This window comes from Calliopsis andreniformis, chromosome 3 (assembly GCF_051401765.1).
Source record: "Calliopsis andreniformis isolate RMS-2024a chromosome 3, iyCalAndr_principal, whole genome shotgun sequence".
Lineage (NCBI taxonomy): Eukaryota > Metazoa > Arthropoda > Insecta > Hymenoptera > Andrenidae > Calliopsis > Calliopsis andreniformis.
The window spans coordinates 24314244-24602601 of NC_135064.1; the positions used below are offsets into that span (position 1 = coordinate 24314244).

At 45.8% G+C, this 288358-nt stretch overlaps 3 protein-coding genes across 4 annotated transcripts; all 3 read right to left on the reverse strand.

Annotated features, from left to right (window-relative positions):
* Nucleotides 1-1974: 1974 nt before the first annotated feature.
* Nucleotides 1975-57348, reverse strand: LOC143177125 (RNA-binding protein MEX3B-like). Its single transcript, XM_076374921.1, has 2 exons — nucleotides 56951-57348; nucleotides 1975-3090 (listed from the first exon to the last, which is right to left on the reverse strand). The coding sequence occupies exons 1-2, from the start codon at nucleotides 57249-57251 to the stop codon at nucleotides 2114-2116; spliced, it is 1278 nt and encodes a 425-aa protein (XP_076231036.1). The 5' UTR covers nucleotides 57252-57348; the 3' UTR covers nucleotides 1975-2113.
* An 18296-nt stretch (nucleotides 57349-75644) lies between these two features.
* Nucleotides 75645-77748, reverse strand: Mbd-like (methyl-CpG-binding domain protein 2). 2 transcript variants are annotated; one of them, XM_076393362.1, is made up of 5 exons: nucleotides 77516-77748; nucleotides 77182-77323; nucleotides 76799-76852; nucleotides 76076-76321; nucleotides 75645-75852 (listed from the first exon to the last, which is right to left on the reverse strand). In XM_076393362.1, the coding sequence occupies exons 1-5, from the start codon at nucleotides 77644-77646 to the stop codon at nucleotides 75754-75756; spliced, it is 672 nt and encodes a 223-aa protein (XP_076249477.1). In that variant the 5' UTR covers nucleotides 77647-77748; the 3' UTR covers nucleotides 75645-75753. The 2 variants fall into 2 exon arrangements, with proteins under 2 accessions (XP_076249477.1, XP_076249478.1); XM_076393363.1 differs by lacking the exon at nucleotides 76799-76852 and having other exon boundaries at nucleotides 77516-77747.
* A 3173-nt stretch (nucleotides 77749-80921) lies between these two features.
* LOC143188829 (protein groucho) lies at nucleotides 80922-196702 on the reverse strand. Its single transcript, XM_076393296.1, has 13 exons — nucleotides 195782-196702; nucleotides 166458-166555; nucleotides 159626-159689; nucleotides 147769-147813; nucleotides 119504-119641; nucleotides 113025-113286; nucleotides 106397-106422; nucleotides 84455-84580; nucleotides 84094-84376; nucleotides 83538-83796; nucleotides 82847-83122; nucleotides 81581-82184; nucleotides 80922-81466 (listed from the first exon to the last, which is right to left on the reverse strand). The coding sequence occupies exons 1-13, from the start codon at nucleotides 195839-195841 to the stop codon at nucleotides 81359-81361; spliced, it is 2349 nt and encodes a 782-aa protein (XP_076249411.1). The 5' UTR covers nucleotides 195842-196702; the 3' UTR covers nucleotides 80922-81358.
* Nucleotides 196703-288358: the final 91656 nt, after the last annotated feature.

Here is a 288358-nt window from a genome sequence, read left to right on the forward strand (position 1 = left end):
TGCTATGTCGCTTATATAAAGGTAAGATAATACTCTAGTAGCGAGGGAGGCTGGGTGGAACGGGGCACGCCGTATTTTTTTTCTTTTTTACTTTTTTTTGTTAAATAATACTATCATCTAAGTCGGTTTTCGCGCGGCGGATCGAGAGTCACGTGGACCACCTCTCTCGCCCCCATTTTGCTCTTTCTTTCCTCTCGTGTTACGTGTAGTGTGCCTGCTGTACCATGAGATCGGCTGTGTCTGTCTATGCTGTGTGTACACGAGTGTTCTCGGTGTGAGTTGCGTCCGTGTGGATTCAATTATTTCGGCAATCACTCGCTGCAGTTCCGTGACACAAGTTCGCAGGTCGTGGAAGTCCATGTACGTCGATGCATCCGAACGATAGGATCGCCGTCAAGGAATAACGAAATAACTAGAGACGATGCCCGACTATGCTTACTGGTCCGAGACGATCAACGCAACAAATCATTCGTTCGGCTATGGAGAATAGCGAAAGGGAACAATTTCGGGAGCTTTTTGCTATCGTCGGATGCACGACCTTCCTTTGACGCAATTCATTCTGCAGGATTATATTAGTTTGATTATCACCGAGCATATCCCGCGATTACGTGACCCTGTGTTCTAATGGGGTGAAGATTTCATGATCGGTACGAAAATGTTTTGATGAGTTCGCCGAGATTCGTTTGTTTGTTTCGCTATTAAGAGGGAAGTCTTGTCATTTTTTCGTTCCCAGTATTGATAGCTTTATCAGTCCTCTCGTGTTTAATCTGCACGATCAGCTGTTCGTGCGCCGCCATCTTTGCTCCGCGAGTCACGTGACCGCGGGGCCGCGATAGAGCGTAACGATCGAGGGAGCGAATGAACTCGACTGCCACTGCGTCTCTGATTACGCAGAAGCGTCCCTTCGCTGTGGCATGAGAGGTTGCAACTTTTATTCACCGCTTAGCGCGATGAATGGGGACGTCACGATGATTGGTTCGGTTCCTAAATAAAAATATAGAGCTCGTAGAAATTTTCTTTGTCAGTGTTTCCTAAGCACCTTTGATTGATAGTATCTCACGATGTCATAATGAAGTACACGGGAATAAAAATCGCAACCTCGATCTAACGACCGGCAGATGTAAATGGTGAAAGAAGGACGAAATTCAATAATATAAAACAATAACGAGAGTTTCATTGTCATGGATATCTCTAAGAGCACGAGATCTTACGGATTGTCAGTTACGTAAAAAAGCAACGTCTAAATAATTATATCGATTAAAGTTCGATAACGATTCGCCCGACTCGCGTCTCAGGCTGCCTTCGACTCAAAAGTGTTCTCGAAACGAGACACGCGAGAAACGACCTGTGAACTCAATCAGTGAATGGAATGTTACGAAACGACACGTGCAATCAATAGAACAACGAACGCTCGAGTCCAATAGAGAAACGCTAACTCAGTCTAGTCTATTTTCCCCGGATGTGCAGGGTCTCAGCGATCAACAGTCTCGCTGCCAACCGTGCATCGATCCGCAGTCTAACTTTTTCCGATACGCCGAAGGCAACCATAACCCGCGAAGACCGAACGAGTCCTTCTCCCAAGGGGTACAACTTCAGGCCGCCTCAATGATCGACTCAATCCCTGTCGTCACGCACCGACGCTCTATCAGCGATGCATGGACCTGCGAGCTTTGCCTTAACTTTATCAAACGGGGGGTTAAAACGTGAAAACGATGACGGTGAATGAGCGAGTATGTTTCTCTCGTTCCGACACATAATCTCGTAGAAGTTAAAAGCTGACTTCGTTGTATCCGATCGGCGGGAACGACGCGACAAAGGATCGTCGGGGCATTCCCGGCGCGTAGGTGAGGTTCATATTGGCAGCAGTGGAATTGAGACATTGTGCGCGTCCACGGTCCCCCGGCGGGGCCCGCGAGCTGTTCGGGGAAACTCGGGGTGGTTGGGCCGTTCTCCAGCGCCGTCGTTCCTGGATGAGCCGCCGAGAAGGTGGGGTGTTCGAAGAGCAAGAACGTATCAATGGTGAGGATCGGTATGCGTGGCTGGTGTACCCAGGTGCCGCGGCGCGAAAGGGCCTGAAGAGATCTGTCGACGGGAGTTGCTCCTCGCGGCTGCTTTAAGAGAAGATGCGGAGCGCCTGCAGCACGGGCCTGGAGCAGACTGGGCAGCTGGGGTCGGAGCTCTCGCAGACACGGTTGCCGCAGTCCAGACAGAAGTGATTGTGTCCGCATGGTACCAGCGCGGCGGTGACCTCCTTGTCGCCGCAGACCACGCACTCCCGTCGTCCGCCGCCGAGCAGCGAGTCCGTGGGTGACGCTGGACTCGCCGACGCTGGCGGCGATGGCCTCGAGGGTAGCGCGACCCCGGGGAACGACCAGATCGAGGAGGCGGATGCTGCTTGGGACTCGAACGACGGCGACTCGCCCAGGCCCTCGTCCCTTTCGATCCCTGCGCCCCAGATCGCCACTAGCTCGTTCAGTCCAGGCGCCCCGGAACTGCTCGACGAGCTGCTGCAACTTCCGCTGCTGGAGAACGCGCCGCTGGAGCCGTTCGAGCCGTTTGACCCTGGTGGGTCCAAGCATCCCAGGATCGAGCCCAGACCGCCGCGGCACAGCGCGCTCAGCAGCTCTGAATCGTCGAGGCTTGGACCTGTGCCAGTCCTCAGGGCGATGTGCGCCTCGATCTCGCGTCTTGCCGCCTCCACGCTCTCTGGCAGTCCTGTTACCTCGAATACTGGCTCCTTGTCGCGGCTCGGCGTCACTATGTAGGTGTGCGTCTGATGCTGGATTCTCTTGATCGTCGCGCCTTTCGGCCCTACCACCAGACCGACCACTCTGTACGGAACTCGTACCTGAATCGTCACGTGGCCCGGAACCGATGCTGGCGGTCCAGGAGGCGCGCCCAGCAGCGCGCCCAGAGAGCTCTTGCGCGACGCGCGGATCTGAGAGAAGTGCTCCGCGGCTGAGAGGATCTCGCGTTTTGCGCGGGCGACGTCCTCCTTGCGACCTGTCACCACGAACACGGGCTCCTCGCCACGGACGGGAGTCTTGATGTAGGTGTTTGTCTTTGCGCGAAGGGCCTTGATTTTGCAACCTGAAAGCAGAAAGAAAATGGGATTGTAGTTGGGGGTGGGAGACTGTAGTTATTGTTAGAACTTATGATCTACAATTTTGCAGTTCCCTCTTCACCGACACTTTTCAATGCTTGCTGTAGTGGAGTGTTATCTTAATAGAAGCTCGAGGCTATAATATTCAGGCTTTCTTTAGAGATTTCTTGCACTTCAGATGCTCCTTATTTTCGAGAATCAAAAACAAGTCAAGTTTGCTAATCCAGAAACTGATCTCAGAGATTCTTTAAACCTCTAATTGATTTCAAGTTAGTATGTCATAACAAGACCAATACTCTACTACCACCAATCCTTAGAAATCCCAATGAACCCCTTCAGTGTCAACTGACAATTGAATATCGAGTCCTAATACTGATAGATCCTTGTGCCTTGGTACCTTCACACTAAAGGGGTTGAAAAGACGCAGGTACATTTTCATCAGAATAATCAAGGTTCTCCAAAACCAACACCATAGACCTCTAGGACTACCCTATGGTCCTCGTTCATTATCCACCTTCGCATAGAAGCAGTCTTTCTCATGACGCAATTGTCTGTACGCGATGCAGCAAGAGAGAGCAGCAGAGATCCTTACGGTACGAAAAAGGAGAAACTGGCAGCGGTGGGATGCCGCGGAGAAGGAAGAAGTCAGCGAGGCGGAGAGAGAGCAGGGTGCAGGAAACTGGAAGGAAGGAGGTCCCGACCCGGTCTGGTCCTCGGTCTCGCAGACTCTCTGGCCTTGAGCCGGCGCAATGCTAGCAATGCAGGTGAACCACTCCTCTCCCTTTCCTTCTTTCGCTCGCCGACATCGTCCTCCGTCCGTCTCAGTCGCCGTCTACCTTTCTCCTTTCCGCGTATCCTTCGCGGCTTCATCCTTCTCTCACCTTCTCTCTTTCGCCAAGCTCCCTTTCATTCAGTTCACTCTCTCCTTCGGCGCACGAACGCGAGAGTCCCAACGAACCGCGCGCGCGACACACACGCTGCGCTTCTGTGTATCGCATACCATTGCCCTCTCCCTCGCCTACCCCCGACCTTCCCCTCGCGATTCTCCGTTCATTAGCGGCCCCTTTAATTGCGTCTAGCGACGCGATAGCTAATCACGCGAACGCTCAGAATTCGAAACCATTTCACGGCGACAATTGGCTGTTTGGCGAGAATTAGGGAATAGAGAGACCTCGATTAACTGGCGTCTAATTATTTCGCAGGCCTTCTCATTCGAAAGCACGGATAAACCTTTCCGAGCGAAGATGAGGAGAAATGGCGAATATAGGATTTTATAGTTCGAGTGAGAAGTAAAAAGAGAGAGGAACTGTTGGATGAAGATGGGAAGGCAGAGGAATAAGGAATCCCTGAGAAGGCACGGACGAGGCTTTTCAGGACTAGAGAGTTAGTAAAAGAAAGATGAAATCTGGGATTTATCAATCTAGATAGAGGAACAAGAGCGAAACTAAGACTCATTGAACGTTCTTCCTCGCTTGAGAGGAGATAAGAAGCTTGACTGAGACTTGAACCATGATTTCATAGTAAGTACATAGTCTACTGAAAGTAATAAATTTAGTATCCCGAGGATGTCTCAAACTTGATTCTCGTATTAAGTAAGTTAATTCAGATCGTATTGTATTTAAGGTCTGCTGGGACTCAAGCTCACTGACTATACCTATTTGATCCGAATTTGGAATTGAAAGGAGTTATGTATGTCTGGGGATACGTAGGATACACTAGACACAGAAATAACTTATGATGTGGTTAATGTTGGGGATGATCGATACGACTGTGACATAATAAGCAACGCATATAGACCCTATAGTTCTGAAACAATAGTCTTCGCCATTAAAGGAGTCTTCTCAAACTAAATACTCTCTGAATACTAGACAATCCTATCTCTAGTTATTGAAATTTTCATAGACAAATAGCCATGAAATAATCCTATACAGCGTAGTGTACCAATTCAAAGGAGTATCAGACAGCGATTTCTCTCTTTCAAGACCCTCTGCGCTCTCACCAGGTAAATAATGCTCGCGAGTACGACAGGAGGAACGTTTACGCAGCTTTGTTTAACTTCTTTCGCTGGATACGAAGTCCTTGCGCGCCACAATGTCACGGGCGTCCATGGCTCTTCAGGGCCGACGCTGCAGCGCAATCTTGACATCGATACGACCTTAACTGCGCGACATGGTCCGTGATTCGAGCGAGACGTCACACCAGAGGAAAGGGACACGCATCGAACCGCGGCGGCGAGGTCGTCACGGGGGCGTGATCGCAATTGCGACCAACGATGAGCATTTACTGCAACGAATTCAGGGAATTCTGCGCGGGAAAAGGGCAATTTTGACTTGTCGGCTTTAGGCTGAGTCCACGCTAGATTAATACAATGTGTGCGTAAAGATGACTCTGAATTATAGAATAAAGTTGAACCCCGATTAATCGAGTTAACAGAAGATTCGATATTTAAATGTTTTCTTAATATGTAATTTTTTAATTTTCTGCAGACTATTGATGAATGATGAGTTACAGGCAGTGACCTACTGGACCCTTATCGGTAACCCTACTTATACAAAGACAGGTTTCCAAGAATTGAAATTTGCAAAATTGGAACAAATATAAAAAGAGGCACCGAAATTTTGTAAATTAAGGATTTCAATATATGTAAATTTGATACCTCGTTATTCTAAAGATTAATACAGTGAATAATCAAGAACCTGGATACCAAAGATCAAGAATAATTACGACTCCTTTAATCAAGGTTCTACTGCATTTGAAATTAAACACTTGTCCTCTGAGCAATATTTCCCTCCTTCATATCAACGAGACTGGCACTTAAATACAGTTCATACCAACGATTCTCACATTGCTTGGAATGGACTTACATTCTATGTGGCATTCCACGAGCGTAAACCCAGCTTAAGGCGTGACACCATTGCGAGCAAAAGCGCGTGAAACGCGCGTCGACCGGGGAATTAATCGGCCTCACAAATTGAAAGGCTCGTACAACATTTTTTCCAGCGCGTGTCCCAGGGGAATGCAGCCGACTAAAAATACAACGAGGAATAATTACATTACCGTAAGGAAGCATCATTTCGTAACGCTGGAAGCGACAGAGTACACGCGTCCTCGGATCCAGCGGGGTAAATCCTGTTTTAGTTTCATCGATCACGCTTTATTTTCGGAACCCCCCATTGTACAGGGCAACCTTCTCTCCCGTCTCGTTTCTTCCTTCCAGCCGGTTTACCTTCGACGATTATATTCATTCAACGGGTTACGTACCCCGCGCGTACCTCTCCCTTTAACTTTCCTCGACCCTGAATTCAGACCTCGGACACCTCGGCCCGACGCGCACGCGAAGTTGCGCCGCTTTTATGCGACCACAATGGCACGTAAAAACGAGAATGATTGGTTTTAATAAAGTTGCCAGCTCCAGGCACAGTGCAGACGTTTTGCAATAATCTTTGAGAAGCCTTGGATAGAGATTACACAGAGAACCTTCGGTGGAAGAAAATTACAAGATTGTTGGTTGAAAACAGTCGAATGGGAACTGAACTCTTTGCTGCTTGATGGGGTTGTGTTGGCAGCTGCAATGAAAGGCCATATGTTAAAAACGGGAGTAAGGACTGTGTATGATTATAAATGCAATATTGCTTTTAGACTATATTAGACTATTTACAGAATATGTAAATATGTATGTATATAGGTACATACTATGTATGAGTCAGTGATTCATATTTCAAGGTAGATACGTTGATATAGTCTTCAAGACAAAAGGGTTAAAGGTAACTGATGCTGATCCCGTGAAAGAGCCTCCAGTTCATGCTGTATGAACTGATTTCAAGGATTATTGATAAATGAGGGATGTATATATCCGGGACACGATAATTGTTTCTCTGAAAACTGACATCCAATTAAGCCTCAAAGTGGAATCGAATACATATGAAAGATCCTGAAGGATCCTTGATGGAAGATTACAAGTAAAATGGCCTCCACTCGTATCTGCATTTATTTAAAAGCAGATGTCATTGGTACCGACCGACTTCTTTATCCCTGCGTTTACTTATGCCTTGTTCAACGCGAAATTCGACTGGAAATTTCACGTATACCCGTTTCATTTCCCTGGTTAACATCGTAAATCTTGGTCCAAGGACTCAGTGGTTGCGCTATCAACGCGCGCTTGCCAATACCACGCAATTTTTCTCCACCGCGACGGAACTGGGCAAGGCTGCAGCCCACAATCACCCAGACTGAAGATCAAACAGAATTTTATTCTCGATGACGCCTGAGTGGACCACTCAGACCCAAATAAAGGGAACTCCTACCTCAAGAAAAGGAAGTTCATCTAATTTCAAATAGAATGACTTTTCATCGAATAGACGAGTCATTCTTCTCGCTCCTTGGTGATCCAATAGAAAATCCTTCCAATGACATAAAATAGAAATCAGAACCAACAGATTGCTCATCTACTCTCAACCTCCTATACTCTTCTTGTTTCGATGGAAGGATCCAACAATTCTCGCCAGCGATTCCCTGTCTCAGTGACTCGCTGCTTTGACGCCATTTGCCCCAAAAGCGCCAATCTAGCAAGACATCGCCGAGGAGCGACACATGTCGATGACTTCGAGGATGAGGCAGACGTATAAAACGCCGCAGGATGGAATCAGTCGTAATTCTAGCTGGCAAATTGTTAAGACGAAGCTCGCCAAGGGTAACTATTATTATCCGTAATCTGAAGAAGCATAAATTTGCCCAAGGATAGTGGCGAGGATGCCCTTCGGGCCAGTCGTAGAAGACCAGGGAGAAAGATGTAGAGAAATATCGAGGGGAATAAAAATGAAGGGGTAAAGCGGAGGTTCGTGCGAACACCGTCCTATTGGCGTTCCGAGGAAAGCATGGAAAACAGTGTTTACGAAGGAATCCCGATAAATTGAATTACCCGCCAGATCGAGAGGAGGGGACTATCAGTGAGCTTCGATAGCAGGGCGAGTGTCGCTAATTGGCCGTATCTTGGGGAGCGTAATTGGTTCGATTACTGGATAATGCGTGCAAATTTAGAGGCGTTCAAGGTAAAACGATAGCTGTCGCGATTTTGCGTGTCTCCTGTTCCCCTTCGTTGCCAGTCACTGCTGGTTTTATTCGCGGAAGATAAGATGGGTTCTATGACTCTACTGCGAGGTCTTTGCGTTTCGTGATTGGAAGGGGTCGGCAGTCTTGCGTGGGCGAGAAGTTCGGAGTGGGTAAAATATGAATTCTCCCATTAATATTAATATTAGTTAGAGTTATACTCGTGAGCGTTGGCGAGCAGGTCTTGTAGTCCACTTTGCTTCTGCTGGGGAGGACTGTGAACTTATTATAAGTTGAATATTGGTAGAAATAAAGGTATAATAGAGTATAGGTAAAATATAAAATATCTATAGAAATATGTAGAAGAGGACAGACACAAGAGGCTCCAATCGTGGGCAGGAGTGGTGTACATAGATGATTGAAGTTACAGGCAAAGTTGAAGTTCTACTATCGAACTACCATAATATGCTATCGAATTTAACCTCAACGGAGACATAGCATTATTTCACAGGCTTCAAGTGAAACTTCTGGAACGACATAGTACTACGTCACCAAAACGTCAAAGTGTTAACTGTCACGCAGTAACTCGCATAACTGACTAACCATAAAGCAGTTAAGCGCTTACTCTGAGCGTACAAATATTCCAACAGAATTTGACACTGAAACTTCTCTATTAACATTAACAGGTTTCAAGCATATTTCGCAAACACGTTAGCCCATCTACCTAATCCCTTCGGCACCTAGTGAAGTACAGTTAGGGTAGATGAGTTTGGACCCGAAGGATACTAAAGCAAACTTCTCTACTCTCCACACATTTCTATACAAAACTCCCTCATTACTCATTCACATCAATGTCACTGTGTATCATATCAGCCTACTGTACAGAATACTCCCTTCAAGATTTTACATTACAATCTCCAGGACCAAGTCCATTCTCAACAGCTTTCAATCTTCTACTACTGAATCTCTCAAATCCATCATGTCTCGCAATTTCCCAAGAGCGATCCTTAGAACCAATATAGTTTACCACTGTACAAGGTAACGTAGTCCACGTCGAAGCCAACCTTTCTTCCACCGAATCTTCAACCCGTCAGAGGTTCGCTATTCGCCAAGGAGTCGCCCTAGCGAGCGAACGTATCAAACTTTCCGTCTATCGTCGACTCTCTCTCGTTCCGGAAATTCGCCTAGGGCGAACCGGGGCGGTTCGGTTGGCTAAATAACTCTGGGAAGGCAGGTGGACGAGGATCGGTATACGCACACCGATAGGAGGCGGCTCTCACAGGTACGCGCGGAGGCGACGAGCTGCGTCGAAACGAGAAAAGGAGGAAGAAGGTAAAGGGGAAGGCAGCTTGCAGTGGTAAAGAAGAAGAAGAAGAAGAAGAAGACGCAGAAGAAGGTTGCTCCTCGAAGAAGGTGGCTGCTAACGCGATGGTGGCGGTGGTGGTGGTTCGGATGGAGAAAGAGGAGGTGGGGCGTGGGTCGCAGACAGTTGAAGGGCCGCGGCCAAGGTGAGGCGAGACGGAGAGAAGAGAAAGGGAGTGAAAGAGAGAGAGAGGAGAAAAAGAGGCCCCGTTGCAGAGAACGTAAGGCGCCTTTGCCTTTGTCTGCCTCTATCGAAAGGACCAGAAGGACGAAAGAGAGGATCGACCGTGGACCCCGAGCGGCTCCAGGGATCCTTTTCGTTCCTTCTCCGTCGTCGGATTCTTCTCCGCGCATCTTGTTCTTCTTCTTGCACGCGCCGCGAAATCGCGCACGACGGAAGGGGAGTAATAGGTTCCGGCGGTCCTGCTCCGATCGAAATGAATTACGGGCCCCCTTGGAATGCCCGCTGACATCCAACTTTTCGAGGACTACTCTCTTTCAATTTATTTCAGACTTGTTACAAAATGAACATTAGGAGATGGATGTTTCGAAGATTCATCCTCTATTTCAACTCCGAACTCTGAACCAATAGCAATTTTTCTCCTAATCTATCCTCTCAGGGTTTTATCTCCTCAACATATCAGCTTTTTTTGCAAAATTTGAGATCGTATCTAAAAATTGAAACCTTCAAAAAGAAGTTTTTCTTCGAGAAGAAGAATATAATGAAACTCGGCTCCACAGGACAGAATCGTGCTTCAAAGCTTCGAATAACAGATACCTATCTTTAAAATACAGAAGTCTGACTTCTGCAGTGTAGCCTTATCGCCACAGAAATAGTTTCTGAGCTTCCCCCAAGCCCTGAAATTCCACCTATCGTCGTAATAAAAACGAAACACGCATCGAACATCTGATTAAAACCGGACACCGACTAGTTCTAGAAGATTCTCGAGGCTCGCGGGGAATGAAAAATCGCGATCGGCGTCAGCGACACGCGCTGCAACACCGGGGTCATTATTCCGTCGATTTCTTTCTTATTCACTCGAAGTGCCATTCACGTAGCCGATGCACGTGAACCACGTGGTCCGTTGTTCTCCGACGGAGCACAATGCCGAGCAAAGCCCTCCCAGCAGAGGCGAGTCTGAGCCCTCTATTCCCACGATACGTCACTCTCTCGCTCTCCGTGGAATGACGTTGCTGAAATCTGCAGCAGCCGCTGGTAGCAGCGGCAGCAGCAGCTCCCCAAAGGCCGCAGGATCAATAGTTACACGCCTCTATAGCCGGCAGCTGCATTATACACGCGCCTCAGAAACTAGCGGTCATAGTGCACGCGTACGCACACACTAAACGGCCGCCGCGTTATCGACAGATTTGCAATATCTACGCTCAGCTTGCCAAGCTCGTTACTCTGAAACGATGTGCTTCCCAGAACACCATTATCTAAGAGGATCAACCGGTAATCGATCGATATCGCGATCAGAGTAGGATCGAGAACAAAATCCACGTGGAAGATATCTTAAGAGCGTTACAGGAGTCCGCTGCTAGAGCGATACGTTCCAGAAAAGGAAGTTTCCAGAGGAAACGCTCGAGTTCCGACGTTCTGGCGGCTGCGTTTCTCGGAAACACGCGAGGTAACATTTTTGGGCGAGGGAGAAGGAAAAAATCGTCCAGGGACAGGAACTCCGAGGGCCATCTGCTCTCGTCTTTGCTTTAATTACAGCCACCGAATGCCTCGCCCCGAAGAGAGCCACTCGTCCTTTCCTCGGCGACTCGCCGTCGACCGTGGGCGGTATCGACGCGGTGTCTCGACCCGAAAAGGACCGCAGAGAATCGGAATCGTTCGTTTACCCCTCGTTTCGCTGATTTAAACGCGGCTGGCGAAGGAACAAGTTCCTTTGAAATTTGATATATTTCACTGCGATCCTTGGAATGTGGTACTACCGCTACAGTCGAATGACAATTGTCGCAATTGCGTGGAAATAAAACGTTTCTGAGAAATATTTTGGACATTTTTACTTCCTAAGATCGTTGACCACTTGACAAATTTTTGTGTTCTAACGTTTCATGGATATCCATTAATTGTTTAAATAATTTGAAAGTGAAATCGAAAATATTGAGATAGTGAGTTAATTGAAAAACTAGTAGAGAAGAAGTAAAAATCTAGAAGTAGAAAATTATAATTTCCTCCACTCAAATCTCCCACAATATCTTTTCCCAAAACCCCATCCTCAACTTTCAAACAATTCCTTACTTATCCCACCCCCCATCGTCTCCAATTACCAAACCACCACAATTTGTACAGTCCATTTAAACCCCCCTGACTACCTGTATTTAGGAACGTCCTGTACAAGCAGAGTAGCCAGGTTTCCCAGGAAAAACCAAGCTTTCCACGCAGGCAAACAACTTACCCGAAAAAATGTGAAACAATGTCGGATCACGTAGGGGGATCGCGGTTAAGTTTACTTAGGGCTCAGCGGGCCCTTAAGTAGCGGTACCCTTTTGGCGTCCTGCGGACGATTCGGTGTGTCCGCGCTCGTGGGGCACGAGCCGCGCGCGGATATCACGAGTTTCTCAGGCAGGTCAGTGAAACTGCGCCGTCAAGTTGAAGGCCAACACCCCCACAATGCAACGGCCGAGCACCATCGCTCCCGCCCCACCGCCGACCGCCTGATCCTCAACCACTTTATCCTCTCCCCTTGCGCGCCTTTCGTCCCTCCGCGTCACGTATCCCCTCCCTCCTTTTCCTTCCCTTCTGCCCCCTCCTAGTCGTGCAACTCGCCGGAACATCCGAGGAAACTCCAATAACGCCGATAAAGTCGCGTCGCTGCTGCTTTCGCAAAGTTGCTCAACTCCTTCCGACGCGATGCTTTGTTGGCGACAGAGTGGCAGGATGACTTTCTGATCCATTTCTCTGGGATCTAGGGGATATGGATCGTCGATACTGTAAGCCACTGGAAGGTAATAGCTGAGGGAGGCTCAGAGCTTGGTTACTATGCTCGTATCGAAAGTAAAACTGTTATGTGCTATTTTGATGGCAGTCGAGAGTGGGATTGTCCACTGTTTGCGAAGGGTTTAGGGTGAAACTGGCTATGGTTCGTGGTGGATATGTGACGTGACACTGTAGTTGCTTCTTTCGTACGGGTGTAAGTACTGAACTTTCGCAACGAGGTAACTCGGCTTCCAGAATTAACGGGTTAAGAGGACGTAGTTCGCTGAAGTGCTTTGAGAAGGCTGCTGTTGACCCGACAGAAGCTCAGAGTATCGCGGGATTCGAAGAGATGGAAGAAAGCACCGAAACTATGAAGCATGTACCATAATTTCTATCTTCTCATAACGAACCAAGTTCTTCAGTTATTTTCAAGATTCCACTCGAGTCCTGAGGTTCCAAGTATAGCTTACCACCTAGAGTTGAATGAAAAAAAAAGTGAAGAGGTCTGAACTAAGTTCGACGCACTAAGTTGTAGGGATATCCACTAGATTCCAGGAAACCTGTCGTCGATTGGTCAGTCGTTCGACCAATCGTGGATGTCCTTTGCGATCGTGGATAGCTGAAATCGCGAGCGAGTGGTCACTCCTGCGCCGACCACCGACCAGCGTGGATCTATTGCGCAGGTGTGCCAGCGATTCTTCTTCTCTATCTCTCTGTACCTTCTCCTCTCTCTCCCTTTCTCTATCTCCCTCCTCGGTCTTCTTTGTCTCCCTCCCTGACCCCTCTCGAAGGCCAGAAATTCCAGCCTCTTCTCGAAATAGATCGATGACACTCATCCGAACAATCCACGCGCGCGTACACGCACTCTATGAGTATGAGTGAGTCTATGCTCTCCTATATGCATGACGCGTAACCTCCTATAGGTGCATCCGTACAGGGTGAGCTTAAATAGATGTCGCGAAATTTTTAGGAATATCTTACTTGAAATTTAAAAAAAGTTTATTATATAATTTGGACTCAAGTATAATTGTTTCTAGGCTAAATTATATTACTTCTACTGAATTTGTGGCATTGTATGTTAAATAGTTTCCGAGGATATGCAGGAAGACATGTGTAGATGAAGTATGAGAAGGATCTCATTAATCTTCCTCAGTCAATAACTTTTGACTTCAGAATTACGGATTCTTTGGCGAAGCTAGTGATGGATGCGAACGAACCGTGAGCATTTTTGTTTGTTTCGTATCAAAAATTTGTAGACTTGTGATTCTTCTTCTATTTAAAATTACTGTAGCCTTTTTTCCACGTAATCACATCTATTTCAACTGAAGAGAAGAGAGTAGAACATTTGTTTAAAAGTGGTCAAAGATTCTAACGGGTATTAAAATAGAGTCACAATATATACACCAATTCAATCTTTAGAATCTGATACCAAAAATCCACGGATCACTTACAAAACGAATAATCCAACTAGTGTTGACTACGTACATACTGTGAATAGATTTTCGTAATAGACTCGCAGCGTTCCCACCATATCATATTATAGCGACACCAGAACAGTCGAGGGTTAATCTCGCGACACCCATTTAGACTCACCCTGTATATACGGTGTACACATGCACGCGCGTGCGTCTCGGCTCTCTCGGGGCCGATGTCTCTGAAATAACCGAGCGAGGCTCACTCGCCGGACAGGGGAATAAGGTGCAATGCACGCACCCGTTCACTGCGGCCTCTCTTTCTCCTTCGCCGCCCTCCGCCTCTTTCTCTCTGTCCCTCTTCCTCCATCCACCTCCCTCCGCGTGCCTTTCTCCGTTCCACTCGCTAGTGGGTTCGTTCGCGCGCTCGCGCTCCCTGCAACCGCAGTTGCATTCGACAGTGTCTCGAATGGCAGTGGGGGTCACACTATATTAAGATTGAACTCCACTGACACGGCCGCCCAACTGCGTTCATTCTCCTCCTACTCTCTCTTCCTCTCTCCCTGTCCTTCCTTTTCTTCCCATCCGTATACTCTCGCCTCTCTTCCCTCTATCTCTTCATACTATTTCTCCTCGATACGTTCGCTATCCAGCCCGATACGTTTCGTTCCTTAGGAACGTTCTGGACGTGGGAGACTCTCCATGTGTTTTTCCCCCGATAGAAAAATGAAATTAGGGGAGGATCGCCGATTTTGCAGTGGAAGAACGTGTCACTGTGTTGCTCTGGAGTGTTGAAGGCAAGGACTCGGAGGAAATGGCCAGCATGGTCACGCTGGAACGAAGGACACTCGCCTGCGAGCCGAGGGACTCGCGGACGTGCACGAGTACTCTTGCAAAGACGATATGGTAACCACGTTCCAGCAAAAAGCACTCGGGGGAACCGTGCACCAGCTGCCTGCCGTGTCCGCAAAGTGGGAATCCTGAGACTATTCGTTGCTCGACTGTTTTGCGCTCGTCGGTTTTAAGTAGCTACCTTTGGAAAACATTCCTCGTTCAATTTGATACTTCTGCTGTGTGGTTGTGGTTATCCCTGACCTACCAGTTTCTTCGTTTGAGGTAGGAAGTTCTCTGGAACTCTGCATTAGATCTAGATACCAAATTGGTAACAGTAAAAATCCTACTCCACCTGATGCACTGGGAATTATGCGTAAAACTGAATACTAGTAGATGCCAGTTATATCTGAAGATGTCTCTAAATTGATGAAACAAAACTTATCGTCCCCATCCATCTTCTCATTAGCTCCTGTAAAGTGCTCACTACTGTCCACCCGTCACACAATGTTAAATATTCTTTTTGCTTGTCAGAATGGGATTCGATTACTATTTACACGGATTATCGTGCTCCATCGAAACGGGAGACACCCCCGAGTCCAACGAGAAAACGTCGAAAGCTTCATTAATCTTCGGGTCTACACCCAATATCGATTTTCCAGAGGCGTCGAGGGTGTTAAATATCTCGAACACATCAACGGAAGCGAGTTACGATGGCTCGAATGTCCCTCCTTCCTTGAACTTTACGAGATAACGGCATTTATGCTGGTCATCGTTAAAATTGTTTCTCACCTTCACTAATTAACGTATTGGAGTAAAGTGGGAGCGAGGGAGTGACGGGTCTCGAATGTAATCGACCTCTAAAAGGGTCAGGGGATGAATGTGAGTGATTTTTATACGACGCTGAATTTTGGGAGCATCTAATGGAGGATCAGAAATTCTGCAATTATTCTTCAAAGTGTCCTGACCCACATATGAGTCAGAGAATTATGGCCGCGTTAAAACTTGAAACCTCATTTATTAATATCCATATATTTCACAATATTCTTGTACCAAAAATCACAATGAAGAAAGCATCTATCACCCAAAATCCCTCCTAATTCATTCAAGAAACCTCCAGATATCAAACTCTCAATAAATCCCTCCTGAACGTAAACACCTACCCATGCACTCCAATTCTAATAAAAAGTCTCACAAAAGACGTTCCACTCGAGAAGCACCGCGTCTCAATCGATACTTCCAGCCGAACAGAAGTATCGTAAAGGAGCGTGTATTCGTGTGAATGTTACATCCGACTAACGAAAAACCCTCGAGGTGTCGTAAGAGGAGGACACACGTCGTTAAGCGGGCAGGGAGAGTAGCCGAAGAAAATCTGGTACGGGTCAGACAATGGTGCTACCTGTTTCCTCGAGGAACCACGCGTCTCGCTTCTCCACTCGTCCGGTCGAGAGAGTTTGAGGTAGGTCGATCGACGAATGACTCACACCCTTCGGTTTCTCTTCAACGATCGAGAGAGCCACTCTTGGGCGGAGTGGCTTCCACGGTGGGCACACCACGTCCCATTATATCCGGCGTTGGGGCTCATTAATATCGTGACATCCAATATCGTGTAATTACAACTGAACCGTTGTGTCCGCGCGTGAGTCCCACTGGGACAACCTCTCGAGAACCGATAATGAATCACCCATCAGGTTAAACGCGGCCCTCGTTATTCACTATTTTATTCCATACCCGAATCAGTGAAGGAGGTCGCGAGCTGTACAGACATTTTCCGAATGGAATTGCTCCTAAAATATGTATAGAAGTTGCTATACAGACCCTGGCGAAAATGTGGAATCAAATTTTGAGTAGACTTTCTAGGTATGGTAGACAGATTGGTGCTTTCAGACTAATTACAAATCTTCTAGGAATTTAACTTGCATGAGAAAAATGTATAGAAGTCCCTACGGTCAAAGTTGAAGAATCTACTTTCCTCGACTGATGCTACCCTTCAGACCCAAATTCATATACCCTCAACAATATCTATTATTCCCCAACACAAGTGGGGACGATAAATATGGAAAACACGAATTTCCTCCAAGAATACAAAATTTGGTAGCCCAACAATCCGATCGATCAACAATTTTGACAATTACTCGCTTCCCCATCTGCACATTATGCCTCCCCTTAGTTCGAGGCCGAGGTAAATCGTATTACCAGTGAACGCATCGACGAAACTGTCCCCTGACCTCGAAGGACGACTAGGGGAACAGTCGCCCCTAGGATCATGGGTATGTCCCATCAGCTGTGTCTTCAGCTGTAGCCTACTTCGAATGCAAAAACGTAATGCGAGGGGAGAGCCGAGGTCAGGCAGGGTCTCGAGGTATCGATCAAGGACTGCTATCGCCATTTTCCTCGCGAATGAGATTCGTTCCCGTGGGAGCAAATAAAACGACGCAAGGCTAGATCAGTCACCCACTAGATGGGTTTAAACATTCACCTCCCTTCTCCCTCATCTCGGGCTACCACTATTTTCCCTCTCCCCTGGGTTCTACGCTTCTCAGGAACGCAGTCCCCTATTTCGCTAAGGTTGCGCCTCAAGGTTCGGAAACCTCGAGAAGCCGATGAAATTCGACCGCCGCGACGAGGTTCCCTTCGAGATGCCTCCTCTTCGCGACCCACCGTGCTCTTATGCGTTTTTCATCGCTTTGTCGCTCGAAGCCATTCGTTATTTTTGCCTATCGACCGAGGGAGCTGAAAGGGGACACGACCATTAACCCCATGGGAACGCGAATCCCTTTGGAGCGAATATGGATGTGTCGGAGATTGGCTGAGTCTCGGTTCTACACTCTACTGGGGTGTTTAGGGATTACAAAGGCAACTAGATTGTAATGGTTGAGCAGTATTTTCTACTCGTGTCTGGCCTATTTGTACTGAAATTTGAAGACTAATTTTGTCGAATTTTAAGCTGTAAAATAGGTATTAAAATTCATCAGAATTTTGTTCAAACTCCTTGATTAAAAATCTATGTACCCACTCGACTTCTAGTACTACCTATGTCCCATGCTACAAGCTCGTCAGTAAGCAACGAGGCTATATTGAGAAGGCACTATCCTCTCAGGTGAAATTCGAGACGAGGTGCGAAGTTCGAAGTGAAAAACAGACTTCAAACGTGGTCTTGGATCGCATGCTTCGCCTAGGAGTTGCATGCGTCACCTGAACGCAGAGAAACTTCTTAGAGCGCGCGCAAAAGCGTACGCACGCGATTTCCTACGAGAGACTGGGCTGCAAAAACCGCGAGCCCCGCATAATTTGTGTACCGCGTCAAGTTTAACGTTAAATCACACTGGCAAAAAGCCGCTGGCAATTTGCGCACAGGATATATTCCAACTTTGAATTAATCGTCGGTTTTGCCCGATTCCCCGCTGGCAAAAAGAACCGGCAACGTGTGACGCCACAATTCTCGCTTCAATTACCCGCTACATGGGTCCCCTTGTTAATACAGTCGCGAAACTTTCGCATCGATTGTGAACTCTGCACTGCTGCACGTCCGAAGCTACATGATATGGTATAAATTTGGGCTCGTTGAGTACTGAACTTTTCTTTACATACGTAGCGCTACCAATAGGGGGTTGGTGTGTTTGTATCTCGTCGAGGTTTTTTCAGTTTGAGAATAACAAATATTTCCCTGGGAAGGGTTGAAAATTTGTTATTTTTATGGTAGGTGCCTAACAACTTGAATTTCAATAAAAAAAGGGTACAGAGGGTACCTCAACCTATATAAACAGATAAAATATACCCCACTCAAGAGAATTTAAACTTCAAAAGAGGATCCTGAGACACTCCTCTTAAAACATAGCTGTTTCTCCCATACATCTCTCTTAAAGTCTGAAATACTTCATTCCAACACCGAAGGAACATCCCATTTCAAAGCAACCATGTTGCCCAGTTCACGACTTCGTGGCGTACCATACAATAAAATCTGACATTGTGGAAAAAGAAAGAGGCAATTTGCATGACCTTCAGAGTATCCGAACAAAAATGCCTGCAACCAGCATGCAGCATGGTCCCCCGTGTCGCGGCAGGCGAAATTTACAGCGATGCTTGGTGCGTAGAACCGCCTCTCTCATTTGCCTCGGTCTCACGCTGAAGAACGTACAGTCGAGACAGGATATACGGCACGATTTGCCCGTCTACTATTATAAATTCAAGGAAAAAGATCGTGGAACTGTCGCGGCCCAGCCTCTGCACCACTCTACGCCTATCACGTGAACAAGCTTTCCCGCGAGCTGTAGCGAAAAACGCGACACTTGGCCGAGGCTTCTGCCGTCATAGCCGCACATACTGCGCTCGTCCAACGAGAGCACGTTTCAGGCTCTGGACATACTGAAAATATTCGAGTATTTTCGAAATTTTGAGGCTTCGAATTTTTAAACATTTACCCTTTCAAATTTTTGAATTCTCAGTTTTGAACTTTTGAATTTTGAAATTACTGAAATGTTAAATTTTTAAATGCTCAAACTGTCAAATTTTTAAATTATCAAATATTTAAATATACAAATTTTCTCATTTTCAAGCTTTAAACTGTCGATTTTTCAAATTTTCGAATGTTCGAATTGACAAATTTTCAAATGAAAGTCTCCTCATTTGCTCGTACCTACAACTCGAAACGTGCTAAAATAAGTTACCTCTTTATTCAAGTATACTCAACCAGCATAGGACAGCTCAACAAGAGCTCATATTAGATCGTATTTTCAAACTACTTGAGGAGCTCTAGTTGACTCACTGACTCGACTCAAGCCTCGTTGACTCGGGTCGAGCGTAGAGTCGACTCAAGTCGTACTCGTCTCGGCGCATAAATAATCGTGCGAAAAAATCGCAGCCGGGGGGCGCCTCCGAGTTGGAGCTCCAGCGCGCGACTAGCATTTCCTGTTTCGACCCCCTTAGCCACCCGATGGCTATAACTAATTACTTTCGCGTCTCCCTCTCGCCCGTTTTGCTCCGGCTCGCGTTATTTATGCTCTCGAAACATTGCGCTAATAAATCGGGGGAAGGGCATGCACGGAGGGTAATTTGTATCGAAGAAGGGTGGACAGTAAAATACGAGGGTCGTTCGGTGACTAACGGGGCGGATTTTTACCTGCTCGTTAGCCGCGATCGGTTTCGCGCTCGTCTTGTCTGATTCCGAACTCGCTTCGTCACCTATCGACGTGCATCTTTCTCTGTGGGGTGACTCTCTCTTTGAGACTGCGTTTCACTACAAAGTTTCAACACAAAATACACAAAGACAGTGTCACTTACAGTATTTCCACGTTATAGCCTGCTTGATAGATTCCCTATAATTTAAAATAATCTAGAGTGGAAGTGCTTCATTTAAGTGCATTATTACTCCCAAATTTTGATAAGATTAAAGTGGGACCATGAACACAACTTGACCTCGAAAACATACTCTACGATATAACCTCGCCAATGAGCCTATATCGAGGAACCGCTGCATTAATTAGTACTATCTTGTATCTCTCCTTAACAGCTTCTAAGAGACAGAATGTAGTGATTTCACAAACACTTTCTGTAAATACAAAAACAACTTAAAATGGAAGAATTCGCCACAGACCTTGATAGATATTTTTCATGTTCCAGCGCACCGAAAGAGCAGATCGGAATATATCTCCAGTGACGAAAGAGAGAGGTTCGTTCAGGTAAAATTCAGCACGGTAAATAATGCGTAAGTTGGCCGATCATTGCGAAGTTCGTATACGTGTACGATGGCCTGGGACACGAACGATCTAAGAGCATGATCACCAATGGATTCACCTACTTTGCGATCAGGCGAAAATCACGCGGCGCGAATCGCCCGGACTCCTGGAATGTTCCATACTACTTGTGACCCAATGATGTAGAACGAGATACCGACCGCTCTTATTTTACTTGGAAAACACCCTTAAAACCCGCGATCGCGACACAATCTCGATCGCCTAACACGCTTACGTACAGTCACGCCACATTGACAGCGTTCGTGCGAAAAACTACGATCAGATGTGTTCGAGATGTGAAACTAGTATCTAAACTACTGAAATAAAATTCAAATGCGTTATACTTTCTGTTTCTTTAAAAGTGAGACTTGTTCTTTTTTAAGTTAAAGAAGTGAAATAGGTACTTTAAAAAATGATCAGTTATAATTATTACTTTTAATTATCTGTCAGTGCTTAAGATCTTACGTTTCCTAATTTTTGAAAGGGTTTTCCCCCTGTAGTATAAGTATTAAATTAATTAATATATGATTAATTAGTGGATATTTATCTAAGCACTGCGTATCAGCACCCGATCGACCCAGCGTTAATTTTTAATATTCAGACATCACCTCCTGGATCACTTTTTATAGGGACACATGAATAATTTAGCTTATTCGTCGGGGATTAATAATGTAAAAAGATTCGTGACGCATGCAGGATGTCTAAAATAATTCACCACGACCAGCGTACCTGTCTACATACTAGCACTAGCTTCTTCATCGACACAACAGCACTCATTTCCCCCTCTTCCACCTTCATTAAAATTAAACCTGATTTATAAACCCACATAGGCGTCGCATCGTCCTTGCGACACACCGATAAATCCTCCTCTCTATCGGACCACCGAGCACACGCAACCTATCGAATCTCCTCGACAGACAAACCTGGATTTCAATCAGCGCTGGACCCCCCCTGATTCTGGGCGTTCGGGAATAAGGTCACGGATGTAATTATGTAACGCCGATACGGCGGCGTTTTCCCTTCTTTCCTCTCGGAGCCGAAAAATCGAGGCGACGAAGGAGGTCTGAGCTGTGGCAACAAGGCCACTATCGTCGGCGCAACGCGAATCGCTTTAATGATCGCCCGGTATATGAGAGCGTAGTAAAGGCGTGCAACGCGACACGATAGCGATTATCAGAAGCGACCGCGTGGCTCGGGGTGAGGAGACGAGTCGAAGGATGAGGTGAGGGAGGAAGAGAGAGAGAGAGAGAGAGAGAGAGAGAGAGAGAGAGAGAGAGAGAGAGAGAGAGAGAGACGAGGTCGTGCGTGAGGACCGAAACGAGACACGAGCAAGGAGAAAAGGGAAGCGCTACGGGGGAGGGGGGCTTTGGTGAATTTACAATCGTGCACTGTATGGCACGGCGCGTGTACCAGCGCGCACGTTGCGTACTCCAAGCTGTCGGTCACCATTAACAACGAGATTATGCTCGTTGTTCATTCAGTTTTACGTGGACCCAGGACGCCGAGAGACGCTGGGGAGCGAAGACGAGTCTCTGGAGAGAGGCGGCTCTGTCGAAAGCCGAATACGAAATTGGCCAGGTTCGCACCTGCTGTCGAAGTTTACGGCCACGATAATGGAGATTTTCACTCGGCGCGTTTGCGCTTTACATGCCGGCCCCTCGTTACGAAAACTGGAACGTCGTTACGGAGCAGAACGCGCGTCGATTCCTCGCGCTCCAAATAACTTTTCGTCTTAACCGCGTCTCTCTCTTGCTCCTTTTTTTTTTACACGACAGCCCTCTTTCTCTTCAGGCCTGTGGTCTCGATTCCAGCCGCGTCAAAGGCCACGGAAGAAAATATTGCGGAGGGATATCAACCCGAGAGCGATAAGGTCGTAGGTGTTTTCTGGGAGATGAATTGAAATCCTATGGACAGGTCAAGTATTAGGTGGAGGCCAGATATCGAGAGGGGATTTAAGGAGGTCACTCTTGCTGCCTTTCTTAATATTTGTTTGGGCGCTTCTTGGAGAAAACAAGTTATTTAACCCTTCAGCAATGGATTCCCACTTTTTTGCAGTATCTACTTTAAATGCATAGCAATGAAATACCCCCATACTATGGTTCAGTTCGAAAGAATTTTTGTAAATAATTTTTCAATGGTTAAATAGAAATTGTGAACTATTTGCTTTGAATATAAATTGTCTGATAATGTAATTTTCATTTCTGTTTGTATAGTGTTTCTAACAGTACAAATGCATCGTGGTTAAGTTGAAGAACTCAGATTACAAAATTTTAAACTAAAACCAACACAAATAGCGGATATGTATGGCTTAATAGTATTTCGATATTTTGCTTCAGCGTTCAATATCATTAAATTTTCATGCAGCTTGGTCTGGCTAAAATGTTCACACTAGAATAATCAATATTTAATTAAAATTTTAATTTTGCTCAACATTCATTAAAAATAATTACTTATACTATTTTGATACCTCTTCTGTCAACTGGTCAATGCGATAAAAACGCATCGATAGTATTCAATAGCAATACAAAAATTGGTTCCACTTAGAATGGAGAATAAATATCGACAGCATCAGGAAATGAAACGAGAGAATAAATAGTAGCATCTATGATGAGTGGGTGGAGTAGAATTCAATTCAATTCGTGTAGTTTTTGCGAAACTTTTTTCGCTATGTGAGGTCTGGCGTTATCGTCAGAGGAGAATGACACCGCCTCTATCGACCGATGTTGCTTGTTTAGTTCAGAACTTCAACTTTCTACGAACATATTTAGAAATAACATACAGATACGCACACATCTACCACTAGATAAAAGACAAATTTCCTAATTCTGCAGCAGTGGAGAACATAATATCTCTGAATATATTATAACCCCTATATCCTCAGAAACTTTATTCCACATTATCATTTCAACAAAAACTAGCGAGTGTTCACAAATGTTTGGTCAGCAGAATATGGTTAAAAAGAAAGACAATTGTACACAAAGAATAAACAAAACCTCGTCCACTAATCACACCACACGTATTATTCAACGACCCAAATACGATCGCCCATGGGTGCACGGTCATTAATCGTGCTCGATGTAACGTGAAACGTACGAAATAATTGGGGAAAATACGACAGCGTTAGAAAGTGCCGCGTGGGTGAGTGAATTCCGCGTTGAAAACACGCGGCGGCGGCCCACGCCGCGTTTCGACGGAACTTTTGCGTCGCGGCCCGTTAGCGGCCGTCGAGGACGCCAACTCAAAGTGCATGGTGCACGTCCATTCATCGACTATCGTGCCAAGGGGAAAAAAAACGGGGACGAACTTTAAAATGCCAAAGCACCGCGAGGTGAAAGGTTCATCTAAATAAACGCGTACCTTTTACTTTCCTCCACAAAAAGCCTCCTGGAGATCTGGGTCACCCGTAAAACTCGATTCCGCGGTTAAAAACTGTAACACACCGTCCCTTCCGCGCCGCTTTCGACGCATTCAGCGACGAGGTTACGTAAAAATACCGATGAATACAGTGCACCGAGAGTGATGTGCCCAGATATGACGCAGAATAATTACGGAAACTTGTTACGAGAGTGGGTGTGCAAATTGGAGCTTGTTTGTGTGGGACTGGTGAACTTGGACGTGGATCTTCTGATACAGATTTTACAGATATAAAATCTAGATAATCAATAGATATAACCAATCAAACTGAAATAGTCAAGATTCTCACACATCCACATCTCAATATAACATACAAATTCACTAAATAGTGAGATCCAATGACAGTACTATGTAGGTGTACTCGACAGCGAGATGTAGTGATTTCAGTAAAACAACAAGATATTGATTCTTGACACTACTAATTGCAACAATTGGCGTGGCGTTATCCAGTCGAGGACATAGGAACAAACCAACATTTGTTCCTGATTCTAGTCTATTTAGTGCCCTAGAGGCCAGAGATGACAAAAGGGGCAACGCCAATTGTTAAAAAAGTAAAAGACCAATACCCTGCTGATTTACTGGAATCGTTATATCTCGTCGTCGACTATACTTAAATACAGAGTCCACCCCATCCAGATTACCCAGATTACAAGACGACCAGCTGCCATCAAATAATCGCCAACTAGCTCGACCTCCAGCGAAGAAAAATACAAAGCAAGAATTCCACAGCGTTTCTCTTTCCCTCAAAGCTCGAACTGTTGAGCCGAGTGAAACAGAATTCCTCTCGAAATCACCGAGTTATCGCGTCCACCTGACAGGCTGGTCGAGCGCTGCCATTAGGGTTGTCTCGCGAAACGGCTGGGACGCTGTTATCGTGCACGGCGCGTGATAGCTTGCAGGTATAGAGCGGTTGTCAAGAATGTACGCAGCGAGGACGTGGCGCGCGCTCGGGAACGCCGCGGCAGAGGCCACTTTTCCTCGCCGTCGCTCCATCCCCCTTTTTTTTCCCCGAGCACTATCATCGTGAGTCATCCAGGAGGCCGACTAGCTAGGGAGAGGTTAGAGGAGCGCAACGACTGAAGGAGCACGACTGCTAGAAACTCGTTTTCCCGCGGCGGATCGATGCGCGAACAAACGCCACGGGGAAATCTCGAGAAGGCAGACGCGCGCATACACGTCGCCTTTCTTCGCTCGCCTACAGCCTGGATACATCGTGCACGGTATTATTCGTTTCCCCGAGTTCACGATGAAATGGGAACGAAATAGCTCCAAGCGGACCAAGAGATCTGTTTGCCGCGGATAAGCGCCCGTACAACGAGCTGGGACCTCTTCACTTTTGCCTGCGAAAAGATTTCCGCGGGAGTAGGCAGTGGATGGTCGTTCAACACAGTGGAATATCAAGAGAAATGGAGAAAATAGATTTTGTTAGGTTTCGGGCTCGAATAGTCGACAATGTGAGAGAACATTATTTTCCTTAAGGGACTTACTGTATCGAGAGATCAAAATTTTACCATTTGTCTAAGAATAGGATCTAATTACTATTCGATTTGATAAATTTACGACAGAGTAATAAAATTACTGAGGTTAAAAACCTGCGAAAAAAGGAAAGAAAGAAAACTTCGTTAATTAAAATTTCAATAATTTTGTGCTCCTATCGTGTTTCGAGCGCTCTACAATCGTACTCCCTATCAGGAAATGCATTTACCAGCATAGGTTCGGTAAACATTCAGCTATCTGTATGTCGAAATACCACGGCGAGAAAGAAATTATATATTCCTTACACGCTCGCTCAGGTTTATCGCGAAGGCGACACAACTGCAGTGGTGATAATTTCTCGCGCGGTTACTTTTATCGGAAGTGAAATTAGCGACAATAATTTCGAAATAACCGCGAGCGTATCTGCCCCGTCGACGCACTAATTGTAAAGCAATGAGTCCAAGCTGTCTCCAACTTCGTGCTTCGTAAACAGTCCATATGATAACGTGGGAATCGAATGTGTCGGGTGTATCGTGAGCCGAGGGAAAATAAAAGCGTTCACATGGAGCGAAGGTCGAAGAGGAACACCTGGAGACTCGTTTTAAACGTTGCTCGAACGCTCGAAAAATCGAATTAATTAAGTAGTCGCGCAGACGGGACAGGGTTGAGGCGAGCGAGGTTCCTAGCGAGCCAACCCTCGGTTGTCGTCAACCCCAACCGACGATCCCTCGGCCAAGCACGCACACTCGAGACACGCGTGCCGGCTTATCGATCACTCGCAGAAACGGCGGCCCTCGTGTAATAGGGCCGACCGGTGTTTCCAGTCCGAGGTATTGACCTAACAGTGAATCATCCCCGACGACTATACATCAGGATCGTTACACAACACATATGTCTAACCGAGCGACGGTTTTTTCGTTGCTCGTTTGCGTGAAACAGCTGAGAGGCTTTCGCTTCGTTGGGGGATCGTCGATCGATGTGAAGTCGTGGGTACGGCCGAGGATGACGAAGATTGAGTCATGCTTCTTACGTGGCCGATTTTTGGCTGTGTGGAACTTGAGGACGCGAAACTGGTTCGGAGTCGAGTGCTTTGAATGTAAATTTTAGAGTGATTAATGCGTTTTTCAGGTTTTTGAACTCAGCTCAAGGAAACTTGAAGGATTGAAGGTTTGAAAATTTGAATGTTTGAATATTTGAAAATTTGAATATTTAAAAATTTGAAAATTTGAAAATTTGAATATTTGAAAATTTGAATATTTGAAAATTTGAATATTTGAAAATTTGAATATTTGAAAATTTGAATATTTGAAAATTTGAAATTTAAAAAGGTTCTGTAATTTTCTAATGCAAATTTTTTTTTTGACGACCATACTACACAATAGTAATAAACAGAGATTAAAATTCGGCAGTATAATATGAAATTCACAGGTTTAACTACCTGCAAGCACATTTGAGATGGACACAAATTGAAGGGATTTCACGATCCATAGAGCAGCAAGAAGTATATCGTTTGAAAAACACCAATGCACTCTCTGAAATGCTCATTACCCGCGAAAGCGATTAGCCGCGTGAATAAACACAAACCAAATCTCCTGACCCGAGTATTAACATCACTGAACCGCATACTTTTTTGAAAACCTCGATTTATGAAGTGGTAACTCGGTGTTTAGAAAATATAGAACTAGATTATTTACTACGACATTTGGATATAACGACTTGTCACAAAAAATATATTAGTTTGTAAACGCTTTCCCGTTTTAATTCGTTAATTAAACGTATTTTTATGCTGCAATTCGTGGACTATAATAACAACACAATCAAATCGTAATGTGTAGTCTTAAATTTTATATTATCTGAATTCTTTTTTATAGAAATGTTTCTTAAATAAGTAGCACCGACCTGATAAACCCCACTGACTTATAATGTTAATCTTTTGCATACATTCTTAAATTGTATCTATATCACTCCAACAGCTACTTTGTGTTGAACAAGTTTGCATATAATTAAAAACAATATTTCAAGGGAAAATAAAATACTGCCTAAGTTTCTAGTTATTTGCTCCTACCTTAAACCACCTTGTAAGAAAGGAACAGTAAACGTTAAGAAACCTCAATAAACAGGTATTAAGAAAGAACTCAATACCTAATCTAGTAACTCAACAATAATTACAAATTTAAAAAAAAGTGATCAAACTTTTCAAATCAGTAAAAACGTTAAAATAGGTGAATTTATAATGGTGTATTCCACTTTGGCGAGCAGAAGACAATGGGTCACAGAGATAGCCAAATTAGCAGTGGGGCGAGTGCGATTGTTGTGTGCGGTAATTGCGTTTCGATGATTAACGTTCCATCGGTCGTCGGCTCAGGGTCATTAATTAATTGACGATTGTTTGCGCGCGACACAACGCCGTGGCGCGTCGTGAAATAGAAACTGGTCCTGTGCTCGCACGAGGCGGGAGTATCACTCGTACGATAAGCAGCGTGACGTAGTGTTTTCATTGTTCTTTCCATTCACTCGATCCATTATACGGCTTGCGAGAGATGTCCTGACCGTGTGTGCTGCCCGACCAGCCACGACGAGCGCGGTATTGAATTAAATTCGACTATCGATACTCTATGCTTCTTTTTAGTTTTCTTTCCACTCCGTACGCTCGTTTTCCCTTTTATTCTCTCATTTATCGAGACTGACCATGTGAGCTACACATATAGATATGTACATAGTTTCTTTCAGCAAGAACTTCGAATTAGTTTTAGACTTTGAAACGTTTCTATCATATAGAAGATCGAATAGTTACGAAGTTATTATAAAATCACATTTAACATTAGAGTTGTCTGCCTTCATATAAAGAATTTATTCTATTTTTAGTAGAAATGGAGGCGCAAATGTGTTACTTTAACTCCTTAGATTTTTGTACAGTACGTAATACCAGAAAAATAGGACGAGTCAGACTTGTCACAAGAAACTAAGGGATTAAAAACTTTTTTAAGTGACTTACCTAAGGAAGCTAAGAAAATAATAGAGGAAGAGTTTAATACCCTCGCAGAGTCCGAACTTTGCAGATAAATTTTTGAAGGATTATAAAGACTACTTTAACAGCAAGAGAACAGGTTGTAATGGCCCATCCGAACTTTGAACGAGTTCCTCAGTCAAGTATATCCTGAAATTCGTTCAATAATCCAGCAAATTCGATTTTCCCTCAGTGCAGATAGGCTTGCAATTCTCACAGAGGACATAATCGCTTTCACGAAAGAGCTTTGAGCACGATCCTTGTACAGGCACGCTCCAACCTCGACATTTTCTCGATCAAGCGAGGGTCGCCTTTCCGCAGTCACCAGAGGGTCCCTCCGTCCTCGCAGCCCCGTTTCGTTGCCACCCTCCGACACATGCGTGTCGATCGATAATTCGTCTGTGCACGCTCGTGCCAGCGGCTCCGGGAAAGATTAGCGAACACGCGGCAGTTCGTTTCCATGGGAACTTCTTGGCGACATGGAAACTTGGCCCTTTTGTTGAAGGGACCGCGATGAAAAGTGAAAGTGGAGGAGGAAGCTCGAGCGCTCGTGAGAGCTCGTTCGCGATGGAGTTTCGAATTTAATGTTCGATTGTTAAGGAACCCCCAAGAAGTTGAAACAGAAGTTCTTTGAGAGGAATTCATCACGGTTGTGTTACAAGATTTCTCTTGTCTCTATGACTCTTGTCCATAGAATTAAATTAAGAAACATTTTAATGAAATCCTGTGGTAATTATAGTAGGTACTAGTTTAAGCGTAAACTAAATAGAATTTCAGTAAAGTAAAAACGAGTGGCTCAGCAAGGGACTCCAAAAGATTGCCTTATGTAGAGTTCAGCGAACAGCGAACACTGTTCGCTCAGCAAGCGGTAGATCAAAGGGTCTGTTCTCGAGCTCACAGCCTACAACTGTTCGAAAGCAGTTCGCAAGCTGTTTTCGTTCGTAAACTGCTTGCTCGCGAAGTGTTCGCGAACAGTTCTCTGCAGCGTGGAGCCGACATTAGAAACACCTAAATACCTCCCTGAAACCCCTTCCTTTGAAAGATCCTCTACTTCCAGGAACACACCTCCCGCAAACCTCCGCGGCATTAACCTTCGCTACAAGTTACTAATACTCCGAAAAGCCCGAAATTTCCGCAATTTCAAAGTTAATCGAACGCGCAACCAAATTAGGATGCAGCCTCCCAGTAACCTACATACATGATACGAGCGTACGCCACTGAATTCACCGTAAACAATTACGCGAGACGGTTCTGGGCGACCCAACAACAACGGGTGCCAGCGAGTTCGAGATTATAGGATTTCCTCCGCGCATTGTGCCTTCGCGGATGATTCAAAGCGGCTTTCAAGCCGATTGCCCGACAACGAAGGCTGAACGGAGTCGCAACGCGACGTGAAACCCCATTTCCAGCGAAACGATCGCTTCCTGTCGAACACGGGCCGCGGAACAGAAGCTTCTTGCAAATTTTCTGTGGAGGAGACGGGAAATTTTATTTCAGCGAGAGAGCACGCCGCTCGAGATCCGAAAGCGAGGCAATTGCGGGGCCCATGGAGCCGAGGCCACAAAAGCGTTACCGTTGCGCGCCATGGAGGAGCTTCTTTGTCCTGGAATTTTTCTAAAGGCAGCCACCAACGTGAGGCCGGGGATAAATACCTGAAAAGAGACCTCTCTCGGCTGCCACGAGATCTCGGCCTCAGGTTGGCCAATTTCGTCTGTCAACGAGGGCACAATTGAATCTTCTCTATACCTGGGCCCCGGGACAAAGAGGGGCTCGTCTCAGAAATTATGGCCTCGAGGGGAAAACCGAGCGAATTCCCTTTCCTGCGAGGAGTTCATCGTTTTGGTGACACGGTGGAGCCTCTCGTATCTGAAATCCTATTATGAGAATACCATAATATCTGAACGCTTTATTATTCGAATTGTGTACGATCCTTCCTATGATAGTGACAGAGATATCCTGTGTATAAAGACGGAAACTAAAACAGCTGGGGACAGTGATGAAGATATGCTGAATATATCAACCTGAAGATATCAACCTTCTCAGGTTGAAGTTATTCGAGGGATTCGAAGAAAGAGCTCTATCGATCTAGGATAGGTACAAGGAATATAATTTTGAGACTCTAAGAATTATTTATCTTAGAAATCTACAGTCTACAGTTTACCTCTACAGATAATTCAGTAGCTAACAAGACTTGGAAGTCTTAAATATTGTAAAATTTGTCAAGTGTACCAATTTCTACTTGAATCAATGAAATGGAATTCACAGCGACTGTTCTATTATCTGAGACTCCCGTATTTTACTATCCTTCGAATGGAAAATTATCAAGGCATGGAAGTCTGCAGCACGTAGAACCATTCCAATCCAACCAAGACGGAAATCGCTTCGATTACACCTATTCGAAGATTTCTATCGCCCGTCACAAAAACCACGTACGATCGACTGGTCACGACTGTGTAATTTTCCGCTTCCACTTTTATTAAGGATCGTTTGCCTCGCGATGCTACTGGCTGTAAACGCGTCGCTTATTCGTAAAGTGATCACAAAGTTTGCAGTGTGATCTTTCTCGTCGTCTGTGAAGTCGTTTCTTGGTAAGATAGACGAGCGAAAAGCTGAGCAGATGGTCATTTCGATCGTGCAACTACGGATGCATATCTGAAGAGCTTGAATTTTAATTCTATCGAATCACGCGCCAGGAACTCGTTTTTAAACCGCCTTTGGAGAGGTAGAACCAACTCACTGGAACTGAATAAGTCCGCTTGAATGGCGATGCATCCCCTTGGCTAAAATTAGGGAGCACGGGATGCAAATTCTTTTTTATAAACAGAACCGACTGTTTTGCTTGGTCGAAATTAAAATTTCAAGAGTCGACTCGTTTCATCCACCGCGAACGAGTAAACCGACGCAGAAACGCTTGCGTCGCGTTCGCGCGTAATTTTCGTCGCGATCCCTTAGCCTCGACACTTTGAATTGCAGCTGCAGACTGCACCGGATGTTTCGGCGATGACGGTTAGCTTTCACGATTTTCTGCTGCAGCATGCGACGACCGCGAAGTGCGCCACGCGACCCCAGCAAAAACTCTACACACAAAGGCTGAGTGCCGGCCTGTCTCTGACTGGCCGAATTAAAATGCACGCGCGAATTGGTTAGACTGGAATTGGTTCTTAAGACGACTGGAACGTTTTGTTGAAATTTGGAAGACTAGTTTCCTAGAAAAACTGTATCTCAGTTTTTAATCGAATAGCCTTAAAACGAATACTCTGAAAGCGCACAGGTAACAATGTATCGTTAAAGAAGACATTGTTCTTACATAATTAATTACCCTCTCACAATAAATGGCTTTCAAAGCCGAATGACTGTAAGTTATGCGTTCTCCTGGTTCATTTATTAAATCAAGGAACTCTATCCATAAAGCATATAAATCCCTAGACGAGTTTTTAAATACACCATGAATCTTAGGATCTCTTATCAGAGATCCTAGGCACTAAATCAAAAGCTTTATTTAACTCCACAATTTTGAAATAATTTCCTTGAATTTTTCATTAATCCTACATAATTAACGTAAAAATAAATCTTCTTCGAGGCTGTCAAAGAAGTCGAAAAGCAACAACAGTAACTACCTCAATGCAAAGACGAAGCCTTGAACACGCATACTCGAGTTCCTTGCGAAACACCATCGAAGGCGACATCAGCGACGTAAACATTCGTAAACACGCGACTACTCTCGTTCGCATTGTACCTCGCCCGTGAATCGATGTCGCGGAGACAAGGGAAAAGAGACAAATTACCTGGGCCATACAGGCGTTGATCACATACATACTTTCCTTCGACTCTCCTTCTGCTGGTATTTATGTCACGACTATCGATTCCGCGGTCGGGCCAAGAGCGACCGCGATGCGTTCGCGTAAAGAGCTGACGATCAATGGTTCATCCGCGAGGTCAACCGTGACGCATACGCGGGTCTGGTCCAAATTCGAGCCAACGATCCTCTGAACTATGCCCTTTTCGAAGCTCCGAGATTCTTCTAAATCTTTTACTTGTTGCCGTGAGCAGAACCAGAGAATAACTATTTACATCAGAGAATATTTGTGATAACATTTCTTATGAAATGTTTCCATAGAATATTTCTCAATTTTAGAGGAAAATGGTATTGTGGTCTAGAGTTCTAGGTACTGTCTACAACGAAGACTCTAAACTGTAAGGAAATGCATCGCTTTGGAAGCGTTCAGAGACAAGCTCAGATAAATGGAGGCAACATCGATCTTCGAACAGATCTCCCTTGGGTGTATTTTGACAAAGCAGTCGACGCCTCCCGGAGAGCCTTGCGAGAGACCAAACGGGAAGCCAGCAGATCATCCAAGAATACCAAACAGGGAGTTTCAGAGCGTTGCAACCTCGCGTGAAATTCGTCGTGACTATTGTTGAGACGAACGATTTCCTCGTAGACAGTGACTACTGGGGACGACATTGTTGGTAATGTGAATCGATGCATTACGTCAAGTGACTTCACTGATTTAGATATAGTCATAGTTATCAGGTTCCATGGAACTTAAAGAATGAGTAATATGGAATTTTGGTCATTCGTATGATTGGAGTGTGATTCTCGAGATACATTTGATTGGCACTGAACGAGGACTAGACCACGGTGCAGCAACTTTGTTGGTATTTTCTTTTGTTTTTAAAGGGGTTGATCTTGCGAAGTACAAAAGTTAAGATTGATGGTGCTGTGGTTGAAACTTAAAGGAAGAGTTATGAATTCTTACTTCCTAAACTTTGTGTAGTCGACTTTCTAACTTTGTGCATAAACTACGTAATCTTCTGAAACCTTATCAAACATTTCTAACATGTTAATCGAATCTTACCTTGAAGAAAAAATCATGTAAAGTGTATCTATAATAATATCTCCAAAACTGATTAAATACGAATTAATTAATGAATTATAATTACTAAGTTTCAGCGACTTCTCTTTCTCAATATAGATAACTTAAGCAGTCATTTCCAATTAACAGATTAAGAATCACAAACGAAGTGTCGAAAAAGGCAGGTAAAATTAAGATGAATCATAATCAGGGATACTTCCAATCGATGCGATTTTCATCAGCGATCAGTGCCGAAATTCCAAATGAAAGTCGCAAACTAACCGCACGATGGTCGCCAATGGGATTCCGCGAATTCCTCGCCTGAGATCTGGCGCAGTCAAGGAGGGTGGGCCGACCGATAATCTCGCAAATTTCATTCCTAAAATGGGCGAGCCGGACAAGTATAGACGAAGAAGAACGATGAAGAAGAAGGGGTGATCTGTGGAGACGAATGAACTTACTGGAATCCCAACTCAACGTTAACTACCACAGACTCAGTCGATTTACTGTCAAGGCGAAGAATACTGCGCCATGTACAAACCAAGAGAGAAAGAAGGTAGAGGAGCCATCCTTCATTGATGTAAAAAAAAGTACAATGATTATAGTGAATTAATTTTTAACTTCCAGTTCACTCCTGAAGCGTTGCTCTTGCACTTTAAAACACCTTGTACAGAGAAAAGATAATAAATTTTAATTTTCGATAGTTATTGTATTTCTGTACACACATTTATACAAGATAAGGTATCTAAAAGGTAGTTCACTGACTGAATATATTTATTAACAATTATGGTCGACGCGATTTCGAAACTGCAGCAGACGTCGCTAACGCACGCAATTCTCCAGACGAAATGATTTCGTAATACTCTGCCACGGTTTAATAAATGACCCAACGCGCCGTGTTCCTATCGAGATTATCTGGGAAAGATGCAATCGCGTGGAGACTCGAAAAATCGATACACTGCAACGATATGATACGCAGAGCGACCAGGAACATTTAATAAAGTTCAATGGAAACAAAAGCACATAAGAGTGATATTACTACAATGTGTTATGGTGTTTTCTTCTCGTAGCATTGCGGAATATTGGAGGAAGGAAAGACTCTGGTAAAAATAAGTTCTATCCACATTATACGGAGAATTCTCTGTGAAAATCTGCGCTGTCGCAACTAAATTGAATTTCAAAGTTGTCTTTCCAGACTACTTTGCTGCCTTGCAAATGACATTTACATATAACGGATTGATTCCTAGACTTTTATTTTAAAAATCTCAATTTGCAAGAATACTAAGACCTGACCCGTAAACTCATACTCCCTTACCCCTCCAAACCTGATTTTTCAAAACAAAACAATAAAAGAAAGGCGCATACGTGATTGCAGTAACAATTTTAATCTTAAATCAGATATTGAAGTAGTAAAGCAGTGTACATTATAATATGCACCAGGTCTAAAAGGGTTAAATATCAAACTTAAAATCCGTTCGACATCAAATCCTTTTTTCAAATATTTAACAAAAATAGCTCGAATTCACCAAAGCCTCTCGTTAGTACTCCTAAGTTTAATACTATTCAGAACCTCTAATCCTATAAGAACCACAAAACCAGCACATGCAATACGCGCCAAGCAAATGCACGATGACATAGCATAATGGTCAAGGAAGTAGCCTTGAGAGGCCACCTCAGCTATGCTCCAACCGCAGCATTAACCTGCAACGTACCACCTCCAAACCGACTCATCCCTTCTGCCAAAATAAACGCAGCCCGCGTGGCGGAGGAGAGCAAAAGTTCGCAAAAATCGCAAACTCATTCGAAGGCCTCATAACGCGCGTTCCAGCGGACGAGCTCCGACTGGCAGAGCGTAGGCTAGGCTGAGGCGGAGAGGAGACAGCGACCGCAAGAAGCCTCGTTGCGCTTTTTGCGAGGTACGCGACTGCTCTCGGCGCAGACTACGTCGTGGCAGGTCAAAGACGCGGCGATCCGCGAATTCGAGAAAGCCAGCGGCCGCTCGGCAGCCGAGGGACGATGGCGAAAGGCGCCGCTGACGGCGACAATGCCAAGGCAGCAGACAAAACACTAGGCGAGCCTGCACCTTGAGCAGACGTCATTAACTTCGTGAACCGATCCAGGTGCCTTCGTATCCTCGGCAGGCCTGCGTCGCCGTCATTATCGTCGATACGGGTTATTCTTCGTGGCGAGCGACTACGAAGAAGTGGACGACGAAAGGCGTGCGCTGCACGGGAGAGAGGATTCCAGTCGAAGAAGGGCCGTTCTGCCCCGCACATCCCACCCGTGGTTTCCGCCGGCCTTGGAGCCACTGAACCACTCCGTGGTTCAACGATTCGACGGCCCAGTGGTGCTCAGCCGACTGATGCACCTCTGGGACACGGGGACTCTTCTATGTCCACGTAAAATAGACGGTGTTTAGGTATGGGTGGAGGGAACTGTAAGGGATAATTCTAAAAATTTCACTTCCATCAAAATTAGACAAAGACGGAGGATAAAGAAACCAAAGTCGAGCATTCGTTTGATAGTTATAAGCGTGTAACCCTTAGGCAAGCTATGGTTGAACTGGCTATAGGCAGCTGGTGTGCGAAGAACTCTACAGCCTTAGACCATAATTTCTCCAACATGATTCAGTTCCAGTTATCACATCTTCAAGTCCTCAAGCTCTCAAGTATTCAAGTTTTCGTATGCTCAGATCTTGAATTTACATCTTGTCGAAGTCTTCCAATTTCCTGTAGGTACTCCAATTCTTGGAAATCTATATCTGATGTCTGTGTGACTCTATAGCAGAGTTTCGTTCCAGAAAATCATCTGACGCGAAACCACCAGGTATAGCGTGGAATCTAGAGGACTACAAATTAGCAGGTAAATCCTTGGCAAATCAAATGGCACCACTGTCAGCGCGAGGCCCATGGCAGAGAAGCCCTGGATACCAGTGATTATCATACCCGCTATCCAGGTCGAGGGTCTAGAATCCCCCCACAGCTAACTCCTCGACTGCCTCCTTCCCTCACCGACTCTGACAACCACTGCTCCCTTTAAACGCTTATAATTAACAAACAAAGGTTAAAACGCAATTTCGTTACTCACGATTTTCTCTTATTTCAAAGTCCACAATCGCTCCTCAACTGTTCCCCCACTCGAACACCTTGTATAAGCCCACGTCGCGAGTCGCGACGCAGAAAATCGAGCAAAAGGCCAGAGGGACAAGAGCGGCGGCCCTTGTGGAAGGCTAGGCGATGCCAGCGTACCGAGGAGACGGAAAGGGCTCTGATAGTAGGATTGTTGGGAGAAGATAAGGGCCCCCAGCTTCGGCAAGCTAGGCCTGGATTTTCGCCTTGGTTTCTTTTCAACCTCCGACCGTTTCGTACCACCTACGCTCGTCGGCTCGCCAGAGCAGTGGAGATAGGGATCGTAATTTCAGCTTGGGAAGGTGTTCCCGAGGCTGCCTACGGCTCGCTCGGCTTCGTTTTTCGCACGGTGGCCGCGGCGGCGCGGGAAGCACGTGTGGCAGGCTCGCGATCCGCGGGACACGGTCGCCGCTGCAGAAACGGGACTCGGATGCTGCTAATAATACGCCGGGCTAACTAAGAAACGCCTAACGACGGCCATCACGAGGGGATACGCGTCGCGGGTAATAATAACATATCGATTCGTCGATCGCCCACCGATCGGTTGAATTAATCGGCTGCTCGCGCGGCGATGACCACGCTCTGCGTGCAGCCGTTTATCGATCGCGTATCACCGAGGGAATATGGAGAGATTCTCGCCTGGTCGTCGCCGCTGGAACGGGTTTAGATTAACGCGTTGTTAAGTGACCGGATAACGAGCCACGCTGAAACGTACTCCTTGTAAATCAGCCCGAGGTTCTCAGAAATCGGGGCCCGAACACGGCCGACACGAGGAGGGGGAACACGGTAGCGAGCAGAAGCCACGATCCCCACGAGAGAGCTTTCGAATTCAACGCACGATCCGGACACCTTCCGCTCCTTCGTCCTGCCATTGCGCGTCTCTATGGCTGCCAATGACCGGGGGCCCCCCCTCATGGCGAATACGCCACCTAATTTTTTTCTCGCTTTCCAAGCCTCCCAGTCATCGACAGGAAGTGACATATACGCGACGATCCAACGACGACGCGATCCCACTGTCGCAAGAGATTTTACCCAGCGTGCACGCGCGCGTACGTGTTGTTGCCTGAGGAATTCTCTTCCAGGGAACCAGCGACGATGTTGGCGCTATGCCGCTTTGTCGCGGCACTCGTGTCTGATATCTGTGACAAGAACCATCTTTGTGTAGTACAGAGTTTGCTCGATGGGTATTGCGAAACCTTGAGGTTTTGTTGGAATCGTGGGTGAAGAGTTGAGTCGGGTGACGTATGTTGAGATATGTACAGTACAATCTCGATTAATCCAGTTTCAATTACTTGTAGTCTCTTATTCAAGGGTACAATTATTTGGAGCAATGACAATAAGAATTACAGTCCTAAAGCAGAGGATCGACTGAAACTTGAACTATGACCTAATATTCTAGAATAATTTTTTGCAAGTAATAAAATTAGTCATTAGGAGGGTGACGATACTTTTGTTTCTATCATAGAAATTGTCCTTGTGACACCCCATAGATACCTTACAGGAAAAGAAATTCGAAATCAGTCATCTCGACGATTTCTACTTCTACTTTTAATGTAGATGCACTGATGCTTTTGAGGAAAATTGATAGCACTAGATCACTATCTATAGGAGAACCACTATTTCAAGTGAGTATTCGATGGTGGAACACGTTCTGTAGGAAAGCAAAATGGAAATGCGGCTTCAGGTAGACACCTGCCTTTATCTCCACCTTATCTCCGTGAGACTGATTTTTGGACCTATGTTAACTAGACACTCCTTATCTATTATTTTTTGAATACATACTACACTCCTAAATTCCTAGACTATCTGAAACTATTCTGGAGTTAGTACATAGGTACTTCGTTTGCGCTGTTAAATGGATTCAACAATATTTACTCTAACCTCTGACCATTCCTTACATATATAGCAATACATTCACTAAAGTTCAAAGTACCTTCTACCATTAGAGGGATACAATTTTACTCCAACATTCTAAGATTCTATTACCCATACTAGACCATTTCGCTAATCGACGTAAAGACCCCAAAGAGGCCCTACAAGTCCCCATGAAACACAGGTATATTGCCCCACCGTTCCGAGAGAATCCTGAAGATGAGGTCAGGTCCATGGGCCAGGGGCCAGTATCGAGTACCCTCGTCATGGAATAATCCCATAAACTGTCGTCCCGTTCAGCGAGCAGTCCCACACAGCGATCTCCCCGAAGAAACGAAACGGGCCGAGTCTTCAACCGATTTGTCGCTTTCTCCTCATCTCGTTTTGTAACGACCACGAACTAGGCTCCCTGGAGGTCCAGACGGCCCCCCAAGAAATCGATCGTCGATCGTGTGCCGCGGCAATCATTGCCTGGAAAACGTCGCGGTCCCAAGAGACAAAAGCCAGACACCTCAGCTCGATAGGATCTCTGAATCGCCTTAATTACACCGGACACCTGTCCCGCGAGGAAGAAGGAGTCATCCAGCGCCCTTCTCGCGTCCCGCCCTAAGTCGCTTAATTAAACATCATTTTTATCGCGACGGGTGGAACACAGAGCGTCCTTTTCTCTCGTCGCCGGATCATCCGCGGTGACGTTGACAAAAGATCGGACCTCGAGTGTCGCAGGTGCGCCTTCGACGATCCCTGTACCCCGAAGATGCACCTGCAGGCCCAGGGACCACTCTGCGCGTCCGTGTGTCTCCGCGCGCTGCTCTGCGCGGGTGTGTGCGTGCGAGGGAGGTTCGGTAGGAGGCCGACGACTCTGCGAACCGGCCACGACCACGAGGAACGGAGACGGGAAATAAAAAGCTGGAGGATGCAGACACAAATAGATTGCAAAAACATAATAATAGAGAGACAGCGAGAGAAAGAGAGAAAGAACGAGAGAGCGAGGGGCAGAGGGGCTAGGGGATGGAAGAGAAGCACGAGACGCTTCCACACGCCGGGAGGAGGCGCGCTTTGTCTCAAGGCGAGCTGTTCTCCTTCGTGGCGGCTCTTCAAAAGGCTGGGCACAAAGGAACGAAAACACGCGGTCGCGCGCGCGAGAGACACGGGCCCAGCCGTGTTTCGCGACCAGTTGAGAACCACCGCCGCTCGTATGCGACCTCTTTGTCTACGAGGGATTCGCAACGGGGGCCCGCAGGTGATCTCTGCCTATTAGAAGTCGTTATCATTTCACCTCGCGCCGAGGGAACGCGACGGCGCCGTAAAGAGGGCCGCGTGAACTTTCGACACACACCGTTGCCTTTCGTCCTTTTTTTCCTTCTCGTTTCGTTCCACGCCGGCGGAACGGTGGTCCCGTGATTTATTGGAGAGCGGAGAAGGACTCCTCAACCTTCACAGTTTCATAAATCGAGGAAGGTTCCGAGAAACCGAGACGGGCACCCGAAGTTCGGGAATTTTTTTGGGATAATTGGGGAATTTGGTGGAAAGGACGGTACACTTTCGATACTTTGCGTTGCTAAGTATTTGGGAGTGTAGGCTAGCCTTGGAAAATGGGCGGTATTAATTAGTGATGGGATTTATGGGCACTGGACTGTGGATGAGGTCTTAGTCTTGGGTTGAAGACTATCTTTGAAGAAGATGGGTGCAATATGAGTGCATCTTGGAGTAATGAGTTTGAACTAAAAAGGAATATACTGATAACAAGATGCGCTGTCTGATACTGCTACATATGAAGATGCAGGGCAATGAGAAATTATCTTTACAAATTTTTCTTTAAAAAAAAGATTAATAATATTACCTTCGAAAATTTCTACTCCAATTCTCTCATAATTCTTGGCACATATACAAAGTCCTAACGCAATCACTTGCATATTTAGTAAGAAGGCGTGGCGTACACCCGAAAACTTGGACAATCGAAGTTTTTAAAGATTTGAGAACAACTTTCACGTACATAATTCTCATTGCGATAGATTTTCACAGGAAACACAAGTTGTTGTCTGGACACTATAAAAGGAGAAGTCGACTTGTATGGCGTAACAACGTCGAGCTTTAACGCTGTTAGTGTCTCGTTAACAATTAACGATGAATCGAGGCTACACCGCCTCCTTTTATATCTTCGCCTCTTTCAGCCTCGTTAGCGGACCGCGATATCGGGCGACGTCATTAGGAGCATTTAGCGTAATCTGATTTCGAGTCGAATCAAATCGAGATCTACTCCCAAGAGGCCTTGATTTGGCGCTTCTTCCTACATTTTAATCCTGAATGCTCGCTGCAACTTGGCATAAAATAAGGTAGTGATGCACATTACTCTTGCAAAAAAAAAAAAAAATGTAATCTTCAAGCTATGACCCTTTGACGCCTGTAGAGTTATCTCTGTTGTACAATTATAGTTATTAAAAAATAAATTAATCTATCTGGGATCAAGTTTACTGAAGTTACAAAAAATTGAGTTCACTATTCATACGGATAGAACCTATTCAGTCAATGTAATATAAATTTTGATCTTGATAAGTAGTTTCTCTAGTGTCTAAATAGCCACATCAAAAGTACTTGAATTTCTCCTTCTTATTAAGAGGCAAACGATAGAAACAGACGTGGAATCTAACAACTGTCACTTGATCTGCATAATACACATCGACAAGAAAAGCGCTTTTCTCTCGATACGGAGAGGGACCCGATAACGCGTTATGCAACGTGTGGAAGAAAGTTATCTCGAGCAGTAAGCTGAGGAAACGCATTGATCGAGGCGAAATTCTTCCTGTATCTTAACCACGGCTCGCGCGATTCACCTCCGAGAACCTGCTAATTATCGCGGCGAGAGAAACAGAGGCCGCTCGCTTCGTTTTTCTAACGAAGAGGCGTTAGACAGACAGAAATAGGTCACTGCCGCGATTCGTTTTCTCTCGTTCAGTAGCTTGTGTCTTTCAAATTAGCTCGCGCCACTCGTTAGACCAAGAATGCTGTCACCGCTTTCCCTTTCCGCGACTTTTGCGATTGCGTAACAACCACGGGAGCCTTTAATACGCTACGCGCCGACTTCCACACGTGCCGTGCACGAGCATGACTCCTTTTCACTGTACAGCGATGGTAAAGCCTGATAATTCGATAGATTTTGTGGCAGAGGAGTTGGAAAATTGATGGTTCGCTGAAGGCAACACAGGTTCTAAGACCTGTATTGGAGCTGATGTTTCGCAAGAGGAAATACCATTTGGGTGATATCGACCTCGATATTATTCGTCGTGGGATTGCTGGAAGACACTGTCACTCTTATTTAAAGTTTCTGAAATTAGTAATGGCTCACAAATTCGAAGAAAAGCGATGCTCGCCAGAGAAATTAAGGAAGGTTATACTTCCGATCTATCTTATTTACTAATAATATCATATTTTCTCAAGACTAGAAGAAAGCCATTAATCTAAATACAAGTATACCAACAATAAAATTGCCGTCCAAGAAACAAATTGAGTTCTCCACTCCCAACGAGATACCCATCGCAAGCAAGAGCCACCGAACAATTCCAGGATTTCCCACAAAGCGAGAGAAATCGAGCGACCATGGGTTGGGTCGTTCCGTGGCTGGGATGAAAAACAAAACCGCGGAACGGCGAAAGACCGTCGACCGCAAGGCGAATCTCGATTAAAAGTCGGGAACCGGCCGTGGGCCGATCAAAAACAGCGGGCGCGACAGAGACAGGTTTGCGTCCCGATGACACACTACCAAAAAGAACCGGCGCGGCGTAACGCGGCGGCGTACATAAAACTCTCCCCGTCGGCGGTGTTTAAGCCCGTCCGACACACGGAACGATGCTGTTCTCCGACCAGTAACCTTCGACGCTCGAAAGAGACAGACCAAGAGGGGGAGAGAGAAAGAGAGAGGGGCAGAGATTCGATCTCGTGGTCCGTATAATTTCATTAAACTGGGATGAAGCAAAAAACTTTGGGACACGATTTGCCTCTTCGAGATCGAGAGTGGACTGACGAGGGACAGAGGGGCACGCGCCAGACAGAGAGGAGCGTAGAGAGGAGCGTAGAGCGCAGCGTAGAGAAGACGTGGAACAGAGAGAGAGAGGGAGACGAAGAGACGAAGGGAAGCTGGTGCGAGTGCAAGGTACTCGCGAGTCACCGCGCTCGCTCGTCGCGTACAGACGCCCACACTCGCGTGTGTGCGCGTCGGCGCGCACGCAGATGCCGCGGGGACCAGTCGCGAGCGACGCTGCACACGCGTACACGCGCGACGCGAACGAAGGCGAAAGGATGAAGCCCAGCCTCGGCTAGAAAGAAACGGTCGAGCGGAGCAGCCAGTAGACACAGTCTTGAATCTTGACCTAGGACACGCACCGCCGACTACGTCACAGTTCGACGTACTACGAAGGCTCTTACGCGCGCCGCCACGCTCGACATTCACACGGTCTGCCCAGGATGGAAAGGTCGGACGAGGAGCGAGGTCGAGGTTTTTCCTTGAGCCGGCGAGAAAATTCATTCGACCGCGGACTCGCTCCGCGTGAGATCCATGCACCTTTATGGCTCGGATTTTTTGCCTGGACGGGGAAAGATCGACGCTGATGCCAGCGACCTATGGCCGCTTCAGGTCGTTTTATAGCAGAGTTTCGTTAACTCGAGGATTTTTCGAGAGGGGAATTGGTACGATTTATGGACTTGGGCGATGCTGATTCATTGTGGGACTTCATTCTTTTGTAGAAGGGATTTTGATTGTTCCAGAGTTTTGATGAATGTGTGAAGTAGTTTTGGAGTAATGCTAGAATGATTGGGAATTGCAATAATTTAGAATCCCACGTATCATAAATTGGAAATTCTACAAAATAATAGAAAAATAGTTCATTGCCTTGGAGTTCAATGATCTTCGATGCTCCCTATCCTCGTCAAAAACCAAATATTAGTAAAATTATGTTAAACTTAGTTTTAGGTCTGAATGGCTTAAATAGAAAAGATATCTACTCCCTAAATTTAACGAATATGGAAATAGTGAAACTTTCTTTCTTAAAATACTTCCTATTTGATCGTTTCAAAGACTGCTAAACGCAGATCTCCATGGATAAGCAAATCAGATTAAGTAACAGGAAATCAAGGGGAAACAGATTATTCAAACCCCCACAGAAATCAATCAAATGTCTTCTATTTCCATCTACATATCACCAACGGACCCTCTTAACTCCATTCTCCATTCCACGCCTCACGCGTATAATATACACCTTCCTCCCACAAAAAAATATCCATATCATCATCTAACTCAAGCTTCCTACACGGGTTCCCTAACACTAAACATATCCCATAAATCACTTTATCCTCTAATTTAACACGACCAGGACGTAACAAATTAATTACCTGTATGATTATGCGGGTCCTGACGCCTCCGCGACTTCCTCCATAAAACTGAGTCAATTCGAAAGCGAGAAATTCATAAGTGAAGGTTTTCGATGAGCAGGTAAGGGAGCGGCTGGACTCGAAGGGATTCCTCTGACCCAAGGGGGAGACGTTCCCAGGCCGAATTCCATAGCGTCGATGGAAGAGAACGGTTCGAGCGACGGCGACGACGCTTTCCTCGCCCGGACGGAAGTGCCACGTCGGGTGCATTGTTGCGAGCCGAGTGCACGGGACGCGGATTGGCCAAATGGAGCGAGAGAGGCTCGACTAGGTTGCGTGGTGTGCTCGCGGTGCATATGCTACGCCTCGGCCTGCTCGTGTACGTGCACGCGGGAGAAAAGTGTAGGTGGGCTCTCGGTTGCGAACCACTTCCTCCCGGGACGTGTGCGGTCTTCGAATAATCGGATACTCGTGCGTGCTGCATCGGGGAAAGGATGTGCACCGTTGTAAAGAGAGGAGAGGAAAAAGAGAGACCAGAAGGGGGGAGGAAAAAAGAGAAGTTCTCGTTCGATGCTCGAATAACACTTCTTTGTACTCTTTTCACGAAGCGCCGGCATGGTCCCGTGGCCGCTTTTACGCATGAAATAATACGCGCGAGGAAACTCGATAATATGAGGCTAGGAAAGGGCCAAGTACGATGGGCTACCTGACCAACTTTCGACCATTAGTGCTATGGAGCAAGGTGTACCTTTGATATCCTCCCACGTGGAGTATCTAGGAGTGACGAGTGAAGAACAAGTGTCCCATTCGAATAATGCCTCGCGACCCTTTTAATGCAGCAATTCTAGTAGGTAGCATTCGTGTCCCATGAGAAGTTCCCACGAAAGTATTAGAGACAGTGCTTTCCAGGCGACTTCTCATAAGACACAAACGTATACTACTTTTACATGCACTTTAGGGTCAGTATCAGTCGAAAACTTAAAAACTACAGAAAGTAAAATAATATCTTATAAATCAAGATATTCGTGATATACTTGAACCGAGAACTCACATCTTCCTATCTCCCTCACATGTAGATATACCTAAAAGAAATCAAAGTCCTCGAACATAGACAGATACCTAGATACCTTTCAGAGCAAATATTTTTTTCTCTATTCTTACCAAGTATAATACCAAATGTACAGAAAAATCTCTTCTATACTCTATTGCCTTCACGATCGAATTCAACTGTTTCCTTTCAGACCGAAGCTCATCAGCTCCCAACAGTAGCTGCCTCATGGAAATGAAACGGTAAGCGCCGATGGAAAGCAAGATAGGTGGACGTGTCCACTCGCCTAGGATCTCGTTTGCAAAACCATTCCACGCAGTGACGTTTTGCAAGCGAATCGACCGCTTACCAGCGAATAAACGGCGTGCACACGGCGCGTGACGCTCTATCGTCGTGGAATTTCGCCAAGCCCGACTACGTGGAGAAGAGGAGAGGCAGAGTGTACACGGCGCTACAACGCGGCCGACCTGGGTCCGCTACTATACGTCTCCCAGGATAAAGAGAGGAAAAGGAAGGAGACGGGACAAAGGTCTGACAAAGGAGGAAAGGAGGTGGAGGCGGCGGAGGAGAAAAGGAAGGCCACACCGCCTAAGGAAAGGAGAAAAGCGACGAGCACGAGGTTAGGTGAACCCTCGTCGACCGCTCGTGTGCACGTCGTTCGCTGGATATTCGATATCCCCCCTTGGTGTATCCTCGAGTATTGGCCCCGGCCTGCTGGTGCGCGCAACAAAGACATTTTCCACTTCCGATGAGGCCTGCCGAGCCACTCGAACCGCCCTACCGGGACGAAATTCTATCTTATCCTGTCCGCCGGGATCCACGGAGATTCGCTGGCGCGCGGGACCATGATGGATCGGAGGATCGATCAATTTGTGGATACCATGGAAGGGGACCCTTTGCGTGGAACTCTAGAGTTCGGCCATTTTACTGATTTTGCTCTTTAGTGCAAGGCAGGCCTTGGCTCTAATATCTACTAAATAAGTCTTGCTTATTTTGAAGCAGTACTGAATGAGAGTAATACAAATTTATGATCCTACACTATCTTTCTTTTAGAAATTTCCTTGATCCATTAAGTTAAGATTTTCTCAAGAATGGTCGACGATCCACCTGCTGCAAATGTGCCTCCTCTTTCTCAAGAGCCCAGAGTTTCGCTCATTCACTAAAACCAGAAATTTCCTAGACGTTCGGTGGCTTGACCTACGTCGAGGTTTAACGTCCCTATTAGCGGATGTCATTTGAATGGGAATGTAATAAAAGTCGCGTGCGGCATAATTTAATTCAAGGCCGCGGCACGCTCGAGCAGTTGCAGAAGAACGCGATTACCGGCGACCCCATGTGTGCGTTCGCGCGAAAGTAATTACATATGCGCGTCGTGGCGTTTTTATCAGGGGATAATATTTTTCACGCAACACGATCGCCTCTCGATTCTGGAAGAAACCCAGTAGCAGAGGAGATTGTGAGTAACAGATAATTACGCTCAACGAGATCCTGAGGTCCTCCCCTTCCACCCAATCTTCGATTATCAGGCTCCTACTTAGCAACTTTCACACTATCATTCGCATCCCTCTGTCACCGATCGTACTCACGAAGAAATCGATGAATATCGAGATAAGTCGAGAGTTATACGTTCGAAGATCCCTCTACTGAGGCCAGGGGCCAAAAAAAAGAAAGAGAAGCTCGCTGAGGCATCGAAGGGCGGTTCGCGAGGCGAGCGACCTCTGGTCGAGGGTAGTCGGTGCACATGGCAGACAGAATAAATAAAAAACGAGAAAAACCGCTTATTTCAGCCAACGCGCTGTAAACATCTGCTAGGCGGGGGCACGTTGGCCCGTCAGTGGTTCTCACCAGACGTGGACTGTCGACGGAGGTCCTCGTCGTCAGTGCTGTAGAACCTCTCAGAGACTCTCCTTCCTCTTCTGGTCGACGATCTCCATCGTCTACCTCGGGTCTCTCGCTTCCTCCTCTCTCCCCTCTTTCAGCGAGGGTTAAGTGTCGATCGAGTTTCGAGCATGAGAACGGAAAGGCCCGGTGTGGGCCGACAGCTGCTTCGGAGGCCAACAAAGGCAACAACCACCGTTCTCCTGCCGTGGGTTGCTACTATTCCTACACCAGCGCTATCGTCACTGCTGATTTTTCGATTCTCTCCAGGGCTCTCTCGAAAACCACCGGAAACGCACGCGCCGTTTTTATTGTTGCTCGGGACTGACATGAATGAGTGAAGGTGTTGTGACTTAGGTTCTTCTTGTGGACAACAAAATTACAATTCCTTACTTTTCGAATATTTAAAATTTTAATTTTTCAAATATTCAAAAATTCAAAATTTCAAATTTGTAATATTGAAATATTCAAATTTTCAAATTTTTATGAAACTGACGCACCATCTCAAAACTCCTACACATGAATCTCGCCGTTAGCTGAACACAGATATCTTACGTGATACCGCATGAACAGCAATTCACGGAATTGTATGCGTGTACCAAAAACAGTACACGTGGCGCGGGGCGTGTTAAAAATAATATTAAACCAAACTCTAAGAAAACAATAAATACGACACTAGTAAAAATCGTTAAATGGCAATATCCCATTCGTCACAATTTCAGCAGAAATACTTACAAGAGAAGTACAGTCGCGTTCACCGTAGTCGAAGGGTAAACTGGTTCCAAATGCTTAATTCTGGACCCAATTTCGTCGAAAAGTCCCTCGGTCAGGTCGTAACCCTCCGTTATGAAACGTCGTCGTCTCTCCCCGACACGGCTCGAGGTCTCGTCGGACAGAGAAAGCGCGGGAAGCACGTTTCGAAATCGTCGGCCGCAAATTGAACACCGAGGAGCGGAGCGAGCGGTTCCACGGCCTCGTAAGCAAACCGAGAGATGAATACCAGACGGAATTGAAGTGCGTGACAAAGTATGTCGTCGACGCTGAAAGAAGGAAATTCGATGAAGACCGTTGCACCGAGAGAGCCAGTTTCTCCCGCTTTTGGCTCAGGGTTCCTCGCGCGGCGGAAACTCTTAATTTTGTGGCAGAGTCTTTGCGGGCGAAAGAAAAGGACCAGAACTTTCGACAATAATAGCGACCTGATTCGCTTCGACCGTATCCGTTCGTTCGAGCCACGAAACGATTCTGGATGGTAATTGCTTTTTTCCTTTTCCTGGATGCATCGCTGTCATCGCGCTGCACCGGAATCGGAACGTTGAACCGCAAAAGTACGGGACGAGGGGCCGCGAAACGAGCCAGTTGGCTCTTTTGAGTGCTCTCGTGCGAAAGGTCTGGTAAATTTTGGACAATTTCTATTGCCTTAAGGAAAGAACGGTAGAGTATTCTTTCGTTGCTCAGAAATAGGTCCACTTTGAGGTAATTTTCAGTATGCGAAGATGTGTATCAAAAAAGTATGGACCACGGCAGAGACGGTTTTTTATTTTGTTTTCAAGCTACAGCAATTTTGAGTCCAGTCGATCTGCATCTGCTTGATTTCGTGTGGGTTGCTCTGAATTATTACCTTATAATTCCAGACAAATCTATAAATGTCTAATCGCACATCTACTTACGCATGGTTACGTGTATTCGAGATACGTTTCCATTCTCATTCTACAGCTATGGAAGCTATAAACCTTCGACGAGTAGGTACTGACTTTATCAAGACAGTAAACATGAGTCAGAACGTTACGAAATGGAATAGTGACGGAGTTCGTCCATGAAATAAGTTAATTACGAGAAACAAATCGAACCACTGAAAGTTCAGATCACTCACATGAATTAACTTCTTTATGACTTTCGAGCGTCAAGCATTTTACATTCAGTATTTTTATAAACAAAATTGAAAGTGAATTACTACCACCTTCTCTCGATTTCAGGATTTTTCGTACATAGACTGAATGAAAATTGCTGCAGCTCTAGACCTTAAATTTTCGTTCTAGAATCAACCTCGTACAAAGAATATCTATATCTCTATATCCTCAGTTCCAATATCTACTACTCAAGCAAAGAAATCGAATTCCCAAGGCAACGACGGACAAACGAAGCAACAGTGTTGCCCGCCCGTGAAAAGCAAATAGATATGTTATGTACCAGTTCCCGCATGGCTCTCCCCCCTGATCTAAAACTCCCGCAAGTTCGACCACAGAGAGCGAGCGGAGTCGTAAAATCCTTGGAAAAGATCCTCCAGCTCTGTTCCAGGCTTTTTACGAAGACGCGTGAACAGCGGCTGGGTCGGTACGGGTCTATTAACACTGCCTCATCGTCGACACAAATCTTCCATTTTAGGTGGAAAAAGTAGCATGACCTAGCTAGAAGCAACAGGCACGTGCTGTTGGAGCAGGGTAAAAAAAATGTCCCTCGTCCGACCATTCGAATTCCTACACCATTTCCACGCGTAATCGCCTAGGAACGATGCACACGCTTGGCGTGCCAGAGAAACACGCTACACCGTTCCACAGACTCGTGTACACGCGCGTGTATAGGGTGCTTCAGAACTATGAGTATTAACGTAATTGGTTAATAGAACCCGTGGAAAGAAACGGGAATTTTAATGGAAGCGAGACTGCATAATTGTTTTTAAGGCGCTTGAGCTTTTTTAGGTTTTACCAGTGGGGGATTAGAAGCAATAGAGTCCTGGGATTCAATGGCTAATTTGATCCTCTAAGGAATTCTGTGTTTATGTTTCTTACAGCTTCTTTTACGCTTTTTTTTTTGTAGTCTGCATTGGTCCTGGAGTCTAGATATTGGAAATATTTGTGATATTTATGTGATATTTATGTGATACTTATGTGATATTTATGTGATATAGGTAGTTAAAAATTTTGAAAGTTTTCATTTGAAAAATAAACGCAGATGACTCCTTTCTTTGGAGAGATAATATTACTAATCGTAAGTACAATTTTCTTAGGACCAACTATCAGTAGAATATGCTCTCCAACTGCGCTCACTTGTTTCTGAGACACCCTGCGCATGAATATGCAAATGATACAGCGGGTATTAGTTGTACTAAATAATGTATATCCATGTAATTTGTTACGAAACAGCAAGTACACTTTTTATTAAAATCTAGAACATCAAGAGCGATTAGTTACCAGATCAATATCTACTGATCTCTCTTTTGTTTCTCTCTTAGGAGCTTTATTGCTCAATTAAATCTGCACATACAGGTCTAAAATATCCTGTACATGCACGTTGACAACGCTTCCTTGATGTACTTACAATATTCATTCGACAAAATAACAAATAATCGCGCGCACGCAAGCGCCTATCTCGGTGGCTACAAATAAACGAGCTCGATAACTGACGTTCGCCTATTTCGCTAAACAAACAAAACGGTCCTCTGGGATCTGGCACGCGCCGTCTTGTGCTCTACAGCAGACGGAGAAAGTTTTGCTCTTGGAGAACAAGTTTATTGCAACTCAATAACCGCTGTATCGTGGGTGTAAGGAACAGTGGGGTCGTAAACGCAATAGGAGGGGCGAAGATGGTAACCGTACTTGAGTGTTGGAAGTCGAGAGTTCACGGACACATTCTGGATAATTTTGGGACAATTAGCGCGTTGACCCTTCCCAGACGAGAGCGTAATGCTAATAACCGGGACAGAAGCTCTGAACATGCCACTGACAAGTTTAACGTATTTATTATTCATTATTATGAAATGTTTCGAAATGTGGATGTCTGTTGCGCGGGAAAATAATTTCGATTCAATGGGACCACCTTAATGTTTATAAATAAGTGATAATAATTCTTACTTTGGAGCCAAATAACAAAAATTTAAAATTAATTTACGTGATGGGAAAAAAGCTAATTCAAGAAATTAAAATCCTCGTTAAAAGATAAAGAAGTTACCTTATATAGTGTCTCACAGCAAAAACACTGTAAACATAAAAATGAAGTAAAAGACGGCAAAATTTTACTTGGATTATTTCAAAGTTTCTACAAACAACTCTAATAGAATCGAACTCAAATGAGATTACGCGAAAAATCAAATACCAAATTTCACGCTTCCTAGGTTCACATATTTGATCTAGGAACTAACTCGAGCCACGTCGAAATTCCTAAGAAAACCTGCGCACCACTTGTCGTGTCGCAAAGCTCGATAGGATGGCAGGTCCATCCCATATCTCGTCTGCGCTTCGATCGCCACATTCCCTCCACCCACGATAACTAGGCTTCTTGGCGTATCGAGCGCGTGTCACGGTGGACAGGGCCAGAGGGACCAGGGTTAATAGCGACGCTTTTTCCGTCCCTAGGCAGGGACCATCGTTCCTCTCGCGTTGGGAGATACGCGACACCGCAGCAGCTAACGACCTGGATAACCAGCCGTGATGTTTCCAAAGTAACGTCATCGTTCGCCGCGCGATACGACACACACGAGGCGACGAGTCTGGCGACGGAGTCGCTCATTACAACTTCCGGTCCAGGAGTGCGAGCCAGAAAGAGAACGTTGGTGCGACGGAGACGGAGCGAGACAGAGGATCGAGGATGGGGGAGAAAGAGAATCAACGACACGACGGAACAACCAGTTGGGAGAATGAGACGGTGATAGCGGAGGCAACGGGTGCGAGTAAGATCGGGATAGAGGGGAGAGAGAAAGACAGAAGCGAGCGAAAATGCTCAACAAATAGCCACATCCTCATAATGGAACGGCGTATCAAACTCATTAGACGTCGTTATTGAATCGACACGATTACGTTCCGCAGAAAGATCCGATCTTCCCGTTAAAACTGAATAATCGAATGCGACGATGCGATCTGGCATTGTCTGACAGAGACGGATGCACCATGACCCACGATTTTCCGGTCCAAGTTCATCAGAGTATCATATGTATGAGAGGAGAGTGGGAAAGATTCTTATGTAAATACTAACTGCTTGGAGTTTGAATAAAAAATTCTACCTTTTTATTTTTACGCAGCTCTCTTCCTGATTTCATCGAAAAATCCTACATGTAATTTAAATATATACCTAAGGGTAATTCTTTATACAAAATCTTGCTTCAAAAATGTAATAATATTTTCAGTGTTATCGTACAAGTAATCTGAATTTATCCTCATTAGTGCTAAAATTAAAATCAATACTTTCCACTTTCCTCGCAGGAGATATGTACATATATCTAAAAGATTCGACAAGCTCTGCAGTATCTGCGCAAGCGCGGCCGCGTATCGCAACTCGTTGCGCGCGGTTAGAGAGATTTAGGCACGCGAGTGGCGGGAACTCCGCTCGCGTTATAGCAATGATTCATGCCAGGTACGTTGAACTGGTTCCGAGGCGGGCTGCAGCGGAGAAAAAGCCGCGGTCCCGATCGGCAAGACACAATGCAACGTTACGAGAGAGAAAACGGGCCCCGAACGTGTATGTAGATCAGCAACCCTGGCCCCGCGCTCGCAATGGTCGCGCTGGCGAAGGGGTGAAGTGTCTGGGAAAGCAGGAAGCGAACAGATTTTATATTAGAATGGAAAATCGTACTCTACAGGCATCGAGTGGAAAATGCTCAAAAATGTGAAGGAGGATCGTCAGATTCATATTAGCCGCGTTTCGGTTTCATTTTTGGCTGGTGTTTATAATCTAGGAAGACTATGAACGGGTTTAGGTAATCTGGTTTATTCCTCGACGGTTTACAAAAGACTGCCCCTCGATCCTCACACATAGGCTGCGCCGTTTGGTACATGGTATCTGTCGAGGAGGGACTATTAATTACAAAGCACGGAAACCACCGAAACCGTTCACAGCGACACACGCTGAGCTAATTTTATGTTCGTCACCCTTGGAAGCATGCTGCGATTATAATAGTCTCAGAGTTCATTTTGAGAGCAACTTCGAATTTCAGGAGATGAATTTTCTATTAATTTTAAAACTATTAACACGACTAACGTTCGTATTTTCTATTTTACTATGTTTAATAGTAAATATCAATATTGTCCAAGAACTAATATTAAGATTAATTTATCATAGCTGTCTTAAGAAAACACTGCAAATAAATATATCAATAACTGTCCGAAAAATTGAATTTCTATTCCCCATGTTAAATTCCAGGATATATTAATCTCTGTTTGAAATTATTGGAACCCAATTAGTATCACCAGTGTATCGAAGATATGAAATATAGATGAAAATAATGCACAAGTTCAAATTATGGAAATTGAGGTGGAAAACGCGATAATCGGCGAATCTGTGTTCTCTATAGTACGCAGAAGCATCAAACGTGCTCGGTCGCACGACACATAGCAGTGGTTCTCAAACGGCGACACTGCAAAGCTGTAGAGGATGCGAGAAAGGCCAGGCAGAGCGGAAGGGACGATAAGCACGTATGGAAATCCGTAGCGGGTACTGAATTTAAAACACGAACAGTCTTGACACCGTTCTAAGTGCCCGAGTAGTCTAATGTTATTGGACGGTCAATATTAGCACGACTCACGTGATATGACCGCGCGAGCATATACGGCTTCCTTTTACCACGCCATCCTTTTCTCCCATATCGAGAATAAATTTATTCGCGGGCGCGAGCATATTTTTCGGAGATGCAAAATAAGAATGATTATTAAAATAATGTAATTAATAATTAAAGTACAATTACAGCTTTAAGAATTGTATTGATATCTATTTCCTTCTACGTAAAATAAATTAAAAAAAAAATTTAGAAGCATACAGAAAGATGTAAGCATGCAGCATAACCGACAAAATTGTTCGAAGAATACCTTTCACAGATACAGATATACTAAAATGTTATCAACTAGATATCTGGAGCCAATCAACACTTTTCTGGCGCATGAAAAATGATATCATCACAATGAACTACAAAAAATACTGACCTTAACTGAAACCGTTAGGTCTATTTGTTCGATTTCATATTTTTTCCGTTCCATTATCAATCGCTATCTCCTAAAGATATAATAGTGGCAATTATAATTATTTTTGAAGGAAGAAAAAGCAAAGGTCAAGAAGAAATCGCACAGTTTAAACCCATTTTTAATTCCAAGCATGAGCGCGTAATGCAGCCACGAAGTTTGGCAGGTGGCCAGTTTCTACATTGCAAAATTGTATCGCACGGGGTAAATTGCGCGCGCGTTCACACGTGACGACAGATACGTCGGGAGCGCGGCGTAGATGATCGATCGACGGCACGTGCTATCGATAGCCCCTCCCTTCCGCATGTATTTACACGCGTTCCATATTCCATCGACCTTTCGCTACAGAATATTAAACAATTTCATACCCCATAAAATTGTTCAGTATTTAATTGAGTACACTACATAAAAACACAAAAAGAAAAGAGTAGACAACATCTATGACAAATAAAATTCTACAAGCAATACTATTTAAATAAATAAATTGTTACTAGCTAACTTTTTTTATACTTTAAATTTACATAACTTAATTATTCGCAGCATCGTGTGCGAGAAACTTTCATAGGCGTCCATAAAACAGCCGAAGTACCCAGTACAATTAGACTTCCGCACGAGTCAGACAGGCTTTCAAATCTCAAAGCAAAAGCGTTAATGTCCCCGAGATTAATCGGTAAAAGCGTGGATCTCACGACCTTAGACACAGAAGAAACCAAAGTCCCGATACTGATCAGCCTCTCTAGATTATTTATCTTGCGCGCGATCTCAACCGGATCGTAAGATTTAAATGGCAAGCCACGTGGCGGGGCGGTCGCCCAGGATTTCTCAATTTCGAAACGTGTCGCGGTACAAGCGAATCGCGTCCCTCCTAGCGCTAGTTCGCTCAATGAAGCCGACCGTTTAGTTGTTCAATGGAAAGATTATCCTTTCACGAGGACAAACGCGTTCGTTAAGCGTCACGTTTTCTTCTCCCATTCAATAGCAGACGGATTACTAACGAAAACTGTCGTTTACTCATAGGGGAATGTCTTCTCGAAACGAGTCTTCGAACTCTACTTCCCTGGATATCGCGGCGTGAAAAAAAGAAAAAGGTCGGAAGCGGCGACGCAGCGGTCGCGTCACGTATCGCGTTCTGTCGCCTTCGTCTGTATCTGGGCCCGTGCTTTGGCATTTGGAAGGAAGAAGGAGCTCGTAAAACTTCCACCCCAACGTTTTGTTTGAAATTCCCTGAGTTTAACGGCCGTCGACATTTCGTGCCCTCTGGTGGGACGTCAGCCGCCGTAAACACACGCCGCACCATCGAGACACTGGCAGATAATAACAATTACCGTTTCACGTTTGGTAAACCGTTTCCGAGGTTCTAGTCCACTACGATACTTTCAAACGACCTGACGTCAACTTCTTTGCTCCTACTTTCTCGCAACTTTGTGGAACCCTCCACCGCGGTGGATCTTAACACGAAACTACAATGTCTCGGTATCACGATCATCTCTAATATGTATTATTACAACTATATATTATTACAGACACCTTCTCTAAGAAGTAACTAGCAACTAACAACACGTAAGATCGATGGGATATTTACTTTCACAATTTCACAGAACCCTCCCCATCCGCCATGACAGTTTCTCGCGAAACTTCAGATGGGATCTACCCTGACAAAGTATTATTCGTGTCCCACGAGAAGTCTCCTGGAACCCATTAGGGGAAATGCTTTCCAGGGGACTTCTCATGCGACACGAATAGTACATACGCGACACAGCTATTTCGGACACCTTTCCTGGAAATTTTCGCATGGAAAAAAGCGCGGGACGGTCGGCACAGTCAAAGGATCGCTAGGAGGCAGATTTTGTCGTTTCGAGGAACGGTTTCGCTGGTGGCTAGCGAAGGTTACGAAAAAGTCGTCGAACACCCGGAGCGACAAACGCGTTCGTTATTTACGGGACAGGAACGATATACGTGGCTAGAGCCGCGGTGTCGAAACGTAAACAGGCTCCTCCCGTCTCCTGCTTTTTTTAACGAGGCCCACGAGTGGTTCAGATAGACGCTAGTCTCGGTCGCGAAGGTGGCCGAGACGAGCGGCCACGACCTACGACAGGGTTCACTGCACGCGGCCGTTCGTCGTCGGGCCACCACCCAACGAATTCGCTTTTCGACACGTTAGATTGGTTTAATTGCGGCATTACTTGATATGTACCGCGTTCCGCGCGTCCCGTGCCAATGAACTGTCGCTCGTGCTGCGCGCGACAGATTCCGGTAACGAGGAACGCGAAGTCGAGTATACAGGGTACCTCAGAATTACGGATAAGGTTACTGGTTTATGGGAGCAACGGACAATGGCAAGTTTATTAGAAGGAATTGATATGTAATCTCGTTCTAAAGTGTTTCTAAATGGGCCTCAAGAGTGATAAGGGAATTTAGATGGATTAGCTGTAATTGACATTTTTAATACTACTGTATTATTACTTTAGCGATATCAAGAGTAGGTGTAATCATGAAACTATATGCCTTATCGTTTCTATCACTAATAGTCGTTTCCTTTGGGTTTACGTTGGTTTCTGTATTAATTTAAGATAAGTTCTGCACGATTTACGATGCTACATTAGAACTGCTTTTCATTACTAATAAAATTCATAGGTGTGGTTCTAAAATGCGTTGAATTACACTTAGATAAATTCACTTACTTTCTTCTTTGCTTTGTATATCTTTCTCTTTAAACGTGTACGTGATGTTGACTCCGCCACGTTTCCAATTATCCAAAGAAGCTTTTGCCATTCGCAAGATTTAGGAATACAACGAATATCTTTGTTGACGCAAGCAGTCGTACGATTCGCGTCGTTTCAAAGCCTGAGCTCCATACAATCTCGATTTATCGAATCACGGCCACTACATTTGCGGTTAGATCATAAAATTTATCGTCCACCGATAAATCGTTATCGATTTTGAAGGACTGCGTTATATTTTTTATTAATAGACTGGCGCGCAAGAAAATAGAACTTTCACGAATTTCAAATTTTTTAGGCGTTCCATACTCATATCTATAAAAAACCTTTCAATAAAATGAGTCTCTCTAAATTCACCAAAAAAACAAAAAAAAACCATAGTTACAACTGAAATCTACACGATATCAAAATTTTACCACATCCTGCTGATACAACCACCAAAACATTCCACTCTCTTCCACAAACAATAGAACACCCAACGAATTCCTAACCTTCAAAATCTCCCATTACCAACTACCTCTGCAAAAAACCTTCACGATATACACCTCGAGGCCCTAAAATTCTCTCCCAAAGAACATCGCCAAGAGCCGTCATCAGAACTCACGTAAACAGTCCAGTACATAGAAAAAGTACTAGAAATCGCGCAGAACAGCCATTTTGAATCCGATCGAAAGCAAAAGCTCGACATTCCACGGGCGCCAGCCCTAGGAGTACGTTCAAGCATCGAACGAGTGGGAAAAAGTACGGCAAGGCACGCGGCCTGTCTCGCCAAGCGGCCCTCCGTGCGTGCGTTCGCGAGGTGAGCAGAGAAGTCGAGGTTATGTTTGCGCTTACCTTGTCGGCCGACGATCTCCGCCACGTGCTCGCTGCTAGGCACCGGCACGCACTCGGTCATGTTCTGGCTCTTCTTGGAGCGCGCCTCCTCAAAAACGCCCGCTGGTGTCGTTTGCAGTGGGTCAGGATCGTTGGCAGTTCCGGTGCCGGTTCCTGTGCCGGAACCCGGGCATCCTGGCGTGCCCTCCAGCCCAAGCATAGACAACTCTAACGCCAATTGCAGGGCCCGTTGGTCCTCGAGGGAAGCGGCACCGCCGCCGTTCGCTCCGCGGTCCATCTCGCTGAACAAACTCGTCGGCATGTTTGCTCTTCTGGCTCTCGCGTTGTGTCCGTAAAGTCAATGGTACGATGCGACGTTCACGTGTGTTGCGATACGCTCGTGGAGAGCGTCGATGGATGATCACAGTCTCTTTATTCACAGATTCTCACTGTTGCTTCTGGGTGTTCCGAGTTAATAAACGTCCTCACAACCGACTGTCTCGAACAACTCGGTGTTCGACGCGACAGTGTCTCTCTCGAAACGATCGGAAAAACAATGTATCACACGCGCGCGCGTGCACACCACACACCACTGTCGAGATCGGTCTTCGTTCGAACGAGGGGGGGCCGTTTGTGCGCACCGTGAGAGCTCGGATAGCTCGCGAGCGAATGCGTTTAGGAAAAAACAACGATGCACCGATACAAAAATAAAATCGTCGACTGTCGCCGGTGATCGCGCTGAGTCCTCTTCCTTTTTCGTCCCCTCGTCACTGCGTGCGTGAGTGTGCGGCTCGAGCGCACCGGCGTGAGTGTCGTTCGGCACACTGGAAACGTGTGGGCTACTCTCGACGCGTAATATCTCGTGTCGTCCAACGATCGCGCGCCGCCTCTCTTCTCTCTGATTCCTCTGTCTCTATCTCTTTCTCTCTCTCTCTCTCGTTCTCACTCGCGCGCGCTTTCTTTCACCGCGTGCGAAGCCAGCGCGACGAAAATGGCCTTCCCGATGATATTTCGCGCTGGGTCGGAGCGACAAGTTCGTGTCGAGGTTCGTGGGTTTCTCTCGGAGCGCGACTGTGCAGCGGCGTACCCGTCAAATCTCGTCCTTCCTTTTTTTCCCTCTTCTCGCGTGTCGTTTCTCGAAGCGATTATCGCGACGCTGCTCGTCTTTCTCTGTGCAGTACAGAAGATTCGTTCGTTCGTCCTCTCCTCTGCGTGTCTCTTCGTTCGCTCTCGTTCTCCCCTTCGACGGGACGACGTAACGTAGCGTAACCGTAACGGCGCGTGTATCACGTTTGCGGGAGCTTCGTCACCGACCGACTGACTGAAGCGTCCGAGAGCGTCGTCGCGCGACTGAAGCACTGAAAACGGAGGCAAGGGGCGCCGCGCTCTCTCTTTCCTTCCCTCTCTCTCTCTCTGTCTCTCCCTCAACCGCGATCTTTCCTTTCGAAGGCAGGCGCGTGCAACTACCCTCTCGCTCGTGTTACCACTGCGACTGACTGCGACGTACTGCGACTGCGGGTGCTACAGCCGGCGCGCCGCCATGTGCCGGACGCCGGCTATGCGTCGCCCCGATTGGCCCGCGCGGTCACGTGGCCACGTACCACCCCTCCCCACCACTCGCGGACCGACCGGCGCAGAACGTGCCAGCGCACCTACCGGCCGAGAGCGCCGCGCTTCGTTCGACTCCGGATACGGGCGCGTGCACTCGTCCCTACCGGCTTTTGCAACCCCCTCCGTGGCTCGACGCGAGCGCGGAGCGCGAGTCTTCTCTCGGGCCTTCGCGAAGTTTCCCTATGGATCCGTCGAGAGAGACACTGGCTGCCGCACCACCGATTTTCCACGCCACGCTGATCGCGAGCCCGATACTGGCTACGTCGGGGATCGTAGCTCCATCTCTTCGCGATAACGGGAGGCGCCTCTTATGCGAGGGATGCGCGTGCCTTCTTTCCGTCGGTGTCAGAGGATCTATTCTCATGCAATTTTATGGCTGTTCACTGGAAATTTATGAATTTTCTTTTTCTTAGAATATTCCATTTTTTAGTTCCCTTTTTTTAGAGATATGAATTTTTTAGGTGTGGGTAAAATACGTCTATGAATGTTCTTTGTTTTTAGTAATCGATATTTTTACTGGGATTACTTACTGTTAGAAGTTTAATTAAAGATCACAAGTTTTCTCTGTCAACTTGTTTTATTAACAGAAGGGTTCTGTTGTGAAGTCTTATCTGAAGCTAATTGTGTATTCTTTTTTCATGAATATTATTAACCCATAAACTGTACACAATTTTATTTTTCATCGACTCTACCCTGTTTCTTAATTCCTATTTATGAAACACTTTTTATAGATAACTGTGAAAGATTTTGTAGCACAATTTTGTACCTAATATATGCTTCATAATTATGATTATACCTTATATCTCGCTGTCTCTTACTCCAAGTTAGTGTCCCCAAAACTGTATGTCAGCAGCCAAAACTTAAATTAACAAGAACTTCAACTATCGATGTACCTACGTCTGCTCGCTGGTTTCAGGCGATCGCGATGCAGCATTTCCTGCGAAGGTTCGTTGCAACTGGTATCGTTCGAACCTCGCGATGTGCAACACCCTTTTCTCTCCGTCAACGACCTCTGCTTGCATATAGGGTGCCTAGGAAACCTCGCGCTCACCGATACTCGTTCGAGGCTAGCTATCGCGGCGCATCCGCGCAAGGGAAATGCAACAGGAAGGAAATTTACGACTCTCGAGAAATAATAGCGAGGCATCGTTCGAGTCGTAAACCGTAGTTGGATCGTTTGAGACCCGTATCACGCCGTAAATTAAACGAGACGTCCAGAGTATTTTCAAAGGAAATCTCGGCCGGTCCCGCGGTATCGATACGAAAGTAAGATCCTCCCTTCGTCGACTGCGATTTCGTACGGTTTAATTACGCGCCGCTCCTCTTCACGCAGCTTTACGATCTTGTTGCTTATCTCGAGTGGTTCTTTCTTTATTATGGCGAAGTGATTCGAGAGGTGTATTCGGTAGCCGTGTAATTATTGACGTGCCTCAATTGTGACAGTGTTACATTTTCTTGGTAACACTTAGGGGACGGAAAGTGTAAAACTCTGCTGTTAATGGACACAGTATCACCGACAAAGATACGCATCCCGAGGCACTTGAATAGCAAGTACATATAGGTATTAGACATCAACGATCAAGCTTGCAGATAAATCATTTAGAATATAAAAGTAAAGTAGTCTGCAATGTGGCAGAGCAGTGGAGCTCGTCCTGTAAATGTCAGACGGCTTATCTTCATTGAATTAGAACAGCATATCCGATGTTCTTTTAGATCTCAATAAAGAAGGAATTTTATCCTGTCAGTAATCCAAGCAACGCGGTTGATAAACCGAACAGAGCAGGATTTTTGCCCCGATCGATACTCAACGAACACTCAATCCAGTTTCTGCGTCCCAGCCGTATTCACACATGCAGCACTACACTATAGTATCAGCGTTACTATGTACATCGCGGAATGGTTAACTTTCCCGTAATCGAGGTATCAAGAATATCTTCGCTCTGAATCGGTTAAGCTAGGTTAAGTTCCTCCGGACCTATCGTCCTTGAACTCCGTCGCCGATGATTCCAGCGAAGTCGACTGGCTCGCTCGGCCAATTCGTCGATCGCGGATCAACGGGGACGGCAGAGACCAGCGTTACACGATTTTCTTGCTGCTTTGTAATTAACATAATCCGTAAATCTCGGTAGAACCGACGATCGGGGATAAAAGGAGCATGAAAAAAGAGGGAAACAAACCGGGGAAGAAACGTAGCGATCGTTAATTCTTGCAGAAAAAGCCATTAAAATTCCATTCCCAAGCGCAAATGCAAAAAACGTAGAGTCATTACGCGTGTGTGTTGAAGAGCGCACACGCCTTAATAAAAGAACAACTACACCTCGGGTTCGCTTTAAAGACGCGCGCGCCGCGATAAATTTTTAAAAGGGAACCAGTTCAGAGCGTGTATAAAAGCGAACGATATAAGGGAAGCCCCCCCTCCCTCCCCCTCAGTCCCCTCCCTTCATCTTTCTTCTAATTGTTGAAAGTGCCGTCGATACACGGCGACGAGTAATTGCACCGAGGATGCCCGGGCAACCTCTTAATCCGCAAAATCACGGTCGCGCGCACGCTGCTCTGCACCTGCTTCGCTAGGCAGTTTTGTTCGGACCCGTGAAAACCGAGGATGGACGGGCGGGTGAGGGTAGAGGGGGCAGGGGCCGAGGGGAATTTCGGTCTAAACCGATCTAAAATGCACCACTCAGGGGGACCTTGAACCGAGGTGCAACCGTGTTCCCATTGTTCTCTGCCGACGACCCTTCGTCCTCTCCCCGAGACCGAGAACGATTGCTCGATTTTTAGTCGGGGGCCCACACGATCGGGACCAGTGTCCTCCATTCTCGAGGACAGCCGACAACGCTCCAGAAAATAATTCCAGAATATCAGAAACTTTTATTACCCGCTGCCAGCCAACCGAAAGATACACCAATGTGAAATATTAACGTTTATTATGGTCAATCGCCGACGAAAATTTGAACGCTTTAAACGGCCCGTTGCCGTAAACTTGACTCGTCGGTGGCCTTTTTTCCTACTGGCTGGGAACGAACAAGTAGGTGCCGTTTGATGGAGACGCAATGGCTCTGACGATTTTTGCTCCCTGGATCCATTCGATTCGATTTGCTTTGCTTTCGTATGTTATGGGCTGCGACTGACATATTAATGTTTCAAGGAAATGGTGCGCGATGTGTCGTATACATGGCGAGACACCTGAAAGTGTGCACCTGAATGTCTTCATCGCGCTCGGGTTTATGGAAAGGCGAAATACGATTATGGAAGGATTATTTTCAAATAAGCTACTTCGTTTATGGATCTTCAGGATTATCAATGACTATTTTAATGGAGACACATTTCCTCTTCTACGTAAAAAGAGAACTATACTATACAAGGATGCATAATTTAATCGCAAAAAATTTGCAAAGAAGTCCAGCTAATCCTCTAATCCCCCCTGGATACCAAAAAATAAAATTATTCCCCAAGTCCTTGACCACAAGCACACGATAAATCACTGGAGCCCGAAATCTGTTAAACTATCCCGTGAAAAATTCCGAAAAGTTGGCGGGTCGTCATCGCCGTGACCAGTCATTCAACAAATTACCTTCCACTGGAATAGCGAGAAAGAACAAAGGCGTCGGGCAAAGGCTCCGAAAACTTTCCCGCGGACGGGATCTATACGTGAGCTCGTTCGGCAAAGACGACTAATTTTGTTTCTCATCGTTCGCCGAAAGCAACGAGCCGTGCACGCTCTCTCTCAAGGCTGTCTCGGCCTGTCCGCCACCTTTTGCCACGAGCAGCACCTGCCGACTTCTGGCGAGCTCGTGCTCTCGACTGGCTCGTAAATACCTCGGAGTTATCGTGTATACGTGCTTTCCCGAAACTATATTCGCGCTCGTCTCTTTTTCGTCGTGGTCAACTGGCGCAAGCAAGACCCCTCGGAGACGATGGACGATTTACAGGCGGCATGAAGACCTGTGCGAGCACCGACTGCATACCTCGAAGGGGTGGCTTCTCTCGCGAGCCACATACGCGCCACGTCGCTGCACGCTCGAAACCTGAGTGCGAAAATAACGTATGTGCGCACGTGCGTATCCGACGCTTATTCATCGATCTAATTGCCACGGTAATCACCGCGTAATCGGCTGACAATCGATGACTGTAATCATTCTGATGCAACTGGGGGGAGAACGTTTGCATACCGTGGCGTTGGAATTTAATTCTTGGTTTTCCTATGTAAGGGTTATTTAGGAATCTTAGCACTATTTTTCTAACAAGATCGAATTTATGTTTCGAGGTTTGTTAAGCTTCTTAAATATCTATCTCTTCAAAGTTTAGTATCTATGTGTGTATCTACTTTTTGAATTTCGATTCTTAGAAATTTGTAGGTATTTGAATGCTGAGGGGTCCCACTTTGTTATACCTCCCTTTTTTAGTAGGTATTAGAAAAATTGGAACCCTGATACTTCTGAGATTCAAGAAGAATTGAATTCCTGACATTCCTGAGGGTAGAAAAAAATAGTAATGGAACACAAAGAGGTTCTAGAACTCTGTGATGTGATTCCTTAAATTGACGCTGAATGTATAGTCGAATGAGTTGACTGTATAACTACATGCGCGGTTCGCTAACACCTCGTCTATCGATTTTGACCGAATTAGCCATGCTTAAACCTCTTGGTCGAGTCAATGCATATGTATCCCCGTATATAGGTCGAACAATAAAAGAAAATTTCTCAAATTAATTTCTTACCGAACAGAATCATGAATAAAAGTGTGTCACAGAGAAAATAAATAAGCAAATTGTCATTTTCGTGAAAAGTAGAGCGAATTATATACAGAGCGATGACAGAGCGCGAAATTAGCCTCTGTCCGAAGCGAGAAAGTTGCAAGTTTTGGCGCGAAAAAAAGCGACCTGGATCCTGATCGATTGCGAGCTCCCACTCGAGCTCCATTGCTTTCTGATCTTCGATCTGCGTTTCCCTGGCTACCATTTTCGCAGATTCACCGTGGTCTCGTTGCGAAAAAATACCTGTAGAGCTCCGGGACAAGATGTTGCAACACGATACTGTTCAATCGAACAGCACAGTGCACGCGCGAACTCCCAACATCGCGGCTTATTACGAGCAATAACGATCCAGTCCATAGTACGTTTATATCTTATCATGCCTGATGTTATACATTAAGCCTATAATGGCATACTTTAAAAACGTGTTTCTTTATGCGCCAGTCGCGCACGCATCCTTGGATCCCCCGCGTTCGCCTGGCCGCGTGGATTACAGGCATTCCCGAAACTCACCGATCGATTCGACAGATTTCCATCGTGCACGCCGGTCAATAATTACGATAACGAACCACAGCAACGGTGGAGCGACAGAACGAGGCGAGTAGGGAGCCTGTACTGTAGTGCCCCCCAGCTTGTCTGAGGAACCTCGCCTCGATGAATATGTATAGCTGTGGTATCGATTAAAAGTTATGGTATTTGACTTTTGATAGCTTATCGGATGATTGGCGCGACACTTTCTGTTGTTGCAATGAGTAGAGAGCATATAAATAATTGTAAGTCCCTAAAGGAGAGGGTACAGTACAGGGGATCTCCAATTACAGTCGAGTGTCTCTCGAGGAATCTGAAATAGATCTTTCCTTACCAGTTAACCCAGAGACCACTGCTCTTGAATGGGACCCGCATAGAAAGAGTAGTGAAAGGACCTAGACAAGACCTAGACAGTTAACCCAGAAACGAAGGGAAGACCCAATTCGTCCCCCTCCGAATTTGACACACTTTGTAAGATCCTAGTCCTCAGACTTTCCTTGCCATCCAGGGACTATCGAGCGTAGATACTCAATCATTTTGAGAACACATAAATTGTGAAAGTTTTAGGGGTTTGGGTCCTAAGAGGGCCGACTAGTGGCACGCGCGTACTGCTTTGTAGGACCCAGCGCTAGGAGCCTGCCTCGTGTGCGATTTAATATCGAACGAAACAGTTTCTGGTCGGTTGGCGCATTAACTAACTCCTCTTCGGCGTTCCGCGTCGTTCGTCGTATTTTTAGCGCGTGCAACCGGTTGCCTTCCATGGCGATCATTGTCGTTGCTTTGCGAAACTGCTGCAACTCCTGCAGAGCGGCATGTCCTCGCCGTGCACGCTCGTACACGCGCGATCGCGTTCACAGAATAAACTGGTGATTTTTCTGCGAGCACGACGCGTCGCGGTTCCGACCGCGCTCATGGACGCCCTGTGCTTGACACTGAATGCTCGCAAAAATGAGGAAAAATACGAAGCTTCAATTTTACTTATGTATCTGATGTCATGTAGTATTTTATAACACACATATGAGGTCGATAGTTTTCAGTTTGTAGACGCTGGGATTAGAGATTAGAGATTAGAGATTGTTAAGAATAGGGGATAGGAATAGTATTAATTTTCGATTCCCTCGATGGCATAATGAAAGAAGCCTTTAAACTAAATTCGTCTCGAGATGAGTCATTCTCTAGTTTATAGAAAAAAAAAAGAATCTCTGATAAGTTTCAACCCTGTATCTCAACTTGGGGGTAGTAAAAGGCAAATATGGAAAGTAACTTTTTGCGTATGTTCTCGTAGCCTATTTGATGACGAAGTTTGAATAAAATTAGAAGCATTTTTCTTACCGAGAGGCATATTATGAACTTTTTCAGATTTCTTAGACGACACTCCAAGTCTTAAAAAATTTCGTATTTACATTTTTATAGTGAATACACACGCTCAGAACCCTTACTTCTCAAGACTACGAAACTAAACTGTAGCTACAGTATTTACTCGAAGAACCCCTGCGACTCTACACCCACCATGATATCTTACCCTAACATAAATACCACTTTTAAGGTCCATTCGTCACTACAATAATAAGAATAGCGATGAGTGTTCACCTTGACGCGAAATCCGATCACTCATCAAAGATCCATCACATCCCTACTATTACAATTATTCATACTACCTATGTACTATGTACCTTGCAGCATTTCCCACTCGAGGGTTAAATATCACAAGACATCCTTCCCACGTTGCTCAGCCCCAGTGACTAGTCCCCGTGGGTGCTCCCCCTGGAACATAAAGATTGACTAATGATCCATCGTCAATCGATAAACGATTGCAGCAAGAGCATCGCTAATAGCCGCGACCGTACGTGGAACACGAGCGTTTCTTGCGTGTCCGCTCGCGAGCACACGTATGAGACATACTCGAAGCGGAGCGAGGAGAGAACGAGGGAGAGAGAGAATATTTCGTTCGATTTCGATCGCCGGGGTGCAATGGGGGAGAACCGCATTGCTGGCCTCTGAGTCGGCCGCGGCTACGAGGACGACGACGGCGACGACGACGACGACGACGATGGCGGCGGCGATGGTGAAGGCGACGCACGCCTTGTCGCCGAGGAACGTGTCTAAAGGGCAGGGCCGTATTGCTGCCACCGAGCACCCACTCGATGCACCGCGCATCTGTTCTCTGCGTGGTGTCCAGAGATAGCGCGAGTTCTAATGGGATGTCTGGCTCGATGCATGGGGATGCTCGAGGGTAGAGGAACCCCTGTGTCAAGGCGCATCCTTGTAATAGTTTCGAATTTTATTCTTAAGGGAGTTTTGTTGAGTAGTGGATTCCTCCCAGCGGGTTTTTATTCATCTGCTTCTTGTTAATTATGGATGCAGCTGCGAATTTATTGTTAATGAACTTTGCACCGGGCTTTGGGGAAGATGATGGGGATGCAGGGGATGAAGGGGGAAAGGGTTGACAGAGAAGAGGAGGAAATTGCAGTATAGGCAGAAGTTATGGTAGAAGAAGATGATGGTCTTGGGGGAAGGTAGAATTAGATTATGGAGTATGCTATAATATAGATATTGAAGGGAGAGTAGAAAGAGGTAGGATCATCAGTGTGTAGCAAGTAGAAAGTACTGTTAAGTAGTCTAAAGAGAAGTAAGCTTTGTTCAGACACTGATTTGGTGGAAAAGCGACAAGGGGATAGAAGATACGGTTTGAACCTGTTCTGATCCAGTTCAAGTCACACGAAACCACTGTAACTTACTGTGAACCCGTTTCAACTCGTGTGAATCGTTCCACAACTAGCAAACTTGCTCAGAGAAGACGCCTTTACCATCCTGAAGCTTGCAAAAGGAACACAATTGATTTTCTTATGTTCTGAAGCCTAATTTTGAGTCACATGAAGGTTTCCTAAGGTTCTAAGTAGACAGCCGGAAAACTGGCGCCACATGGTCCTCAACATATGTGTTTACAAAGACAGACGGTCTTTTCCACAAACCATTCCTTCCTGAATCAGCTCCAATTTCGAATCTTGTTCACTCTGCAACCTCATAAATACTAAATAAGTAGATGACCATCAAGTTGGCTCCTTCGTATTTGACACTGTCTACAGAAACTTGTCTCTTCAACCAGCATCAACTTCGATAAACTTCCTCAAACTATATCCTAAAATATTATTTTCATTTTTCATTGCATTTTTCTGAGATGCAATAAAATTCTGTTGACTCCTGTTCTCATACGATTCAAATAAAAATGAGTTTTTCTTGCATAATTTTTGTACTTCTGTTCTGATCCGCTTTGTAAACTTTCCTTCGTTCGCTACTGTAATTCACGAGCACCCTGGAGCTGAGTCAGACTGCACGTCGAGCTATCGTGCTGTCGATAATATTGATTGACTATCTCCCAATATCTGGTTAGCCGCGAAATCGCTTGGCCGCCCACGCAACGGCGTCTACAGAGTAGCAGAGGCAGGGCTAGCAGCTATAAGTCCGTTGCACAACGGCGAAAACACATAAATAGCATAGGAAACGATGATAGTGCGGATAAACTGTTGGCCTCCTCTAAATATACCACGGTCCATTCGCGGAATGTGCTTCCGCACTGCAGCCATAACACACTTGTTACCTTTCTTCGCCGTCTGACGACACCTTTCCTTAATCGTTTCCCGTTTCTCGTTTATTTGCGCCTGAGATCCCTTTTATTAAAGAAGGCGATTAGAAATGTCGAGGGAATGGCTAGTGTCTAACTAACAGACAGTCGTGTAAAGTTTACTCTACTGATTGAACCATTTGTAACATTGGCAAATACGGGAGAACCGATTGTGGAGTAAAGTTGGAGTTGTATTTATATTTGCAAATCATGTTGAAAGTTCGCTATTATGGATTAGGGAAAATTGAACTCGGGGAATAGGAATTGATTGCTGAAGGTGTCGATATAGGAACTATTGTGATTTCGAAATAAACCTGGGCGAAAAAGAGACTTGAGTGACTTTGGTGCACCTTTAATTCAGCTGCACTCAAAACTTTGAAAAAGAATTTTATATTTGAAAATACCTATTTGGAAAAAATATACAAAACTTGTAGAAAATCTAATAGGTAACACAATAAGCTCTCGAAACTCACAGTTCTAAAATTCACAGACTCAACTCCATTCAAAAAAAGGCTGACTCTACAGCTCATTGTCAGTGCAAACTTTCCTATGAAAATTTCTACCTACAGCATTGATCGTCAGGTCGAGCCACGACCACTGATCCCTCCACCAGCACTTTTCTGCGCCATCCCGGGAAGTATTTCCCTGCGGAAATTTCACGACGATTAGAAATGCATTCTTCGTTTGGCTGACGCCCACGAAGGCAGCCACGAATTCGATGGAAGATTTATTTACCGCCAGGTGTGATTGCAGAATGCTTGCCCTTCGTGTTTATAGTCGTCACTTTCGAGCAACCAGAAGAAATGGAAAATGTTCGACGATCCATTCGTGGGATGTGTTTGTAAGAATTCAAAGTGCGCTTCGGGACACTCGTAGCTCGTGCTGTCGAGAACGCGTGACTTGTCTCGGGGCACGCGATGAAAATTACGTGGAATTCTTGGAAATCAAACGTTGACCAACACTTCAGTAACTATAACTACTGGATCTTATCCATTTGCGAAATATGTGACTGTAATGTTGGAAAATAGTTCAACGAGAAAATTCTAGTAAATGAAACTTAAAAAAAAACTGCATATATGAATTCTTTGAGAAAGATTAAGTCGCGTTTCTACTTGTTTCCTGTGCGGTATGGAGATATTTCGTGGAGTTTGTAGTATTTCGGTAGAAGGATTTTTGAATATATGAATAGATTAGTGGATCCACTTGGGAGGAAGTCAAGCCACGATGTTCCAGCTATAGGTATTCAGTTCTACATGTAGGAACGTGGCTTAATTTTGTCTGGGATATTCAAAGAACTCAGCCAAGTGTTTTCAAGTATCACAGATCCTCCACAGTAGTCACATTTACTGAATAAAACGAATTCCATTAACTCCAGTATATCTTTCTCATTGCCCAAACTACTCAACCTAATAAAGTGCACAGAGCAAATACGCACAAGTAATTAAAAGCCCCAAATACGAGACCTTAAAACCGGAGTCCCAGGAAAGGGGGCCAATTGAATGTCCCGCCACATCGTGGCAGGCTCCCTGTTACGAGAAAACATCCGACGAAAATTTCTCTCGCCTTGAAACCCGTTTCGCGAGAAAACGTACGATTACTCGCGTGCTGTTACGGTTTTGACATTTCGCGGGTGCCGAGCGATCAGGCGCGTTCGCCGCGGCCGAATCTTGCGACACCCCTGACGAATTTGAAGCTCGTGAAGCGAGAGGGAGACCGTGATCGCTGGCGAACCAGCGAGAGACGAGAGGGAGAGAGCGAGGCTGATTCGAAAGCGAAGAGAGAAAGAGGAACAGGAGGACGGAGAAGGACGCAGCGAAAAGGGAGCACGCGGCGAAGGAGAAGAAAAGGCTCGCTTTTCAGACGGTTCAATAGATTTCGATCTGAGCGACTTTTTTCTCGGGTTCGGAACGAAACGAACAATGGGCCAGACGGAAACCATGGCCGAGCTTTAAGGCCTCCCATGTGTACCTACGCTTCCACGTGGAACGTGTACGTGCATACATGGATGACGGCTGTGTGTGTCTGCATCTGGATCGACGGCCTATGCCAGAACGGAAGTTTAATGACTTCGAGTGTCAGTGGAAATCAACATCAGCTGCTGATTCGCGTGGGATCTGCTTCGTTGCGCGACCACGTAGCAGAAATTTTAATGTTAACACAGTAGGTAGCTGGTCGCTACATTACTACTGTACTGTCTACATTGCTACGTACTGCAGCCACGTGTAGAACTTCATACGAATTAAAAGAAAATCGAACATGTGATTGGACTTCAAGCAAAACACGTTCCACTTTTATTGTGAATCATAACTGATAAGAGGGCGCGAAATATGACCATTCAAAATAAATACTCTATTACAATATTAGATAATTGAGGTATAAACCGAAGTAAATACCTATACATTAACTCTGACAATAACTATGTCTATAGTCGTTTTAACATTCAGAAACCCAGACACCGCATTGTACTCTAATTTGCCATTCTGGATGAAACTTTGCTGTTCACCGCAGCATAATATCCTATAGTGAAGATACTGTTGTATACTTGGACAGGCTGCCAAGACAGTGGCCAGACGGTGGTTTCTGGAAAAAAAGATCGAAACTACGAACCTGCGAGCGCTGTTCTCTCCTATCCATTCCTCTGGTCTGCCGGGCCCACGAGAGAGAAAGTCAGTCGACATCGATTACGTATAGCAGTTGGGAGTCGAAGGTCCCCCAGCTGTTCTTCCGTGGAGAGCGATGGACCAACGCCTCCTTTCAAAGGCCTTTTGCAAGCTGATGATGTTTATCCGCTGGATCTCGCCGAAATTGATTGTTTCCTTTCGAGCGCCGCCTGAAAAATGAAACGTTCAATCCGGTTTCATCGATGCAACAGCGTTATATATAAATATTGTTATTATTGCAACGTCTTCATTGCGCAAAACTTCGGGAAGGGTATAGTTTATGTAATCCCGTCATTGCTTTCCTGGGATAATCAAAAGGACAGGAATACGATCGTAAAATTCTGTTTAAATATTAAACCTTCCAAAGACAATATATCATATTTATCAGAAAATATTGCCGGATATTTCAATTGTTTGTTATTTAAAAAATAAAAAAGTAAGCTATGTGACAGTTCTAAAAATATCGGATGTACACTTCTAAACTAGTCAATACAATTGTGTTTTATTAACTCAATGTAGTCTCATGACTCCCGTTAAGAGCAACGAGTTTATAGAGTATAAGAACCATTTAATGCGCCATCAATTTGTGTTTGCCTTGACAAGAATAAGAAAAGAATTGAAAAGAAGAAGATAATGTCTCAAAGAAATCATGACAAAAAGTCCTCTATAGAAAATTAAGAAGTATATACATACGTTTCAAACCAATAATTCACAGCTTCTACTTTCATCAACCTTTTTAGAATCGAATCCAACTATCGTTATTATAAAGTTTCTAATCCTCAACCGATTAGCTTCTAGACTTTATTACGTTATTGTAAGGGCTCCTCGGCCACTCCATTATGCCGCCTCCCCGAATGCTTATTCCTTTTTCGGCTGCTTTTACGAGCCAAGGGTTAATCCGTCTTTTGTGACTCAACTGACCGTCGATCGCGAACAATTTGCCCATACGTTTGGCATGCATTTAATACTTAGGCCTCCTCGAAATTCCCAAATGCTTTTCAGTCAATAACTCCTGGTGGTGCGCTGCTCGGTCAGCCCGGCCATCCTCGGTCGAACCCCCGCTCCCGAAGATCGATAACAGGACATAGTGGCGTTTCTATTTATACACGAGTGCGGTTCGACATAACCAGAGATACAATCTGCGATACGTGCCAGATAGGATCTGCCCATCCAATTTTAGTTCGCGGTGCTGCGGACAGAAATTCGCGATACACGAGGAGTCGCACCGATAACCCTTCCCTCGTCGCGCCCTGGGAAGGGAAATGGCTGAGATTTGATCAGAAAACGAGGCAGGGCCTAGATCGATGCCACCCTTTTACATTTTATTAAATCTCTGTGACGCTAGAACAACTATGGCTAAACAGGGGCTTGCGAGAAGATTGTGGCTCTTTTAGAATTCCTTCTAGGAAAATTCTCGGGAGAAAAAAAACACCTTTAAATTTTCGCCTTGCATCCATGTACGAAAGCGTCTTCAAGAAAATTCAATCTAGGAATGGAAAAGTAGAGACTTTGTCCTTTAAAATGAAACTAGGCTCACTATCGTACCATTTTTTTTCGCAAAGTTACGGAAATTCGAAATTGGCAATTTTTTCGATCCCTGGATCATTGCACTGTTCTGATGCCAGAGTTCTACTTTTCACTCAGACTACCATAACTTGGCGAAAAAAAATCGTAGATTAATTTTTAAGGTCTCGTTGGAAAGGGGAGGTTTCAGACTTGAAGTCTACTGTAAAACTAGTCCCGAAAAAAATTTATCAAGTCCCGGAGAGTACGTTGAATTTAGGAAATATTCGAGGAAAAACCATCTTCTGTTTCTCGGCCTACAGCCGAATAGAAAAGTATCTCTGGTAACATTCAATTCAGGGATAATATAGTAGAGGCTTTGCCCTTTAAGACGAGTCCAGACTTACTGCTGTACGATTTTTTTTCGTAAAGTTACAGCAGCTCAAAGATCAACAAGTTTTCAGCCCAAAATTAGTAATCGTTTAATCTTGCTACAAAGTGTATATATGGTAATTAATATCCATTCACATGTGCAAAATACTATTTTAGTAGAGAATATGACTTTTGATTATTTCTGTCAGGCACAATATGGCTTCTATCACAACAGAGCTTGACCACACGTGCCCTGGAAGGTTCCAGGACTGTTCGAAGGGTTTCGATTTCCTAATCGTCGGTGTCGCGGTTGTTTACACGCGCATGTCGCGTCGACGCGAAAACAACTGAATCTAATCTGGCTGGAACGTGCGAACTCGATCGGCTTAGCAGCTCGGGCACCTGGTATCCGTATAGTTTCATTCAAATTCCAGCGACGATGACCGCCGAGGGAAACAAAACGACACCGGGATATCTCCTCACCTCGGATTACAGCTTCTATGTCGTTTAACCGCGAACGCGTATATTCTATCAACCGCAACGACGTTTAAGGGAGGATTAAGTCCGATCGGATACCAACTGCGACTCCGTGAAATGAATACAGTTTAATGCATTCAATTGTTCTGACCGTTTCATCGGTTTGTCGCAGAAATTCTTGCGGATACATCGGTAATCGAATAGGACTGTAACTACTCTCGCCAGCGGTTAGGTATGCCGAGGATTTGTACAGGGTGTGCTAAGAAGTTTGTGTTGAGCCTCAGGGATATAGCATCTAGCGAGAGGTACACGGAAAATTTAGAGATACACGGAAAATGGAGATTCGAGTCATTCAGTTTTTAATTGAAAGACATTTCTCACTAGAGAGGATAAAAGCTTCTGGCTATTAAAATCTTTTTTCCTTGAGAAGTAGATGCTCATATGAAATATTGTGGAAATAATGGAGATACATGAATGGGGTATGGTATTGAGATCACTTTGACTTTTCTGTAATTACTGAGCTCGATAGAAATTCATACAAAGTAATCATTATGGCTAAATTGATTGGCTTAAATCGAGACAGCTACTGTATTTTAAGTGCGATTGGGGACAGACCTGCAATATTGAAAACTACAGGCTGTAAAGTAAATTTTAATAATGTGTTGTACGATCTCCGTGAAACCATGTAATATTCATAGAAACCAGTTTTTACTAAAATATTTACGAGGTCATCGAAGTGGTTCCAATTACCATGTCCTATCATTTTCAACTCAATATCATAATTCGATGCAATATAGTCTAATATAACCCTCTAGTAATAGTGATAATAAAGTCTAAAAATACATCGAGGTATAAATATTTATTTGCAAGCTCTAAAGTAAGCGAGACAGGTGCAATAAAGCATCCGCAGGAATCCCTGCAGCGCACTAAGGATATCCCAGGTAAGAAGTAATAAAAATTCATACAAAACGATCAGTTACACGAAATAAACTATCTACGGTTCCCTTAGCTACACTTCAAATGAAGCCCTAAAACGCCCACTCCTTAAATCCTCCCATACCCATCGAATAATAAAAAAAGATACCTTTACTCTAAAGATTTAGCCAATGAGTTCTCGAACTCCTGACGAGAAAATCGTTGTCACGAAAAAGTCACATCAAACGAGTCGTATCCTTGACAATGTGTACTGAATATTCGGGTCACATGCCCGATCAGACTTCCTCCGACGGTATCACGCACGTACGAATCCAAGAAGACCGAGGTGAGCCCGATTAGACAGGATCTACAAACGTGTTCGACGAATTATAACGATTTAAAGTGGGACATGTGCCTGCTTCGAGGGGGCGAGAACAAGAGTAGTCCTATCCTTCTCTCCGACCTCTCCGTCCCGCTTCGAGGGCCAGTTGACAATAAGGGAGAACGACCCTTCGCGAGCGGGGAAACAGCTGTTGAGCGACGATGAGAAAAGGACGGAGGTCGGGATTCGGAGAATGGCAGAGAGGAGAGGGCAGACACCGAGTGAAAAAAGAGGTTACCACCTGGCTTACCTGGCTTGTGCTTACCTGAAAACCGACGTCCGTATACCTGCCCGGGCATTCTTTTGTGCGGGGCCTGGGGCACGCACCCATTCCCAGACGACGGTACGCGTACCGTGCAAAACTGCACGCCAAGCTACCGTCCTCGGCTGAGAAAGACGTTTCGGGAATGTACGCGACGAGAAGTCGAGGAAGGTCGTCCTTGCTTGGGAGCCGCGGTGCTCGTTGCACTGGTAACACCACTGACTTTCGCGTATGTCTGAGACACTGACTCGGGTAATGCCGTCTCGTTGACCCTTGCTTGTTCGACTGGCCCGAACGACTGATTTAAAACAGCTGTCGTCTCGTCTTTTCAACAGATTAACCCCCTCGAGGGGGAACGATTTTTGGAAGTTCGTCGCTGATTAGGTAGCTGTTTTTTCACTCTGGGATGATATACAGACTGTATGTTATAACAGGTTGGATGATATTTTGGGGGAAGGACAAAGTTTCACGTGGATTAAATACGGTGTATAAAGGGGAAAATATTGTACCTTGTATTTTTGGATTTACTGGGGAAGTATGCATTTCGATTGCATGTTGATTGAAAATCGTTGTAGAAGAGTTATCTTAACAATATGATACAACATAAATAAATTATTTCGTACAACTATACATTACTCTGTCTTCTATTAACCCTCCATGGACACACTGGGTTCATTTTGTCCGCGACGATTTCTTTTTATTGTTTCAAGGTTTCAAAAAATCTGAAAAAGTCCTGAGTTATTGATTGAAGTCTCTATTTTAATATACTGTCGCTACTTGAGTCAGAAATCACTGCAGACAAAATGAACTCACTGTGCCCACCGAATGTAAAATACACTTACATAACTGTTACTTCATCTCGTTATTAAGGTATTAATATTAATATATGAAGTCACTGGACTTACCACTTTTGTATTTGAGACACCCTGTACAAACACCCTTTCCTATTACTATCAAACTTTTATGCAAATCTTGTGATAGCTCTAGCGATCAAACCCAGTGTATGACGGAATATGTCATTAATGGAAGATATATGTTGTGGTGGTCGACAGGTTGCAGAATAATTTAAGTGTCCAAGCGACGCAATTAATATAATAGGACCACATATGGCTCGGTTGCACGCGCGTTACCGCTTTTCCTCGCACGGAACCGTGTCGTTCGCGTCGGGGATCATTTCGTGCGACCTCGTTTCCGGTTCGTGCGAAGCCAGATGCGGTTCCTTTCCCGTCAACTTTGTCGAACCGTGATCCGAGGAATTCCCAAATTCTCGTGACGGACGGACCCTCCTAAATTTTCTGAGTACACCGAAAATCCCGGGCAGATGGCTACTAACCAAGGTGTTTAACCGTCAGAATTATCAGCAGCTCGTAACGCAAAGAGAGAAATTGGATTTTATGACGGCACAGCTGACCTGCCCCCGAACCCTTTCCCTCCATCCATCGGGTAGTCGATTTTATCGCGTTCCTCGAAATTATTTCACCAAATGCGCGAGTGACCTCGTAAATCTACCGAGCGATTTAATCATTTATAATTAAATCGGGAGAAATATAGCTTAGGATATCTTGAAATAATTGTCAGGTATTTCGCAAGCTTGCGTCGTAAAAGTTGCTAGTGGTACAGAGCGTGATGTCACGCTTATTTCTTTACAAAACATTTATTACAAAACCGGTATGACATAAGTTATAACGAACTTAAGACTAGGGGTGAGCGAATGAAAATACAGCTAAAAAGAATTGTACAATTTATGTGGGAACCGCCCGTAGCGCGTCTTGTAGCTTCTTCCTCGCCAGGGCGACTCTGTCCTCTTGCCTCTTGATGTCTTCGTCCGCTATCGAGACAGCCTGAAATAAAAGTAAATTGATGCGTCAGCTGAAGTAATAACCTCGTGATGTGGTTGCAATCGATGTCGTGTTTCTGTCAGTATACCCTTTCAAACCTCCAGTACATAATTTACGTTATACATGTAGGGTGTGAATGTAGTTAACACATAACACGTATTCTGGTGCAGTTTCATGACTCGATTTTGGGATAGCACTCTATCCAGTATCTAAATATCTATTCTACCTGTACGAGGGGTTGATCGGGATTAAGAAATACCCCGGGATTCTTCTCTAAAGCTGTTTTTGAACCCGTCTGACCCGTGACCGGTTGAGACGAAACGTGTAACGCTGTCGCGACACTTTGAAGTAAAGTTTCTTCTGTAATGTACGGACCAACTGGCTTCAAACTTTTCGGCAAATCCATTGCGTCGAACTCATAACCATCCGGATCGCATGCTCTTAAACCCTCCAAACGCTTTTCCCAAAATAACTGCAAGATTAGAAGTATTAACTTTGTACAATGATAACGAATATTGTACTTGATATGATAATAATATTGTACATAGAATGACGATGCTTAAAACACACAAAAATAATCTAATTACCAAAGCAAGGTATGTTCATTTCATGTCACAAGCAAAATTACGCTGTATAGTTACGTGTGAATTTCTTGAAGATCATGTTGAATGTGTTACACTTAACGAAGGATAAGAAATAAATGACAGATAAAATTAAAAAGAAACATGATAGTTCCTACATAATAAAGAATCGTGTTTGTTACAGCCTTAAATTTTTGTGAAATGTTTGTGTAGTATGAAAGTCCTATTCAAACATGCACTATACGTTTCTAAAATGGTCATTACGATTACTCAGCACTTATAGTTCACGTAGAACATTGTACAAATTGACTGAGAGAAAGAGACAAACACATAATCAATGATTCCATAAGCACATCGAACAATGTTACCTGTTTAGGCTTATCTTGGGAGCCATATTTGCCATCAGTTTTATCGGCTCCTTCCTAAATGAATGATTTGATGATTGTATCATGAGAATTTATAAGGAGCAATGTTAAATGCCATAAAAAGTTATGTTACAGTTTCTAATGATTTTACAGCTACGATGATCATGTGACAAACTCTTGGGACATTATTTTACACATGAAGGGGATAATGACAAAATTTTACATTCATTATGAGTTTTTTTTATAAATAACATGGTAAACAAGATACAAAATGTAAAAATCCATCACTTAGACATTTTTGCCACTTAATTATAAAATTCCAACAATTAAGAACACTAACAAAACTTATCTCGATATCTCAACAATATAATGCACAAAACACTAACCTGTTTTGGTTTCTCTTGATTCCCATGCTTGATGTCCTTCACTTTTCCCTCCTGCGTTTTGTAAATTGTCACTGGTTGTTTAAATATGGACGCTGTCTGCCTTATCGGTGGCACCAACGATGCGTCGTTTCTTACTCCACGACTGAATAAAAAAAAATACAATGGTCATAAACACATATCGTTGAGGTTAGAATCAACAAAAATAAATACTTTAATATGATTACGATCAATATAACATGCATCCTACACTTTTGCTCAATCTTGCACGTGATAGATTATTGATTTATAATGTCGAGGTTTCAATGTGGGAAAATTCAGAAATGTAACAACTCACCTGTAGTAGTAAACGTCAACTTTTCCCGTGGATGACAATTGGTTTTGGCTTTTTCTTGCTGTATCGTCCCTCGTTGGCCAATTCGTTGGCAACGCGGACGGATACTTCTTTTTCTCTACTGACATATTCATCTCGGCAGAGTGTTTATTTTAACATACACTCACACGTTCACCGAAAATTACTTAAACAATTAGCAAATGGAGCTGCGAGCCAGCTACCGGAGGCCATACTGATGCGTCCGCTAAAATCAGTGCAAGTTAGTTATCAGTTTAGTGTAATCACCCACTTGGGGGCGACACTGTACAGCCTCGAGTTTTCGACCCTTGAAGGAATATTTACCCAAGTCACTGTCCCTTTTCAGCATGTTTCAAAATACATGCGTCAGCTTCCAATGCTCTTTCACTAAGTTAAATGAAAGTATAACAAAACTTCTTAATGTAATAATTTATATCAAACTGCTGATTTTATTTACTGTTGATATTATTGATTTACTCTGGGGAAACTCCCTTACTTCATGTGATAAAATATGATTTTTTGTCACATGGTCTGCAATACCGACATCGCACAACACGAATGGTTCTTTTATCCCCATTTGCGTCAGCCAAGGCTGACCAATGGCCCAAGACCCAAAGTCCAAGGTCCAAGGTCCAAGGTCCAAGGTCCAAGGTCCAAGGTCCAAGGTCCAAGGTCCAAGGTCCAAGCCATTCTCCTTCCTCAGAGGATCTCCCAGAGCCATCCGGACCCCCCGGAGGCCCCGGCGCAAGTGAGACACTCGGGGTCCGCTGGGGGTATATATCTCTCGCGGTTGGAAGTGGGGCAACCAATCAAACAAGTTCTTCGGTGGTGGAAATTGCAAGATTAATCGAACGTAGCATAATTTTGCGAAAAATTGATATTTTCGATATAATAATTATTGCAGCAACAATTTCTGCTACATCTATTGTTAATAACAATCGCATACAATGATTCGTGCAAATTATTAACATTTATAATTGTTAATTAACGAGATATAAAGAAATTTGCAACTTTGTACAAGATTTTGTATTTCCCGCAATGTTTAAGCATTTGGTAAGCAAATAAGTTATATATAAATTTTATTATTAAAATTTTCTATCAGGAATTTACTTAAATAATACTCGATATTAAATTATAACTATTTTCTTCAAGGTGAATTAAACTTTTAATTCGCACCGATTAAAATTCAGTACGAATTGCTAGGAAAACTCTTACTAAAATGAAACGCGAAATAAGCTATTAAAAAGTTTACTATATACATTTGTCTTTAATAAATTTGTATAAGGATAAGCGAAACTTGAGCGTGGATAAGACTTGTAACTTAGTTGCTAGAACAATGATTTATACAAAAGAACAATGGGAGGGATAAGTAACGATGTATGAAAACTTCGCGTGTATATAGATATAGATGATTTAATTGTCGAAAGAAACAATTTTCGCGTAGCTATAGGAACAACATGAACTGTGCTTGGAAAGGATTAACACTTGTCTTTTTTTCTTCTTCTGCTAGAAACGCATTCTCTTTACTTTCGTACACACGGTGCGCAAACATTGCGAGCACGGAGACACAATTCAGTGAACGCAAGACACGATTTGTCGATTATCGCGTTGGGTGTCGAGTCGCTATATCGTTTTCTTTTCTTTTTATTATTTTTATCGCTGCTGTTCTTTCTGGTGCGTCTTTGCGTGTGTATATGTGTATGTATGTGTGTATGCATTTGCGTGGGTATGCGTAATTATTCACTGTAAAAGAATATCGATTCTGTACAAGTTAATTCATAAGAGATAATTAACTATTGAGTCTTCTTGAGGTATCGTTGTTTCTATTGGTCTATCATCGGAGCTGTGCTCGTCGAAAATGTGCCTGCTTTTATTTCGTTTAGTGTTTCCGTGTTTGCTCTTTTCTCGCGATAAAACGTGAGCATTTGATTTCATCAACAGTCTCGCGACATTACGCAGCGTCGATTCTTCGACGATCACAGCGAATGTAAAACGTGTGTCATCCTGTAACAAAATATAAATTTTCCATTATGCATCCCCTGCTCTCTTGTCATTCAGATCCGAGGATAATAAACGCGCTACCTAGTACACTAGTAAATTTTCATACGCCGTTCCACAGGCATGAAGAAACCGTTTTTTTTCATTTTGTTACCGTATGTACTCAAATGCGCAATCTGATCTTGTCGAAATATACAAATTCAATCACGATTACAGACGATAATCTTGTCGACTGGGTGACGTTTGGTTAGAACCTAGGGCCATCGTGGACAGTCAAAAAATATCTCGCAAAGAAACGTGTCGTATGTGAGCGTAGCCCGTATTGTTTCTAATCTGTGTACGATACATCTCTTGCCTCGGAGTGGTAGCAAACAGAGCGCATCCTTAATCATTCATTTCTTCATTAAGATCTTCTAACTTCATCGAATACGTCTCTGGGTTTTGTTACATGCGGACAGGAGTGAAACTTTTGCTTCCTCGCAATGATACAATATGGAAAGTACATCGTACATGGTTCGCCATAGGACGAGACTCTGACATCCTTCTTGATACTCGTTAATTCATTAAACAATAATCATTCCATTACAAGATTGAGGATCATAAAAATACATTCCATAGATGAGTCTTCGCTGTGAACAAGATACGGTGTACTGAAAGCTTGCGGCATTCTAAAACAACAGCTCCTCCTTCAGCGTTACAGATCAAGGTACGCGACAAAAAAGACCTTCGAACCTTCCTTTCATTCGTTTCCATTCAGATGATATTAAAATCGTCTAGAGATCGAACATGCTTTCCCTTATCCTTTCGTGTCTTTCACTAAAATTTCTAGTGTTACCGAACATAGTCACAACGATAACGGTGATCGAGAGAATAGCAACGAAAAGAACGAACTTCTAACTCAGGCTTTCGCGTACAAGTACAAATCATTACTCTTTTCTTCCCTTTTTTTTCGTTTTAATGCAAATATCGAGAGTCACGCAACGTCTCAGGTTCCTTTAGCACGTCTCAGCATGATCGAAGTTACATCAATGTTCGTAGCCCTATAGTCGCTATCCACCATAGACGGTCTTCTTCTACGTGTGTGCTCGATACATTATCTTAAAATTCTGCAACACGACACACATTCCTACGTTTGATGAGTCTACACTAGCTTGATGCTGTCACTTTTTCCCTTTTCCTCTTCGCGAATCGTTCAAGCATAATCCCACAATAAAGCTGGCGCAACATGCCTGACAGCACTAGCATCTCACATCTCTCGCAGTCTCACATGCACGACACTTAAACCGTAAAACTCTATATTACATTAGTAACATATTACACAAGGCGACTTCCCGTTTCGAAGTCGTACACGATCGCGCTCCACGTAATCACCCGAGAGAACAATCACACGCCGAGTATCACTCAATTATCGTCTTTCAGCCTATTTATAACCATGCGCTCTATACAATCTTAAATAGCTAAAACGTTCTGCCACCTTTGTATATATATATATATATATTTATACCTATATAATGTAACTTCAGTTCTTCACAGCTTCAATTGTTTTTTGTGTTCATCCACCAAAGCTGCTAGGCAATTCAAATTTAACAAATATAACACTTGCCGATGTATCACTCGACTCGACGAGAAAATAGTCTCTTTCCAAAGAGTTGGATAAATAAAGTTTAACGTAGATGGTCATTCTTCATGAATCTTTCTGAAGTATTTCTTGAACAGTCAGGCTCCCTTCTGTCAAGCGAGGTCTGTCCTCCAGTTCTCCTCAGACATGAGTATGAAGGCGAAATTCATCCAATAATGTCCAACATTCGAGTCTACCTTCAGATTGATAGTTCAGTATATCACTTCATAGACAGTGGCCTTCTTATCGCCCGATCCAGTTACGATGTACTTGTCGTCAGTAGAAATATCGCAACTGAGCACTGAGGAGGATTCCTTTGACTGTAACAAAATGAATGAAATCATTAGATATGAGTCATCCATTGAAGATCAGAGTTCTGAGGAATAGGTCCTGGAATAGAGTTCTGAGGATCAGAATACCAAAGAATTACTCACCTGGAATATCGAGGCACCATAAGGTGTGCGCCACGCGTTGAGTAAATTATCCTTGCCAGTGGAAACGAACCACTTGCCACAGGTAGCGAAACGTAGCGAGAGCACACAGGACTCGTGCAAGTGAAGCTGATATTTGTCTGGCTTCGTTGCGTGCAACACCTCCACGTTCGAGTTCTCCATACCTACTGCCAACCATTCTCCTGTAGGACAGTAACCCAGGGAGAATATCTGCGAGGTGAAGTCGTGTTGCTGGAGCTGTCTGCCCTCTCGGAGGTCCCATGAACGAACTGTGTTGTCCAGACCTCCTGTCCACAGTTTCGACCCGTCTGCAGAGATGTCGATGCAGGAGGCACCATCCGTGTGGCCTTGGAATTGTCTGACCAAAGACTGATTTTGCAGATCCCATACAGCGATGTTACCATCGCTGCAGCAGCTAAAGCAGACCTTGGAGTCTGGAGAGATAGCCAGGGCGTAACACGCGGGAGCGTTCGAAGTCAGTTCCGCCTTGATTCTTGGCGTTGGACTCGCTAGATCCCAGATACTTAGATTGCTGGCTTCTCCTCCCACTATTAGGGTTCTGCCATCTGGGAGGAGCTTCACTGATCTGTTTGGCAGAAAATGAAGAATTGTTTTAATTGATGAATGTTAGCTTAGGTCTTAGGTAATTTTGTTGATTTTTTATAGGGTGAGGAATAGCTGAGTTTGAACATGTTCCTACTGAGAAAGACCCAATTTCAAAATTTGTTCAACACTTAGTCTAGACTTAGTCAGACCAAGATGGAATTACTCAGAGCTCAGAAAATAAAAATCAAAGCCAATACTATGCTTCACTGATAAAAAGAGCCCTGAGACCAATAGATCTGCATTGCTACCAAGGCTCTTCTTGTCAGCAGAACTTAATATAAATAGAAAAAGGTATTCGAACTTTAAATATTTAAAAAACCTGAAGTCTTAAAAACTACAAAATTTGAAAATTAGAATTACATAACTCCTATTGGAAAAGTAGTATTAGGATTCTTCGAGCAACGCTACATTGGCATGTCAAAAATTAATTTATCTCAATTGCTTTGAAAAGAGTTTCTGCTCTACAAAGTAGAGTCAAAAGAAAAGAAAGTGGGGAACTAGTTTGGGAAATCCACCTTCCCCTAAATGTAACCGTAATAGCAGACGGTGATGGGTAATCAGGATTTATTCAGGAGCGAACACGCGTTTGCTAGACGGAGTGGAAAGTTAATGCGTCATGTGCCGCGGTAACGTTTAACCAACCTGATGTAGTTGTCTCGTTGCAAGCAATCAAGTTGCGAAACGTGTTTCGCGCTGCCGCTGCCGCCCTGATTGATGTCCCAGACCTTGACGCATCCTTTGCCACCGGTGTAAACGTATTTAGTCGGATTCGAGATCGTTACGGCGCACACCACCTCGCCGTGTGTGAGGGTATTTATCTGGCGCGCGTGACGCGGTATTCCTTGTCCAATTAGAGCATCAGGTGGAAAGGGCACTGGCTGCATCTGGCCTTCGCTCGATACGTGGAAACTGTACGCTCTGCAAAACAAAGAGATCCAATAGTACCCTCGTCATTACCTCGAAACGAGTTGCTGGAAGTACTCATCGACTCTGCCTCTTTCGTCCAACAAAGATGCAATTACTCTTAATTAAGATTCTTCAAACAAAGGCGCTACAATGAAAATCTACAGGGTGTTCGACAACAGGCACTAGCCTTTAAATTTCTTTCTATTCGTTATCCAACCACGCCGCAACACGTGGATATCTATTAATGAAGGGATTCTAGAACAAAGACTATACTATTCTCTGAAATCCACTTCCTGGAAAATTCTCTCCACTTGCTAAAGATCTATCGTTCTCAATATCCACCTAAAATTAGCAGAGACCTGGAAGATCTCTTGAGGATCAAGGTCCACGAATGGACGTCTATCAAGAAAGTAAGGGTAGTACTTACGGTTTGCCACCGGGTACACCGAACGGTCCAAGAGGTGCCCTCATGCTTCCATGGGGATCGTAGAGTTGCTGAAGAGGCGGTCTTGTGGGATATCCATTCAAGGCTGCTGGAGGATAACCCAACATGTCCGCATGAGGTCCTGCGGGTGGATGATGTGGCGGCGGATAGTGTGGCGGATAAGGGCCGACCGCCGAAGCCGAGACCAGCGGTTTGCTGGAACTCGATGGTTTCAGACCACCAGACCCGGAACTGCTACCACCTGTCGACCATACATTTATCGTCAGACTAGCCAAGTATTTTTCTACCCTCCAAACTATATCAAACTAACTTCCTCTATCTCTAATATTCTAACACATAGCCCTCTATCTCTAATGCATAGCCCTCAGTCCCTTCTACATAGTCAATCTTTCCCTGCTACATAATTTCAAAATTTTATTTTTCCTATTCAGAGAGGTTTCAAAGCTAGAATATCTAAGCAGATTCAAATTTTCCCGCAGCACACTTGATCTTGTCTCTACTCCCAGATCGATTACCATGTCAAGAAAAAGGAACGTACCCGCTGACGTGGGTGTGACAGGTTTAGAGATCGGTGTGGTCGGCTTCTCCCGTTCCTCCATCTTCTTGGCCGAGGGCGTACTGGCATTGCTGCTGGTGCCACTTCTTGGCGAGGGTGGCGGCACTTCTTTCTTCACCTGGCTGCTCAAAGGCACCGAGGATGGACCCATTTTGTCGAGACCGTTCTCCCTTGGCGACGATGTGCCGTTCGCCGCGGGACTCGTCGGCCCTTCGCTGGCGTCGTCTACCACCAAGTCCTGGTCGCTCTTTTCACCATCGCTTTGCTGTCGGGGAAAACGTGTACGGCTTTATTAATGTATACCATCGACGGTGAGGCATGGAGAACCATCCTGGATACTTACATGGCCTATGTCCTTGTCCTGCTCCTTCTTCATTTTCTTCAGGTGCAGGTGGTCGTGGTGCTGGGGGTCTGGGGTGCTTCGAGGCCTGCTGTATTTTTCTCGTTCAGCTGGCGATATCGAGTTTCTCTGTAACAGAAGAAGGAATAAAATATTAAATATGGGTCTTCTAGGAATTTTAAGTGGATAGATTGCTACTAAATAATTACTAAACTAGGGGCTAGTTCAGGGACCCTGCCAAAGGTAAAAGGTAAGCAATAATTAAATTACTTACTAATGAAAGTTAAATATTCCGAGTTACAAATATTGTTACATGAGTAGTTTCAGAGTTTGAATTTGGAATTCGAGGGTGCTTATAATAGAACTCAGCGCCCGTGACATCACCTAAAATCTCCAATCCCCATCTGTTCCGTAATCACGCTATACTTGACCATATCTCCCATCGATTACAAAAATCACTCAAAAGCTGTATCTCAAGTATAAAGAGCAAACATCTTCACACTCTGGTCGGATCTATCGTTTAACAGCGTCGATCGCTTATCGAAGGCAAACATTGTCGGATAAAAGTAATCGTTGTCAGGTTACGTGGCGGAGATAGTAGCTCAGGGGAGGGAGCCATAAAACGTGTGTTAAGGTTTATCGCCAGGAATCTTTCACCGGAGTCGTATACAGACCACTTTCGCCTCGCTTAATGCGACCCCGTCGATTTCATCAGAGTTTTTTATGACGACTCCTCGCTCTGGATACTCAGGAGTGAACACAGCGAAAACGGTCGATCAGAAAACTGTCGAAACGCTAGAGCGCTCCGACTCTTCCCCATCTACCGATTAAATAAAATATTTGCCTGTCGATGTTCCGGGAAGCGATTAAATTACGCGACCCGCCACCTCTGACGTTCCTCTTCGACGAGAAAAAATAGGAGGGTAAATAATACGGAAAATGGTTGACTCCGTTAAAAGGTGCCAGACGTAAAAATCGGATTTAGCTATTTTTATTTCCTTTGCAGACGGCTTCCTCTTAACGAAATTCTTGTGATAAAGATGAAATATCGAGATTTAGGTTTTTAACCGATTTATGAAATAAATATAAGGTTCTTGAAAAATAAATTGCATTATAGTGTCAGACATTTTGATTGCCTCGGTATATTCAGCGTCTCCTCATTGTGTACTACCTATTATTAGAGAAATCTGAATGATAAAAAAATCAATTTCAAAGCCACCCTCGAGCGAGAAATCTATTTAGCGAAATTTACGCGTCCATTTGGGCCCCTATATCTCAGAGCGATCGAGTCTATTAATTCTGGAGCTATCTTCCCCTCGAGTTTCTTTTCCATAGAGCAGAGACGATAACCCAGAGCGAGTGTCAGTTCGACGAAAACGTTCTCCCGAAAACGATGCTCTGCCAATGGCTACGAGATACGAGGTGCCTCAACGTCCGAGATATTATCGACAGGAAGTTTTACGAGCGACAGTTTTGTCGCCGATACGGCGAATGCCCGTGTCTCTTCCTCTTCATCCACATAAACGTGGGCGTGCGCGAGCCCTTTTCCTGTCCCCGATAACTGCGCGCCCCTATCCAGAGCAACATCGTAAACTACCCTCTCGCAGCCTCTCTCGACCCCGAAGTAAATCTCCTCTTCTCAATTACCCTTCGTCTCTCATCCACTGGCACCTCTGGCTCGGTCCATTACCCCGACGCCTCTCACGGTATCATCCCCTTCGTTCCTGCGTCCTCCGTGTCTCGAGGACCCGTGCGTTTGGGGTGAAAGGAAATAAAATAGGGCAACTTGTGATTTAGAAAGCCGTCTCTAGCGAGTGGTGTTTTTTTTTCAATTACTCCACTGACTAATCGCGTGCGAGTAGTTTATCGAGCATTAGTCGGTAATATTCTGGGGGTAATTCTGATGATTTCTTAAAGAGTATTTGGATTTCTTATACTGTGTAGTTACGTAGACTTAGGTATCTGTGACTGTCATTAGAGAAAGTTAATATAAAGCACCTGGTAGAGAAATTCGTGTGCTGAGAATGTTCAAGCAATTTTACTAATTTGAAAATGCGGGAAAAATAGAATTTAGTTAACTTCATAAATAATTGAAAGCAGTCCCTACGAAATGCCTCTGTCCTATAATAACAATTCCTTAAATTTAACATATAAAAATCCAAAGCACAGAAAAGAAGTAAAAATGCAAGATATTAATAGTGCAGAGCTCCTAAAATGCCATCGAGGTTCGCGAACAAAACACTCCAGCAATCCCGCAAAGGCGCAGAGCCTGACACAGACGGATCGCCTTGGTGTCACCTGACGCGAGAGATGGCCGTGCAGAGGATCAAAGAGAGGCATTTCAGATATCATCGGCTGAAAGCGCGACGAAGGCACGCGGCAAGGACAATCCGACGACATCGAAAAATTCAACTGGATGCGCAACGTCCCTGGACGAGTCAGTTCATCCGATAAAAAGAGGGAGTGTAGAATGGCAGGCCGATTCCCTTGGCTTGGGGGACGCAAGAAAACACGCACACTATTGCGTGGCAACGACTTCTCAAAGAGAGGCAGGAATCCCCTGAGGAGCCGTGTTACGTGCTCGGCTCGAGTTTTCTAGAGACGAAACGGACCTCGGGATTCGTTTCCTCTTCTCGCAAGGCGAACGAAGAAGCCACCCCTATCTCTCTCGTTACTCCGTAATGGCCAGTCACTATTTATCCAGGCGAGAGAGCTACGGCAGTCGGTCTGGTTACGACTGTCGTGTTCCTGGAAAGGAAAGCCTGACGAGAAGGAGCGTGCAAGCACACCTCGACGCGTCGCTTCTTCCAGGATAAATCGACGGTAAAAGGAAACACGGTCGAGAGGGAGCGAGAGAGGGAGGGAGTGAGTGACAGAGGGTGGACGAGGAAAGGAGGGAAGGAGCTCAGCTGGGTATTTCCGAGAACGATCCTCGCCCTAGAAGGAAGAACGGAAGAGACATTGCGACGGGAATACGGAGTGGCGCGAGGTATTATCATAAAAATGCGAGGAATCTCGAAGATCTTGGATTTATGTCGGTACGAAGATGGTTAGCGCGAGATAAGTTTCGTGGAATCGGAACGGCTGACTCCGCCGCGGATAAAGGGGACCGTATGAATCGCTGTTGCCAAAGTTTCGACGTGTCATAGAATTTTTATGTCCCGCTCCTTCGGGCTGCTCCCGAAATGGTCCTCGGATTTGTGCTCTGGATATAAACGATACTTTCACTCGATCGGTCTATTGGATGTCTTGTAATTTCTACGATTTTTGGAAAATGTACGGCATATTAAATTACAATTCAATACCCAGAATTATTTAAATAAATTTATAAAACAGTGTATTCAATTAAACCATTGCCATAAAGATTCCCAATGATATTTCTAAATAATAATTTTGGTTGTAAAATTTATATTAAAACAATATATTTCGGCTTGTTAATAGGTATTTTTATTTAAAAAAATATAATAAATCATTAAATATTGCGAAAGATATGAAATTTTGTTAAATAGAGATATTTCAATATTGTGAAGTTGCAAATTTCTCTATATCTCGTTAATTAACAATTACAAATGTTACTAATTTGCACGAATCATTGTATGCGATTGTTATTAACAATAGATGTAGCAGAAATTGTTGCTGCAATAATTATTATATCGAAAATATCAATTTTTCGCAAAATTATGTTCCGTTCGATTAATCTCGCAATTTCCCCCACCGAAGAACTTATTTAATTGGTTGCCCCACGTCCAGCCAGGGTGATATAAATACCCCCGCAGGACCGCGAGTGTCTCACTCGCGCCGGGGCCTCTAGCGGGTCCGGATGGCTCTGGGGGACCCTTTGGGGGACCCTCTGGGGAGGGAGGATGGCCATCCTGGACCACAGTACCAGGGGGTCCAAAGCCCAGCCCAGTCCAGTGGAGTAGCCCTTGGTCAACCCCTCCTACTCTTCACCCTTGACCACTGGTCAGTCTTGGTCAACATTTAAAGGTTTGAATATTTAAGAACTTTTAAATTGTAATATATTTGAATTTCGATTGTAGATCATCAATTTTTTTTAGGATTTTTGTAGATCATGTAGACCACCAATAAAATAATCTTACCTCCACTTAAAGAAAACAAAAGACTTTGTCCAAATATTTCCCAAATAATAAATGGTCCCCTCTGGAACTGAATTAATCATCTACGCACCACCTCACACGCTTCCATTGAAAAGACACAGAATGGCATTAAGATATTAACGTTCTCCTCCTCTATGTGTTCGGCTGTTCCATAAACCATGAATTGTCCCGGCTGAATCGGTTACCAGACATCCCCAGCCCCTTTTCTTTCGCACAAAGCGTTCGATCCCGCCGCAGGTGTATTCAGAGGCCTTATCTATCCCGTTGCAAACGCATCGTTTTCCTTCACCCCATTGAAACAGCAAACGCACTCGATGTTCCATCAGGACGAGTTCTCGCCCCGTCTCCCAGCATTTCTCACCTCTCGTTTCCGCGTATGTGCTCGGCAGGCCAGGGAAGCAGCGGGTATGTACACACGCGTGGCAGACCGACCTTCATTCGCGTAAGTTTACTTACACCTAGCCCCGTCGGGGATCGCACGGCAGCAACCTTTCCAGCAAAGAGGGTTCTCGCGCCACGATCAATATGGGGGTCGGTACCTCTCAAAGGGGTGGCCTGAAAAGGAGTGAGAGGCAGAAAGGCGGGGTGGGCCGTCGGGTACACCGTGGATATATAGACTTTGTAGTGTTAGGGAGGACTTGGTCTGCCGGCAGGCAAGTAGGCAGGCAGGCAACTTGGCAAGTAGCGGCAGCAGCCAGCAGCAGGCACAGAGGTGCAGGCAGAGATGGTGGTGGCGGTTGTCGAGAGGACGGAGTGACGAGGAAGGGAAAGAGGAGCGGTGGTGTGCGTGGTATTGAGGTTGGTGGTCGGAGCCATGAGGGTGGTAAGTGAGTGAGCGACTCCTTCACCACGGCGCCTCGTTTCAACCCAACCACCGCCACCCCACACCACTGAACCAGCCCCGACCTTACGGATATATCCCAAGCCACCGACTACCCCATCCTCCCACGCCTACTCTTTCTTCCTCCTTACTTCCCGCCTACCCCTACTCGGCAAGTAGTCTCCTTACTACTCACCCCCCGGTATTCCACCTCAACCAACCCACGCCGCCTGTTTCCCTATTCCTCACTCCACCCTCGTCGTAGTCAGGACCCCGAGAGAGGAGGTTACGAACCGGAGTCGCGTCTCCCAAGACCCCGCAAACCCCAGTTGGTACAAGATTGCACCCAGAGGTTCTCAACTGACACGACGTGAGAAAATCGTTTTCACCGCGGAACTGAGATTTTCTCTTGTTGCTCGGAGCTACAGATATGAAACACTTTTTGGGGAAAGTGAAATATAGAACGTGTTCATTTCAGAGGGTTGAGGCCTTGTGTCTGATACTGTCTTTTAGAAGAACGAATATTTATGACGAAAAGTGATTTATTAAATATGTGTCTTGGAACCTTAAACAGTTGTTAACAATTACTTTGATTTTCGACAGTGATAATACAATTTATTAGTTTTCTATTCTTATGTTATATTGTACACGAGTCTTCTAAAATACGGAGTCTTATGTCAAGGACTCCAATATTATGTCCCAAGAATTTTTAATAAACTATGTTATTTCAGTGTCGACATTTTTCTCGAGTTCAGCTATCCCTGACTTATTTATTAAAATCACGACGGCGATATGCTAAGAGAAGATTCATCGGCAAGTTGCCGCGCAGGCGTAATTCGGCCGGTTCTCATGACTACATTGGACGGCGACCTCACTCGAGGATGCATGGAATTTTTAATAGCCCCACCGGGGATTACCGGCAACCGATTTCTAGAATCAACCACGTGTCACTGGGTCACCGCGCGCATCCATCATCGCGGCAATTAGTGAACGCGAATTTTTATTTCCCCCAGCGTTACCTCAATCGCTGCCTGCTGTCTCTCCCGTTCAGTCGAATTTTATTTTTACTTTTATCGTATATCGACCGTGAAAATCGCGCAGCTGATAACGATCGGTTTTCACTTTGTCGAAATGAAAAAATCGCGCGTCGATCCATCGTTTGTAGAACAATTGAGCAGGGATTGTAGTATTAGAAATATTTGAAAAGATACTAAAAAGCTTGGTTTTAAAATGTAAAAGTTAGATGTATTTACATTGAAATTGAAGTAACTCTTCTTCCTCGATTTATAAAAATTTGATTTCCTAATGTACAGAGTGATTTAAGAGTAATAAAACTGTAGCAAAAAGTTTTCAGAAATGTTCAGAAGTTAATCGCTGTGAAAGTAAATCTCTAGAAAGGTTCGACAAATTGTACTGTGCATCACAGTAGTTAGAGACGGTTACTGGTCAGACAGAGCGCTGCTGCCTGTCCACAGCCACGCTCAGACTACGCTCGCCTGCATCGTAAACTTAATCGAGAAAAAATATTCTACCGCTCTGCAATCTATGAAATGCAATCACATCAATCAGATATATTTGTACATCAAATAATTACTATACAACTAGTAATTAATCATAAAAACGCGCTGTTAATACCTAGTAATTGGAAAATAATTTCCACGTTTTAATAAATAACATGCAACATACTAAACCAATAAAATCTTTGCTTTAATTCAATTAAAAAAAACGGAAGATAAAATTATAATCAAATCCCCCCAGAAATATCTCAATTAATATCCCCTTAAAACCACCCCAAGAATTAATGACCTACACTTCCCTATCCCTATCCCCTGCAATAACCAGCGAATTAACCCCATCACGTGAAGGCTATCGAGTGACAAAATCTTTTGCCTCTGCCACCCCAGGGGCAAACATCGGATGTATCGCCGTCTCGGGGTTACACGCGACGACCGGTGTCGCGAATCGTACAAAAATTCACGGCAGGATGATTTATAGATACACCATGGTAAACAGGGACGTCGTTCCCTCTGGCCGACTCGACGTCCGCTGTTTTCTCCCTGTTTTCTCTCGACGACCGGCCAACGCGCCTCTCCCCTCGCACACCCTCTTTCTCTCGTTTCCCCTGTCACCTACCCCGTCCCGCAACGAGCCGAGCCGGGAGCCCTGCGGTGGAATTTGCATTTTTAAATTAACTCGCCTCTGTTTGCAGCTATCTCGGCTCGGCGCCGCCACCGTCGACCCGGGCTTTACAATTTTATGCAACAACGCGCTCCAGAGTGCTTCGCCTCCACCACCCCGAGGACTCTGCTCTAGCCCACCCCCGCGTACCCTACCGCCCCTGGCCGACACCCCTCTCCCCCGTGTCTCTTGCCCTTGCCGCATACCCAGGGTGATCGATATTATTGTTATCGTTATCGTTCGACCGACCTCGAAGCGGCCGCGTTCCCATCGACGTTACCGTTGCGGCCAATTACTTCTAACCACGACAGCGACGGTTTTACGGCGGTCTCGCGCGCACCATGGACCCTCTGTATCGCTATTGCGAAATGCCAACCGGCGCAATATGCATCGAATCGCTCCCTTTCCCGCTTTTTCGTTTCGTTTCCTCGGCCGCGGGCTATCCCAACGTTTTGCCCCTTTTTTCGGTCAGGATCGCACGGACGTAAGCGCGCACACTAACACAGAGGCCGCGGGAACCGATACGGCGGCTCTCTATCTCCGGGGCTTTATTGAATACAGAAACCGCGACGATTGCTTTTTCTTTTTCCATTAGGACGGGGTAGCGGTGGCGCAACGATGCATCGCGGAAATTGCTCGTAGCCGACCGACCTACCGACGATCGCTAACTGAACACAGTTGCACGGCTGCGGATTCAGCGACTCGATATTTTTCGGAGATTAAATCCGTCTACCGTCTCCATGCGAGGTCGTAAGCTTCAGCGGGTTACGAGTTCCATGGAGCAAGGATGAGTTCCGATGACGCGAGGGAGGGCTGCGATTTCTGGGCTTTTAGGTGATATATGGGGCCTGGGGCGATATCTACGCCACGTTGGAGGGGGTTGTTGGTTCAGGCTTTTGCGCTATGATAACTGGGAATTGAGAGTTTGGAAAATGTGGAAGTCTATGTACGCTGACAGTGATCGATTCTTGATATTAGGATTATGAGAGGAGTCGAATTTTTTTAAGTACATTTTATTCCTAAAATAATATATACTTTTTCTCTGCTAACCCTCTATGGTGAAATATAATATTTTTTCACGCGATATACTTAGATAAATTAATGAAACCATCAGTGTTTAAAGATTTCCAAAAAAACAGATGGCAAAGAGTCATCCCACAGAGTCCAGAAAATTTCAATAGAATCGCCAAAATTCTACCAATTTTGTAATTCTGCTTTGAGAAAAGCCTTTAAAAGAGCACCTAAAGAGCATATCACATCTAATTGTAAAACCAGAATGCTTCTTGATTTCAAAGAGAAGCAGAAAACAAAACAAGCAAAAGCAAAGCTTCAGTGCATCAAGGAAGGAGAAAAAGTCGGTGCAAGAAACGACAGAGGAATAAGGAGTAAACAGACCAGCTCGCTATGTATAAAGTGCCTCCAGAATATCCACGAGGGTGGAGGAACAAGGAAACATTTTTATTGCTCCGTCAAACGGGGAACAGAGAGGCAGAAGTAGAATGGAACGAGACAACCAAGTCGGAAAGAAGTGGCGGCAAAGTAGAAGCAACCGAAGACGAAGGGCGTGGGTGGGAGTGGGGGAAGGAAGGAAGGGACGAACAGGCGGCGGAAAGAGAAGAGTTCCGGTAATTGAAAAGCCCGTGGTGGATTACGATCGTCGCTTTATTTCGCGTGCTCGACGGTGCTGGGTTTCTCTCCTATTATCTCGCCTGTTTCTTCGGCTGCTCTTCCCCTAACCCCTCTTTGGAACAAGAAGCAAGAGGAGGAAACCTAACGACCAGAAGAGCCGACTACAGTCGAGTCGGAAAAAGAACCGACTTGATTCGTGGAGATTACTGCCTTCGTTTTTTACAGTCTTAAGGAGCAATAAATACTTCATGCGTAGATCGATTTCTAAGCTTGTTAATTTTGTTGTAGTAAAGCAAACTGAAGTAAGGTAGATATACGTAAATACTTCTATTTTTGAGATACTGGTATTTAGTCTTCATTTTTCATCTTAATTTTTATGTTAGACTTTTTTTTTCTATAGTTTCATTTCTTAGATTATCTATAGCCTCATTCTAGAATATAGACTTCAAACAAAGTATTAATGAACACAAAAGAATTTGAATCTTGAATTCCTAGACTATCAAAAACACACGGAACTTCGAAGAACACAATATATTAAAAAATTTCAACCCCGTTCCAAAACTCCATCCGAAGTGTCCACCTGAAGCAAGTCTAAAATGAATGCTGGCATCATTATCCCTCTGCCCATCACCCAAATAGATTCCTCCTCTGCCGGCACAGTAGAAAGAAGAAGATAAAGAGCGAAACGGGCCGAGGAGGCAAAGTGAAAGAAAAAGCAAAGAAAAGAAGGAGCGAAAGGAGAAGGGAAAAAGGATCGTACGCAACAATGCCCGCGGAGAGGCGAGCCGCATTCTCGCGCGATTACCGACGCGTTCTCCGGCCCTAACGAATGGCTTCGTAAACCGTGGCCGCTTTAAGGTCATTACACATAGCAAAAAAGCCAGCTAATGGGCGTCCTGGTGGCACGGCATCGCTGGAGCCGACAGGAAGAACGAGAGAAGACAGAGGCAGTTGACCAAGAGGGACCAAGAGGGAGCAAGAGGGAGCAAGAGGAGAAGGAGGATCGAGCGCGATCGCTGGCCGTCTCCGATCGAACCGCTGATTTATGGCGGCAGTATATTCCAGCGGAAAGACGTCGGACGGAGTCTGGATCGTGGTATCGCGCCCGTTAAACGCTGTATCCTTGCGGGACACGTACAGCCACGGCTCTAACCCCTTGCACCCGAAACGGCCCCCGAGACGGGATCGCGTGTAGGAATCTTGTTAACCGCGCGCGGCCGCCGGAGACCTATGATCCTGTCTACTTTCGATCTTACACGTGTTACCGATGTAGCCTGGCTGCTATCGATAATACATGGCTGAATTATGGGGCCTGGGGAAAACGCGTCTAGTCGATTTTCGATCGTACACGGGACTTCCCAGCAGCACCGTGTATACACCGCGGACGAGTCTGCACAAAGGTGGAGAGGGTGAATATGTCGTGTAGCGTGTCGAGCATAATGCTGCAGCCGATTCGGATTACGTCGCGCGTGATGAACGGCGCGGAACTTTGGAATTGCACGCGGGACTGGGGGAGTCCCGAATTACCCGGGTGCAAAGTTGAGAATTCGAGTCGAGATTCGTGGAGGGGATGCGAATTTGTGGGGGATTTGCGGGACCCTTGTTTTCTTTTTTCAATTTCGAGGGAACGATTCGGGGATAATGTGTACTTCCGGTTGGCGAGGAGGGTTGAAAAAATGTGGCGCGTCCTGAGAGCAGGATGATTATATCGTGAAATATATACAGGGAGAAGTAATTACGGGGCGGTCGGTCCTCCGGTGGCCCCCAGGCGGAGTTTTACAGCCGCCTCATTAAATTACGAACTAATTACCGGCCGGCGAATTATTAAAAAGCTTAGTCGGCCGTTAAACGTGCCGCGAGTCGTAAAAGAGAAGGCTCCGACGCGGAGTCGTTGTGCGTGCGCGTTAACCAGGCCATAGTGGTCGCCGATGCTCTTCTGTGACTCCAAAGGCTATTTTTTTGAACTCGACAAGAAGGAAAGTAACTTCGCCTGAGTCTGAGCAACTCAGCTTCTCTGAATTTGAAAAAATTATTTGAGATTCTGTACTTTATTAACCCCTCTGTGATTAGTTAAACATATAATGTCCTATTTATGACGTTGCAAGCCTAAGTAATAAATGAAAAATAAGAAAATAAGTGTTCAGAAACAATCATTCCGTCGCGGGGAAATTAACCTCACAACCCCTTATAGTAAAATTAATTTAAAAAACCTCTCATTTAAAAAATTGAATGTTACATCCAAGTTGATTCAAGGTTACTCAAGATGAGGAAAGAGCCAAACGATAGCTAGGCAATTACTGAATGTAGATCACGGACAAATCAAGGTTAAAAGACAATTAAATGCTTTCCATAGCTGTAAACGGGGTTAAATCGAGGTCAGAGCAAGGTCAAATGACCCCAGAACAAATTCCTCCGCGGAAGAGTGAAATATTAGTCTACGCAACAAGTCCCCGCGAAAATCGATACGGTTTCCAACGCCTGATACGACTGACCATAATTCCCGACGAAGTCGCGTTCCAGTCGTTGGTCGCAGCTCCCCGACCGCTTCAAATTACGGCGTTCCAAAGCGAGACGAATCGCGGATTATTCACACCGCCCGTGGCTGACGCCCGCGAGGCGTTCTCCGCCGTCCCGGCAACATTTTTACAAACTTTACAAAATCGACGACCAACGCCTCCGAACCTTTACAAGTTTCTCGGTTTGCAATTAAATTAACATGCGCGCGTGTACTCTCTGGACCGCCGCGACTCGCCGCGACTCGCCGCGACTCGTCGCGTACGTAGCGCGTAAATATCGTCGCGCACGGAGCGGAACGAAGCACTAGCCGAACGAATCGATCGTAAAAGAGCGAAACGAAGCGATTCCGCTGTCGCCGGGGCACTGTTGAAATTGCTCTCGACCAAGCCCCTGGACTCCGCTGTAATAATCCCACGGAGAGCGTGCCTTTTCCTTTTATACACCGCCGTGAGGGTACCCTTTCACGCTGAATCAATCTGAATTTTATTATTACCGCCATTATTTCCGGTTCACTTTCCACCGAGACTCGGCCGAGGCTGTTGTTTCACGCGCGGCCTTCGGTCACGTTTAACGCTGAAATACACTGTGCATACTTTGTTGGGGCCTGATGTTAGGGTCCTCCCGGGATCAGGCACGTTTTTTCCGTGTCGAATTTCATGCTACGTGGGTCGCTTGATGTCCGTGATATTCTATGCGAGATCGTGATTTGACGCGGTAGATGTTTTAGATTGGATGCTGTAATTTTGGTTTCAATATTGGGTTCGAGGCTTTGAGAGAAAATGAGGTGTTTGTGAGTGCAGGTATAATGACCGTGTGGCATACTTTCCGGTATGCGAAGAATAAATGTTAAATACCGACAAAATAAATAAAACAGGAGCATTTTCTATTCTCTATATCTATTAATAGATGCCTTATACTTACAACAAGTAATGCATTTTACATGCTATGATCCAATATAAAATATACTAATTATTATAACTCATTTCCAAACCCCTGAAACTGGAATTAAACCGATACACCCCCATCAAATCTTCCCCGTCTCATTAGGAGGTCGAGAGCGCTCCTCGAGTCATCGAACATCGAACGATGGAGAGGATCCTCCAGGGATTATTTATCGAGGAGGTAGCAATCCCTCGAAGAGTCTCGTAAAAACGAGTGACGCCGTTTCTTCTGTTTTTTCCGGTTAACGAGAAAAGTGGCCATTAGCGGGGGCGGCGTGTCGTAGGTGGCGAGACAGAGGGGGCGACATTACCCGCGATTTCCATAACAAATGTTCGCGCGGAACGAGACGGATCGGCGTGAATGGCGGAGTTAGTAGACCGTGGAAGGCACGGAAGATTGAAGAAGAACGAGCAGGGGGTGCAGGGAGGGCGGAGGCGAGGAAGCGAGAACAAGACGGCAGCGAATGTCATTAAGGCGGCGTGATGTTTTTAATTAATTAATTCGCGGCAGCTATGGATTTACCTTCTCATAAATTCTAGCGCGGCACGTCGGCCGCGGGAACGACGGGGGTGGTCGAAGAAACCATCCCTCGTCGGTGTCGAGGCACGATATAACGAGGGGAGACGAGACGGAAGTAAAGGGGACAAAGACAAGACGGTCGGAGGGTGTACTGCAAAGTATTTAAAAATATTAAGTACCCCCGACGGAGACGGATATTAAGACAGAGATCGAGGGCGGCGAGAAGGTTGGATACAGGGGAGGAAGCCAGAGTTATGGGATTGAAGCGGCAGGAAGCAGCGAGGGTTGGGCGGTTACGGGGGAAAGGACGAGGACGAGGTAGGGGAACGTTTCAATTAGTAATTAAAACGTGCTGTGCCACCCCTAACCCTCCTATCTCGACTTTACACAGTGGCTGCTGCCTCTCTTATACTGTCGTCGTCATCGTTGCTACCGCCGCCATCTTGTAAATTAATTAATGCATCCCTAACGAGATCAGAGGTGTCGGTAAGGCAGCAGCCGAGGATCGCTAGTTCTCTACCCTGTCCGCTGAGAGAACTGCTACAACCACCCTCTGCTGTGGGGGATGAGCGTGTCTCAGGCTTGCGGGTAGCGTCCCGAGAACCACTTCTGTTCTTTCGTGCCAGTACACATCGCGCCGTGTTTCTTCGCGCCGGCATTTAATGGTTAAATTCATCTCTTTTAGTTGGAATCTCTACCTTAAGTACGAATGAGAAAAAGTTTCATTAAATGCACATGGTACATTTTAAATGATAGAAAAAATGTAATAATACTTATTACGAGATGGAGCTGCATTCTCTTTTAAAATAGAGATTACGATTATTGGAATAGAAAATTAGATAGTATCAACATGACAAATCAAGTTTAATATTAAAACTCTCACACCACGGAAGAAGTCCTCCCTCGGTACGAGCAAAGCCTTGCATTGTCTTCATGCCGAGGGGTTGAAGGATATTAAAGTAACAACGAGGGTGACGATGTTCGACCGACGGGGCACCTAAACCAAACTTCAAATGAGGCGGGGAAAGTAGAATAATCGAAAATATTTGCCTTCAACCGATACACTACATTTCAACCCTCCCCGAAAGTAATCAGCAAACGACTCGTGTCGCGAGTAGTCGAACGAGAGGCTAGTCGAGCAAAACACCCCCATTCCCCCAGGCTGTCTTTTCATCCGTTCAATCAGGATGGTCCTGAGCAGGAGTGAATTAGTCCGGGATGGTCGGTGGCGAGGGTCACGTGGGGTGGCAGGGGGCAACGTTGGTCGGGACTCAGTGGTGTCAGGATCTCTCGACCTTTCCAAACCCCTTTCATCGACGCTTCACCCGCTTACATAATGCAGCCACTCTAATTAAAATAAATTACACTCTCGCGTCGGTTCGCTCTTTTATCCGCCACACTCCCCACCCTCCCCACACAGCACGGGGATGGCCAGGTTTTTTCACCCTCATCCCGCCGCTTTTTTTTGCGCCGCACTTTCGACCACCAGCCACTAGGCACCGCGACACCGGGTAACCTCTCTATCCCTCGTCACCCCCAACCCCCCGCTCGTTTATTTGCACTTTATTCGAGATTTAATTTACCGACCTCCGGACGACAGGTTCGTTGGTGTGCGCTCGACTCTGTGATGGGATTAAAAAAAAGGGAAGGTCATCGAGGTGAGAGGGTGAAGGCGAGGGGGTGAGTTGGCGCGCAGGAGAGAAAGGAAAAGTTGGAAAAAGGGCGTCGCGATCGACAGGGAAACGAAGCATTGAGAAATGGCAGTGTGCTGAGGAAATCGCGACTAGGGGAGTAATTCATAGGCCAGCGTCTTTATTTGTGCCCGATTTTCGAGGGTATGTACAACGCAGTGGAAGGTGAAGGAGTCGAGGCCTACCCTTTCTCTCTCTTGAAATCCACAAACGACATTCGTTCGCCGCTAGGCCAGCTTTGTAAACGAAGAAATCGATAATTGGAACGTGTACCAGTCGCGTTCGACGATCGTAACTGAGAACGATCTCCTGAAATCCCCAATTGCCCCGATTCTAGCCCCCTTCGTGCTGCGAACTTTGTCGCTCCACTAATTGACGTTGAAAGCTGCGATTATTCGGGGTACAACATTGCTCCAGGGTTTAACATCGATTGAGTCTATTGTTAAATGACTTAAATGTAAAAACGGCGGAGGTGAATATTTCTATGACGTTATTTCACGAATAAATTAAGAAAGAAGTGCCTCTAAAAGAGAAGTATGTTCTATGAAGCTAATGGCTGTGGTCGAAAACAAAATATCAGACATCAGCATCAACATCTTTCTATTTTTAAGTAAAAGTTCAAAGTTCTTTTAATTTAATCTACTGTATCTAGTAATCTCTAATTAAGACATCAACTCAAACTTATTCAATTTGTGCCTTATATCACTTGGCCTTACAGCCACAAATATAACTAATAAAATTGATATTTTGTGAGGCGTGGAGCACAAGATAAAATTCATTTTGAAAAGACTTTACATCTATAAGCTTGCAAGAAAATCTGCAATCAACGCAGTTGCAGTCGAAGTGGTGTTCGCGTTCTTTGAGAACGAGATTCGCAGTCTCGCTGTCACCCCCGACGCCGCGGACGAATTAATGCGGCGCCGCTTCTCGAGCACTTTTGCCGTTGCCATCGAGGGCCACTCGCTTTCGCGACAATTTGCCGCGAGCTACTTCGGATCGGGCGTAAGTATCGTGAAATTCAATTAAGTTCGTGCTCGTGCAACTCGAGGGACTCCCCTCTCGCTCCTCTCCCCTTACCTTCCTCCTACTCCCCCGCTCTCTTTCTCTCTCCGCGTCGTCAGTTTGCACTCGTCCTCCTTCGCGGAAAAAACGTCTGCTCCGTCGTCGTGACGGCGATAAATAAATATTCCGCAGTCGTTCCCACTTTTTCTCCTCCACGACCCCCCTGTTTCAACCTGCAACCCTCGAGAACAGTCGCCTCTCGGTGTTTCATGAATTGGTTATGAGTCGACACCTCGACCGAGCCGTGAAGGAGACACGGGAAAGGAGCAGACACTCCATCCTCCTCCCTCCCCCCTCCCCTTCTTAACTTATCCTCTTTCCTTCCTTTTTCCTTCCTCTTCTCCCTCTTCACGCCCCTTGCCGAGAGCTCGAGAAGCTTCGCGTTGCCTCGTGCCGAGAAATATTTTTCCGGATCGCGAGAAGACTCGAGGATCCCCGGCAAAGGAACGCCAGTGGGGTGAGGGGTCGATGGGGGTGGGGCGAGCAAAGAAAAGCTTCTTTCGGGGACGCCAAGACGGAGCTTGTCGGTGCACGAATAATAACGTCTCGCATTCTCTTTCGACGTTGGTTTTCGATTCGAGATACGAGCTTTCTTCTTTCTCTTTGCCAGAAATTGTGAGCTTCGAATCGGTCGCTTGAAGGGATTGCCAAGGGAAACGTGACGCAAAGGAGTTGGAGGAGGATGAAAGAATGTACTTCTGTACATAGTTGGGCAATGAGTTGTTGAATTAAACGGAAGCTTCATCTTGCAGAATATGAGAATCTTTCGAAGCTGTTTGTTAATAGGATTTGATGGAAGTACTAGTTCCAGTTTGAAATTTAAAGTGTCTGATTTTTTTAATAAAATATTGAAAACTATTTTCTTCGAATTTAGGTTGATTATGACTGTGTTCATCTATTGCCAACATTAGAAAATAACTCATTATAATATCTCATAGTTTCTGGTTTCGGTATACCATGAGATCAACAAATTACTTTTAACAGTTTCGACGCGATACTGGCACCACCCCAACTCGAGATTGAACACAGCCAATCACCGCAAATAGTTCCCTCAGAAATCGTTCCAAAGAAGACCATTTCCCAAACGAAATAAAACAGTATACACAGTTCTACCATCCATTTTCCCACCACCCACCCTCGAGTCTCTCCACACACATAACAATACGTTCCCTTTTGCAAATATTCCAGCATTAAAAAACTCTTCTGCATCTGTTTACAGACTCTTCGGGGCACACCCAGTTCACTCTCGAATCCCAGTTAATTTGAAATTGCGCCACGTTGCTCGTAATCCAGCCACTCGGCCGCGCAAACGTTTACTCGCGAGCGCTCGTGGGGCTGGCGGAATCCAGCCAGAGGATAAACAAACAAATATAAATTTCTATGCTCGGCGCGCTCGCGGCCCGACGCGAGGAGCCACCCACGTCTTTCCTCTGTTTACGAGATCCTCCGCAGCGACTGCAGCCGCGTCTGTCCGCGTCTCGGGAAATGCCATTATTTGGCGTTCCAATTACGCGACACGCGAGCGAAACACGCGTCGCGCAGCCTGGTCCCGAAGCAGCGGAACGAGCAACGCGGAAGCGTAGCAGAGGCCACGGGGGGAAGGGTAAAAGACCGACGTAGCAGCAATCAGTAACATTATACGACGCGACACGAGCCAACCACCCCATTAGCATTCATATTTCAATTTCATAGCCCTCGGGCTCGTGGCGGTAGGGGAGCCTGTAAGGCTGCCGCGGGGCGTGGAACAGAGATAAATACAAGTTCAATGGAAGGGAGGCCGTGAAAGGGAAAGCGAGGCGGCGCGATGCGTGGGACAAAGACGGGGAGCGAAAGAGGATTATGAGGAACGAGAGAGAAAGGGGAGGAGAAAGAGGGCGGGGGACAAGGGAATGGGGATGATGAAAGGGTGCGAGAGAGAAGACGACTAGCGATGGGAATAACGTGCTCGCGAGCGATGTCGATAGCTTTGGGGAGGATATTGACTTTTTTGCGAGTGTGTATGAGAACCGTGCTGCTGAATGGATTATTATAGACGGAAGAATCGACTTTCAAGTTCTACCATCGGTTGTCCTGTCGAGGGGAACTTTCCTCGTATTCGTTTCGAGTGATGGCTCGTGTGCTTGGACCTGGTAATTGTTTGGAGAAGCTAGGGATGGATGTGAACATGTTGGTATTTTTGTTTGGGTGCTCGAAAATTAAGTCTCTAAGAATGGAGCCTTTTGAACTGTACCCTGTGCAAATAGAAACGAGAAAGCTAGTGTTTTATATAATTTAATTTCCCATCACGCGAGTCAACTTTTTCTCTAACCAAACCAGCAGACTTTTTCTCTCGCATTTTGCAGCCACCCTCATTGTTACGCGGATAATTCAAAGATAAATACAGTATTAATCTCTCGCAGAATTTATGTTCTCGAAAATTTCTCATCATGCTGGAATATTGTATTTCCAGAAACTGATTAATACCTTTTGTCCCATGAACGTCCAAATTGCGAAATTACACAATTCGCGATTATTTGCAATCCCGCGTAAAATATTAGTACACTCTGTAATCTCCTACATATATTTTATCAGCGAAGCTAATACCAAAACTCGCATTACACATTTGTTCTAAATAACCGTAAATGCGATAAATCAAGCTTCCTCGTTGAATTCTAAAATGCACAGTAACTCCTCTTCCGAAACACTGAATGAATTTCAGTCGTCTGTCCATTAAAAGGATCTTTCAATCTGTCCATTCGAACACTTCTCAGTATTCCTCTTCGATAGCGGCTTACTCCTGCGGCAATTGGAAATTTTCGCGGGATAATCGAATTCATCCCATCGCTAGCTCATACGTACGCATTATGAAAGCAGATCGAGCAAGCGAGATTATACGCGGTACGAGCTCTCAGTATGCAGATAGAGGGACGAAGAGAGAGGGTGAACGGTAGGGTGGGTCGAAACAAGTGAGAAACACGCGAAGGGAGAGAGAGCTGATACCGATGGAAACCTATTACCATCTATCTCAATGCCGGTGTAATGGATGCGCCAGCCCCGATTATCAATCCGTAATAATTGTGCATATTAAACGGACGCTAATTATCGGTCCGGCCGCGGGCCGCTGGCAAATTGCGCAAGTTATGCTGGCTGTGCGCCCCGTTAAAACATGGCCTATAATGACGGCGCGGAAAAGAGCTACGGCGAAAAGATAATTACGCTCGGAAATCACTCTTGCCCCGAATATAGCGCGGGGACCACTCCCTCTTCCCTCGCGCCCGCTGCTCGCTCAGTCAATCGCCGGCGAGTTTTATAAAACGGCCAACGTATTAATTAATGATCGTTATCGATCGACCCCGACGTCGTGTTTATTTCACCCAATCGAATGCAACGCCCCATGCGATTAATGACACGAACATTATTATTATTCACGACCGTCTGTTTCTGCGGCCACTTTTTTGCCACATCCATTCGATCAATTTATCGCCCGATGCAGTGGTTACTTCGTGCCCATGCAATTATCGTTTACGGTGTAACCTTTTCTTGGAGACTCCGAGGCTCGAGGGGAATTCTTCTTTAAGGTGTTAATGCTCTTATCACGGGGAGAGTTGGTTTGAAATTTTTTAAAATGTAGCAGTTAGTTTTAATTGTAGACAAATTTGACAAGGCTGTGGAAATGTGCAATTGAGGAAGTTTAGTATTAACGTTCTATAAATTAGAGTTCATCTAACGAGCACAGAATGCATTCATACAAAATTAATTACGTTACCCTATTATTTAATAAAATATTAATTTCCAACTTCAACAAAGCGAGAATCTAGCATTCAAACGTAATGCGAAGCTATAGTATCAAAATGAAACCTGTATTAACTATACCTACGGACTGTCAAACTACCCCCTTCCAGAGTTCAACATTATTCAGCTCCCGGTGTGCTGAAATCGATACTATTCATTCTCAAACAAATGGCCCGGTTAATTGGACGTCAAAAATCTCCCCTCGCCCAAAGATTCGACTCGCATGAAAAATTTCCCCGTGACATCCGGTTTTCTCCTGTTTTCGTTGTCGAAAGACCACCCATGCGGGGTGAGCCGACCAGCAACCCCCATTCAACCCCGTCGATCCAGACAGGTTCCCCTTAAAATCGATTTTATCCCCCTTCCTCGTAGCGGACTTCTTCCACCGCGATCGATCGCGAAACGATCCTGCGGGCCACTCCAGATCGGAAGCGACGCGGGAACACTGGCCTCGAGCGGTCTCTCGAGCCTTTTTTTGCCCGCCCGAAGCGCTTTTAATAAACGCGCGCCGCGCCCAGCAGCCGCTTTATGCTATCAAAGGTGGGGTAAAAGGGCGCGAGCGAAAGAGACGGCGAAAGGGAGGGGGAAACAGGAGAGGATAACGGCACAGAAGAACGGGGGTGCATTTGACGACGAGCTTTTTACGGCCCTGTGTTCCGGTGTTCGGGCTTTTACGTCCATTTCAGGTTTCCTCCTCTGATCCGCTGCCTTCTCTTTCTTCCTCGCCCCCTAACGCCCCTTCCTCCCCTCTCCCTCCCCTCTTCCTCCTCGTTTCACCCTCTACGTCCCTCCCCCCGCTCTTTTGTTCCTCTTTCCTTCGCTACGCTCGGGCTCCCCATTCACGTCCCCCGATTCCGATCGCAGATCCCCAGGCTGTTTTTATTTGTTCCTCTCCACGATGACATTCTCCCTGTCAGCGAGAGCCACATAACCGCCGGTCTAATTTCTTTCACGAGATGAAACTCGACCGAGTCGTTTCTCGATCGCGCGACCGCCCCCTCGCCTCGTTTCGATTCTATCAGTCAATTCCGGGAGCAATCTGGCCAGAGGTGCGAGACATTTTCCGGGACCACGCGAACCGTAAAACTCGGAAAACCCTCGGACTTTATGGTCTCTGTTTCCAGTCGGCGGAGGAGGGCGAAAGAAATTGGCGTGAAACTGTGATATGTACGCTGGGAATTGGATTGCGCGATTGAGCAAACCACTGGGCGTTATTCCTTCTTTGGCGAGGATTTTCTGCTGGGGTGAATGGGGGAGAGATTGGACCGATGATGGGAGATTTCTGTTGATAGCCTTGGGATGGGGACAGAGGTGACTCTTCCGGGGGATGTTGATGGGGTATAATTGGGGAATGTAATTTTGTCGATGGAGTCTTAGAAATAGGGAGATAATGACTTAATTATGCTGAAATTAGTGAGTAATTATGTATTTGTCTGATTTTTCATGGAGTCTCAAGATTAACCTTGGAATGTTACCCAGAGGAAAACGGTCTCCCAGATTTACAAATTAGTTTTTGGTTTTTTAATAATAAAATACCACTTTTTTACATGAGAAAGAATATATAAGAAATATAATAATATAGTACTTAGGTACCCAATTTACACAGAAATTTTTTTAACTCCAAATATAAAATTTTTATAATCTTACTATAAATGAAAAGTACACAAACAATCTTTTTATTACGCGGGATACAATAATATCCCATAGTTAATATTAGGACTACATATTGCTTAATTTTCTATATATTATCTACTATAAAACTTCTACAATTACTCCGACTATATAACAAGTACTTAAATAACTAATCTTCTCCTAGTTCAATAATAAAAAACAATCGGCAATCCTTAACCCAAAACTCCAACCCTACATTTCAATCACCCAAATATAAAACTCCCCAATTTCCCTATCCAAAATGACCCAATCCTCATAAATTCCTTGGCACGAGTTCCACGACATCTGGCACAGAGGGTCTCCCCAGTGCCTCGTCGTTCCAAGACAAAGCGTCAAGAAAAAGTAGGGTAAGACTGATCCCTTAAACGCTGATACACATCGTCGCGAAAAAAGAAAGCATCAGAACCTGGCAAGCTTTCGTTACAGCTGTTTGGAAATATTCCATCGCGAACGAGAGGGATTTGCCAAAGAAACGAAATCGATACGAGCGGAAGCCTCGACTCACCCAATCGGGGGATCGGTACGAAATATCGCGACTCGGAAATCAATCGAATTTAATCGCGTGTCGCGCGTGCGCGTCCACCTGTCGTTTATTGAAAACCTGCGAAGAGGATTTAGCAATTCGTGCGCGCGGATAGACGAGGGGATTAAGTCGAGGACGCGAAGCGGAAATCGGGATAGCAAGATAATATTCGCCGGGATTAAGCTTCATCCCCGCGCGTCCTTCGTATTTATGCAACGCGCGCTGCTTCTCCAGTGGAATCTGAACATTCGTGGAGAAGCAGAGTTCGTTTCGGCTTCTCGATACAATTACCATCGTTTTGGACCGCCCTCGAATATTCCCCGTCGTTCTCGCGGTGGTTCGGGGCCGAATCGCGACCACCCACGCGCAATGGTATCCGTTGTTCGAGCACGGGATCCGCCGAACGAAACGACCGTGTTAATAGACCCTGTTGTTATATCGATCGTCGATCGGTGAAACCGCGATTGCACGTTGCGGATATTGGATAAATTGTTTGGTACTCACATGCCTCTCCTCGGCGGGATTCAGACCTGCAACAAATGAAATAAAGCTGCTGTTAGTTTTCGATGGCTCGATTGTATAAAAATAATCAAATTTCAGGGGTCGCTTGGAATTTTCGATCACGTTTCGGGGATTTCATCTGCGCGCAGTGTCGCGGGTGGATTTGTTACATATGCATGGAACTACGGACTTATGCAATGCGAAATATGTACCTATTCTGTTTGATTAGGTACCTGTATTCTCTCCTTACAAAATTATCGAGAATTTATTATAGCTATTCACAACTCTGATAAGATCAGATTTTATCGTGAATATGAGCTGACCTCAGAAATGTATCCCTTACTATGAACTCGTTAGTGACTCATGTATCTATACCGAGTAAATACTGCAATATGATCCATATAATTCTGGGACTGAGATTTAGTTTAATATACGTAGTATATTAGGTAGGTAATATAGTAAGGTAATAGGTAATAGAAAGTTAAAATAGAACCCTTAATAGCATTAATAATGATAATCAATAATCACAGTATAGTAAACTACTTGTCTGACCATTCATCGACGCATATCTAGATATCCTTTAAAAGTTCCTCTCATAGTGCCGATCCAGACGACATAACACTGAAAATGCCCGCATTTATTGGACGATCGCCTCTGAATGTACTTCAAACGACGCTATCTCGTCTAGAAGATATCGCATTTCACAGAAAATTGAACCTGCACAATGTTTTTCATGATTATTGCCGAGCCTCTCCGAACGGAGTCAGCGGTATGCACTCAGAGCCTTCGATTGTGTTGAGAACGCGAATGAAAGGCTAAAAAAGCGGGACAAAACGAAAGGAGGAGTTCTAGACGTCTTGAGGATTTCCGAGAAGAGACGGTGAATGAAAGGAAGGAAGACAGACGAGGAAGAGAAGGATCCTGAAGGGTAAGCTTTGTCCTCGAGAAACCGGGCTTCATAGTTTGCCCTTTGCTCGATTTCCCAACCTCCTTCTCCGCCCTTCTGTAGGTACACTTTGTCTCGAAGGAAATATCCTAATGATACCTTCGTCCTTTCGTTGTTATCCCTGCTATAGAGAAGCTGCACGACTCTCATTTATGTTCTTAGAACACCATAAAAGGTAACTCCATTTTCCGTGAACTTTTATTCTTAATGGATTAAACATTGCACCGTAGAGAACAGTGTCACACTCATTTGTTAAATATTTATACAGAATGATTCGAAATTCCAGGTCCATCGCAAGTCTATCGCTTTAAATCAAAATTAATAAGTCTCTGTGTTAGAAGATGCTGCCATCATCTAAACCTAAATAAAAACCTAAATACCTGCATTAAAACTACATTTTATATAACCTATTTCAAACTAAAAGATTCAACTATATTCCGTCCTCATTACTCCCAAAACTCAGCCCCGAAAATTCTCTATCTCCCTTACGAAATCCAACAATAAACGCCACCAAAGGCCCCTAAACTCTCTGAATTACAAAGACAGTCCGCTTCCGCTGCAAAGCATTGCAGCAAGATAAAGCGTTCACAGAGCCGCGATCCAAATTCACAGGGGAACGAATTAACGTTACGGCGGGGCATTAAACGCCAGGGAACAAGAAATCCGACGGGTCGAGTAAATTCTCCAGGCGGGTACACGGTTCTCGTGAAAAACCCGACGTCGTAAAGTCAGACCACGCGCGGTGCCATTTACAAATAAAGTAATTCTCGGCGTGTGCGCGTTTACACGGCCCGATAAAACATATCCGCACGAGGGCGAGTCGTCCGCATGTTTTATGGGCCACCAAATTAAGGAAAGCCCGTCGTCGTCGCCGTCGGCCGTACGGCCAAAAAGGATCTTTCCGCCCCCCTGAGCCATTACCAGGGTTGGCGGAGGTGGCGGTGCGCGAACAGAAGGGTCGTGAATTTCCTCGCGTGGACCGTATCCAACTGGCTTCCTCCCTGCAGAGAGGACCGTCGATGGGAGGAACGAAGAGGGAGAATCTCTGGCAGCGCTCATCTTGCTCGAGGAAACTCGCTAATATTCGCCTCCCTCCTGGACTTTATTCTTCGCCTCGGCGGGGCACAGTTTCAGCCGCGGAGCTACTTCCTGCCTCTGGCTCGTAAATGGACGCGGAAGAGCGCGCATAATTTCCTACTAAAACGCAAAGAGCTCGTTTGCCGCGCGCCATCCCTGCGTATTCCTCGCCTGCTCCACGCTGTCAACGATCGTCCTCACTTTTGCGATTGAGGTGACGTGGAGGATGTTAATAAAGGAATGTGAATGGCTCGTGGAAAGGGAGAGGTGGTGGGTAATTGTTGAGTAGCGCTGGAGGATTTGTAGAGGGATGAAGACCCTTTCTGCAAAATTGGAATTTTAATAGTTATTTCTTGTGTTGGACTCAGGGTTTCTCTGGGCAGATTTCATGAATTAGCTCTGACTTAGGAAGTTTTCAATCTTGAGAAGGCCTCTGGTTCCCGCCAAGTCCCTAGCCCTCAAGAATTCCTCAAAAAGTGCCTACGAGATCCCTAATTGTTAGCAAGTGCCTAGAAAACCCCGGTATCACTTACTTAAATCACTACTCCTTCGATAAAAATGTCACATATTAACAGAAAAAGTCACTCAATGTCATCCCTCAAGTCTACATCCTTTTATACCACTTTCACAAACTGCTCTCTCAGTCCACACGATTTCTCTTCCTCCAAAGAGCCACTAAACGCAATTTCCGAACATGTAACCGTGACATCTGAAATCACTGTTGAACCAGCCTCACGATTCGCGTTCCCCGCGAAGGGGAGGGGCAGACGATCTCGTCGACACCCTTTTGAGAATGAGCAGCATCGTAAGAGGCAAGGAACCGTAGCAGGCCACTATTTCTGTCGCGGCAACTGAAACTTCTTCCCTCCTTTCCGGAACATTGCCCCCAGCGAATTGTTTCCAGCAGGGCCGTTATCGTTTGACTCTGTCTCCTCCCCCACCCTCATCCTCTTACCGTAGTTATCCAGAATCCCTGCGCAGGAACGACCCCGCCATCGGGTATGATGTCTGGCTCCACCATTCATCCAATTCTTCCTAGCCGGTCGTTCGCGAAACGATTTACCAGGACGCGGCCGCGCGCGAGCTTCGAAGTAAGTCGGGCTCCTTTCACAGACGATTAGAAACCGGTATCGCTGGCATTACCATTTCATCGTGGATATACTCGCGCGAGTAATGGTCCCACGGGAGAGATCGCCGAGGCCTCCTCGAGCGTGTACGCTTCTCGTAATTCTCCCAGGATATTGTCCTCCTTTTTTCTTCCTCGGCGACGTCCGAGCCAGGGAAGCGAGTTTGCTTTCTCGTCGATCGGGTCATTAAACCGAGTGTAACTTATTCCACGATCGTCTTATTGTGCTCGTTCGCGCGATCCGTATTCCGGAAGCGTCTAACCGGCCATCCGATCCACCGTGATAAATCACGTGGACGTAATCGTTGCGTGATTCGTCGCGACATTGTCATGGAACCGGTCGAATCAATGCGCGCAAATCGAATTCCGTGGGATGATCAGTTTGGAGTCGTGGGACGTAATAAAGTACCCTTTGCTTGGTGCGATTACACGGTATGGGGCTTTTGAAGAGAAGTTTGTCTTTTGTTAGTGCCACGAAGAGATATGAGGTACTTGGTAGGTGTGGAAGAATCGCAGAAAATTATAAAGGTTTTCAAATATTCAAAAATTCAAATATTCAAATATTCAAATATTCAAATATTCAAAAATTCAAAAATTCAAATATTCAAATATTCAAATATTCAAATATTCAAATATTCAAAAATTCAAAAATTCAAAAATTCAAAAATTCAAATATTCAAACATTCAAATATTCAAGTACTCAAGTTTTCAAATATTCAAATTTTTAAATATGCAGCCTAATATATTCGTCGATTACTAATTTCAATGCGCACTCAAAAAAAATTTAGTTTAAATCTACAGCTTGTCCTACAAAGACACCTTGATTGATAGCCTCTTTTTGTCCTTCAAAAATTTAGAAACTTACAATTGAGGAAAATGTACAAAACAATAAATCTCTATCACAATTATTCCTCTCTCCACACCTACACCCAAACTTTTTCAACCTCCCGCAAAGACAAGGCAATCGACGTTAATCAGAAGACCAGAAAAAAAGCCTCTCATAAGACCAACTGAAACAGGGATTCTTCTCCCGGCGTTAAAAAGCCCGGCAAAGTGGTTCCACGCACCAGTTCCGCGCACAATAGAGAATCGTCAGAGAAAAAGGAGCGACGATGGTAACGAGTCCGGAAATTAAACCGAAGAGATCGTTGGGAGCGCGTTTCCAGTCTGTCGACGATGGAATTTTCAAAGCGGGGCAGTGAAAAGTCGGCGCTGGCAAGAATTGAAAGCGGCCCTTCCGCTGGTAGCGGAGATCGGTCGGTATTTCATTACGCCGGGACCCGACAACGCTCAGGAAAACGCGAAACAACGCGAAACAACTGGCCGGGGGTTATACTCGGCCCGCGGTAACATAGTTAGGCGAGAGTGCAGCTCGAGATATTGTGCGAGAGCACGGGCGAGAGTGGAGCGCGCAAGGGGCGAAGAGGGGCGAAGAGGAACGGCGAGGGAGGAAGAGAACAACGAGAGAAGCCAAGGGGTGTAAGAGTGAGGAAAAGCAAGAGAAACAAGAGAAACAGAAAGAGCGAGAGGGGGGAGGGGGGAGGGCGGAAAAAGAGGATGAGAGCAGCAGGCCAAGGGGGCGCGAAGGTTTAGAAGAGCCACCTAGAGGTGGATGGGACGAAAGAGGGGAAGAGTCGGAAGTGCTCTCGTGTCAAGAGGAGATTCTGAGTGCTCTCCTGAGAGACGACCATGCACAGCTAGTGGAAGGAACGGAGCGAGAGAGAGCTCGCAACGGAGACACGACGCAGAGCGAGAGGGCCTGACGAACATCGAGGGACGAGACAACGAGCGACCATGTACGTGTGTACGTGTGCGAGGCAGGAGAGTCACTCGAGGCCCTCGCGACTTTGTCAGCGCTACATGGAGCCTAAGTGCGAACGTTCTTGCACTCGTATGTCGTCCCAAGGAGAGGGACGAGGACGCGCCGGGCACAAGTGGATCTTCGAGGTCAAGATCGAGGGCTCTGCGAGTTTCGGGCTTAAGCACGATCGTTTGCGTCATCGTCGTATTGCGGGATGGTTGAAATATCTACCCACAGTCTGTCGTCTCCATATCGCGTACTCCTACTTCTTTCACGCTACCCCTAATTTTCTTCGCGCTTGCTACCACTACCGCGACGCCTGAACGAACCACTGAATGGAACTGGGATCTTCGTTATTGGCTCTTACGGCGATCCATCTTTTCGAAGAGTCGTTATCAATCCCTTGGATATGCTAATTAATTAATGGCTAAGAAGATTGAGCATAGGTGGTGCAGTAAAGATAAGAGGGGTTGAGATTTGAGAGGTTCACGAAATAATATTCTTGAGAAAAGACATCACATATTCTATGTCGATTTTAAGGGTACAGTTTGGAGATGATTACTTTTAGCTAATGGAGCATTAGGTATAAGTTGAATACCTTTCAATTTTATGATAAAAGTTTCTTATAGATCAGCGTTCAGGTGCTCAAAAATGAATTTTCGGGGCCAAAAACTGTGACCATAAGAAATGGACATAAGAAAAAAGAAAGGGGAAGGAGACACTATAGAAGTTTGGAAGAGGGTCACAACCCAAATAGGTTGAGAATCCCTGTTCTAGACAACCCATTATTATTACTATTGGTATATTATATCAACATATAAAAGAAAATACTATTTCTCAGGTTTCACATCCTAACTAGTAGAATTAAATCTAAACTACTATCTCTACACGTTTGCCATACTAACTCTACACATCTAAATGTAACACAAAACTGCCAATAAGAATATCTCTCGCGATAAGATGACAACCTATCATTTCCTGAACGATTATCGACGTCAAACACGTTGGAAAAGTCGCAATCATCGGAATGCTTATCCCGCAATTCAGTAGCTCGACTTCGCGGTATCGAAACTGCTGAACGCGCCGTTTGCTCGCGAGGAATCGAACCGGAACGTGAAGTAGCGACGAGAGCGAAGTGGTCCCATGGGGATCTGGTTGCATCGGCTTCCCATAAGATAAGAAGCAGAAAAACAAGCGGCCGAGTTACAGGAAACGCGACCGACCAAATGAGCAACGCTTCTCTGAACTGTTGACTGTTGGTCCCATTCGATACGCGAGAAATATTTGCGGGCAACCTGCTGATGGCGCGAAAGTGACACGAGACACGGGGTCAGCGGCTTTTGTGAATCGAACAACTCTGTCAGCAGACAGATATCGCAATACTTTCTCGAGGATATTATTTTTCAATAGGAACAGGTGTTGAAAATGATCTAAAGATGTAAACTTTGATTTTTGACTACTTAAACAACTTACACCTACAACAGCTATAATAGTTAAACTTGTAATTTCTCAATTATGTAAATATGTAGGATATTCTTACAAAATATCTAAAATTGTAATAAAAAGTGTATGTATCTACATATACATATATGTAGTGCCTAAGTTTACAAGAGATCCTTGCATAGGCTTCAGATTTAATAAACGTCAACGTACGCGAATACTCAAAGAGCCAAAGGCTTACCTCCGTTGGGCTTCAAGTCATCGGGCTGACCCCGATGAAGATCCGGCTTAGTCAACATCGGAAGTGGATGTGCAGCTGTGCCTCCAGCAGTTGCGGCAGCACTTGGTGGAATGCCTAGTCCAAGAAGAGCCGCAGAAGCCGAGGTGGGAAGTCCAGGTCCAGGAAGTGCAGGTATGCCTGGATGAGGACCGATCGCTGTACCTGGAGGCAACTGCTGAGCATGCATCTGAAGCAGCCTTGGCAGATCGGCTGGCCTCTGTTGCTGTAACATACAAATCGTCTTTTTACTGAGTTTAACTTGTTCCAATCATTGTTTACAACAAAAGTATCCAATTCTGTTCGGTGCATGATAATGGTAACTGACAAGTGTATCGAGATATAGAGATAATCAGGATCATCGATTCGGCTATCCAATTTCAACGACAAGCGATAACACGAGAGATTAGATTGGAGAGTGGGTGACATCATTGGACACTGATGAAACACGCCTCCGCCGACGCGACCGCTCTTATCGTAATCGCTGGACAAACTGATCGGGAACTCGTCGATAACGGAAATACCAGTGTATCTTTTACTGGTTCAACGATAAAAATGAATTCACGATTCGTTGAATCGATGGGTACATAACTCGCCACGCATTATGCTGGCGGAAACATCGATGACTGAATATACACGCCTTTTTCTTGTACGTGACTGATTAGATCTGTAACAGGATGTCTGGCAGCGTGGCTCTAAACTACACAATTTGACTCAACCCTTAATCGCTAATATGATATCCGACTGACTCCGCATAATGCATGTATTTTTAATTTTTCACTAGTGCCTTCATCTGAAGATTAAAGACTTTACAATGAGAATCATTAATATACACATGTAGATACGTGTCGCTAATTGATAGTTATGAAAATGGTCTAAGTGAAAAATCTGAAGTAGTAGAATTATTAAACATAACTCTTTTCTATTATATTAATTTTCTAAATACATATTTAATATCAACAAGTTCTAATCTATTTTCCTACATCCTAAAATTAAATATCCCTCATACGGACATTGATACAGATCCACTTTCCCAAATAAATGAAAGAACACGCTACACCACTTCTCCCATTAAAAACCCTTATATCTCCATTTCTTCCGAACCTCTCCCCACATTCTTGCTCGCAAACAGACTCAAAGCAGCCAAAGAATCGGCATAGTTCTCCAGGACTAATCGAGTCTCCGATTTCCAACCAGCTCGCCAATTCCGCGAGGGTAGCGAGCGTGTTCGGCATTCGTTACGCGACTTTCCGCGGGCAAAGCATACAAATCACGGGGTAAACTTTCAGGGGGCGGCGTTTAAATAACCCTCGCCGCCTGGCAGGCAGTCGAGGTAAATCCGAAAGTACGAAACAAGTGGCGGGACTTATGCAGCCTTTCCCGCGAGCACCGGGAGGAAAAGTTTCAGGCGGAAACCTTAAACGTACACCGTCGTGCCCTTCCTAGCCGCTAGTTTCCTCGTTAGTTGGCCCGAAACAGGGTGGGGGTGTCGGTCGAGTTTCAGAGCCGCCAGACAAATTGTACAGTCGTGCAGCGAACGTTTTAACGCTCGGCGGATCACGAGACGAGCACCGACTAAAAGGGGGGGGGAAGGAAGTTGAAAAGGAGGCAAACGTCGAGGGTAAGAGGTGGTCGGGGACGAGGGAAAACGAGAAGACGAGGAAACGGAAAGAAAGGGGAGTTTCGTTGGAAGACAGGGCGGTAAGGAGGCGGAGGGCGAAGTGAGCCAGCACCCCTTCCACCCTCGTGTACACTCGTTAAGACCGGGGCAAATATTCTCGTGGAGTAGTTTGCCGAGATAATTAAATGGTTTAACGTTATAATAACCTCGCGTCGAGCGACTGTCTGAGCCGCCCACAAAACACACAAACAGAGGGGGTGAGGGGGTGAACGTGTGCGCGCATGCCGGAACGAAATGTGCTCCGCGGGGGCGGAGGAAACGACGAGTCAGAGAGGAAGGCGTCTGCTAACGTTTCCGGGGGATCCGAGGGGGTCTCTGGAAGCTCCTAAGAAACGTTTCGAGCTTCCCACCGTCGGTAACGATAATAATCCTGACCTCAGGCTGTCGTGGCAGTATTCGCGGCACCGCCGCCGTCACGGACCATTCCCGCCGAGCAGATCATTTCCGTACTCGCGGCGGGATTGCCCTAATGGTCTCGAGAAACTTCACCGAGGGGCGAATTTATTTTCCCCGCGGTCTGGGTTAGTGGTCGCTGTTTGTAACGACGCTCGTAATTAGCTAATGGTCAATGAGAGCTTCTGGGACCTTCCGGTGTTGAGGCAACTTCTGCTTAATTTGGGGAGGATTTCAGTTTTGTGAACAGAAGTTTTTCACGTAGTTGTGAGGAAGAAAATTCAACCTTATTCTACTGGGACCGATCAATATTGTAATACTTTTAAGGTTTGGTTGGTCTATTCTTCTTGGTCTCTATTATTTTATTCATGACATGTATCTATTCAATTTCATGTAAAAATGTAGAGTTTAAATTTGGACATGTAAAGCTACAGTACTATTGTTTTACGGATTTTTAGTTTTGAAGTCTTTGAGCTACCCAAAATATCTAGAGACAACAAATGTATTAGAACATTGGGCTTGGGCACTTCTGCCATTTTAAATACATTTATTGTGGCATTATATAAGAAGTTCCCAATTAGACCTCGACACTTCTGAGATTTTAAGTGAACGTATTATGCAATCACATAAGTTGTTTTACCTTCACTATGAAAAAATTCTTTGTTTCACAGAAGTGTCACGTTGTACTTAAACAATATGTGTATTTCTCGTTATCGCACAAAAATGATATAAATACACTACACTTCATAGTAATAAAAATAGAAAAGTGGGCAACCTAATTGTTAACCAGATATCCTTTTCCGTGTACTGAAGAGATTGGTTAAATATTTGATTTACACAGCACTCGAGAAACATTGTTCACCCAGACCAATCTTTTCGCTTTCACCGCAGAAGCAATACTAACTTCGTGGAGGTCGAATCGAGGTGATGATACCACTGTTTGCCTCGAAATTCCAAGTATGTACACAAAAAATTTGCGGTAGGGAAACTATGTCAGGTAGCCAATGATAAAGTTCCTACACTGATTCTACTGACCTCTAGTTGGTTTTTTAATTGCCCTATATATTTTGTTAGCAGTCTGAACCTAACGAGGCATTACTATTTAAAACGAAGATCATTTTTTCAATACTACGAAAATACTCCCCAATGTCAAAAAATGTGTTAGCTTTAATCTACCAACAATGCCAGGCAATTTTGCAAAGGCTCAACTCGAAGATTAAGTAATCTGAAACCCAGGTTTTTTCAATCCTCGAGATGTCTGCGCTCCGAATGGGGGGGATCTTTTGTGAGCAGCGACAAAGAGGAAGTCATTGGGATCCCCCTCATGTTCGCGCGAGCCTTCTTACGGCACCTGCATCCAGGCTTGTTCTCAGCAGTTTTCTCCCAGCGTCGCCACTTGCTGACTCAACCAGCCGTGAAGATAGTGCCGCTAAAGGATCCGAGGAGATCGTCTTAACCTTCTTCCATATCACGTGTCGTTGACGCTTGAAAAGCGTCCTCGACTGGCCGGTTCGTGTAAGAGATTATGAGCGTCAGCAAGCGTCGCGATCCTCGGCGAAATACGCGTGCATGCACGTCGTAACTTTATAAATAGAGCCGCTTTATCGCGCTGCTGGGATTCGAGGTGACTCGAGTCGGTGGGAGGGCGATAAAACAGCTTAATTCAGTCAGCGATAACTCACGATCATGATCGTCTAATAAGTCCTACTAATCTCTGATAGCGGAGGATTATACTGGCATAGGGAAAACTGATGGCTGTCAAACAATGTTTATTTGATGTTTCATGAAGATGGGAGATTTTATTCTGCGGTAAAATATTTAGATTTGATTTGTATTATAGACAAGATCAAATTTGTTTTTAATTAAAATGTTGAATATTACACCATCTTGACGCGATTTTCTATTTAGGCTGCGTGGGCTACAGATCAGCCATGCTATTGTAGCTTCCTGTACCTCAGTGGAAAGTTCAGAGTGGGCCATCGATAACCCACGCAGCATACCATGTATTAAATAGCATTAAACAGGTACAATTTTAACTTTGAGTGCACACGTGGAATGGACTACTAAATCAACCCTTTTAACTTTCAGAACACTGCTGTAATCCATATCTGAGTCATGGGTCTTGGATCTCAGGTCTTAAACTCAGTACTCGGAGCAGATAAAATTAAGCACACTGAAAGTGTTTCGAATTCAGTAACGATTTCGAACTGATTACCAAAATGCCTCAGGAAAAATTCTAATAACCTTCCCCCACTATATCTCTAAAAACCCCAAGCCTCAACCCCAAAGCCCCAAACAACACGCTCGCCCCGCTTCGCCAAAGTCCCAAGAACTACTCTCTCAAAGCACGCAAAGGCATCAAATTCCCAAGAATGCTAAGGTCTCACTCCCTGAAACCTATCACACAAAAACGCTCAGCAGCGGGGGACAAAATGAAGAGGACTCGACGACGGATTACTCTCCCAGTAGAAGAACCGTCCCCGCTTCTCGGGAGGCAATCCCTCAACAGCCGATTTCGCGTCTCCTTTCGCGGCGGTTCACGCGAGATCGAGCACACACGGTCGAATTCCGCGAGGCGTACGAGTTTTTCCCCTGGCCCCCTTCCGCGGTAACTGAAAGGATTCGAGGCGACCAGAAAAAGCGGGGGCGAGCTTAGCCCAAACGGAGCCAGGGGAGCAGGGGGTCGATTTAAAGCGCGGGGAATCCGTGGATTCTGCTAAGGATTTGCCGCACGTAGCCCGACAACGCCGCGGATCCGTGGAAGTTTCTATGGTCGGGGGGTTGGGTCGGGGCGTCGAGAGAAGCTGGGGGGGTGAGACGGGGTCGAGGGTGGAGGAGGTCGAAAGCAGTTGGGTAGCAGGAATGCTGATTAGTCGGTGCTCGTGCGCCGTAACACTATAACCTATCCGGCTTGGAAACCGGGCAGGAAGACTCGGGATAAGATTCAACCGAGGGAGCAGTCGGTGGAGGGTGGGAAAAGGGGTTGCGCAGATCAGGGAGGTCGAGGGTGGGCGAACGCGACGGAGGAGGAAGAGAGAAGCGGCGGAGAGAAGCCGGCGGCTTAATAGGGAGGAAATTGAGTGCTCGAGCAATATTGAGGAGGATTCGGGATTCGCCAGGATCGTATCTATCCGTCCGCTTTCGGATTCCTCGGGCGTGCATCGGCTTCCTCCTACCACCGACGTCGCCACCGACGCTGCGCAGGGATTCTCATTCGCCGCGAACGCGTTTCACGCCGGGCTGAACGCGAATCAGCCCCAACACGTATTCACCCCCTGGAGGGCGGACGACCATTCGCTGAAATTCAACGAGCTCGCGTAAATTCTCCGCTGAAACGGATTTGCGGCTGAAAGGAGAATTGAATTTTTTTCCTCGAGGACGGAAGGGTCGAGGGGTTGGATGGCGGTTCGGGTAAACAAAGGTGTGCTCTATAATTTCAGGAGTTTGTTTGATTTAGAAAGTGACGTGTATGTATAGAGGATTTGGTAGTGGAACGAAATATTTTGCAAATACATTTATGCAATTGAATAATTTTACCCTTTCGGGACTATATTTATCTTAAGGCTTATGAGGAGTTTTGTGAGATAGTAACGTTAGAGGGATATTTTTGTATGGAATTGTTCTTAATCTGTTTTCAATGGATTCTCGTCCACGATTGCTTTTAAATTTGGAAATCGATGGTACTGTTTGAATAACTCTGTAGGATAAAAATACCAGTCGATCGAGTAAGATAAACTGTCCCCTCAATATCCACAAGTGACTTCCGTGACCTGTTATTGATTCCTGCGTCAAGCGATAGCGGAAACTGATTTCGCGTAAGGAAACGAGGTACAGGGTGTTTCAGAATAGTTAGTGTCAACAACAGAATTGGCACATTCTTTTACACTCCTTATTTCCTCAAGTAAAGTCTCCTTTCATACTTTGACCGAATCCCAATTCTGAAACACCCTGTAGAATTTAATTTCGCGCACAGCGTGCGTGACCGTCACATGATTTCTTCAAATAAATTTGTACCGAAAACAGAAAGTTGTACATGTGTCTGCATAGACATTTTGACCGAATCCCAATTCTGAAACACCCTGTAGAATTTAATTTCGCGCACAGCGCGCGTGACCGGAAAATCACACGTTGCCCAGCGTTATTTGTTTTTCCCGCCATCGGCTAGGTTTAATATTTAATTTGCTGTTTAGCGTTACTCCGATAACGTCTGTCTCCCTCATTCCCCAGCGGACAGTTTCGACGATCAAACGTGGCGAACGGTCACGCCGCCTCCCCGTTATGTGTACACGTGTGTGTAACAAGCGCGTACACCATATATACACCGTCTATATTGCAGCGAGTAATTTATCTTCCATTGGCGTGCACTCACCCCGATAATGGCGTTGAGTTCGGCCATGGTCACTTGTTTGGCTCTGTCAACAGCAGTAGCGACTTGTTGTTGATGTTCCTGGGAGAGAAACGGCAGGATCTGAGCAATTATGGCGTTTAACCTCTTCGCTATCTCTGTCTGGAAGCAGAAAAGAGAACAGTCTTTATTATACGGCAAATCGCTTTTGGCGGCCGATCGACGATTCGTGCGCGAGTAATTGGACAGCCATAACTATCTCCCTTCCCTCGCACCTCGGCCCCTCCCATCCCTTCCTCGCCTTCATACATTTCAAGAGTATTATTTATCTATCGCGATACGAGTTGCATCGAATGCGCATCACTTGATTCAAGTTTTATAGAGACCACTCCACTACTTTGCCCGATGCTCGACCGTCGATCGTCGATTCGAATTTCAATTTCCATTCCAAGCGCGCGATAAACCGATTAACGATAATAATGAGGTATAATAATCCTGCTTATGTGCGACATGATATTTAGCAAGATCCAATGGGATCGCGAATTAAGTAGATTGTTCTAAAGGCTCTGACAATGTGTTATGTATGCAAATGGGCATTTGGTATTCGGTTGCCTGATTAGTAGCATGTGGATTGTAGCTTATGCTTGGATAATACCGTATCTGTTTTCCGTATTAAAATCTTTTCACGCGATCTTCCTAGACGCGATGTAGTTTGCGAAACTGCCTGCAAAAATTGAAATGGAAAAATTCTGTTCGACAGACCCGGAAGGGAATGTGTCCTGAAAATTCGATTAAAACCGAAAGCAGAACCTATATCTGCGTGAATCAAGTAAGCTTAAGAACACTGCCCTGAAATCCTAGAAATTGATCCTTAAATCCACACGGTCTTTGGGGAGGGCAACCTGAAATCCTACTTGAGACCTATCACCTCGAAATCAACTGGAGCTCCGACCAGGCCACCCAACGTTCCAAAAAGGAGATTACCTCAGCTGGGATGTCTACAGTCGTTGAATCATAAGAACCTATTGTTCTTAGGGTGAGAAAACGGAAGGATGGAACAAATTCTTCCTAAGTTTAGCCTTATAGGATTTCGGAGTACCGTGTCAGCTATCGAGAACAGACAGCATCAAAGTAGAAAGAGAGACTTTTTAGACAGACTGTGTTGAATTTCTGACAAATGGTTCCATGTCCTGTGAACCACTGGTGGTTCATGTTATTCATTACTAGTTCAATTCTTATGGAATGTAACATGTAAGTGAAAACAGAAAGAGCTAAAATTATGAAGGATAATTAGTTGCATAAAAAGAATAAGTGCATAAAACTGTTCATAATTTTAGTTAGTTTTTCTAACCAACATTATGTAAAGGCTTTGCTGAATAATTGGTCAGATGTAATCGTAAAACACGTATATATTATTTAGCTTAGGTAACACAAGCTTCCCAGCGCTATAATTTTTGTTTTATTTCCCACAGCGGTTTTACAGATAAAAATGCGAAGTAGTTAAAGAGTTAAAGAGTTTTTACAGTCTCGCCGTGAACCCGATACTCCAGCAGGGTACAGAACGTGTTAAATAATGTAAGAGCAGCCTTAAACTACCCTCGGCGTGGAAACAAGTGCAGATGCAGGTGCGGCATAACCGGTCGAGGATGTTTACGACGCCTCCAGGGCAGAACCGACTGACGGGGATTAAATTAAATCCACGCTGAATTGGCGGTAGCCTGGCCTCTCTGTCTCGGCTCAATTTTCGCCCCGACCGATGCCGAAAGGCATTACCTGTATCTGCTGTCACCTCAGCCGGAAATTAAGGTCGTCCAGCGAGCAAGGAGTCGAGTCACTCGCGTCTCGAACCCCCGGAAAACCGTCAACTGTTCCGACTAACCGACGAACGACTGCTCCTGGATCGTTAACTCACCGATATCATCTCTTTCCCCTCTTGTTCACCCTCTCTTGGCTGACGAGCACGCTGAATTTTGCACGGCGGGGTCGCGTTTCGCTCAATTTGAATTTTAATAGGTTCCAATTTTAATGAGGATCCGTCTGCATAATCGGGGAATAATAATTCGATTATTAATTTGATCATCGAACCTCGCGACCTCACCCTCGGCTCGAGAGATCCTCGAGTTAATTTGCGTTAACGACGCAGTAAATCCTCTTTGAGGAACAGTCGCGAGTCGACGACTTTGCGCCGACGTTACGAGATGTTTGACTAATTGAGGTTTCTGGATGTCGAGGAGTGTGAATACAGGCTTGATTGATTTTAGAGGAGTCGGCTATGTCTGGGAGAGTCTTTGAAAGGCTAGGTATGTCTAATCTATTCTTCTTATGTGAAGTTTCAAATGATGGGACTACTTGAATGTGTCACTACTGTTGGCAAGGTTTCTCTCTACTCTCAAACTGCATCAGAGGCGTAAATGCTTCACAGAAGGTTCTGTAATTTGAAGGGATTATATACTGAGAAAGAAAGTCTCATGAGGAAGGTAGATTCCTTGATTAAATTCTCAGAAAACTTGGAGAACACAGGAACCTCCAAATATCTACACTCAAATATGCACTCGGTATGAGCACATGCTGTTTCTACTACTTCTTAAAATTACTAATAGGTAAATTAATCTCATTTTCGTCTCCTCTCAATTCACGAAAAAAAAGTGAGTATCCTGGTTCAAAAATATACTCTATACAATACTAGCCTAGAAAAAATATTCTAGTGTCTTGCTATCTCCCACAAAATTATCTTCACAATTCTATCAAAATTAACAGACTCACTCATCCCTTCTCTACGCAACATAATCCTCGCCACGCAACATAATCCTCAAAAACAAAAAAGAAATCAGAATTTGCTCTTTTCTCATTCTAGGATAAATTCACGCTTCTCGACTCTTCATCACCTCAATTACGCCGCGCATCGCGAAACAGCTCAGGCTGGGTCGCCTATTAAACGGCGCCGTTTGCTCGAATTTTCTCACAAGCATGAAGCCCAGCGTCTTCGAGCGTCTGCGCGCGCGGAAGAGAGAAAGAGCCGCGGAAACGGAAGAAGCCGATTCGTCGTGCAACAGGAAGCTCGCTACCGGGTGTCCTGCAACGAAAATGTCCCGTGCCGCCACCGTGGCTCGTAAACGCGAAGCTGTATAAACTTGCGGCTGGTGTAAACGCGCGACCTCTGCCCTCTCCACCCCCCGTGCTTGCTCGAGGTCTCTGCAGCGCGCGGCAACGGCCTGGCGGCAGCCGTTTTCACTGCCGCTTAAACGAGCCTCGGATGCTAATTGAAATATCGCGGCCACTAAAATTCTTGGCAAGTTTCCCTCCTCTCGCGAACTCGCCTCGGCGAACGAGCCGGAAAGAAGGGGATGATGGGAGGGCGGAAGGAAAGACGGCGGCGAGCGGGGAGTCGTTTTAATTACCAGCCGCCCTTCCGAGTGCTAGTCATTAGACCACTAATTATAACGTACGGGGAAATGAGTCGCGCCATCCGCGAGCAGTCGGATAGGGAAATGTGGCAAACTTGGGATTGTTCGAGCGGATTGGGGCGAGGATCGAATAGGCATCTCGATGACGAGTCGAGGTTTTGTTGGGAGTTGGTGCACGTGATTGTCTTTTTTCCGCGAGGGGAAAAGTAATGCAATTTTTTAACTACTGTATATAAGACTATGGGGTACTATTGTGTATATTGTTGAGAATAGTATGCGTGATTTTGACGACTTTTGAGATGTACGTATTAGCAGACTAAAGAGATAGGTAGTATGTTCTGTTGAGGAGATGAGCCCCGAAACCAATAGAGCTGTATTATTGCCAGTGCTCATCTTGTCAGCGGAGCATGTTTATTAAACTATTACATTTCATTTCTATTCATTTGTGACAAGTTGAAATATTTTCTGATTTTCTGTCGCTGCTACTGGAGATACTTCACTATCAGTTCTTCTCCAACTTGTGAGATCTGAAAATAGGTACCTACCAATGGAAAAAGAAGCGATCCCAGCCACTCCACTTTTCTCCAACTCTAACCTCGACAATTTCAAACAAACCCATTGGCAGAGTCCACAAGAAACGCTATCTTTCCAATCACCGATATTCGCGCTTCTTCCTCTATTCACAAAATCTCGACCAGATCGAACACAATTTTACAGAACGGGGCCAAAAGATCAGAAGAACCCAATTTCCCGTTATCCCACCATCCAATCGCTGCAATGTCCTCCCTAAATAGCTTCAATTTGCGTTCAGAGCCGCGCCGTTACCAAAACCATAGAGATGGCCTGTCACCATCGCTCGTCGCTCTCGTACCTCGAATTCGAACCTCTTTTCACGCTGAATTTGCCTCTTAAATCACCGCAGAGAAAAACGAGTTCCTGCGTTAATTTCAACCGTGATGATACAATTTCCTTGTAGAAGTCAGCTAGCTGGGTGGTCGACACTGTCGCGGGATAAAAGACGACGCCAGTTAGGGGTTGCTTTAAGGAAACGGAAGAATTGTGGGTAAAAGGGTGACTTAGGAGGCGAGAAGGCTGGCAGAGGGCGGGGAAGAGGACAGAGCCAGGCGCAAACGTAATTGCGTTGCCAAGAAGTTTTCTCCGGGCGGGAGAGGTAACCAAGGAAATAATGAATAGCTCGGATGCTTTACCAGCGACGGAAGAAAAGGGTGAAGGAAATAAAGGGGGAGAAATGGAGAAGCGTGGAAGGTGAGGTTTCGGCGCGGCGAGCTCTCATTGTCCTGGATTTCACGCGGGGGAGATGAAAACCTTGCCCAGAATGAATTTTTTCCCTACCCTGGCGAAATTGGACCGCGAAGATTGCTGAGTCCAACCGAGTAACGTGTCCCCTTTTTCTCCCCCAAGAGGGACACCTCGCCCGAAATTCTGGGAGGACGTCTGCTCCCTCCAGAAGTATTTCCACCGATCCGAAATGGGAAAACAAATGGAAAAATCGTGAAACCGCGTATGCAGATTTTCGCGTGAAACGCTGCAATTGCATTCTCTTGGAAACAACGTCCAGGTCGTAATGGAATTTTTGATTCTTTACAGTGCGTGCTCGCGCTAATGAAAAGGGGGATTTTAAAGGCAGTCGGCCGCGCTGCGTTCAAACATCAGACTTGAATACACTTCCAGGCAATGAAAACCTATTCTTCTTGCATTTACGAGCATTACACGTTTCCGTTGAATGTTGTGTGCTCGTTGAATGCTGTGGACAAGCTAACTGCGTTTTGTTATTCTCTGACCGGAGGGTGTACAAAGGCTTCTGCGCGGATAATGGAAAAATTTACGAGAGTGTAAATTGTTTCTAATAAGTAGCAAAAATTGTGCAATCTCCTTAGCATTGAAATTAATATTTAAACATACTTCTCGAACGGCTTTTATTATTTATTTTTATTCTGTACGCTGTATGAAAAGCACTAAATTCTTGTAGCTTGTTTCAGTCTTATCACTATAACCATTTATTTTTTTGTTTTGTAAGTACTCATTAGCTGCTAACCACCCACGTGGAAATTTCAATAATTTTTTACTTGATTTTAGTTATGTATTCTCAAGGAAATACTTCCAGCACTTTTAGAGTTAATTATCCATGAGCTGATACCACATTCTTTTACAATTTGTTCCACTATCATAGAACTGAAATTATCAAAAACCATTCCCAACATCGTCACGTTACTTTCCCAACCTTCTCAATCCGACAAGAACCAGGTGAACCTTCAAAGTAGGCGTGACAGCGCGCGCAGAGAACGTAGATACGCAAGTACGCGCAAGAATGTCGAGCCACCCCGTCGTCTATTTTCCTTTTTCCCCACGTTCTCGCCATAGCATAGTCCAGGGTCATGGCATGCCACGGCGAAGACACGAGGCATCGTCGAGATCGTAATATCGCGAGAACCGCAAGAAGCTTTCGCGAAGTGGCTTCCTTGTTCGCCTCCAACACGCGTTTCCGCGTCAACGTGCGCTAGTACGTTACCGGGGATCTCGAGATCCTCGCGAGCACGTGAAATAGGCGTTCTCGAGGTGTTCCCTGTGCACGCGCGCGATTGTGCTCGGCGCACACCTAAAAGCTGGCAGCGGCAACGCTCGCCGCATAAAAATGCAAAGCGTCAAAGTGCCGCCGATAAAATTCCTCGGTTGTGAAACGATGACGTGAACCGAATGCTTTCCACGGCCACCTACTTTCATTCCATCCGACTTCCTCCTACGCTCACCACGACCGCGATACACAGGCGATAATCTAATACCGCGTGTCGATAGGGAATATCTGGCAATTCCTCTCGTCGAGGAAAGACGAACCCCGACTGAACGCTGATTCCCTCTCGCCGCGTCTACGATGCTCTTGTCACTCGATCGCTTCCAGGAAAATTTCCTCGATGAATCGGGGCTGGGAGACACTTGGGGTTACCTTGTACTGAGGAACGAGGAATCGAATGTCTTCTTTTGTTGCTTTGTCGAGGGGCGGGAAAGCTGCTTGCGAGGAATTTTTATTGTGAATGGGAGAACTTTCGAGAGGGGATTCGATTTTTAATGAGTATTTCCTAAGTTGTAGTAATACTTTTTAGAGGAAATACTTCTAAGTATGCTAATACACCTTTAGGAACTTATAGGCTTTTGGGTAATGGATTATAAGGCCTGAAAATTTTTAAATTTGAATATTTGAATATTCGAAAATGTGAATATTTAAATATTGTAATTTTAAAAATTTGTATATTCGAAAACATGAACATTTAATTACCGTAACTTTGCACATTTGAACATTCTCCAACCATCCACCCTCTAAAACAGACTACCTCAACATATAACAACACATTAACAAAACATCACAAGCCTAAACCGCCCATTACCTCCTCTTCCCCACAGTGCAAAGTCCACGGAATTCCCCAACCCCAAACGTTCCCTTGAATTGGCCAAATCTGAAACAAGACCGCCGCGAGAGCGTTCTCCAACAGCCACCCCTGTACATCTCCTCTCACGATATGGCAAGCGTTCCAAGCGGCGAAGGATAATCGTAGGAACGAGGATACGGCGTGACGCACTTCCGAATGTTTAATTGAAGAGTCAGCGCGGCGACGACGGAGGCGGGGGCGGTTATAAGCGGGCGGAAAGTTTGCCAGGAACGATGGCGCGTTTAGCCAGGGATGCCGCGGGCAGGAGAGGGACAGGGAGAAGGACGATGGAATCTAGAGAGAGAGAGAACTGACAGGAGAGAGTTGGCGGAGGGCGGTAAAACGGCCCGTTACTCGCACTAACGAGTAAACCAGCAGTTGCTCGTCGGACTTTGCCGGTATTATGCTACACGAGCAAATAAACCGGCGTGTTCGGGTAACTCGCTGGTTTCTGGTAAGCCCCTATACACTGGCTGCACTCGCTGTAAAGCCCGGCTAACGTCCGCGTGATTGCAATATTCCGCGGGTTGCGGAGCGCGCCGCCGGATGTACGAGCGTTCGCGCTTGTGTTACCGCGTCGGTGTGCAGGAGCCAGGGCCGAGCGGCGGGGCGTTTGCGCGCGTTTGCGCGCGTTTAAGGCACCGGGACGCACCGATGCACCGAAAACTCATTGTCCGTTATACTCGTCCGCTGCAGCGAAAGTTAAATTTAATCAAGTCACGGTCAGAGCGTGCACACGCCCGCGCTGGGGAAAGAAAGAGCGACGTGCCAAGTCGGCGCTGCTCGAACCGGGAGCGTTAGTTAAGTCGAGAGCGCGGCTGAATCGAGGAGTAATTAAATGAAAGCGATTGGATGGGAATGTGGGTGAAGTGAGAGCGGTCAGAGCGTGGCGCTGTTGATGCGTGCTGGCCCCGAAAATGCTTACGCTGGGACGGAGGATTTGATATAGGTGGATTGGAAAAGGGATACGCTCGAGGGAGGTTTGATTAGGGTATTGTGGAAGCGGAGGCTTGGTGAATTTGGACCGTGGTCAGATAGGAGGGTACTCAAGCTCGGGAGCGTTTTAACTGGAGCGTGATCAAGTCGGAGCTTGTTTCAACTGGTATCTACTCGAACCGAATCGCGGCCGTTTTGTGGCACGCTCGATTTCAGACGCTGTCAAAACTGGGATCGCTGAGTTTCAAACAAACTAAATCGAGATGCGGCAAATTTAATGCGGGGGAAATTTGAAAACTTTAAATAGGTGAAAATAGCACGCCAAGTAGGTATAGGTATGCATCCCCTGTAAAAACCAACCCTCTGCAAAAAAATCGACCACTTACACGGCGAATTTACGTAGTGGTAAATTTTATACTGTATGAACTCAAGGCGTAACATACTCAGAACGCAATCAACACTAAACACTTCTAAATCAAAGTACATACTGTAAAGCGCGAAGAAAAAGGACGCAATCTTCAGGTAATAACAATTTCACGAACTCCCTAAAATTTCAATTTTCCGCTCTGAAACGCCACGCTGAACATAACTTGTTGCAAACTATTTCGCGCGGACGTTAACGTTGGAAATTCTGTCACAGCGTCGGGGGACAATGATTCTGTTACACTTTTATCGGGGGACGCGAATAACTTCAGCGTAAAGGGGAGAGAATTTTAAATTGGAATGGAAATGATAAAGTGAATACAGACGGGAGCACGGACGGATGCACGGTTGTGCAACGGGTTTACGATAAAACGGGGATATACAGGATCCGTTGAAAACTCATCGGCCATTGTGCTCGTCCGCCGCACCGAAAGTTAGGTTTAATCAATTTAGCTTTCTGTAACCAATGCTCGTTCTACTGCGAACTTCTGCACAGCGCTCCCTTGTTACGGAAGGGACAAATGAATTGTTGGCGCGATGTGGGAATCCTGTTCGACTCGTTTTCCAATAAAGATGAAAAGAGGGGGAAAAAACACGGAGAAGAGGTGTAACTTTTTTTCAAGTACGGACTGAATCTGAAGCGGGATTGGAAATAGAGTCGACTTGAAAAACCGGGCTTTGATGGAGAGAATGAAAAATTCTCGTTTTGAAAAATTCCCTTCGCGCATTTTTTTGAACATATTATCTTAGATGTATAAAATTATAGCGGAGACAAGTTACGAAATTGTACGTCGATTCAGCTGAATTCGATTCAATATTTATTCTGGAAATAAATGGAAATCTTCTGTAAATGTTATCGGGTATTTGTTACTCTGCATTTATGATATTTATTATTTACCAATGAACGTAATAAATCCAGAGAAATGCTAATGCAAATTTAATAGGGCGATATACTGCTTAATATAAAAACGTATCTGGTTTTTCTAGAACCTAATGAAGGCAAAGAAGACAAAAATGATAATAGTTAAGTATCCAAGAGGATCTTTTTCCCGAGCATAATTATGTTCACAATTATTATGTTGAAATGAAAACTTCCTGTTAGATGATTCAGGAAAATTCCACATGACTTTATATATCGGCTATTCACGCGATATTCATTAGTCATATGTATACAGTCGTTTTCCGTATGGAAATCTCGCTAATCAACTTGCCAATCGACTAACTAATCAATTTACTTTCAGTTTTCATGTGCCAGAGAAATAGCAAGCAATTATAAACGCGAAAGGAAATGATTAATGCTTTATGCATTATCTGGCATTATATTATCTGCTATATACTTCGAAATTGATAGAAAGCTGATCGTTGCGTGGCTAAACTAACGAGGCAATGGGGAAATGATGAAGGATGAAAATAGAAAATAGTGTTCACTTCTGGGTTTATCTAACCGCTCGTTAACGAACACACACGAAAGACGATAAAACTTTTTTGATTTTTATAGTTTTGCGTAGAGCCTTGAGAAAATCTCGAAGCATGAAAATTGTTCGCCTCTTCCACAGAAAGAAAAGGTCATAAAATTTTAATAGTCCTCACGTTTATACTTATCGTAAATCGACAACACAAACTAGTTAATCAAATTCCTCCGTGAGCCTTCAATCGAAAAAACAAACGATTACAAAAAGAGATTGTCCAACATTCCTCGAAAAGGTACAGCAGTCAGTCATTCGCGTTAAATAAAAAACAAAAAAACAGAGGAAAAAACGAAAATCGTTTTGGCAACGCTGTCATGCGTGACGAATATACGCGCGCACGATTTATGGAGAGGATCATGGGGGGCCGCGGTGCAGGTTGCAGCGGCTAGTCGCGTCGAAAATTGCTCGTATAAATATTAGAGCTCGCCATTGTCATTCGGTTAATTTTCCGCGGTGTTGGTTGTACCGCGTCAGAAAAGAGGGTGGGTAGAGAGTGTGAGAGGGGCAGGCGAGCAGAGCAGAGGGAAAAACACAGATATCCCTACCACCCTCGATGGAATTTTATGCGCTTCGTGCACTCGATGCTGCGCACACGTGAACAGGCTGCATTTCGTTCCACCCAACCCTGTGTTTCACCCTCACGCGTCACCTCGACACGATGGTACGCTGCAACACATGAGCCCTCGCATGCACACCCACGCAAGAAAACACGCCACCGACACGCGTTCATCTACGAACTAACGGAAAAAAAAAAAAAAGAGTAAAGAAAAATTTTTGCCGTGGCCAGCAATTCGCGTGACGCTGGCTCGACGACGAATAATGCCCGCCGCTGGTAAACGAGTTATCGGGACAAAAGTTACAACTGTTACGGGCGCGAGTCGAACCGCAACAATGGATCGAGCGAGTCGCCGACGGGAGTTCCATCGGGGCAAAATAATTGCGAGTCCCGCGCGCCTCCGTGACTCTGGAATTTATAAAACGATCGCGGCCGTGATTGGAGGGGCGCGGAGAACGCGTCATTTTCGGGTCGCGTGGGAATTCAATTAAAAAGCATTGAGATAACAAAATATCGCGCGCGGGAGCACGCTCCTCTTCGCGCGGTATAAATCAGCCTTCGTTATCCGTGGAATAGTTAACGAACTCGTCCCTTGACTGGGGATATTTGTGGATTGAGTTCGGGACGTCTGGGGTGAGGGAGTTTGCTGAGCCGCTTGGTATGGAGAGCAGCGCTCTGGAGCTTCTCGATATATAAGCTCGCTGCGATTTCTGCCATTTGTTACAATGGGATTTTTTTGTTAGGGACATTTATTGTGGACATACGAGCTCTGGAAAGGGGACTATCTGCGAAGGGCGTAAACTGTTAAGATATTTATGTACTCTTCTACCAAGAAACTCAGCATGAAATTTGACACTGTGTAGATGGATTTGTGTGGACCTGGAGAAACATCCCTTTCTTCCCCGATGCTACTTCTCTTACATCCAAGAAAATAGACGATCAGTTCGATTTCAAATATTAGTAAGAATACAAGAAAATAAGTAATGAGAATTGTACTTTTCACTAAATAACACTACATTTTGCTAATGCTCCCTTTACGCTTAACTATAGACACACGAAGTATATTTATATTTAAAGTTTTTACAGCAAGTAAGTAGATACTGTTTTTAATAAACATTTCAGACTTCACTAGACGTACAATGCGATCCTCTTTCAATTTTAGAGAACCATTGAAAGAACTCCATTATTCTCTCAAACACCGCTGTTCTGAAATAAAAAACGAATTATTAGACTCGCAGGGTGCAACGAAAAAAAAATCCATCAGATCGATGACTGATCACGCGTGGAGCTCGAGAATCAGTCTGAGAGGTTAAGCTTTGAAGACAGAGGGTAATCGACAACGTCGAGAGTAGGACCGGCCATTATGTGTGAATGTTCGAGGGTAAACAGGCTGCAATCAATTCAGGGGGTTCATCGTGGCTGCTCGACGAGGAGGGATGACTTCGAGTGGTCGCTGCGCAGAGAATGCTCGTGTATGCCTCCCTCTCTGTCCCTCTATCTCTCCCCCATCCATGCGTCTTTGTGTATACATATATACGTCTGAATCGGAGGGATCCGACGGGCGTAGGAGAGACGGAGAGACCGATGGAGAGAGGAATACTCATTGTTACCTGCACCAGCCGAGCATTGGCATCCAGTCAGCGACATCGGCGCGCTGCTATTGCCGGCGCAGAGGGTAGAGACGCGGAGACGTCGAGAAGGGAAGAGGAGGAAGAGGAGGAGGAGGAGGGAGAAGTGAAGTGGGCTTGGTACGAGATCAGAGAAGATGGAGAAAGAGAGGACGACGGAGAAGAATAAGTGGCACTCGAGCTCCAATGGGGATGGGGAGAGAACCTGACAGACGGCGAAAGATCGGGATGTTTGGATGTTTGAACGTCAGAGTGCTGCCTCAGCACTCGAGCTTTCCACCCTTTTCCTCTTCGTCTTCGAGTGTTCAACCCCCTCATTGGTACGTACATACACCGGGTGTCCATCGTTTCCCCAACTTCGGTTAAACGACGCGCGATCTGATGCACCCCGAGATCTTCGCGCGAACTCTATCGACGTCTGCTTTATTCGAGCGGTTCGTAAAGGATCTGTAGACGTAGAGATGAGATACGGGAATTGAATCGTCACCTTAGAAACTTCTGTGTCTGACTCCAATGCGTTAAATACTTGGAAATGAAAATCTACTTCACTATTTCTGAGGATTTAAATTTTTTAATCGACTCCCATCTGTGACAAAATTTAGACTCGTCGAGTTAGATAAGTTTTGATCCTCATCTCAGAGAAACCCAACTCTTTCTAGACAACTGATTCAACTAGAATGAAACTAGGTTACGTGTCAGAGTTGCTCTGACAAAATGATAGCTCCAGATTTATCTCATTCTTCATAAGACGTAGCTTACGACAAGTTGTACAACCGATATACTTCACTATCATTCAAACAGACGTAGCATGCTTGTACAACTTATCTTACAATAAATCGTTACGTCTGTGTACGTGTAAAAGAACGATGGAAAACGAAGACCAAATGCAGAGAACGAGGAGCATAACAAGCGAAGCTTGCTGCTCGTTTAACGATAGATTCCATTCAAAGGATTCGCTTTTCTTATCATTGCAATGGCGGATAACGAGACGGGAAACCCGATAAGACGCCCCGGACATAAGGAAAAAACAGACTCGAGAAAATATTGATACCTTCGGATATCGGACACCGAAGTACATTACTCACCCTTGTCCGACAGTAACAAGAGATAAAGAAGAGCGAGCGTCGAATGAATTGACAGCGACAGGTCATTCTTTCAAGCGCAGCCATGAGTAATCGCGATCGACCGGATGTATCGATATTGCAGCAGGATAAAAAGGAGCTACGTCCTGTGGATGCATCAATCATCGAGCCAGAAGAGTATTCACCTTCGAGTCTTTGACTGCTGGCCTGCTTTAACCCCCTAAGTGCGAAGGGCAGATTCATCCATATTAGTCGGCGTTTATTTAAGCGACGAGCATGAGATATGGTCATACCAGATTTCGCTCCAAATGGGTAAATTGTTTAACGAAAATAGAAGAGCGAAATGGAATAAAATAATTTAGGTCTTAATAAAATAAAGTAGCTATTTTAGTAATATTCGAATTGGAAAGGAACAAAATTCACTGAGGATATAAAATTACCTACCTATTTTAAAATTGAAATATCAGAAGTAGGTAATCACTGCTTAATTTCTACAACTTTGCTAGACTTTAAATAGTTCAGAAAGATCCCTTCTAAATTACCAGTGGTACGTAAATTCCATAATTTACAAAAATGTCTAAACTACAGAGAAAACAGAAAGTACTCTATTTGCACTCTTGAAGAGATCCCTTCCAAACAACCAACGCTACGCAAACTCCTTAATTTGCAGAAATTTGAAAACTAAAGGAAACAGAATGCACTCTATTTGAAACACTAACAGTGACGATAAATTTCGCCGAGACGCAGAGCCAACTGGCAATTTGTAAATTGATACAAGTACGAGAGCGGCACTCGGCGAACAAAGTTACCACCGTGCACAGCAATCTGCGCATCGTCGTCGAGATCACCGGCGTAGGCGGTTACTCGAGGTGGCCCCGATTGCCCTCGAGTACCTAATTACCCATCTCCATGTCCCTAACTCGCGCAATTCGCAATCTCTCCCTCCAGCTGCTCCGTCTCCGTCTTTCGCAGCCTCTCTTCCCGAGAGACGTCGTCGTGGCCGCCTGGGAACGGGACAATGATCGATTAGCGTGTCAGTGGGTTACGCTGGGCAAATTAGCGGCACTCAGGATATTAGACACGACCGGGAAATCCAGCCAGCCCTGGCTCTATACCCGCGCCACGAAAGTGCCGGTAGCAGTCAATAACTACGGGCGAAGCTTGCCTCGGCCATTAAGAGGGATGTACCGCGTACGAGCAGGTATTAGAGGAAACTGAGGGCCTGTTGCCAGGAGATTGCACCCACCAAATAGGTTTCCGCCGAGAAAATCGTCTTATCGTAATCGGGATACTCCGCCCAATAGAAATTACAGGCCCCGATTTGTCGCAAGTAATCTACGAGCCTGGTACTATATATACCTGTCCTATGAGAAGTCCTCTGGAATATATTAGAGACGATGCTATCCAGGGGACTTCTCGTGGGAGGATCCTAAATGCTCTCCGCTTCAATTATCCAACGATGTCGTTAATAAATACCAATCAATAAATGCTGGACACCCGCAATCTTGCACGATTCCCAGCAGACTTATCTCTGCAGGGAATCTAATCTGGCACGGTTAACAGTCTTTCCAGAGAAACCGCGACTAATCGATCAGGGATCGATCGTCGATCGTCCAATTACAATTACCGCCTCATTGGCGTGGCGCAACAGCCCGCTTCGTATCGCGCGCGATCGTTAGTCGGCACACGAGGATAAACGAGGCTGGAGGGATTGTGCTTGGGGTACTTTGGAGATCCTCGCGTCAGGCACTTCGCCGCGCGCTGACCGCAGACGACCGTGGCGGGGTCTGCTCCTCGAAGCGGAAAGGCCGAGTCCCGGGGAGAACGAGAAACACGGCAGAGAGGGAGTGGGATTGGAGGGATGGAAGGGAACGAGTGGCGAGCAGACGGAGCATGGAGATCGCTGGGGAAAGATGGAAGAATACGGGCAGAGGGAACGAAAGAGAAAGGGAGAGTCTGGTCGATTCGCGATGCTGACCACAGACGCGAGTTTGAGAGAGTGTGACCGGTCCGTGTGCGCGTCTGCCGTTCATTTGTGCGCGTGTACAGTGGTCACTCTCTGGTCGAGGCGATGCCGAGCCAGCAGAGACCGCTAAGCCCACCTGATATGTTCTACCCTCTTGTTCTCCATCCCTTCGACCCTCTCTTTCATCCCCTCTGTATCCCCTCTGTATCCCTTCTGTCTCTATCTCTCCATCTCTTTCGCCCAACTGCGTCTGTTGCTCCCTGTTTCACACATGTGCGCGGAATACGAACACAGGCACACGGACTGACCCTTTCCTTTGCACCGTGGGGCAGGCCGCTTTCGAACCGCAAGCCGCAACGGGCTACTGCCTTGATTAAACGCGCCATAGACCGCCATTATCGCTGATTGCGCTAAACATTAACGGCCCGGCCACCGAAGCTGACCTCCTCCTCCTCCTCCTCCTCCGCCTTCGCCTCTCTGTTCCTCTCTTCAGAGCAGAGGGAGCGAGAAAGCAGTCTCTATCCTCTCGATTTCGAGTCGGGGTGTAGTATTCTGTAGCCGGCCGCGATTATTGGGCCGGCATGTTAGAATACGTTAGCCTGCGGAATACCTAACAGCGATGGGATTTCGAATGCGCTCGGCTTTCAAACGGCTTCTCCACGACTGTGCTCAATGTTTCAATATAAATGTCGGTAGTTAATGGGATCCGGAGATAGTTTGACGATGTTGTTACCTCTTGTTGGAAATGGCTGGATCTGTTCTTGTTAGTGATAGATGTGAGCTGTTTAGGGAGATTACAGTGGAATTGATGAAGTATTCTGGAAACTCTGTTTCTAGGTAAATAAAACTGAATTTTCTGAATTTTCAAGCTCTGAAGGATAATTAATATTTGTAGTGCATATCCTTCTTTTTAAATTCTATTAATGTAAGCCGCATTACGTAGCTAAATGACTATATGCAATTCATTTTGTTATACGTACAGAGATAAGCTTTCCCTGCGTTACTTATTCTCTATCTATTAAAAGCCATATATACAATTACCAGAATTATCCATTTTCCTTTCCAAAAAAATGTTCCCACTATTGTCAAATCAATTTTTCCATCCAAATCCGAAGCTACATATCCAACAACGCCAACATTGAAGTCACCTCAGCGCCCCAGTACAGAATAACTTCGCCTCGAAAAAGGAAGTGTCTGACAGAGCAACGGTTCCACGGCAACAAAACCAGGCCTGTTTTTCAGACGTCTCGCGAAAGAAAAAGGGAACGACGCGTAACCGCTGTCATTACTTGGTCGGCGTTCTTGCACGCGGCATTGTTCGGGATGCACAAAACAAGCAAAAGTCCCTCGCCCCTAGCGCGCGGAACTCGTTTCTATCTTAGCTGGTGTAAATACGACCGCGGTAATTAACGCGGAGGAAGGTGGTGAAAACGCGACGGAATGATATCCGATGTGGCGTGGAGCGGGCAAATTAGTGTCACGGCGCCGAGCAGGAACACCCTTTTCTGGCTGTTCTCGTTAAAGCGCTCTCTCCTCCCCTGTCGCCCTGCCCACCCTTTCTTTCTTCAGCTCTCCGTTTCACCCTCTCTTTCTCTATTTCTCCCGCTGTCGTCCCCCTTTTCTCTCGCCACGTCCCCATCCCGTTGATGGCCCTCTCGAGCACGACGACTTGAAATCGCCCCGCGGTGTATTCACTGCCACGACCACGTCGCTAACGACGACATTGTCGCAGACACGACGGGAATTCGCATTGTGAACGCGGCTTTACTGCTCGCCCCCGGCACACCCGCGGAAACACCAAGGAATTATCGTTGTCAGCCGACCCTCGTAATTCCGGGATGAACACTGAGGAAAACAAGACCTTCGTGCCCTGCTGATAGCACTTGCTGCTGATTATGCGAGGAAGGGAGATCAACAGGGAGGAGCCCTCTTCGAGATCGATTTAGGGGATTGCGTTCGCCTTAACTCCTTCTGATTTGTATCCATGCTTAGGCTGCGGTTACACTGGATGCGTCTTCCGAGGAACGATGTTCTGACGACCATGTCTGAATTTGCCTTGCTTGTACGATAAAGAGTTCGGAAACACAAATTCCTCGATCTATCTCTATATAACAAGGAGCCTACATAAATTTTCCATTGCAAAATATTAGACACAAAATCTCAAGACACCTCAACATAACTACGTTTTCCCTCCAAACAAACCAGAAAGTCCCTTCAATCTCACCCTTCCCTAAAAAAACGTCTGCAGGTCCAACAATGAATTCCCCCGTAATTACCATATCTATCCAGCACGTCCGTTTCAAAGTCGGATACCAGTTCGTTAATCCACGAATGCGATTGCAGCGAATCGTGCGAAAGACGGGGCGAAATAGGGAGCAGGGGGAAAAAAAACATAGCACACATTTCCACGATCCACTTGCCAAAGCCATTTCTCAAAGGCTGGCCGTTTTCCTCCGCGCTTTTTCGCTTCGAGTTCGTTACGCCGAGCGCGTTTAAATAACGTCGGTTGTTCTCGAGCGGGTAATCCGATCCCGGGATTAACCGGGACGACTGTTTTTCGACGAAACGGCCAACTTTCGCCGGGGATTTCGCCGTAACGGTGATTCTTTCCGCGCGCGGAGATAAAATTAATTCCGAATTGGAGCGGAGAGGGGTAGGAGGGAGGGTGAGGAGAATCGACCTTAACGATCGATCCGCGGAAGAGCGTGGAATTCAAACGATCCGCGCTTTTTCTTCGCCCCGCTGCTCCCTTTTAAACGCTCCCCCTGATCAGTCGACGGGAACGAGCTGCAGCGAGGTGGGAACAACAGCGGAAGGGGAGAAAACGAAAAAAGAAGGTGCGCGACGGCGACGGGGGGAGGCGAAAGAAAACGGGGCGTGGAAAACACGGAGGGGGTGACCTCTTAACGACTCCCAGGGGCGCGAGAGGGCCGAAGGGTGTTCGTTCTACCCTCTCGTTGATAGCCGGCATAATGCTAACACCCTGGCATCGATAAAAGTGCGAAACGTCGGGCATAAAGCCGGGAAAGGAGGGTCTCGAGACCGCCTCGTAGTCGCAGAGTCCATAAATATGCCCACAGGGTGGCTACGAAGTACAGGCCCCGGCTCCCCCGGGATTAATTAAATGTAAATACCCTCGGCTTAGGTGTAGCTTATCGCTCATGATTTAGAATATACTCGGGGCCGTAAAAACGAATTCTCAACGAGGCGGGGACAAATTACCCCTGTTACTACGCGCCAGATCGATATCGTCTGACGCGGAACTCTTGATTCGAGACGCGCGCGGGGAACGATGCGATTACCCTGGGGGAATGCCGACCTAGCGGGGGCTTTTTAGAGTCTTTGCCAGTGGATGATTAATCTGATGTAAGCTCTGAATTTTAATGGGCTTCGCTGATGAGCTTCGTTTGAGGCTGCTTTCTGAAATATGCTACAGATTATACCTACGTTTTTCCTGTAAATATAGTATGCAGACAGATAGCTCAATTTTAATCATTTATTTTTCTTACTTAAACTGTTAGCAATTGCGTAATTTCGGAGCAATTTTATTACATCGAGTCTGGAATGACGTACTACTTTTTTTTTTTAATTACCATAGGGTACATTGGGTCTTTTGGGTTTTAGCGTGATTTTCACATATGTCAGAAATTCTGTAGAAATTCATTGAAATACTTTCAGCTGTATAGTTCCACGTTATAAAATCCAACATTTGGATTTTATAACGTGGAACATTTTTATTTGCAATTATCTTGTAAGACAGTAACAGAAATCGGTATTTCGATATGGTTATGGACCTTATGCTTATGGATTTATATATATAAATCTCCTTGTTCCCCCAATATTAAGCTCCTACCAACTGAGGATTAATTCACAATCTGCTGAAGCTCCCGAAGCAATGCATAAAAACGAGGTTCCGTCGATAAAAGAACGAAAGCTCTAAAAGAAACACAGCGTAACCCGATTTTCTTCCTCCGACCACCCGCTACGCTGCATCTGCATGCCAGCACGGTGCACTAAACGCGAGACGACACGCATAAGAGTTTTATAGTTTCCTCAGCAGAGGTCTGCCCCCGGAAGACGTAGGAACGGGAGCCCGGCGGAGGCTAAAACGAGAGGAGACGCGACAGGGGGGCAGATCGAGGAGGAAAGAGAGAAACGACTCGTAAAAGCGGTATGACTGATAAAAGCTATCCTGGCGCTGGCAACAACGTCGGGGTCGGTAGCAGAGTCGCTGGCCACGAAGAGCACCTACGCGGTGCTTAAATCCCTGAGAGCAGCCCCGCTGGTGGTCCCCGAGGGAAACGCCTTCAGACTGCCTCGAGAGTTAACGACTGTGCCTCCTCCTCCCCCAGAGGGTGGGTTTTAGTGCGCGAAATTTAAGTGGCCGTTCGGTGGCTCCGAGAATTAAGCGTCTCCTCGAGGAGGCCGTGGCTCGACCGAGAAGAGGGAGGAAGGTCGGACTTCCGGCATCTTAAGAGCCGCGTAAAAGCGAAACAAGGGCCGATAAAAATTCATGGCCGCGGTGTTAGCCCCTATCCGCGGCACGATCGAAGATACTCGTGTGTTAATGACCTCGAGGGTTATCCGGCCGCGTAATACCGGGGCCTGTGTTATAGCGTTAAGTCATCGACGGTAATTCTCCTCTCCTCCTCTTTGCCGTCGGCGCTGCGCGCCAGCACTCGAGTACGTTACCCTCGTGGAAAAGTGCCAACTCGTTGTTCTTAATTATAGTCTGTTCGCGAATGCCGCGTTCGGTAAGAGCCTGGGGAATACGCAACGCGAAACCGACGCGCGGGAAACCATCTCCTCCCGTGTTTTTATATTCTCGGTAGACGATACGGGGGGAATGGAACGGCGAACGGGGAAAGAATGCTTGAAAACGTTCCCATACGGTTTTTGAAGCCAATGCAGCTTCGATGTTCCCTGAAAACGTTGGGAGAGCTTGAAGATCGGTGCTTACAGGTACTGTTCTATGTCTTTCTTGGAGAGAAGTGTGATGAAAGTAAGGGCAACAAAATATCACGAAAATTATTGACTTCGTATTGTCTATGATTCATGAGAGTTATTGAAATTTCACAATTTTGAGATTACGTCCGCTGGCAATGAGGAAACATGGTAAATAAAATTATATGGAACTTAATTTCGATACTAAATGGGCTCGGTGAGTTTATCACTTCCCAAAAAGTAAGATCGCTATGGTCCAAAAATATTATAGGTAATAAAAGAATAACAATGATCATAAAGACTGTTAAAATGGAGCAACTGAAAAAAATATGACAAGGTTAAAATAACATGGATTTATTTTTTGCTGTTATAAGTTAGATTGAAAAATCTAGCAATATTCTTTTATGCCTGGATTGGTAAAAAGATTTCTACTAAGTGCTTGAAAATAAAAAAAATGAAGCAAAGAAGAGGTTACAAGTAAGCTAGATTGCGTTCCAAGAAAATGGAATAAAACGTTTGTCTCCTTATCTACTATTTTCCAAAGAGAGTCAAAGAACAATGATTTCTAAAGGAACGAAAACGAGACTCGCCAAGAAAGTCGAGCTAACAAGAATCACATCGCAAGACAATTTTCCCAACATTCAGCGAAATCCAATGGGAAGACAGCTCAGAGAATTAAAGATATTCCAGCAATAAAAGAAAACGGTTAGTCGAGTCGATCGAACAAGCCCGTGAATAACATCCATCGCGTCTTTTCACCGACGGGACCACTCGATCTGATTACCGAAGATCCGATAAGGGGCCGAAATAACTACAGAGGATCCGTAATACGCCCGTAGGGGGATAAGAGTCGTCGCGCGGAGTCACGAAAGGAAGAGGGTCCTCCTTCGACTCGAAAACAGAATTGGCGATGGCATCCTATTCAAGGAGCAAAAGGCTAGGGGTGGCAAGGGGAGAAACTGCCGATGGAAGGAGAGGAGAAGAAGAGCGGCTCAATTCGTGTGGTATTTCCAGCCAGGCAAACCCGAGTTGCTCCGGATAAAACCTTCCTCCTCGGTCGCGTCGTCTCCGAGTAACATCCTTCCTATCCGCGGGGCAAAAAGAGGAACACCGACTAGGGGGAAGGGGTGGGTGGCAAGGGGGTTGCGAGAGAAGAGGGAAAAGAGGATCGAAGCCGGTGCCGGTTGAAAGGACTTATCGTGTTGAGAGATCGCGAGCACGGAGGACGTGTATTGGGTACATGGAACCCCATCGGTATTGCAGATCCCTACGCTGAAAGGGCCGCGACGCGGAGGTGGGGGCGCACAGGGTATAGGTATGCCATAATACTCGTGCACCGTTCCTCGATCGAGGGCGCGGGCGCACACCCACGACCACCGGCGGCAAGAGGAGCGGAGAAAAAGGATGTAGACGTACGTAGCGGGTAGACATTTCTCTGTATATTTTATCGTGCACATATTGCGACTCGTTCGCCGCGGCCGTGCCAAGCCACACAACGACCGCCCGCGCCAGCGTGTATGGACACAGAGTGCCTGCCTGTGTGTGTTCGTACGCGACCGTGTCCCGGCCAGCGGGGAACGGAGAAGCAAGATACATGGGATCGAAGTTACACGGATGTTGGACGAGGCGGTCGGGGGCAGGAAGGAGCGAGGGTCAGAGGAGGAGAAAAGTGCACGGGACAGGGGGTGAAAGACGGCGGTTTGGTAGGGGTTAGGGGAGTACAACAGGGGGCAACATGTGTGCGTGGAGAGGTCGCCGCGCAGTGGCATACGGAGAGCTCGATTTTTCCGATAGCGAATTCTGCTCTTCGTTTTTGTCCCCCTCTCCGACAACCTCCCTTCCTCCTACGCTCTATCTCTCTCGTCGCCAATTCACCCTCCCCCCCTGTCAGCCCTGCCGACGTGCAGCACGTTTTCCCTGGCGTACCATTCGTTCCTCCGCCCCGACATCGCCACCCTCATTTTTTCTCCCTTTCCCTCTCAATCTCCATCTGCTTCTCCGCCTCCGACGCGTATGCCGCGGCCCGCCCGACCAAACCAGTGGCGCTCTGCAGACACAATAAAACGTGGAAAAAGCGATGGCCAACGTACACGCAGACGGACGTGCGCGGAGAGAGAAAGAGCAAGCGAGGGACCAGAGGGCCGTGCGTGTATTGGGTTACCCTTACAGAGAGGCCAACGAGAGAGGGAGAGAAATCGCGCGCGGTGGACGGTTTTGAGAGGTTATTCATGAAGCACCTGACGAGATTCCACGACCGTAATTTTTTTTATTCCTCGTTTTTCGGCCGCGCTGAAGAACAGGGAGCATCGGGGGGACAAAAGGGTGCCGGAGGAACGATGAATCCTAGATTTATGGACATCCGAGGTCTATTCGGAACGGTCGTAATCTTGTTCCAGATCGATCGGCTACGCGACAGGATTCCGTGTCCCCTTCCTTGGCCTCTGAAAATCAAGAATCACTCTGCCTGAAGGGGAGAGAGTAATTTGTAGAATCGCGTGCTTTCCAGCTGCGAAACATTACGTGCCTGCAATCTCCAAACTTGCTTTTACCTTTCTAGCGACTCGGTGAAGAAGACAAAGCATGGAACAGTGAAAGCTTTATTTATATTAATCCCCACTAATTCCGTAATATTAAAAATGATTACTTCTTCGCACTTACTCCGTCACGGTTATCCCCACACTTCGTCCTCTTCAACAGACACAATATTTCCATTGACGAGTGTAAAACCGAGGAAGTCAAAATTGCAATGCCATCGCTCGTTGAGTTCGCATCAACTGAATAAAAGGAATATCGAGCGTCAAGCGGCGGGGCAGGGGGACACGCGCATTAAGCTGGGAAAAATCGTGAAATCGGTAGTGCAACGCGTGCAATCCGCGAACAGGAAGGAAATTAGTAGAGGAAATACAGGGTGGAGGGGGTGGTTGCGCGGTATCGACCAGTCGGGTGGTTGGGTATTTTGCAATGCTTTTTCGCGGATGTACTCGTTAAACCGATAAATGAATAATGAGCAGACTATACCAAGGGAGTTGGTACACGAGCGCGAGGTCGGCGGGGCAGGGGCGGAAACGGGGGGGTGAGAGGGTGTAGCAACGAGTCGAGCGCAAAACAACGAAATCGAATCACTCTCGGTGGCCTCCGGTACTTTTCATGCGTGAATTTTCCGACTGCCCGACACGTATTGCAGGCTGCGGAATCGGCGGTAATAGCTTTAGCAAAATCGAGAGTAATGCCCGAAAACATTTACAATACGCATCGCTTGCTGCGAATAAAAACGCATCGCGATCGTTTAACGACGGTACGCTACGTGTCGGGGGTTATAACAGCGCTTGTGGTCCTCTGGAATTATCGTTTCCGAGTAAGCGTTCAGATATACTGGAGCTACGACGAAGGAAACAGGGATGGAATTGGAATAAATATTATACCGTGAATTTCATTCATTCTGTTTTCTCGATTGGAAAAATAGTTAAAATATATGGAGATGTAAAAAATTAACATGTGACTATAATCGAAGCTTCCAGGTCAGAAATTGATGAAAAACTTGTTCGCTAAAAGCCACAGATATCATTCTCGAAGAATCGCTTAAGGCGATAATGCAATGTACAATGACACGTCGATAAAAGGCAATATTGCAGCAGATTGCTGTAAACAGAATTATTTTAAAAAACATTCTCTGGCAAACATTATGGGACTAAAATGGTCGATCGCCGACCGATTTATAGGGCTCCATTTTAACAAGCGTATATCCGCGGCGAGTGCGCGCGCGAGCACTTCGATGCGAAACCAGTGATTCGAGACGACAATTATCGTGCAGGTATAACAGGAAAACGTAACAGGTCGACTGCGGTCTGATGGATGATGATGATGACGGTAATTGTCGGGAATTACCCCGACGTTAATTACATCCAAGCGAAATCGAGCGCGTTTACACCGCCATTCGCAGACACTTACCAGACTGACCGACCCACCGACCGACCGCGTTAATACACGCCCGATAAATTCGATTCGTAACGTCCACGCGTTCTCCCTTCCCCATTTATGTGTACATATATATATATATATTTTAGCCTCCTCCCTCGCGTCGTCGGAGCTGTTACTCATCTCGCACCCCTTCGACCCTTGCTCCCCTCGTTTCCGTTGCCGATTTTCCTCTCCTGTGCATTTTTTGTTTTATTTCATCCTCTTTTTTTCGCTGTTTTTTATTTCCACGCGAACGACGCAACGCTGGCTCGTCATAAACGCGCCACGATTAATCGCCCTGGCGAGTATAGCGAACAGCAGGGGGCGAAGGGTGGGACGACTGCTGGCTGGCTCTGCTTTTATAAACGCGATCAGGCACGAAATTGTGCCGCAGAAATACGATCGTGTAAACAGCTTCTGACACGTCCGCTATCGAAATTTTACAACAGGCATCGACCGGCACCGCGATTCCCGTAACTCGTCGCCCCGCGGAAATATGCGATTTCGCGCGGACATCACCGCCGATGACCACCCCCCATACGAGCGTTTCGTTGGGTGAAGTTGATGGAACGGTGGTCGCGGGAGTTGGGAGAGAGGGGTAGTTGAGTGAGGATATTGGGTTTGTAGATTTTGATAAATCTAGAGAGCAGATAGTCTGGAATTGATTCTGTTAGGTAGTAGTTTCTCAGAAGGAACGATTTTAAGTTTTCATATTTTTCAATTTCCATGTCGTTGGATTTGCAAATATTCAAATTTCCATATCGTTAGATTTTCAAATGTTCAAATTTCCATATCGTTACAGTTTAAACGTACCAATTTTGAATTTTCGAAATTCCAAGTTTTTATATCTTAGAAATCTTCTTATACGTCTATCCCAATTTCTGAATTTTAGTTCTCCTATTTTGTAAGTATGTAAATTTTAAGTAACCTCTCGATATGATAAGGACTGAGATGTTAAATCCAATCTTTCTTCCCTCAAAATACAAATTCTAATCCCCTCCACGCGAAGCAACACCCACAATTCATCTCTCACTTTCTGCTCCCCACCCGCGACTGTCACCAATTCTCTTTTACGACATCCCTTACCATAAACCTTCTCACTATCCCTCAACTTCTGCCTTTACACTCCCACTAGTTGCACTTCTCTCCAAAATGAAATCATCATCATAAGCCCTTCCCTCCTGTCAACCTCCACAGGACATCTCATGCACACAATTTCTCGCATGTTAAATCCGCTCTCTTATTATTTATCGCGTGGAGGGAGCATAACTGGGGACCACAACGTCGGAGAGACCGGCAGAAATTCCTCCCAGTCCCGTTCCACTTGGCCAGGCCGAAATAAAGTGTACGGCGGATCCGCGGTAAATCTCGTCAGGATTTATTGAACGTGTAACGCGGCCAGACCAGGCGAAAGAGAGAAGATAGCAGGGGGACGAAGAAAAAAGCCGACTGCTGTCTTTCCCCGGGGGCAGAGGCCGTGTCTGCGTGTTCCACGGCGCAAAACTTCGGGCTCCTTCCATTTTCGATCCGCTCGGCCCCGTCGGCTAATTCATGAATCGGCCCCCGCCGCCGATCCTCAGTCCTCGTCGAGAGGCTTTCCCCCGTGGACGCGCGAAGCCCGATTTACGGTTTGAAGGGTGCATCCGGTAGGAGCGACGCGCGAGAAGAGGCGGCCCCAAGGAGGAAAAAGAGAGGAGAGTCGGCGGTCCGACGGCCGAGGAGGAAATAACGGGGGTCGGCTGCTAAATATTCAATAAACGCGAGCATTATTCCTGGCACGTCGACGCGGAGGCTGGCTTACGGACGGGCGCAGGTGAAGAGGTAAGGAGAGAAAAATCGTGAGGCAGACGAACGGAGGAACGTGGAGAGGAGAAAGGGGGATGAAATGGGCCATTTATCCTCTTGCTGGGGGGAAATCGCGACGCGAATGAGCGCTTCTTAACCCTTTAACTTCGGCACTACAGGGCGTTAAAAATAATGGGGGACATTCTTTACTGGATCGATTCCCCGCGATAAGGTAATGGAAAAGGTGATGTAAGGATAAGGTTGCAGGGAATTCGGTCGTTTGGGAGGAAATTGGCTTGTAATGGCCGTTCGACACGCGTAAGTGTCTGTACTTAGATTATTAATCTCTTAATATAATCCTCTTTTTCACTAGGTTGGCTCGTTTTATCATAAATCGACCTAACAAAAAAGCGTAAATTTAAAAAAATTAGTAATATCCTTATTTAAAGTCGGAATCATAGGGTAGTGGACTGATCGAAGAGAAATTCTAAAAAGGGAACCTCAGAGAGATTTCTACAATTCTTACAATTCTTTATAAATTAATATATTCTGATTTCAAGATGAATTCAAGATCTCTTTCTTAGCCCCCTCGGTAACCTTACCAAAGCTTCCAGCCCGAAATTGATTAAAATTCGTAAAAACTGCATAAAACCGAGGTTCATTTACTTTTTAGAACCGATTCCCTCTGAACATTCAGAAAAGGTTTCCTCCCAATCGCCATGCAGCAGAATTCACGATCCCGATTTCAAGACGACTAGGGAATACTGCAGAGCTCTCCGTTTTATTCACCATATCTGGGTAAAACTGTCCCTACCTGTTCACAATGTAAGGGTCGGCGGGTTTGGAGTAAGAAGGTCTCTGTTAAAAAGATCGCCGACGGTGGATATAAGGGGCGTTCCAAGCGGTTTCCGTTCGCTTTCGTCCGACGACCCGATAAATTTTCATGATCGGCCCTCGTAAATGAATCGCCGGTAAAAACGGACGAAGACGTGCACGGTAATTGACGACATTAATGTCCTGACTGTCGTAAAAGCGAGCGCGAAATGAAATACGACGCTTCCCCCTCCTCCTGCCTCGCTCGTGGGGCCATCCTCGCTTTTGGTCCGCTTCGCCGCCAACAAATTATACCGACCAACCGCGCCGTTTTTCTCCTCTGCCCTCCCACCGTTTTTCCTTTGGCTAGTCCACCGCGTGGAAGGGGAAAAATCGGTATTTACAATGGCGATCACGATCGAGCGACCGAGAAAACGGGGAAATTCAAATCGTCGCCGATCGCCGCGATGAATATGGATGCTACGGCGAGAAAAACACTGACTGAGAGGGGATCTTTGCGATGCAAATGCCCCGTGGATCTTTCCCTTTATTAATATCGAAAGAGAGAGAGAGAGTAAAAAGTGCCTTCGAAAGGGAACTCGACGTCGCCTCGGGAGAACGCGTTCCCGACCGCCTCGAGGGGTTAATTCGCGGATATCAAACGAACCTCTTCCGATTCTATTTCTGCCTGTTTACTCGGCAAACAGATCGCGCGGGACCATTAAGAGACGAGAGAAGCATTACCGAGAATACACCAACCTTGCGCCATTTCCTTTCGGTTCTTACGACGAATCCCGTTAAAATATCGTTGAACCGCGAGACTGGGGAATGACGTAATCGTGTCGTCTAAAGGAAGGGTGAAGAGGAACTCTTCGCTAGGAAAAGATAGAATTCGTACGCGAGGAAACATGGAAATAGAGAGGCCTGAAGCTTTGGAATATTACACCAGCGATATTTAAAAAAATATTCTAATCCACTGAGATATATAATTCTAGTACAATATGAAATACTTTATAAAAATAATTTACAATAATAGAAATATTTTATAAAAATATTCCACATTCTTTAATGCTTAATAAAATACTCGAAAAATATTACTCCAGCAAATATAAAGTTACTAAAGTGTACTGATTATTGAAACTTTCAATTTCCCAGCAAAGTGTGAATAGAAACTCTCTCAACCAAGAATCGATTCAATTACCCTTAATCTCAACACCCGAGTCATGAAACAAGAAAATAAAAGCTAAACCTCCCCCGTCCTCGCTGGAGCCATAAGACGCGCGCTCGTTAAACAAAGAAGCACCCTGAGTCCCGATTTCAAAGCGCCATAAAACGCTCAATAATTCCCCGTAAAAGCCGGCGTGGCCTTCGCTTTTTCTCGAACGTCGGAAAGTCGACGGAAGAAGCCGTTCGGAAGTCACCCTCCCGTGCAATTTGCATGTTATTACCTTGTTTACATATTTATTCTATAGCCGGTGCTATCCCCCAGGAACCATCTCCCTAATCCTGCGTCCCTTTAATTTCGGCTTAAGGGCCAGGACGCAGGCACGCTCGAGGACGGGAGCCCGACGACCGAACGATTAGTAAGTCGCCGCACGGATATTGCTCGCGCGCTGCCGCCGCGTCATGAATGAAAACATAAATTTCAGCGGACACGTCGGGCTATCGCGCGTTAAGTCAACGAAGTAATTGCTATACCGGTGTGCTGCTGCTGCTCGTGCTGCCGCGCGCACGTGCGTGCACCACAGACACACGTACACGTCTGTGGACAACGCTCAGCGAGAGAGAAAGATGGACGTGTGTACGCGCTCCGACCGCTTCGTTGTTCTATCGCCGCGCTTCGATGACGTTCATTTGAATTTCAAATTAACGTAAAGGCTTACCTGTTTATGCATTTCCACGTTCAGCCCGTAGGACATCTCGTAATACTGCAAGAATAAAGAAAAAGGGGGACGATATATTAGACATGGTAGATGTAAAGTGGCAAAAGCATGCGAGTGGAAATATAAAAGAAGCGTGGTTCGGTACAAGCGTTAACGCGATGCTCGCACAGTAACTGCGCCCGGTAAAAGCATCCGTGTGTCTCAGGGACGCGCAAGGAACGTGAGCTACATGCTGCGTGCGAGAACGCTTCGGTGTTTAATCGTTTTTACGTCTGGGACCCTGGCTGCTGAATGACCATTATGAAGTATAAACACATACCTATTTGAATCTTAATCGTTTAGAATACCACTTCACATTTTTAGCACTTGAATATTTTTAACTTTTAAACCTTGGACTTTTCAAATATTTAAAATTTGGACAATGTTTAGGAATTTTACACTTTGAGAATTAACAGAATTGGAAATTTGAAAGTTTAAAAATTTGAATATTTAAAAATTTGAAAATTTAAAAATTTGAGAATTTCAAATATTGGATATATACAACTTTGAAAGTTGGTTCTCAACCTTTGGTCTTTTCTGAGTCCCTAGTCCATACACCTTTCCCAGAGCCATGTCATATATTTTGCATATGTTTATTCTTCAATTATTGTGTAATATCCTCTATTTAAAGAGAGAACATAAAATCGATTAAACTCGTTTAATTACAAGACACGGTTCACGGCATCGACACACCAACGCCAAGAATCTTGTCTTTTTCCTTTTCCTTTCGCTCGATACCCGTGGCTGACTTTAATTGAATTTACTCCCGTGGATTGGTACACGCGCTCATGGGCGCAAAGGCCCGACTGATTAAGACGACTGAGATAAACCCGAATTTGTGCCAGCAGCGGAACGATAAATAATTTCGCTCGCGACAACTCGAACGATGCCTCGAGCTTGGCGATAACGCTCATTCGAATGTACTCAGCTGCAACTTATTATGCAACGCGCGATTCAATTGCACCTGACTGGTTCGATCGCCAAGGGGAAACGAAGAAATCGACGATCGATTTGCCTCGGACGATTACACTCGGCCCACGTCGCTGGATGCTTCGCACTGCTGCAAACTTAATTGCTTCAGAGAAGTCGCAGAGAGGAAAAAGAGGATTATGATATTTATTTTTTGCAGCTCGTTAATAAACGACCTTTTTTTATTATTTATCCCCTTGAAGGAGGATCGGTGTATAGAACTTACTTATAGACACATGTACCTACTTCGTGTAAAGGCCCGTAACAAGCATTAAAGCTAATTAATTCAGAAGCCTTTAAACCGTCAACACGGTCATTAATAATCTTACAGGAAAGCGTAGTATCGGCAAGCTGCCAGCGTTTAACGAGCAACATCGAATTAATAATATTCGCTCGCAGCGGCCTCGATTTTTCCTCATTTCCAGCGCTGATTCAAAATGACTCCGGTATCCTCATTAAAATGCAGTCACGATAAATATTCCCTGTTACATACGAGCGGTGAAACGATCGCGTGATATTGGAAGCTCGATCGTTACGCAGACCTCGGCGACAACGTTTCACTGGCAACCCAAATGTGTCAGAAACGATTAGTTCGAGGACCCACCGTTCGTCAAGACTTATTCACCTTTTTTATTAAATTCTACCGGCTGCTCTCTTTCGTTACTCCTAATTCTATAGCGCTCGAAACGATGGCTTAACGCCCGAAATATCGACGAGGGGGCTCGGTTAAGTCGAGCGGAAAGACACCCAAGGGCTAATCGAATTATCGAGTTACCAAAACCGAGATGCTGCTCGAATTCGTAATAACGTCTAAAAGAACCCTTCGAGGAGGGTCTTTAGGGGCCGGTACAAGGCTGCCGAGAGCCGAGATTACATCGATCGAACGAGATTACGAAAAGCGGGCCAAATTGAGCCGTAATGCGAGATCCCGGCCAAGAAGGAGGATAAACGCGCGGAGAAAATGAGAAAAACGAAAACGGAATCGGTCTACCCCTCTCACTGCCACGATGCTTCTATGTGTGCTTGTGTGCGTGTGGCCAGTGTGCTCCTCGTGTGCTCCTCGTGTGCTCGTGCGTGTACGCGACGTCCAAGACCGGTTTCTCGTAACATCGTTTCTACATCGTGTGTACAAGATCCCGTCCCGGGTATGGTTTAACTAATTCACCTACCGGAACAGAGGTTCTCAATTTCCCTTTACCTTCACGAGTCTCTAACGCGATGAGAGTTTGCTGTACATATTGATCTCTTAAGTTTTAGAAATTTTTCAATTTCAAACTTCAAACTTTTCGAATATTCAAATTTTGGAAATTACAAATTTTCATATGTTCGAATTTTTGAATTTATCAATTCTCAGATTTTGTAAACTTTCCAATTTTCTTCTTCCTTTTGTTCTCACTGTTATTGTAGGGCCGTGAGTTTGTCAACAGTATCTTGTTTTCGAGTTGCGTACTCTTCTACAAACTTGTACGACAGCAGAAAATTCTCGGAGCATTCCAAACTCCAATCTTGACGGGATCATCGAAGATTTTGCAAACTGGCAACCGATCTTCCATAAAGAAACTCCTCGAGATGTGAAGAACTTCGGAAGTTTGAAATCCGCAGAGCACCGAAGCAATCTACCTCCAATATTTCTTCCCTGTATGCAACTTCCAAAGATCTAGGTTACAAGTTGCGAAAGAAGCTGTCGAGGTCTGCATTTTTCGACTCTTGCGGCACGCTGAGCACGCTTACGAACTTCGGAGATATATTTTACTGACACTCGGTAGGCAACCTTCACTAATCCCGTTTGAAATGTGTAACTTTCCTTCCAGACAAGAATGTTTTTTATACAGCTGTCATTCGTTGAATAAAAACTCTTGAATTTTCATTCTAGCACATGTATTATTGATTAAGAGTTTGGAATTATGTGACAAGTTCCATTAGAATTGTTAAATTAATTATAATGCAGTGACCTCTTTATCCCTGTACTGCTATCAGTTACAATAAACTTTTTAGAATAAAAATAGTGAAATTAAAATAATTTCTACTTCCAATAAAAAGAAGACATACTTGATATCCCAACAGCAATACAAACATTGTCCAAAATTACTGTGTATTTAATATTCCTTTTTTTCATTTTTCTTCTTTATTTTATTAAGATGATTTATAGGGTGGTAAAGAGACATCAAAGCGATCCTCTTAAGTGTCCAATAATTCCCATCCCGCCAATGCTTCGCTTAAAACGTAACGTCCCTCATCTTTATAGCCCATTATACTCAGCCACACGTATCTAAGCAGTAACCAGCCACAATCCAATCGAAGTTCAGAGCCTCGGTGAACGAGTTAAGCCGAAAAACGTCGGTTCCTTTCGCTTTCGTCGCCTCCTGTGTCTGCAGCCTCTGACATCCCCTCAATTGTGACTCACTCTGCGACTCGAGTACTCATGAGTCATCGGCAACGGCTCCGAGCAAGACTTTCGACCAGCGGAAGAACGTCAACGAGACGTGCACAGAGGACATAAAAGAGCTACGTTCGGTGACGAGGACTCGTGCAGAGGAACGAGTGGAAACGAGACATTCGACAATAACGACGGAGAGAATAGAGCAACGTAACGGCTAGGAAGAAAAATGCGTGACTCGCGACTTTGGTGAGAGAAAAATGCAAAGAGAGAGGAGGGAATGGCGATCCGCGGATTTTAACGAGCCACCAGAACACGGAGAGCAGTCGCCACATTATTCCTCGTACAACCGAAACAACGACCCGCAGTGAAAACGGTCTTTATTGCCCGCCGATCGTAAAGTTGCGTTTTAATACATCAACGTGGCCGCCACAGAACTGTTGTTTTTTCCTCTCACGAATGTGAAACTCGGAGCTGATATTGAGTTATAATGTCGCTCGGCTGCTTCGCGGTTCGAGGTCGCAAATTCGAGATTTAATGCTCCATTTGCGTTCCGCGGCAAGAATAAGAACGGAGTCGAGGAACATTCATAGCTGAGAGAATTATGCGACACTGTGATGATTAATAAGAGATCGAGTGAATAAGAAATCATCAGATAGTAGAGAATGTTACTTCCACTGGCGCGCAGCTTTCCATCTTCTCGGGTTACAAATCCAATCGTCGCGAGAACGATCGCCCCGAAATCGATGGAGACTCGGAGACTAAGACGAGTAAAACGTGGCGAAATTGTGAATAAAATAAGGACACGAAAAGCGCATTTGTTGCGATCCGGTGTCACGGAAAGAAAGCATAAAAGGAGGATAGAAGCTTGGCTAGTATTATTGCATGATCGATGTCGTCTCTGGGGATTCCGAGCGTCCAGGGGAATCAGACGTAAGTGGTTCACTGTGGAAAGAGAAACGGAGACTCACGAAATAGTAATCAAGGAAATGGGTAAAGTATGTCGAACCGACGTGTATTTGCAATGTGGTTTTGTCGGATAATAAAATATTTAGGTGGAGAAAGATTTGAATGATGTAGATACTATTGTGTATCGCTTTTACAAGAGTCATTGGTTGTTCAAACATTAAAATGTTCAAATATTCAAATATTCAAATATTCAAATTTTCAAATTTTCAAATATTCAAATATTCAAATATTCAAATTTTCAAATATTCAAAATTTCAAATATTCAAATTTTTGAACATTTAAATTTCAATAGAACGCTTTCTTCTGCCACCGATTCTCTGAAAATATCCCTAATAGGTATCTGATTTCTCTAGCCCAGACGAAGCATGATCTACTGATGTTTGCAGATACAATAACCCTAAACTCTTGCGTCCCCTATTTTCAGATGTCCCTGCATAATGGGATGTCTTCTCTGTTCGTGGCTCGACGAAGTAATTAGCCTTTAATTAATAGACCTCGCCCTGGGTGCCGTTGGGGTAGCGGAGGTCAGGATCTTAATTATCGCGAGGCTGGAAACGTTACTCGCGCGGTCGACGCGTTTAATACGGGAGGAGTGGAATGTCGCGGCGAACAGGGGCGACTCGATTCCGGGACGAGATGATAAAACCGTGTCCGGGCAATAAACGTCGTTCAGCCATTAAACTCTCAGAATCCCCCGGACCTCTTTCCTACCCCCTGTCGTTTGCATTTTCAAATTGGACCAGCTTTACTCGCTCGTATAGGATTTTATATATCTCGCGACGTCGTGTCCACGTTATCGAGTTCAAGTGCTACGAAATTTTACCTTCAACGATCCATAGGGAAAAAAATTTCCATTTTCATCGACGCACGGGATATCATATCCGACTCACGGTAGAAGGATGGCTTTGGGATCTGGTTGTTTAAAAAAATTTCAAACCGAGGAGAACGTGGACCAAGCTCCACTGATCCTCGAACCTCGATCCCTTCGGGGTCCTAGAATCGACTCTCTGCCTTCATTCTCGAATAAACGACCGATATCGATCGTGATCGCTATCTGCACCGTGACGAGATACGCAAGACTAATGGACCCTCGCCTGTTCGCTCTCTCCACACCGCCTCGTCCCTTTCACGAACCCTTATCCCCCTTTTTATCTTCCCTCGGTGGAGAATGGTCCCTGTTGCGAGCACACCCCTACATCAAGGGCCTCTCCTGGTCGTGTACGACTTGCAAATTTTGCCCTCGATTTGGCCTCCCGTTCGTGATCGGTCTTGTCCTTGATTTAATCAGGAAAAACACTCCAAACTCGACAGACGCGTGTCCCTGGCCATCATGGGAGTACCCTTCGCAACTATACCCTCTGAAGATGATTATATTATTACCATACTTTCAGCAGTGTGTGAAACGGATGAGCAAAAGTGAGTGCAGCTGTCTATACGTAGTGTAGTATGTTTATAAAGACTAGTTTCAACATTTTTATATTCAATATTTGAAAATTTGAAACGTTAAACTATCTGAATATTTGAAAATTTAAATATTCAAAAATTTGAAAATTTTGTCCCTATTACTCTACTATTTTCTGAATTCTGAATTTAAAAAATTGTATGATTCGTGAGTTCCACCTATTATAAGTAATTTCAAAATAACCTTCGCTCAGATTAAATCACACAAATTAAGCGCACCTAACTCCACGATTATCACGTCTACAATATGCACGATCTATGTCAACATTACTTTCCGATCAATCTACCGCTAACTTCTGAAGGACCCTCGAGTTACATGTCCTCGTCCCAAAGAAATAAAAGCTAGATCGCGTGACGAAGGCCCATTGCCTCGCGAAAACGCGCGGCTCACCGACGATGACTTAATACATACTTTTAATCGCAGGCAGAAATAATTTGAAATTCTCCATGGACACTAATTCCCTGTTAATAAAGACTGCCTCGCGTAACTGCCGCTAGAATCTCGACGGCGAAATTATGATCGTACAATTAAATTTGCGCTCGTGTTTTCGTTCAACCGTATACACAAGCTCGGGGAACATCTCCGGGGCCGCCGCGCGGAAACTACGCTCGCGTGGAAATGTACGCTAACGACCGACACGTTCTCGTGGCGGTGCTTTCAGGCCAAACTTCGCTGCAAAAGGGGGGCTTGGCTGGCGTTGTAACGCGAACACGAGAGAACCGTAGACGGGCCAATTTGAGGCCGGAAGGTGCACACGCTCGCGTGTTGCCAACGATTGCATAAATTCGTGGCACTAGACGCTGGACACGGCGTTAGCGGTGTTAACGACCCGAACTGTGGCCGTTCACGGCCTTAGGATTCTATTAACTCATCGCTGTATCCTGTACGAGCGAAATTCGCAACAATCCACGATGCCTCGGACGCGTAAACTCGTGATATGTTACAGAGGTTTAACGATACACTTTTTCCCCCGCTGGCAAATGTCGCCACTTCGCGTAGATGTAGATATCTCGTTTCATGACCGTATCTGGGACTATTACATTCGAATCACTGGCTCTGGACTTTCAACAATTTTGGATCATTGAATTCTGCATCGATGGGAAAGTCAGTCTACCAGAATGATCTGAAATACGTATACATATAGGTACCTACATCGTGTAGTTGATATCAACTGAGAATCAGAGACGAACTTTACTGGAACTGTTGCGAATATATGAGACAATATTGAGGTGTCTTAAGGTAACTAATAATAATATGTGTATTTACATTAACTAAATTTTCATTCATTCACTGACTTTGAACCTTCTCAATTCTACTCAATTGGAAAATAATTTCCAATCTAATATTTCATACTAAATACAACTGAAGGGTTGTAACAATTTATAACATTTTTATAAAATTCCAAAACCCAATAGAAAAGTAATGAAATTTCTCTTTGTACTCTTCAAAAACTCGCCTCTCAACTAGACTCTCGAGAGAAGTTTTTCCTCGCGAGTCAATTTCCAGAAAACAAGCAACCCTATCAGAGTTTCTCTCCCAAAAAAGCGGAAGAACCGCTTACCGATCGTTTAAGAAACCAGAACGAACCGAAGAGCACCTATAGAAGCAGTCGGCAAGCGACTGCACCAGCGCAGCTCGAAGTGCACCGGACGAAGCGCTTCAAGGCGATCTCTTCCGCGCGGATCGCGCTCGTAAAAGTTCACGAGCTCGACAATTACATGAAAGAGTCGTAAAAGCGTAATGCCCCGTGGGCAGGCTATATCGTCGTATAACGACGTCGTACGAGCATCCTCCGGCACGAACACCATCGCGAGACAGCTTCGACTGTCGCATCGGAAACAAATCCGTGTGCGGAAATCGAGTTCGACCCGCGTACCACTTGTCGAGGCGGCTCGCTGGGAAAACACGTAGCCAAACACGCTCAAGGTTTTTCCACGCGGAAAAGTCGCTGATGGAAAGTACGTTTATACACTCGAGGAATATAAAATATCCCAGGCGCTTGTGCTCGCGGTGCATGAACGCCAGAGCATTTAAAACGGCTGCGAACGGCGGCGGGTTGGAAAAAGAAGGGCAATTCCCGCGGTAAAAAGAGGAGAAGACGCTGCGGCGCGATATCCGCTGGGGGAGCTAAGCGAAATATTTGCGTTAGAGGTCGCCTCTTTTTAACAGTGGCGTGAGTTCCAGCCGCGGAGAGTATCCTACTCGATTCACGGGTTAATTAAGTTCACACGTCGGGCCACTTCGTCTGCCACACCATCGCGGGAAGACAGCGATTCAGAGACTAGGGGCGAGGATATTTTTCTTTGGAAATGAACTAACGAGAATTGTGGGCAGAGTTGAGAAGAATGTGGATTTAATTGGTTATAGTAGTATTCCTGTCCCATGAGAAGTCTCTTGGAAAGTACTGGGGGCAATGTTTTCCATAGGACTTCTTGTATATCGCGAAGAGGACACACGTGTGTAGGTACAGTCCTTCGTCTCAGAATGGATAAATAGGTAGAGTAATAAAAAATGAGTGCAAGTGAGATATCGATATACGACATAACGAGTAGAGGATCTCATTCAGGGAGATCACGCTTATTTACTTCAAATTCGTCATGCTGAAGACACTTGGCGGTCTCTTCCAAGAAGTGATGAGGATAGCGACAGCCAACTATCCCTAGAAAATTTCTATGTCCTACGAAAAGTCTCCTGGAACACCTTAAAGGAAACGCTTTTTAGGAGACTTCTCATGAGACACGAATAATAAGTACCTAATTAAATCCACTAAATAATACATTCTTTTATTTTGGGATAGGTGTGTACACTTACGAGGCAAGGGTTCATTACAGACAATAGCTACTAATTCGTAGAGAAACCGTCACAGAAAGAGCCACGTACACCTAACCTGCACAATACCCTTGTTGCCTCTCTGCCACCTCATCTTCTTTCCATCTCCGCGCAGTACGGACACCGATGTGCTCGCGGCGATAACGAACAGGCTTAACGTTCCAGCTGAATCATTCCAATTACGCTCGCGTACGGGCCGGCACCGATTCATTAAGAGCCCGTTTACCAGTCACTCGATACGTCAGAACAGAGCGGACACGAGAGCGCGTATGTCTGACAAGTGTACCTGTTGCTGCCGCGAATCGACGCCAATACAATAAATTCTTGTTGCGTCGATGATTAATCGTGAATGACGAAACGATGTAATATGACACCGTCCCGCTAATAATAAATGACCGCGCGACGGTGCTCGCGCGCGGATTGGAAATCGAGTGCCCGTCGCGGGGGCCATTCTTCCCGCGATTCATCGACCAGCGATCGGGCGGCGCAAACGAGGCGGCCCGCGTGTCGCGTCCACGGGGAGAGAGTCAATTTTTTCCAACGAACCGCGTCGGAATAACTTCATAGAAAGCGAAACGGAGGAAAGGGGGGGACGGGGGTGGGCGTGCTCGAATGCATACGCGATACGGAACGAGCCAGCGGGAGATCCGTGCGAGGAATCGGGGAAAGGATCGCGTCCCTCGGAGGGATCGATCAATCGTGAGTTGGCTGGCCGCGCTGGCTCGTACGCAGGCTGGTCGCGATCGCGCGATTAATCTTCGCGGTGCGTGAATCGACGGAAGTGCCACGTCCACGCAACCGGCCACGGTGCATTTTATATGAAGTCATTTGCATCGAGCGCGGCCACGAAGTGTGGCCTATAAATTACACGGCGTGTCCGCGATAACCGCGACGCGGACGCGAAAGACAATAAACTGCAGGGCGACAGAGCGGGCGCTGCCTCGCGTCGTTCGTTCGCCTTTTCTCAGCCCCAGGGAATGGCTACTTTTATCGTCGAATCTATGGCCGTAGCGCGGCGTAAACGGGGAATTCATAAGCCCCGCGGAAGGCCCTTGTAGACGACGGTTTAGTAGCTTCGACAGACCTTTTAAATTTCCCAGGATATATGTGCGCGCAGAAGGAACGGGGGATCGTTTAAAAAATCGTTATCCAAGGTTTATAGCTCGGGGGTCAACGGGCTCCGACGGTTTACGACGAATCATAAACGGCCACCGGATGACTGACGTAGCATTGATATTTCGGCTTTTATTTGCGTCAAGCTCGAAGCGTGGAATGGTGGTCAATTAAGAGATTGATTTGTATCGTTGGGCAATATGAATTCGGAGATGAGGCTTGCGGGAAAAGAAATAAAGTGGTCATAGTGTTATCCTATTTTATAGGTACTTTATAACATAGACCAATGTGAGAAAAATTCTGAGATGTCCATAGACGCACATCAGTTTCTTTTTATAGGTTGAAACTTGATATGAAACACAGGAGACATCTTTACATTCTTATGAAATGGCACGTAAATTTGTACAAATTTAGGTTCCTCAATTCTCGACAAAACTGGCTAATACTTAATGTTAAAAAATAACAATTTCTACATAAATATAGATACCTATTAAAGAAATTCCACGGATTCACCTACAATTATTTCATCTCTTTTCACGCGAACCTCAACTCAAAATTTCACTTTAAGCAAAGAAACAAAAATTCTCTCTGAACTGACTGATCACCCCATTACTAACCACAATGAAATTAACTTCTCTCAGGATATCAGCTCGAAATGATCCCTCGAGCACTGATCACCTAACAGACCCAACACACACTTCACACATCCACATCTCCAACTCGCCAAGAACAGCAGTTTCATTCGACAAGACTCGATCATCGAGAGAAAAGTTGCGACACATAGCGTGCTCTGCGCGCAATTTCAAAGACGTCTTTCACGCAGGGTCCCGCGACCTTCTCCGTAGCAGTTGAATGCAACTCGATTTGAGTCGACTTCGAATACATATACCCAACACCTAACCTCGCGCCGCGGTTGTATCCTTCTGCTAATGAAGACGCATACACCGGTGACGTTGCACCGCAATAATGAAGATCTACGGGCGAAAGTAAGCCGCGGGTATGGTTGCCAGCCGCGTGTACCCACACAGAGCTGCGTGAGCAGCCGACTGAAAAGGAGATGGTAGCGCGACCGAGACGAAGAAATACGCGAGAAGAACCCGCTCGGCGGGTCGGCTGAATGGCTGATGGGGTCGACGGTTTTATTAAAAGATCGTCGCCTAGATTGGATGGATTCCGCGCCTTAATAGGGTTTATGAATTATTCGGCCCGCGACGCGTTAAATATTCTGGCCATCGAACGACTAAAAATGAATAAGCGACTACTGTATGCAAATGGACCGGGGCTGCTCGAGGAGTCGGTGCAATATCCTCTGGGAAATGTAAAAATTTCACTTATTGTTGCTTGGGGAGCTTAAGTAGGAAAAGGTCGAGTGCATATCGTTTTGAATTTTAAAAGCAGTTCAAAAGCGCATCGTGAATTGTCGTTATGGTAATTGCTGCATTGTGCACTGACATTGTTGCTAAGCAGTTTTGATAACCTACGTGTGAGAATTTCGTTTACAGAATAAAATAGTTGTTGAATTTATGTTTCGGTATTAGGAATTTGTAATCTCGGAAGAAGTAGCGCTCAAAGGAAGAAATATCGGAGCGCAGTTATGCAGAGTTCAGCAAAAACTCGACTTCGCAGATAACGCGGATCGTCTGAATGCAGCTCTATGCCATTAAATTGCGATAGACATGGCGTTGCTGTGAAAGCATCAGCTCCGTCATTATGCGCAGCGCACAATATTCTCATTCATCGTCATGAAAGGTTATCCCGTCAATTTCGTTTTCTAGCAGATGTTCAAATAGTTAATTGCTCGCAGTACTCGGAGCGCAAACGTGATGCCTCTGCGAAGAGAGAATCTGCAATTAACTCGCTACTTGTTGCTACCTACTTGTGGCACAAATTCGGTTTAACTACTGCTATGCAGCACTGTTTTCTCGTTAGAAATCATTAGTCGGCGTCGGGTATCGAGTCTTCAATTGCAGACAAGTTACATTTTTTGCGAGAAAGGTATACGAGCTTCTGAAGGCCACGCTTACAAATTAAATAGAAAGGAAGAAAAACAGGTCGAGATAAGAGTATGCAAATATTTTGATTTTTGATCTTTGACTCACCATCACGTAATGACGTTGCATCTCCGTCTTCTCCTGGGCGAGTTTCTCCAGCTCTAACTTCATACTAGACAGAAAAGCAGAAAAATTCATGTCAGTTAAAAATTAACAAGCATTGGAGGTATAATACAGTACAATGATAATGACTTCTACAATTTCTGAATTTTGGGAATGTCTAGGTACATTTATTACGCCACAACAATTAACTACACATTGTGAATAATTTAATGGTTCCAGATTTTGGGACAAATGAACCGCCACTAAAATATTAAACATGAATACCACGGGCGATTGAGGCGTGTTAATCGGATCATCGATTCGGCTCGGAACACTCGTCATATCAGACATTAATGAAGAAAGAACACGCTGTAATCATCAATCCATTATCTGACAATTATTTTTAGACTACATTAAACTTAACTCAAATATTAATCTGAAACAAACAAAGTAAACTGATTTCACCGTAATTATTATCGAAAAGCAAATTAATAAATCATCGACCGATAAAGAGTTCTCCAACTCCTCCTTCATTTCCAGCCCAAACTCAACTATCTCATTACAAGAAAAAATGTTTAAAGTTGACTACTATTTTTCTCCTCAAAGACTGTATTTAATAGCACCAACTGTGATTCTCAGAACTATCTTCTACTAAACGCTGAAGCGCAACGTGCAGAGTGCATTTACTGCGATGCGCCAAGGAGCAGCCACCTCGAACGCAACTGTGGCAGCAAACGTGTTAAGCGTCCACGATGGATCGCTGACGTTCCACTCTTTTCCGCTGCTCGTTTTTATCTCCCGAGAGCGATTTTCCGGTTCAGTCACGTCCCTTAATCGAGCCATACCGCGGCGAGCTGGTGCACAGCCAAGCCATTAAAAACACACAATTAGTGCAGCCGCAACAAACATTGGTAATAGTTGTTACACGTGGCCCGCCGTGTATAGACTGTCGCCTATTTCTGCCCTTCCATCTGTCCGAATGCCGCGTGTCGCAGTAATGGCTCTAAACAGCGTATCAAAACTATCGGAAGCGTGGCAATTGCGTGAATATGCCGCGAATATCGCCGAGACGGGATTTATTTCGATCGATCGGTCGCGATGGAACGGGAGGGAAATCGGTGACGCGTGTTTGCCAAAAATTACCCATACGGTTTTAGCTTCGAGCTTTATCGGTAAGTAATAAAACGCGGGTCTGATAAAAAAAAAGAGAGAGAGAGAAAGATTCAGCGAAATAAATTCTACCGAAGGCTCGGTGGAACGCGAAAAATCAACAAGATGTGGAATTTTGTGGGTGTACAAAGGAGAGGGAAATCAGACAGACGCTGGTCGAATTTCGAGGAAAATCAACAACCGCTAGCTGCAAACAGTGCGTCTGGACAGGGCGTTACTTTTTTATCGAGAAACGAAATTATCGATCTTCATTGCGGTAGATTGTTGAGGTCGAATAATGGAACGTTCCATAGAGAATTAATTTCCATTTGAACCGACAGATAGTCGTTTCTTTTTTTCATGGGGGCGGTAATTTTTTTTTTTTTTTTTTTTTTTTAATATCCTAACACACGTGCCATAGTTTTGTTTATCGAGGCCATAATAAAACAAATTTCAGACTTTTTTGCGAAACTTCATCATACCATTCGCAGTTTTATATACTGAGCACATGGTCGTAATAGTTGAACGTATAACAGGCCATGTAGAAAATGAAGTCTGAAATGTGTCTGTATGTGTTTCTGCGGTATGCTCGTTTCCACTCGTGTCCCCAACATTTTACGAAGTGACTGTTAGGAGGTCGAAATAATTCTTTCCGAGTTTTCCTACGTTACAATGTCTACTGTGCAAGAATTATGTTTCGCGATTTCCGTCTGCACCAGTGTATTCCAGACTTGGCTCGTTTCTGTCGCCATGTGCCATTTCACGAGCTGACTTATGGGACATTAACCGACATCGCGTTGTTGTTTGAAAATGGGCGCCAGTTTTGTGAACGTTTTGCTAAGTGCTGCTTACGAGAGTTAATCGATATGGTAGACAATAAAAAATATGGACCTATTGTGAGAGATTTTCTCCAAGTGATTTACGTATTTTATTTTACTGTATCCATTATGTGCGAGTGCTCTGTTTCTTTTTGTAGTACAACTATGTAGATAAAAGTTAAAACACGTTTTTTCTACTTCGGGAAAGACCACCCAACGCAAAAACACAGAACACGTTTTTTCTACTTCGCGACGAATTGTTTGTTTACTCAGCTGACCGGAGGCTAGTCACGTGGACGTTTCCAATTGTTTTTGGCCAGCTCCCATGTTTCTCCCACGGTTAACAGACACAAGTAGCCACAATTCTGAGAAACGCTACGGGACTTTATCTCATTCTGAGAATGGTGCAAATCCTTTACTTTGTAATCTTTTTAAATTTAGATATTTAAGAATTTGAATATTGGAAAATTTGAATATTCGAATATTTGAATATTTAAAAATTTGAATATTTGAAAATTTGAATATTTAAATTTTTGAATTTTTGAATTTTTGAAATTTTGAAAATTTGAAAATCTGAAGATTTCTTCCGATATCGTTAATGATTTTCATTACCATCGCACCTCAATTCTACATTGTTACTTTATAGAAAGTAAATATTAATATCGACTAATTAATACTAATTTAACGTAGCCGGCGACTAAGAAAGAAGACAAAAAGCAGCTCGTAATCCAGGGACAACGAGCGGACGAATAGCGTACCGCGTGTAAACGAATCCCCTTGGTGTCTCCATTCTTTTTCCCCGCTGGCTTACCGTCGCGTAATGCCTCTGTATCTCTATTTTTTCACTGGCCAGTTTCTCGCACTCCAATTTAAGGCCGTCCAAGGGGGACGAGAACACAACATTAATATCACCATCAACCCTCGAGAGCACAGACCCTTTGTCTGTCCCTTCGTTCGTCGCGACGGCGACATTAAATTAAAACACGCGCGTTTAGTGGCGCGACGCGATTGTGGAACTGAATTGAAAAATTGTAAGGTTCAGAGGCAAAGAAAAGAAATGTAAGAAAAATGAGACACAACTCTGGACAATGTACAGAGGGAAAAGACACTCGTTGATGCTTCCCACGCGATATCGAACGGAGGACAATAAACTCAGCCCTTACGTATCACTTCGAAACACGTGTACCTTTTACAACGTTTCAGTCTCATAAAATCTCCATAGCAACGCATCGATCCGCTAATTTATCTTTCCTGGAAACGTCCAACAGAGCCAAACAGCCAATTTCCATTCATTCCTATAATTGGCCAAAGATTCGAAAGAAGGAAAGTACATACTGGTAAGGCGATTTATCTCCGTGTTACATCGACAGGGCGCAATTGAGTGGCTCTCGCTGCTCGCTACCTCGACCATCGATGGAAATCGATAGGCAATTATTGTTCTCCATTCGGTGCTGGAATCGCGGAAGCGAAAGTCACCCGAACAGCGTGCTTCGAATCCTCGACGTTCCCGTGGAAGCAAACGCGCGAAGCTGATTAGATTGGCTACTGGGCAGCCTGAGATCAGAGTATTGCGTGTTAAAGTGGCCCCCGTTTCACCGCACCAATTCGACTCGATCCACTCGCTAACGAGACACTCTTTTTTACGCGGTCGCCGCTTGGAACAGGGAGAGAACTGAATTATTCAGGTAATCGTTAGCTGGTTTCGAGGGCCGTGTAAGGAGAGCCGCAGAAAACGATCCGAACGAGGAACAACCGGATCGCGACTTCGTCACGATAAATTAGTACGATATTAACGATCGGTCGAACGATAATTCTGGTTGAGCGAGAGCGGCAGGAGCGGCCCCATTAATTATCTTGGATTGACGCGGCGCAACGATTTACAAGACGCCTTATCGAGGAGGCCGTTCCTCGGTGAACGTTTCCAGACGTAAACACGCGGAAACGCGCACCTGTTCCTCGTTGCGCCGCGAGAGAATTCTCCGCGGTTCAGCCGCTCTCAATTTGTAAACGGCGAAATTTATAGTCTCCCCAGCGTTACACGGCCGTCGAGTTAGCCGAGCCCGCGAAAGTATTAATCCAACCGTGCCGCGTTTGATAATAAAACTAACGCCGCTGCCGCCGCTTTCCGCATCATCGACCGTATAATACAGACATAAAATGAATTATTCCGCTCGATCGAGCTACGCGCGCGGAAAATATCTACGAGGCTTGTGCAACCTTCCCGGGGAACTCTCGCGCGAAATGTAGATATGTAAGTGCTGATTATCAAAATTCAAGGAAATCATAAATCCTTTGAGGAATGAGAACGGCTCTTGGATGAACGTTTTATTATTCTGGGAAGTAGTTTTCGAGCGTTTGGTGATGCAGAAGTGAAGCTACAACGGACTTCAATATTAATTGTAACGGAAGCTTAATTGTAACTTATACTCAAACCCATCTACAATAAACTCAAGTTAACTCGATCGAACCTCACCTGACGTATACGTAATCCAATACCACAGGGACTTGACTTCATTCTAACAAAGTAATACCTCTAAAACGCATCCGGGTGAGTTACTAGGAAAAGGATCGTACCTCCCAGCAAACAGCAGTAATCGACTCCAAAACAATGGGTCACAACTCCACACTCACGCGCAATAAAACAGTTCCAGCGAAAGGTGTTACGACCATTAGTCACGATCGCACGTTCGCGCGACAAACATTTTTATCGTTAGCTGGCGTCAAGGGAGCACAGTGTATACATAAAGGCTAAGAAGAAACCGAGCTCTCGGCGGAAGGGATGGTTGTGCACCGTGTGCGAAATTGGCTAGTTTCTGACTGCCCTGTACAGAACACGAGCGCGTCGAAATGTCGCACGCGGCTCACGTACATCTCGCACATATTTATGCATGTATGCACACAGCCTCGAGGCTCCTCTCGTTTCTCTTTCTCTCCCTCTCTCGTTCCCTCTATTTCCCTCTCTTTCCCTCTCTTTCTCTCTTTTACCCAGCCCGTGTCGCTGTGACACGAAACAGCAATTTAAGTTTCCGTCGTCGGTAGAAATCGTGCGGCGCGTGACGTCGCGAATTAACACGTTAAAGGGCTGGGACATAAATTAACGTGTCAAGGCGGCGATAGGGATCGTCAGGCGAATGGTGAAAACCCGACGCTTCGCCCGAAGAAAGTCCCTTTATCGAGCAACTTTCCTCCACCGTTTGCGTGCCAGATCGTATCGCGCTCGATTACCCCTCTATATTCTCATACTTGTTACGTTTTTACGACGTTGTATATCTCGACCGACCGACTGGGTGGGACACCCGGGACTTCGTCGAAGCTCTTCGTTACGCGTTACTGAATCTGAGGATTGCACCGTTTCGAGGGTGTGGAGTCGAGATCGTTTGACCCCTCTCCATTTCGGGTATTATGATTTATGAGAGAACGTGTCTTCCATATAGTTTATACTGTAATCGTAGAGGTGCAGGAATATAGTTGTCGCATTATGGAACCGTATGTGACCATATGTGAACATGAATTGAAGTAACTCTTGTAAGTGTTGGGTTACTCAAGTGTATAGGTGTTACTATCTGTGAATTCAACGATTTAAATATTTCTAATTTTAATAAGTAATGTGAAATTTTGATATCTCAATTAATAGAAATTTGTATATTTAAAAATTTGAATATTCGAAAATTTGAATATTCGACAATTTGAAAATTTAAAAATTTGAATATTCGAAAATTTGAAAATTTAAATATTTGAATCTTTGAAAATTTAACAATCCAAATATTTGTCTGAAAATACAGAATCTACTATACACTTCGAAATAAAACTGCATGTACATATTTCACGAACTCCCTTCGCCTGAAAAGTTCATCCAAGAATATAGAAAAGACAAAGAGCGAAATCGTGCACGTAATGGAGGAAAGTTACGGGATGGCTTGTAAAGAAGCCGAACGGTTCTCGCGGGCGCGTAACACGCGTGCATAGAATCGAAACCGAGAGGCCTGCTCGTCCTCCAAGCTATGTGCATACTTGAGTGTGCATAGCTTCCGCTCGGACAAACAATTCCCTGCCTACATCTGTCGATTTGTCGTCTGTTCGCCTCGCCTACGCGCTGACGCGACGTTTGCGCAAACGTTTCCTAGATAAGATCCCGTGTGTGTCCAGGAGTCAACTGCAGTCAATGAATTACGATGACGTTACGAAGAATATGGGGTTAACATCGGGACGATAAGATAGTGTTCGAGTGTAAATAGAAAACAGTGAATCGAATCCACTGATCTATGGCACTCGAAGGTTCTCCTATTTCTAATAAATAACTTCCTTTTCTTGAAAGGTATAAAACCAGATAATGCTACTCATAATTACTCTCAAGATAATGGATTTTAACTGTACTGTTCTCTATATAAACGAAGAATTTTTCCTCCGTTACTCCAAGAACATAAAATGAAACAGAGTCTACTCAAAGTTACCTCAAGAACAACTCATTAAGATACATGTGTTGACTCACACATGTATCTTAAGACTCTGAAAGACACTTATCACTCACTAAATACCGTTAGCACGATTTATTTTGTTATCCTAGATATGCTTATCTGAAAGCACACATTGTAATACAAAGTCGTGCAGCCGGAGTAATTACGAGCGATACAGATCTAGAGTTGCCAAAAAATTCATTTATTATGAAAAAGCATATAAAACCAACTCCATCCTGACGTAGATTGCTCTGAACGATCGCGTGTGTGTTATTAACGAAACTTATTAGGCATAATTTATTCCGACACGACTCGACCCAGGAACGTTACATACTTTTTTTCGTGTAATGAGAGTTCGCCTAACCAGATGAGGGGTGGGGACAGCTTGATTTATGAGCGTTAAAAATAGTGGTCTACCTGTGATACTGTGATTGAAGAAAGTTGAAGTCCTCCTTGATACGATCGCACAGCTCGCCGATGGAGAATTTATATTGTTGGCCAGGCTGCGGTGGACCCTGAAACATGAAATAAAACGATAAGGTCAGTTCCATTCGACGATCCAGCTGTTTTTCGTTCCATCGGAACATGCTACGCTCTCTGTTCGCAAAAACCGCTCCTTCAAGGACAATCGACTAAATTTTCACACGCGAAATACTTTGTCCTGCGCCACGACAAGCTAAATATACAAATTGCATAATAGGAGCATGAAACTCGAGATTGCAGTAATATTTCGCAACGCGTCAAATAAGTGGAATTTCTATAAATAATGGCCATTCGCGAGTGGATAAAACAGAAATTCAATGTTTCTTTCGTGGCGCTATGAAACCTCTGGACTGTATAAAACACTGCTCAAAGTAGTATAAACGACGACAGTAAAAGTGAAGTTAAACCTGGAACCCGTAACATAAGATTTCATATAAGCCCATGAATCAGAAAAAAAAGGTAAACAGGAAATATTAAAATCAATGAAGAACCGAACCTCTATAAAAGTCTGCATCTCAGGGGTTTCCAAAACACTGGAAAAGTGGGCTCGGTGTTACGGAGCACCCTTGTACGGATTCCAGAATGAGCAGCATAATGCTTAAAGTATTGTCAGCCTGTGCACTAATGAGAGCTGATCTCTCGGAAAGAAATACGATAAAGACAGTGACAAGCAATACGTCATAATCTCGTAACCGAAAATGCAATATCCCAGAAACCCTGGCAGCTACTAAATTTCCTTACTGGAATCCGTTCTCGGTTCACTGAGGTCTGAAGCTTACAACCTGCTGGCGCGCGTCTTTCTTCGGCTATATACTCTGGCGACGTCAGAACCGTGAAAAGAAGCCTTCGAAGCAGCGACGTTAGGCGGCTAAAAGGTTACCCTTGAGCGCCTCTGCTTGATCTTGTTTGTATCACTCGCGCAGCCTCGGAAAAGAGCGAGCGCAAGAGAGACCGAGAAAATATTTTCCCCGTATCTCGAATGTTCAGCCGGCGTACACCGGCTGGCAAACAGCGTTGCGCGAAACGCGAAACGTCGTCGAGATTGAATCAACAAACGGGAGAGGCAACCTCCTCTTCGCGGATTTTGCTCGAGGAAAATAGCTATGAGCCATCTCGCGTCGAATGAAAACAAAACTACGGTCTCGAATTTTATATGGTAGTTGAGTGCCTCGTGTGCGGTGTATCAGTTCACCAATTTTCGGCGTAGGTTTAGTATAGTGGGCGGAATGGATACGAGGGTGAGTTAGACGAGGGTAAATGAGATTAGGAGAAGAATTACTTTTTCGAGGATTTTTCAAAAATTATTGGTGAATGTAGCAGGTAGTTCATTTTTCAGATTTTGCACGTCTATCTAAACATTAATTTCTCTTATGAAACGCGTCTATTATCTCTTAGAAAAGCAGCTTAACATATATATTTGTAACCAGGGTATTTTGGCAAGACTGTCCTCCGCGATCAATAAGTCGTCTAAGTACTGAAATGACTGAAATGTTATAGATACCCTAGGCTAATGTGAGGAAATATCCCTTAACCCAATGGCTGGGTCATCAAACTCCAGTGTGTTAAAATACTCCGTTTACATCTTAACCACCCTACCAGTGTATTTATTTATTTATTTATTTATTTATTTATTAACAGTTACTTTTTGAGACTAGGTCAAGAGTACTCGAAACCTCAAAGAGGTGCTTTACCAAGCCACGTGTTTTCCAAGCCTAATCAAACATCGTGATTGCATAGAGAAAGAAAGGGTAATCCTTCGACGTGCCGGATGCACTTGTCACGGCCCACGTAAGCAGCAACCGCCTCGAGGCGTGCACACGCGAGCGAGCGAGCGCGAGGCTGGCATAAGCGGCGGAAATCGTGCCGCTGCTTCGGCTTCCGTTTCTCTGATTACGCCTCCTCCGGTTTAGAGCCGCGTGTGGCGTACCAACTGCTGCTCTTGCACTCCTGCCGGCCAATTTCAGCTCGTAAAAGCTCCGCGGCGAGAAAAAAAAAGGATCCAGGAAACCCTTTACATGGAAATCGACTTTGGCGCGGGAAACATTGTTTCCCAGCTAGCGTTCCCTCCGAGGAGAGGAAAAACTTTTTTTCCCCCCTGTAAGTACAGTGTTGCTATATCGGCTCGTCGAGCGTAACGATGCAGCTACCAGCGGCTCGCAGATTATCAACGGGGCTTCCACTGTGTATAATCTGCGAGTAATCGCGGTTGGCTACTGCCACTCGCGTGTTATACGCTTCTGTTATTAACCTGTTAACCCGTCGTGCGAAAATTTTTCTGCATTCACCGAAACGAATTCATTTAGACCGGAAATTTAATACCAATGCTGGTAGGAAACGAGAATATATGTATGATAGGTCATAGGTAGCATTCATCACGGATAAGGGGAGTTAAGTTTCCTTTATCTGTTTCTGAGTGTTCACTGAAAGGCGCTCCTCGAGGAACAACCTGCTTAACGAGTTAATTGACGCGGTGCTTTTTAATGAACAGAAGGAAACACAGTTGGGAAAGAAAAAAACCTGCAAGGCCACTGTTTCTTTTCTCTGAGGAATACAAAGTGCTCAGACCTTGTATCAAATGGCACTGTCAATGCATTCATTCTGCTCACACAGCGCTACTGGAAAGAGAGCTGGAACTGTATACAAGTATACTCAACGCAATCTCGCAATTTTCGACGTGAAAAATGATTTCAGAAATCTCGACGTGTCTAAAAATAACAGTCCAGAAATTCCAGAATCCCCAGTGGAAACGAATTCTCGGAAGAGATTCGAAGCTTCTCAGAAATTCGACGGAAAAATGGCATAATAACTGTAGCGTTCAGATTTCGTCCCACGCGGTCGGAGGAAGTCGATACGTCTTTCGAAATCGTTTCTCAGATCAATAAGAAGCTGCCACGTATCCCGCAGTCCAGCTGCTTTTATTCTCGCTGGAGCAGCGGCCGTGGATGGGGGACGTAGGGTGGTGGGAACGGCGGAAATAGTGGCGCAAATTCGGTTGCTGCTCCGGCATTTGAGAGCCCGATGGAAACCCACGCTTACCGACTTTGGCGGCAGCTGTACCAGCGCCCACGACCGTAAAAGCCACATTATTACCGGTAGTACCGCTGCTACCCACCTCCGTATACCTGTCGGTAATAACGTTACGAGCGTGTTATCGATCGTTTTGCACGTCGTACCCCGCAAAACGGATACGCCACGACGGCCTCGTAAAAGCTGAAATAGTTCTCCCTCGCCCTACCCCGACCCAACGTCCCGTGCTGTTTCACCTCTCCTCATCGCTCGACGCCCTTTCTCTCATACCACCGAGAGCCACCAATATAGTGCTCAAGCTATTTTGCACAACCTTCGTCCCCATATTTCGCAGGTTTTAATAAAAAGGCTGAAACGTAAAAGTTGATCGCGGGGCGAGCAAGCGAGAGCACTCCGAGAAATATGAAATACGCTTAGGTGGCAGTGGACCCTGGAAAGTTAATCCTCCTGTGGATTGGAGCATGAGTTTTTCAAATACACAGTAATGCCTTGGAAATTGTCGGAGATTTTGTATTGGATGCTGGCCATCGCTGGCTCTACCAGGTTTTGGAATCGAATTTATGGAATGAGCCTGCAGTGATAAGATGTACAAATATATCCAAGACCCATTATCCTACAGCTAAAAATGTTTACTGCAACAAAGTACTGCGGGATCCAGCTCTCCCATGGGACCTTGATATTTTCTTAATAGAGAAAAAATATATTCGGGATTTCCTAGAAAATCCACCACCCTTAAAAATTTATCCAAGGCAGTGCTGTCTTCAATAGGGTGTCTTTTTAGAAATATCAGCGAAAGGAATTCTGAGCTTTCCCGAGCACGAAATTGATGATCTTAAGTTAGCAATTGATATGCTACCAAAGGAAAGGAACAGTAATAGACACTTTATCAATTTATATTACCCATTTTCAGTGATGAAAATGATGAACCCTTTCCCAGAATGAAAACTTAATACTCAAACGCGTAGAGGGAAAGTATTCTATCGACTCTGTCCGAATCGATATCGATGCTTATCAGGTTAACGTAATATTTGCCACCGCCTAACGCGCTAGTCGTCGCGAAGCCGCCAAAGGCGACACCGCATATCTTGTTTGGCGCGCGTACGAGCGCATCAGCGGCAGTCAGAGCCAAGGGGACGTGCACATACATTCAGAGAAAGACAGAGGCTAGTGGCTAGTGTGCGGGTGTTCTTAAACGATATCAAACACGTGTAAACGCATCGGGATACCCGACGGCATCCGGTTAACGGGCCTTCTTAAAGGCCGAGCGAGAGTTCGAGGCTTGCGAGAATCGACGGAGCCACGCGCTCTGCTGATCGGCAGAATCGTTGATCCCATTTGTCCGTGCAAAGCCACCCGCGGTCAATCCAATTAATTTATTGGCTTTCGCCGCGGAGTACCCGTACGCCTCTCTCTCTCTATCTATCTATCTCCCACCAATGCCTGTACTTAACAACACGAGCTTCGATGCACACCGTGGTAGATAATACGCGCGATGGAGAAAGAAAGCTCAGCCTGATCGCTCACGATTGAACGCCTCCTGTGACGATCAGGTGAACGGTGTCCACTTTATGTAGACTTCGCAATACGATGAGGTCTCGTGATTAGAGCTAGCGATCCTTGGGATTAGAGCACAGTCAGAGGGGTATTGGAGAAGAAAGCAAGAGGAGGTTGAGAAAAAACATTGGAATCTACGTCACTGGTGACACTGAAATATCTACTACTTTAACTTATTCTATATTTTGTGGACCTATAAGAACAGACTTTTTCTATTGCACTTGCACTGTGAAGTAGAAGAAAACTACTTTGCTGTTCCCAGCTGATCTGTAAAAAGACTTTTGACTTCTCCTAGTGAAGAAGAGTCTATGTCACTCTCCTTCCACTTTTATTCCTCTCACTTGAAGATGAATGAGTTCCAAAAATCTGAATACTTCTGAATAATACCTATATTCTTGTTGATCCTTGGTTAGAAGACTACTTGGAATAAACTCTATACATACTATGTTCTCTTTAGAATCATGTGAAATATTTTATCAACTCAGTAGGAATTCCGAATCATACACTTATAGCGAGGAAAATTTATGTTATGACATAGTTGAATTTAATCCAGAACAATTCCCATGTTTGATTAATCTCGACATAAAAGTTAATCCACTGCACGAATATAATTTTTGCATTTGGATGGCTACAACGCGTCTATACAATTGTCTCTGAATTTTACTAACTATATTACGTCCCACGATATATAATCTGCTATTGCAAGAGGTTTAAAACAGGATTTTTCCACACAGTTGCTATGTTGCAAAAACACGTGAAAATTACACAAAAGACCTTTCGATTAAAATTTGTACATCCGTAATATGTACAGCATATGTTCACGAAGTATTCATCCAATTTCAACATCATTATCGTATGTTTCATGAAATATATTTTAATTGGTCGGCGTGCATTAAATGCTTTAGCTGAATCGCTTTTTTCATTAACTTCAGAACCTCCATATATTTTTCTATTACGCCAGTGGCAAAATGTATACATCAGTGCCTCATAATTTCCGTTTTTTACTTACGCAAAACTCCACTACCACATTTTCGTTTAAAGATATTCGCTCTTTTGAAACGTGCCGCGTAGTTTCTACGGAAATATGTCTGCAAGGAACGAACGTCTGATCGAAACGGCGATCAGACCGGTCAGGGGGTCGAGTGAAAGTCTTCGCGATACCAATCGACGATTGGTTTCAAAGATGAACCTCTTTTCAGCGAGAATACAAACGTATTTTAACCCGATAGCCAGGGGAAATGATTTAACTTCTGTGAAGGCTATTAAATTACATATCTACACATAGTATTTCGAACCAGTAAAGTCTGTTAATTGATTTTTAATTATTTCTAGATATAGTATATCATCCATAAAACTCGTGGCTCGAATTTCAAAATATAAAATTCAATATAAAATGTTTCCGACTATGTTCCACGTTACTATTCCCACTAATATAATTACCATCCCATCGAATGGCTTTCTCATCAGGAAACATCATACACGTATAATAAAATTCGAAACACACTCGTCACGTTCCCAACGAAGAAAAGCTCCATCGAACCGGGCAATTTCAATCCCCCGCGGCGCACATAATTAAAAATCCTTCAAACTCACACGCTGCAATTTAATTTTATCGTCCCTGTTTAAATACTTGATTTATACCTGCGCACCGCCGTTCGGCAATGCGACCAAAATCCAGCCCAGAACGAGAGACAAATCCAGCCCGAAGATTAAATTCAGATTTTCCGGATTTAATGTCGCTGGCCGGGACGCGCGGGACACGGCTTCCAATACCGCTACGCGCTGATTGGCGCGATCAAATAAAGGCGTAATAAACAGGTGTCGTCGCTATGAAATCAAATTAAAACGGGACGTAAAAAGTTTCCAGCGGAACATTGTTTGCCGCACGGCCGTGTCAATAATAAAGCCTGGTGCCGTTCCCATGCATTCGATATGTAAAACTCGTGAAACGCGAGCGTGCTCGTGTCCCCTACGCAGAGGGAACGATTTTTCGGAGGGACGTACCGCTGGATAAAATCCATTTTTCGCGCGGTGGTTTAAAATATTCATCGTTTCGCATCGAATAAAACGCGGTTGCTGAGGGGCGGAGGAGGCTTTTTACACCGATGACGCGACGGGGATGGTCGGGCCGGAAAATGCGGTTAGCTTCCGTCGAAAAGCGAAACGCGAATTATGTCGTTTCGACGAATAATGATGAGAGAGCGCGGCTGCCGCCCGTCAATCAGTGTCCTTTACGTCCTGCGGCCGATTTAATTATCCGATATCTCGACCCATCCCGCGTCGCGTCCTGACCCTCTCTTTCCCCATCCACCCATATTCACCTTTTTTCATCCCTCCCTCGATCGAGAGCAATCATAATAACGCGGTCGGTATTCAAATAACGCTCGGTTCGAAAACTGCCGTGAAATCGCTGGCTGACACGTGACGACCCGAAAAGGGAATTAATATCGGAGCATGATGGAGGGTGAAATAGGGGAGATTTGCTGGAAAGTTGCGGATAATTCTTGTTTGGCGATTTTTGTTGCCGATGATGGTTGGTCAGTGACGCAGGAATTACGGCCAGTTGGAAATATTGTCGGATTGTTTTATGGGAATTTATTCTAGCGAAAATTAATTTCATTTTTAATCTGCTATCGACTGTTACTGCTGGGTTTATTGTTCTTCGTATTATTATTAAGTAATTGATATTGTTTTGTTTAAATAATAGAAGATTATCAGCCACTTTTAACAGTGTTTTCGATCAACTTAATATATAATTATTTGCTGGCTGAATAATTCATTAGGAGTTCAAAAGAGCTATCGAGTTCTTAGGAATTATCGTAAAGAATTACCGGCAATAGTCAGTCAATTTCTAAAAATAGATCGAGTATTGCGAATGCTTCAAAAATACATTAAGTGGCACACGAGCCGGTTCTTATTTAAATTTCAAACAGTTATGCCTGCTGAAATATAAGTAAGCGTGAGTGTGCATAAATAACTGATTAGATATTCTTCATAGAAACGTAATAGATACAGAGTTAATGTTCTGTTAAAAGGTTCGCATAAAGTTATCATTCAGCCTAATGGATTGTTATCGCTGAACATTGAAGCAGGTCATTTTTCATGAAGAAAAAAAAAACAAGTTAAAAGTGTGACAATATTTTTCCTTATAGCAGCTTTTAATTTAAAATATCCAAATAACATTCTTAAAATTAAGGCCTAGGAAAATTAATGTAGGTAACTAATAATAGAGCGAAGTCCAAGGCTGTAAGGCTTACAACGAGTAACACTTAACTAAATTCAACTAATCTACTGTTACATCGACTTTGTCATAATTTCAAGATACACTGAATTTAGCGATAAGCTCATAACAAGGAAATACTATAAATCTAAAATCTAAAGAATACAGCACAAAATTTATACCAAGAGAATATTCGGTAGAAAACCACGCCATTACACCGATGAAACTAGCATTTTAAAAAGACTCGATGAAACGGAGGGTCGATACGCTACGGCGCAATCTCGTTCAGAGCCCAAGCAATCGTACCAAATATAAAACGTCCCGTTTGTTCTTCCGTGCCCTATGTAACATCGCTCCGTTTTCCTCAAAGCCTCTGCCTCGAGTTCCAACAATTTCCCAAGCGAACGACGTCAAAGGCCGCCGTTTAATGGAACGAATTTCAAGAAAGGAGCCACGCGTCTCATCTCTGTCCCCATCTCCGCGCGGCTGGTAATGTTTGTTAGCGAGTCTAATAACTCACTGGCGCGCAAAGTGCATTACTTATACGTGCCTGCGTAGCAGGGAGAGAGACAGAGACAGATAGAGAGAAGGGGGGATGGGGGGTGAGAGAGTGGACGAGAGAAAGGATACAGGCGCAAGAGAGCATGTGTCGCAGCGCGCATTAGGTCGGATAGCGGCAACAGAACCAATCAGTTGCGTTTGCAGCCACTCAAGTACGCTTAAGTGGCGCATATCACCACGCCTAATTACGTTAGTCCCATCGATCCTGCCCGTCCACTAAAGACCCGATTATCAGCGTGCATTATCGGTCGAGTTAAGGGCCTCCTCTCTATAGTGTCCTCCCCGGTTCAGCTGCGCCGTGAAAGCGAGACGAGCTCGCGTCAAACCGCTAAAGATACATTAATCATTTCGCGGATCGATCCTCGGGATAAGCCGACGCTCCCCGCCAGGCCACGAGCTTTATACATATTAACAGGGCTGGAAGCGGAGCCGTGCCTTCAGAGAAAGCATCCTCGCGCGAGCTCTCGGCTGCCCGTTGATTACCATAATTGCCGAGTAATAATTAAACAAAAAGTTAAAAGCTTTCGTAATTGCTACGCCGCCGGTCGCTCGATTCCTCATGGAACGTCGTCGCCTCGACCACCGTGTGATTATCCTTGCGACGAGGAATTCGAAGGGCAGACAGCTTTTATATGTTACGTCTCGCGATTGCTTCGGCGATTTCGCAAAACCGCGTCGGGGATGAAGCGGAGGGAAAGTGAAGTGTCGGGATGGGAGTCGCTGAATGCATTTGTGGAATGAGTTATCGTCGAAAGCATAAGCTGGCGGGGAACATTATTACTCGTATATAGAAATCTTAGATGTGTGCTGTCTTTGTCGAGAGAACGGACTGAAATGATTCATAGTGTGTTATGAAAGTATTTTCAAATGGGCAACGAGGTCACACACGAGATATGAAGTGTAGATAGGGAATGGCGCAGTTAGTCATATTAGACCACTGTGTAATGAGATTTATCGAAACACACGATAAATATCTATGCAAATTTCTTTCAGCATTTCTTTAGACCCTAATTCACTCCTGAATAAACATAGAAACAAGAGTGAAATAGTCAACGAGTTACACAGTCACCTTTACGAGTCGCTGCGGTTCTATGTTAATTGGTAAATGAGAGCACTAAGGTACGCCTCGGGATCGGGGTTCAAGTAGGTAGAAAGTCAGGGAGAAAATCGTAGCGAAACTCCGGAAGACGGTAGAGAAGGATAGGGTAAATGGAGAATGACAGAGAAGAGCTTCGAGGGCTGGCGGTTTTCCTCGCACCGCAAAACCACCAACACGTGGCGCAGATTCCGAAACCACCCGACGACCAGAGCCGACCGCATTCGCCCTATAACTGGACCGACTTACACCCTCGTAGTTCGAAAGCCCGCCACTGGTCAAGGCCTTCGGGGATCGTACGTGGATTTCGAGATTGAAATACTTGCTTCGAGTATTTCACCTGTTCGTGTATCTTTCGCCCTTTGGGAATGATTGCTTATTGATTCGTAAAATATTGCAACGTTCGAACATCCTGATACCTTGTTCCAGAATATTTTATCCAATTAAGTTGTCTATTGATTGGTAGCATTCATGGATCGGTATAGGTATATGTGTGTATGTAGGTATGTATCGCGGAATTCGAAGACTGATGTTAAGTTTTAGGAATTTATACGCTTCTGTTCATGGAACTTATATTCTTGAGTCTCTGCAGAGTCGGTATACCTTTCCAGTAGGTCTTCAAATTTTCAAATATTCAAAGTTTTAGATATTCGAAATTTCAAATGTTCAAAATTTCAAAATTTCAAAAATTCAAATATTCAAATATTCAAATTTTCAAATTTTCAAATATTCAAAATTTCAAATATTCAAAATTTCAAATATTCTAATTTTCAAATTTTAACACTTTCGGGCATTGAAATACTCAGGCGTAAATTTTTTAATTTTCAATTTGTCTATACAGTGGTTCCATTGTAAAATGCTGTATAAATCTCTTTCTATCTAAAATGAAAAGTCTGTAATGGCACTGCCTTTGACACATCAATTTCCCTCTCCTCTGATAGCTCCGAAACGAGCTTCAGCAAGGATCGACTGGCACGATTTCAAGCGAGCGAAGCAAAAAATCGGGGTTTAATTGGGACGTCTGGAGGAGGATAGGAGACTCAATCAGCAGGTTCGGTTCGTGATCCGCGGTTTCTACACCTGCGAAAGTAGTTTCGCCGCTCGAGAAACGTCTGCTTCGAGGCTCGAACACAAACGGATTACCGATCTGGCACGACAAACCCGAGAGAACGAGCGAACACGGAAATTATGCAACGCGATAACAGTTCCCCTAATATCGTCAGACAATGCGGCTCAAGATTTGCATGAGGCACAGGCGAGAAACGACGACAGAGAAGGCGAGGCGAATGGATGAAGAGGGGTAACGGTCGAAGACAGAGGCGAAGGGAAGGAAAGCGGAGAAAGTGAGGCGAGAAAACGACGCGAGAGATGAAGAGAGGGGGGACGAGGAAACAATGCACGCCTCGTCGACAACGGTGTATCTTATTGATCATTATGATTATTCCCCGAAGCAGACTGCGAATTCACCCCGAGACTACGGTGCGCGACCGACATTTGCATAAGCAATGCATTTTGATTCGTAGACCCACATTGTGAGCGGAACACGGAATGACATAAATAATGCATGGCGTAATGATCGCGCTCGCGAGAGCACAGCTGAATCCGCCTGTATACACACCGAGTGGAAACGGGAACGATTCTCGCGGCCATAATTCTTTGGTATGCGAGCTTACAGCCCTGTACGCAATTCGTTCCACTCTCGTTAGCGATAATTGAGAGATTTTATTCCCGTATCGATCCCACCCGCCGATACACACCTGCGAACGCCCGCGTTTCCGCTTTTACTATCACGTTTATTAGCCACCTATTGTTTCTGTCGGAAATATTTCATGCGCTGCGCAAACAGCACCGCGCTACACGCTCGTATTCTTTTAACGGCTGCGTTTAAACGCGTACCTCTTCTCCCATCGACTGCTGAATTATCGTCGAAAAATATTTTACAAATCGTGCCGTTGCACGAACATGGCAGGTTTATTCAGCGAGCTCCATCTGCTTCCACTCTTTATTTTAGTTGAAATCGAGCGACAAAGTGGAGAGGGGTGAAAAGAGAGAGTAGCTGATTGATGATTTTTTATGCTCATGTGATATGGTACGGTTCACACAATTTATAAATTTCATTTTCAATATTTACTATGAGAAATAGGCGCTCAGAGATAATTTGTTGGCTTTTGATTATGCAGGAGCTTGTTAAATTAAAACGCTAATTATGAATTTTCCATAATATATCACTAATAATTTATAACAATTAAAAATAGCTCTGATTCAAGAAACAGTAAAAGCCTGCAAACTTAAAAGTTCTCCCACCAGTTGAATAAACATATCCAGCGTCTAGCACCGCTAACAAATGAAATTCACCATCGAATATACACGTCACGCATGTCGAAATCTGCATTCTCATCTGCGACACGAGTCTTATCGCCCCTAATCCCCCGACAATAGGCATCGACGTCTCAGGAACGCGGCACGCAATCAAAGAGCGCCCCTATTCTGCAGGCGTTTGTAGATGCATCTCGACGTTATCCGTATGGTGGATTTCTTTGATCCGCGATGGTGAGCAGCGCGCCGTTTGACGCGAATCGAGCTGCAAACACCTGACACGCTCGTGCATCGGGCACACACACCACACAGGAGACAGCAGACCCTCGTCCCTTTGACTCCGTCGCTTTCCCTCTCCGTCGCACGTTCCAGCGAGCACTCGTGCAGATTCGTCGATAAGAGGTGGCCGCGGCAGTTTAACCCGGCGAGCAATTAAGGCGATACGATCGGTGCTCTCGTGAAATAACGTCACACTGCGGAGCTGGATACGCGGATAAGTGCTGCCTCTGTGTGTTGCTCGTCCCTCGACGTTCTCTGTCTCTCGCCCTCCATCCCCACCCTCTCTCCCTCTTCATCATGTCCGCTGTTCCTTCTGTGTCCCGTGCGCCTTCCATCGCGCGTTACGTCTCTCTCGTCGCTCCTGCTTTCTCTCCGCTGTGCATGTCCCTTTATCTGTCGCGCGCGCGAGAACGCGCATGTGTGTTTACACGCGTGCTTTGCATCGCGTTTTCACGTGCGCGCACCGCAACGATTACGACCCACGACGACGACCAGCTGTGCTCGAGGCTCCGTAGGATCGGCCGACTTGACTTAATAACACCGCACCGGCGACGTTTATGCACTCGGTGTGTTGCTCGAGTAAATGCACCGTGGAGACTGGCTGGCGAGACCGACACAGGCTTTTTCCCTTCCCCCGTGGCTAATTAAAGTTAAACACGAATTACAACCGGTCGGAAACCGTCCCCGTCGCGCCGCTGGCTACCCATGGGGCCTGATTGGCTATGGAAGTGCGAGATCATTGATTGTTCCTGACCAGTGAATAGCTCGTGAATAGAAATCGTTGGGTATGGAGGTTTCCTTCTTATGGTGGCACTTTGGAGTCCTCTTGTAAGCGATCCTGGCAGTTTTAGTTTTTGGGAGTATTTATGATGAGGGGAGGGAAGGTTGCAGGTAGGTGTAAAAAGAGTGAGAGTATTGTATTTACTATTGGGTTAAGAGTTGAAGAGCTTTTCTACATTAGTGGCTTTTGGACTATAACTGAGAAGCTTTGTATTATGTTAATTTTAGTAGAGCTGAATATTAGAGAAAGGTTCAAGTTTTCCAGGTATTCAGGTAAGTTTAGTGCGATGTGAACCTCTCACAAACTGTGTCCTATTCTCCTGAGACAATGGCTTAAGCTAAATTGTTTTGATTACTGTAATCTATGTCACTGTTGTAGCCAATTACTTCCAAAGTCATATACTGTAATATACTTCCCTTTAGTTAACGCGAATATAAAAGTTTTTTCTCTTAATCCCTTGCTGAATGCACCTACAGTGTTTGCTCGCTATAAACTCACAGCTGTTCCACCCTTATACAATATTCCATTCAAATACATTAAAGTAACTCACCCTTTTTTCTTTACTGCTATATTAAAACAGACAAGAACGAGTTACCAACGCCTAAGCTGATGTCAGAAGACCATCTCCCATTATCTATAAAACCCTACCTCGTACCGAATTCGCAGTGAGTAAACTCTACAGTAATCAAAGCTCCTTGCTTCTCTATTGTAATCAAAGCACAGCCCGCAATAACGATACGAATGCTTTAAGCAAAAGTATATCAGCCTCTGAAGTACAAACGCGACTCCGAAAACACGAGGCTCACAAAGAGCGGATATGAAAAAATGAGGAAAAGCAAGATCGCAGGCCGACGAAATCGCGAGAGAGGAACAGACGGCACAGTTGGTGGTGGTGAAACAAAAGGTAACAGCGGGGACGGAAAAGGGAGGAGTTTAGGGGAAAAAAACAACGAGCGAGAGGAAAGAAAAACGATACGTGGAAGCGGGACGAAGATTAAATGAACAGAAGCCAGAGAGCGAACAAAGGACCAAAAGACAACGGTTCGTCTGGTCCGAGTGAACCAGGTAATTACTGGTCGAATCTCCTCTGTCTTTCCCCACCTCTGACGCCTATCTTTTCCAGCTCCCGTCGCCGACTCTGTTCCCGTCGAGAGTTGCCGCCGCGAAAAAGCAGCGGGAGATAAAAGCGCGACGAGAAAACTCCGGGGCGAGCTACGCCAATGGGGGCGCGGTACTTTAGCGACACAAAGGAAGCTCAAATATCGGCCAACTGTCGTAGCCCGGTGCCACCCAACCCCCTCAAACGACCTCTCTCTTTCACTGTCCGCTTCATACCTTTTCTTGCTCGGCAAGGACCGGAGGGTGGGAAGGGGCAGAGAGGGAGAGATGGGGCGTTTCAACAAAAGCACGGCACTACAAAAGCTCTACGATAATAGGAAGCACGGCAAGAACCACCCTGGTAGTTCGGTCACCTAATCTGTTACAGTCATAAACCCCATTTTTGCCCCTCTATCGTCGTTCTTTTACGAGCGCCCAAAACCACCCCTCTGTCACAACACATATACACGGTCACGCGCACACGAGCACACCGTTATCCTTCGGTGAAGTCGAATTTTTTTCTGAGATTGCTCCGACCCGTGGTAGAAGCGTCAATCATCCCCCTTTTAACAAAGAGATTAGTCGACCACCCCTTTTTGCTGCTGAATGGAATATATTGGACGTGATGGTTTGTGTCTTAAATATTCATTAACCCCTCCATGACTCACGAGTCTGTGGAATTGTTCCAACGGTTTAAAATTTGATATTTAATCACTGAATTCTGGTGGATTTGAATCCTTATTTTTTGTATAGGATATAGAACACATTTTTTGTTTAAAACACTGAAGTTATTTTTGTGTGAAACATAGATTTTAGACAAATATATACCTGACCGTATTACTATTTTTAGTAGGTATTTCAGTAGCTTCAATAAAACCTTATTCTACTTTATCCCACATTGTCAGAGGGGCACCAAAACCAAATTGCCAATAACATTCCATCAAGCGACAAAGATCAGCTCAAACCCCCCAAAATACATTACAATAGATGAAGTAACCCACTACCGAATAAACATCGCCCTTCTTCCCTTCTTAACTTTTCCTTCCCATGCGCAACACAAGTACACCGCTGGATCCACCATCCTGCGTAGTCTTCAAGAGCCAAATACAATGTACGGAGGTAACTTTGCATAAGGGTTGACTACGCGCCAAGGGTGAATATGTTACAATTACTGGCAAACCGAACGAGTCGAGGGGGGACTGTGAATGGGGCCTCCCCCCAAATCCCTAACACTTACGAACAATGTCACCCTTCCCGATCTCCCTCGGCCGATAGCCCGCTGTCTTCCTCACCCCCCTTGCCTTTCGCTGGGGGTAGCAACCGTCAGACGGTCACGTCGAAATGAAATTTCCCGAGCAGGATGGCCACGCACGGCTCTTACCGCTGCCGCTTCCTCACTTGGTTCACGATAATCTCGTTATCTGACATTATAGGGTGGTCACCCCCCGTGCACGCTCCCTCTAGTCGTCCCCTCGACGGGGGTGAGCCAGGACAGGGGCAATGAAACTCGAGCACGCGGCAAAATCACTCGAGAGCATCTAAATTGCGATTCTAATCGGGAGAACGACGTGTGTGTGCTCAACGATCTGTTTCTGGCAACCGTGAATGCGCGATTCGTGCGAATCATCGGGCACGATTTGTCGACCGGGGGACCGTGCAAAACATCTCTTTTTCATGGAGTCACTCGAGCATCGAACACCATACAGCCGAGCCCTGTGTATGCGTTTGTAGGTCGATGCTATTGGAGGTAAATCGTGCAGCTTTGAAGAACTCGACACTACTATTACTCTTTTGCAACGGAGAACTGTGGAGGGGTTGATGCTTGTATGGAGAACAGTATAGTGTGATCAATCTCGATGCAAATTACAGTAAATTTTGCGGTGCAAAATTCTACACTTGGGAAAGCTTTTAACGTGAACCGAGGAGTTGATGTTTTCATAGGGAGCAGTATAATGTTACTAATGTAAATATGTAGCACAGTAAAAAGAAACATTACCAAAGGGATTCCCCAGATGGCGCTCAAATCTCGTCACTAACCACTTCAAAAACATTGGCACCAGCTCCAAGAGACAACGTACAGAGAACCTTATAACCGCAAAAAGGCATGCATCCACGGCTAGAGAAGCATCAGTCTATGGCGAAGGAAAAAGGCGGAATGAATTGAAATTATACGATCCCTTCTGTCTGGAGGAAAGAAGTCGAATCGCCTTTAATTGTTTTTCTATGTCCAGAGCGGCCGTTAACCTGTTTCTCGGGGCTACGATTGGCGCAGCTCGAACGGGACGAGATAAATGTATAAAGCGTGACAAGGAAGATAGGGAGAAAAGTCTTTCGTGTCTCCTGGATGTCGGCCCATTATCGGAGCTATCTCTCGACAACGGTCGACCGAGGGTTTTTAAGAGCGTGGCTGCCTTTATCTGCGAACAAGCTGCAGCTAATGTAGCTACGCGGCGAGCACTCGACGACCCGACTACCTCTCCTTCTTTCTCCTCTTTTTTTATTATTATCCCCGGGTTGACTTCGTGGTCCCTCGAGGCAGCGTGAAGTGTCCAAGAAAGGAACGACAAAAAAGAAGAAACAAGATACATCTTGTTACCGCGGCGTGGACAACCAGGGACGAGGAGTTTAGGCTTGGCCAAAAAGAAGGGTAAACGACCTATGCCACGTCTGGTCCCTTTTTATTGTGCTTACTTTTCGACCCTTTTCTTGTTTACTCCGGGACAATGCACTTTTAATTGCACAAAGTGTTACACTTAATGCATCGGAAACAGTGTTACCAGTTGGAATAATTCATAACTTGTTAGCGTGGGAAGTACGAACGTGGTGCTCTACTTTCGACAATATACTCTGAAATACAGTGTGTTTAATACCTTGACGCAATTCGTCTCGAATGGAAATTTACCGTCGTGTACACTTTCATAAAATTAGTGCATATAAATAGATTATTAAACAGATTCAGCTAAAACTGGAAACTAAGTCTATTTTTGATCATCCTATACCTGCTCTACTTTACTCGTTTCTACCTAAATTGGTAAGGTAGCAAAGATTGAAAAAAAAAATCTGCGAAATCACTGCAATGCAACGACTACGCCAGTGCAAGGAGTAACCGACGATACGAAGAAGACCCGTTTGCAACAGCTTCGCTCGACTTGCTCGATACCATGCCCGTATTTCTGCAACGGAGTTCTCCGTGCACGGTTCCTGTCCCTCTTCCTCTCCTCGTTCGCTGCTCTTCGAAAAATCAGCGAAGCGTGCGGCGATCTTGTAACGCCGGTAGCGAATACCGATATTCGCTCGAGCGACTATGAAACTGGCTGCACGGAATCGCATTGTGCTCGCGCAATCTTCCCTTCTTCGGTCGGTACGTGGCACGAATCGTCTCTCTTTCGTCGTACACGCCATCGCGCCACGCACAAAGCGTCAAAGAGGCTCACGACCGTGTAACCAGGCGCGTACACGTTCGCTAGCAGCGATATTAATCGCACGCGTTGCACGACGCAATCTCTCACTGAGCCAGAGGATTCACTAACGGTGTAATTATGTGTTTTCCTTAATGCACCGGCGCACCTTCTGAATTTCGTAATAATTAGCGTGTTAGATGTCCATGTACTCGATCTGTGAACACGACTCACTGGTACTGCGCTCGTTATTGAGCTCTGATGAACTTGGAGTTAGGTAAGAGATGATTTAGTAAATGCGGAGTGCTTATTACTTCGGCTTGGAGTACTTAGTACGGTTGGTTGGAATTTAAATTTCGTATATGTGGATTATGTTTAAGGGTAATTAGAACACAAGTTGAACTGTAAAGCAGATATAGATACATATAAATGTAACAGAAATTTAGTCTACTGAAAATGTAAGTTAATACCTTAATTTGAATTCAAAAATTGAAATTGACGCTAGAGTTCGAATTTGAATTTGAATTTAAATTTGAAAATTTGTCTAAACAAACTTGAGTTAATTGAAAAGTAAAATGAGATGAACATTCATAGATCCTTTTTTTTCTCTACTTTGAGTTGAAGATTCAACCCTAAATTTAACACCCAATATGCATACCATACTTCCTCCGAATTACAAAGCTTCTATGCTATTTTACGCCAAAGATACAAAAACGCATCTAACCATCACCATACAAGCCCCCACAACTCTCAACTTATCGTTTCGAAATCGCCTGAGCAAAATAAGGGATTCCATAATTGAATTACTTTGCAGACTTTCCCACACAACAAATTCCCTGGCGCAGCTGTCAACACCGACTAGAAAGCGACACGTTAGCAGCGAGATTGAGCGCTCGGCAGTCTACCCGAATCGTGTTAACACACAAGACCGCCGTGCGCTAGTATCCGTGCACGTAGATAACCGAAGAATGGAAATGCAGGCGCATTGTTGAATCGTAAAGAGCGAAAGAAGCGTGAAGCGGCTCGAGACAGCGGAGTGAGGCGGCTAGGGGTCGACAGAGCTCGGGATCGAGGGAGACGGGAGCAGAGGAGGCGAGGAAGCGAGAGAAAAGGAGACAAGGTAGCCGCAGATGGGATCGAGCCGGTAGTATACGGTAGCCCCCATGTATATCATTAACCTCATCCTCGTTTTTCGCCTCCTCCTCGTATAGCCTGTCCCATCGCACCGCCACCTTCTCCACCTCCGTGGCGAGCCGTGGGTCTCAACGGTCCGATGGAACAGGAATGTCCCGTCTCGCTCTCGCGCCCACCGCGCGCTCCGTGTCGCCATCCTCTTCAACGACCTTTCCCTCTCGTTCCGATCCCATGGCTCGTCGTTTCTCTCGCTCCAGCGACGACTCGCCGACCGTGTCTCTCGTTCCTCCACTCGACTGCTCTCATTCCCTCGGCGCTCCGTTTCTCCCTTTTCCACCGCTCTCTTCCTCCTCGCTCCGTCTCGCTCGCTCACCCTCCCGTCGGCGACCAGCCGAGCCAGCAGGCAGCGTGCACAAACGAGTAATTAACTATCTCCGTGTGGGACACGTGTTCCCACCGATGCTCCCCCCGCCACCCCGCCCTCCATCTATCTCCAGCTTCATCCCAGAGAGCTTTCTGCGAGCGTATCTCTGTCAGTCCGTCTGCTCTTCGTTCCCCAGCCGACAACCCCGTGTCCCCCGTCCTCCGACGTTCCGTGTTTGCACACACGTTCTTATGTTAATTCGGCTTAACGCCCTGGAGCCCTCGAGGGTCGCGGCGGCTCGCTTCCAAAAATTACGACCGATCACGAAGAGGGACCCCCGAGGTGGTCACGGACGACCTCGTGGAAAATAATAGGGACAGTGCCCGTGTGCTGTTGTTGGCTGTTCGCAAGGGGAGAGGGATAGACACGCGAGGGTCTGCCGGGGCTACCAAACGATTGTCGTTGGAATACTCGATGAGTGGTGGCCGCCGAAGAGACTGGATTAGCCGGCGGGTTTCACGTGTGACTTGACACGACCGTAAACGGGAATTTGATAATCCGATAGCGGCCCGCTCGTCGGGACTTTAACTGTGTACTTTGCATTCTTTTGGCGTAGGGAGAGTTTGATGCAAGGTGAATGCTGATATTAAAGGGGGTACAGGGAGAATGGTACACACACATTTTTTTCTATGATTCTTCTATCAGTGGGAATCGATTTTTTTTTAAGTATAGACACAAGTTGATTTCTATTTCTAATAAATCGTATTTTCCTTTCATTCTTATATTTTATCTTTAATCTTTAATCTTTAATCTGCGGTATTAGGCCGCATTTCTACATTTCCAACTCCTAACACCTTTTCTCCTCTATGCATTTTAATCTTTGCATCTCCTTCTCTTTGCATATTACAATTGCACATTTAACACATTCCCTGCCACGTGTACCGTTTTCGATACACGTTCGAAGTCCTGCTAGTCGCCGTCCTCGCGCCATCACGTGAGACACCTGTGTTCAGTTAACGGCAAGGTTCATGGCTGGCAGTTATCACATGGAGCGTCAGTTTCATTTCAGCAGGGAACGTGTTAACAGAGGCTCCATTTTCTTCTGTTTAACGAATCTTTCTCGTACTCATACTTTCAGCTTCAGGAACGTAGAAACGCGGCTTAAGGAGACAACAGTAATCCGCCTGTTGTCCAGCGAGCTCCAGGCAGGCCAGTGTCGCCGTCCCGCGGCAAAAAGAAACTGATTAGAGCCCGGCTCGCTAGTCGGGGCCAAATATTTGGACATTTCTTTCCCTTTCCCTGGGTTCCTCCTCCGTGTTCGACGGTATCCATGGCGACGCGACCTAAGAGAACACACCAGGGAGAACGCGGCGCGAGAAGAGAAGAAGGAGAAGAGACCGACGAACGTCCGGCAAATATTTGCATAGCGCGGCAGGTTTGCGGAAAACCAGTGTGCCGTCGGCCAGACGTATTCGAAAAGAATATCCTTGGCCGTGTGTGGGTGTATGTACACAGAGAAGCCTGGGAGCGTTGGAAATTCGCAAGTGTGTCGTCCGAGGATCTCTCGAGAAACGGGTGGAAGCTTTTTCCATCAGCGACGACTCGGGGACTCGTGATCCCCGAGCGGTCCGTGAAAGAAGAAAATCCCTCGAGAATTCTCGCCAGCCTCTCCGCGCAGAATTGTCGAGCGATAAAAAGATTTCTGCCGGCGGTATTAGCGACGCGATGAAATCTGCTCCGCACTGTGGATTTAACTACCAACCCATTATCCGCTTTCCCATAATCATGGTCTCATATTTACATACGCTGTATGCTCAGTTTCGATGTCGGTACTCAATTATTTCGTGAACCGGGACAGAAGGAAGGTGTGTAGCTTTGCCTGGGAAAACCCGATGGAGGATGTGTTTTTGGGATTATTCGATATTAAGATTTTAATATAGCATTCATTTCCTTGAATAAGGAGTAGTCTTCTGTGAGAAAAGAGTATGGTCTCTTTTGTGAGGAATATTAGTGGACTTGAGTAGTTCCAGCTCTTAGGGGTGGAACTAAAAGAATTGTGGAACCTGGATATCTCTTTTATCCATGGAAAAAAATCCCCAAATCTACTTCAAATAAAAGTGAAACAACATTTATGGAATATTTAAAACTCCTTAAAATTCCTCTCCCAGCTATGAGAATAAACCCTCTACTAGGTCTAAAATACACCGTATATCTCTACAAAAATTTAGATTCAATAGCAATCCCATCCACAAGATACACAAAATGACCCCTACCAATAAACGAATCAATCTCACAAAGCATCAAACGTTACCTAATATGTATCCAAATCGCCACAGATCGATGCGTACCCATTTTTCGCGATGTCTATGGCCGCGAAGGGTAATAACCCTCCCGTGACGAGAAATGACGGGGTCCCAAAGCGGGCAGGATTAAAGGACAAAAGGGCGAGCCGAGGGGGAGCAGGAGCGAGAACTCGGATCGACGGGGGTATACTCGTTAAGTGTGTATATCCAGCGTGCATGCTGCCAACAGCGATAAGTAATACTATGCCCGATTGCGAGTCTCGACCCGAGGGGCAATTTCACGGGGTGGCAAGGGGGCAGGGTGTCGAGGAGAAAGGGCAGAAGGGGAGAGAGAAATGTTCGCAGTCACGGAAGAGGAGTCATGGAAACGAAATGCTCCGGTGTGCGGGCCGTGATGATGTAGAGGTGCAGGAGCAGCAGCGCACAGAGGCCAAGGAGGGGGGAACACGACAAACTGCCAAGCCTAATGCCAATTAGTGCCATTCTCCTGTACGAGCAGGTCCGAGGGGACTTCAAGGGGCTTCCTCGGACTTTCTTTTTCCCCTCCAACCACCCTCCCTGCCGAGGTTTACAAAGCGGTTAGGCGTATTTATCGCGCTACGTACGTGCATGTATTGCCCCTGTGCATGCACGAGAATTCGTGCATGTATGTGTATGTGTGTGTGTGTTTCTATACAGGCTGTTCCAAAGGGGCTGCAGAATAACACATAATAGTATTAGGTGTTCCGAAAAACGGGGATTAATGGGAAGATTAAGTTCTTTAACAAAAGGAGCTATAGATTTGTTATTACAAATAGAGGTCCACCCTAAATATGTACATTAAACATTGGCCTACGCTGTAATCTACGTTTGACAAACTCTGTCCCCCAAAAATGAAAACTGCTGTACAATTCCTTGCCCATTATAACCTCTCCCAAAAATATATTCCACTTCCCTTCATTTGCACAACCACTCCACGGCAGTTTCTGCCTGACCAGTCACTTTGAAACACCTTGTACACCCTTGTCGCAGTATCCATCGCTCTTTGCCAAGTGCCTTCACGCATTATTCGAAGCGAACGTGCACGAAATACTTATGTACTCGCACATTCCCCGCTCGTGAGGCGGTCACATGCTCGCGAGACCTTCGTTCGTATGCTGGTGCACGCACACGCGAGCCACTTTTCTCCTCGGTCCCTTTTTTCTCCTTCTCAGTTAGGAGGCAGTTCGATTTATAAAGCCGTGACTAACGAGCCGTGAAAATCGTGGACGTTCCTCTCGGCTCTGGTCCTATCGAACGGCGAAAACATGTTCCCTCCGTTGCTCATTCCTTTCTCCGGGTTCAAATCTCGGGCAACTTATCGCGTCGAAGCGAACTCACTTAATTGCGCGTGTAATCTACAGTCGCGAGCGGTTATTATCGTAACCGTAAACGTTATGAATAATTAAGATCAGACCCGTTCGCGATCGTCGACAAACCGTTGCCGGATAAACGGGCGAGATTCTCTGGAGTAGAAGGAACAGGGAAGGGTGCACTAATTAGCTCCGTTACAAGCGAAAACGTAAGATTTCGAGCTGCGGTGTTTAACGAGTCCTCAGACTGGTTCGTCCCGAGTGCCTATTCTTCCTTTATTAGGGGATAAGAAGTCCTTTTCTTTGAACGTTGAAATTTCTTCTCTTGAGAAAGTATACGTGAGGCACAGGATTTTGATATTTTGCATAGGTATGGAAATTATATGTATATTTAGTACTTCTCTTTAGGTTCGTAGTATTGTAATGATAGAAATATTTTGCAGAATACACAATTGAACTTTTTTCTTTAATGTTGTGAATTCTGTGCCTTTTGAAAATACTTTCACACCTACTTCTGTGTGAAACCAAAGTAAATTAATTTTCAACTCCAAAGTTTTGTACTCAAAGTGTTATAATTTCTCCAAATTAAAATTCTCCTAATAACCGAGTCGCCAATCGTGAATACCCCTTAAATGCTGGAACCTCTTCTTAGTTCACAAGTAGGGAGAATTAACTAGTGGGTAGGAAACGATCGAGGAATAAATGCTCGAGACGAGAGAGCGGTGGGACCACGTACGAAAGGAGACCCAGGTCCTTTCTAAGGAGTTAAAAGGAGGAGCGAGAGACGGCGGAGGTAATTTGAGAGTTATTTAAACGAGGAGCCGGAGAAGAGGAGGAGAGGCTCGTAGAACTTCCATTCCACTTGGAAACGCATGCAGACGTAAACACAATCGCCCCTGCACAATGGATTATGTTCTGAACACTCGAGGACCCCTTGTAGCTCGGTTCAAACGGACGCCCTCCGTCTCTGTCCCTCGTTCACTGAGAAACCTCGGGAGGACGAGAAGGTTGTGCCTCGCGGGGCTATCTATAGAGGGTACGGCCCCAGAAGATAAATAATTCGGCTGAAAAGCGTTACAGGAAGACAAACAGGCAGGCTTCGAATGTCTCGCGAAACGCGAACGACGAAAGAAACGAGCCACGATGCTCGCGCGACGGTCACGTACAAACAAATTTCTCCCCTAGGGAATATTTATTGGGCGTGGGGAACCGAGGACTTTCCCTTGAGTCTTCCCATTTAGCAGCCTTGAAAAATCGAATTCTTTTCCTATGCATCAGATTGCTCCATATGTCTGTGCTCCACACTCTGGTCGCTTCGATTTTGGTTGCGTTTGTACTGAACGGAGTCCTATCAATATTCTGTGAAGCTTCCCTAGAGTAGAGATGTATCTCCTGTTCCTAGCATCCTGACTATAACTCTTCTGGTCCAAATCTCATCTAGGATCTATAATAATTTGCTGACTACTAAATTGAACCAAAGCAAGGGACTTAAAAAAACAATTATTTACGTAGGCGTTTCACTCAGCTCGAATCAAGACTCAATAACCCCCCGTTCATCGAACGGTGCTCAAGAACAATGGGCCCGAATGGAGTTGCAACACGCAAGCAGCGCGGAATAATTGAAAAGCACTAAGGAGAGGGAAAAAAACGAGGACGCCGTGGGATTTCGAGTAGGATGTTCCTCGAAACAGAAGACAGAGACGGAGGGGTGGGCAAAGTAACCGCGAGGGTCCACGGGCGAAGCACTCGACGAGGCTCTCCCTCCTTTGCGCTCCCAGTGGACCAATTTACGGCACCCCGAGGACTCCTGGGTATTACGGTTCACGCTCGGGGGTTCGTTTCTGGCCATTGTTGCGCCAGTCGGGGGATTATTTCGGGCAGGGTAGAAGGGGCCGAGGGGACGCCTCGCCAGTTGTGCAGTCGTTCGCCTCTTTCGCTCGGCTACCCCCGGATTATACGTTCCCCGAGCACCTGCAGCTAAAACCGTCTCCCTTTTAAGAAGTGAGAAAGTAAAAGGCGAAAGAAACCAGGGAGAGAGGGAATCCCTGGGCAATCTCGACTAATTCGCGTCGATATCGGAGGAAAGAGCGTTTAACGCGATAAACCCAGTGCTCGGACCACCGTGCCCTCTGGCTTCCCTCGATCCGAGCACCGTCCTCCTCTAAACAACAATTATAAACAGGAAGCCAGTAGCAAAGGCCGTCGATTTAATTATCTTCTGGTTATTGAGGGAAAAACCGAGCGAGCGTGTGCACTCATATACGAGTGTAAATCGATCGTCTTATCGGTATCCATTTCGAGGCTCTCGACACGCTTCGCGACACTGTATCGAGAGAATCGTCTTTTTATGCTCTCTCCAAGTGCTTATTGGAAGCGAACCGTTTGCGTTCTTCTTCACTCTTCTTTTTTCCCTTTTTTTTTTACGACACTTCGATACGTCCTGTCCCCGATACAACGCTCCCTTTTTATCGGCATGATTTTTACGGTTGTACCGTTCCCAGCGAACAATAATACGAGGAGCAGCGGCGTAAGTGATTCTGGAGGGCGAGAGAAAGAGAGTAATGGAAGAGACAATATGTCGCGTCGAGAGCGGGGAAGCAATACGAGCGCACCCCAGGTGCCGAACAAACGTATAGGAAGATAAAATTTGGCCGTGCTCCATCCGATGCTGAAACAAACGCTCAGACACGTACAGTATGTCGCGTAAAACGATTCTTTATGGGCTGTGCTGTGCTCCTTCAGTCTCGGTAATAAGATCGTCTCGATTTCTTTTTAGAGCTGAGACTTGACTTTGAAATTTGTACAAAACCGTTAGGAACCTTGTTTAAAATTGTGTTGGGAGTTTTTTATAGCCACTTATCGATGTCAAATATTAATCTATTTTCTTTATACGAAGGACTTAGATTTACATGTCGATTGAGTAAGAAATAATTATATTTAACAAATATGTATGCGATTACGAGACCTCAAGAAAACAAGATAAATTCAATTTTCATAGATACTGCAATAAGCAGTTCCATTAGTCAAACTAATAAGAGAGTAGTAAATTTTTTAATATCTACAGAAAAAGTTACGACTAAAATAAGTGTCTTCTACAAAGAACAAAATGTAAAAGAACTCATCTCTCTTCTCTGTACGTTTTCGGTCGCTAGACAATTGGTGCTCATACAAGTTAAACTGCGAGAAGATTAAGAGACCAGCATAAAACTGGACTACGTGAAAATTTAACGGAGTAAGATTCCGTGAATGCCGTGGCTGAATTAAAAACCGTTGGAGAAAAGTGGAAAATAGCGCAAGGGGAACAGAACGCTAATGCGAGGGAACGTAGAAATTAAAACAATCGGTTCCTCCCGCCCCTTTCTCTTTCCCCTCATGGCGAACGAGAAGCAGCACCGTGTAATTACCGCGGGCGGGTGGAGATCGCGATTCCACTCGGCCAGGAAACGTATAATGGGAGTATAATGCGTGAAATTTACCGGGCGCATCAGCATAATGGACGACGTGACGCTCAAGATATCACTGTGATTCCGTATTTCCGTGCCGACAAGCGCGACTCGATTCGCATCGTCTCGCGCGTCCCTCTCGCCGCGTGCCGCGAGCTCCAACAACGCATTACCATTGTGCCCGCTGTCAGTCGGCTTCAAAGCTTGAAATCGACCGATTATCGTGTACACGTTGCGCGGAAACCTTTTTGTCTAATGCCCTCTGAACTTCTTTGTGGCTCACGGGAGCTCCAACTCAGTATGCTCACATGTACGCGTATCAGTGATCGAAGAAGACTGTATATGTGTCGCAAGTTTGCAAATGTGGATGGGGAATAAAGTTATTTTGACTTAATCGTTCTTTTCATGAATAGTTGCATAATTCCCTCCTATACATTAAGAAACGAATTCAAAAATATTAATGTTTGAATGTTTAAATATTTGTGAATCTGTAATTTGGAATATTTCAAAAGTTGAATTTTGGAAATATTGAGAAACCAAATATTTCAAAATTTCAGTGCTCTAAAAAGTGAACATTTTGAAACTTAGAATTAAGAGGCTCGTGATGCACAGATGCAAGAAATATGAAAATACTTATAATTGTAATCAAAATGAAGTTTACAACTATTATCCATTTCCCCCAGAAATCCACAACCTGACCAAAAGAAGGAAGGGTTCAAACGAGCTTTTAAAAAAAAGTCCAATTCATTATCAACGTGTACCTAACACTGTACGCTCTTCTGTCGACGTCAAAAACACTGAGAAGAAAAAAGATAACGTTGAAATTCCAGGTCAAGATCAATTCTACTAAACCTTCCTAACGAAACCCCGTTCAGCTTAATTGACAAAATTCATGACTATTGCTTTTTTACGCCCCGTGCATATGCATAGAATTCTATAGAGCGTAAAATTCGAGGGAAAAAAAATTGAAGAGAGGAACGCTCGCGGCCGATGCGTTCAGTTTCGAATCGACATTTCCAAAGTTTTTTCAGCTGTGCACACGCAAAATTGCATTTGTACGAAGCGTTGGGGCAAACGGGCAGGCGATTAAACGTATCAATATTTGTCGAATCGGAGTCCGACGCGAGCGTACACGCCACGATTCAGCGGGAGGTGATGCTCGTCTAATACAGTTGCATGATGTACGCGTGTTCCGCCAGCAGCGGTTCTCTAGGCCGCAACGAAGAAAGTAACGACTCCGTTGGAACGAGCCCCCTCTGTCTCCGTCGCTCCGCCACTGTGTCACTGTTCGCTGGTTCGCGACACTCGACAAAGCCACCCTTTTCCGCGCAACATCGTCGCCGCCTTTCGAGGGGGGATACACACAGTGGCTCGACTCTTTCGGGGCGCTCTTTTGCTCCCCACCTCCGTCCCATTCTATTCACCGTGTCTCTCGGGCTCTCTGCTCTCTACCCCCGATGCTCACCACGTGCTACAATATCGCCGGGCCGCGCATCCGGTGTAACGCCTGTTATTAGGGACGGGCCAGATGAAGCTTTCATTATTCTATCCGAGGGTCCCTTTCGCCCGACAACACACCGTTATAATAGAAAGTAATGGGTGACTTTTTTCGCGTTCGTGCCTAATTATTATGATCACCGGGTCGAGCCAGATATAATGGCAACGGAAGAATAATGTAATTCCGCCCGTTAATGCTGCCCTTACATCTGCAACGTCATCTTAAACGCAAAAACGCGTCACGCAGGCTGCTACGTAGGTACTAAGATTTAGATAGTTAACTCGTCTCCTCTGGGGGGAGCAGTTTATGTTTAATATGTCGTTGACCGTGTGCGTCGAACGCCCATGAACGTCCGTCGCACGCGCCGATCGACCGGGCAAACACTCACGACCACGCCGCTTGACAAGTTAATGCATACAATCGTCCCGCTACCGTTACTCGCATTAGAATATATTATACCGATTTGACACGGTTAAAGACGGTGGCCCCCTCTACCGCGACCTCCAGACGCTCATGGTGCCCTGTTAGTCTACCCAGGCAATGTTAGAAACTCGATACATGGCGTGAATTACTAAGATGGGATTTCCTGTACATGCTTAGCAGTCCTATTGGACTCAACGCCTAACGTTATGCTTCATCGAAACAAGGAAAAAGCAAATGGAGTGGATATGCATAGGTAAGTATTTGGATCTTGGAGTTAGAGTGTGTGGATTGAGTCACACTTTTCAAGCTTTAGAGACGAGCAAATCAGAAGTGCAAATATCTTGTGTAACCTTGGAATCAATGGAGGTATTTGTATAATTTTTTTTCAATTCAGATAAGAAATATATCTGAAAATAAAACTTGATTTAAAATTGCGAGACTGAAATTTTTCGTAAGTTAAGTACTGACAGGCTTAATATTGCAGAAGTACCAAGGGATTTAAAACGTGCTACAATCAGAAAATACTAAAAGCCTGTTACACGGTTTGGCTCGGAACAAGTAATGGACTCAATATTGCTTTTACACTGGTGTATCAAAAATAAATATAATAATTTTTACCATAGAAAAGAATAAAAGATTGATTGCAAGAAATATGTAAAATATCATTTTTAAAAAAGGCGAGATTAATACACTGTAAGTTACAAATACAGAAAAAAATTTATCCAGCAACAATGTCAGACACGTGTAATAAATTTCACCTTCAGTGTACAAATACGATATAATGTCACTGATGAAATAAAGATAAAAAACATTGGTCGAGAATTTTACGTGAATATTTTATAACACGAAAAAGTCGAAAATACAATTCCCGTGAAAAAAGATTCGAAAGAAAAATGATTTCGGAGTAGATACATATACGTAATTCGATTTGTAAGCCGAGGTTGAGAACGATATCGAAAGCAAACATCACAGAAATGGCCCACGTTTTGACGTGGCACGCCTCCCTCGATGTGCAATAGAAATGCGCGCGACGATCCTGTTTCGCGACTGTCCGCGCGCGTTCGAGAAATTCCACCGTGAAGTAATTCGATAGACGAACGAAAAAGGCGTTACGCTGGTTTCTACGCCACTGCACGTGATCGGAATCGCAAGAGTCCCTCATGCGCGTGAAACTCAAGCCAAGTCTCTCTAGCTACGGGTGAGATCGTCTTACGAGGTACTAATCGCTCAAACCGCGTAACAAAGGCGTAACTCATCGAGAATCACGTGTACAAAAAATAAGGCTTTACCCCCTCCAAAAAAGTAATTAAACCTTTGGACGTCTCTATTCGATTAGACACGATTAAATCTACGTATCTCCCGAACATATGCAGTGACATAACAGAGAAAGAACTGATTTGTACACGTTTGTTAAATTTGTAGTTTCACTTACCGGATGCCTAGCAGCAGCGGCAGCCACAGCGGCGGCGTTGATTCCAGCACTGGGATACATGTTTCCTTCTCTCTGGTCTCGAACAAGCAGGGAATAATAATACCTTTGTGTATGTGTTCTCAAAACACGCGAACGATACGCTTCATGTCACGCGCGGTACACCAACGCGGGCCACAGGCATTCGGCGAAGAAACGCGAACAACGGGACAAACATAAAACACCGCGATTCGAATCGCCCGCGCGATGGGCTACGAGACACACCGACCCTTCCGACGGCACTGTCGACGTGATACGATGAAGGTCCCCGCCTCGGGTGCACGACGATGATCCATCGGTCCCCTTGCCATCCGCCACTACCGCATCCTCGTCTCAGCGAACAATAACACCGTCTCGAACGCTGACTTTCGTATCACCACTTATTTCGAGCGCTCGATACGTTCATTGGAGGTTAATAACGTGACACCGAGGACGCCACGAAGGAATCTCGCTCGGACCACGAACAGAGAGAGCGTGGCGTGCCCTTTTTGTCGGTCGGTAAAACAGAGCGACACAACCACCGCCGCGGTGAAGAATATCCGACGTGACCGTTTTCCTCTGCATCAAACGAATGGAACAAGAGAAAACTACCTCTCCCCTACCCCTTCAGGGGGTTTCACTTCCTCAACGTGGACACACTGTTACACAGAGCACTGCACTAGCTTGTTTACGAGCGTAGAACGGTGGCCCGCCGCCACTTTGAGGTTAAGTTTACCAACACTAGCACCGCACACGTTCTCTATCCGTTCCGAATGGCGATGGGATCTTTTCAGCACCGATAGTCGCGGGTGAATCGAACGAGCAGCACCGCGAATCGGGCCCCGGTTTTTCGAGCAACGTGAAAGCGAGCCACGGGAACGCTGTACGCGCGGACGAGCACCGTGAACAAACCTCTCTCCACAACGGCCTCGGAGCGACTGATGGACGAGCAAGTAGTGGGGATGGTATCCCCTCCAGAGGAATCTTTCCATTCCCCCACCCCGACGGGCCGTTACTCCACAGTTAAACCCGCCAAGCACCCCCTCGAATGTCTCTCCTCGTTCTCGACGCTCGTATTAACCGGCGCGATAGCTCCTTCACAATTAAGTCGCGTTACGTAAGGGTCTCGAAAAGGCGAGCACGAAAATCACGGCTCGTTAAAACGTCGCTACGTCCCTCCCTCTCTCTCATTCCCTCTCGCTTTCTACTTCGCCTCGCCTCGATCTTTCTCGCTTTTTGCCTTCTGACACTCTCTATTTCATGGCACCTGTCGCCCTATCGTACACTTGGATCTGCTTTATCGACCGGAATACCGTTCATCGTGATTTCGGCGCGTCGTTGACACGGCGAGCGGCCGGAGAGCATGCCTTCAGGGCCGTTTCAGTTGACCGTAATTAATCGGGTTTGAAATGAACGGTTATATTCGCGTTAAACATAGCGCAATCAAACGATACATCGATTCTATTATGTACCGTACCCAGGACGGTATGTTTACTATTTGGCTCTGTGTCTGTATCTCTCTCGCGACTCTGGGCCCCCCACTCTCTCTGGATTATTTTAGAGCGACAGGCGCCTTTTTTCCCTCCTGTATCAACGTCGCAAAATTTCGCGCGCGCGGAGACTATTTCTGCATTATTAACGGCAGATGACTCAACGCGCTCACATTTATCAACGTTGATTGCCGTTCGTTTTTTTCCATTCCACCAGGGCTATTATCACTGATACCGCCGGCTAACGAGCGTGTGCAAATAATATTTGTCGGCTACGTTCAACTACCTTTGGAATCTAGACGTTTCGAAGTATCAATCTCGCGGAACGAGCGAATGACTAAGGGAACAGTTCTTGGAACGCTTTTTTTTCCTTCGTGCCACTGCCTCCTATTATGCCTGTCTCCGTTTCAGATACCACCGCTAGAGGAAGAGAAAGAGGAGAGAGAAACATAGGTTGCCCTCCTCGGGGGCGATATCGTAACGCGGAGTCGCGTGTTCCAGGAGGATGTGTATACACGTCCCGACGATTTTTTGCCCGTCGAAGCTCGAAGGAGACTTCGGGAGCCCCGAAAGTTTTCGGTCCCGCGGAATACGGTCGAATAAACGAGAGAGGACAGAGCGCGGAACACGGGTGTGCCATGCATACGCGTACGTATTAGTCGCGTTCTCCCAGCTCGCTCAGCGTGTGCAAACAAATCGAAAGTTTTTCGCAAAATGGCCGTCACCGGGCTGACACGGATGTCCGCATAAACTCCCTCTCTCTCTCTCTCTCTCTCTCTCCCCCTCACCCTTTTCTCCTGTTCTCTCGCAACAACCGTCCGTCGACTGGCTGCCTCTCTCGCCACTCGTGATTTCCCTCACTTCCCACACCACCACAAATATGGCGCCTCCACCCGTTTTCCCAACCCCTACAACGTGCCTCTATAAAGCGGGAGCGAGCAAGAGGGCGAATGTGGATGGAATACGTGCACACACAGGCTCGTCGAACGCGATTGTGTCCGAGCGTGTCCGTGTGTAGCCAGAGTACGATCCTATGCGTGTGGCAAGGGGGTGCCCCTATGTGAATATCGCGCAGCACACAGTCCCAAGCAGTTTCCTACTTGATTGCCGCTATCGTCCGCTCGCTTCGTAAAGGAACTGCTCCGCGCGGACTGCTCTCAGCCGCCTCGACCAACCGCCGCGCGCCTCGCCTCTACTTGGCCAATCGAGCGTCCTCCAGCCCCACTATTCGACTCTCCCGCCGCAAAGAGTCGAATGAAAGCGCGACCTCGTCCAATGGGAGCCGAACTTTTTGCCCTGACGTTCGCGCGTTCGATCCGCGCGGAGATGTCGCTCAGCCCCACGGATGTTCCTATACGGGAATGAAGGTGCTACGCGAAGCCGCAGCGAAACATGAAAAATAGGGGGCTACATGAGGAAAAACACGGACCGGGGATAGGAAGGAGGAGGGCTCTGCGGGATGGATCCTATGAACCGAGACGTACACCAAAGGCTGGCGCAGCGTGGTGGTTGCGCGGGGCGACCGGTAGGAGGGGAGGCCTGCGAGGATAGAGGCCGAGGATGAGAATGGAAAAGTAACATAACGAAACGTCGATCCCATTACCTGGAGCTCTCTCTTGCCCTGCCGCCACTGTGCACCGAGCCCTGCTTTCGACCCTTAATCCAAAGGAGGATTAGAAAACCCCATTGTCATGCTTCGCGGAACGCGGGATGAGATATATATACATACATATGTACAGGAAAGCGGTCCGTACAATTTCTCCCCTCTACCCAGTCTGCTCTCGCTCGCGCGCAGCGGAGGCGACGGTGCAGGACCCTCTCCTAATGAAATAAATACGTGACGGTACCGTAGCGACGATGCGATGGTAGTTCTGTTTATCGCCAACCCATGAACTTTTTGCGCGATGCGCACGGAGGGAACCGACTCTCCTCTATCCTCTCCCCACCCCGTCTCGCCCCTTTCGTCATTCCATCGTTTTCCTTCCTTTCTCCGTCCTACCCCTCTCCAGCTCGTTCCGTGTCCGGTTCGCCGGCTCTTTATCTTGTTCCAGCGGGGCGAAGAAGGAATATAAGGCAGTGCCGTGTGGAGTGTTGGCGAAGCTGTCGGTCGCGCTTGGTCGGCTGCGGTTTATGCGGAGCCGCCTTGCCTGCCGCCTGCCGCAGCCGGTTTGCGTGTTCGCCCGTGTTCGCTCGGTGGATACGTGTCCTCGGTGCGGCTCGGTGCTCACCGAACGACCGTGGACGCCCGAGCTACGGACTACGGAGAGTAAAGAGGAGAGATCGAGGGAGAAAGGACGGAGATAGAGACGGTCGGTGGAACGGAGAGGAGAGGATGGGTTGGAGAGCGAGGATGAGAGAGACGCCGACAGGCGGCAGAACCAGTCGCTGCGGTCGCCGCGGCTAACCGCGCCGGTGCTCTCAACCCACGGCGACCTCGGCGACCGCACCGAGAACACGCTGCCTCTTCTGCGACGCCGCGGGACTCTATCCCCAAAGCCGAGGCTTGCTTATACGTGTCTCTTAACACGTCCAGACACTTTTAGCGAAAGTATTACCCCGGGGCCTGGTGAGATCGTTGAATACGTTTATAAATAGCCTCGGATGGAGTTGTTTTATGCTATTATTGTTTACTTTGCGTGTAGGCTGTTTAGACGAACAAACGATGCGTCGAATAGGATGTCAGGAGGGCGTTCGAGTGTCTTTCGCGTATGATGGTAGGGAAAAAATGTATACAGCGGTGTTTGGGGAATTTCGGGAGGTAAACACGGGTCTGTTTTTGTGGAGCTGTGTGCTGGGGATTGGAACGCGTGAAGCGCACGATATGTACTTACTTTTGTATGTTTAAATGATTGATGTTCAATTTTTAGAGGAATCTCTGTGAAATCGTTAACCCAGACAGTTGCAATTTTCAAGTAAAGAGAAATTGACATTGCTTGGAAGAAATTCATAAAAATAATTTCGGCATGTTTGGCCACTATTTATATAACGCTGTGGCGTCTATGTAAACTCTCGTGTTCCAAAATCGAGGTTCTACGAATCCTTCCCTTTCTCCGCGTAGTCAAGTATAATGCTCACGGATCGAATTTCTAAACGAGCCTGGGAGGTTTGGCCAGGATCTCGTCCAGTCCAGCGATCGTTTTTCAGGCAACAACAGTCGGCCAATATTTGTCCTGAAAGAAAAAGCGGCTGCTCCGAATCGGGGCGATCGACCCCAGACGATCAGCCGTAATCGCACGCGTCGCCATCTGCCGTTGCGCCTATACAATTTACAAAATTAAACGCAACATCACAGAAAACAACCTCCAACGCCCTTAATTCGACACTTGCCAGCAAAAACTATCGTCCACAAAAAATATAGAAGTGTCAGCTTTCCACAGGGCGACGTTAAACCGAATTAAGTATAAGAAATACGAGAACAGGCAAGGTCAAGCGTTCGCACCTGTGCAGCCAGGTGTACCCCGAAAAACGAGCGCAGGGAACGAAGTCCAAGAAAGGAGGCGGTGTGCTCGTTCTTTTGGCGAAATATCGCGTCGCTGGCTTGGCTCGAAACGAATCTAGCAGTCGCACTCACGGCCCCTGACAAATGTCTTCCGCGGTTCTGGCAGCGGCATACCGTTATCCAAATTACAAATAACACACCGCCGTCGACGTTTTATCCAACGCCCGGAGACAAATTGCTGCCGACTCGGGATGGCCTGGCTCGAAATTATCCCCACCAGGTCGGCGCGGTGTAACCGCGCGTCGTAGACTTCGTTAATACCGGTAGTGGCTCGGCCCCTTGCTCGCCACACGGAATTAACACGGCGAAGTGTATTTATGGATCCGGCCCCGGCCAGGTAACCCGAGAAAGACCCTTGCAGACCCCTGCTTCTTCCCCATTCTCCCCCCCATTCTTTCCTTCTCCCTTGTTGCTCACTTTCCGTCTATCCCTCTCTGTCCCTCCCCGTCTCTCGATCCCCAACGCCACCCGGTCCCTTTCTTCCTTTTTTCCACGAAGGAGGATTAATTAATGAGCCAGGTCCGAGCATTATACCCGCTTAACAGACCCGGTCCGTGGCCTTCGTGAACCTGCCCCACTGGCGTGGGAATGTCCCTGGCAATTTCAATTTCGTTAATTATCGCAAAACCCGGCTTCGTTTGATATAAACGATCCGGTTTCCAACGCGAAACGCCGTATTTGGTATCGGCCAATAACTTCGCCGATAAATCACGCCGCGATTGTCTGCGCGCATACGTGCTCGCGCGAGTACTTTCTTTTTTCCACTCCCGTTCCCCACCCCCGAGACGATCGTTAAGTTACAAGTGCGACTGTTTGTCTTTCGTCGGAACTCTTTCTCGCCTGTGCGCACACACCGTCCAAGCTTTTGTTCGTAACCCGGCCGCGGGGATTCGGAGGAGGCAGGGTATCTTATTTACCTTTTTTTTTATTCCGTTTGGTTGGCAAATAAATCGTCGCCCGACGCGTTTGGAAAAAAACGTTTTTCTGCCGGTGGTTTCGTCCGGTCGTCATTTGCCATGGCTTTTGTCGCGGCTGCAGAGTTATCGCCACGCGGACACGAGTAATCAAATAACGTCACCCCAGCGCCCCACGCCATTGGCCCCGTGTCCGCGGCGCACGGGACGCGGGTACACGTGTAGTCACGGCGTGTAACGCGTGCTCGAATATAGTGTTCTCGGTGTGCAACAGTGCGTTCGCTCGCCGCCGCTCCTCGTCGAGGGCCGTATAATGCGCATTTGTAAAGTTACACGAGCTTAACGCGGCTGGCTGGGCATTTTTCACGCGGCGCGCACCGACTTCCTTAATTGAAACCTTTTGTCGGGAAATAAAGTGTATCCTTGGCCGGTCCCTGTGGATTAACGAAACGGCGGCAGCGAGAGGCGAGAAATCATCGAAAAAAGAAAACGAAGGGAGGAGGTAGGAGGAGGGAAATTACGCCGCAATTTCAGCCTCGACAATACGGAGAAAGAGAAATTACGGTATAAATGGCGGAATAAGACGCGGTGTTATTAAGAACGACACGTAGAGGGAACACGGAGAAAGGAGTTCATTATTCCAGGCAGGAATGGCGGCGAAAATTTTGCACGACTCATTTAGCTTATTACTCGTTATTATGCTCGGAGAAAAGGCGCGGGAAATAATGGGGAATACAAATTCGCGGTGTGTCACCTTCGCAATTCTACCGTTTCGCTGATGACATTCAGCAATCAGTTCGAAACAATCGAAATCGAGTCGGTATCTAGGCCGAGACGATTTCCTGCGAAACTATTCGCCTCTAAAAAGGGACAGTAGAGGAGAATCCACGTTGAGGATAAAATCCACGGACGTACCCTGGAAATTTCGATCCCCAGAGTCTCCCCTCGCGGAAATCACTCCTTTCATGTGTCAAACGTTCCGTCAGAGTGCTCCCGTACGGAGAGACGAATGGGTCAGGTCGTGGCGTTTATACGTGCACTCGAGGAATGGAGAAATCGGCGTCACGGACAGGCAACGACTACGACGACCAGACTGGTGACGCTGAGGGGCGAGACGGGCACGACCACGTCGACGAAGGGAATTTCGTCACGGTCGTCACGGTTCGCGCGAGTAAACGACTAACAGAATTACACTCGGGGGCCATGGAAGATTTTTAACGGTCGATTTACCGCGTGGTCGGAGTCCACTCCTCCCCGTGTCTGCGCTCTGACAGCAGTCAGGAGCAAGCAACAGCAACAACGGCCGTCGCACACCCTTCGGCCAGTTAGTGTCCTTAAACCACCCTTGCCGCTGCTCCTAGCGTTCGCTGTTTCGTCACGCCGGGGGGTCAAAACTGGCCGCAGATGTCGGCCATAAACCTCCCGGTACGGGAACGAGCGACCCTGATGCTCGAGCGGACCCTCCCCTCGCCCTCCCTCTCCCCGATGTCGTTTCGCTATTGTATCTCCTGCTGAATACACGCCCTTAAATAAATCCATCCACGGACCCGTCGTCTCAGTGAAGCCACCCCTGACGCTGCCGTCGCTGCTGCTGGCTGCCTTTGCCATGCTGCTCCTGTTGGCCAGATTAGGTTCCTGATCTTTGTTCCGAGGGGGATCCTCTTCCTGCTCCTCCACTCTCGGTGAATGTAAACGCACAGGGGAGAGTTGCTCGTGTGGCCTTGAAACGAAGATGACCCACGGGATACAGACTTACAGAGACGATGGGGAGATAAGGAAGAGCGCGAAGCGATATTGGCTAGATATGATGATGCGAGGGGCAATGATGAGGGATTGTGGGCGAGACATTGGACAGATTTATAACGGGGATTCGAACGCATACTGGTTAATTTAATCGCGCTGCACCCGGGAGTAATTGCGTGGGTACGTTTTGATAACGAGCGTGCGCCCGGTTTGGAGAAGAAAAGAGATTTCGTTATGCCCGTAGTTATTTGAATGAATGAGAGAATATGACACTTCAAAGGATAATATGGCAACGATTTAAACTGTAGCTTTTTCATTATACGTTCACCTTTCAGAAAAATGTGCCCGGTGTTTGCTGGATCGACGAAGGTATTGAATTATTACAATCATTGTTTCTGGTCGTATCTCGTGTGTGTTCAACGTTTACGATATTTGCTTGCGAAAACGAGGGCCCGGTAATAAAATCAATAACGCTTATCTCGAAATCGTTGCTCGATATATGAACGGTAGCATATCAAGACATTTGATACGGTGATCGCTAAACGACTCGGCGTCGATCGATGCTGCAAGATTATTTCAATATTACGTCACTCGCGCGCGTAATTGGCGATGTAATTTCAATTAATGCGAGCATGTTTGCAAACTGCCCGCTAATACCCAATAACGTGCTCCATCGTCGAGTTACTATGTAGCTTTGACCCAAATGCCTCCGTTGTGCCTTTCTGTAGAGACCGGAATCGTCTTTCGATGTTCTATTCATCGTACGACGATCGAAAGGGGGAAGATTCTGACGATCGATCGACCCAGATTCCCTGGATCTACATAAAGATCAACACACCGCGAACCAGTTCGGTATTATTCAAGGCAATTTGCCGAGAGACTAGCGTCGCCGGGATTCAGCCGGAGCATGCTGAGCGCCGATTCACGATCGACGTCTCTAACAAACTATATACAATTTCATAAGCGAACACGTGTCTTCGAGACACCTCCCCTCTGTAACGGACCTAACCAGTCGCGCGTGCAACAGCCGATGCACCGGTCAGAGGAGGAGGAGAATTTAATCGGGATACCAAGCAGCCTTTTTACACCAGCTTGATTACCCACCGACGCCTATCGTCCACCAGCGCGCGATAGCCCGTACACGTAAAAACGAAAACGCCGACGACCGTCATATTTCAGCGGGGATCGAATCAACATCGACGCGTCGTCAAACGCTTTATGGCACGCGCGTGTACACAACGTGTGTATACGCGTTTTATTGCGTGTGAGCCTGTGTGCGAGCCTGCTCGAACCAGTGGTATATAGGGTGTCCAGTTAATCGGAGTACGGCTGGGTAAAATGTGGTTCCTTAATTTAGGGGAAATTGGATTGGAGCTATTAGCTGGTTGGATGGAAATGGATTATGATTGAGTGGGTACAGTATGGTCTGGAAATTTCGAGTCATTTTTTGGGGAGTTAGTGCTGTGTGACAAGGTTGTTACTAATTTCAAATTAGTAACTGTAGTGGTCAGTAGTTTAGAAATATGAACGCCATTGTCTAGTCTAGTGTAATCAAGCTTGTTTAAAGTTCCTAAATTCACAAGATTACAAACTGTTCGTTAATAGTGTATGATACAGTTTTCATACACGTTCTTGTTATTCAATCCTGAATTTTTGTTTACGAAACTGTGTAGAAATAATTGTCAACCTCGAGCAGATAAGTCTTGACGAACTAATCTCGAGTAATCTTCTGGGGATTATTACGGCATTTAAGAAGCTTAAGGAGCCAAATGTGCTAACGTTAAATACGACAATTTAATCCAAGTAGTAGAACTCCGTAGCGACACGGACTCTGAAGTTACATAACGAGTCAGAAATGTTTACTGCGCGTAAATTTCCCCGTGGATTCCGAAGGAATCAGTTCGTAGGAGATCGTACAATTTACCGAACACCCCATAACGCGGCTCGCTGGCTGACCGCCGAAGGCGGTTCCGATCGATCGATCTCGCGGCGTAACAGCCGTGACACGCTTCGAGATTCCACGATCTTTTACGACGAGGCGCGGCGGTATCGTTAACGATCGCTCGTCGACGTTTAATTAGCCGAGGCTCGCGATTACGAGCGCGCTGCATCGCGCAACAGGCCCCGCGGCGCAATTGCGACTGTAACGAACCTCGTGGCCGGAGGACCGTAAAAGGCTTGCGCAGCCATCGGGGCAATCGTTTCCTCTCCGTCCTCGCCGCGGCGGCCAGTCGGCGGCCAGTCGGCGCCCTTCCCTCTTCCTTTTCTTCCCGCCGACTGGTTTCTTCGTGGCCGATCCGTGAACCCCTTGGCTACGCGCTGGCTCGGCACGCACGCGGCGAATCGGCGAATTACGACGATTGAAATTCAATTCCGCGCGCGGCCGAGCGGCTAATTAGACGCAGTCGCTCGCTGCGCCCTCCGCGACACCGCCGCGCCGTCGACTCCTCTCTCTCGCTGCAGCTCGCCACGTGTTGCACCTCGTGCAATTGCGCGTACGGGACGTAAATGCTCGTGTCGGCTGGCTCGTTTCTCCGCCGCTCAGTGCCGCGTACTCCTCGCTATCGACGATATTCCCTCCGTCTGCTCGCCCCTCGCTCCGTCATCCTCGGCCGACCAACCATCGAGTACATTAAAGTCAATGAGCAGGATGTAGAATCTCAGAAACGCCGAGGATTTTATCGGTGTTACCTCTGTGTAACATTTCGACCCGTAGTTCCTGATTGTTTTATGGCGGCCTAACGACCCGACCCTCCGGACTACGGTTCACCATTATGCGCTCAAGGCTCGAGGATGCTTGTGCGGTGCGTGTACCATCGCTTACGCCGGGGTGATTCGTTACAGTCTGCTGGGAATGGAAATTGGTGTAATATGGGTAGGAATATCTTGAATGGGTTTTCAGGAAAATTGTGGCTAAGAAGAATTTCAATTTTAATGCCACGTCAGTTATAGTGAGTACTTATGAATGAATTAGTTCTTATCTTTACATCCACGCCAGATCAAATTCACATTCCATATCATCTCGATGTAACGCCTATATTAGTTCCACTTTGCCCCACATTGCTCCGATGATTTGTCTTACACTAGTTCCTCCTATTAGCTTCTCCACCGATTTCACGGCAGTACTATATCATTCCACCCTGATTCCACATCCGTAACAAAGTACCACAGGTCATACATCAGATACACTTTTCTATCAGTGCCCTTTCAGTTCCGCGCTGTTCCACAGTGATCCGCAGCGAAATCGTCACGAGAAACATCCCTTAAGGAAATACTTGACCCGTTCGCAGTCCATCGTCCAGCGTATCGCAATCAGGCTGGCCACTAATGACGTCATTCCTCCAAGTTCTACTCGTATTCCCCTACCTACGTATCTAGTGACGTCATTCTCCAACTAGTACTCCTATTCCCTTACCTACGTAACTTCCCCAAACGTAACTATTACACGTGGCATGCGTTATTGTGCGCGAACTGAGGCAGTTCGAGGCCTGGCCTTGCCCATACGCGGATTAGACTTGATCGTAATCCGCTTTCCCTTTGATCCGCGGCAGCGCTCGGGCCCGATTCTCCTGAAATCCTCGCGGGTACGTGAAGTCGCGAGCCACGGACAGTAAGCAATCCGCAGCAAATTACCGAGGCCGAGCGTGCGAGCCGAATAATTACTTATTTAGTGGAATCCTGATAGCGTCTGAAATCTGGAAGCGATGCGACGATCGTTCATCGTTCATCGATCATCGCTTTCATTAAATTGCCCCCTGCTCCCTGTCCCCCCCTCACTCTCTCGCGCATTATAACGCATGGTCGGACGCAGACGAGCGTGCATGCATAATTAAAAATTCGTATCGGGCCACGGCGCGATGCTTTTTGCATGCGAGCGACGCGCTGGCAGACCGCGACGTCCATGGTGTGGGGGACGCGATGATACGGGTTAAAAGCGTGTCGGGAATGACAAAAAAAGCAGGATCTCCCGCTCGCTACGCGCCCCTGTTTCCTTCCACCGCTTTTTCCTGTCATTTTTCGGCGAGCATGATTATACGGAAGCACATGCAAAAATTACACCGCGCTCTGGTCACTGTTTGCGCAACGTCCCGACGCGTATATTATGTTAATATTTCCTACCTTTATCCACGCTCGCGTTCAGCCAATGCCCTATGCTAATTGAGGAGTTTATTTTCAACGTGGTTTGAACGCAAACGTACGTTTCTTTTTTCCAGGAAATCTGGCATTATTATCGAGGTGCGTATTTCGTAAATTACCGTATTTAATTACGAAAATTTGATACAGGATGCGGACGATAGTTTGCGAGTAGCTGGAAACACGTCGCAAAAAACTGTATGGATATCCGAGAATCGATATTTCTGCTTGAGATATCTTCTTATGTGAAAAAACGGTACTTCTTATGCGACAACCTGCATTAAAGGATAGGTATTATAGAGAGGTCTGGCATAAATATATTTCAAACCCTATAAATATGGATTTGACGTAACAAAGAGTCGCGGTTAATAGTTTCCCATGCAGTTCCGTTCCAATTGCTTTGACCCACTGCACGATCAACGAGAATTACAAACGCGCGTGCAGAACGTCTCCCGAAGGAAATCGTTCGACTTAACAATTTCCACGGCATCCGTTTCACCGTCGGTACGGGCTTGCCCTCGGCCAACGTATCCATTTACGACTATTTAAGCACGCAGAAAGCATTCCCGTCCAATTACACGACGCGAGCGTTTCGAGTCTCGGGACAATGGCGGCGAACGGTGTATCATTACCCCTCCGTGTAATAAGTCGCTCTCGGAGCCACGAGTCACGGCTGTTCGCCATGCAAATCCGGTTCCCCGTTAGAACCTTCGTATCGTGAGAAAAATACCACGCCGGTTGCCCACCTGGATTTACCTACGCGCGCACCAACGACCAGCTAATAGACGTCCGCGTGGAAAAGCTGCTACGACTTCTCCATTAGCTTCCGCGAAATCGTGGCGAAATTCATTTCGCGGTAAGCGAGCGAGGCCAGCAATTAGTACTCGTAAAATTACAGCCGCGGCCTCTGTGAGAACGAATGCAAAAGGCAAAGGTGTATTCGGGCTTCTTAACTCCCCTCGATATGCAGCGTTTCAAGTGCATCGAGTTGTGCAGTCAGAAAAACAAGAATACTAAATATACCTACATAGGTGTGAAAAAGATTAGAATGCCTGTTGTGGGGAAGCAAGGCCAATGAGGAATTATTCCCTGCAACATATGCATAAGTAATCAGGTAGGTATTTTACGAAGGGAATTAAGAAATGGAAAGAGTTGTAAACTTCGCAAACAGAAATAAAAGGTTTTATTTTTTTCACTAGGTATTATCTGAGGTTTTGACATCGCGTATACCTGTAATTTGTATAGATTCTCAAGTGAGGATATAAATTAACATTTTGAAAACTCTGGAGTGGGTACAGTGACTCACAGTTTCATTCGCATGTAATGAAAAAATTCAATGAGGTATCTACTTTTGAAATTTACTGTACTGTGTATCTATATTTACTGATAATAATACTTTTAGTGTATAAGAATAATAACTATCACTTTTAATATTCTCCGACCTTTTAATAGATACTGTGAAGTGTCGTGACATTTAATTGGCAGACACCCACGGTCAGGATTCAACTTCGTTCCACCCTTGGTCCCCAGGCTTCTTCGCTATGGCTGCCTCCCCATTTTTTCGTCGGTTTCCCATCGCAGGGTCTATTGTGTTATTATTATCCAAGTCTGCGTCGCGGTGTCTCGGGTCCACGGTGTTATTATTATCCACGAGCGCAGGAGGTCGTCCGTAACTATCGGTGACGGGCGGTGACTTAATAATACTTCGCTACGTTAGTCTAATGGGGGCTGCCGAGCGTGTAAGCCCACTAATTTACCCTTCTTTTTCTCTCGATTCCTTGGCCCGTCCCTTTCTCACATTGTTCAGCGTCTCTCTTCCTCCCTACTTGCGGCTGTACAAATAGGATCGCCCTCTCTCTCATTTGCCTCCTCCAGCGTACTCTCCCTCTCTCCATTTTTCGTTTCCCTCGCTCGTATCTCTTTTTATTCATCGACGAGAGACGGAACGAACGAGAACGGCGCCCGCACCAGCCGCTACCGGTTCATAAAAGGCGCGTTAAGCAAATAAATAAATTCTATGGTGGATGGTGATGCCAGCGGTGGCAGCGGTGGTAACGGCCGCTCTTCCGAGAGAAGAGGAGGAGGATAACACGCGGCGATGGAAGGGCCAGCATTTTCCCTAACGTCGACTTTCATCGGGAATTTATAACGCGGCTGCTGCTTTCGTCGTAATCGGATTTACGCGATCCTGGAGAGAGAAAGAGGGAGTCTCGTCGTCCCTTTGCCACGGCTCTGCGCGCTCGTACAGAGGGTGGATTCCTATTCTCACGATTGATCCCGCTTTTTAAAGCTGTTTACGCTATCGCTGATGATAAATTCTATCGCGATGACGACGACACGACCAACGCGGGGAGAAACGAAATTTTATGCATCGTGGAAGTGCCAGCCATGAATTTATGCGGACGTTTGTATCTGTTAGGGAAATAGATTCCACAATTCTTGACGAAACTAGATTTCTAGAGTTGCAATCTTATTAAGCTTCAGATTCCACGGAAATGTTATAGATACAGGGTTCATTATACTCGAGTCTATTAATCTAAGAATAACTCTTATGCTGATAGTTCATTTCAAATGGAAGATATAAGTGACAGCGAATGCAAACACAATTTATTTACTCTAAATATCTACATTATTTCCAGATTACCTGAACATACAAACGAACTGAATATATTTAAGCTGCTCTGTATTATCTAGACGCCCAAACCCAAAGCATACAGCTTCCATCACGCAACCGCGAATGCACGCTAGTGTCCAAAATTGCCTCTACCTTTACCTCGATATCGTATCTGCAGTTCCAGTATAACCCGAATCGAGCAAGCTGAGTACACATTAATCATATTTCACTCTTCTCCCAACGCAAATACTTTCCTCCTCCCTCTGGCGTGCCCCGCCGAAGAACACCCCCGCAACTCACGCGATCGGTCACCAGCCCCCCACGCCGAGGACGCGAGCGCAAACATGCCTCGAGACAGTCTGTCTACCTCGAAACGTTCGCGACGAAAGAAAAATGGATGTACGATAATTACCGGATCAAAGAGCAGCTCGGCTTTGTTTGCAGTTCGCTCTCCCGGCGGCGGCCGATAAGGGGTGGCGGAGAAAAAAACGCGAAGGAACGAGGGGGGTAAAGACCAGAAGCTGTAACGGGGAGGAAGGTATCGTGGAACGCGTGTCGAAGCTGCGCGAACGGCAGAGATAAGCGCATTGTAAACGCGACCAGCGGAATACATACTTTGTCGTCGGCGCGACAGATAGAAGGGATATCGGGCGGGTCGGACGGGTTCGCCTGCTCGTATGACGGTAACTACTTAACGCTTTATCGAGCACGACGAAACGGTGACTGCTCAGTTTCGAAAGTTCCGAGCCGCGGGTGGATCCCGATAACGATCGTAAAATTTCCGCTCTCGACGCGACAATGGCCACCCCCTTCTCGCCGAGCCCTCCAACCTTCAGCTCCCCCCTCGACCTGTCTACGGTCGTCCTGTCTTCGTCTCCCCTTTCGACCGGTCGGAATAATAACGGAGAGGCTGGTCGGTTGCGCGCCACGGCGTAGGCATACACACGGGGCACGTACACTCGCCGGAGAGAAGTCTTTCGAGCGAGCATAATGGCCTCAACACACCTACGCCGTGATATCTGCATACGGGGCGCGCCGCAAGAACGATCGTTGCCTCCTTCGACGAGCTGCAACGTGGCCAGCGATCCTCCTAGGTCCCGACCACCGAGACAATACGACCGTTTATCTTCGATCTGGCGGAGGAGGAAGGAAAAGAGTGGTTCGGTCCTGGCTCGTACATCACCGCGCCGCTATGGGAGCCGATAAATTACTGTTAGGAAACCTGGTAAACCGGCAACGAGTGTACTCGCTTTTCAGATCGCTATTACGCGGGTAATGCCTCCCCTGTCTCGTACCTTCCCGCGGTGACAGCGGATAAGGGGACACGGTCGCTGCTCGCATGCCGGAGGGATCAACGCATCGAGGATCCAATCGAGACAGGGACTGTGATTACTTTGTTCGATGCGCAGGACGATTGAATCTTGAGGGAATGAGGTGTCTTCTTGTTTTGCCAATGGGTAGAGGTTCTTGATGGTGTCTGATTTATTGATTTTTAAGTTGTCTGCTCGATCTAATGGACAAGCGAAATTTTACTAATATGCTTCAACCATAGTGATGCATATGGTGTGGGCATAGAGTTGGACAGGGCACGAAAACAGGAAAACAAGTTGATATAAATACCTGTGACTCTAAAATTGAACTTATACCTGAACTGAAGTCGATGTCTACATCTTCTTTCTGAATGTTCTTGAGAGAGAGAGAGAAATAGAGAACAAAAACTAAAGAGTCCCAATGGTTTAAAACAAAAATGAGATTTGTTTTTCAGGAGAGCCAAAAAACAAATGCGATACCTATTTCTTAAAATGAAGAAAAAGCAATAAGATTCTACAAAAAATTTGGATAAAAATGGACTTGGGTTAGTCTGGCTCTGAGGCACAGATATTACCCAACTAATATTCACGAGACACTCGAACTCTATGCTCCTAGTATTTCACATGTCCACCAAATTCTGACGTTAACATTTCACCGTCCCTTTCTGCCAAACTACCACATTCTTCCTAGTTTCCCTTTTCTGGACCGAGTCTACTAACCGAGCAGCGATAAAACACGATAAACCAAGAGATATAATACGAGCTGGCGTATAAAGGGAGAGACGTTCTTTGCGTCTGGTTGGTCCGCGAAGCGCTTGAATACGGGGCTGCGGATTCGAGACGGCTTTGTCCAGTCCAGGATCTGATTTAATTTTACATCAACGAAAAGCCGGTCGAGAAGCTTTCCGGCTTCCCGCGGGGCGAAATCTCTTTTCTCCGTTTCCTTCTTTCGGTTTGTCCGAGCTCCAACGAACGGGCCTCTCCTTCGGGGATGCTCCAGGGAGTAGCCGAATCGGATGGCAGTAAATAACGAGAAGTCCTCGAGAAACTCGAACCACGGGCACGGGTTCGAGTGCTCGCTGGACTGAGCTTATACGCGATCGAGCAGCGGAATCGAAATTCGATGCCACACCGTACACACGCCCTCGTGTTTAGAGGCTGTTTTCAGGCCGACCTGGAAGAAGGAGCAGGGTTAAACTCGACAGCGGCCGAAGAGGATAACGGTCCCCTCTCGAGTTTCCACGTACGACAAATCACTGAATTCACTGGCCACCCTTGTTCAATGGGCACGGATGGATCGGTCGATCGATTGGTTTACCAAAGGGGAAATGTTTTATAAATACTACGTTTGAAGCGTTTTTGTGTGCAGTAGTTTATGCGCTGCCGGTCAAAAGTTTCGAGTGAATTGACAATTTGGGTTAAAGCTGTAATGGCGATGTTCATATTTCTATATTCGAAAATTGACTTATCAGTTAATTATTGCTCAGAATTATCTATAATTTATCAACGATCATTCCGATCAGTATATCTCCTAAAGTCTTAGTTACAAGTCAATGACAAACGTAAGTAAAGCCTAGGTAAACCACCGAGGATTAATTGTATCACATGACTGTTAGGGGATTACATTTATTCTCAGATATCCGTTGACGTAATCTGGCCGTTCGTCAAGGAAATGCCTCTTATCGTTCCGAATTATCACCTACACCAGTTGCTATCGTATAATATTTCTTAAACCAGCAATTCTAGATTATTCGATTAAATGAAACTGTGAACACAGCTGGTAATTTCGCTGCTTGGAATAAATACATACTTCTGCCGCCGAGATAGTGGAAAAAGATGATCGCTGATATGGGCAGGAAATCTAATTTCTCAGCTTCCTCGGTCAGTTATTCATGCATCGATTACGATTACTCGAAGCACGACGGGAGAAGGGAAGCTTGCCAGTCGACCTCCAACGATCTATTTTCCTACTCGCGGACCCGTTACTTACACCTGAATCGCTTCAATTACACCTGCTTTATTTCGTCGGGTAATTACCGTTCTACGAGATCGGCGAGCGGCACGGCGGAATCACGCTGGTAGCCGTTGCCGCCTCGCTTCTCCGCTTAACGTAATAACAATGTAATCGTCTGTTAAAGGCTGCCTTATAATTACGCTCAATTTAATGATTCCGAGCCGAATGGAAAAGACAGCGGGAGCCGACGCGGCTCGGCGCTGGCGCGCTCACCGCGCGGAACGCTGCGTGTCGTCTCGCTCCGATGACAAAAAATTCCTTTACATAATGTATCTATTCCCGGTTCGAGAGTTATTGGAGGCACCGCCGCGGGAGCGAACGATAGCAGCGGGGAGAGAGAACGCTGGCGGAACACTGGGCGAGCATTGATACCCCCGCTTCTGCGGTTATGTAGTACATACATTAAAGCCATATGCACGTGCGAAGGTACCGACGATGGCGTGGGCAAGTTTGTACGTACCTGACGCTAATACGTTCTGCTCGCATCTGCATAAGGCAACACGAGCTGGGAAGAGGAGAGGCGATAGAGGTGGGAACAGAGGAAGCTCGATGGAGTCCGTTCGGAGAGCTACTAATTATCTTGCCTTTCTTACAGGCTTGTTAGATTTTCTTGGAGTGTCTATGAATTGAATATGGATGGAGAAAATGATTTGGTCGATGTTTTGTTGGGTGAGATAATTGGAGAGTTGCTGGAGGGATTGATCAGTGGAGTCCCTCGTTAAGTGATCGCTTGGTATCCTCGTTAATTGATTAGAATGGAGATATTCATTTCCTTTTTGCGTCCTTTGGATGGAGCGTGTTTTTGCGTGGGGGTATAATAAATTTTCTTCATCGACGTGGCTGGTGGAATGTGTTGATAGAATGCTTATGTCTATGCAAATTCAAATTGTTCATAAATAATATTAGAATAATGGAAACTAAGTGGGTATAAGCTTGTTTCAGCCTAGAAGTATGGTAATTAGCAGGTACTTTACTTTTGATACTTTGTGCATGTATATTTTTGCATATTTTGTGTACTCTGCACTAGAGGTCTCCACTTCACGTGTATTCAAATACCTAGACATGTAATTAAAACCTACATGGATTAAAAGCGGGATATAAATATTAATTGCCCGTATATCTACCATGTACATGTAAGCATTCTTAAAATACATTCCAAACCATGAGATTTAGTCTACTTTCGACTTCTTTGCGTACTTAAATTTTCTTTACCCGCATAAAGACCCACAGTCTTTTGATACGTGCCAGCTAAATTATTCCGCGAAACTCACCCATAACAATAAACTCCTCCATAAGGTCATTCTTCGCTCAGAACCACTTCCCCCGTATTAAAAATTAAACCTTCAATTAAAGATAAATTAATTTCCCCTATCCCACAAGCTCCCCCAATCCCTACCAACGCCATCGAATCAGCCGCATCATGATGCATTCACGGTACCAGCGTATGGTATTTTTACGCTGATAATTCCTCCGCTCCACGCCTGTCATCGATTTCATCAGATTCCCCATCAGCGTCGAAGTCACCGCGATCGTGAGAAACACGATCGAACGGCAGCCTCGATCCTCTATCTCGCTCGCGTGCTCGGCAATTCTCCTTTCCCGCGTGGCGCGGCAGTAATTAAGGGAAGAGAAAGAAGGTTATTAACGAGATCGGGCGATAAGAGTGGACGGTTCGATCGAATTAACGATGTTACACCGGCTCGCCGTAAACGTACACGCGAGAGCACCGTGTACTGGCGCGGCTCGGTGGGGAGCAGGGAGAGGGTGGAACAGAGAGGGTAGAAGAGCACGAGGGAAGGGGAGAGAGAAAGCACGAGGGCATTCGTGTACACAGAGACGAGACCACCTACGTGTTAAACTTCCCTCCCGTGCAAAAGTCGACGCGAATCGGTTTACACGCGCGCGGTATCTCGCGGCCCCGGTATTAATGCTCGCGTATGCTCGGTGCTCGCCGCGGCGGGCTCGTTATCTGCCACATAACGCCGCCGGTTCGCATGCAAATCGCAATGTGTGCAGCGTGAGCGGGCCAGGATACGGCGCGGTGGCACTCATCGCGCTCGGAAATATAGTAATCCAGTACCAGCTGATAAATTGCGGCACGAAGGCGACGCTGTAATCGCTCGAGGGCGAGCGCAGGGCTCTGCCTGGGATCACCGAGGACGGAGGAAAATAATTAATGCGGGTACTTACGCGCGGGAGCAAATTCGAGCGGAAAAGTCGCCGGCTGGAGGAGGGAAAAAGGGGGAGGAATTAATAAGTCTAGCGAGCTGGTGTAGACACCGCGTTCACGCGTGGAAAGATGGGACGCGATACGAATTAACGCGTTCGTCACGGTGCGCGGGGTTTTAAAAGCTGTCACGAATCGGGGGAAAAATGGAGCAATCAACGACCGTTCTCTTCAGTTTTCTGGCCTTTTTTTCTCGCCGCTGAGTAATAAAGCGGTCGGTGAAAAGAGCGTAGCGATGTGCGAGCTGGGAGTATTATTTTATATTTTCTGTTCCTGTTTAATGAAAATTGCTCACTCTTTTTTATATAATTTTTTAATCGTTCAATTCCCGGTGGAGCTGGGCTAGATCAAGTTCAAAGGTGTATTGACTTTTCTTATTGGGTTAACTGTTTGTGGACAAGAAAAAAATAATAGGAAATATATCTGTGTTCAAGGCTATTAAAAGTAGAGATTAGTTGCTGGCGACTTGCATGTTTCCCACGACGCTGCGAAGTGATATAAGAAATACGTATAATGTGCTGTAATAGCAGTGAATACTATAAACCTTGGATAACAAGTAGCTCTTGTTAGAAATAAATGAAGGATTTCACTCCTATTCTTCTTACACATACTAGACTTGAATTACAGTATTTCTACGATCGTAAATACTGTAAAGGTATTTCATTTCCACTCACCATCTTCAAGTTACAATTCCATACAAAAAACTCAATCACTTTTTATGAACAACGTGGCACAGAAATTCTTCTAAATGAAGAAGTTAATTAACGTGTCTGAATCTCTCGACTTCAGACAATCCTATGCAAAAGAGTGAACTACAACGCCACAAACACTTCGAGAACCGATAAGTAGGAACGAAAGAGTCAGTGGTGTATCCTCCAACCCTCGAAAGCACCCCGTTTCTCTGGCACGCATCGTCCCTGCAATCGGGCGAGGGTGAGCAGCACTTTCGTAATGAATTCCTCGGCGGCGAGGCATTAAGAAACGGTCGGAAAAACGGCCAAGCGTAAGGTGGCGGTGGGACGGTGGTGCAGGGTGCGAGAGGAAGTCGTGTCGCCACGGTGGAAATGAATTTTTCATTTCGCGCTAAACTCGCGAAACGGTTCGTGGCTTAAAGCGAAGATTAAAGGGCGCCAACGCGGGCTTCTCCTTTTTCTACTTCATGAAGTATAAGAGGAAACGACGTGGGTGGTGCCGGCCCATTATTTTTCATTGCTCGCGAGCCACGATCCTTTTCCATTTCCCTCCATCCTTCCTTCCTTCCTCCTTCCTTCCTTCCCTTTTATCTCCGCTCGACTTTCCTCGACCTCTTTGAGCAGCGCTGCTGGGCGTTTCCTTAAATTTGTATTACCGGCTGAGTTACGAGGAACGAAGCCGCCGCGAAGGAACACGATCCTCGTGGATTATTCAATTGGACCGCGCAATTTGTTTCGTCGGTTCTGTCGAGCACCGTCGCGCTTCCATTCGTCGTCCTTTCTTCCCTCCCCTTCCCCACCTTCTTCTCGCGTGTTTGCGCCGAGCATTGTGCTAAGTCCAGCGGAAAACGCGCGGATCTGTCACGGCGTGTAACCTTTATGGGGCGGGAAAATAGCGTGGATCCGATAAACATCGAGGAAAAGCGGAGCACGAATGTCTGTTTCTCCTCGGTGGTTACGTTTCGTCGCTCCTCGTCTGAAGTATTATTCAAGCTGGTACGGTCTCTAATGCGAGCCGCGCTAAAAGGACATACAGTCCTTCGTGCACAATACCGGAAAACTGCGGAATGAATTGTACCGAGCTGGCCATTGTCGAACGGACAGCTGAGGTAAAATAACTCTGGCTCGACGTCGGCCAAGGAGAATCGTTTTTATATCGAGCGGCGACAGATCCTCTTTCTTTTTCTAGAAACGCTCGGTGTTTAACACTGTCGACCGAGTGGACTGCTGAATCGATGAAACGTCTGTACAGTAACTCCTGTTTAGCTGTTATGTACTTTTCAAACGAGTTATATATAGGCACATCAACTTTTTCTTTGCTCTACATTTCTAGGTTCAAATCTTCTATGAAAACGAATTGCAGCTTGAGTAATCACATTTTGCGGATAATTAATTTTCAGGGGAATATTTTTATCGCAGACTGCTGAAGTAAGAGGTTTTTGGAGAAATATAATTAATGCTTACTTATACGGATTATATTTCACTGTTTTTCAGCGTCAGTGCCGTCAGTTTTAATGTTCTTAGTAGATAAATTACGAATAGAAGAGGTAACCAGTGTCAGACGTATTTGTATGTTCAATATCGATTTGAGGCATAAATAAATTCCGCTGCAGGTAGGGAGTTGGTGTATAATAAATAATTTGCTTTAAATAAATTGAAGATAGAGTGATCTTAACAGTGAGCTTATACATAAACACTCGTGCCCCTAAATTCAGAGTTGAATGAAGGTTTCATGAGGCCCAAAGTTGGGTAACTATAGCACATATTCTCTACCTTTTGGGAAGGTTTTATAAAGCATAACTATTTTCAATCCTTAAGCAAAAATAAACTCCAGAGCTTTACAGTAATTGTAACTTGTGAAAAAAATGATTTGCAAAAGTATATTTCAGTATACGAAAAATAAGGCCCTTTAATGGACAAGGTCCAGTGTTACGGCTCCCTCTTTAATTCATGCCTGCCCAAATTCAGTTTTCAAAGACACCCCATATCCGTCACACACCACTCGGGCCCCAAATGATCCGGCTCCGGATACGGGTCAGGTGTCTGAGCGTGGAGCGCGTGGGGATAACAGAGGGGATTGTGGTCTCGCTAATTGAAATAATTCGCGGGCCCGCCGCGCATATCGAATGGCGCTTCGCTCGCTATCGAACGTGGCCATAAGTACGCGAAATTACGGTGTCGTATTTCTCTGGGAACTGTCTTTGCGCGCGTCCTTTCGCCAGATGCCGTCTTCCCGATATCGTCTTCGCCCGGCCGCTTTGACCGGAGTTATTACTTATACCACGGGAATATCGGCGGTTTATTTTGTCGATGACGGGCGTAAGAGACGTCGTCGTCGGCGGTGGCGGCGGGCAAAAGGAACGACGAGGGGAAACCGAGTAGCGGAGGAAGAGAGAGACGCCGCGGCGCGGCGCGAGGGTGGGGGAAGGGCGAAGGATCTCTCCGCAGATTAGAGCGCGAATCAATATTGGGCAGCGAGGCGAGGCTTTTATCGGCGCTGAAAGAAATCCCCTCGCTTCCTTCTTCGAGTGGGCACCGACTTGGAATGGAAACCAGCGGTAGAGGAACCACGACGAGAGGGCAGAGGGAGGGGCACGGGCAAGGAAAAACGAAGGAGACAGGGGGAGAGAGAGACCGCGAGCGAGCGGATAGAGAGATACTTCTGTGCGCGTATGAGTGGAAGGAAGATGGAACGAGAGCGAGAGACGGACAGAGAGTCAGGCTCGAGCGAGACGGGCGAATGATGAAGAGGGGAGGCGACGATGGAGACGAAGGATAAGCACGAAGGGTATGAGGAGGACTGAAGAGCTGTGGAAGGAGGAACGGCGGGCGGAGGGAGGAAGTAAGAGGACCGAGGATTCCGTTCGAGCAACTTACCGGACTTCTACGTTCTCTCCACGGTCGAGGATTTACAGATTACGCGCTGGTAGACCGAGCTGCTGTGTGCGACCGAGCGAACGAGGGAGAGAGAGAAAGAGGGAGAAAGAGAGAGGGGATCGGTGAGTGGCGACGCGCGAACGAGCGAGCGAGACGGGTAGAGGGGCGAGCCAGAGAGAGAGGGACGAAGCGTATAAAGGAATGACACGGAGAGAGGGAGTCAAGGACCATCCGTCGCGATGAGTGCGACGAAAACGGAGCTATCGAGTCCGCGCGGACTGGAGCCCTGGCCTCAGCCCGACCAATCGCAGCGCCCCGTCCCGTCAGGTCGACCAACCGCGCCCCTCCGTGAGCGTTACACGTTTATTATCGCGCGGGAAAAAGAAATGACTGTTTATAAATAATTAGAGAGGTTTTAATTAACTCTCGGGACGCGCTCGGACCGTCGGTATCCATCGCTGTTTTAATCGCTCGGTCGGTTTTATCCGTGGACGACGATGCCCCGACGTCGTCTGTTAGAGCCATCCCTGCCCCGCGCCGACGATCCGCGTTATATTTGTAAAACTAAACCATCGATCGGGCATCGGTCATTAAAGGCGACCCTTGTTCTCGTTTTCTTCCGCCGCCAGACATCCCGTGTCAAGGTGTCTCCATCGAGTGTACAGGACGTTGCAACGCTACGGGCGCGAGCTTAACCGGTTGACGTCTCACTTTGAGGTTACAAGAGGACCACTTCGACGAGGACTGGTGAGTTATTCACGTTAGTTATTACTTATTAGTGTCATTGCGCTCAGACAATGCCTGTCTTTAGTCGTTAGAGGCGATTCAAATCAAACGGCAGCAATTTGCATAGAATATGTTGTACATGGATTATCGATGGAGATTATGCTTCTTGTTGCGTGATATAACCGAAAAATGCGAAACGCGTGGAACTGTCGCAGCAGGGTATCGATAGTGCGTACATTATATTTAATAGAGGACTGCTTTTTGTGGATTTTACGGGGTTATATTTCAAGGCAATTTTATACTTTTCGAATAACAGAATACTATATCCGTGGCTGTAAGCAGAAACGATATGTCACATATGGATTTTTATACTGGAGATATCGACAGTAATAAGAGGAATTTCAATTCGGTATTATGTACTTGTGATTTATTGTATTCTCATTCGTTTAAGGGAATAGTTTTTGTTCATACAGCAGTACCAGCTTTCTTTCTTTTAATAGTACATACAAAAAATTCTTCAAGGCATAAACTCAGATTTCTTCGAAATGTGTTACATCGTTTTGCGTCGCAGTTAAAGATAACCACTTTGCGCTGTAATCGAATACATAACATCTACACGAAAGTGTTTTAATTCTGAAACTTTCCTATACGTATGCGTATGTGTCCAGCAGGGTATAGAACGTTATTTGCTCATGCTATTTTACCTTTTTCCCTCTCTCGACGACAAGGGTGTTTGTTTTTTCCTGTCCGTGTCTTCGTACGCCACAGCGTCGGAGCGGACCGCGGACGTATTATTAGAAAGCGTAGTGTTTCAAGCGGGCCCGCGTGTACATGGACCTCGTGAATAGGTATCCACCATTTTTTCGTGAAAAATTCATCTCCGCGCCTTTGACTCTCTCGCGTACGTGACAAGCAATTGCCTTCCGTTGGATGGAATCGCGTGCCCTCTGAAACCTTTTCGGAGGCCTCGAATGGGGCGCGGACACGACAAAAGGGAAATCAAAGCGTCGTTCGAGGAGTTTTTACGATCGAACGCCCCGGTTTCGCAGTATGGGGTCTCTCGCCCTGTTTCCCTCGCTACTTTTGGCAGCTATGCTTTTTCTTTGGCTCTTACTATCTTTTATCCCTCCTGCAGACCTGGACACATTTGAAATGTTGTTCCAAGTGGTGCATTATTTAATTTTATAGATATTTCGTTTCTAGAATATTGTTGTTTTATTTTATTTCAGAATACTATTCTTAAAGTAATCGTTTTGTTAACTAGAATGAACGAATAATAATTATATTGTATTATAATATAGCTTTATATGGGAAGAACTATCTTGTGCATGAAAAATTAATTAGAAACAGCTTTACGTACCAGAAGAGGTCCAGCCTTCTGTCCCCAATCTTCCTTACTTTTTTGTTTGTGTTAGAACAGCGGGGAGACTAAGGATTAGGTATTATTATATATGACTAAGGATTATGCAGGCTAGGAGGTAGGAATTAGGAGAGGAAAGCTGGAGAAGATAGTACATAGCTTGTTCTGCAGGAATTCCAAGAGGTTTGACCTCCCTGTTTAAACCCTGACCCAAGTTCCTGCTTCTAGTCTTCAAACTATTAAAAAATAATCCCCAAGAATTTTGTCGCATTTATACATACTTATATTCATTTATAACTCCCGCAGAAATAGAATATCACGGTGAAAATATTAGACTAGATTTCGATGTGCCTAGAGTAGAATTCCCCCAATTAAAATCGTAATCCCCCTACATGATCCTATGGAATATAGAACATCTATCAAATATCGCCTGTCAGTGTTGAGCTGGGCTCAGTTTCCGACATTTTTCCCCCAATATAGAAGATAGAGAAATCCTACTGCCAAGCCCCATATTTCCCTCGGTGAAAAAAGATGCTCGACGGGATTGTTCGGTCGGTCGAGCACACGGGCAGACTCTTGCGTCCCCTTTTCTTCCATGGAATTTATCGGGAGGAAAGTTATCCCCCGCGACAAAAGGGGTAAATGACTTTCGAATATCTCAGCTTTTCGAACGCGTCAGCTGCGAGCCGGGATTTCGAAAGCGTGGGCGAGAGCACACCAGGAAACGCGTATAAAGCCTGTCCTATTTTGAAGCGGGTCTCTTGTGGAAACGGCGAAGAACAGAGAGAGACCAGCTGAGCCCTGGGGTGAGGGCGAGATTTTCATTCAGAAGGCGTCACGTAATCCACACACGGTCTCGTCGACTCCGCGAAATCGTCCAAGTTCCACCGTATTTCCGGGGTGAATTTGACGACGACGCATCCGGCCGAGTTCGTGTGCATGCACCGCGGCCCGCTCGTATTACTAAGGAGGTCGCCGCGGAAACTGCGCTTCCTTCCGGAAAACTTTCTCAATAACCGATGGAAAAAATAACGGAAAACCTGCGACGTCTAGAGACTATATATTGATAGAACTTGTAGGGAATGTAATAACGTTTCAAGTTCTGCCACTTCTAAAGTGGATATAATCGCCTTCACTTTTTCTTACTTCTTTTCTATAAGTAGCTATACTTATTAGAATGTGAGAATTAGTTTTCACAAATGTTTAAGCGAGACACATTAGATGTCATAAATTCAGCTATTTATTTTACCTCGTACAGTCCTGCCTGAAATATCTTCTACCACAGTTTCACGTATTGTTTATTCTCCTGAGCTTCAAGAATAATTACCACCGTGGCGCAACGTAGCTTTTAATTAGCCACGAAACGCGTATGAAATAGACCCGTGAATTGCGCAAATGTCATCGTCACGTGTACGCGACGTCTCGCAAATTAGCGTTACATATTATGAGATACTCGCGAACTACCGTGTTTTTAGTATTGTTTAACGGGGTGCCGCTTACAACGCGGCCTTGGCCCACACAATTTCTAATTTCCCAGTATCATTGTTGCCACACAGAGCACGAAACGACTCTCGAAACCAAACTTCACGAGGTCTCGCTAACCGCAGCGCAAAGTATCGTTCGCCGTTAATCGCTCCTTAAACAGTCGATCCTAAATCAACAACCACCACGAAACAATCGTTTTCAAATTAAAATTTCAAACGGAGAAAGGGAACATCGAGAAAAGAGCAAACACTTTTTTAGTGTGAACCTAACATGTGTTTACATATGCATAGAGGCCCTCATCTCTAGTTTAATATTTTGTCTGACATACATATTATGTATACAAGTTCTCCAGGGAGTCCTCAGAGAGTACAGAATGCTTCTAATTTAAAAAAAGCTGTTTTATTTTATTTATATATAGTAATTTTATTTTTAGTAAGTATTCTTTGTCAGTAACTTTTACTTTATGTCAAGTATTCCCAATTTTACATTCGTTTCATGTACCCACGTCGTACCAGTGCATACAAATTTTATTTCCAAACAAAAATAAGAAAGCAGAAAACTATATTATCAAATCAGGGGAAACAATCTTAATATCCCTCGAACAGTTACAAAACTCTGCAATATTTACGTCATCCTGTTTTGATCGAAGAAACGACTGAACCCCCGCAACTTCCGGCGCAGAGTCGCCGCGAGATTCGTCCAGCGAGCGTTCGACAAATCGTGGCGGAGCAGAGAACATCGTCGATTCGAAGTCTCTTCTGCGATCGTTTCCCGAGGATGACGGGGACGAACGGAGCGTACAAAATCCGTTTCCGGTCGAGCGGTTCCGCGAAATGATTTATTATGCCGTCGAGCGTGCAGAGAGAAAAAGAGGGGGAGAAACGGGGGGAAAAGAAATAGAGAGAGAAATCGAACGGAGCGTGACCTGCGGTGAGTGTATTGTAGACACGGTGAATCGGCACCAGAGAAGAATATGAACCGACCCTCGGGCCCCCAAAGGAATGCCCCCATTGTTTTCTTTATTGGAACACCCCGGCTGAATAGGGACGCGGCATCGCGCGGGGGCCCGGCCAATGGACCATAGAAAAGGGGGTAATTATATGGGCGCCACTCGGCGCACCAGCAATCACGCGATCGTAATCCATCCTTTCAGATAGAGGCGAGGCCGACGCGTCGGGTATATCGTGGTTCCAGATGCGCATCGCTCGTAGGCCGCTTTTCTGTTTTTTTTTCCTTCTCCCCCCTGCCCCTTCTCTTTTTCTCTCTTGTACCCCTGTTTAATGCGGCCTCGTTGAAGATCGTATTTACACGGGCGATCTCGAGAGATCAACCGCCTCGCCTCGGCGCAGAAGATAATTGGGCACGATGTTAAATAGATCACTCGGCGGGACTGCTCGTTGGGTCGACTCGTCAACGCTTGCGGGGGAACGGGGTGGCGTCTTGAAAAAAATTGGAGGCGTCTGTTGGTGACTGGTGTTGAGATGAGTCGTATTAATTCGTACTCAGATATTTTCACTTATTTATTTATTTATGGGTTGAGGTCCTTCAGTTATACAGAAATGAAAGAAAAGAGCAGACGTAGTAATAGGCGTAAGCTTATAAACAGTAAAAACACATTACATTCGTTGTATTACTAATCTAAGGTATCAAAGGTTCATAGAGACCGTAAGTCTACATACACAGTGGCGCGAGTTTTGAATTTTAAAGAAGATTGCGGAAATAAATCTGACTGGTTGGAAAACGTGTTGACGAAATTACAGATTTTTGTGAATGTATCGGTAAAGAGAAAATTTGATGTAATATAGTGGATAACATTGAAGTTAATCAATGCTGTAACTCGGGGGTTGTTCACGAGGTGGTTGACTCTTCTGTGTAGAAAACAGAGGTCAGATATGATTCTCATTTTATACTGAAAAAGATGACACTTCAGACTTGAGTGCTTCCAATCTCCAGATTCTAACGTCAAAAAGCAGTAAACCTACAGTCACAGTTCGCCTCTGGCACATGCGTTGAAACCTCCAGTGAACTAACCCGAGTTTTCGTCGCCGTCGCCCACTCCCATCCGCTTATTTCAACGTTTGTCCATTCCGACGCGTCCAACGACGTCGCTTCCGGTCGTCGCGCCTTTTTCCCCCGGTCCGAGTCGCGTTAACGAAGCGTCAAAAATCGGTTTAAGCATCGCGCGTCTCTGTCAGGGACGGACCGATGCGTCAGCGCGGCGTGGTTATTAGCAGAGACACGAGAACATGGCCAGTGTCAGGCCGAAGTCATGGGCGTGTTCGTGCGCGCGGGCACGCGCGAAATAGAACTCGGTTAAATAGCGGCGGAAGAAGGGCAGGGGGTAGTCGGGTTACGTTGACGTTTCGGGGTGGCAACAGCAGCGGAGGCAGACTTCTCAATGAGTTCCTAAATCGAAAGAGCTTTCGCCCCTCGTTCGTTCACCCCCTGCGGCTCGAGATGGCACCCTCATGTACAGGGTGCACCAGAAAATGTGGGACATTTTTGGAAGGCAGATTCTGGACACAAAAATAATGATAAAAGTTCGAAACGTTTGGATGTTCTAGGTGTAAGCCTTTTTACATTGCGTACAAGGTGATAGTTTCTTTAAGATCTGTGATTGTATGTCACTCATGCAAAGGTTTGGAATATCCCTGGGCTTAGTAGGACCTTGAAGTCAATATAAAAAAGCATGTAACTGAAAATCTACACGTGTTCGGGCATACGTGCATTTTCATTATGTACGTATGTAGAACCTACCCTGCAAAAATGTCTCACATTTTCTGATACACCCTGTAGACAGAGGAGCACCATCGTGTTTGGTGTGACGAAGGGACGGCGGTGGTAAAGAGGGAAGAAAATAACAGATTTCCCAGACGCGCCTCATTCGAATCCCCTTGCCACGCAGCCCCTGTGGCTCTTGCGAGAGGCGCCCGCGGAGGGAACGGAGGAATTTTTTTCCACCCCTACCTCAGAGTCTTCTCGCAGTCTGTGCTCGTCTGCCTTCGACCCTCTTCCCGCAGATATGGCTCCTAACGAGAGGCAAGAAAGTTCTTACCAGCGATATCCTTCTTCTTTTCCCTCCTGGCCCCTTCCTCGCTCGCTCCCACTTCTTCCCTTGCACTTCTTGCCTTCCGCGTCCTGCTCCTTTGTCGTATGTATATAAGGGGGCGATGGAAGTTCCTCGTGGGCAGGCCATCGCGTCGGGGAGAGGACCCTTCAAGCCTGGCCTCCTCTGCTGATTAAGGCATAAAAGGCATAAAAGCCGGAGGGATATATACGGTGAGCCGACCGGCCAGGGGGAAAGAAATTTGTTCAGGGGGGTTGGGGTCGAGCCGGGGCAGCCGGGAGAGCGAAGCAAATACAACGGGATGGGATACCTAATTGTAAGTACATTATACCTTCGGTCCGCGCGGGATTATACAGCTGCTTCTTTATTGCTGACAGTGGCATCTTTTATCTGTAATCCCGCTGGCTCGTCCCGATTATACCCAGGGAATCCCGATCTCCCTCTTTCATCCATCCCGCTCGGATCGCGAAAAACCGCCTCTTCTGTTTTTCCCCCGTTGAATCGCATAAATCGCCAATTCCGAAGCTGCTCCAGCGCCGCTCCGCATGTGTACGCTCTCGCCTGACGGCTGACTTGCTATTTTTACGGAAAATCAGCCACGGACCTCTCTGTAAACAGCGTCCCCCCTCGGTCCCCACGTCTCGTGAAAGGAAGACCGAGTCGATTTCGCTTCGTGCTGGATAGACCCGCGATTAACGCTAACGGGAAGAGACTGGGAATAATGCGTGTCTACTTTTCTCTGTGTCCCGTTGTGGAAGGGGACCAGAGTCGCTTTACAGGAGAATCGATACATCGACGCGTCGAACCTCTGTCGGGGGCGAATAAAGGAAAATGCAGCGAGAGGGAGCGAGGGACACGTAGGGAAACGATCCGCTCCGATCCTTTTTATTTCACGATGAAATCCAACCGCAGGGCCAATCTGACCGAAACCTCGTAATTTATCCGGAAAAGTATATAGGGACCAGGGAAAACGGCAATACCGTGGTATCGTGTTCCGTCTGTTTTCAATTGGACGATAATTGACATAGCCCCTTTCCACTGTGCCAGCGACGTGCCGCGGTATTGGTATTCGCCAATTTACTTAGAGAACCAGAATTAAGTTCGCTGCCTTCGAATGGACTCGCCCTGGAAAAAACTTTCGAGCGCTCCTTTTCTGCGGTCGACCAATGGGAACGTGTAATATTCTGGGGATATAAAAGTAACTCGATTGTTTTCTTTGTTATTGTGCGGGCTTAATACTAGGAAAGAGTCTGCCGTAGTTCAGGGTGGAGGAAATTGGAGGAGAAAATTGAGCTAAGAGAATTTTGAGTTGGTATGTGGAGTTCAATTGTCAGAGAAGTTTTCGCAAAAGTAGGTACCTCGTGTAATGATCGGAAAGATTGGCGATTTTTATGCTGTTGTAACTTCGCGAAGAAAAATCCGACAGCAGTGAGTCTGGGCTCATTTTAAAGGGTAAAGCCTCTACTTTTTTATCCCTGAATTGAATTTTATTGAAAAATAAAAGTTCTTCTACAATAATAAGATTTCCAAAACCTAAGAGTCATCTTTTACCTATAGTTTTCTCTAACACCCTCTACTCTACTTCATTACTTTGTACTAAATTCTACCATCACTTGCGTCAGTCAAGTTCACAAGAACCCCGCAAGTTGTCGCAGCTATCTGAACCACTCCCCTTTGCTTTGTATCACCTCTCTTATCACCTCTAACGCATCGTGTACATTCCCAAGATACAGAATGTTCTCAACTCCGGTTTCGCCGGTTCGAAAGGGAACTGCCTCTCTCATCGGTTCCTTTTTCGCGTTTCCGTGGCACGTCTCTGTGCACGGAGGAGACAGCGCGACAAGATAGTGGCGAAAGGCGAGCGTGTCGATCCGTTTATCAAGTCCGTGTATTTACGCGCGGGTCCGACTCGTAGACGCGCGTTCGCCAGATAACCGCGATAATATAGAAACGCCAATAATGAAATACGATAAGTGCGTAGAATTTGTAACAGCGGCTCGAGTTAAAGAGCTGTTACCCGTAATCGGAACGACTCTATACGTCGGCGGTTCTACGGAACAACGCGCGGGAGCAATTAGAACCGTCGTGTCGGCTACCCGCGCGCGTACGCGCCGTGTGTAGCCACGCGTGTACTTACGTGCACAGTATGTCCCAGGATACAGGTTGATCGCGATATTATACGCGCCGCTCGGTCGAGATAAACCTCTCGCGCGTTTCCTTTCGTTTCGAATACATTACACGGCGATAGGTTTGACATGGAAGAGAAGCACGGTACACGCGTTCCCTTCTTCCCTTCTCTTACACTCTTTCCCTCTTCCGCAGTCTTTTTCTCCTCTTTTCGAAATCGAAGATTCCACTCGCTTTCGCCAGGACGTCGCTAATCGTCTCGTTTTACGGCGCATCGTGCTTGTCGACGACTGTCCCGTGTCCCGCTCCCCTAACAGGTCCTCCTCCTCTTTATCCGTTCCCAGGCAAGACGGGAACACGCGTCGTCGCGGACCTCAGGTAGGGAGCAAAGTCAATTTCGAGGCGAGATGCCACGGGGTTAATGGGCCTGCTTTGTCGTAAATTCGGGCTTTAGTGTGAAAGCTGCCTAAACCTGCCTCCTTGGCCGTTCCGTGCCCACGGACCCTCTCGCTCCTTGCCTCTGGGAACCTTGTAACAAACAGGATACAGGTACTTCGGACCTTATATCCCTTTTTTTTTCTCCTCCGTCTCCGCTGCATCGTCTCCCCCTCCTCCTGGAGGGTTTTTCCTTTTTTTCGCTAGTACTCCGGACTCGTTCGTCTCCCCTGTTCCCTGAACGGGCTCTTCTTCAGCCTCCTTGAGCTTTCTTTTTCTCTGTTTACGCTCCTTTCGCTACCTCTCTTTCCTCCCTGCCTCCCTCGACCAGCGTCCCCTCTACCACCATCCCCCGTTCCTCTCTCTGACCAGAGCTTTCTCTTTGTCACGCTTTAGCGTCGTTTTCTTCTGTTTTTCCACCTATCCCTCCACCCTCCCTCCGCTCTCCACCCATCTGTCGGCATCGCCTGCCCCCACATCGTCGAGCGATTTATTATCCCGACCGTTCTCTACCTTGGCCACCGTTCTGCTTAGCCGCTGTTTTTTATTCCGCGGGGGTGGGTGGAGGGCGGATCGGGGGAGTGCGGAAACGCGGCGGAAACCGGGGGAACGCGGAGAAGAAGATGAATCGCGACAGTTGCCGAGCTAAGAAGTTTGATTATGTTGGCTCGAGCCAGGCCATGCTCGGTTAGATTTGTATTAAACTCGAGCACGCCGTGCACACCGCCGTGAAAATATGCTTTATAAGCGCGTTCGCGGTGTTCGTAGGGTAAGCAACCCTCGGGCGCTCGAAAATCGGGGAGGAAATGAGCTTAGGTGTGCGTTTGTTGTCGGGTGCCGAGGTGAAAGTGGGCAATCCCCACTTTCATTTTTTTATTACGTTTTAGGGGTTTATAGAGAGGGTAGTTTTAAGTGAGAATACGTTACTGCGTAGATTTTGAGAGCTCTACGATGATTTTTGTGAGGCGAGTTAGAAGGGGATTAATTAGAAAGTTGGGTCTGTGATTATACCTGTGTAGTATTAGTGAACAGATTTTTAATTTTGTTTTTATAGTAAGTATAGCAATACCAGAAGCGATTTATTTACATATCGACTTCTTAATCTAGAGATAAAATGAAATTCTCTCTCCGTTTTACCTGTTACACCATGAATAAAGTTTAATAAAAATTTTACAAACACTCCACGTTTAATTATGCATTTCATTTGAAGTAATTAATCAGGCTTATCTGTATATCTGATTTTTTTAAACGTATATACCTATACGTCATCCGTAACGAGCGAGTTAAATATTACTTCGTGTCTGGTTTCTTCACCTTTTACCTTGTTTTATAAAAAACCGATATTACCATGCTGTCTTCAGTGTTCTTCAGCTTCTCCCATAGACTCTACTCTACGTGCCACTTATTACCGTCATCCAGCAAAAGCGTATAGTTCTGCAATTACGAAACTCTGAACGGCCGAAGATGACTTAAGGAAATCACTTTTCTGAGCGCGGCAAATTAGTAGTCCCGATGAATGGGGAAACGCTGGCTGGAAACGGTGCAAGAAAATACTGGTAGCAGCCGTGGAGAACTTCGGAGATTAAGATAATTTTATTATTACCAGCCTCGGCAGGTATGCCATTAGCGGGGAATGTTAATGGTCCGTTATATCGACCGAGCGGAACGAACGATTTCCCTCGACTAGGCGCGGTAAAAATTTTTAATAGACACGAGTTATGTGTGTTTCTCCTCGTCTAATACGCTTTAATCGCGGCGATTAACGGATCTTGCCGGTGGCTGTTCGCGTCCGGCTTTCTGCTCTCTCAGAATGACGCTAATTTTGCGCAAACTAGGTTGGGGGGAAGGAAATCATAACAGAGATGAAGGAAAGGTAATTTCTGTCGAAAAAGTAACTCAAGTTTGTTGAGTGAATTTTTCTTCAGTTTGTTTTCTTTTGATGTTGTGTGTTTAACGCTTGACTTCTGCAGGCAATTTAGAGATTCATGTTTGTACGAGAAACTGGAGAGTGAGTAATAGATATAGCAGGTGCTACAGCTTTGCTAATTGACCAATGGTATTTTAACACTGACAATCAATTAAGGAGGGTTCAAGACATGACATTTTTTCTGTATAATAAATAATACTGCTAATACGTAATGGAATGGAGACTTTCAGTAGTTCATTATACATAATATATTCCTCTCTCGTTAACTGATCACGAGCTCCCTCTAGTACCCCATTACCAAGGGTCACTCTAGAACGAGTGGCATAAAACTCCACGAATCCCTGTATTTTCCCCAGCCATTATATCTCAAAGACGTCCACTGAGCGAAAGCGCTATGAAAACGCAAAGTAACACAAATATCACAGAGAATTTCCAACGCGATCCATTAAGCTGCGTTTCGCTTGCACGAGGAGCGTTTCGAAGTCAATTTCCTGGAAACCGTGTCTCCCTGGCAAAAAGGGGAAAGATCGCTCCACCGTCCCGACTTATTTTTCCATGGATCCATCCGTCCCTCTCGATTTCCATGGTCGTGCACGCGCCAGACAGGGACAGGCTGTCGGAAGGGCGGAAGAAAGAGAGGAACGCGTCGAACTCCGGTCGGCTCGACGTTTCGGGCTGGTGGCAGGCGCAAAAACAAATGATCCGCCGCTTCCAGCCGCGATAAAAACCGGCGTCCGGATTAAACGCGCGCGCCTCTTGAATGGAGACGTTTTTCTGTAATGGAGGGCCGCTGGGAGACCCGTAAAGAGAATTCAGCCACGACCGATCGAGCACCTGCCTGCGCCCGAGAGGACCAACAAAGGGCTGCCCCGGAACTTGTGAAAATAATTCCTGCCTCCTCGAGGGCTGCGCCAGGCTGCTTGTACGCGACCATTACACAAGAACGACGCGTGTATGCGCGTCACCCCTCGGCTTTACGCGGCCACCGTTCGTTTAAACGGGACCTCGAGCAGGTGTCTTTATTGTGAACGATCCTGTACGTCATCCCAGTAGTTGCCATTTACGCGTGCAACAAAGCTCGATCGGGGGGGCCAGGGGCGCGCAGGAAAAAGGCGCAAGAGTTGTAAACGTAATTGAAGAGCTTATTTCCGAAGCGAGAACGCTGTGCCAGGCTCTCTGCTTAATAGATTCTGACCGCGTGACTAGGAATACAGCGTTGATCTGAACAATCACGTGCGCTTCGAAGTGCTTAAGAGTCATTCGGTGCACTTCCTTGTGCATGGGGTCGCCGATGCATTTGTTAGATATGCAGGGGGTCTATTGGTATTGATTCTGTTTCAATTTTGTATTCTATTAACCTGTTGTACTTGAAGCTATTTTTTTCTATCGGTACCTACCATTATTCGAGGAGTGTTTGAACGCATGACTTGTCAAAAATAAAAGAAGATATTGCACGCTTAAGAATGTGGTATAGAAATTTAAATTCAGCAAGAGTATCATAAATATCAGTTAATTGGTGAGAAACGGTAGGAGAAATATTAAAACATTGGACCTTTGTTCTAAAATTCTAAACGAATGTTCTCTCGCTAACCACGAGCTACCCAAAAACCGTCTCTCTTTCCATTCCCAGCGTTTTCATGTACATAATCGCATCGTCGTTTGATCGCTTCGCACACATGTTGCCTTTATATTCTGCTTTCTAACGGCGCGCGCATAAATCCTCGTCATACACGAGTAAGTTTTTCGCTGTACACGACTTACACATGTTTATTGCTCGCAGTTGCTTTTGCCAGCGCGACAAAAACTCCCGCCGGGGAGGCAGAGATGGTGGTGGTGGTGGTGGTGGTGGTCCTACGTCAGGAGGGACGGGAGGAGGGGGGGTTTGGTTAATTAAAATCGTGCCGGCGACGCTGTGTCTCGGTCGAGAAACCGTGCGACTGTGCAGAGGAACCGAGCTCGCGGCTGTTGATGCGTTTACATTAAATGCGCCTGGGGAAGCTTGCCTCGCGACGGGGGAATTCAGTTTTTAATTTCGTTAGTCACGGACGCGGCTGCTTTGTAATTTCGCGCGGCTCGCCGTCGGAATCGTAACGCGAGCCAGCTTTGCGTTCGCTGGACGACGACGACGACGACGACGACAACGATGTCTCGCTTCTTGAACAGCACTCTCGTTAATGGAAACGCTTTTTTTACGGGCGTTTAATGAGCGCGGAGGAATCGATATTTAATTTGCGCGAAATGACTCGAGAGCAGCGATAAATTCGTGAAACAAGGAGTAGGTATCCAGTCGGTTGAATTAAATGTTTGTCCAAATAGAAATCAATTACAGGTTTATTTTGGAGCTCGATATATATTTGCAAAGTGGATTAATTTAGCAGGATTTTTTTAACGTTTGGTGGGGCTTCGTGGCTTGAATACACGCTACCTTATTACGTTACTCGCGTGCGATGCGCGCGTTATATCGCGATAAAGGTATTTTCGTTAATCCCGCAAATAAGTAGATGTGCATGCGGGCTTTTCTATTTTAATCACGTCGCGCATGCGGCGGCGTAATTACTGGGAACCGTGACACACATTTTGTGGAACGATTGAAAGTATGAAAGGAGGAGTGCATTAATGTATCGGTGCACTGTGCACGACTGCCAGTGGTGAACTAGTGCGTGGCAATGGTGCATCTATGCGTCGATTCATCGGCGCATCGACTCATCATCGGTTTCCTCGTGTATAAATGCAGCACTGCACCAACGCATTATTGCAGCTGTGCATTCAAGTGTCGGTGCATCAGTGCATTATTACAGTCATGGAGTAATACATCAGTGTACCGACGCATTATTGCAACCATGCGTTAATGCATCGGTGCATCAGTGCACGAATACAATTGCCTCATCGCTATGGTGCACCAGAAGATTACTGCAGCTTAGCGCTGATGCATCATCACGCCAACGCATTGTTGCAGCAATGAATAAATGCATTGGTGCACCGGTGCACCACTTCATCAGTGCATCCATGCAGGAGTACACAAACTTATCATTGTTCAGTGTATAATCGTCGAAATACACCGAGGCATCACTGCAGTAGTACACTAATGCGCTAGCGCATTATTCTGTACAGTGTTCTAGAAACACAGAAAACTTGACACAATTTTGAAAACATATTTTCAGTCAGAAACTAACGAGTACGAACATATTCCTATATTTTTATAACTCAACTTTTTTTTCACGCACTGATTAAAAAAATTCATTCCGACACAGTTTTCGAGCCTTTCAACCACTATGCAGTGCCTTCATTCACCTCTCTACCTCCAGTACTTACACGTGTCAGTAGTTCTTCCATTTCAGCAAGAAAACTGCTTGCACATTGACGAGCAGGTGCTTTTTTATCCACCCAGCAGCGAGCGGAGAAATATGCCTTACTTTCTATTCTGCATGATCGCGATACCTGAACCCACCGAAGGCTTCCCCAGAGCTCTCCCTCCGGCGTCTTCGTTAAACGCATTTATTCGAAGCCACGCGAGAACCTCGTTTCGCGCTCACAGGCACGTAGAACATAATCGCGAAGAAATATACTGCAGTCCGCGGGAAAAAATTGAAGCTGTAGGCAAGTCGAGTCCCGTAAAATTTACGCGGCTCGCTCGCCTCGTTATCGACGAGCAAACAAATGAAAATCGCGTTTACGCGAGCCTCGCGAGGAATTTCCCGGACGAGCGAGCCCCGAGAGGTCCCTATCTTCCTAGCGAATCTCGACCGATCGGTAGAAACGTGTTCCATAGTTCGCCGCGACATAAATATTTACCGACGATAATTCTTCATTCCAGCGTCCCTAATTATCTCAGCGCAGTGCCTACACGTACGCCAGTCACGTAGCAGTTATAAACATCGTCTACGCCTGCAGGTGACTGTAACAGCGGCGAGATAATCAATCCGTGGAGCGGTGAGTCGAGCCCTCCCCTCTCCCTTCTGCAAATATCTCGCGCATTAATGAGTCATTATCGCGGTACCGTTATGGTCTTCGTCCGTGCTCGCAGGCAATGCATTACGTCCGCGGAAAATCTTTTCATCGCAGTATCACGGCTCGCGTTCGCCGCGCGCATTAATCCCGATCCACCGGAACAGTCTAGGGGCGGGAAAGAAAGCGTTCGGCGGCGGGGGCGGCGGGGGTGAATGAGGGTACGCGAGCAGCAGCGTTTATTGGTATCGAGACAGGCGAAATTCCGTGTACCCAGCTCGTAAACCCGCGCCATCCTTCCTTTCCCTCCTTCGTTCTTTACGACGCTTTTCCGCCGGGAATCGGCCGCGCCTGACGCTTCAGCCTGTAATCTCGCTACTTAGGATCGTGGATATTGTTGCGGGCGAAACGTTATCAGGCCAGGGAAAACAGTTGATATTCCTCGGCGGAACGGCGTAATGACGACCAGCGGCCCGACGTTACAGCGCGAAAGTACAGGGTATCGTCGACTGTTGCGCAACCCTGGCTGTATTCGTTCCCAGCGGAGCGTGTCCGCAATTTCGAGCGGGGAACGCGTGTTTCCATTGACGCCCGCAAATCGAGACGTGTAATTCGCACGCGTTACATCGTTTACCGATGGTCATTAAAACGCCCGACGAGAATCCCCCTTCTGTTCGATTTCTTATCCGATCGTTGGCTCTTGCAATACTTCTGCGATGTTATCCTGTGCTTCGGTCCCAGGGGCTATTCGTTAAGGTGTTTCGGAATTTCTCGACCTACTTGCTCGTTGAAATCCTGCGCAAAATTTGCGTCGATGTGATCGGTTGTTTATTCTTTCGATTGGTGGTTCGTTAGATGGCTAGATCGATTGGGAAGTTGTGGCGGATTATTTGTTGTGGAGCTGATTTCGGGGGTGAAATTAGGTAATGTGCTTCGGTTGGTGGAATGTAGAGTTGTAGGCACTTTATTACGTTCTGTTCGTAATTAATGGACTGTGAATGATTATGCAAGTATGGGGAATTTAAATGTGCAAAATGTGCAGGATGCATGTACTATGCAAACATATGCAAAGTATAAGTAAAGAGGGTGCAATAAATCGGTATGTAAATATAGGTAGTATTTCTTTGAACGTGATAATAGAAACATGAATGCGTACACAAATCCGCAAACTAGATAATAATTAAGTAGATATAAAACATAAAGTAATGAAAATTCTGAAAAATAATTATTGGGTTGATTCTTTTTAAGACTTAGGTCTCAGTGTCCACTTTTACTCCATGTAGAATCCGTAACCTCTCCCCGACTTTTAATTCTAATCACTTTATTAACCTCTGTCACAGAAAAAAAGAAAGGGAGTCAATAATTTTCAACGCAAAAACAGATTACCTCCCAAAATAACAAAATCGACCAGAAACTGCATAAATCGTGAGACTAAAAAAAATCCGCTATCATTAAGTACAGAAGCTTAGAGTCATTAAAAAAAATCCCCCCTCGAAATCAGCGCCACCACTCGTTAGCAAACTTAGTTTGGATCGCTATCCCCGATCGTGACATCTGCGAATCCATGAAACCGTCCACGGAAACCGTTGACGCGCCCGTATTCGAGGATTTCGAAATAACATGCAAATCCAGCCGACGTATAGCCGTCATATACCCCGTAAGCCACGTATGCATGCCTTCATCCGTGGTGGCGCACGCGTGAGAGTGGTGGTTCCCAATATTAGAGGGTGCACGTGCACGATCCCGAATCTTCGACGCACGCGACTCCGCCCACTCGCGTATATGAATATTTCAATTCCCCGAGAAATTCGGTGAACCTTGAAACTGGTGCACCCGACCGCAGGAAGCGAGGGAAACAGAGGGAGAGATGCAGAGATAGATATAGAGATAGGGATAGATATATGGAGAGAGACAGTGATAGAGAAGGAGAGGAAGAATTGGTTGGCTCGCCGTGAAATCGATCCCCCTCCTCGGGTGGTCTACAATTTCTCGGACCTATCGAAGAATATCTTTTTACGTTTGCACGGTTGCAGCTTGTATAGATTCGATTCGATGAAAAGCGAGGGCGAGTGAGTCGTTTTTGTTGCTCGGAGTTGCCAGCGGCGTCAAAGTGGAATACAAGCGGCCGCGTTTGGAATCCAAACCAGTGTGGATTGACGAGGGATCGATGGGCTCGAAATTTTTGCGGCTTGTCGAAATTCGTCGGCTTCTGAGCAATGGATGATACGCGAAAATCGCTTTAGCACAACGGCGCGCGGTACACGCGTTAGTATTCCTGGTATCTGCAGGCAACCGCGGATTATTGGAGACGCGATATAACCTGCGTGCTTGCGATTCGTCAATAGTCTGTGGTCTCTCGTGGAAAAATGAAATAGAGAGCAGTTTTTTGTCTTGGAGGAAAATTCCAGGGATATTAAAGGATATATGACGGTATAAAGAAATAATAATTGTATGTATTTCTTTTGCTCGGAGTTCAGAATTTTTTACTTCAACTAGAGTAAACCTATACCTACATTTGTTTTACCCTCCATAACTGATCACCAACCGTGCCCCATTGCGATCATTTAACGAGGGAATAACTGTCCGCGTTTCCTGCATTTGATGTACAAGATTATAGCTGAAATACGAGCCACGGCGGGCACAAAACGTTCTTCCTCCCCAACGACCCGCCTTCAAATCCGATAACTCTTGTCTCCCGACGATAAAAAAAAAAATCGTACCGTCATTGGCGAGCGGCGGCTATTTATTTGGCGCGGGGAAGGCACGCTCGGCAGAAAAAGCTCAAACATCGCGGTCTCTTCGTGTCGTGGTTTATTGCTGGTCGAATGATCGAGGGCGGCGAACTGATACGCGTTCGATAGCAATTTGTAGCTACTGAGAGTTATTGCGCGGCGCGCGGCCGAATCAGTTCGAAATTGATGTGCCTGGGCGCACAACGCGGGGCGCTATTTGTTTTTAATTTTCCTTCTAAACGCGCCACGCGTCGAAACCACTTCTGCAAATCGAACCGGATCGCTGATATTTTTCCGCGCGAGTCGTCGAACCCAACAGCTATTCCGTCCAATTTGTCGTCAATTAAAATCGCCGCGCGAAAAAAGAAAAAAAAAGGAAACGATTCGCGGCAGTTTTTCTCCGCGAGTTTGATGGAAGCCACGAATTGGACAGTGACTTGCCGAAGATGAGGGGGAAGACGGAGAGGAGTAGAAATTCCAGGGCAGAACGCGATGGGCCGTGGAGCAGAAAATCGCGAAGATTCCCGTTTTTGTTCGATCGCGTTGCGAGGTAACAGGCGGAGAGGCGTAAAAACGCGGGAAGCGATACAGTTTCGAGCGGATCGCGGACGTGCTCGATGCGATACACGTTAGAAAGTAACGATTGCCGCTACCGCGAATCACCGTGGCCGCCATTGTCACGTTCTAGAGTCCTTTAAACATCCTCTTCAGAGCGGAAGGGTGCTTGGCATTATGTGTAGGCAGCCGCGTCGAGTGCACTCGAGGATTCGTTTGCTCGGAAAAAATTCATTTGCGGCCGTGTCCCCGGCCCTCCGCCCCTCCAACCCTCTCGCCGCAGACTTCAGCCCTCCACAAGTTTTCAAGCTTCGAACTCGTCAAGTTCGAGCACTCCCGTCTAAATGCGACTCCGCGACGTCGACGAACCTTAGTGTATTAATCAAAAAAGGGAAAAAAGAGAGAGGACGAGAAAGGGGCGAACAATGAGAACAATGCGAAAATATGTCTTGCATTAGGGAATGACTTTTTAATTGCTTTAAGGTACCCATTGTGCCTGCTGCCATTATTGTGCAGATTTTGCCGTTAATTTTATGGGACATCTGGTAATTATTTCTTCTTCTATCTCGGTAGACTTTCGGTGGAATTTCATTTTCGTTAGAAGAGGCGTACCTTTTTATGATTATTGAAGGACGCTCTCGGGACTATGAATTTGAAGATGAAAACAAAACGGATATTTGGATACTTGAGTATTTGAAAATTTTAAAGTTTAAAAATTTGAAAATTATCGCGTCTCTATGTTACCTAATATTTGCAGCATTACAAATCCAATCATTTTTTACTGAGTCATCTTGATTGCCTCAGAAGTTCGATTATTAAAGTCATTTATGTGTTTGCAAAAAACATAACAGCGTGTCTAATCATGAAATAACAGTTCAGATGACATTTTCCACTGCTTCTTTCATGAATTGCAATCTTTAAATGTCGCCTTATTGCGAAGCGTTTCCTTATTGAGAAAACTAGTCACCGTGACATTTCCTGAACGCATCGACGTGCAAAAAGAAATGTGGTCACAGAATCGAGAGGTCTTCCGTTTAACAGCAAGTTACTCCATCTGTTATTAAGTTTATCCACCGCACGTGGGATTACATCGCGGACTATAGACGTTGGATACACTTTGCAGACATAGCACGTAAGCAAAGGCGTGTACAAGAGGGTGAGAGGAGGCGAACAGTTTCTCGAGGAGGGTCGCTTAATTAGAATTTAGTTAGACGAGGGTGGGTTCGCTCTCTCCCCGGGCTGGCGCCGCGTTAACTGTACAAGATTATTCCCAGATAAACTAATTAGGTATCCGAAATCTGTGGATCCTAGGTACAGTCCAGCCAAGCAGCATTCCAACAGCGCATAACACCACCCAGAGCGTTCGTGTTTCCGATTTCGCGATACGTTCTCGATAATTTGCCGCCGTTTAATCTCCCCATTACGCTCTTTTGACGCTTTCCAAGTAGATAACACGGGGCAATTAGCACGAAAGCCGGTTCATTACGATTAATTATATCCTGAAGAGACCGTCGGTAGTTCGTCATAATTGGAGATCGGCCGATCGTTGTCGAAATGAAAAAGATCTGACGACGGGGACGGGGGAGAAACTTGGGGGCTCGAGAAGGAGGAAGAGAGGAAGGGATAAAAACAGGAAGAGTCGGAGCTCTCTCGGTACATTCTCGTCGCGATTGGATCTTCATTCCGTTCGAGGCCTCTCCTTCTCGCGGCGCCACTCATTTCAATTAGGTTAGCGGCAATAAAGAAGAGACCTTTGGTCTCCCCCTCTCCCCGTCCTCTCTGTCGGCGTCCCCCGTACCGGAGGGGTCAGGGCAAAAATTTATCTCTCCCTTCCTAATTTCTTTAATTAGTGCACGGAAGTCGTGGCAGCCACCGCCGCGGTGAGATACGGCGTATCTAACTGAGCGAAACGTTTCCAACCCTCCGCGACGGGCAAAGCCACCCTCGAGCCTTTCTTGCGATTCACCTTCCATCCCAGCCACCCCCTCCGTCCCGTTTCCATCGATCTCCCCATACCCCTCGACCCCCTTCACCCCCTTCACCCTCCTCGGCTCTACCTCTTCCTGCCGCCAGTTTCCTCCTTCTACTTTGCTCCCCCGCGTCGTCGATCCGGTTTCTCGACACTTCATCCCCTCCTCGACGCCCGACGTGACTGGAGGTATCAATCTCACCCCCGTTCTCGACCCCTGGAAACGCCGTGTTGCCACTTCATTACCTCGTGCACCATAGCGCCAAAGCGCGCGCGGGGCCAGAGGGCGGCCGAGGGAAGAGGTACAGTCTGTCTAGAAAATAAATCACGCAGGTAGCGACGCGCGGGGGTGGTTCTCTCTTTGAAATCCGGCCACCCGCTTCGATCTCGCCTCTTCCCCCCTTCCGACCCCTTCTGCCTCTTCTGCCTCTTCTGCCCCTCCCCCCGCCCGCGTTCCGCTTTACGAGAGACAATTCGTCGTCGTCGAACGGCATCGACCGATACGGACGGTGAATTATTCAGAAGAATTTTCGCTCGATATGGTATCTCGAGCGATCGGAACGCCGTGCACGACGGATACTTGTCCGCGATAAAACACGCGCGTTGCCAGCGGCGGTCCTGCTGTAAAAGTAAATAGGAAACGGATGGAACGACGCGGCGGAAGTTGCGCGCACGCTTTCCTCGCTCGAAATTTCGTTGATGCGACGTGCAGACATAGGTACAGTTGGCTATAAAACTTCTCACGGTCTGACACTAAGCAGTGAAAAATTTTATTAGTCGCAGGATTGGAGAACAGGTGTAGCTTCCTTTTGTTTTAGTTTCGTACGATTTTGGCTTCGTTATTAACAATACATTTGTCAGTGCGAGATATTTTTAGACACGATGTATATAGTGTATGTATATTTTTGGGACATTTGAGTAGATTGTAGATACAAAGCAATGAAAGAAATGCATGTACAGATATGTCTTGAAACTTTTAAGGCGAATTTAGACTTTTCACTTTGGATGAAATGCAGATGAAAAGAAGCTTTACACGTATCACCATGGATGAATCATAGACGATGATCAGCCAAAATGAAAAGTCTAAATTCGTCTTTAGTTTTTTACTCTGCAGAAATGTCCGACGTTTCCTGATACACCCTGTATATCGAGGCACGAGGTACGCGATTTACCGACAGTCGAGGGAGTTTCTCTTTTTAAGAGATACGTGTACTCGCGTCGTGGAGGCTTTTAACTGGAGATGCTGAAGATTTATCGTCTCTCCTGGATCATTTTTATTATTGCGGAAGCTCCTCGAGAGAGGGCGTAAGGGAGTCCCAAGTGGGCCAATTGGAGCCGTGGAGGGTATTTCGATTAAGTTTTGGGGGGATTTCGAGGAACTGATACAATCTTCGCCGGGTTTTGTCGCCCGGTCTTCGGGGAATTAAGCGAGTTTTCGGAAGAATTTAGATAACCGTATTTGCGTCTGCACGGCTTTGGATTTGAGTAAGTAGATATAGGCACTTCATATGCAAACTTGTATCCTAATAGTTGGAAAATTTTGTGATGAATTCAAGACTCAGAATTTCTTAAAAAATAAAACGAGACACTAATTACTTCTTAAATCACAGTATCCACCTAAAATGGAACTTTCATCGAATATACTTCCTCAGAAGTATATTCATTAAATATACTCATTTAGAAGAATCTGAATGTAGTTAAGTACATAATTAAGCATTAACCTGATTTTCACCGTCCCCACGAAACAGCCAGAATTCCCCCACAGCATCGAACGCATTACCCAGCCACTTCCCAAAAAACCCGATTTCATTTATCCCTCCAATTTCGAAGGGTCGATAAGATCAGCCGAAGGAATTGCAGCGATACCTCCTGTCAGCGAGATCCCCCTGTCTCGCAGTTTACTTTTTAATTAAAGTTCGCGTCGCTTATTAGCCGGGGCCAGGGGTGAGCCCGAGGCCTGGAGGGATCAACAAGGTGCCTGCCGCTTAATACCCCGTTCAGGAAAGTAATTTACCGTTAATTATCATTTGCTCGTGCCGGTTTCGAGGGTGTCGCCGATTTCGAGGGTTCGTTGCCTCTCCTCCCGAGTCTTCCCCCCTCTTCTCCGCCCCTCCACCTGTCCCCTCGCGCCTTTCGCGGCTCCGATTATGCTCGGGGTGAAATTAATGACTCTCGGCACGGAAAGGTTGGCGAACGCGAAAGCTTCTGTCTGTCCACGGGCGATCTCCCCTCGCGCGAGGCCAATCGTCGGGCAATTTGTCGTGCGGCGGCCATTTCCGCTTTTCAGGGCCGACGTTCATCGAGCTCCCCCTCGTCGGATACATATCTGCGGTCTGACGGGCAGAAGGACGGCCGATGGGTGTTCGGTACGATGCAATAAAATTTCACGACACTTGAAGGGTGCCTCGAGTGTTCGTGCCTAGAACCCCACCCTTGCCTGCCCCACACCCCTCGCCGCATGGTCATCGTAATGTTTATATTCGATATTAATCTGGCCGGTGTTTGCCGAATCGCGCCATTCGTTGCATTACTTTGATTAATTGTTTTAATGGATTCACGGTTAATGAGGTCCGCCTGAACGACCTCGCGGCTCTACATCGCTCGCGCGATGGTCTTTTAAATTAATATCCTGGGGTGAATGGTCGCATAGTTTCCTACGATTTAAAGGTCTGCTCAGTTTTCGCTCGCGTGGTGACCATTCACTGACTTTTACACTCTTTTGGGTAATTATTCAGTAGCTTGGTGATGGAGATACTGTGTTTTAATGGTCTTCTGTGGTTAATACGCTCAGTAACAAGATTACGGCATAGGTAAATTTTGGGTAAAAATTGGCTAACTTTGACTGACGATAACTCCGCGAAAAACCATCGTAGGATCATGATCTTTTTTTTAAATTAAAGCCTGAGGTCTTTACTTTAAGATATTATGTCTCCATTTTCAGTTTACTGCAACCCCATTAATATTTCTTCTTAAGTTTGAGTGCATGTTTGTCACACTAAAAATTGCAATGTTTGACGGGATACACAGACTTGCCAAAATTTTTTTGGAGGATGTTGTTTGCAGTGATATAAAGCGCAAATCTTCCTCTTTATTTTAAAAAAAAGATCAAGTCGATATGATTTTTTTTCGCGAAGTTACAGCAGTTTAAAGTAGCCCTTGCATTTTTCAACAAAACAGGTAGTACCAATACATGACAAAAATGCAAGGGTTACTTTGAAGTGCTGTAACTATGCGAAAAAAAATCGTATCGACTTGATCTTTTTTTTAAATTAAAGGGGAAGGTTTAGGCTTTATACCGCTGCGAATGGTATTCCCCAAAAAAATTTGAACAAGTGAGTACATTTCGTCAAACTTTACCATTTTCAGTATGACAAACATGCCCTCAGATTTAAGGGAATACAATAATAGGGCTGCACTAAACTTAAATTTGTGGCATAGTATCTTCAAACTAAGATTTCAGGCTTTATTTTAAACAAAAGATCATGAGCATACGACGATTTTTCGTGGAGTTATCGTCAGTCAAAGTTGCCTGATTTTTACTTAAAATTTTTTTATGCAATAATTATGCTATACTAAGGTATAGTAGAGTAAATTTAGTGGTTTGTTAACTTAAAGTGTTTTAGATTGAAGGAAGACTGATATTGTAACTTAAATGAACTTCTAAAAAAATTAGTTTGAAATTTGTTGAAACATGTCTTCTACAGGAGCCTAATCTTGAAATCCCAAATATGGAATGACAGTAATTGTGAATATCACTCTTTCTTAAACACAGCTCCGTTCCCCGTCACATTATCTCGCCTCAGAATATTACTTATGGCGACCTCATCTACGGCTGCACGGAGAATTAGCAACGCTCGCGGACGAGGGTCGAAATTACCGCGATAATCCTGAATCCAGAGCGAAGCGCAGGGGAAAATCCGTGGCCGCAAGTGGACCGCCTCTCGGCGAAAGTGGAACAATAGCGAGCAGCCGCCTAACGGTAAACGATATTAATCTTTCCGTGGCTGCGGACGAAACAGCACCATTATCTCTGGGAACGTTATCGAGGGGTATTAATCTTGGGTACTCGAAAATGGGACGATTCTATGCCTGGCATTAATTATCTATGGCACTTCGCTCGATCGAAATTTTTGTCGATTCCCCCGACGTGTTTCGTGTCATCTCGAGGAGAGGAAAGGAAGACACCCCAAGGAAGTTACGTCGCGTCGAAGATAAAAAAAAATGAGCAAGCACTTGGGCAGGGTGGGGTTTCCACGGAGTCGCCGTCCATATAAAATGGAAAGTGAATCTCCAGCCGGTTTCGCCCGCCTCCCATGAGGGGAGAAGCCCCTTGGAAATCAAATGTATAGCACGACGAGTTCTCTCGTATCCATTACCGCCTTTCAGCCCCCTAAGGCCGCATCCGCAAACACGTGGCGCCCCTCTCGATACACACCCTTCGCGCTCTCCCCTCCTTCGCGACGGGAGAATCCCCTTGGCCTCGAGGCAATCGCATTAAATCGAATGAGGGGGTTCGAGTCATGTTTTCTTAATTCCATAGTGACGCCGCGCGCTAAGCCACTGGCATCGTATGCCCCGTGCACTTTCCGAACGATCGAAATCGGCCGACTCGCGTGTTGCCCCAATGAATTTTTAATCCCGACCTTATGCCTTATCCGCTGCATCGACTTTATGGCTACCGGCTCGGGACTTATCGTAGATCATCGTCCGCGTTCGCACGAGCCAGGTAGTTTCAATTCTTTCGCCTCAGGGACGGTGGATCTCGTTAGGTGGCGGCTTGGATGCATGGAAACGCGGAACGTGTAATATCCTGAAATCCCTCGAGATATTTCTCATGGCTCGCCCGTCGTTATCTTAGTTTCGTGACTGCCTGTTTCGCGCAGGACCGTGGTTTTCTGGAATTTTGGTTGTTCAGAGGATTGGGGATAAGTGGTTTGAGATAGTCGATAAAATAGCTGCGGTGGTAGAGTAGATGGTGCATTAGAGTGAGAATTTACAAGGAGGTGGATCTGAATGCTTATTGTTGAAGAGTAAATATTATATAATATGCCTTGGAATTTCCGTTTTCAGATACGACTCCTCATAAAATATATTTGCCTGTCTTTAATCTACTAACCTATTTCATGGTTTGAAAAAATAGAAAATGTTACGTCTACTATATCAATTCTGTGTCCAGTGGATAAGGGATAGGGTCGCAGGAATGACAATAATTACACTTCTCCTAAATGTAGTGAAACTTCTAATAAAGTAGATACCAAAAGTTAGAGTTCCATGAGAGGTATCCAAAGAACTTTCAGCTCCAAAGCCTTTCCTACAAAGATTTCAGTGTCAATGTCCAGTGGCCGCTGGCGTTTTGGCTTGCTACTTGGTTCTTATAAAGGAAGAGGGTCCATCGAGAAAGAAGAGGAGTTAGGACTTCAACTTTGGCTCTCTGCTTACAATAGGTAGTAGAGCTACGAAGTTTCAGTTCAGCTCCGATTCTTTCTCCACGATAGATCCTCTGCTCTACTCTATAAATACCAAGAAACCATCCGGAACGCCTGCGACGACTGGACCTTAATATCGAAGCTTATGTACATAGAGCTTTAGAGTCAAAGTCTCTCTTAATACCTCGCATTGTGTTCTAAATCCGCATAGTAGAGCTACTAATAACAATTCCCTGTAATTTAGCATAGAATTACACACATATTAATGCATTATACAGTGTGGGGATGAGGAGGCTAGTAGGATGGCGCAGGGTACTTTGCATGGCTCTGTGTTGTTCCATTATGAATCTCTAATGTCATAAGTATACATATACAATTGCTCAGTTATAAAAATGAAAGTATGTAGGTAGTATTCGTGTTCCACGAGAAGTCCCCTGCAAACATTCCCTCTAATGAATCCTAAGTGGGATTTTCCACTTTTCATGGAACAAGAATTATATACCTGCTGGTGTATTCAATTGAAAGAAGATGATCCGTAAATTGGAGATTCCCTTTGCTGAACTTCTTATCACTGTACAGTACTTGCAACATACTTCCACTCAATACCAAGTACCCAAATCACAATTCCACTTAACATAGATATTACATCTCATTCAGCCACTTTAACCCACAACCACGTAAACCCTCCCTCATCTTCTCCTTCTCGTGAATTCCAGAAAATCGTAGCAACCTCGACTCGGAAGGCAGCAGCTCTTAAACATTTAAAAGCCCTTGTTGTGCATCGCGCTATAAGAAAGGTGGTCGCCTTAGCGAAGCCTCTCCAGCCAAGGAAGTTCCCTTTAGAAACCAGGCCGAAGTTCATTATATTCAGCGATGTGCCAGGGGTGGCGATCCCTGCCGCGAAGGCGGCCGGCTTGACAGTAATTAATAATCGTCGCGCGACGGAGTTGGTTTGCTGGTTGGCTGGCTGGCTGACTGTCGGTGTTCACGGAGGTTAAATTCCAGGGGTTGAGGGTGGCGGAGTAGTAGTAGTAGGTGGCGGTCGAGAGTCGCGCTAGTTGCGCAGAGTAGGTTAGGGGCTTGGGCGGGGGTGGCATACCGTGGGGATGAGCCTGATGAGGCTGTTGATACAATCACGCGGGCGCAGAGCAGGGTTGCTGTTCTCGGCGTAGCAACGAGAAACCGTAAGCGTGGGACTCGGGGTGGCTAGGGATGGCGGTGGCCTATTACCAACCCTTGCCAACATCCGGAAAGCCGACATTACCCCCCCATCCGAGGCCGTCGAGCGCGGCGTTAACTGTGTGTATGTTCAACACGCGATCCCGTGTTACTCCCTTCCATCGTTCCCGCCGGACTTACGCGTGCACACAGAGACAGGAGCTCGCGCGCGCGCCCCCGACACGGAAACGCTGGCTGCACACGGTACCAGCCACCCCTCGTACGTCTGTCCGTCGCGCGAGCCCCCGTTAGCTGGATCACCCCGCGCAGAACTCGAACATGCTGTCACAGAGGCGTCGAGCACCTGTTTCCTCGAAATTGACACGTTGCCATCCCACGGCCGACACGCCCACCATCGACGTCCACGTCAACCGAGTGAATCGCGATCATCCCCTGTCGACGATCCATCCTGCTCGTCGTCGTCCTCGTTGTCCTGCTAGTTGTTGTTGTCGTCGACCTCGTCGTCGTCCTCCTCCGTCCTTTGACCGTGCAACGTTACACCGCGGTCACTGTTCGCCGATTGTGTCACCTCTGACCTGACAGTCACTGTTCTGCTCTTTCTTCGTGCCCTTCTGTGTCAAGGTAAATAGCCGAGTAGTCAACATCCTTCTACTCAATTTTAAGCTTAAATTCTAATGTATTTTATAAAAAACAATACCTACAGGACAAAAAATATTATAAAACGGAGTACGCTATCCCCACCGCTTCTTGAAAGTAACTTCGCCCAGTGTTTACAGCGTAACGAATTTAAAGTAAATAAGTGTGATTTCTCTGGGCAAGACCCTTTACCCATTATGTCGTATATCGATATCTCACTCACACTCTTTCTTTATTACTGTATCTATTTACCCATTCTGAGACAAACGACTCGGAGAAAAAGAACACTCGGGAATTTCTAGACGTAGACCTCCCAAGATAGTTGTCCAGACCAGATCACGAACCATGTCCAACTAACGCAAACCCACAGTATTCAGTTACTAGAATGAATTTCAGTACATCTTAACTGGAATATACATATATCTTAAGCGTCCAGATTTTGGGCCATTTACTGTGCTCCGCTCACGAGATGAGCCCCGACACCAATAGATCTATACTGTTGCCAGAACTCAGCGAAGCACTATACCTTACATTCTTCGCGTTCGCCTCCCTCCCTCGGGGAGCGCTACTAAAACGACGTCGCGAAACAATAAGTTTCACGGCTTATGCAAATGCGGGCGTAATTGCGAGCAACGAGTGGCCACCTCCGCCCAGTTATCGTTTTAACGTTTAACCGCTCGATCCAGCGCGACAAATGAATACGTAATAGGTGAAGCACGGCGGTTGCGCGGTAATTATCGCGAGGATCCGCTGGCTCCTGTTTATCGCGGCGGAGCTTCTTCGAAAATGTATATTCGCCGCGGCGTGCACGGCCATTAATTCGACACGGGACTACCCGCCGCGGTTCCTACGGACGCGCGCGTAATTATGCAAATAGACGGAACGGCCGCGCGATTGTTTCGTTCGTTCGAGACGCGTCCGCCGTGGCGAGTCGGCGCGGAACGTTTAATTTATCGTTCTCGCGGCCACCGGAACGCTCGTTTAATAAATTCTCGTTAAATAACGCGTCCACCCCCATCGCGAGTAATTTAATTTGCAAGATAGTATCCGCGCATTAACGAGCTCGTCAAACCGGAACACAGTTTTCGAGATCCGTGTAACAACGCTTCGGTTCGCAGTCGATATGGGATTTTTCGTGCTTTGAACGCTGCGTTATTCTACCTTTTGTGTTCGATAAATTCGTTATCATTTGGAGTTGCTTTGGAGATCTGTTGTTCCATGTTGCGTTCAATCAGTTGGTTTTTCTATTCGGTGTTGGGCAATATTATATTTTGTTAAGTGGTAGCGGACGAATGTGAGGAATAAAATTTGATTTGCTATTGATTTTGAAGTCGAAATCGAAGCAGTCAATAATTATTTGAATAATTTTGTAATCATTATTTAAGTAATTTAGTCGAATAAATAATGAAGTCTTTAAATCAGCAGAGGGAACAATTTGTTACGAATAATGAATAATTATAATCGAGATAAAATATTTGACTAAAGGAATTTATTCGGTAATTATTTGAGACAAATATTTATTTGAGACAATTCGGATACTTTTCAATACTATCGCTAAGCTAGGATATTTATTAATTGAAAGGGTAGGAGGCAGTGTTTTACAAAGGAAATGATTAAAAGGAGTAGTATAAAATCAATGCTCTAAAATCATCATTTTAATAACACTAAATAACCAGTTGAAAGTCTCCCCTAGAGCTCTTTAATCGTTTCCCCCGAATCTCGCAATTAGTAATTCCTCCTCCGATCATTAATTTTGTACAGGACAATTATACTCCAATATTTCCGGATCTTCTATTATAAGTACATATTCGAATGGTGCATTTAGTTAAACGAAGCTGCAGATGGTTTATTTCTATCGTTTATTACATCCTCTGCAGCAAACGAGAGGGAGAGAGGGATCTCTACCACGGTCCATCATCCCCTCGTCACCGCGAAAGTAATGGAAGTTGGAAAAACAGCGGTGCTCGCGGGGGTTTAACGATCGTGTTGAGGTCAGTCGATAAAAATAAAGCGCTGTCGCTCGGTTCTCTAAAATTAACGACGTGTGGACGCGGAATATGCCAACGGGCTATGAAACTTTTATGGGGGGAGTAAACCTGGATATTCGAGGCCCGACTCGAGAGTTTGTGGTTTGCCAGGAAGGAGGGCAGATGAACGGAGAATCGCGACATTCGACGACCATTAACCAGGCTCTATTTCGATGTCCTGGCTTCCTTTGCGCGATATCGGTAGAATTAGCTTGTCACTCTGCAAAATTCAAATGGCTCGCGGGTTATGATACTCAGAGCACGATCAATGTAACGATAATGCGGATCTTGTTCACCAATTTCTGGATTTTGATGGGCAATCACGTAAAGAGATAGGTACCTTTGGACGATGTGCTAGGGCGACAGTGATTCAGGAAATTTATGGTTTACCATTCCAGGAGTCTGTAGATACATAAGTATTCCCCTGCTCCTGATAATAAAATAAAGAAACTCTGCTAATTTACCTACTATTAGAACTCGAGTAGTCACACAAATATTCAAATTTTCGAATATTTAAATTTTCAAATATTCAAATTTTTAAATATTCAAATTTTCAAATATTCAAATTTTTAAATATTTAAATTTTCAAATATTCAAATTTTTAAATATTTAAATTTTCCAATTTTTTCTGGATTTCAATTCCTTTTCATTACATCGATCACATACATTTCCTAGTTGATCCATAGTAAAATATAAAAAATATTGAAAGATTACTGAAGCAACCTAAAACAGTATTGCGAAATAGTAGTTAATTAAGAGAAATCCTCTATTCTCGAGCAGCTCGTTGTGTGCTATAATCGCTATCTTAAAGCTTACGAGCAGTTAGTTAAAATAATTGAACCGTTGGCGAGCGAATACGACGGGTGAACCTAGAAGAGTCGTCTCAAGAAACGAGAGACTAGCTGTCGAAACGGGATACGATTCAAAATTCAAAACCATATCCCTGGTACACGGCTATCAGCTCGTAAATTTCATCCCCTCTTAAGTTCTTTCGACGTCCGAATTTTCCAGGACGTCGGGTATTATCCTCGACGATAGTATTCCCGTGGTACTGACAGCCAGCCGTATGTCTCTTTCCGTTTGAACGAGGTTAGGAGCCATAAAACACCTATAAAGTGCGGTATCCCTCTTTTCGCGAATGTCGTGAAGCCAAGGACGTTCCTCGGTCGGTCCTTAAAGCGGAAACGAGTGGGAACGCCATTGGGACGCGGTCTGGTCTGCGATAAATCAATCTGGCAGACCATAATCAACGTCGCCGGTGGGTTTGCTTTAATCGTTGATACACGATTATCCGACTCTCTGATTCGATCTCTCGCCCCTGTCTCTCTTTCTCTTTCCATTTGTTCCCCCTCTCTGTTCAGCGCCCATCGTTTCGGCTCACAATCTCCCACCCATCCCTCTGCCTCTACTTTCGCCTTCTCTGTTATACGTGCGCGTCTGTTTTTGTCGCGCACAGATCGAGACTGTATAGGGGGAATTTACATGACGCGCACGCGAGAACGCGAGTTGAGCGGTGCCACTGATTGAGAATTAACATAACTGCAACAATTATTGGCAAATTGGTATAACTCGTTTGCGCCCAGCGCTACGTATGCGCACGATTGTGCATGGAATATACTGCGTGCTTCAGGGATGATGGTATTTAACGGGAGAGATATTTTCAGAGGGCAGTGGGAAATTCTGGAAAGGTTAGTAAAAGAGTACCTAGTTATTCTCTATTTTGTCTGCACTATTGTGTTGAAACAAGGTACATGCAATAGAGCAGCGTGTACATATATGTATTTACTTTTATTTATAGATACTTCGCGTAATCAATTTTCGCAAAAGTAAAGTCCCCTCGAAAAAAAAATTAAGAAATTCCTGTTCACTTTACACGATAAGACATAAGGTATCTCACTTTCCCGCTTCCCCTTATCCTTCATCTACACAAGAAAATACATCTATCCGCGCATCTTTCCCAATCCAATAGATCAGACCCTCGCATAAATCTACTCTAAAAAACAGATTCTCGATAAAACATCGCGATAAGGGAACGCGGAATGAGAGAGATCGCGTGGCCCCTGACATTTGACACGACAAGTAGACGCACGCACGCAAGTGATTATGCCGACGCGGGCAGATCAGGCCGCGCAAACTCACGCATCACGCGAAGCGGAAATGGAACATCATCGGCGGCCAGTCAGCCGGAAAGTGTTATCGACAGGGCCGTCACGATCTATAAACGTGGCCCTGGGCATCGAAAGACGGCACACGAGCGAGCCAAGATGAAGATAAGATATATAACCCCTGGAAGCGAGTTCGCGCGGCTGGAATAACGTTCTCGTAGATTACCATCGAGGGGGAGAGAATAGTCGCGTGGGCGTCGGCCGCGCGAAATTTTTACGCTCCTCGCCCCCGCCTATCGAGCTATCCCCCCGTGGCTCGGGGACGATCGGGGGCGGCAAACAACTTTCGATATCGGCGTAACGAAGTGAAATAAATCGCGAGTCGGGAAGCAATAAAAATCAACGGAGAGTCGTTCGATCGAGCTCCGTTCACGGAACGGTCCATGATTTATCGAGGCGACGAAGACGAGAAAAAAGGAAGGGGCGACAGGGAGGGAAGTATATCTAGCAGGCTGCTAGGGGGCGGAAGGGGAGGGGTGGGAGGGACGATCGAGAAAAGAGGATCACGAGTGGCTGGGGTTCTTCGAAAGTGGAGGCGGCTCGAGCACGAATAAAGGGCGAGGCGTTCTGAAAACTTAATTACCTGTGTAGGCTCTATCAATTAATTTTCCCCGATTTTCCTACCCTCCAGCATAGTCGATCCACCGACGCAGCTACCGGCGGCTCCCTACCAGCCGTGTAATTCCGTCGGCATTATTCTCAGCACGTCCGCCGACGGTTGGACCCCCCCTCCTCTCCCTTCTCTGCACTATTTTTCTCTCTCCCTACCCGCCGGCGAGTTCGAATCTCTCTCGCCCCTATATATTTTCCAACCTCCCCTCGGCCGCTAAAGGCGGGACCTTTGTTCCTCATTTACTTTTTATCACGACGGCAGCAGGCAACCTCGGCCATTCCGCAATCCCCTCCGCCCGCCGGTTTGCGTCTCTTTCGTTCCTCTCTAAACCAACCTTCCCTTTTTTTTCCACTTTTTACTCTCTCCCCCGCTACTTCTTTTTTTTACTCTCCCTTTAATCTCACACCACTTCGTCGCCACTTCAACCCTGGGCGCTCTGCTGCCTTCTGATCACGACCCGACAAGCCTCGCGGACAAGCGCGTTTCCTCTTGGAACCTCGCACGCGTAATCGCGCGGATGCCCTAAACACCGACGTGCACGGTGTTCATTATCATTCGAGCGATGGCTTTCTGATTTTTCTCTCTGTGGGAGGGTCCCGTTTTTTTGAGGTAATTTTTTATGGAAGACCTTTCATATTAGGACTTTTGTATGATTCTTTTTAGTGATGCTGAATGTTTCAAGTTGGGAGACATTACCTGGGTATACATTGTCCTGGGGTGTTCAGAATTTTATAGTGGAAAGTGAACTTCGTTGTGAAGACGTGTCTATGTTAGAGAAGTGGGAGTACAGTCGGGATATGAGTTTATGAATATGCTAGTGGGAGGGTTCGTTTAACCCCCTCTTGTAGCAGCGACGTGTAATGAATGTAATCTCTTTGTTCAGTTGAGGAATACACGTTAGGTGTTCTGTGAACACGTATATTATCATATTTACTATGATATATTTCATATCTAATTATATTTACTCCTCCCTTCAACTAATTTCATTTTACTATTTTTCTAGAAAGAAATTGGTGTAAAAAAAAAACACTGTACTCTCAACTTAACAGAATCCCTTCCCTCTTATTACCAACAGAACACCATCAATCAACAGAATCGACCGAGGCAAATCGAGGATTAGTTCTACATTATTTCCTACCGCACACGATTGATCAGATCGACGTATCACCGATGGCAATGACGAACGATATTTTTGAGTTCATTGTACGCGAGGGGTGGCCCGATAACAACCAGGGGGTCGAGTGTCGTTTATGTGTGCACGGTTTGTCTGTGGTGGCGGCTTCATCGCCATTCCGCTCGCCCCTTTGCCGAGCCGACCTTTATTTCGCTGAAATCTCCGGGGATTTCAGAGATCGCGCGATCCTTCGGGAATATTACGAGATTGCGAGAGGACCGTCGCGTGTACGCCACCATCTTCCCAGCCCCCTCGTTTCTCGCGCTCTCGATCCCCGTTTCCGCCCTCTTGACAGATCCTCGGAAAAATAACAAGGATGGTCCCCCGTGTATTACGCCCCACTGGATGGGATCGGCTCGGTGCGCTACAAATGACACCGGGATATCGAATCGCGCTTATCGAAATTCCGCCGAGGATGAGGAGGGATGACGAGGTTGAAGCGGAGAAAGGAAGCCCTCGGCGCGTGCTTTTCGACGCTGGATTTTTATAGAGTCAGGGGTTTGTTTGTTTGGATGTTTCTTCCTCTTTTCACTGGAGACTCATATTCTGGCAACTTGGACGCATTTTACAGGGTGTTGGACGACGGGTGCCAGAAATTTTAAAGGATGATTCTACATGATAAAGTAAGAGGCAAATGGAAATAGACAAAAGTGCTTTAGGGCTTTGCTTCCGAATTATTAATCGTTGAGGAGAGGCCTAAAGTGTGTCTGACTAGGGGCTTATTCTACTGGATTAGCTTTGTCTGACTAATACGCGCTGGTAGTAAAGTAAGTTTCTAGTCAGACATATTTCATGTGTGTTTTAGGTGCTTTTTAATAATAAATAACTTGGAAAGGAAGCACCAGACATAATTTTGTCTTATTTTAGTAAGTAGAATCATCACTTACAATTTCTGACACTTCTTGTCAAACACCCTGTATAAGTAGTAGCTAGTTAAATGATATTCTTATTTTTTTTTCTTCAGTACCTTTCATTTGTGGTCTTGGATATTTTTTCGTTATTAACTCCTTGATGAAGGCATCCATATTGGGTATATCCTCTCAGTCTCGTGTATGAATAACTAAATAAATGCAAATATCTGTTTTGAATTGCAGTGCGCTGAAGTACACTGCTATGTGTAGATACGTGCAGCTGGTGTTGTGTAATAAATATCAGTTTTCACATCATGTCAGAATTTCACGAAATTTTAGAAGGTTACAGATTTTTACAAGAATAATTCTTCAACCTTTAGCTATTATTATTTAAAATTCTTGTCATTTTGTTCATTAGAAGTAGCTGCATGTTAATCGTTGATCAATTTCTTATTCGCTTCCCTTAAATATCACACACGATTTCCTCTCTTCTCCGTTGCCAGAATACCACCACCTACAAACTATTTCATCCAGCATACTACAACAAAGTCTTTCGAGGATTAATCAGATAATAACCCTAGATATTGTGACATTATTGCAAAATATATTGTCTAGAACGGTCATATTTCCTCTCGCGAAAGAGAAAGTGACACGTTCCGCTAGTCAGGCGCCTCTATCGCGATATTTTATCAGAAAACATTCTCTGCCACGTATACATATGCCCACCGCAAGTAGAGAAACACGTCTGTGCTCGCATCGAAAAGCTAACATTAGTCTATCACCCACGCAACTTTCCTGCAACCGAATTTAGCTCGAACGCATCGATTATCCGAGTGTTAACCGTTCCGTATCATTTATTCCTATAAATCCTGTTAGCGTGTCGAGCAGAGACATTATTCGCTTGAACCATCTCCAAGTATTCGCGTCGGTTCCAAGACTGTCGCAATATTTCTGCGAGCACACGTCACTTCACTCGTAAAAAGAAGCAAGAAATAAAAAAATTTCACGGTCGTTTCGCTAAGTCCAGGCCAAGTTTTGCATCGTCGACGTTTACCTCGTGAGACCTGTGAATTATTATAGATTCGACTCTCCCCTGGAGTAATTGAAATGAAAAACGAAGCTTGACAGACAAAGCCTGTTCCCTCGTCGCTTCAAACCGCGAAACATTTTCCGTCTGTTGATTATAAACGGAGGACCCGTTCGTTAATTACCCCCAAAGTAGTCCCCCGTTACGATCCATTCCTCTCGAACTCGACCAGTTCCGCGAACAAAGACCGCCTGTTTCGCCTGCGCCTCGAAACCGTTCCATTAGCCGCGATAACTTGCCGAGAAGGGGTCGAGACACCCGGCAAATGGCCGAAATCACTTATCCCCCTATCGCGTATCGAATCACGGAAACGAGTCGCGAGCATCCCTCTGCGCGGAGAGAAGCTAGGGGTGCGATTTTCGAGTTCCCATCGTAAACAGGGGGTTCCGTGAGGGCACCCTATACGCGACCCTATAGGGGGTGTATCGTCCCCTAAATATCAAATGATAATCGCTAATTCGATCAAAGCTGGCCTCCTGGGTAGTGGGTTACGGGTGTCGAAGGGGGTTGAAAGCGTTGGCAGCGTCGATACGCGGGGCTCGAAGGAGGTTAAATACGAAAACAAGCGTATCGAGGCAGGCACGAGGGTGCTCCACGCCCCGCGTGCTCGGCAGCGCGATCGCTAATACCCGGCTCGGTGTCACGACGCGCTCGATGGGCGTCGAGGAGCGTCGAGGTGTTGGTGTCGGGGTTTCGGTGTGGCGGCGACGATGCAGGCAAACTGCGAGGCCGTCGACGACGGTGCGGTTGTACCGCTACCGTATTACGCCACCGTGCGATCCTCCCCTCGCTCACGCTCCTAGCTCGCTGAAACTTTCAGTAATTACTGTAATTAGTCCAATTAACAGACTCGCTCGGGCGGCCCCTCTGGCTGTCTTTGACCCCACCCCTTCGCCTCATATCTCCTCCACCTATTCCACTACAGTGCCGCGTGAACGACAACCAACTAGGAAAGAGACTCACCCTCGCCTCGCTGCCCCTGTGTTTGCCCGACGATGCGGCTTTCGAGCAACCGCTATGCGTTACCGCGATACACCCTCGCCGCCCTGTTCGCGTTAGTCGCGAGGCCGCGAGGGACCTGCGCATCCATCGCGATTTCGCGACTTCGACGCATAACGGAGAGGTGGGTGCAACTCGCTTCTCTAGAGATGGATATGTGTACAGCGGATGTACGGTGTATACCTTCGCGTTATCGCGTTACTGATTGTGCAGGGTGACTGACGTTTCGTGCTAGTAGAATTTTCAGGGATTTGACGTAACGCGATGCTGGGGATCGGAGGTGAGATTGTTTGGGACAGACGATGATGTGTAGTTTCTTTGGTTGAGGAAGAGGGTTTAATTGTTAATGATGCAGGAAGGAAAGGTCTCAGTAGAGTTTGGAGTTTCTGGTTTCTGTAGGAGTGAGGTGTTTGTACGATTGATTTTTGAAGTATTTAGTTTGGTCGAAGTATGTAGATATTTACTTGTTATGAGATAGAAAATATTACTTTACTTGCAGTAGTTTAACCTGTGTGTTATCGAAACAGTCACTCTGATTTCAAATAGAGATGTCCAAGAATTGGAATTTATAAAATTAAAACAAATTTAAAAATTTGAAAATTTTATTGAAATTGTATTTAAGCAGCTGAAAATTGATAAAGTAGGGGTTTGAATATTCAAAACTTTGAAAAATTTGAATTTCATATTTTTGGGAAAGTAGTATGCTAAAGAGCAATAATTTTTGACTTTCTTTTTCAGGTATTTTGTGGTAAGTTTTACACCTTATTTCAGTAACACCTTACATATTAATATTAATAAATGGAACTATTCAAACCTACAAAAAACTATTACACTCTTCCAGTAATGCATGCGATCACCACTTCACTCTATAGTTCCATAGTTCCATGAACCAAAAGAACAGATATTTATATATATATAAAAAAAAGCATGCAAAAGAATAAGATAACAGCGTTCGTAATTCCCTTTCAACAGCCGTCGAACTACGTTTCCGAATCACTGCGTCGGCATCGTGGCAGCAGATCGATTCGCTCGGCTACACGAGACACCGATAATGCTATAAATATGTAACGCGGCCGCGGCCGATGTAACAGCGTTATCACTGTAAATAAAGCAATCGCATGCAGAGTTTCGCGTTGTTAATTAAATCGTTCGCATTGAAATGCAGAATACGTTGCAAACAGTTATTACCGCGGAAGTCTTTGACGGTTTCGGCTGTAACCCTCTTCCCTCACCTCGCCTCTGGCCCCGACTATTCCCACGTTGGAATTACGTAAGTGATAATACAATTATCTAACAATTTTAGCGATACCACCGATGGTGGCAATTGCGCCATGCATTTGCGCGCAATTATACCCGCTGAATTGAAACAGCGTGGTTGATCATGGTAAATAGATTATATTCCAGAAATCTCTGAGTCGATCGCTCGTCTATGATCCGGTGTGCGATTTTCAGCGTGAAACCTCACGACACTGTGAACTGTATTTATATGCGTATCTACGAATCACACGGTTGAATCACGTATTCAACGCTTGCTCGACGCGGAACCACCGTTTATTGGAGGAAGCCCGAGAAGCCCGCTCAGATCGGTGATTTTCGGTTTTACGTTCTCGACCAACGTGTTCGCGACGCGTTAACATTTCGCGTGGGAGGTGGAGGGGGAGCTGACCGGATATTCGCTTTTTCGCCACGATCACCAGGGGTGTGCCCGCGATTTTGCAATTTCGCGGCAAACTATCGCGTTACCGCGATCGATTTCATCGGCAGCCTGGATGGACGACCGATATCAAATTTCAATGAGCGTCTACGCGATAATCCGCGCTGCCTGGCCAGACAGAATTACGATCCTTATTGAAACTGTAAATATACGAACGGCCACTTGCAGAATTAACGCTGTCAATTGATCTGACCCAGTCTGGTTATCGATTCAATACATAATACAGTCGCGGGGCATCGTTATATCGTCGCCGATTATTGTCGACAATGCTGGTTCCCGAAGGTGGTGGTTAAGCTATCGCTGTTATTTTGTCTGTTGATGTAACACGCGACATTGAAGAGATTCTTCAATCGATTAGACGGGAAGACCTTCGGTGGTTTTTCTAATTGCGATCACACTGAGGAATGAGTGATAAGTGAGATTAGAAATGAGGACGAAAGACAGCGAAATGTAGTTGATCTATTGGAAGTACTACTTACAATTGTGATCAATTTTTGATAATCACCCTATGTAATTGTGTGCAATACTTTCATCAGAAATTATTAAAAGGGCTGAAAACGAATATTACCATTATTGTTCTGATCATTAGTACACTTCCTTTAGCATTGTATAGTCACTATTTAATTGCCAATTAAACCTTCTTAATAAAAATAAATTCAATACTCACTCTGTACTTAAAATATGGGTTTCTCATTTCCACGTTTATAGACACATTTTTCAATAGGTAAAAGTCTGAAGAAAATCCAGCAGAAATTCATGTAACTATTTTCAATGCTTCATGTAAAAATTATATCTAAATATTGACAGATTTTTTTAAATTGAGAGAAATAGATATCCCTTACTTATTAACTTTCGAGAAACCTGTACCTTTGGAATTAGCTCCAGAAAAAAATGATCCATAACACGACACAGATCCATTATTCCCCCCAGAACATGAACTGTATAAAAAATTCTTTCAACTTCTCGTTACTAATTACCACATCACCCAGCAAGCATCCACCTCCGTCTCAATCCCAAACATCCACTGTTAGTCAAAGATTCTCTCACAATTATTTCCTCGCCACCCTATAGCAGCGTGGAGTGACATTGTGCTGGCGGGGCGCGGAAACGGGGAAAGGTGGAAAAGAGGACGGTTGAGAGGGAGGGGAGCGAAGGCGGCAGAGGGAAGAAGAACGAGAGGGAGGTCCGTAGAAGTGGATGAGGTCGCGTTGCCATTAACACCTCCGCCGGTGGCGCAGTGTACTTCAAACAAATTAAGTGCGGCCGTAATTGCGTTACGGCCGCGACGCCGAGGAGTCTCTCTCTTTCGAGTCTCGGCAACCGTGGTCCCATCCCCCCCGATATGATGGCGGTGATAAACAAGGCTGGCTGGCTCGAGAAAGGGGAGGCTTGCGCGTCGCCAGCGAGGATGAAAGGTTGCACCAAGGTGGAATTTGTCGCGGTGCAAGCCTTTGAATGTTGAAACGGCTCCGCGCAGGCTATTTCTGTCTCGCCAACAGCTATCAGCCTCGCTTCCTCCCTCGCGCCCCTCGTCACCACCCTTTGGGGGACCCTTGCTTTCTATAAATTCACTTATTCCGTGCGCCACGGTTGTTTACTTGTGCTCCGCGGTTTCGAGCGCTCGGAATAGTTTTTATCCCGACGAAAGAGGCGGAGAGAGAGAGAAAGAGAGAGAGAGAGGTTTTGAGGGAAGTTTGAAAATCCGCGACGACTCGCGCCGGGGCGGATCCCGTGCTTTTGTACGCGTGTCGCTTTCACTCGGTTTCATTATCGTGCGCGAAATAGGAGGGCGGATTTAATAATCGGACGGTTTAATTTAAATTCAGAACGGAAGAGTTTGAAGGCTTAAGTGGACGCGCGAGCGGCAGCCCTACAGCCCGCGGGCGAATCGCTAATTCGACGCTTTAATTTGAATTTTGAAATTAAAAAATTTCAACGGAGCTCGGGATATACGTGGAACGAGAAGGGGACCGAGGTACTTTCAATTTGAATGCAGAAGCGTGAATTTCGAGGGTTTATCCCCTCCTGCTGGAAAATCGTGGGGCTCGTGTTGCGATTCACGGAACTAATTCTTTGGGAAGAGCCTGGTCTTTCGTGGAAAAGTCGTGAATGCGTTTTAGTTATTCGATTATTATATCCACTCAACGATATTCAAATCATCAAATTAACTGCTGGTATTATTCTTTCGAAAACAAAATATGAGACGTTAATTGTCCCCCAGTTAAAAAGCGTAAATTAATGTTTGATACTTGAAATGAAGTCATACGTTTGATCTTTTTATTTATACATGACCATCCGTTCACGAACAAATTCGTTAACGCGTAAAATTTCGCAAGAACTTTATTTACGACTCTCGTGATTCTTATTGACAGAGTCCCGTATCGCAACGACTTCGTAACTTGTTTATTATAAGTGGCTCGCCGCGTGATTTATTAGCTTTAATGTCCGCCACACAGGACAGTTTTGCAAAACAGAGATTCGGCGCGTCAACATCGGACGCCGTTAAACTCGTGCCAGAGTGGGAATCGTTACAAAGCTATAAAGTTATCTTCATAAACATCGATACACAATGTACACAAGTGTGCTTATATGTTTCGGTTTCGTCTGTTGTACACAATTGGAACGGCTGCGACGAAACGCAGAATCGGTTTCGTCGCGGGTCACTGGGATATGCCAGCTTTACGATTTTGTCTTTCAACAGTTTCCGTCTGGCCGTAACAACTGTACAGTCGGGAGCCAGTACATAATAATAAGAAGAAGAACAGTTTCTGTCATCTGCTCATTCTCTCAATTCAGCTACTCGTAAGATTCTTTTTAATATTTTTATCTCTGACACGAGGTGACTCGTGTCGATTAAATTGTTTTGCATTAAGATTGGAGTAACGTGTTTAATTCTTCTGTTGATTGAATATTGTGAATTTTGAATTATTGAAGCAGCGGTTAATTTGAATATTTATTTGAAAATTTGAATATTTAAAAATTTAAAAAGAATTTCTACACCTCTATAAATGGAGCGTACCTATTGTTTACTGATTCAGTTTGCAGACTGAAAAATTTATTCGGAATACCCATCACCCATAAAATATTCTAAAACTCCCACATTCGTACCGAATCTATCATTCCAAAATCCCAGTTAACTCTCGACGTTTTTTTATCGTCCCGCCAGTGAATATTTAATTCACTCAACGATGGTCAATTTATGTTCGCGTTTCAAAGCCAGTTGTTTCCGTACACCATTTCGAAGTATATAGACATAAAATGATTTTTCCGTCATTTCGGAGGTACAAAAGTTTAAACGCTGTTACGTCACGTTAAAATCAAATTGTTTCTCGTAGAGCGGAAACAAACGCGGGATGTTAAGCAAAAAAAAGAGGGAAAAATGGCGAAAAACAGAACGGTGTTTATATCGGCGGGGCACGTTCCCGGAAACTCCAATTAAATGTATTTTACTGAAAAATTCTCTCGAGAACAGCGAGTTTACAAATTAATTCCAAACCGGCCGAACGCAGCACCATTTGCCACGTAACTACATCCAGCAAACGGGGGAAATAAATTTAACCTCATTAAAAAAATACACAAGCAATACATATATTTATTATTCAAAGAACAATTATCGCGATGTTGCAACAACCATTATTACTCGCTTTTTAAACTTCCCCCACCCCGAACTCGATGTAACTTTCCACTGGACAAAGCATCAAATCCTCTCGCCACTTCCCGCAGCTCTTCGAAAAGCCAGGCGAGCGAGTTTCGCTGGCAGCGGCACCCCAAACTCGTACTCCGCGATATCGTCGGCATCGCAGAAGTTTCTCCGTGAACGACGAAGGGCTGAACCAGGGAGGGGAAAAAAAAGGATCGTTCGGCTAATGCTCGTCGGCGAGAACGGTCGCGCGCGCCAGGCAGCGGCCGCCGATCACGAATTACGAGCTGTAAGTTTACGCCTGGGCCTGAATTTATCGCGGGCCATCGGCCAGCGACGTAAAAACGGCCCCTGCGCCCTGTCCACCACCCAGCCCGATATTACTACAGCCGGATCCGGGATTCGAGCGTAAAATATACGCTCAGTCCAATTCCGCGCGCGAGAACTCACGATGGCAGCTCATTTCGAATTCCCCGAATACGCGCGGGGCCGCTGGCGTGGGGAGGCGAAAGAAAGGTCGGCCCTGTGGGATGGAGGCACGGGAGGAGGGGGTGAGACATAAGGATCCGGGGGATATAAGAAGAAATCCGCGAGGCTCCGCTCGTATATTTTAATCAGGGCCCTCTGGCTCCGCCGCCCTCTCCCCACACCCCATTCCCGCCACCCTCTTTCCTTTATCTCCGTCTCATCTCCCGTTCCCGCCCGCTGCTCCCTCCGCTCCCTTTTGTCGAATTGCTCCGCCCGTGGAGACTTATAAAAGGGGGAAGGAGCGCGGTAGTAGCGAGGAAGAAAAAACGCGGGCTCACCGGCCGGATGAAAAGAGCTGAATAACTCCGGGATAAAAGCCGAATAAATCTTTTTATTATGCCCCGTACCCGTGTCTGCTCGAGCCTAACCCAACCATCTCGCCCGAGGCTCGTTCACACGTCTCCGTTTTTCTCTGTCGCTCCCTCTTCTCTCCCCTCACCTTCTAGTTTTCTCTTTTGCTCCGGCTTTCTATCTTGCTTCAGTCCTCTCGTCCATTTCTTTCCCTCCGCCAAGGACCCCACCTTTTCGCCTCCCTATCTTGCTCCTTTCATGCCCCTCTTCAACGATCGACCCCCTTTTCTTGCTCTGTCGCGCGAATGCGTCTCCCTGTACACTTTGCGCGTCGCTGTTGTCCTTTTCCTACCTCCCTGACGCGAGTATCGCCGATGAATCCGGCTAACGAGAACACCTTGTCGCGCAGGGGGATACCTCGGCAAGCTTCGCTTTTAATAATTGATTTTCATTTCGGGTGCGACTGTGGAGCGTGGAAGTGGAGTTTGGGGTGTTGGTACTAGACGTGTCAGGGGACTTCTTATGGGATACGTATAGTGTGGTAGAGCGTGGAGATTCGGGTATGTGGAGGATCGTTTGTTGTCTCTATTCATAGGCTGGAAAGTTTAGGTTTCGTGAATCAATGATATTCTATTGAGTGATTAGATTTACAAGATGAAGTGCCAGTGTTTAATTTTATAAGAAATTTGCAGTGTCATAAAATCTGCCTCAGATTTGTATCTGATAGAATTCCCTAATGAATAATTTCATCGTGAACCAAAGTTATTAATTCAGCAGCTACAATAAACCGCAGAAACATGCCTCGTTTTACAGAAACATCTCTCGTGAAGAGGGGCAGCGTGGTGGATACGTTCCCATTGTCACGCGCAACGCAGATCATTAAGGCATACACTTATATTTTCGTTAATGTATGCAGGGTTGTACGCTATGCGTGTATCGGCTCGCGCGATAAATCGTAAATTGTATTTAGGTAATACGAATATCTGCGATGACATGGACATCCGCCAATTCGGATATTTGCCGATACGCGGCTAACCATATTATGAATATCCAGCGACGTTAATATTCGGATAGTCGGCCGACCACGCGCCCGCGTGTATTTAGGTATTTAGATAGCCCTGCCCGATATGAAACGATGGGTACACTTTCGCTTAGGCGATCCTGTGTGCTGCATACATGCCACGTGCATGTACACAGTTATTTATCCATCGTAATCGGTTCCACAATTTCAGGATAGGGGAAATTGTAATCATATGCATGAGGGAATTGAAGACTGAAAGTGACGAATCTTTCAAGGTTTTTCTAGGGTTACAGATTTCTTTTCTGTTCTGTCAACTGTTAAATTAAGTTCTATATTCTATTCTCATTAGAAGTTAAACGTAAAAGTGTATTAAGCGTATCGTGACTTTTTAAAGAACACGCATTTAAGTACTAGAGTTTTGAAAAATTCTACTGAGATTCTTTCAAATTCAGTTCGAAGTCACGTAATTAAAATAGCGAAAGAAGCAAAGTTGATCTGTTTAAAAAAATAATGTTTCATTGATTGAAGTGAAAAATTTTATTGAGATCATGAGAGACTTCTGTGTCCTATTTCATCAATGAATACACAGACTAAAAATATGTCTCACTTCTCTGATACTAGATATATCTGCAGATAATGTAATGTAACACCAAAAAAGACTTTTCAATATTATAACAATCACTTCCACTTATTTGTCATAAGCTTCTTCGGTAAGGTATAGTTATGTCTCTGCATGTTTTAAATAAGTGTGAATCTCGAGCATCCTCCATACACTTCGGAAATAGACGCCAAGGAAAGGAAGCATTCGCGTAAGTTTACCTTCTCAGCCGGATGAGGTCATTTTCGAGAGTATCTAGAGACCAGATCCTGAAACTTTTAAAAGTGCACGGGCGTGTGGTACGAGTAGAAATATCCTGAAAGGAAATTCAATCGGTGAATTCGAAGCGGGAGTTTGCGAAAACACGAGGGGGAAGAAGTTCCCACAGGAAAGGGAAGCGACGCGAAAACGTATGGAAACGCGATTGCGGGTTTGAAAAAAGCGTCAAATTGAACTTCGCGAAAATAACGGTCTCGTCTGTCGTACATACAACATCTAAACCAAATTAAAATATGTTTTGGGGTGTCTAAAATAATTAAAAAGAAAATCCATAACCGATACGATTATTACAAATATATTAAGTTATTAGATAAATGCTTTTAGCTAAGCACTACACCTCTCGCTATTCTCTGATCTAAAAACATTTCGAATGTTTAACATTTCATAAAAGTTAAACCTGCGAAATTATAAAACTTCTCAATTATTAATTCCAAGTCAGAATTGCTATAAAACGAAAGCAGATTGAACATTTTTGTTCCGCTTGACCTCTACGACCACCCCCGCAAATATTTAACCTGCACAGGACACACCTATTTTTGCCCGAGGAACGAGAGCATGATTGGTGAATAAAATGAACAGTGAATGCGTTCGCGCAGCAAATCTGTTGCCATTCGAATCAATTTATTTTTCAATCGAACCGTTAAGAGCGAGCGAATAATGCGCTCCGGGAAAATAATTCTCTGTTTAATTACGGCGGCGTGAAAAACACGGGTGCGACGCAAAAAGATGAGGTCGAATGAGCGCGTTCGCGAAATCGTTTCGTCCCGTGGCTCAAGGATCGTGAAATGATCGAAATAATTTCGCAAAATCCGTAAAATTCACAACTTGGCAAATTGTTCCGGTAACGAGGCGCCGTGTAACGTGATAAAACGGGCCGAAATCATTGTGAGCCTCGCGCGAAATTATTTTCAGACTGCGCGAGAATGATCCTCGTAACGTTTATTGTAATTGAAATTAAATTCGCGCCAGGCGAAAGTTCCGAATTTCGCGCGAGGTCCTCCCGCCGCTCGATCGTTTTAATTCCATTATCCCCTGTGCTCGCGCGCGGGCGCACGCTTCTCCGCGTGCTTCCCGCTGACCACTCGGAGGGAGAGGGATGTTTCGAACGGGGAGACCACGATATCCCCCGATAGGGAGTACTAATAATCGTACGATGTACGCGCGGCACGTTTCATTTAGCAAATTGCCAATAAATGGCGATGGCCATCGCGTGGAGCTCACCCCATAAACGCGGCTCTACCCTATCTTTCTTCCCTTTTCAGCCCCGAATGTACTGTCGCCTACCTTCTCTCCTCCACTCTTATCTCTTTCCTCTCTCTCTCTTTCACCCCATCCTTGTCTCTACCCTTTCCCCTTCGCTCCGTATCTTGCCCCCTGTTTGTGCTCTTTTTCTCCACCCTTGCAGCTATACAAACCTTCCCTCTTTCTCCGTGTACTCCGCCTTCTCTCCGTCTCTGTCAGTCACCCCAACCCCCCCGAGCTTGGCGTCAACTCTCGACGAATTAAGTTCCAAGAGGGAGGTTTCGTAGAGAGTTTATGGGGTTAGGTTACCGTAGCCGATTTCAACCCCTGCTACAGAGATTGGTATCTACACCTACGGTGGCGGAACCCTCCCTTCCATTGTACAATGTCATATGTGTGTGCCTGGTTTTCGAGCGTGTAACGAGAGCCCCGTGTATGGATGCGTCGAGTTTCGGGGTAGTTGCGCGCGCGCATGTGTCCGTGCGTGACGCGTAGCACGCGATCGTCAAGCCCAAAGCCATAAACGTAAACAAGGGTTGTTAGGACTGCCTCCGGGCAAGAGGCGGCACTTACAATCAGGACTAAATATTTTGCACCCTTCGACAAGGACGAATCGACACGAGGGGGTTGATCGAAACGCAAATTGATTTCGTGTTTTGCGCTGCCTCGAGGATGGTGGATTGTTTTGCCAAGGGAGAGATGGTGGATTCGGTGAAGTTGATGTATGCGTGAAAGGCGTATTTAATTATTTTTTTGTGACGAGATTGACCCTCGGGGAAACAAAGAGAGAAGAGGACCACAAGCCAGAAGAGATTGAGAAACCCTGATCTACTTGATAACGCATATTTCTATTCATGTAGTTGCACCCAATGCAAAAAAAAGAAACATAATGAAAATAGTTACACCTAGGTACTATTATGTCTGTTCAGAAATCCTCTAAAACGTATTAGAAGTAATGCATTCCAGGGGACTTCTCATGGGACACAAATGTTACGTAGGAACCTACCTAGATCTAGTATTAAACACAACACTAGAAAAAATAAAAATATCTATAGTATAAAACAGTGACTCTTTAAGAGGAAGTCCTCCATAGGTTTCTAAAATAAAACTCACAACACCGTCTGATTATCACGGCATGCGTATTCGCCGATCGCACGATCCTCGATTGCAGGGGATTAATCTTCAGCCGCGAGTTCCGCGGACCAGGATCGGGGGGAAATGAAACGTACACTGGCGGTACAAATCGCGCCGCTCTTAATATTAAAACGGTATTGATCGTCGACAATTAATTACCTCGTCGAGCCGCCGGTGAATCGTAATGGCGCAATCTGATACGGCCGCGGTCCCGTCGACCCGTTTGTTCGCTCTCAAAGGGGGAGGGGAAAAAAACTGTTGATTTACGTGTCGGTTAAACCAACCAAATTACTTTGTACAATCAACACGGGCCCGCGTATACCGTGTTGGCGCAAAGCAAATTAGCCGCGCCCGAATATTGACATTTTTATCTCCGCGTGGCATAGCTGTTGATTTCAGCCGCGCGCGTTCATTACATTCAGAGCCTCCCGCGTCGCGTCACGCCACCCCCTTCGCTCACCTACGATCCGATTTTAAAACTGTCACGAAGCTTACAGCTCTGAGTGCATCAAACCCCGAACGCGTATCGATACCAATATTGGTCAGACCACCTTGATGCAACGCAGTTAATCACGCCCCTTTTTCCACCTGCGTCCAGTCAATTTTTTACGGTGAATGGCTGAATATCTGTCTCAACGTTTTTATTTGTGAAGGATATGCGATCGATGGCTAGGACGTGTGTGTGAGCGTGTGTGTCAAAAGGTGGAGGTATTTGTTGTTCATTTTGATTGCTGTGAATAATGTATGTATATGTACCTAATGTTTAACAGATTCGAGACCAGTGTGGTTTACTAAGACCATCCTTAGCTGCCGACGACAGTCTTCTAATTGTAAGTACGTATAAAAATAATTGACCAACAAGTGGGTTATGGGTCTCTAATATGTTATGAGGGTAGTCTAGTGGATTTCTTACTTTTTATTTTTAATACTTGTTTTGCTGTTCTTTTTTCTCTTTCATAATAATATCACACTTCCATGGAAGAATAGCCACGAGTAAACAGTATACCTACACTTTTTATCTTAATCAAAAAAGACCTAAGTAACGTGCCAAGGCTACTTACCCCCTGCAAACCCTGTCAAAACAATTTATGAGAGAACCAGGAGCATGAGCTTACAAGCTGCTTACAACACAATGCACAAATACCCTAAATTTACAACACGACCACACTCCGTTAATTTGTTAACCGTGATCAAGTCACATCAACAATAAATAACATTAAGGTTCCCGTGACGCGTACGAATTAGCCTCCTCATTATTAAACGACGCATATTTTTCTACTACATCAACCCCGTCTACGCTGCACGCATCAACCACGTTCAACAGTGACAAGCATTTTTCACCGTAATTACTTTCAATTACAGATAACGTTAGCGCAGCGCGGGCGTTTTCGTTAAATACAACCAGGGGGGTGGAAGCGTCGCGACTTAACGAGCCAGCGACACGCACGCTGAATTGTTAACGAAAACCAACAACAGATAAATTCCCCACGAAACAGTCCCTTAAAAAACCGAAACCTTCCTCGTCTCCACAAAAAAGAAACAGAAAAAGGAGGCAGGACAATCCTGCAGCTTTCTGTGTTATCCCAGCGTCGACGATACGATTCAGGAATCAAGCTTTTTCGCGGGACACGAACCGTATCTCCGCGTTCATCCGCTGAAGCTTCTCTTCAGGGACGTGTCACGAATTCATCGTGGCCCGTAAGCTCTCCCTCTCTCTCCCTCTCTCTCCCTCTCTCTCCCTCTCTATCTCTGGAGTCCTCCCGACTCGACAACGTCGCCGCAACAGCGGAAACGACAAGGCCGATGACTACGGCGCCTGCAGGGACGAGAGGGGGCTGAGGGTGCCATTACATTAATCCCGAAAGTCCCGACGAGCGCTCTCGGGGGCTCTTCGGGGCGTAAAGTGTCACGAAAGTGTCAGCTCCGACGCTCTCCGCAAGGTACACAGCGTGTACAGGCCGTGAACGAAGCGCGCGTGCACACATGCCACCCTCCGCCCCGTGTGTACGTGGAGTTGCACACGAGGCGAATGTACGGCTTCCAGCGATGTGGGGCGAACTACAACAAGAGCAGCGAGGGGTAGGGGAACCCCCTCCGAAGATCAAAGGAGCCACGCGGAACGACGCTGAATAGCACGGTGGTTTAGCGAAACGGCCTGCCGAACAGATGGATGGAGCCAGTGCAAAGGGGTGGCTGCGTGTGCGACGAGAAGTTGTCCGGGGATGGAGATCAGGCGACCGCGCCCACCCCCACGGGAAGGGATTTTGAAAGCAAATACGAGCGCGGACGAAAAGTTCCCCTGTCAAAACTGTGGTTTCGTGGGGAGGGAGGGAGCTATGGAGAGAAGGAACATGGGTATAAGTAATGGCGATCCATACCCTTTTTATGCGGAGTGCAAGTTAATTATGCAGTTTTGGGTGGTCTACTTTCTGCTGGGTCACTGTAAGTCATTAACCCCTTTAGGGAACAAGTGTCTGACATCTGGTGACTGTGGTTATGTAATTATTTTGTGACATTTAGTCCGAGGGATATACAGTTTGTAAAATTTTCAACTGCATAATGGGATGCTGTGTCTTCACTTTAGCGAATGAGGAAGAATTGAAGTTTAATTAATATTGGGATTGAATCTGCTTTGAAATTGAACTTGGTGTAATGAAGATTACTCGCCAAGTTGTTGGATTTCTATAATTATTTTCCTTAAGATTTACTATCGCACCAATTAGTCAGTTATTAGCGATTCTGAACGATTCAGTGCCTTTAAATTAATGAACAAGGTTATATCCTACGTATATTGTTATAGGGAATAAATGAGGAGGAATTTTCCATTTAATATTTCACTCTGCTCACATTAAATTTCAAATACTCGCAGAGTGAATCGAAAATTCGAACCAAAGGCCCTCTATAAATATTTTTTTTCCGTAGGAAAAATGCCTAAAGAGGAGCTTTTATGTTAAAATAACTCCAGCCCCGTCACACACTGAAAAGCACTAAAAATGCCCTCCGCCACCCGCAGCCAGGTAACAAACGCACCCCCCGACAGTCTGGCGGGTGGTGATTAATGGAGAACGATCGTGAAATTGTAATTAACGTAAAATTCGGCGTACGTCGAACGGTAAACAGGCTGGGGCCGCGATTATTGGAGGTAATTAGGGGTGCATCGAAGCGTGTGTAACTTTTGCTCGTCTACTTTCCGGCTGGAAATATTGTGGCGGCCGCGTGTCCCGGCGGGCCGCAATTTTAATGGGCGAGGAATCGAACGGTGGCCACTTTAAACGCGTCGCGTCGCCCGACCCAACTTCTCCTAACCCTTTTCCCAAGCCGCCTGTGTAAATTATAAAACCACCGACGGAATCATTAATGCGGCCGAGCATCGCGCTCGATTAAATAATGCAAGTTCATTACGTGCATAATTAAAAGTTGGCCAGGACAAGCGTCGACGAACCGAACGTTATTCTCGATGGCCACGCGAATATCGGCGCATTTCTATGAAAAATTCAGCCGGAGCCGAGTATGTATAGGCCGGGTGAATATTTCATTCGTGACACGACGGAAGATAAAGGTCGAGCAATTTCGTTATATTATCGGTTAAATTTTGCAAGGCGCACGTGTTAAAGTGGCGGTGTGGAACGTCTGTAATTTCGCGGCAGACAGGGAAAACCGCGACGTATCGGTTTTTCACCTCTTTTTTTCCTGACAATTCGCTGGACTCCGCGAGGTCGTGACTCAAACGACCGTGGAATTGTTTGCAATCGTACGTCAGACTTCCATGGACTTCCATTTCCGTGGACTTTGGGAACAGAGGGCTGCGAAGACTAGGAAAAGGGAACGAAGAGGGTACATGTATTTTTGAACGCTGTAGGGTACTGCCTTGGCTAGTGTTTCTAAAATTAAATGCTCAGATATGGGGTTGACGCTTTTACCTTTGTACCTTGTACGATCTTTTAAGAGAAATATTTCTAACTTAATGTCTGACTATTTCTTACATATTTGCAAAATTAACTAATTTTATTCATGCCTCGATCTTTGGTAGTAGTACCTATACTAGTACAATGACAGATTTCCATCCACATGCTAAAAAAGATCGACGCAACAGACAATCTGTGTAGAACTATAAATAAAGTTTCCAACAGATCCCAAAAATTCATCACTGTTGCAGAAAGTAATACGAAACCTGTAACCGAGGGAAAGGATTGAAGAATTTACAACGACACACAGAAATAGCAGAAATCACAACGCAACAAAGACAAGGCAATTTCCCTGGATGCATTCAGATGCAGCGATCAATCTTTTCGCGAGCGACTCGTCTGTCACGCGAAATTGAAAAAAGAAAGGAGAGATCGTCATCGGCGCACGCGTTTATCTTTTTCGTCTATCGGTCACGAGATGCGTTAGATAACGTCTGTCTCCATGGCGGGCGACTCCAATATGGCAGGTACTCGCTGATGCAAAACCGTGTGCAAGGGGAGGCACGCGTGCAAACGAAGCACGGTTCACGTCCTGCGCGCTGGACTCGCGAGAAAAAACGACTGGATACATGCCAATCGCTGGCAATTCGATTCACTGAATCAGAACAACGACTCGAATTGGGTTGGCTAAGCGTGGCGGGACGTGGGGAAAATTTCAAATGAATTTTGTTGCCTTGCGCTTCAATCCTGGATAAGTGAGTGGATGTTTATTAACAGAGTCATCGAAATCACGGCTGGCTGCTTTTCGCCAATAAATCGTGGTTAAATACGAAATACATTTTTATTAAAAATCCTGGAATTATTAATCTCGATTCGTGGGATAGGCCATTTCAATCGGGCTGCCAGTATGCATGGAATATTAAGTCGGCTCTTATACCTTCTCTGTTTATTGTCTACAATGAACTCCATAACGTGGGAATTGACATTAAATCGTGGTCTGAGTATTGACACTTGTTTTAATGAACTTGGTCTACAGTCTTGGAACAGGTGATCCTTTTCCCAGCTGTCTGCGTCAAAACACTTTATATTACAGAGAGGTGAAATAAGTGGTATAATCTAAAATACTCTAGAGCCTAGAGTCTAGAATAAAGTGATTTTCTATTCGAAGAAGTAAAGTGCTGCAAGAGTTTTCTGTCGTGCATGGCTTTATTAAAGAAAAAATACTTAATATCAGTCTGCTGCATTTGACTGAAGTTTGTCTTTTCGCTGTCGCACTATATAGTTCATTCTGCCCTGCATTTTTTACTACAATCGTAAAATATTTGCTAATTCTGAAGAATAACTATCCATTCTATGCCCGTCCAGATGCATTATCATGCAATCTAAAGCTGACATATTTTACGCGGTCCACGCATTTCATAGCAAAATATTTTCGGAAACGGGAAATAATGGACACAGAGTGATTGCAGACCTTTTGTCGCTGAATTCGTTACAATGGGAAAGCAGATGGGGGCGAAACAAATGAAACTGCGCTTTTCCAAATAAGCGATCGATCCAGCAAAAACAGCAGCGTTCCCAAACCATTGACAAAAGCGGGACCCAGAAATTCGGAGCGTGACGTCGATAAAAATCTAATTAACGTAACGACACGTACGCTCGCCGAATCAAACGAATGCGGCGAAACACGGTCGCCATGTGTACCACTCGTCTATTCGAATCCCTACACACATCCCTTTGAGCCCAATAATATTTACATTTCGTCGAGTATACGTGCAGAAATATCAGTAGTTGGCGCCGTATCCATCCGAGTAATTACGCATTCGAATACGTAAATACTTGGATGTTACAGATATTTTTCAAATATTGCAACATTCCCTCGCTACTTGACTCTGGTCGTTCAAGCTTCTCACGCTGGATTCATAGAGGTATAATTTTTCATGTACGAAATAACGTACTTCGTAATTTGGGAATTTTTATAAAGAAGAAAAAATACTACGCCGATATTAGAAATTAAGCAGAGGCTTTATTTAAAGAAGAGATGCACTTGCATTCAGCAGCCACGAACATGCACCAGCAAGCACAGACGAAAATTTGGAGCACCTGAAAGCATTGTTCTTTTTTTCGCAATCTCAAACCATTTGCAGTATACATCCAGCCAAGCTTTATGGTGCACCCTCTGCACACATCTCTCCCAAATGAGTGTTTACCTTCGCCAAACACGTGCACACAGCATTCCCAGTGAAAGAGTTAAAATACGTGGCATTTTCCACGCAGGAGCATTAAAATATTACCCGTGGCGTCTCTTTTAAAAGGAACTGCGCTGGCTCTCCATAGTCTTCCCCGAACAATAGATGAGACGACTGGAAGAGGAGTCGATTCGAAGAAAGGGGACTGACGACAGAACTCGGGGGGAAAAGTAGAAGGCGACGTCGTCGGGACAAGAAGCGAGAAGTCGATCGATGGGACGGCTGAATGTTAAAAGAATTAACGCTCCCTGATTACATTTTTCTCCCCCCCTGGCTGGCGACGCTCTCGAGCGACGCGTCCACCCTTCCCGATTCGCCGAAGCAACGCCGCAGAGGAGGGGTGAGGCGTAAACGCTGCAATCGCTGCAGCCGGTAATTGCGGCGCAATTATGTCGAGCTATCGGCAACCACCGCGACGACGGGGATGATAGTTATAATTACCACGTGGCTGGCCCGAGAGGCGCGGCTCGTTATTCGAAAATTGTTTTCGGATACGACGATTTTCGAGCGTCGTTACGCGCGATCGTCGAACGCATCGTCGATTGCATTACGTAAACGGAACGCTTTGTCGTCGATGGGAGACGAAGGGAGAAGGGGAGGGTGGGGGCTCGATGTTTTTTACGTAACGACATCGATTAACGCCGAATCGCCGCGATTCGCGATCGAGCTGGAAGCCGCAGAAATTTTCGTGGAAATTGAAACACAGACGCGACTGAGGGGATAGGGTGCCCTTCCCGATCGTGGACTGTATTTTTCTCTGTTTCGACGCGGCGGCCAGGTTTTCCGGCTCGAAATTACAGGGGCTGTCGCGGTGGAAAGGGAGACGGGGAATTTCGACGGGGATCGATGGAATAATCGATTCGGGTGTCGACTAGTCGCATCGCAATTGGCGGCGGGCAAACGTTAAAAACGTTTGGAAATAAAGTGGGAAATTCTCGCGTGACGGCAAATACTCCTGTTTGCGGAGCGAAAGGGATACGATTGGGACGTTTTGTGATGTTCATTCGTGTATTATTTTTAGCCTTCAAATTGGTGAGTCTATTCGAGTATATTTTTTTTACTTTTCAGGACTATTTTCCATTCTTTAGACTGTCAAAGAAACACTTTGATATTTGGACTGGGAGGATTCCTATTTGTCAAATTTTGTGTTCTGTTTAGAGCAGCAACTAACAAAATTTCTAATCTATCTAAAATTCAACAGATTAGCTTTAGTAATGGAGTAAACGTTATTTAGCAGTCATGCATACATTCATTATTTTATAAAAATAGACATCGCTCATTTGCTGTAATAACATAACTCAAAGAATAACTAATTTTACTATCATTAGTATAGAAAAAGTCGGATCTTGAGTTAAACGATGTTATTGCTATATTTCTCGAGAAATCATTTTTATCTCTGATATGCTTACTTTTTATCAGAATTCACGCTTTTAAGACCATATGTTTTGTCTGAATAAAATTTTTGCGAGGACGATACACACGGACGCTCAAGCGCGCGAATTAGCGGCGAATTAGTGCGTGTCACGCGCAATATAGCGTGAAATGATTTCCTCTCGGCTCTTACGTTCCCATTGTTCCCTATGCGAGGCGTACACTCGCGTTTGCATTGCACAGTTTGCCGGCGCGAATCAAGAGAATAAGTCACGCCTCGGTTGCACGCGATCGCGTCCAAACTCGTACAGTTAGCGGCTTTGAAAGGTGTCAAAGTTAGTTGCCACAGATTCTGAGCTTTTAACAACGTCAGGGGTTCTGATACCGTGCACAGAGATTGTCTAAATAAATCAAGTGCGAATGGAATCTCGCAACTTCGCGGAACATAAATTCACGATTCGTGGCATAAAATGATGAACGCGGTAAAAATAATAATAACCTGACATTATTGGTACGTAATATAGACACGTGATCATTAATTCATTAAACCGATGTCACATGTATGTAAATGCAAGAGACAGGATGTAACTTACGACAATGTATTTATTAAATCCACCACGGAATTAAATATTCCCATAAAGTACCTACTTTGCAAGATATTTCAATTTCAATTAGCTTGAAAAGTTACGTATGACATCAGTAATGACGTTGAACCCAGTCCATGTGCCACTGTAGGTACTTCTTCAATCATTGTAACAGCGTAATAATTCCCATTCTGATTGCTGAGTACATTACCTCTCGAAAATTTCTCCTCCATATTTCACTGCACACCATCCTCCTCATCAGTAACAATATAAAAAGTATATACATCAAGCTATCTGGAATATTAAATAAACTGGCGTGCGTATAAACGCAGAAGTGAAAGCCTCGTAAAAAGCATAATTTCGGCTCATCAAAGGGATCCCCGAACGAAGCTGAAAGTTCATCGCAGCGCTGTCGGCCGGTTTTCGCCCGAGCGGAATGTCACGAGCGCGCGTGTCGGCAATTACAGCGGCGCAGCTGCGCTTTCAGACAGAACTTCTGATAGTTTAATGAGCCACGTCGGAAAACTTTTAAACGGCCTGCGCACGTTATATCCCGCGGCGGACAGGCCTTGCGGGTCGAAGGCGAACCCCCCCCGATGGCAGGGTCGCAGGTTCAACAACCCCCCTGTCCGACCCATTCGAGGCTCTCGGGAATCGTTTTCACCTGTGAACGACCAAGGAGGCCGGAAACGCGCGCGTGGAGCCACGTGATAGGCGCAACTGCGCTCACCTGGCTTGCCAACCTGGCGAGAAGATACTGAGGGGTTCCAGGGAGAAACGCGATACCGCGGTATCGTCGTGGTTAGAGCGCCACGCCTTTTTATCTTACCCCATCCGACTCCCTGCTACCAGCGCTGCCGTGAAAATTAGCAATTTGCTTGCGGCTGTAAACCGTTAACGACCGGGAACGAGCACGGAACGCGATACCGCTTTTCCACGCTTCTGTCTTTCGGTGCAAGTGCTCGCCAACGCGTTTGCGGTCGCTGGGGAGACGTAATTTTCGAAAATTTTCACTCCACCTCGTAATTCGAACATAGCGGCGTGGTTATGCTGGACTGGTCGCGATAGTTGAAGATTCGGGGGAGCGTGAGTATGATAAAGGGGGGCATTTCAATGGAGAGAGGAAATCTGTGGCGGTTGTTTGGACTAAAACGGACCGTTTTCGAGATGTATTTTTAGAGTCTTGATAAGAGGATGGTAATATTTTTTATCTTGATATTAAGATGCGAATATACTTATTTAATAATATGTTGTGGAGGTTTAGAAAGGAGGATTTATGCGTCTGGTACAGGAGGTACTGATTACAGCATGTATCATTTTAGGAGCAAGGTTTTTAAATATTTTTCGCCCTCTTGAAATGATGCAGAACGAGCTAATTTAGAAGTTTATCATTTCCTCATCATAAGGTCGTTGCTATATACGATGCAACTTTAAATTATTTAGAGCAAATGAGATGCACTTGCGTGCGCTGTCACTCATACCTTTGACGTGGGAAAAGAAAGCTATTATAGTGCATGAGTTCACTTGAGAAACTTGTCTCTCACTATAAACACATCAGTGAGTCAGTAACGAAGTTCCACTATAATTCTGTACAATTACTTAACTAAGAGAAACATACTTTTGCAAAATTCCTAACATTAACTATTCAGTAGTGCCAATTTTTACATTGGCTACTTGAAATACACTGAAATAATATTGATAATTACCTATACAAAATATTTATATTGATTCAAGTAAATTTTCAATTCCCCTTAAAAAGAACATCCCCCAAGATTTCCTCCAACTGTAACATAAGCCCACAAAATACTTCGACACTCTGAACCTTTGCTCTCTCCATTCACGTTACGTCTTCACCGACACCGTTCTATGGTACTCGAGGATTCATAAAGCGAAGGACAAACGACGCGACGAGCATGCGAATCGTTCGATGGAGGCGTGAAATGGGGGCTGAGGTAGCGCGAGAGAAGACACAGGAGACATCGAGGCGGCGAAGCGAGCCTCGCTCGTGTAGAAAGGTCATAAAAGTTTGAATGAAAAGTGACTCGGTTCCCCATGACTTCTTAACCACTACCGCGATTTATTCATAGGTATGGCTGCGGTACAGACGTATAGGTGCGCGCACGTACCGAGCTGACATTCGGGGAAAAGTTTCTCCCACGATACGAAATATTTGATGAGGGCTGGTTTTATCGATCCGCAGAACATTTTTGTCGCGCCATTAATACCGGTCGAGCACAAAGGGCCGCGGTTTTGACGTCGACCTGGCTCGATTTTACGCGGCCAGATTAAAAAGTTAGATTACTTTCTGGGAACTTGGCTGACGTATTCGGGGCTTCACGAAAGTCTGACAGAGGATGTGGTTCACCTTTGGGCGTTTTTGAAAAGTCTTCTTGAAGTCATGTGCTTCGTGGCTTAATTTTTTAGTTTTTGAAGACAATGTGACACTTTAAAATCCCATCTGCGGAAACGTTGTTAACGCAAATGAAAATTGTATCGTTAGAAAAGTTACGTTTTCTAAGTTAAAAAGATTTTCTAATGTGGTGCACTGATTATTAATATAATTTAACGCTTGAAAAATAATTCAGTAGTTCCAGTATTAAATTTCAGCCAGTCCTTTGCCACAATAAGTTTCAAGTGAGGTCATTAGAAAGTACTTCAAATATTAAAAGAATTTTGTAAGAAAAGCTACCGAATTAATTTGCAAGCATATTACAAATAATAGGTAATTCCTCCAAGTGCACAATATGTATCAAAATTATCTTCTTCTCTGGTGCCGAGTCCAACCCTAAAGTGATCCCTGTCAACAAACAAACACCCCACATTAATCATCCATATAAATAGAATTTATTACGCAGAGTCACACACAGTGCAGGGATCAAAACTGCTCCTAACCCATGTCGAATTCAGGGGACGTTAAACCCGTTAGAAAAACCGGGGGCAATGAAGCCAGAGGGTGAAGCGCGTCGAAATCACCGCTGCAGCCAAGCAAAGACACTTTTTCACGGTACATAATTCGCGATTATTAAATTCCCGGACTTTGCAGCGTTCCCTTGTTTGCATCGAGCGCGCCTTTGATCTCCGCACGACCAATCGGCTCCCTTGTTTACCAGTCTCGGACGTTTCTTTGTCCTGCCCCAATATTCAAATCGAATTTTTCCCGAAAACCGGCCGAGAGACAGGGACGGGGGTCGGCAACCCCTTGGGACGAGCAGGACGAGGGGAAAATATCTCGAGACGCATTACGCAGCGTGGTACGTAATCGCGTCGCGAGGGCAGACTCGCTCGCGCCCTCCCCTAGAACGACGAGCCTTCTGGCAAGGGTGTCCTCTTAAAACATCCCTTTCAGATCCCCTCGGCGAGTCTTGGGACGGTGTGAAAGCCACTGTCGTGAAACCGCACACTTAATTTGCCTTGCAAAATTCAGTCCCTCTTTTTCTGCTCGCCATATCTCCCGTCGCGACCCCTCTCACTCCTCCACCCCTTCGTCTTCTTCTGTCTCGCTCGAGAAGACGTCAGGTTCGGCGGGGGAAATGAAAGAACCCCTTCCTTCCCCTTCCGCGGAGGGTAGGCGAGAAGGAGAAGACGCGAGCGAAGTGTAACCAAGAGGGAGGACCGAGAGGACGCAATGGGGTGGCGGTAGAAAAGTATGCTTAAAATATTAACGCCGGGGGTGCTTCGCGAGGCAGGGGTGCAGCGTTCTTTGTTCCACGGCGATGGAGGAGCCCGACAGAAGGAGGCAGAGGAGGGTTGTAGCGTGAAAGAGGGCCGCGCAAACACCCTGCAGCAGTGACGTTCAGTTCTGTTGGCAAACCACCCGGCCGCTCGACCCTCCCACCACGCTGTCGCGCAAAATAATATATGAAATATGCGCCGCGTCGAGTTTTCCGCCGCGCGACCGAAACTTTCTTCTTCGTCGGCGAACCGGTCCGAAGGGCGAAGGGGTGTGAAGCCGAGGCTCGAGTTGCGAACTACCCGCGGTCGTAGGGGGAAACGAGGGACGCTAATGAAAAACCTTGAATTTTCCATGAAGGAATTACGGGTCTCGGTGCTGTGCCACACACACACACTTTCTTCTTTGCCGCCCCCGATCCACCCCCTCGTCGACCCTCGACCCCCGTCGCTTTTGCACGCTGTACTGCAGCTACCGGATTATTTTCAGTCACCCTTCCCACCCTCGTCTCGGGAGAAGAGGGGCGACCGTTCGGGATAGTTAGGAACAAATTAGGATTCTCGAGTAACCACCCCGCGCCCTCACCCCTTGCTCTTTGGTTTCCGATGACTCCATACCGCGACATGCCGTGAATTTCAATCGGGCTTGCCTGCCTGTCTTATCGAGATTACCGGTCGATTTTCGTCGTGGACGCGACGCGTGTTTTGATGACCAGCTTGCGTTCTGGACGTGTTTGTTTTGTCGATGCTTGGCGATATAATTGATAATAGCGAATGATAATAAACATGGGGAAATTGGAATGGGAGGTATCGTGCTGGAATATATTTCAGTTGAAATGTTTGGGGTTGGATGCGGGGCCATCTGTGTAATAATTAGCCCACGGATTTTTGAGCAAATAAATACTGCTAGCTTTATTCCAATATGTAGATACCACTATAAAGATGAAAATTTGCAGAAAATGTGAATAAATAATTATTTCAGTCTGGCTGATATATACCTAAGTATCTGGGATTTATTTTAAAACCAGTGATTTCAATTAACAGTAAATATCTGCAAATAATTTTTTCAGAAGTAGATTTCTAGGTATTTTGTTTTAAATACTAAATTTCTACTTTCTAAACCTAGATATCTGAAAATAAATTCGAAAACACTAAAGGCCAGAATTTTTTTAAAAATTCTCATTCACTGTACGAGTCCGAGGATATCAGGATATTAATAAAATGGAACTTAAATAAAAATGTATTCAATCTGTTTTCAATTTCTTTCAAATTCTCATAGTAACATACAGAATCATAGTCTACTATTACTACAACAATAAATCCACTAATACCAATAAATTGAAATGCAACAAAATCTTCCATAATTGAACTCATCTTCCTCCCCGAAACTTCTCCCGTTTCGTCGAAGCTCTCGCCTATGACCTACTCCGAAATCAACCTCGCCAGGCATACATACATGATTGATACAACTTCCCAGGAGTCTCACGGCGGCAGCCATATACGGCTGACGTGCCACTCAAAGTGGTAAAAAGGGAATGATATCGAAGGAAGCGTAGCTCCGCACGTTCCCGCAAACGGCGTGTATCCGTGGCAGGATCGAGGCGTCCCGAGCGCCGTTCCGTTTGTGCCTGTCGAATTGAATATTGCAAGCGAGAAACCTTTTCCCGAAAACCGATACAAGCGGACCCGAACGATTCCCCATCCCTCGGCCCTCGACTCGGCAAAGACAGGAAGCTTGTAGCAGGGTGGTCCGCAAGACCGGAAAGGGTCTCGTATCTCGACGGGTCGAGCCCGAAAAGAAGAGCAAGAACCGCGGAGAAGGGTTCAGGAGCGGAGGGGGGGTCGGGAAAGGCGAAGAGGAGAAACACGAGGGAACGAAAATAAAGAACGAAGGGTCTCCTCGGCAGGCTCGATAAACATTGCGTGTGCAGCCTGAACCCATGGTCCGTAGCCCCGTGTTCTCACGAACACAACCGCATCGGGGTACACACGTTCGAGCGCGGCCCGGATCCACCGACGCAAAGCACACACGTGCGGTTTACGTGCTTGCACACCACCACAGCCAGTGACAGGGCTCGGGCACAGAGACGCGGCGGACACTCGAGGCACACAGCACGAAATATTTGAGTTGCTTGGCAAACACGTAAATGTAAACGCCACGTTTACATTGCCGTTTACTTTTCGCCCCCTCTCGCTCGCTCGCTTGCCTCCATGCCGCCGCTCCGCGAGCCCTCGGGCCGCGACGGAGGAGCCTCGGCGACGCTGCACACAGCGGCGCAGGAGGACGAGGGGTGCGACACGACGACGACGACGACGACGACGACGACGACAGAGTCGGCTGCCGCGTACAGCCACGACGGAAGTGGAAGAGGGAACCGACGATAGAGTCAGGAGAGAAGATCGAGCCGGAGGTGGCGGTCGACGCCAGTGGCGGGGGAACTCGAGTCGACTAACCGTCAGGTAAATATTGACCGAGCGGGATATTGCTCCCGACGCTTGTTTGTTTATTTCAATACCCGTGACCGATGGGCTCGATAGGGGGTTGCTGTGTGTATATGTACGTATACGGGAGAAAAGGGAGGCGAGCACGCGCGCGCGCCGCCAGACGAATATAACCCGTGTTTATGTGCCCTGTGTGTACGGATCACACACTTGCGCGGATATGCTCGCAGGGAGAGCGATAGGGGGCGAGGAGGCAAGATGTTGCGAATCTTGATGGGATGCGCTGTAATCTTGTATGAAGGCTATGGAGGACACGTGAGGTGGAATATAAAAAATAGGGCTTTTGGTGTGGGATTGGGACTGTTGAGAGGTGATGTTTGACTTTTCCTGGAGAGTATTATTGTCTTACCCTATTTCGTTGTGGACATAGAAAGTGGACTTATTTAGAAATTATTATTATCTGTTATTACTCGAACACTGAATAGTCTATGCGAAGCATAAAATCTTAGGTGTTTTAACAAACTCGTCTCACTTGTACCTTTTCCCATCGTTTTCCTTCATCCGTTTTCTTCTATTTCTGACTCGATTGTAAAATTTAAATTAAAATGACTTGCATCAATATTGAAATAGCACTAGGGTTAGATGGGAGTGCAGAGCGATAACGATAAATCTCTTCTGTTTAATCATTTCCTGTAATCTTCCATTACAGACAGTTTACTATTACTATCTATTATTATCGCTTTACACGTGTATATCTCACACAAACCTAATAGAGCCCATTAAATACGTAAATGAATCTATATACTTAAATTACATCCACCTCGAATTCTATTCTACCCAAGAAAACATAAAAGTAACCACTCCAAGCAGCGTACAATTTTAAAGCCCATTTATATGACAGACACTAACCGAGCGCAGAGTTAATTCCTCTCACTGTATCCCTCTTCGGCGCCCTAACGAAGCAATCACGAGCAAACTTCCCCCATTCACCCAGTCGCCGGTTTCTTCCATTCCCACCCGAGCCCCCCGACGCTCGATTAAATCATTCCGTCGAACGTGACATTTTTCGCTGCAGGCGGTCACGTGTCGCGCCGAGCCCAGAGATATTTATCTGTCGCGAGTGAAGCGACTTGTTCAGCCAGTGCAAACCGCGGAAAGCAAATAAACGGGGAATAAAGCAGAAAAGAGAGCTCCTGTCCATAGCATAATACGCGAACGAGCACGACTGTCGACTGGATCGTAACCGTGCTTCGATTCGAAGCGGTTTCCCGTTTCGCGATAACGATAACCCGCTCGAGATGCTCGTGCGCTATGCCATCGGCATATAGCGGAGCGTAACGTCACGGATTTTCCGCGACGTGCACGTCCACGTTGCCGCCGAGGGCAGGAGATAACTTTCGCCGCTTCAGCGAGGAGGAAGATCGTTTGAATCCGTATCCTCCGAGGATACGAAGGAGCGGCGGAGACTGAGAGAGTTGTCCCGATGGTTATCGGCGTCGTCGTCGTGCTCGGACGTAGCTGGACGCCTAGGGTTCTCAAGGAAGCCACCAGTGGATATATCACTCGGATATAAATGGACTCGCGTGGACACGAGGAAAGAGTACGAGGGTTCTTTCCTGTGTTTGTCACGCTTGTACGCTTTGACTGCATGCGCCACTTATCTATAGACCTGGGACGAGGTTCAATATGTTCTTGCGAGTAGAGTGTTTGTCTTATAGGGCTATTTTTTACTTTTACTGTGCGCTACAGCATCGGTTTGTCTCTTTCATTTGGTTCTGGGTACTACTGATTTGTATTTCATTATGGTTGCATTTTTTATGATTGTAGAGTCTTAAATAATCAGTTCCTAGTTATTCGTCTTCTTCCTTGGGGGTTACCATTACTCTATGTAATGAGAATAAGAGTTACAGACTTATAATATTAAGAATTATGTTTAACTACTGTGTATACAATCGGCTTTCTATGGATTTCTAATTTCCTTGTATTAATTTGTTAGATATCCACATTCTTTGTACATTTTTATGTCGACTCATCTTTGCTAAAATGAAATGTCTGCTTAAAATTTGAAATAAGTTCCGAATAAACCTGGGAACCCGGCTGTACACACAATGGTTAATATTAAATACGGCTGTCTTTAATTAAAACATATCAGCTGTCTGAAAAGGGTCATTTAAGTTTCTTCTAATATGTAACAGTCCAAATTAACATTATGTATATCTACCTAATTCTGTAAATAAGTTTATCGTTCATAAATAGGCGACGTAGCAATCAGCGTTAAATCACTCATAATACAATCCCCTATTAATTTCTTCTGACCATCAAACACGGCGATATCCTTTCTAAAAGCCACACCGAACAGTGGCAATTAAAATGCAAGGCAATTTCACTCTCGAATCCCCGGTTTCCGGTGAATCTAACCCAACAGCAGCATCGCGACTCGCAATTCACGCCATTAAAAGTCCATAAACTTCTTCCACGAAAGGGATCGCTGGGTAACCGCGCGTCTCCTCGAGTTTCTTTTTCATCGCTCGGCAAAAGCGCGTTGCCTCACCGCATCGCGTTTATCGATGCCGCAATCTTCTCTCGGGTATCGTTGCATAATTCGCGGCCGCGCAGCGAATATCATTATCGCGAAAGCTGAGAAGCGAAGAATTTCAATGAAACGTGGCGCGAACGTTACGTGAACAGGGTTGGCACGCGTGTGTCGGCTCGTCGAGCGTGCATACATGCACCGAGGTCATTACGCGATTAGCGAGCGTCGCGTTAGCCTGGCTTCCCTTCTTTCCTTGCGTTTTTTTTTTCCCAACGCGTAACGGTAATAGTATTCAGTCGGGGGTCGCCTAAATAGTTGGTTACAGCTACCGAGATAACCATCTTATTACCGAGCCGACGATTTATAACGCTGTACCGGATGTTTCGAGGGCCGCGAATGAAAAAGGTCGCGCAAACGCAACTTTACGACTCGCCAACGTTCGCATAATAATGGTAATGAACGTTTTCTTTTTCCCTCTGCGGCTGTGGACTCGAGCTAACCTCGCGTATTACAGCTTCACCCTAAAAATTCCTATCTCTTGACTCGATCTAACCGCGGTAACTCGACTCCTATGCTCTTTCCCTATGATCCACGGTTTGCACGCGACGCAACGCACGTGAAGTGCCGTTAACGGCGTTAAACGCTTCCTCCCTGACAGGCGATAAAGGTTTATGCGTGTCTCGAAGAACGATCGTGACCGACGACGGGACGTAAACGCTTGACTTTGCGAGGGTTATTTTTATGTAGTAAACTTTAAGTGGAGGGGCTTAGGCGAGTTCGAGAAAAAGGGAATGGGTATGAAATATAGGATGGTAGAAGGTGTGCCATAGAGTGTAGTTTGTCCGCAAACACGGGAAGACAAGATAGTTTCCTTATGCGCTATAATTTTCCGTCTTAATAATTGACGCGTATGTTCAGATAACTAGGATTACCTTCACTTAGCGATATTCATTGTTGGTATGTACTCCGTAGAATCTTCCAACTTAGTACCTACTACATATGTGGTAGCAAGTTTACAAACTTTAGATACACATTTCTAAGGTTAACTAACTGTAAACCTTACATTCACGACTCCTTTCCATAGACTGAATCTGACTGAACTTATTTCTGTGGTTGTAAGGCAAAATGATCCAAGTCACGCGTCTTTGTTTTCGAGGTACTGACGTTTACAGTTTCCAATTTCAATAGTTGTGTTGATTTTCTTGATCCATACCTATTAAAGTCGGCCTATTCTGTGAGAGGAGATTTTCCCCTTCCTTTAGTCTGCAGTTTCCACCCACATCCACCATCACGTCTTCAGGCCTGGCACCCCTTCATGCTTCGAGGTCCTCCTTCCTATGTTCTCAACACTGGAACATCGATTCTGTATTCAACACACGCCGCAAAAGACCTACCAAAAACATACATGAAGTACATATACCAAGGAGGGGCTGTAGTCCTAAAGAGTGCTGGGCCTAAAGAAGTAATAATGGATATGGAAGGAAACTGCGTTCCCTGTTTCAAAACGACCCGACTTTACTAAAGACACAACAAAAGGAAGAACGCTGTAACCGAAGCTCAAGGCTCCCCGTCCTCGAGTATATTTCTAGATCCCCTTCAACCCCAATCCAGCAGCGACAGATCACTCGAAAATGAACACGTCTCGGTAACGGTTCGGTCGCACGGTTCACACGTGCTGCATCAGGTGCTCACGCACGAGGAGGCCAGAGTGCAGGCTGCGTGGGCGTCGGAACAACGTCGCGTACACATAATAGCGGTCCACGTGGCGCGGGCCAGACAGCCTGTCCGCGAACGCACGTGTTCCACGGCACGTTGTCGGCGACGGCAGACACGCGTACACCTTGTAAACCCGGCCCGCGTCGACCCGGCAGAAACAATTAAGCTTAATTAATAACTGCTAATCCGCCGCCCAGCCGACGACGTTTCACGTAACGGATCGCAAAGCTGGCTCGTTCCACGACACGTGGCCGTGCTCCGCGTATGCATGCTCGATCGACGGGCCCGCGTGCAATCTCGTTAATTACCTCGTCGATTCGTTGCGTGCCTGTCGACTTTCGAGCGGCCTCGCGTAAGACCTGCTCCCGATATAATCTTGCTTGCAGTTCAAGTTGCGCTGGGTTACGCAAGAGATGGTGATTTTAAGGGAGCAACGCGGTAAAAGCGTTTGCGGTCGCGGGTGAAATTAATGCCGTTTGCGGTGGAGCTAGTGACCCGTCGCGGACTAGAGCGGCGGAATTGGCGGGAAATTGGCGGGAAATTGGCGGGAGCCGTTTCCAGCGACGCCTTTCTTGCCATTTTCGAAGGATTGCGGGATTTATGGGAATGGGGGAAGCGAATCTAGAGGGTTGCGTAACGGTGAGATGGAATGGTGTGATGGAAGTTTAGCGTTTGGTGTGATTGATCTTTGGGTGAAGAAATCTGGGTGATTGGTGAGAATTGTTGGGGGAATTGGAGATCGTAGGAGCTGGATTGAGTTGTTGCTATTTGTAGGATTGGATTTGCGAGGTATTCGAGTATTTCAAATGTTGTACAATGCTATCTTGTGACAGTCTTCAAAGTTGTAAATGGTTCGTTAATTGAGCAGTAATCAGTAATCACATTACAATAGTTACTTTTAATTAGTAATAAAATAATGGATTCAATACCATCAATGTTTTTTTATATATAAATTTAACGGTTAGTTATTCTGTGTTTGTAATTGGAGGAAATATTATTGCGATTATAACTGTTACTATCGCTGTTATTATCATGCTACGTATCTGCAATTAGCGCATTTCGAAAATCTATGCAATTACCACATGACGGAACTCCATTAATTATAACGTTTCTTCTGTGATCAAATCGATAAGGAAACTTGAAATCGCGGTAAAACATTTTGTGTTTTATTTGTTTGGCTCGCTTTACGAGCTGCGTTATGTATACTGATAGCATTGCCGAGGAATAAGATTAAATTCGATAGCTATGCTCGGCTGTCAGCAGTTGGACACATTAATGTAGATCTCATGTCGTCTACGAAGCAGCTACTTGAGCCACATTTTTTATCGACATCGGAACATTTGTGTCGAGCATGTCTTGTTTTACAATTTACGACGTAGACGAGTTTTGACGTCAATTATACACAGAACGACACATGCTAAAACTTTCATTCAACGACTTACATTATATTTAAACCTTGAAAAGTCGATTATTTCGAATTGCTATTCTGTCAAACCGACACGACGACAAAAATGACCCAGCGTTGACTAGGCGACGGTTAAAAAGGAGTTAGTGGTAGTATAGGTGTTCAGTAATAGTTATAATTTTTTAGTTTTTAAGTGCTAGCGATTACAAATTTTTAAATTTTCATATAGCTATTCAAATTTAAAAATTTCATATAGTTATTCATATTTAAAAATTTTCTAATTGAGAAATGTATTTATAAGAATAACTCATAAAACTTTGATAAAATTTCATATCTCCACAGTAACTTGAATCCTTAATCTCCCTTTACTCGAAACCACATATTCCAAAATATTAATTACCCGTGCTGGCTGCAATGGCCCATTAATTATTCATCAAATCCCCTCGCAACAGCAGCATTTTTATCCCCAGAAGTCCGATTGCATAGGTCCGCGTCACCAGCAAACACGTCCAATAAAACTCGTCGACCGTTTATGAATAATGCTCGGATTGATTCCCGCGATACGTGTCGGTTTGCTCTCTTAATAAACTGACATCGATGCATCTCGACCAGACCGATTCGGTGTCGTTCGATCAACTCTGGACCAAACGAGTCTTCCACGCTGTCAGCCTCATAAAATATTCCTCGGCAGCGGAGCTTCCGCTCTCGAGTTTCAACGGCTCGAAAACAAACGGTTCGCTCGGTGAACCTTTTTATCGCGACAGAGGATCGTTCTCTCGCGAAGAGTTCGCCCCTGGCGGATCGCGATCGAGCGGACCAGTTCCCTTTTAAAATTCAAAACTCCCCCCTTGTGTCGCAATCTCTCGAGGCCAGGTTAGCGATTTCACGCACGACCAATCGTCGGATTACACGGCGCGGAGCGACGAGTCGGATCAACGGCCGATCGCAAAAAGACGGCCACGCTCTCGGCCGGCGCTGTCGAGCACTCAATTACGTCAGTTAAGCGGTCGTAGCTCAATTCAGCTACGAGAGCGAGCCAACCCTCTTCCGAAAACCACCGCCCATCCCCTTTTGTCCGTGGCCATCTCTATTTCCTCCCTTGCTCGCGCGCAGTTGATCGTCGTCGAGGCTTGCCAGCGCGCGAGGCCCCTCTCGAGCGTTCCGTCTATGTTTGCGCCACCGATCTCTCCCCTCGTCCATCCATTCACTGGCGTGCTCGCGCAGCCTCGTATCGGGACGCTCGGCTTCCAGCAGCGCGTCTACGTCGAAGCCTGGGCTCGAGCCACTAAACGTAATTAAACGGATAGTTTCCGCATTAGTCGCGATTGGATAATCATTCATCGATTATCTCGGCTGCGCCGGGTGACAGACAATACGCGCACGGTTGTTTGCGATCGCACGCGTGTGCGAGCCTGCTCCCCCTTTGCGAAGGACGACGCGTGCATCCTCCGAGCTGCCTCGGGTTCACGAGCGACGCCTTTTAATCGCGCCAAGTGTTTACGGGCCACGCTCGGTATCTGGGATCGTTGGGGCCAGAGTGATTTATCGGGCAGAAATTACCGATAATTATTTCTCGTCCCGCGTTCGCCCGTTCCGAGTGAAACGTCGCGCCCTCGTTGACGTTGATTGCGCGCCGCGCCGCGCCAGCGTGCGTGGAGGTAACGAAGCCCGATCGCAGATACCCGCGGAGGGTTGCCTCGCTCGCTTCGGTAATGCGCGTGGGTTTCGTGCCGACGCCACGGAATTTCGCGATACTGTCGATGGGATTAAGATTAATCTTTAAATTGCTTCGCGGGATTATCGGCGATATGGCTGGCGGCGGAGAAATTATGCTCGCTGTGGCTGCTTGGGCTCGGTCTTTGAGCGATGGTGAGAGGGCTTTTGGAATCTTTATGAGGATCTTGTAATTCCCTTTGATCATGATTTTCACTTAATTGCTTTATCTTTGTTTTCTTCCTTGTGATTGATATTAAGTAGTACCTATTGAAGTGTAATTATTCCATGTAAAATTGTACTACTTATTATACAGTATTCAGTGCATATTGTGCAAATTCGAGAGATATAGATAATAAATTTGTATGCAATCTGTACTAGATATAAATATTTCATGCAATCTAATTATTTAAGAGACCAAATATTTTTAATTATTTTTCCCTAGATTACAGACTCTCGTAAGGCTAATGTCATTAATATTTCGTTTTTGTTATATGGTATGTTTCTGTGTGTGAAATACCATGCATCATGA

Coding starts and splice junctions, on each gene's coding strand:
- LOC143177125 (XM_076374921.1), bottom strand. CDS start 57,251: ATGCCGACGAGTTTGTTCAGCGAGATGGACCGCGGAGCGAACGGCGGC. Junction 3,091..56,950: donor GGAGATCGTCGGCCGACAAG/GTAAGCGCAAAC, acceptor TTCTGCTTTCAG/GTTGCAAAATCAAGGCCCTT.
- LOC143188829 (XM_076393296.1), bottom strand. CDS start 195,841: ATGTATCCCAGTGCTGGAATCAACGCCGCCGCTGTGGCTGCCGCTGCT. Junction 119,642..147,768: donor ACGTGGAAATGCATAAACAG/GTAAGCCTTTAC, acceptor TTCTGCTTCCAG/ACAGAGATAGCGAAGAGGTT. Junction 84,581..106,396: donor ATCCCGCCGAGGAGAGGCAT/GTGAGTACCAAA, acceptor CTTCTGTTACAG/AGAAACTCGATATCGCCAGC.
- Mbd-like (XM_076393362.1), bottom strand. CDS start 77,646: ATGAATATGTCAGTAGAGAAAAAGAAGTATCCGTCCGCGTTGCCAACG. Junction 76,853..77,181: donor ATCAAGAGAAACCAAAACAG/GTTAGTGTTTTG, acceptor TCATTCATTTAG/GAAGGAGCCGATAAAACTGA. Junction 76,322..76,798: donor CCCAAGATAAGCCTAAACAG/GTAACATTGTTC, acceptor CTAATCTTGCAG/TTATTTTGGGAAAAGCGTTT.